General features: G+C 39.5%; 13 protein-coding genes across 75 annotated transcripts; 9 read left to right on the top strand and 4 right to left on the bottom strand.

Moving 5' to 3' along the window:
- Window positions 1-10,128: 10,128 nt before the first annotated feature.
- On the bottom strand, window positions 10,129-20,802 carry LOC112542904 (uncharacterized). Its single transcript, XM_025176859.2, has 8 exons — window positions 20,509-20,802; window positions 18,385-18,411; window positions 16,350-16,418; window positions 15,642-15,666; window positions 13,436-13,482; window positions 12,282-12,406; window positions 10,558-10,650; window positions 10,129-10,416 (listed from the first exon to the last, which is right to left on the bottom strand). The coding sequence occupies exons 1-8, from the start codon at window positions 20,744-20,746 to the stop codon at window positions 10,405-10,407; spliced, it is 636 nt and encodes a 211-aa protein (XP_025032627.2). The 5' UTR covers window positions 20,747-20,802; the 3' UTR covers window positions 10,129-10,404.
- Window positions 20,803-28,955: 8,153 nt separating this feature from the next.
- Window positions 28,956-45,174, top strand: LOC107326667 (butyrophilin subfamily 3 member A2-like). Of its 2 annotated transcripts, none has more exons than XM_088142819.1 (13): window positions 28,956-29,018; window positions 29,933-30,049; window positions 30,721-31,077; window positions 33,928-34,212; window positions 34,898-34,996; window positions 36,039-36,065; window positions 37,021-37,047; window positions 38,914-38,940; window positions 39,594-39,620; window positions 41,430-41,456; window positions 41,709-41,729; window positions 43,719-43,745; window positions 44,242-45,174. In XM_088142819.1, exons 2-13 carry the CDS (start codon window positions 29,983-29,985, stop codon window positions 44,787-44,789), a joined length of 1,539 nt encoding a protein of 512 aa, XP_087998945.1. In that variant the 5' UTR covers window positions 28,956-29,018; window positions 29,933-29,982; the 3' UTR covers window positions 44,790-45,174. The 2 variants fall into 2 exon arrangements, with proteins under 2 accessions (XP_087998945.1, XP_087998944.1); XM_088142818.1 differs by lacking the exon at window positions 28,956-29,018 and adding an exon at window positions 29,037-29,166.
- A 1,266-nt stretch (window positions 45,175-46,440) lies between these two features.
- Window positions 46,441-52,670, top strand: LOC148215795 (vomeronasal type-2 receptor 26-like). The gene is made up of 4 exons (XM_088142515.1): window positions 46,441-46,479; window positions 47,368-47,567; window positions 49,197-49,488; window positions 51,777-52,670. The coding sequence occupies exons 1-4, from the start codon at window positions 46,441-46,443 to the stop codon at window positions 52,668-52,670; spliced, it is 1,425 nt and encodes a 474-aa protein (XP_087998641.1).
- A 532-nt stretch (window positions 52,671-53,202) lies between these two features.
- LOC148215794 (vomeronasal type-2 receptor 26-like) lies at window positions 53,203-57,905 on the top strand. Its single transcript, XM_088142514.1, has 3 exons — window positions 53,203-53,280; window positions 56,265-56,391; window positions 57,007-57,905. Exons 1-3 carry the CDS (start codon window positions 53,203-53,205, stop codon window positions 57,903-57,905), a joined length of 1,104 nt encoding a protein of 367 aa, XP_087998640.1.
- A 5,059-nt stretch (window positions 57,906-62,964) lies between these two features.
- Window positions 62,965-71,354, top strand: LOC112542859 (vomeronasal type-2 receptor 26-like). Its single transcript, XM_088142513.1, has 6 exons — window positions 62,965-63,126; window positions 64,106-64,966; window positions 66,224-66,451; window positions 67,527-67,653; window positions 68,138-69,007; window positions 71,311-71,354. Exons 1-6 carry the CDS (start codon window positions 62,965-62,967, stop codon window positions 71,352-71,354), a joined length of 2,292 nt encoding a protein of 763 aa, XP_087998639.1.
- Window positions 71,355-72,947: 1,593 nt separating this feature from the next.
- On the top strand, window positions 72,948-124,365 carry LOC107326028 (uncharacterized). Of its 50 annotated transcripts, none has more exons than XR_015796520.1 (35): window positions 72,948-73,036; window positions 75,048-75,161; window positions 76,235-76,340; window positions 77,219-77,578; window positions 79,103-79,210; window positions 81,083-81,139; window positions 82,838-82,858; window positions 85,382-85,429; window positions 86,444-86,461; window positions 88,138-88,158; window positions 89,265-89,285; window positions 90,387-90,407; window positions 91,509-91,529; window positions 92,631-92,651; window positions 93,752-93,772; window positions 94,873-94,893; window positions 95,994-96,014; window positions 97,116-97,136; window positions 98,235-98,255; window positions 99,354-99,374; window positions 100,474-100,494; window positions 101,595-101,615; window positions 102,717-102,737; window positions 103,839-103,859; window positions 104,959-104,979; window positions 106,080-106,100; window positions 107,200-107,220; window positions 108,323-108,343; window positions 109,444-109,464; window positions 110,565-110,585; window positions 111,088-111,108; window positions 112,135-112,155; window positions 112,720-112,819; window positions 122,930-123,076; window positions 124,032-124,365. XR_015796520.1 is itself a non-coding variant. In XM_088142814.1 (34 exons), the coding sequence occupies exons 3-34, from the start codon at window positions 76,256-76,258 to the stop codon at window positions 123,021-123,023; spliced, it is 1,374 nt and encodes a 457-aa protein (XP_087998940.1). In that variant the 5' UTR covers window positions 72,948-73,036; window positions 75,043-75,161; window positions 76,235-76,255; the 3' UTR covers window positions 123,024-123,077. The 50 variants fall into 50 exon arrangements, 1 of the variants encoding a protein (XP_087998940.1); XR_015796519.1 differs by having other exon boundaries at window positions 75,043-75,161; XR_015796522.1 differs by lacking the exon at window positions 75,048-75,161.
- On the bottom strand, window positions 124,119-128,750 carry LOC112542840 (uncharacterized). The gene is made up of 4 exons (XM_088142817.1): window positions 127,943-128,750; window positions 127,318-127,392; window positions 126,087-126,383; window positions 124,119-124,255 (listed from the first exon to the last, which is right to left on the bottom strand). Exons 1-4 carry the CDS (start codon window positions 128,181-128,183, stop codon window positions 124,119-124,121), a joined length of 750 nt encoding a protein of 249 aa, XP_087998943.1. The 5' UTR covers window positions 128,184-128,750.
- Window positions 128,751-137,577: 8,827 nt separating this feature from the next.
- LOC112542932 (uncharacterized) lies at window positions 137,578-146,358 on the bottom strand. Its single transcript, XM_088142812.1, has 8 exons — window positions 146,147-146,358; window positions 145,482-145,556; window positions 144,257-144,553; window positions 142,232-142,318; window positions 141,965-141,989; window positions 140,703-140,758; window positions 139,958-139,989; window positions 137,578-138,912 (listed from the first exon to the last, which is right to left on the bottom strand). Exons 1-8 carry the CDS (start codon window positions 146,166-146,168, stop codon window positions 138,775-138,777), a joined length of 732 nt encoding a protein of 243 aa, XP_087998938.1. The 5' UTR covers window positions 146,169-146,358; the 3' UTR covers window positions 137,578-138,774.
- A 9,991-nt stretch (window positions 146,359-156,349) lies between these two features.
- Window positions 156,350-180,499, top strand: LOC103058116 (von Willebrand factor A domain-containing protein 5A). 5 transcript variants are annotated; one of them, XM_088142808.1, is made up of 19 exons: window positions 156,500-156,547; window positions 160,257-160,366; window positions 160,571-160,647; window positions 161,511-161,713; window positions 162,676-162,898; window positions 163,842-164,008; window positions 166,956-167,070; window positions 167,318-167,490; window positions 167,845-167,933; window positions 168,488-168,632; window positions 172,710-172,789; window positions 172,882-172,996; window positions 174,080-174,244; window positions 174,440-174,543; window positions 175,334-175,545; window positions 176,766-176,894; window positions 178,280-178,437; window positions 179,272-179,395; window positions 179,993-180,499. In XM_088142808.1, the coding sequence occupies exons 3-19, from the start codon at window positions 160,608-160,610 to the stop codon at window positions 180,070-180,072; spliced, it is 2,322 nt and encodes a 773-aa protein (XP_087998934.1). In that variant the 5' UTR covers window positions 156,500-156,547; window positions 160,257-160,366; window positions 160,571-160,607; the 3' UTR covers window positions 180,073-180,499. The 5 variants fall into 5 exon arrangements, with proteins under 5 accessions (XP_087998937.1, XP_087998935.1, XP_087998933.1 ...); XM_088142807.1 differs by lacking the exon at window positions 160,257-160,366 and having other exon boundaries at window positions 156,359-156,547; XM_088142809.1 differs by lacking the exons at window positions 160,257-160,366; window positions 179,272-179,395; window positions 179,993-180,499 and having other exon boundaries at window positions 156,353-156,547; window positions 176,828-176,894; window positions 178,280-178,418.
- Window positions 180,500-186,062: 5,563 nt separating this feature from the next.
- On the top strand, window positions 186,063-195,760 carry LOC103064717 (uncharacterized). 5 transcript variants are annotated; one of them, XM_088142805.1, is made up of 6 exons: window positions 186,063-186,218; window positions 186,821-186,899; window positions 187,761-188,325; window positions 191,614-192,557; window positions 193,146-193,275; window positions 193,640-195,760. In XM_088142805.1, the coding sequence occupies exons 4-6, from the start codon at window positions 191,727-191,729 to the stop codon at window positions 194,128-194,130; spliced, it is 1,452 nt and encodes a 483-aa protein (XP_087998931.1). In that variant the 5' UTR covers window positions 186,063-186,218; window positions 186,821-186,899; window positions 187,761-188,325; window positions 191,614-191,726; the 3' UTR covers window positions 194,131-195,760. The 5 variants fall into 5 exon arrangements, with proteins under 5 accessions (XP_087998931.1, XP_087998932.1, XP_025028531.1 ...); XM_088142806.1 differs by having other exon boundaries at window positions 186,821-188,325; XM_025172763.2 differs by lacking the exons at window positions 186,821-186,899; window positions 187,761-188,325 and having other exon boundaries at window positions 193,643-195,760.
- A 5,212-nt stretch (window positions 195,761-200,972) lies between these two features.
- On the top strand, window positions 200,973-207,403 carry ZSWIM9 (zinc finger SWIM-type containing 9). 4 transcript variants are annotated; one of them, XM_025172769.2, is made up of 4 exons: window positions 200,973-201,253; window positions 201,975-202,056; window positions 203,455-204,020; window positions 204,816-207,403. In XM_025172769.2, the coding sequence occupies exons 3-4, from the start codon at window positions 203,773-203,775 to the stop codon at window positions 206,206-206,208; spliced, it is 1,641 nt and encodes a 546-aa protein (XP_025028537.2). In that variant the 5' UTR covers window positions 200,973-201,253; window positions 201,975-202,056; window positions 203,455-203,772; the 3' UTR covers window positions 206,209-207,403. The 4 variants fall into 4 exon arrangements, with proteins under 4 accessions (XP_025028537.2, XP_025028536.2, XP_087998930.1 ...); XM_088142804.1 differs by lacking the exon at window positions 200,973-201,253 and having other exon boundaries at window positions 201,260-202,056; window positions 203,455-203,541; window positions 203,668-204,020; XM_025172768.2 differs by lacking the exon at window positions 201,975-202,056.
- Window positions 207,404-208,983: 1,580 nt separating this feature from the next.
- On the top strand, window positions 208,984-232,884 carry LIG1 (DNA ligase 1). 2 transcript variants are annotated; one of them, XM_007437513.4, is made up of 27 exons: window positions 208,984-209,662; window positions 212,180-212,306; window positions 213,199-213,285; window positions 214,576-214,720; window positions 215,000-215,111; window positions 217,798-217,905; window positions 218,487-218,642; window positions 219,546-219,666; window positions 221,454-221,552; window positions 222,350-222,406; window positions 222,500-222,672; window positions 222,885-223,051; window positions 223,481-223,557; window positions 223,849-223,940; window positions 224,920-225,019; window positions 225,619-225,704; window positions 226,106-226,221; window positions 226,312-226,407; window positions 226,592-226,702; window positions 227,022-227,093; window positions 227,271-227,415; window positions 227,723-227,805; window positions 228,252-228,404; window positions 229,225-229,278; window positions 229,778-229,921; window positions 231,856-231,948; window positions 232,591-232,884. In XM_007437513.4, exons 2-27 carry the CDS (start codon window positions 212,290-212,292, stop codon window positions 232,663-232,665), a joined length of 2,739 nt encoding a protein of 912 aa, XP_007437575.2. In that variant the 5' UTR covers window positions 208,984-209,662; window positions 212,180-212,289; the 3' UTR covers window positions 232,666-232,884. The 2 variants fall into 2 exon arrangements, with proteins under 2 accessions (XP_007437575.2, XP_087998927.1); XM_088142801.1 differs by lacking the exon at window positions 208,984-209,662 and having other exon boundaries at window positions 212,145-212,306.
- Window positions 232,885-232,944: 60 nt separating this feature from the next.
- Window positions 232,945-236,154, bottom strand: ATF5 (activating transcription factor 5). The gene is made up of 3 exons (XM_007437512.3): window positions 235,998-236,154; window positions 234,776-235,054; window positions 232,945-234,062 (listed from the first exon to the last, which is right to left on the bottom strand). The coding sequence occupies exons 2-3, from the start codon at window positions 234,951-234,953 to the stop codon at window positions 233,416-233,418; spliced, it is 825 nt and encodes a 274-aa protein (XP_007437574.1). The 5' UTR covers window positions 234,954-235,054; window positions 235,998-236,154; the 3' UTR covers window positions 232,945-233,415.
- Between the last annotated feature and the right edge of the window lie 420 nt (window positions 236,155-236,574).

Genomic DNA, 236,574 nt, shown 5'->3' with positions numbered 1-236,574 from the left:
TACAACAGTTGCAGTGTCCCAGGGTCATGTGGTTGCCATTTGCGCCAGTTTCTGGCAAGCAAAATCAAGGGGAACTGCATGATTCACTTAATGACCATGTGATTCACTTAACGACCCATGATTCACTTAATGACTGCTGCAAAAAAAGTTGCAAAATCAGGTCCAGTCATGTGATGATTTGCTTAATGACAACATCACTTAGCGATCTAAATTCCGGTCCCAATTGTGCTTGTTAAGCAAACACTACCTGTGGTAAACAAGGTGATAACAAAGCTTTCCATTTCTCTTAGTAGTTCTATATTAACACACAGGAAATCAGAGAATAAAAAACATAATTAAAATAAGGCTGGATACTCCTTTTCTTTGTTTAGTTCATGCTGCAACTTTTAATAACACTACTTGTATTCAAAGCTAAATTATGTTTCAGCTAGCAAACTCTAATTTGGTCAATTATAGTTTTGTGAAATACACTCAGTTTACTTCCAAAAAATTGTGCACAGGATAGGTAGTAACGTGTAGTATTGTACATAGTGCAGAACCTTTGGAGAATCTCTCACCAAAAATGAAAATAAAATAAAAACAAAAACTTCCTGCAAGGCTCAAGTCCACCCTTTTTTAAGCACCCTAACCTCCCAAATGCAAAAAAGGTCAATATTTGATCTCACTCACTCTGGAAAGTTTCAGAGGGCCACAAAAAGGGTGTCAGTAGGTCATATGTTTTACACTGCTGCTTTAGTATGTGTGTTTATATATACTATATATACTGATGAGCTTCTGGGTTTCAAAATTTAGTAGCGTAGAATTAAATGCAAATTTAAAAACTCTCCAAAACAGTTTTCTTCCATCTTCATTTATTCAATTTACAAGGCCACCCAATTCCATAATGACTCTGGGTGATGTACAATAACAAAACCATTACCACAAAAGATACAGGTAAAAACCATAGACATCTGACAGAAAATAGACCATTAATTCTAAAAAATATATACTGTTAAGGCGTATTTCGGTTAGTTAGCCCTGTCAGGTTCGGTCAGCACGGGGCTTCAGGGAAGCTCGCAGCCAGACCACGCGGAATCCACCGGCGGTAGCTAGCGGGGAAAAGAGGAACTGAAAGCGCCGCTAGTTAACAAGCCACCTGCGCCCAGCCAAACAGGAAAACCGCAGCGGAAGCTTTTAACTATAAACTGATAACGGCGCGAGCCAGCAATGAACGGGGCCGCAGGCAGCGAAACAAGATCGCAACGCAGCACAGAACCCGCGGGCTTGCACGTAACGGGGAGGGACCAACCCAGCCGGAGGGGAACTGGCAATCAAGGACAATGGACCCTGACCGAACCTGCCATCATGGACAATCAAGGGGGATTATTGGGGGGCCGATAATCCGCAGCAGCAACGTGATCGCGGGGCGGGAAAAAGCGCGGGAAGGGGGGAATATAACAAGTAATGCAATTGTACCAAGCCAGTCCTGGCTTTGCTTGTGACTACTACGTTACGCATGAGTAAACCTTCTTTGTGAACCACACGTGTCACGAGAGTTTCTCTGTCGAACGGGGCAAACCTCACATAAAGCCAGGACTCGCCGTTAGCGCTACCCGGTACCACCGAGGAGCGTTTCCCTTTCCAATACAGGCATGACCAGCGACGAGGAATCCGCGGGTCAGCTGGAGCACGAGGGGCCCAGGCTCGAGGAGGGACGGTCAGAGCCACCCGGGAGCGACAGGACAGCAACCAGGACCGGGCACCCTCCAGCCGAGCGGTGGTCGATGTGCGTGAACCAAGGGCCAGACGGTTCAGGCGTCACGATGACCCGAGGTTCAGGGTCCCGGAACCGCGAGTGGGATGAGAAGTTCGCCCGACTAGAGGAGAGAGTCGAGCGGCGCCTAGACGCCATGGAGGCGATGCTCCAGACCCTGCTACAGAGAGTGGGACCATCGGCGGTGAGCGATGGGGCGAGCAACGGGGGTGGCGGTCCGGCACCCCAGCCGGCACCGCCCACGATGCCCCGGTCGGTGGACCGACGGGCGGCAGACGCCTTGAGACTTCGAGGCATCACTGGTAAGTTCTCAGGGGACCCTGAACAGCTGCCGCAATTTTTGACGCACGTTAGGGGGTTCATGCAGAGGGGTGGTCACCTATTCGCTAGGGACGAGGATAGAATATCCTACGTGGCCGAGCTGCTAGATGGCCAAGCAGCTAGCTGGGTGATCGGACTATATGACGCCAACGCGGCGGAACTACGGAGTTTCCCGGACTTCATGCAGGCGCTCCGGGACAGATTCGAGGACACATTGAGTGCCAAGCGGGCGGAGGACGACATCCTGCAGTTCAGACAGCGGGGCAAGTCGGTATCGGAATACGCCCTGGAGTTCCGGAGGTTGGCAGAGAAGCTCACGGACTGGCCGGAGTCCCTGAGGGTGAAGTATTTTAAGAGGGGGCTCAATCCAGAGATCCTGGAGCGGGCACTGGGACGGGACGACCCGTCCACAGTGAAAGATTGGATCTGGCTGGCCGGAACGGCGGAATCGGCATGGCGGCAGATCCAACAAAGCGCGAGGCGACGGGACCAGCCGAGGGACCAGCCGAGGGAGAGAACCCCCGAGGAAAGGCGGAGCAGACAGCGGCAGTACACTGGGGGGCGAGAGGCGACCAGAGCCCCGAACCTGTGCTTCCGGTGCGGAGGCAGAGGCCACCGAGCGGCGCAGTGCCCGACGGAGCGGGAAGGAGCCCCACCACGGCCCGAAGTCAAGCCCCCGCATGCGACCAGGAAAAGAGCCGGCGACCGACCGCGGAAGGGGGCAGTGGCGGCGGTGACCGAAAAAGGACGCGGGGGGTGGTTGACCCCGGAGACGGCGTCCCCTGGAGAGGACTCGGAGCCGGCGGGAAACGAGGCGCGCTCGCACTGAACGGCGTCCCAGTGCGAGCAGGGGAGTCGAGGCACGCGGACCCAATCGGAGATGAGGACTGCCCTCCGTTCCGGGTGAGAATACACATCCGAGGGGTGAGATCCGGAGGGGAGGCACAGCTGCGGGCACTACTGGATTCAGGCTGCACCCACTGCTTGATGCACCCAGCTGTGGTCTCGGGGCTCGGGCTACAGCTGAGGCGCCTCCGGGAGCCCATTGCATTCAGCCAGCTACATGGCATGCTGGCGGGGGGGGGCCAGCTCAGTATTACACCGAGCCAGTCCAGATGACGATCGGGAGTCACCGGGAAGAGCTAAGATTTGTGGTGGTCCCGGTGGCCGACTACGCGGTGGTACTCGGCTTGGCGTGGCTGCGGCGACAGAACCCACGGGTCAACTGGACGGCGGAGGCAGTGCGGTTCGGGGTCGACAGACCGGCGAAGTGCTAGAGCAGAGGGGACCGAGCCGTGGAGACGGGTGCGGCCGCAACCACAGACGGGCAAGTGGAGGATCCGAGACCCCGGGAGACGGGGCGAGAGCAGATGGAGCCTGAGACCCGGGCGGCAACAGCAGCAGCGCCGGGACCCCGGAGACTCGCAACGATCCCGAGGCATGGGGAGGCAGCGGCGACTGGCGAGACAACTGCAAAGCGAGAGGCAGGGTCCGGGGAACCCATGACGGGCGGCGGAATCCCGAGGCAGTATCGAGACCTGGCGGCAGCGTTCGGGGAGAAGGAGGCCGACCAGCTCCCTCCACACCGGCCCAGTGATTGCGCCATCGAGTTAGAGCCAGGGGCGACTCTGCCTAAGCCGAAAATGTACTCCCTGTCAAGGAGAGAGATGGGGGCTCTGCGGGAGTTCATAGACAAGAACCTAACGCGGGGATTCATCCAACCCGCGAAGTCACCATTAGCGGCCCCGGTACTATTCCGGGAGAAGAAGAATGGCTCGTTCCGAATGTGCGTGGACTACCGGGGGCTGAACGCAATCAGCACCGAGTACAAATACCCCCTCCCCTTGATGAAGGACTTGATGTCGCACCTGTCTAAGGGGAGGGTGTTCACAAAACTGGACTTGCGCGAAGCTTACTTCAGGGTCAGTATCCGCGCTAAAGATGAGTGGAAAACGGCGTTCAACACGCCGCTCGGAAGCTACCAATTTTCCGTGATGCCGTTCGGATTAAAAGGGGCCCCGGGGGTATTTATGCAGCTAATAAATGAGGTGCTGCACGACCTACTCTACCGGGGCGTCCTGGTCTACCTGGACGACATCCTCATCTACACCGAAACCCTGGCGGAGCACGTGAGCCTGGTGCGCACGGTGCTCCAGAGACTGCTGAAGGCACAGCTGTACGCGAAGCTATCGAAATGCGAGTTCCATCGAGAGCAACTAGACTACCTCGGCTACCGAATATCCAGCCGGGGAATTGAGATGGACCCGGCGAAGGTAAAGGATGTCCTGGGCTGGGAAGCGCCGCAAACCCGGAGGCAACTTCAAAGCTTCCTAGGGTTTGCGAACTTCTATAGACAGTTTATCCCGAACTTCGCCCAAATCGCCCTTCCCCTAACAGACCTGCTAAAAACCAAGGGCACTGGAAAACCCCCCAAGCCCAGCATGACACTTGCGTGGACTGCAGAATGCCAGGGGGCATTTGAGGAGCTAAAACGGCGGTTCACAGCGGAGCCAATCCTGCGCCATCCCGACCCAGATCGGCGGTTTATAATCCAAGTAGATGCGTCAGACGTGGCAACGGGGGCAGTCCTGCTCCAGCCCAGCCCGGAGGGGGCCATCCACCCATGTGCCTACGCCTCCCGCAAATTCACCGAGACGGAGAGGAGGTGGATGGTGTGGGAGAAAGAGGCATACGCAGTCAAGTGGGCACTGGCCACGTGGAGGCATCTACTGGAGGGGGCAGCTGAACCATTCGAGGTGTGGACGGACCATAAGAACCTCGAAGCCCTGAAGACCCCACATAAGCTATCCCCCAAACAGGCGCGGTGGTCCCAATACTTCGGGAGGTTCAGGTTCACCCTAAAACACATCCCCGGGAAGCGCAACTTCCTAGCCGATGGACTGTCTCGCATGCCCCAGCACGCCAGCCTACGGGAGGAGATTGTGGACTCCATCATCCCTGCCAGCAGACTGGCTGCAAAGGCGGTGACCCGGAGCCAGACCAAGGGGGAGCGACGGGACGCGGCGCCTGAAGTAAGGCAAGGGTTTGTGGAGGCGGCGGAGCGGGACGCTTGGCTCAAGCAGAACCGAGAGGCACTAACCAGCCAAGAGGGGTTGTGGTGGCATGAAGGAAAGCTGTACGTGCCCGAGGGTTGCCGACGGGAGGTCATGGAAAGAGCCCACGACAGCCGGAGCGCGGGGCATTACGGCTTCGTGAAGACGCTCCACTTAATTCGGCGGCAGTTCTGGTGGCCCACGCTCCGTAAGGACGTGGAGGCGTACTCGGGGGGTTGCCCGGTGTGCGCGACGGCGAAAGGGGCCAAAGGCAAGCCTAGAGGGCTACTCCAGTCGGTAGCAGAACCCGATGGCCCATGGCTAGAGATCGCCATGGACTTCATAGTAGAGCTCCCGGAGAGTAAGGGGAAGACCGCCATTTGGGTGGTTACGGACTTATTCTCCAAACAAGCGCACTTTGTAGTGTGCCGGCGAGTCCCCACGGCAGAGGGGTTGGTGAGACTATTCGTGCAACATGTTTACCGGCTCCACGGCGCGCCCCGACGGGTCGTCAGCGATCGGGGCGGCAACTTCGTCGCGCGGTTCTGGAGGGAGTTCCTGAAGCGGGTGGGGACGAAGCAAGCCCTTTCTTCTGCGGCGCACCCGCAGACGGACGGAGCCACGGAACACCTGAACGGGGGGCTCGAACAGTACCTGCGCTGCTACGTGGGGCACCAACAGGACGATTGGGCGGAGCTACTACCATTCGCGGAAGTGGCATACAACAACGCCGTCCACAAGAGTACCGGGTTCTCTCCGTTCAAAGTAGCCACCGGGAGAGACTTCATCCCCATGCCGGAGTTGCCTCAGCCGGAATCCCAGATCAACTCCCTGGACGCCTGGTTCGCCCATATCGACGCGACCCGGCGAGCGGCGCACGCGGCATTGCAGAGAGCCAAAGCCGACTACAAGAAACACGCGGACCGCAAGAGGCTCCCCGAGGAGCAGTGGAAAGTGGGGGACCAGGTGTATCTGTCAACCAAAAACCTAAAGACGCACCAGGCTTCGAAAAAACTCAGCCCGAGGTTTGTGGGGCCGTTCCCCATTACAGAGGTCATCAATCCAGTAACCGTCAGGCTGACGCTCCCGAAAAGCCTCGGGAAGATCCACCCGGTGTTCCACTGCAGCCTGCTAAAGCTGCACCAGCCGGGGAACGCCTGGCACAAGACAGAGGGAGTGCCACCACCCATCATGGTCGGGGGGGAGCAGCATTTCGAGATCAACCAGATACTGGACACCAGGAGGCACAAGGGGCAGGTCCAGCTCCTAGTGCAATGGAAACATTTTCCCAAGTCCCACAGCGAATGGGTGAGTAAAACCCACATAAGGGCGCCGGACCTAGTGCGGGACTTTTACAATAAATACCCCGGGAAACCAAAATAGAGCCGGGGGGGGGAGTTGTCTTCAGGGGGGCGGTATATCAGGTTCGGTCAGCACGGGGCTTCAGGGAAGCTCGCAGCCAGACCATGCGGAATCCACCGGCGGTAGCTAGCGGGGAAAAGAGGAACTGAAAGCGCCACTAGTTAACGGGCCACCTGCGCCCAGCCAAACAGGAAAACCGCAGCGGAAGCTTTTAACTATAAACTGATAACGGCGCGAGCCAACAATGAACGGGGCCGCAGGCAGCGAAACAAGATCGCAACGCAGCACAGAACCCTCGGGCTTGCACGTAACGGGGAGGGACCAACCCAGCCGGAGGGGAACTGGCAATCAAGGACAATGGACCCTGACTGAACCTGCCATCATGGACAATCAAGGGGGATTATTGGGGGGCCGATAATCCGCAGCAGCAACATGATCGCGGGGCGGGAAAAAAGCGCGGGAAGGGGGGAATATAACAAGTAATGCAATTGTACCAAGCCAGTCCTGGCTTTGCTTGTGACTACTACGTTACGCATGAGTAAACCTTCTTTGTGAACCACACATGTCACGAGAGTTTCTCTGTCGAACGGGGCAAACCTCACAAGCCCTACCTTGCCTTTAGAACAAGCAAGAATACTTAACCATTTGGTGATTCCTTTTGGATTTGTGCTAGTTGCTATGATACTTTCGGTCTCATTCCCACCACCTACTCCTGATTTTATGCCTCTCTATCTTTTTGTATACAACATTCTCAATACCAGCAATACAAAAAAATGCCTAAAGAGCCCTGTATGACCATATTATTCAAGTTAAGTCAATTTTGTGGATGTTGATAGCTAGTGTGAAAAACCCGTCAACATCAAGTGTAACAAAAGTTTTCTTCTCTGATAAAACAAAGGTAAGATAAAATTTGTCAGACCGATCTGGGACAAGGAATAGCAAAGGGAAAACAAAGCTTTTTTGGCTGACATTATAAAAGGAGTGATGTGGCAAAAGATGAAAAATGAGCTCAGCAACACCACAGCCACAAAGACAAACAAGTTATAAATTATTACATTTCCCGGAAAGAAATTCTGAAGGTAAGTTGTTGAACTTCCAAAGAAGAACCTTTGTTGGGATGGCAAAGTAAGTCATGTAATACAAGTAGCCAGTTACCATCCAGGTTAACCATTTGGAACCATTTGATAAGTTCTTAAATCAGATGTTTCACTTTGTTATCCAACATCTAAAAGTCTTTCCTGGTGATTTTCTTGCCCTGAATAAATTCTAAAAGATGTAGAAAATCTATCAAGAAGCCACATGATGGGAGTTTTCTAAAAAATGCTTGAGACCCTTGAAGACTAAAATTGGTCAGAGAGAATAAAGGGGACCAGCCCTTTGAGGACATAATGCAACTGAAGCCAGTAATTAAATACTAACATGCTCTTACCTCAGTCTTCAACCAACCAGTTCTAATCTCAGGACTGCATTGGATACACATATTGGAAAGGTGCTTAAAACGCTACTTCAATCTTTTTAAATCCAAGCAGCAGATTGTAGTATTTTTTTCTGAAGGGACAAACTAAAGGGTATCATGCATATTATTTTTTTTTAAAGTATATATTATTTAACAGTATAGCTAACATATGTCCAGGTGATTCTGCTCCCTCACCAATGCAAGGTGTGGAGATGTTTAGGTTTGAATGTTGTGGTGTGTTAGTCCTTTGATTCAGTCTTGACTCCTGGGGACTACATGGACAGGTTCATTCACAGTTTTTTGGCAACATTTTTAGAAATGGCTTGCCATTATCTTCTTAGCGCTGAGAGAGAATGACAGCTCCAAAGTCATCCCTTTGGTTTCATGCTGAGGGGAAGAATAGAACTCAAGTTTCCCTGCTCCTAGTCCAGCATCTTTACCTACTATACCAAACTGGCTCTTCTTAGATTAGAATATAATCAACAAAACATTGTATGACATTCTGCCTGCAATTTGAAAACAGTGTACAGCTTGGTTGCTGTATTTGAAGAAGTGTGTAATAGAGCTAGAGAAATGTAGAAGGGGGCAACCAAAATTCCCAGGAGGCTTGTACAACTTTCCTACAAGAAAGGCTAGAATGCTTAACACTCTTTGGCCTGGAAAAAGGGGACTAAGTGGAGACATGATCAAAGTGTATGAAGTCAAAGCATGAAATAAAAAAAAGGGGGGGATAGGGAGATTTTCTTTTCCCCACTTTTAAAAAAGTAGGATCAGAGGCCATCCAATGAAGGTGACTGAAGTAGATTTAGAACAGATTAAAGAAATCACCATTTCACAGATGATACAATTAATCTGGGGAATTCTTTGCCACAAGATGTGGTAATGGTCATTCATTTGGCTTTAAAGTGCATAGGGGGAAGGTCTGTCAAGGTCTATTGGTCTTGAAGGCTCAATATTATCTCCAGATTAGAGGCAGCAGACCTCCAAACATGAGCTGCATGGAAAGAAAGGCAGAGGAGAACTGCATTTCTACCTCTTGTTCATTCGTACCCCAAAATCCTCTTGTTGGCCACTGTGAGAAATAAAGTGCTACTCCCAAATAGATCTTGACTGGATCTAGCAGGGTTGCTTTTGTGTTCTTATGTCATAAGATTAAGCCAATACTGCATGAATATTAAATGTTGGATCAACTTCCTCATCTTCCTGATGTGGGGTTAAAACTGAAAATACTTCCATGCAGTCAGAAAAATATCAAAGCTATAAGGCAGAATTGTAGTTTCATGAACATTCTGACTGATAAAAATGTTTTATATTTATGATTGCATTTATATCACTGCTCTTTTTCAAGATATGTGTATTCCCACAGAATAATATTCCTTTGAGGCAGATTAGGCCAACAGAAAATTACTGAACCCATGTTACCCAGTGAGCTGTGTAGTTCAAGTCAGGGACTTGAACATGGGTCTTCCCAGTCCACATTTGAAACCTTAACTACTATTCTACATGGTCATGGATCAATGGGTGACTGTTTGTGACATCTATATTCCAACAGAAAAACATGTTAATCTGTGGCATTGTTGATTTGATGGCACCTAAAACAGATTTCTTATGGCATAGTTTCACTGAGTAGGGCAGAGTACAATGTATGGATCCAAGATACATCTATGGTTTATTACAGATTATTATATTAATAAGCTAAACTTCATTTTTCTTATTCGTTTTCAGTGTAATAAACTTTTGAGAATCAACAATACCCACTTCAATCTAGATTCCAGCATTTTGAGGGAATTATTCTGCCCAACAATTCAAATTCAAGAGTGTAATATATATTCTGATCTCACAAAGGTCTCTCTATTTCACATGGCTGCACGTTGGATTAATTACCTGTTCAGTTTTCTGCTCTTAAAAGGGATTTAATTCCCAATGGAATGTTATTGTTTTCTTCATTTAGTTATGAAGTATAATTTAAGAAACTTTCTGATCTTGCCATCAAGAATAGATTTATAGCACAATACTATGTATTATTACAGTATATAGAAATAATCCCACAAAGTTCAAAGCATCTTAAGAGGATTGTACCTTAAATTCATTTAGAAATCTACAGTAGGACAAAAGAAGAAGCATTCTCATAATATGTAACAATAAATTACACCACAAAATAAAAGAATCACATATATGCGTGCACATATCAATGCTATTAGCTTTAATTAGGAATCATTAGACTTTCTCAATTCTACTGATATTGTCCAATATTTTTACATTCCTTGTGCTCTGCTCTATTTGTCACCGAGTAGCAAATCTGGCTTCCAGGATATAGTAACAGATTAAAGTAAATATCTCTTGAGCTGAGTTCAATTCCTGATGACTAATGAACATGTTCATCTGGTTTTGGGGCAATGGAAGCAGTTTGCTATTGCTTTCTTCCATCACAAGATTGCTTGTGGTTGTTGAACTGGAAATCATAGTCCTTCCTAGGTAACAAACAAAAGCACATAATGCATTCCACTTATGAAATAACAAAGAAGATCTATAATTTCAACATAAGGATCGCACCAGTCACATGGTGTTCTAGCCAACAACCCAAGTTCAAGGCTATAATGCAATAGACGCACCTCACAGAAGCTTGGCGCATAATGAGTTTCTCCTTTTCTCATAATGTTCACACAGCTATAGACCGGAAGCAGTACCATCTGGGGTTTTTCCTCCTTCAAATTAATAAAATGATGTGCTGAGAAATTAACATTTGCTCCCTGTAGTTTAGCCCCTGAAAGCCAAAAGGTGCAAAGAGAAAAAGAAAAGAAAAAGAAGAAAAACCACCACTCTGTGAACTGTGAATCTGTTCCATTATATGATGTGCTGCAGAAGGAAATAGAATAATCCCTCAATCATTTGGGAATTTACCTCTTTTTGCATCATGATTAATATTTCTTGTTTTTAAAGATTACAGGTTTCCTGATTGTAATCCCACTGGCCTTCAGTATTGTTTGGGGCAGCGCCTGTGATGTTTATCATGCTCTCCTAAAGGAGGAATAGGTAGGTGTCTACTTGTTATATCAAAAATGTGCAAGGTTAATAGAAGTGCCTTACCTGTCACTGCCTTGCCTGAAGACTTTTAAGTTTTTCTGTAACTCTCACCTAACTCTAATACTAAAAATGAAACTGAGAGAAGACTAAGGATATTGCCATGTTTAAAGCAAGGGGTTGTGATCCATTTTTTCATGAAAACTGACTCCATGGCCCTGTTCTCAAAACCATTTTAACTGAGTCAGTCACTAACCCAGCCAGATTCCTAGTGGTTTTGACAAGAAACAATCACATTGAATGGGTCAAAATCACAAAACCAAAATCCCTCACACCCACTTCTCCGGAAAGTGTACCATATCCCATAAGCCCTTGAAACCAGAATGTGATGGTGTTATATACATTCGTGTGTGTGTGTGTGTGTGTGTGTGTGTGTGTGATTTACAGTTAACCCAAATCTCATAATCTCTGGGAACTCTGTACAAGATCTATTTGTTCTGTTGCCACCACTAAACATTTTTCTGGTTTAGAAATTATTTTCTTTTTCCCCTTTCTTTTTTTATGTCTTTGAAGGAACATGACCAGGTGGAATGTGGGAAAGAAATAGAACTGCACAGTCACTTAGTAAATATTTTTTTAAAAGAAGAAATAAATTGACTTTTATTGAAAACTTAAATTGGTTTATAAATAGGTTCACTTAATTCTACAGTGTATTCCTTGGCCACCCTAGCACTTAATACCATATATTCCTAACCTTGCCTCCCTGACAAATATTCCTAGGCTTCGATTCTGAGGTTCCTCAGACTTGTCCTTCCAATATACCTCCCAAATGCCCCCTCTTCTAGTTTCCTCCTCCTTCTGGAATATAATCTGGGAGTAGGTCCCTTGTATTGCTATGCTTCCAATCAAAACATCCAATCTTCACAGATGGCAATGATTCATTACATCACTAACCATTGGATAGCCAATAATGGGCATCATTTGACCTCTACAGCTTCTCAGTGTTTGGGAGATGTGTTCTATGCTGCCAGGCCTTGACAATGAAAGGCATCATTTTTCAGCCATTCCCTCTCTTCTTTCCAGTTCTTTTTCCTGGAGGTCTAGGTAAGCCAGAGAGGTTAACTGACTGGATCTAGATCTTGTCACATGACTAAGTGACTTTATTTCCAGTAAATTTAAATTTCCATGAGTTGATTAACTGTATCAACTGGCTTTTTTGTTGTTGTTGTTACACATGATGCTTGCCCCTCCCCCCCACATTCATCCAATTAAGATTAAGAACAGGCTAACCTGGATGCAATCCTCTGACGCTTACCTGAGAAGATGTCCTGATGAACTTATTGGAAGTCACTTCTGAATAGAGGTGCAGAGCATTATCAGCTGAATCACCTTCCTCAAGTGATTGGATCTGTTGGTTCTTTCGGATAAAGGAGTATGCATCTGTTGGTAGCAGCAATCATTTTGACGAACATTTAAACATTTCGCATAGAGACTTGTTAAATTAAGATATATAAGCTTGAAACAATTTTTCCGTTCAGTGGGAAGACATTAAGCTCTGTCTGTCCCATGCGTACATTATTTTCTGAAGCTTTTCAAGTTATCTCAATTATTTCAAGTTAGAAGAATCAAATGTGAACACAATATTTTAGAAAGGCAGCTAGAAGCAGTTACTTGCCACCACCTGGGTATTGATCTAAGGGGCCTTGGACTCTTTCCCCAGCTCCACTGAACATTCATGTTTGAATTTAAACATGATTTAAACTCTTTAATAATAATTAAATGTAATTAAACTCTTTAATTAGAAACAAACTAAGTTGGATGCAGCCGTTTTAATGTCTTCATATCATCTTCATGGATGACCAAAAAAAGAAAACATTCAGGGAGTCCTTTATATTCTTATGACAAAGAACGTTCTTCCTTTTTTTAATTATGGAGGGGAGCAGGAGAGAGGATAGCTCAAAGACCAATTGGGGTTCTCTTCTAGCGGCTTGTTTTAAAAAGTGGATTGCAAGCCATGTTTCCTGGTGTCCAATTTTCTCTATACAAGGGGAAACTAATCTACTTAGTATCACTGTTGTGCTTTGCCTGTACTAAAGACAGCTTCATTATTGCAGGCATTCCTGGAAATGTTTGCCTATCAGCCTTTCTTCATGTTGAAAGATCTCTGTCCACAAAGTAATTTTTTGAAGCAAACTGGGAGTTTCTATAACATTTTCCAACTTTCAAGTAGTTGAAGTCCTATCTGAACCTGAATGATGAGGTCATTCTTCACCTTGCAGATTGTAAAAAAAAATGAAATCATGCCTAACCGTATAGACCCACAGGATGTAATCTATTTCTATTTTCCTATAAGAAGGACAGAAAGGAAATATATACTACATTCCATTTCCTGCCTAGGGTGTGAACAATCTAATTTCAGTTGAAAATGTGAACAGTGCAGGAAGAAAAGATTGAACTGGATATCCTTACCTGGTTGGCTTTCCATTTGTGTGTGACCACTGGGTATATATTGCTCTCTGAAAGTAAAGATTAAATTGTGAAGCTTCAGTGAAATGGGCTGGTGGGAAAATTCTCAAATTTTAAACTTCAGACTTCATATGAACATATACATCTTAGTATGCTGATATTACAGGCCAGATGTTGTTACAAATTCTGTTTATCACAACATTCCAGGAGGTAACAACACATAAAAACAGAACATCTCTGAAGATGCCGGTCACAGGTGCTGGCGAAACGTTAGGAAACAAGACTTCAAGACCACGGCCACACAGCCCGGAAGACCCACACCAGCCATAGAACATCTTTTGCTTCAGGAGTTGCCTGTCTGCCTTGAAATCTGTTCCTGGCCATTCCACTCATAAAGTATTACAAAAAGATACAGCAAAATTGATTGCCACACATGTGTGCAGCACCTCTGTATCCTCTCTCTTTACACGCACAGAGAGAGAGAGAGAGTCTCATCATGTGAAGAGGATCAGTTTACTGTATTGCAAACATCTGGAAGATAGACTCATTGAGACGGAAGAGCCTATTTAGGCCAATGTAATCAGCCCTCTGCTTAGTGCAGGAATTCAAAGATATACCTGATAAGTGACTGTCTACCCTTCTCTTGAACACTTTTAGCAAAAGAAAGCTCATCACCTTGCTGGGTAATTGATTCCACTATTGAACTACTCTTACTGCTCTTAGGAAGGTATTTTGAGGTGGTGATGGTGGTGGCTTTCCCTAATGTTCAGTTGGAATCTGCTTTCCTGTCCCTTAAATCAATTATTCCATAATCTCCCTTCTGGGAGAAGAGAGACTAGGTCTTGACCTTCTGTGTGAAACTTCTTCAGGTGCTTGAAGAATGCTATCATACCATCCCTCAGCCGTCTTTTCTCAAGAGTAAATATCCACTCTTCCTTTAATCTCTATGTGTAGAAGACCATTTTTAGACCTTGATCAGTTTCATGCCCTTCTCTGAACTAATTTGTCTTAATCGTTCAAAAGTGTGATGCCAGAAACTGGAGGCAATGTTCAAGACAATGTCTGATCAATGGAGAATAAAGCAGAACTATTACTTCTCATGATTTGGAAAATATGCCTCTGTTGACAGTGCAAAATTGCATTTGTGGTTGTTGTCCGGTGGGTTTGTGTGAACCGAAAGTGTTACTTCCTAGTCTGATACTAAGTAACTAGGCTGATTTGAGGAACAAAGAAAGAACAAGTATGGTATGAAAAGTGTGGTCAGAAAGCTTTTTCTTTTCTCCTATGTCTTACAACATTAGAACTTGGGTCATCCACTGAATCTAAATGCAAGGAAATTCAGGACTAATAAAAATAAATACATCTTTAAATACCACAACTATGGAAGTCTTTGCTGTTTGATGGAATGGATACCAATCTGAATAGTAATTTAAAAGGGACAAGGAAATCCATGATCAGGCTATGAAAGTTACTATTCTTGATGACTATATATAATCTCCCAAGCCAGAGGCAGCATACATGAAATAGCAACTGCTGAAGAATGACAGTGGGTTGATACTGAACATTTCCAAAATTTTAATAAAACTTTAAATTGTACCTTTAAAAAAAATAGAGTTCCATAAAATGAAAAAAAAGATCAATAATGGATTTACTTGAACATCAATATAAATTTTCAGTGAAGGGATTTCTGTTAGTGCTAGGTATTTCCCTCTTAGTCCCTCTAGATACATCACTGGTTTTAGAACCAAGACAGAACAGTATTTTCTAGAATAGAAAGGCAAAGGATTATACAGAATAAGAGATTTTTTTAAAAAAAGAAAAAAGAATTTCTGTCACCTCATACTAAGGCAAGAGTATCATACTATGATAGTGTCAAGTAAATGTGTTCTTACAAATCAAAAGAATAAAAGATTTAGATGACTGTCCTCTTTTAGACTTTGAGAAGTTCATTGTTACTTATTTTTTAGACTCCAAAAACACAACGTTTAAACTCTATAATGCTTTGTTAAAAATATAAATGCATACCTTGTCTTCTGGCTTCGAAGAAGGGCGGGAAACAGATTTGGGAAAGCACATGGAGAATCATACATGGCTATCCTTTCATCTTCACTACAAGAACTGCAGCTTAAGATTTTACATCACTGGCACTTAAGAATATCATGTACATTACTTAAATCTCCTGTGATCATTGGGATCTCAGTATGCTTACCTGGTTGCTCTCCATTTTAATACACCTGAGAGAGAGAGAGAGACTTTGCATCATCTGAGATCTGTCTTTCACAATAAAGCATAGAACAGGGTGCAAAAAAGTATGGTCTAGGAACTTTGTGTATGTGTGCCTTCAAGTTAGTGTTGACTCCTGGTGACTAACTGGACAAGTCCTTACAGTTTTCTTGGCAAGCTTTCAGAAGTGGTTTGCCATTGTCTACTTCTTCCTCGGGCTGAGAGAGAGGGACTGGCCCAAGGCCACCCAGCTGGCTTTATGCCTGAGGCAGGACTAGAACTCACAGTCTCCCAGTTTCTAGCCTGGTTCCTTAATCACTACACCCAACTGGCTCTCCTCATATACTGTAGACTACCAACAACTTTTTCACAGCACCTCAGGGTGGATGGAGCTGAAATTTTACCCTTAAAAAAAAAGAGAGAGAGAGAACTATCTGAAGGAGCCAAAGGGTATCTTCAGCTATGCATTTTGTTCCTTCAAACCTCTTAAAAATACGACCTTCCCTTGCTCATTTTGGAGTGCAACCCTTAATAGTTGATGTAAAGCCTAAAGGTCCTCCATAGTCATGAGCCACAATAGTCATGAGGCATAGTAATACTCCTGAATCAGATCAACAGAAAGGAAAATCTGAGCATCACTGAGTATCAGATATTAACATCTAGTTTTAAACATGATTATTGACTTAAATATTACCTTTTTTCTTCATCACATAAGACATTATAGCAAAGATTAAAATAGCAGCTGTAATTCCAATTCCTAAGCCTAAACGCAGAAAAAAAAAATGGATTAAACAATATATTCAAAAGGAAATGGGGGGGGGGGACAGCAAAGAGAGAGAGAGAAAATGATAGCTAGTATTATATAGGCTTTATAGTTCCAATAGTAGAGAACAGTTTTATAGTTTATCGTGTTTACAATTAAGGTGAACAGTTCAGAATAATATTAGAGTTAATATGATTTGCCCAGCTTTGTAAAACTTGGAATGGAGCAATATCATTCCAATCATCATAAACTAAAATCAGACAGATACATAGAGAATAGCAGGTGATTTTTTTTTCTTTTCAGGGCAAGTTTATTTGCAGGGTTTTGATATGTTTATGAAAATTGTGCTATTTTCATTATTAAGTACTCTACGCTATTAATTGTTGTTACTTGAAGTAGAAGTAGAAAGGACAACTACTGCAGTCATTTTTCAATACCAATCCCCATCAGAACGAAGAGACTTACAACTACAAGCAGATTCAGAAAGGAAAGAACAGTATTCAAGTAAGATTAAAAACATTTTGGGGTGGGTGGGGGATTCTAAAATAAAGATAGAGAAAAATGAAACATTGCATATTATGGATACTCAGAGAAATTAAGCTTCGGTCCTCCACTCTGAAGTTGGTTTCCATAATGCAAAAAGCAAATTGCAGAATAATAATTAAAATATTCCATCAGTTAAGAAGAAAATTAAACATCTACTGAGATATTAAAGGAGATAAATAAAGAGGTTTTAGCAACAAGGCCTAAATCATACGCAAAGCCTATGTAGCTGGATCAATGGACCAAACATTTACCCAGTTTACCCAGGCTGGTTGGTTGAAGCCAATTTGGCAAATTCTGTCACCACAAGCACTTATTATTTTGTTGCCCTTTGTTCCATAATGAACAATCCACACTGCTGTTTTCTTAGCTAGTATCCCAACCCCCTAGAATCGCAGTCAAATAGCTCAGCTGCTACAAGTTCTATATAACATTTGGTTGGGTAGCAGGCACCTTTATACAGCAGAAAGAATGCATGGAAAGAAAAGCACTAAAGTCAGGAGTATAGCCTTTGTAAGAAAGTATGCTTGAGATTGGTCCTTGAATGAAGGAAATATAAAGTTAATCTTTCTTTTGGAAAGAACCTGCTGACAGGGAGCCTTGGTTTACTTAAATCTACCTATGGCTATGAGCTTGAGGTGTGCTGTTCTCTGCTCCAGAGAGCAGGCAAGTCAAATAAATACCTGCACACACCAAGTCAGAGTCAGAAGAGAAAGAGAACTAAATTGGGAGAGAAAGGAAGGGTTAAAAGCCCTGAAAATATCAATCTTGCCTGGTGTTTCTCAGTATTGGCAGCTTGAAGATACGTGGGCTTCAACTCCCAGAATTCTTCCACACATCTTCAAGTTGCCAAGGTTGAGAAACACTGATCTAACCAATAGGAGGCATGCAAAGCATGGGCTTATCTACACTGCAAAGCTGCTCCATCACCAGAACAGGACAGCTACCATTTTTTATGGCAGAAATGGACATCATTTTTACTCATCTCCAACCATTGCAAACGTGACTTTCAGACATGTTTTCTTGCTGCAGGAAATCATTTCCTTTCATGTCATCTCAACTACTGTTCTCCATTTCACTTTACATTACAGGCTAATTAATCCTATCTGCAAATTAGTAACTCCACAGAGAACCGAGGGGCATTCCTTAGCAAAGAGTTTTACCTCATAAATAAAAGATTGCTGATCCAAAACCCACAAACCCAGCAGAAACGTGTTTCCTAGCTAGCTGAAGAGGGGGAAAAAATAGGAATAAAAATATGTTTCTCATGAATTTCAAACCAGCAACCCCTTACATACTAGATAAAGCTCTTAGCTCTTGTGTTATTTTAGCACTGAAGAAAAAGGGTTGGGGCTGGGGTTAATAAAACTGCAAGCAATATTTGGGTAGCATCCAAATAATATATTATTCAAAGCATACTCACCTACAAAATGTGCATGATGTTTATCCTCTGCAAATGAGATAAAAATGAGAGGTATACTTTCATTTCAAATTGTACTGAATGTTTGCAAAATTACAAGAAAAAAATACATCATTTGGTCAATGATCACCAGTTTCATTAATGTAAACTCTACAAGTTTAAAGCTCTACAAGCTTTAATTAGAAGTAAAGCCTTTAAAAAAAAAACCCTCCCTATACTGTGCTTAGTTAATTGCCCTGCTGCCTTTAAACATCCATATTCAGTATTGTATACTGCTTTTCCTTATAAATAATCCCAAACTGCTATTTTTAATTACCACAAATACAATTAAAAACAACTTAGTACATAACTTTCTGAGGAAAAGAAAATGCGAGCACTCCAAATCTATTCTGTAAAACTTCTGTTGCTTCATTCCTAAATGAGTCTTTTTGGCAGAGATCAACTGTAATACAACAGAGTTGATACCAATAGAGGAGAATCGAGTTGAATCAAACAGCTAAATTTGAAGCACAGCCTTCATTTTCATTAGTGCTGCTTTCTACCCATGGGAGTCAATGCCTTTTCTAAAGCATGTTAAAAGGATTTAACCGTATCACCAACATTACAGATTGGAATATTCACTTATACATTGCCTATCCATATGGAAGTGAAACAATAGTGGTTTTAGCAGACTCAGACATCTTTCAAGATTTGCAGAAGTGTCTAATAAAAAATAAAGCAAAGCAAAAAACCCTTGAGCATTGAGTACGTTCAGTAGATTTTAGAATGACAGAACATTAAGGGTGTCAGTTATAGGTCATCTCAGTGGCAACCGGCCAATAGTGAATGGAGCTCCGATGTCTAATGTTGAGGAAAGAGCTAAAAGGTGAGTTGAGATGGGAACAGCTCAAAGCTTGTTCTCTCTTAGAACTCACCCCTTTTTCTGACATACCAGTTCTCTTTCTCCCTGTGTAAAATGCTATAGGATGGGACAGGCTACACTCGCTAAACCAGTGTTGTCCAAACTTGGCCACTTTAAGATGAGTGGACTTCAACTCCCAGAATTCCCCAGCCAGCCATGCTGGCTGGGGAATTCTGGGCGTTGAAATCCACTCATCTTAAAGTGGCCAAGTTTGGACAACATTGCGCTGAAGTCTTCAACTGATTGCTGCAGAAGATTTTTTTAAGTGCTTCATGGAATGAAGCCATAGGCCTTTTATTCTGCTCTAGAAATTCAGTTCTGTTGCAAATACCAATAAAGCACTAAGGCTTAGTTTTGGCTGCCAACCCTTACATCTAGTGCTGTCAATTTTCCTTTCCAACAATATTATAAGGCTCCTATCTCAGACTGATTGATGTTCTGAAAAGAACTTCCCTGTTAGAGAAAAAGGCTAGACTGCTAATAACAAGGAATTTAGCTGTAATCGTTGTTCCTCAATTAATGGATGCTCGTTCAGGTTGGAAGATGACTGTTAACTCACAAAAAGTTACAGTATTAGTTTGTAAGACTTAAAACTAGAAAGAAACACTCAGTATGGCAACATTTTGTTGCAATCCCTCTTGGGTCTGCTCCACTTTTGAAATTGGCTAAATTCTGAAGCAAGTAAGGGCAATTTTAAAAAGCACTCTTTTTTTTTTTTTAGGTGAATCTGTTCATCTTCATTTTATTCAGTTCCTCATTTTTCCCAGTTGTATATTCAATTCATATCAGTTCATATTTTTAAAAAAAAACAGCACAAAAATTCATATACATTTTCAGTTGTGATTTTTCAAACGTACAAAGAGAGATATGGTACTTGAATGCATTGCAAGCTTTGTAAGAATCGTATCATTTTTATTATAACAGAAGGAGACAGTAATTAATGTCTGATTGAAGACTGTATTTTTTTAAAAAAATTAAAGGTGCATGAGATTAATACAATGTAACTCTTGTTAAGGACATGCCTACCAATTATTCAAGTTGGTCCCAGAGAAATGTGCCTCTTCACCCAGAAAAAGTTGCACACCCCTAAAGTTTAGGATTGAAAGGTGTCAACAGAATGGAATTCAGTTCTACTCTTGAGTAGCAAAGCAGGAAGCTTTGAGTAGCAAAGCATTTTAAATTCACCATTTAAGAAACTCAATTTTGATTTAAAAAAATGTTCTTACCCAAAACTTGCTGAAGATATACAACATTGCTTAGACCAGAATTACTGAACTGGTTTTTGAGGTCCTTGAACTGATATATGCAGGAAATTGTCGCTGTGTTCTTTTGTGATATTTTGTAACAAAAGTTATAGGCAAATGTATTCTTCTTTTGGGGATAACTTTCTATCTTTTTCCCATCTTTACAAAAAATAACCCGTGTAAAATTCAAGAGTGGAGGTATTTTACATCTAAGGCACATTGTATCTCTTTCACCTCTTGATGAATTATTCTGGTATATATGAGGTGAGGGAAGATTACCTGTGGATTGAAGAAACAAAGTTACATGGACACTTTTACTGATTGTGTAGGTTTTGATTAGAGTGGGAAAGTTGGATGACTAGGATCTAGACTCTAGCAGCCCTAAGAACTACTTTAACTGTTTTTTAGGAGAGGGCAATTCCTTCTTGTATTTCATACATTTCTAAAAGATACACTGATTTCACAAATCAGCATATATATCTATATCTAACCCAGCCCTCAGAAGATGAAAATATGTTATCACCTTCCCTTCTGTCTACAAACATAGCAAGCTGGAACTGATAGTTTTTCCAAATGTCCTGTATATCAGATAGAATGAACATATTTCAATGTCTCTCACGTTTCTGCCTAAGTGATAGGCAACTTTTTTTATTCAAGAGAAGAATCTTGGCTGTCGTCTTAATATTCAAAAATATTCAACATATTCTATTCCAACTCTGCTTCTAATGTCAATGGGCAGATTCAGTTTCTACCCATCTGGAGATCTATGAACTGCTGTTTAGAAGAATGTCTCTGTAAAATGAGTCATCTTTATAGTTCAGGAGCTACCTGGAAGCATCACTTGAATCTTTGTACATTTTAAACTGCCCATATCCTAACTTTCAGCTAACATTGCAGCCTGAGTAGCATTTACAGATTCACCCTTCCTCTATTAAGAGGATGTTAATCATGAAACATGATGTATGGAAATGGCAATTAAGTGGAGAAGGCATAGACATTTATGGGAAAGAGCAAGATTTCCTACAATATGGACATATAATAAAAGCAAAACTTACCTGGAGAACTACAGGGCTCTTGTCTTGTTAGCGGTATGCCTTTAAAATTAAGAGATGCTAACAGGTGAGATATACTATTTTTGTTCCATTTGAAAATCAGCAGTATTAGTCATGCCATTCTTGAGAATATTTAAGGTTATGGTATAATTAAATATTTTAATTATTTTGTACTCCATAATCCTATGAATGGTGAAATACTATAGCTTGATAGAAAAAGATATAGACATATCCTCAGAATAAATTTCTGTTTTTATTATTAAAGGTTAAATGTAATGTTAATAATAATGAATATATTCACTTTTATAATAACAGGATTAATTATAGTAAAAAAAGAATTTATGATCTAGTGATATAAGTGGAATAAAATCATTTTCCCTTTAAATTATGGTGATTATGAAGTTGTGCAGAAATTATTCTGGTGATTAATTTTAACTGTGATTTTTAAGATTCATTGAAAAATGCTTTCTTGAGATTATTGACAGCCTATAACAGCATTAATAATTAAAAACAATTCTTAGATAATTGAAAAAATAATTGAAAAAGAAGTATTCATTTGTCACAATCAATTCAGCTGCAAATAACTATTTTAAGTCAGTTGTAATTTATTTATTTAACTATTTCCATCTGAACTTTAGCTTTTGATGTATCCGTGATGGGTAATAATAGTTAGAGAAGTCAAATTTTAAATAGCAAGGATACATTTTTAAACATGGCATTATTTAAAATGTACCCCCACATTTCACCATTTTTCATTCGCAATTAATTAAATTGCCTACAATTTCAAATCATGATATAACGCATACATGATTCATTAAAAAAAAGAACTATAGATATTACTTTTTATTTTCAATTCTAGCTTTATTATCTTTTCTTCCTGCACTTAAAAAGAACAGTTCATAAATTATTCTGAAAAAGGAAGATTTCACAGTATAATCCAGTTATAAAAAATCAAGGCATAAGAAATATCAATCAGGGAAAAGTGCTTCCATGCCTCCAGCAAATATTTTATTCAAAATCCCTTCAACATACCAATCATGATCAAGTTTGAGTTTGTCATTCTTTTAAAATCATCAGAGCCAAGTTGTTACATAATTTATATCATAAATAAATGCATAAACCAAAACATTATGGCATAAAAAATGGCACTGAACTGTTCACTAAGACTGATGCTTAAAAATAGGCTGCATGAGGCAGAATTGTACACATATGTAGGTACACACTGCTGGCTGTCATATTAAGCATCTCCAATGAAACATCAGCTTTTGACATGTTTCCTGAACAGATCACTCACTTAATTGTCGTTTTATAGCAAAATCCCTTGAAAACAGAAGAGAGCTGTGCTGTAATCCTAAATCCACTTAAGTTAGAGCAAACTCCACTGAGTAGGCCTGTCTATGTATTGGTGACAAGGCAAAGGAATAATACAACGCACACACAAAAAATCTTTCTCGATTGCATCAGGAGTTGTTTGCTCAATAGAGAAAAAAAAAATCAAGTTGTTCATTTCCTTGGTTTTCTTCTCTATTTTGTACTGCCCAGGGTTATGCCATAGTTTGTGGGTCATAGATGGGGAAGAAATCATAATGCAAAGCATAGAAAATATTTGGAAGGTGAATAAACACATCAAAGTTTAAAAAGAAAGTCTCCCCCATAGAAGAACGTGTGATGTAGCTGCTCCTCTTTTTTGGTCATATATATGGATTTTACAGCAGGACCCAAGAGTTAATTTACTGGATGAAAACACTTATTCGTGCATATTGTAAACTGCCCAATCTTTAGAATGATGCATTATTCATTTTTATTATACTCACAGAAAAGACAGAGACCCAGCAACTGCATCATTGCAAATGTAGGCGTTGGCATTCTGCCTGCAAACTGGTAATGTTTCTTCTATTTCACTTAAATATCATCTGCCTTTGATGTTTAGTTCCCACTTCCTTATCTGCATGTGCATACAAAACAGAGCACTATTCTCACTTCACTTAATAAGAAAAAAAATGTTTTTATATATCCCAGTATCACAAATTATGTATATAACCACTTTATTCCTTAAATCTCTATGACTTCCCCTTGAAATGCTACTCAGTGATTTGTCATGATTAACTCTTTTTTTTTTTTTTTGTACAGCAGCTTTTGATAATCATTTGAAAACTCCAGATGAGGAACTGAGATTATTTGCCTGAAATGAATATTCTAAATCATATAGAAACGAGAACACATGTTCTGCATTTGGCACAATATTGAAGGTTACCATACAAATGAACAGGTACAACATCTAATGCCAGTATTAAATGAAAACTCTGAGAAGCTACGAAGAACCTAGAGGTATGAACGTTTACTAAATCCCATTCCCCACCTTTGTATTCTGCTTCATTTATTTTGCACCTTTGAAACATCTGCATTTTAGATGTCACATAACTCCCAGTTCTCATGTCTTTATTTGCATGCGAGTTTGGAACAAAGCTCTATCTACATCACATTTAATGAGAGAATAAATTCTTCTATACTTCTGCATTCCAAAACGGTCATACCTCCATGACTTTAAAGTCTACACCATCTCTCTGTTCCCGATGTTTGCTTATGTGCAATATGCAAAATGTACCTAAAGAATATTTACCTAGAGAAAATGCACCTAGGGAGATAATTTTCTCAGCTCCTGTATATATTTATTTTTGTATTGTTTTAATTGTTTTAGAACTGTTTGCTGCCCAGAGTTACCTGGTTGAGATGGGCGGCTATAGAAATTAAATAAATAAAATTAATAAAAATTAAAAAGATAGTTACCATACAAGGTTTGCATCAATTGCTTGCATTTCAAAAAAAAAATCAGCCAAAAACTCTAGAACCAGAAGTCCCCCATTCCTAATGTAAAAGATGCACTTTATCAAGAACAGGATTTAGAAAGATTTTTGCTAAGAGGAAATAACTAATAACCTTACCATTGCTGAAAAAAGTGAATCCACAGTATCAATATTATTTATCTAGAGAGCTAGTCTATCAAGAATGGAAAATCCTGCTCTGCACCTGTCCCCAGTATTTGTCATGCAAACCATGTCCAGAAACCCATGTGACACCAGGTCCTGGACTATAGCATCAATTTTTTTTCTCAAACTCACAGCTGTCCAAAATAATGTCCAACTCAAGACACAAAATAAGCACAAAAACGTGTACTGCCTTTTTAAAATAAATTTATCAAATAAAGCAGAAATTCCTTGAGATAATGTTGAAATAATAACAGGGCAAAATTAAAACTGACAGATTTGATTAATAATGCATTGTACCAAATCAACTGGATTCTGATGACTTCTCATGTTGTTTGTAATAAAACAAATTCTTTCCCCCCTCATCCAGTATTTTTTCACATCACTGCCTACTGAGCTGATTTCTTTTTTGTGATTACCTCTAGTTTTAAGCAAAGAGATGCAATAAACCTTTGATTTAAGGACCTCAGTTTAACAAATTTCAGATTTAATAGATCAAATCTGCTGAATATGAATTTTGTCCAACTTCCACCAATCAATGGACAAAATTCTACCAACCAATCAACACCAACCAATGAATGTTAGGGGAAAGGGGAAAAATCTGGCAAACATTCAAGGTTACATTCTTAATTGAATAAGAAAGCATATTTGCAATTATACCGATCGGTCACTCATGCTCTGGTCATCTCTCAATTAGACTACTGCAATGCACTCTACATGGAGCTACCCTTGAAGAGTATCCAGAAGCTACAGCTGGTTCAAAATGTGGTCATGCGAACCATCTTGGTGACCCTAGGGTGGCATGTATAATACCTTTGCTGCGGGAGCTGCATTGGATGCCAGTTTGCTCCCAGGTCCAATTCAAGGTGTCGGTTATCACCTTTAAAGTCCTACATGGCAGGGGTCTAGGTTATCTAAGGGACCATCTCACCCCTTACAACAACCTGTCCCACCCAGTCAGGCAGAGAGGGCATGTTGCAGACCCCATCAGTGAGAGAATGTTGGCTGGCAGGGCCCAAGAGGAGAGCCTTCTTTGCCATTGCCCCTGCCCTTTGGAATAGTTGCCCCCTAGAGGTGATCTTTGGAAAAGACCCTGATGCTGGGAAAGATTGAAAGCAAAAGGAGAAGAGGACGGCAGAGGATGAGATGGTTAGATAGCATCACTGAAGCAATGAGCATGAAACTGAGCAAACTCAGGGAGGCAGTGAAGGACAGGAAGGCCTGGCACGATATGGTTCATGGGGTCACAAAGGGTCAGACATGACTTAACGACTGAACAACAACAACAACAAAGAGGTGCGGTGGGCCCCTACCCTCCCGGTATTCCAGAAAGGACTTAAGACCTGGCATTGCCAGTTTGTGTAGTGCAATAAGAGTTTTAATCAATCCTGGGGGTGGCTGGCCTGAGTTATTTGCCAATCCCATCATTCTTGGAATTCTTTTATTATTTTAGATTTCTTTATATTCTATTTTAATTGATTTTACCTCCTCTGTAAACTGCCTGTAAACTTTTCAGTGAGATGGGCAGTGACAAATTTAATAAAATAAATAAATAAATAAATAAATAAATAAATAAATAATTTCAAAACATGAAGTACAAAAGTAGTGTTTGCACTACTCTTCTGGGCTTGTTGGAAAGGAGAAATAAGTTTGCAAATATTTTGTCAGCTTTCAGGTATTCTCTTAGTATTAACTCAATATAGATTCTAGATTTCTTTTTCTCATAGACAACACTTCTGCATATGCCTTTTTATTTGAGTTGTAAAATACAAATTTTACCTGTACAGCAACACAGCTACACAGCTACACAGAAGAGGGAGGATTTTTTATCATCTACCCTGTATCATGTACCAAATTATTTTTTTAAAAAAATACTACAGAACTTTAAATTATCCCCAGCTTTGCTACTATAAAGGCAGCCAAGCTTACCACTTTTCTGTTCTCCACCTATCAAGGGATCTTGTTATTCCATAAAGGACAGAATCAGTTATGATTGTAACTGTTGGATTATATATTTCCCAAACCTGAGGGCCAACTATCATTTGTTTTCTTCCTCCCATCAAGCTTTGGGAGCACCCTTGGTGCAATGTAAAACCATTTTTATTATAAGATCTCCATGGCTTACCCATATTTCCCCCAACACATACAGACATTATTGGATGAAGAAACCTTGGAAATCCAAAAATTTGCAACTCTGCTGTAATCTTCAGCTAACTTAATAAAGATGTTTCCTCAATTCTGATTTTAGAATTACTTATTATGGAGACCATGACTGCTTTTGCACATTGGCTGAAATCAACATACTCCTGCTGTTACCATTCAACTATTAGAAGTTGAGTGGAAACAATAGGGGTATGTTTTGAGATCTACTGAATATTGCATACAGTACAGATTAGTTCTATGACAGGGTGAAGTACCCAGCTAGAGGAAAGCAGTTGGGTCTATGGATTTTTTTTTTTTAGGGAAAGTAACTGACCAAGAGTATGTGGGCAAAAAAGAGGAAAATAAAGTGCCACATACATGCTTTAAATACAGATATAAAAAGAGTAAGGCAAAGCAGAGAAAGTTGGGGTTTATATTTTAGATGCCACACTACATGCTGCTGAAGAGGACATCATCTGGTTAATGTGGAATGGAGTGGAGGAACAACCCAAGTCCAGAGATCCCAGCCCTGGGCCAAGGTGGAAGACCAGGAGGAAGAGCCTGGAGCAGCTTCTGAGAATCTGGAAAGACCAGAAAGATGGACTGTGTTGTTTGTAAGGTATCCAGATGCTGGACAGTGGAACGTTGTGAGTTAAAGACTTCGTTTGGCAGCAAGACAGCCAAGGGAAGACTCACAGAAGTTCCAGTATCAGCAGTTGAGAAAGGGAGAGAGAGAGAAGAAGCCATAATAAATTACCAATGGAAAGTGGGGGAAAGAGAGTTGAGAGGGAAGAAAATTAAGCAAGTTAAGAATTGATTTCTTATATTTCTTATACTATTTTGTACATACATAGAAGCAGATACTGGTTGGCAAGTAACACTTTCACTTGTATATATTATTAGATCGCACTACTTCATTGGTATACAGTAAGTATCATAGTGTCCATAATAAAATCCCTCATTTGTTTAACTACTGACTCTGTATGTGTGCCTGTATCAGCTCCTAACCTGACCCACCCTCCATCTGGCCTGCCAATCTGCCAATTCCAATGTCGGAAATGCCAAAATCAAGCCAAGAAACAAATTTCTCAGCACAATCCCTCTTTTTCTTTTGAATTGGGCTACAATGTTGCTCTTCTTCAGTTCAGTCAAAGGTTTTCTTCATGTATGTTATTTGAGGTATTTTAAGAAGCAGTAAACTTGAAATGATAAATCACTGTTGACCTAAAAAAGATTCTTATTAATTCTTAGGAAATCACTGGTTTTTCATTCATTTCTTTATATGAATAATATATAGAAATCCCCTACCACCTGGCCAATGATTGTGTTTAGAGGGTTGAGAAAAAATTATTTTTTAAAAAAGTTATTACATTTAATGGTAACCAAGGGGAAAAAACAATTAGAAAGTCCTTCTTAGTACCGTCTAAGAGAAATCCATAGAAATATTCTATAGATATTAAAAATCAGAAGGAGTCTGATAGCAGCTTTTCTAGCCAACACATTTTACTAAAAGATAGAAACTTTCCATGAGCCAGAATTCACTTCATCGAATGCATGCACAGGGTGACTAAACTGTTGTAGGATTCAAATTGAGATAAGGCAGGGCAGGGAGAAGGGAGAAGAAGAGAAAGTAGATATATAGATGCAGGTTACATGGGAGGCAGAGTACAAGTACCTGATCAATTAACAGTTGTAATGGGTTAAAATCCCATTGTGTTTGTTGAGACCTTTGGAGATAGCCTGAAATCCTTTAATGTATGTAACTTCAGCGGGCACTCATTCAATCTCGCTATTAAAGTCATGCTTTTCTAAAACTGTTACTTTAAGGTCTGCCATAGAGCATCCTGGGAGGTGGAGACTCTCTGATTTGTCCTTGTTTTAAGTCTTGATGTCAAATTTCTGTCCATTAATCCACATAATTCTAAAGTGATAGCAAGTAAGATGTCAGGTGAATGTACAGTATCTATGAAGGGAATACCACAATTTTGGTATCACCACACAAAACAGCCTCTTCTTGTCTCAATTAGCCTTTCCCAACCTGGACCTTCCAGATTTGTTGGGTACGCAATTCTCAGAATTCCCAGCCATGCCAAACATATTTGGAGGCTGTTGGCTTGGGAAAGTTTGGCCTTAAATCAGAAGTCATCCCTATTTGTGAAACAGCCACAAGGTTGGACTAGTTTCAGAAACACTTTTGTCCTTCAAAGAAAAGGGTGTGGAATATTACAACAAGTAGCAATAAGAAGTGAAAGTAATCCTTTGAAAGACCAAAGTCTGCATGAAGCAGGAAATATGTATACGTATTGAAGTTCAGGTAAGAAACAATTATTTTTAAACATCAGGACAGATCTTTTTTCAGTATCCTGAATGTAGTCTTGAAAATTTAAGGAGGCATTTCTCTATCTCTACTGAGGATATGGAATTAATAACTTGGGAAGAGATTAAAATGATGCATCCTTCAGGTGAGATCCTTCATAGCAGTAGTTACCAGGTACTGATAATTACATTTTTTATCTTTGAGAGAGAGAACAAGCTATTTCCCTGGGGGACATTTGATCTTCTAACTACTAAGAACTCAGTATGTTGTCTTAATTTTTTTCATTGTTTTTAGTTTTAATGGCTTCTTTTATTTTATACTACACTTTAATGTTCCATTTCCATATGAGCTGCCCAGGCAACCTCTATAATTGGACAGGTTTATCAATCCAATTATAATATAAAATGCTATTAATAAGTGAAGTGGGAAGTCACATTCTCAGATTTCCTTCTGGAGGATTTCGCATTCTCAGATTACACTTAACCCTGAAATAATCAAGAAATGAATGTCAATGTATAAACTGCAACATCTGAGGATATTTACTTCTTCTTCTTCTCTAGAAAAGAAATGTCCTCCACTCTCTAAAGTCCAAGAATATTATGTGCTTCCCTGCTACTTTGATGGTATTCTTCTGTATACCTTCTGTATAGGAGGAACTGTCCTTGGATGAAAAATCTGCAGAGACAACCTGTGTTTTATTTCAGTATTTGAGTATTAGGCTTTTTATACTTGATAGTAAAAAATAACTGTTTCTAAAGATAGCAACCATATAATTTTTAATTATAATTCACTTCCAGTAAGTGAATACTATGGGTTATGTGCCTACAGTCTATTCTATAGTCCTTGCACTATTACTGTTACTAACATTGCTCTTTATATATTTACCATTGTTCTGTTTTCTGTTTCTCAAGGGGCAGAAGCAGCTTCTAAGCAAAACATTATTCCTTTCATTTTTTCATCAATGTTTACCTCTTCTGCAGTTGTTAGTGTTTGGATGGTTCTACAGATCTTCCATGTGATACATCCAGGTAACTCTCTTGGGAAGGTGATTCATGACAGTAAGCAGTCTGACCCTCAAGCAATGCGCGTGAAACTAAACCCAGCAAGGTGGAGGATTCACTTCCTTAACTCTACAGAATTGGTATTTTTCATACCTAGCATTAAATTTCTAATAGTTTGATAAAGGAAAACTTGGATGCTCAGAGATATTATAGTAAATAAGTCCTAATGATTCTGCTTTTTTACATATGTTATATAATTTATTCATTACTTCTTAGCTAGGCTTGTTGGCAATATTTAAAGGTACAACAAAACGTCTAGACAGACCTTTAAAGAAAGCTATCTTTGACAAGATTATACAGGCAAATCTGAACTATAAAGTCTCCTGAAAGTAAATAGAGCTCATTGTGTTTTATTGCATATGCCAAGTTTACGTCCAATCCAGAGGCAATGCTAACTTACAACAAGAGGCATGGATTCAGAATGATAGAAGTTGGTTTAAAGAAAAAGATTTGAGTATTACAAGGGCAAACCAATCCCTTCTCTATTAACATTTGGAAAACCTCTCCTAGGATATTCCGGAATGATACATTTACACACGGTGTTATAGCTGACAAAATTAAGCTAGTTATGAAGCAGCTATTGATACTGTACAAATGAACAAATGTGCTCTGGATGAAAAGTTGTATTTTTTTAAAAGGTCACTTCACTATTCTTCCGGTCAAGAAGAACCCTATTGCAGTCATTGGTGAGGATGTAACCATACCATGTCAACTCATGTCTGTAAGCATACCTAACAATACCGCCATTGAGGTCCACTGGATATTTTCCAACTCCTCCAAACCAATAGATGTGATATACTACCACAGAAAAAATAAAGAAGAAAAAGAGCTTAAAAACTATGGGGATCGAGCAGAACTCTTCTATAATGAACTTAATAGAGGGAACATGTCCCTGAAACTGAGGAATATCAGTCTCTCTGATCAAGGAAAATACACTTGTGTAGTCACAACTGAAACTGGGTTTGATGAAATTGTCACTGAGCTGAATGTGACAGGTGAGCTGCTATTTTATTATTCTCCAATAATCCTGCATTCTACAAGGAAGACAATGGTTGTTTTGCAGAGCACAAGTTCAAGACTATAAGTAATATGCATCATACTACTAGACACAATAAGATTTTATTCACAGCAAAAGGGAAGGAACGAATACAGATAGGAAGTCTTGCATTTCTTCTTGGCAAAAGACCCCAAGTACTAATTCAATTGACAATGGCCAGACATACTCCGTAGGACATCAACAATGCCAGTGAGGGAGAGTGAGACCCCTTGCTTCATTCCATTTGGTCAGCCACACTTGCCATCTTTTATCTTTATGTTTTATTTGGTTTCATCATATTTTTATTATATTTCCTTTGTTTGATTGTTGTAAAGCCCCCACAGATGGTGGGAGACAGGCAGCATGCAAATTTAATAATTCATTATTATTATTGATCCCCTGCTGCAGATGCCTCCAATTATGACATACAACTTTAATAAGGCAAGTATAATATTTTGCAGATGCACAGCTATTTCACAGCCATGCTATTAGCAAGCCCAGTGAAACTGAACCCTGTTAAGACCATAGAAATGCTATCAGAGAAAACATATTGGTAATCAATGAATGTGACTCAACCAATTGTGTGTCCTTCCTCATACTACAAATGTCTTCTGTAAGACACTCAGCCTACATGAGTGAAGTGTAGGGATTCATACAGAGCTTAGCTTTCATTTTCTGCTGAAGATGCCACTGAGGAGAGAGCTACATGAGTCATCTTGAATGTGAGTGATATAATCTAGGGAGAAAGTCAGGGACCTTTAGGAGTTCCAGTTTTTTAATCCATCTTCTTCAATGTAACTAAATATATTATTATCCTTGTTCACAGAAAAGGAGCCCCCCAATAAGTGTGCTTGGTTTCAAAATCTGAGAGTGTGAATAGTGGTTTAAAACAGGGCCAGGTTGTCTGAAGCTGAACTCCAAAACATACAGAGAACACCAAATTCCCCATTCTTAGTTTGCATTATGTAAATACTGAAGTAAATTGTCTAAACATTATTTTCTCAATTTGGCATTCTTCCATCTTCATGCCTCTTGAAGGCATGCCAGAGACTCTTGAAGGCATGCAGAAACTGAAAGAAAATCTGAGAAAAAGGAAACAGCTAGAACACACACACACACAGAGAGAGAGAGAGAGAGAGAGAGAGAGAGTTGCACGCAAAAGTTTAGGCACACCTGGTCAAACTGTATATTTCAATAAATCCCTAAGGGATCAGAAGATGGCACAATGTCTACACATTAGAGAGTTAAACATGACGTTTTTCTGCAAATTGGAAATTATGTGCAGTCATCTGCACATTCAAAATAAGACAACAATGAATACAGTAAGTGCAGACATTTGGATACCCTTACAAACAACATTTTGTAATACCTACTTTGGCAGAAAAAAAATCTTCCTAAACCTGTAGCTAACTACAGTAACCGTCTATTCTTGCTTTTGGAATTTTTTCCCTACTCTTTTCCTACTCTTCCTTGAAGAGTTCTTCCTTAAAGAGATCAATTTTGAGATCTCTCTACAGATTTTCACTAATATTGAAGTCTGGGAGCTGTGAAGTTCTTTCCAAAATCTTTATCTTTCTTTCCTGTAAATACACCATGGTTAATTTGAGGTGTTTTGAATTATTGCCTTATTTCAGTGCAAGTTCTTCATTGACTGTGGGACACTAGCTTCTAGGATATGTAGATATTTAGTTTAATTTAGTCTTCCTTCTACTTAGACATTATTTCCTGTGCCACTAGCTGCCACACAACCCCAAAGCAAAATACAACATGCTTAATGTGTTTCTTCAAATGCTTCACCCTTTTTTCTCCAAAGCTATCACTGTATCCATATAGTGAGTATGGTTGTTCAATTTTTGTTTCCTAAGTCCAAAGCATTTTGTTATAAAATGTGTCAAAACTAACAAAGTTTCCTTTTACATACTTTAGACAGTCACTTTTGTAATGAGGTTAAAAAAAAAAGTTTCATACAAAGAAATCTCCCATGCAGATCATTATTGTATAAACAAAGCTATATTGTGAATCTATAAACAACTAGTCAAGAGTCAGCTAAACTTTTCAGCAGGTTATTTGCAGTGATGCATGGATTCTGCTTTGCAGATCAGATCAGTTGCTGTGCAATGCTAGTGGACACTTTTCTTGGTCTTCCAAATCTTCTCTTGACATCAACAGTTCTATCTAACTTCCGTTTCTTAAAGTTTAAATTGTTACTAGAAATATTTAGAGATATTTTAATAGACTTCCCTTGCTTTATAAGGGTGAAATATCTTCATTTTCAAATGCCAGAGAGCTGCTTAGAGGAGCCCACAATTGTCAAAAGACTGAATATAACCAGTCAATCTTCTGCTTGGCCCACAATAACTGGGGGGGAAAGGAGCACTAAATCAACTCAGAGGATACCTACACTTAAGCACCTGCCATAGTTAGGATGATCTACTTTACTGTGAGATTTGTGTCACATGGTCATTCACTCCTGTCACGGATCCATGAGGTAACATGTGGCAACCATCTTCACTTGTTCATGAAAGAGTAGCACATTGGTTACTTTATTAATGTTCCATTTTACAGCCATTTTACAGCCAGAATAGAATACTTTTATACTAAAATTATCAATGATTTAAAATTTAAAAACAGTCATCCCTGCTCAGAATCTCCTCCGAACATGGATGCCATTTCTTTGCTTCATCTGCTATTATACGTAACTGTGCTGTTTGCACACTCATATCAGAGAATTCAGCTAATTCATTCCTCCTCTTGATAAGAGTAGTTAGTGGGATTTCCTGTCTCATCAAATATTTTATTTTTTATGCAGCAAATGGTGACAAACCTACCATTACCTTGGTGGATTATAAAGGTGAAGGCATTGGACTTACCTGCAGCTCTGAGGGGTGGTATCCAAGACCCCAGGCTCTCTGGTTCGACAGCAAAGGGAGAAACCGAATGGAGAAGTCAGCCGTAGTAAACACAGAGGTCACGACAGGAAACTTTCATGTATTCAGTTCTATTACACTAGAGCCAGGCATGGATAGTGAAGTCTCCTGCAAAATCATCAACAACTTGATAAAGACAGAGAGTGAATCCAGAATCCTCATTTCTGGTAAGTGGGGGATGGACCAGGGGTTGAGTGTTACAGCTACAAGTAGAGCATTTGGTTTTCTTATTTTAAACCTTGTTCATGTGAGAATATTTTCCTGTTTAGAATATTATCAACCTTTTGACTGACTCATTGATTTAATTAAATGTATGCTACTTCCCAATTCAGAAGGAGAGAAAGAAAGGAATTGTGAATTAATACAACATTTAAATCTACCAGTTTTCTGTTTCATTCATACTGAATATATCTACCTTGCCAGAAATTAGCAATCAAACAAACCATCCAGCAAAAGAAAAGGCTTTAGTGGATATAAAACATGTATTAGTTTATTTCCTTATTTTATACATTGTGCCGTCAAAAGGTGGGAGTACATACAGGAACTTTCCAGACATACACACATTGTTCTTGTTTAATTTCAGTTGGTTTTATTGTTACAGTGCTTTTCAAATAATTAATTTGTACTTAGTTCTATTATACCCAGTAGCCTTAGCTTAACAAATTATACAGACATTATTATATGGAGCATTTCAGAGTTTCTTAATTGCCACATTTGCTCCCTCCCTGATTATTCCTAAGCTTTACTTTGATATGTTCACTCTATTATTCAGCTTTAGTAGTTCTGCAAATAACAACAACAACAACAACAACAACAATAATAATAGAATTAAGTTTTCGATGTGTCTTTCAGATGCTTTTTATCCAACGTCTTCCCCTTGGATCACACCCTTCATAACCATTTTAGTGCTTTCCAGCTGCCTCACTGTCTTTGTGACATATAAATGGAGACGTAAGTATTATAAATTGATTACTGAGGGTTTTTTTGTTTTTTGTTTTTTGTCTGCGCTGTCATTGCTGACCCTGCAGTGACTGCTTGGACGAGTCCTTGCAGTTTTCAAGGCAACTGTTTTTCGGAAGTGGTTTGCCATTGCCTCCTTCCTAGAGCAGAGCCCAGCTGGCGAGTGCAGGAGGCGGGGTTTCCGTTGCTTCGCGCCCTTTTCGGGCGAGCACGGTTTTTCGCGCTTACTGGCAACTGCTCCCGACTCCTTTTTGCAAGGCGCCGCCAGCATTTTTCCTCCCACCGGAGTGAGAGTCCCCATTTATCTACTCACGTGAGTTTTCGACCTGTTGGGTTGATAGGAACTGGGGAGGAAACAGGAGCTCACCCTGTTTAACGCGAAGGCTGGACTCGAACCACTGAAGCGTCGACCATTTCTGGCCAGCAACTTTCAGTGTCATTAAGCCGCTGCGCCACCGCGTCCCCCTTGATAACTGAGTTAGCTTGCCTCTTTTTCTATGTTCGTGGCAAGAAATGTGGCATATGGCAGGATAAAGAGGCGCACACACAATTATATTCTAGATATTGTCTATAATATCTCTTCATAATATCTATAAAGCATGACAGTCTTGATCTAATTACAGTTTTTGAATGATAGTCGATTTATTTGATGATGGTGATTTCTTCAACACGGAGCTGGCAGGTCATGAGAATAAAGTGAAAAATGCTTGTTGTGTTTAAAGAGCTTGATCAAGAACATTCAGCCCAAGAGCAGAATATGTTGCTTTTTTGGTTTGGCAAAGGCAGAAGGCCAGGCTCCTACAATTTCTGCCAGATTTTAACAGTGCAAATACTTTATCCCACCTGCTCCCAGTCAAACAGGCTGGGTTTCTATCCCCCCAGATCTCTCCTATCACTGAAGAAGACTTCAAGATCTTGTTTCAAGCTCAAGTGCCCTCCAACAGGGGATTATCCAATAGGGGATTATCAAAAACAGAATAGTATAAAGTAGTTATACTGACACATTTTCATTGGTTTTCCCATTTTGTTGCAGAGAGTTTCAAAGAAGTATTACAGTCTCGTAAGTAACAGTCACATTTATTATAATATAACAGTGCATGAAATGCTGTAGGTATATTATTAAAATAGAAAGCAATTCTTGCTGATGGTTTAACTGACCACAAGAAGGGAAGGGAAGGGAAGGGAAGGGAAGGGAAGGGAAGGGAAGGGAAGGGAAGGGAAGGGAAGGGAAGAGAAGAGAAGAGAAGAGAAGAGAAGAGAAGAGAAGAGAAGAGAAGAGAAGAGAAGAGAAGAGAAGAGAAGAGAAGAGAAGAGAAGAGAAGAGAAGAGAAGAGAAGAGAAGAGTAAATGCTGAACCTGCAAATTGAGAGTGTCTGGATTTTGAATATTTTCCTGACTCAAAAAAGACCCCTATACCAAAAAAAAGTCTTAATGTTCCAGGGAACGGGTATAAAGATGTCTAAATTCTTTACTTCTAAGCAGGAGCTAAACAAGGAAAAATAGATTTCTGCAATACTGGAAGTTGGATCTTTAAACTTTTTTAAAGAAAAAGGTCACCTGCTATATAGAAATGGGTGCTGGTGCACAGTGGTTTTAGAGAGAGATAATTCCAACAAAGATATCTTCCTTTCCTTTCAAAGAGACCTCCCTATAAAGAGGTGAATCCATAAAGTCCAGCTCTGTTGAATTTCTCTATCTTTCATTTTTATGCTTATTTCTCAATCAGTCTACAACTTTGCAAAACAGCTGACATATCTTTTATGTTTCTTACAATACCTGCATTTTATGTGCAGTTTCCCTAATATACTGCAGGAAAGGAAAGATAGGAAGTTGTTAATTTTTGGGAAGGTCAAATGAAAGTTTGCTTGTAGTTCTCAGTAGAAGAGGATTTGTTAATTCTATGCTAATGCTAATGTCCATTTAGAATCAGATGCATTTCTCCTTCTGGTGATAGCACATTGAATGTAGCATTTCATTGCAGCTTTAAGGAATAATAATTTCATTACTTTCTGCAGAAAAAGAAACAAATGAAATGAAAAGAGGTAAGTGCATTCTTAAAGTATACATTCTAGAACAATATTCAAAATTATCCTTGTTTTTAAAACTGTATATTCTTAGTATAGCGGTGCAGGTATCCAGTCAGCTTAACAATAGTACTCCAATTTAAATGCTTAAAGAAACAACAATAAAATGAATAGAGTCATGGAAAAATGTTATAGTTCAAGTAACAGAAAATATTTTATAGAATAAAAATAAATATATTATATTTTTAAACGTCTTGGGAAAAGCAAATCCCCCCTCTCTTCTCTCCCTGCCCTGCCCCCCAGGCACCGAAAGAAACATGAGAAGAGTTGCTAAGTGAAGTTCTTTAGGCAAAGAATGGGGCAGTTTGGGAGGCACAACTGGGAGTGCCTTTCTGGCAGCTCCCAGTTATGAGGAGGCTGATTTATTTACTAAATACACACTTAATAAACCCGTTGTTAATGAAAAATGAAAGGCCGCCTTGACAGGAATTAATTAGTTGGCAAACATTAAATTCTACTTTTATAATTAAACAAATTTTTCATAACGACAGTTAAAACCCAGTTTCCTTACTCTTAGTCATTGATGCTGAAGAAATATCCGAGAACCAAGAACTGTGCTATATAGGTAGAAACATGAAATTCTCATTTGTATCATTATAGGGATAGGATATAATTGCTAAGGCTGAAAAGAAGAAGGGGGGAAGCAGAGTCCTGCCGAAAGGGCACTTTCAGAGCCAAGTTCACATGGGCATCCAAATGGGGAGACACAGTGGAAGTCAATGAAAAGGAAGCTGGGGCAACCCCTCTTATAGGAAAACTAGAGCTGCTGTACCCACTCAGACCCATGCAAACTGATTGGCATTCCCTAGACAAGATTGTGGAAGCACAGTTGACTTCTATGTTACACACCTTTCTCGAGGCAAACAGCTTATTTAAATGGTTTAGAAGAGTTATCTGATTAGTTTAAATGCAAATATTGCTACCTATATATCAGATAATAAGTCTATTCTATGTACATACTTGTTTTAAATTAAAATGGTACATTTGGATAACAGATATTGGATGGATGGATGGATGGATGGATGGATGGATGGATGGATGGATGGATGGATGGTATAGAGTAGAAGATAGATAGATAGATAGATAGATAGATAGATAGATAGATAGATAGATAGATAGATAGATAGATAGATAGATAGACAGACAGACAGACAGACAGACAGACAGACAGACAGACAGATAGATAGATAGATAGATAGATAGAATTTAGTGATGTGATAAATGATAATGCTGATATAGCAGTTCCAGCAATTGACATGATATTAAAGCTGATGCACTGAAGACAAATCAACTAGAGGTGGGGGAGGGGGGGAATCTTGTATATCTCAGGACTGGGCAGAATATCTAGAGTGGAATTTAGGTTCAAAGACAGTGATGAAAAACAAAGGCACACATGAACTCAAGATTTCAACCAAAGCTTTGTGAAAAAGGAGATTTTTGACATTCCTTGGTGCCTAAGTGAATTCCCTGGTTAACCTGGATGTGCGAAGCCAACCAGATCTGGATAGTCTTCCTTGACAGGCTGCATATCAAGGATCATCACATGTGACAACGATCAGCAGCTCCTGATTGCAGCATCTTAAGGAGCTCTAGCACAGCAGGAAGTGAGCTCTGTTGATAAATAATACATGTTGTATATTTTGGCTTTAATGTTGAAGCGATTTAATCCAAGAGGTAAAATAGAAGGATGGATCCTTGGCTTACTTCAGGAAAGAGCAGTTTTTGATTCATCACGTGTACGTATAAATATAGCAAAGGCACAACTACAGGCAAGTTTTATTTTATGGATTTTATCTGATAACATTTCACTACTATTCTTTTCAGAACGAGATCATGAAAAAAATGCCATTGGTAAGACGGGAATGCTTCCTTCCTCTTATTTCCTTTATATATGTGGATAAGATTGCTTTCTGCAGTTGGAAGACTCTGACTATACTTTTTTTTAAATTTCTCCTGAAGAGAGTCACGAAACCTCAGTCCTACTTCATATTGCACTGGTACCATTTATAAAACATTCCAAGTATTTAGAAAAGGTGAAAAGTATTTACAGAGTTCTTTCTAAAATAACATATGGAATATAAATGAAAAGAAGAAAAAATGGAGAAACTAGCTGAATCTAGGCTTCAGAAAAGAAAGGGAAAGTGAAAATAAGTGAGGGAGAAATTCACATATTAAACTACTTTTTATGTGCATCATTAATGGAAATCTTTCAGCTGAAATCTACCAGCTTTCATGTGTTACCATGCAATGTTCATGTGAATTGACCACTTCCATTCATCCAACACAGTCCAAAAGTAATGAGGTTTCATTCACATACAATAAATTTGAAATATTTGTTGTTTCAAATTCTCCCATCTCTGAAAATGGATAAGATCACTGGCATTTATTGAGGGTTAACACAGCTTTACCTGTTAGCAAATTATGTGCTGACAAACACTCCATTCCAGAGAGTTTAGTTATATCTATAAAAGCAACAACTCTAATAAATGAAATATTTGTTGTAGAAACGGAGAGGATGCTGGATCAAATATGTGAGTATTCTTTTGAATAATGAGTAATCACAGAATGCCTGCTATATTCACGAGGTTTGAACTGATACCGCTTGCACACCTATGAGTCATGCTTCCTAGCATTACTAATCAGTTATCCTTTAAAATATTGGGAAAGGGGAAAAAGCAAAGTAAAAGTAAAGTAAAGTCCCCCAATTTTACTTCAAGAAGTGGGGCCAGACAAACCTTGGTTCAGGTAGCAGAAAGTGCTAAACGAATAGGGAAATAAATCCACCAATTTCCAGCTAAAAGCTGTAGTAAAACCTCCATTGTACAGACTCCCATTCAGTGGATTTCAGAAACAAATAAAATTGAATTTGTTAATTTTATGTAACATGCAAATTCTACATAATTTCTTCAGTTTTACTTAATTTTATGTACATTCTGTAAATCTACATAAATTGCATACATTTCCACAATATACATAAAAGGAAACAAATAAGCTGTTATGCTAGTTAAGACTTGGTTTCTTCTAGAGTATGTGAAAGTTCAGTGCACAAGCCTTCACACTCAGCCAAAAGAAGGGCAAATCAGCTCATATGTCCTTTTAAAGATATATACTGTGATCTATATTTGCCAAAATCCACCTGCCTCATTTTATCCATCTCTCACTATATTAGAATTCAAGACCATCTTTTGTAAAAAATTATGAGGCAATTAGAACCTATAAAAAGAAATATTTCTGCATGCAATTCACAGTAACTTGGTTTTTATGCTTCTGCTTCAGCCTCTCCCAACCTCACCCTACTTCCACAGTTTGTTCCACCATGTCCAGAAAGGATATCTATTCTTCACAAAAATCCTTCCCTTAAACTAATTGCCTGAAATGTGCCATGCATATTCTTTATGATAAGGGCTCTGGGGTTTTTTTTACAAGGTTCAGCAAATGTTGACTTAAAACACTTACTGGCAGTTACTTAAAAAACAAAAGGAGCATATCTTGTAAATTCCTATTCCTCTGAAGTTTCGCAACGTGTAGTTTATTTCATCAGAATGATTTAGCTTTCCTGAAAATGTAATTCTATTTTACTTAAAGCCAAAAATAATCAAAAGATAATAACCAAGTCTTAGGGGAATGCAGCACAAACCTTTGATTTTCACTGAATATCTCATTCTGGTCAAAAGCAACCTAACTATAAGTGTTTAATAGATGTTTGGAACTCGAGGTCATTCATAATCAAGGCCAGCACCAGGAGGGTTTCCCAAAGCAATCTGGTGGTAGTAAAAAGGTTTATGTTAGCTGAGAATTCAGCCCATCTGAAGATTCGTCAAGATGAAATCTAGCAAAATCTTGTGAAGTGGACAGATACTATTTCAAAATGGCTTGTATGCAGGGCCTGGGACACAATCTGATTGAATAGCACAACTAGCTACCCACTTATTGTAACATGATACTGGTATTACCAGACTTTCAAATTTCGGATCAAGCTTACTATTCAGGAAGCCAAAATAGGCTTCATCTAATCAATGTATTTGATACGTTAGAATAGCTTTAAGCCCTCCATGAAGTTTATTTACCAACCCATGCTCATGACTGTAAAGTAATGAAGTTGTGCTAAACTTTAACCTAGGAAAAGCCACTTCCCACTATGACCATCGCAATAAATTCTGGGAATTTTAAACCAGTGTATCTGGAGGGCATCAAGTAGCTTCCCCTTGTTATCTGTTTTTTTGAAACAGGAAATTGGTTATTTGTTTTTTGAAAGGGATAAAACCTTGGCTGAGGCACTTATTTCCTTTGTTAATTTATCTCAATGATTCATTATCCTAATTCAGACAATTGTTTTACAGCTATTTATGAAATCCAGAAGGAGTCAGGTAAGAGAAAACTCACTATATAATTATGAAGAAAGGGACCAAAGATTTAATTAGGGGATGAGAAGGAATGAGGGCATAATCATAACATCCTTTATGATAGTAATGTTTATGGATATTGAAGGAAATCCCTTTTGGCTGATTTATTTCAGATCTAATTAAAGTTACTTAAGTCAATTATATATAGCACCATAACTTTGTCCTGCACTCTTAAAAAAAACAGCATAACTAATTGCAATCCTTTTTTTATTGTAGAAAGAAAACCAGTTGAACTGGGTAAGCTAAACTACTTTTGATAAGTCCATTATGAGATCTTTATAGATTTCTACTGAGCAAGGATTCATTACACCTTAACAGGGTCACGTGAATTTTATTGAGCAGTATTTCTCAGAAAACAGTTCCCTGACAAACTTTCTGAGAACTTTACACAATCCCCTGGATTTAGGATAATGTTATCCTAACTCCCTGGAGCATAGTCATTAATGGAAAACCCTCCACTTTAAGGTAGTATGTTAGACTGTTCCAATGTCCTCTTGTGCTTCAAAACCCAATAGCTTGGGATGTTTTAAAGATAGAATATTTTGTGCCAGATGAAATGTAAAGACTTTGTTCAGACTCGCATGTTATGAAGGATTTAGCAATCATGGTCTCAGCAACAGTCTTTCAGATCAACCTTGCGTTTGGGAGAGATATCTCCGAGAGTCACTTGCAGCAGTGTCTACCGCAAAATAAACTGACACCAAAATGACGACACTTACATGATGATATCATTACGCAAATGCCATTAATATGAACTTATGTTTTGACATCTCATGCAAGTACGTAAACATCTGTGTGATGATATTGTCATGTATATCTCATTATTTCTCTCCCATTGCCTCCCACATGGACACCCAAGGACTTGAATTCATGTATCTTAAATAATAATGGAGACCTCCGTTTTAGCTATCTTCTCCAAGTTGGCATATCAGACATGGCATAAGTAATAGAACTAGAAGTAGAGTAGTTGTTTTGATTTTACAGTATATTTGACACTGTTATTGCATTTGTTTTGTTTTTAGATGTTTTATCCCGCCTTTATCCTTTTTTATAAGTAATTCAAGGCAGCAAACATACCTAATACTTCTTCCTCCTCTTATTTTCCCCACAACAACCCTGTGAGGGGAGTTTTCTCTGCCAGATACCTTACAATTCAATTAATTTGTTATCTACAATTTGGACAACATAGATTCAAAACGTCTAGTAGCTACAAGTCTTGATGCCTACAATCTCCTATTGTCTCACATAACTTTAACTACAGAATAAGAGGGAGGAATCCCCACGTTCTTCTCAACCATAACAATAATGAATAAATGAGGTTGCAACAAAATAACCTTCAGACATAGCAGAAAATGCAACTCAGGAATGAATAGCTATAATATACTGATACTTAGCATTGCCTCTCCACTCAGGTGGATATTCTTTATATATCTTAAAATACATACATCTTTTATATATTTTATATAAACATATAAGTTTAACACAGCAACTTTGTAAGCTACATAACACCCTTACTTTTTTCAAACCAGAGTTTTGTATGTATCAATGAAAAAGACCATATTTTGTTCTGTTGTTAGAGCAGCCTTCCCCCAACATAGTCCTCCCATCATCCCAAAACAGCCTGCCACGAAAGCTGTATATGGAATGATGGAAGCAACCTAGAGGTGAGGCAAGGCTTGCATCCGTAGGTTCAAACTGAAGTGTAACTTCATCAGAAACTGATTTTGTACCCATCCTTCTCTCTCTCTTTAACTGTGTTTGCATGATGTTGTTATGTGTAATTAATCTAACCTTGCTTTAGTCTGAGGAGAGTCTGTATTAATCTTCACCAAATTTGGAATGTCCCTGAAGATGACCCAACACATCAGGTGTATCACATTTCATAAACTTGAAATACATATTATTATTTTACAAGGAATGAAGTGTTCAGAAAATGAATGCCAAAATGTAAAAACTCAGTTTTGAACGAAAACACAGAGTCCTCCTGGAAGATCTCTAATCAGGTCAAATTGTCCCACAGATGCTATCAGGATGAAGTTTAAGCATTGTTTAATAATATTTTAATATTGTTATAGAGCACAATAAGCCTGGTCTTTATTTTTTCAAGTCAACTTCCTTTCTGTAAGTTCTTGAATTTCAAAGCTAAAATTTCTCAAAATAAATCTGAATATTGTTTATCTATTTTACTATGACCAGGCACTGATTTATTTTATTTTATTTTTATAGAACTTAGAAGAGCACAGAGTCATGCAGGTAAGAGGCTCCCATGGTCAGGTCTATTGTTCACATGCATGAATGTTGACTTACTGAAACTTCTGACTCTGTAACTTATTCTGTTTGAACATATAAAATAAACTTCTGCCCAGGAGAGATAGAAAAATGAATGCTGGTTGATTGTGTCCAAACTTCCTTCCTGTGGAAATACCAGTGCAGGAACATCTTGATTCAGTTAATGGCATTATAATCTTATTAGTAGGAGCACCCTTCAAATAAAAGATAATATAGCTAAAATTCTTTGTTTATTTCATTAAACCTTAACTGTTGTTTTGGGACACCTGGAAAAAACACTGTTGCTTTAGCTCCAGTTTTTATACTTTTGACTATGAGCAATAAAATATGTAACTAGTTCATACCAGGGATGCAATCAAGCCATTTATAAAACTAAACATTTATGGTGAAGCCAACTAATATATCTACTTCTTGGAAAGCAATTTTTGTCTCTCATTGTTTTTTTCCTTCTTACTCACAGTTGCAGTTTATTTGGAATCAGACTGCAAGCATCCAGACATCACCATCAGCGAAGATGGCAGAACAGCCACCCTTAATGCAAAATCCGCTGTGGGTTCTCTAGTGGTTGTGGGGAAAGAGGGTTATGTTGCTGGGAAGCATTACTGGGAAATAAAGGTCGGGAAGCGGCTGGACTGGGAGCTGGGGGTGCTGTCTCAAGCTGAAAGGGACAGAACCAGAAAGGGGAAGTTTTCTGTGCCCCTCGGAGAAGAACGCTGGGCACTGAAAAGTGTCAGAGGACATTTGTTTTCTAGTCAAAATGAGGAAAAGATTAAACAAATGCAATTTGGGTATTATTCAAATATCGGCTTGTTTCTGGATCAAGAATCGGGAAAAATATACTTCTATAGGGCCTGTATGTGGGCACCACTCCTTATAACCATCATTGACATTCCGTCAACTGAGAAATTGCACCCATTTTTAAGTTTTGGCGAGGGTGCCCTAGATTGCACTCAAGATATATTAGAAATCATCCATATCAAAATTCCACTTCCTTTTCAAAAACTTTGAAAGTAGTGGGAAGAGCTTCATCAATTTTTTCTGAGAAATAGCTAACCACCACAAAGAAAGTAAACCATTAGTGTCAAACACTCCAGAAAGATCCATCCAAGTGGATCTTTTGTATTAGTTTACAGTTCAGAAATTGGCCGGCTGTGTGAAAACAAATGGAACATTTCAGGATAGGCACAGCATTTTCTTGGGGCTTCAGGCCCTCAGCCAGCCAAGCTGCCTTGCAGTCCTGTCCATGATATACAGATCAGTCCTGGGGGCAAAAGGAAGCATTTGTGTTATTCCTGTCTTTTTCCAATTAAGCTTTGCATTGCATAACTTTGACATTATCAACTTCATTTTTTATATTGTATGTTACATGAAATAAAGTAAAAATAATAAGCAATACACTATTGCTAGTATTTATTTAATCTCCTGCAACTTCAGGCACCCAGCCTGAAGCTAATTCAGGTAGCAGTTGTATACCAGAAACATAGAAATATTGCTTTTCAGGTGTTCAGGAAAATAACTGCACAGACAATGATAGGGATAGGCAATCTGTAGCATAACCCCTGCCTTTCTGCCCTTTCCGCATTAATGGAGGAGATCTGTGGTTGGGTGTAATGGCATTTGACTAAATGCAATTGTGCTTCCCCATACAAGTACAGATTCTGCAAAATAATAGAAATGTAGAAAATCAGGACACTTGGAAAAATTGGAGGAAAGGCTATGTTTTCTTACAATTTCTCTTAAGGTAGAAATGTTATGGAAAAATGAAAAGTATACAATACTTTTAACATCATTTTCAACTGGTATTTGATAACTTATCTCAAAGTGTATCAGCTCATTCTCAGACCAGGTTTTTCTACCAGCCTGCCTTTCTCCCTTCACTTTGATAAGTCTACTTTTATGTATAGTTTTGCTTCCATGAAAAATGTTAAAACCAAAGTCTTTCTCACTTTCTGGATAGTCCCTGGAGATTACCAATGAATTATCACTGTTTTAAGATCATTATTAAGAGGGAATGCAGTTGGCATATCAGCCAAAGCTGATTAAAAAATTTCTGGCTACAGCTCCACTGGAGAGATTTGAGCATCTGAACAATGAAGATATCTGCTAATCAGAGGGGAGATAAATGTGGTTCAAATGTTTCTATAAAGAAGCAAAGAAGAAGTACACGTTGAATACACGGGGAGGGGGTGTCCAGTGTGGCACAAGCTCAGAAAGGCCGGGGAATGAGGTCATGGGGTGTATGCAATCGCAGCGAGGTAAGAGGGAGTGGGGTGCATGCATGCATGTGTATGAGTGCAGGGAGGACATGGGGAAAAGGGATGGGGTGCGTGCAAGCAAAAGGGGGAGGGAAGGTATAATGCATGCGAGTGAAGAAAGGCTGGGGGAGCGGCCTTACCCCAGTGATTTGTGACCTTCCTTGCTGGCTTCCAATTGACTTTGCTTGGGGGAAGCTGGCAGGGAAGGTTGCAAATGGTGATCATGTGACTGCAGGACACTGCAACTAGTCATAATTGTGAGCTGGTTGCCAGGCACCTAAATTTTCTATACATAACCATTTCTGCCCTTGTTCTGATGCAAGAGATATAGGCCCACACCTTGGATATAGGCCCAGACCTTGCCATACTGCAGTTTCTGTAGGGATTTATGAGCCACCACGATCATGCCTCTTCTGAAAGACTTACTAGGCAGAGAATATGAGGTACAGATCTCATTCCTCCTGGCAGACTATTGAACTAATGTTACACATTCAATGGCCACTTTTTTGCTTAGCAGCCATGAGGGAGAGGGATAGAAGAGAGGAGGCACTGGTGACACTAAAACATTAGTGAAATCAATGAGTCGTAATTAATATAAGTTCCACGGATTCCAAAACATTTAAAGGCAACTAATTCTACCCTTTTTAAGACATTGATAAATAAATGAACTAATATATTTTATTTGGTTCACTTTGCATCCATTAAGGAACCAATCCTGAATTATGATATAATGTAGCTAAGAAGCACTTCCCATTCGCACAATGTATGATGTGACAGTTCTTTGCAAGTATTTCATCAGCCATAATCATAGTGATTTGCTTGGCTGTCAAGCTTTATTGTCTACTAATAGCATAGACCATGGAGAGTTCATCCACCACTAGTTAAAAATCTCATAAATATGTTTTTTTTCCACACAATCTACTCTAATCCAATCTAGCAGTACTTTGAGAGATAATTATGAACCTTATAATTACCTCAGATGACTGTCATAAAGCACTTTCCTTTCCATGACAGGCATATATTTTTAATAGTCATCTGTTTCAAAGCAATACAAACCTGAACTTGTATATAAAACCACTGTAGTTAGTGAACTTACTGGTATAAGTATAGGATCTATGAACCAATGGAAATCCATTCCCATTAAAGTTCTTGTTATAGGGGTTACACACCAAAAATCCACTTGGAAGGAAAATAAGAAATCACTGAGAGCTGTGTGAGATCGAACCAGAGGCTTCACATCAAGAAACATCAACTCAGATATGAATCATGAATTCTCTGTTATAGAATCACATATTCAGTGTTTCCTTCAGATGTTTTCTTTCTTCCTGAAGCTTCAACTGATGCTGCTGATTCTTCCTGAGTCCCAATCTTATAGTCCTATGTGCCACATGAATTATCTGCATTCTCCCCTGCATGACTACTATCAGCCAGGGGACTTTGTCATTGGTGGAATTGTTTCTCAGCTTTTTGGCATTGCTGACCTATTAGCTTATGTGGAAAACCCTAGAAGAAAACCTCTTGATGAGCCCATGTATGGACATATTTTGCCATGCTGCACTCAGAATTATCTCACTAGAAATGAACTATGCTCTTAAACAGATCTGAAAGATTATATGAGCAAAAAAGAAATCTCTTTGCATTTAAGTATTGTAAGGTTATTCAGGAGTCACAGGTTTTTTTCATTGATCTTCCTTTAAAATAACTTCCTTTAAAATAACTTTGTCATTTACAGATGATGTTCTAAACTTTTTGCACTCGAATATTGGTGTTTCTATTTTTTGTTTATTCATTAGTTATTAGTCTTCCCATATTATATTTCAAATGATATTTGCCGTATCATCTTGTATCCTGAAAGATAGTCAACCACTTCAAAATGTCTAATCAGGAATTTTCAAATTTAATAAGTTTATTAGATAGATGCACTAGAGATTAAGTAGCATATATGCTCAATGTTATTACTTAAGATAAGCCTAGTTTAAAGTATAAAAATTATGTATACATAAATGCAAAAGATGTACATAGCTCTGATTTTTTCACACATTCTGAGGCAGTTTATTAAAGAGTAACAAGACTAGATACAACTTATCAGTCACATGTTGTTTTCTTGGTTTGATGGCTCTTTTTATTTCATTCTTGGAGTAGCCATTTGCTTGTAGGACCCAATTAAGGTGGTTAAGTTCAGAGTTTAGGAATTGGGTTTCGCAGATCCGATTGGCACGATCCATGAGGGTTTTGATAATGCCTCTTTTCTGACGTGGGTGGTGGTTGGATTTTTTGTGCAGGTACCAGTCTGTGTGGGTGGGTTTTCTGTAGACTTTGTGCCCTAATTTGAGGTCTGGTTTGCGTATGACCAACGTGCCTAGAAATGGAAGTTGGCCATCCACTTCTTTTTCCATGGTGAATTGTATATTGGGGTGGATGCTGTTTAGGTGGTTCAGGAACTTCTCTAGGTCTTCTTCATCCTGACTCCAAATTGCGAAGGTGTCAACCACAAATCGGAACCAGACTGTTGGGGTAATGGGTGTGGTTTCTAAAGCCCATTTTTCGAAATGTTCCATGTAGAAATTTGCTACGACTGGGCTCAGGGGGCTTCCCATGGCGACACCATCTGTCTGTTCGTAGTACTCATTATCCCATAGGAAGTAACTCCTGTCTGTGCTCCTGCACTCTGCACTCTGAAGATGCCGGTCACAGGTGCTGGCGAAATGTTAGGAAACAAAACTTCCAGAACACGGCCACACAGCCCAGAAGACCCACACCAGCCATCGTATGCCGGCCGTGAAAGCCTTCAACAATACACAGAATAGCTGATATTTCATGTTCTTTGACATAATCTTTTCATCTTTTCATTTTGTCTTTGCTGTGAAGAACAAGGAGAACCCAAAATCATCCTCTGTTTCATCAGTAATAAGTAAGCATGCATACATATATCCATATTTATATACTTTCACTTCAGAATTAGACACCTTTGTTTAAGTATTGGATCCTAGCTCATTTTCTCCACTAGACATATATTAGCTTATAATGGTATTAAACTTCTCCTTTGACCCTAAACGTACATATGTAACTTCCAAAAGGCAGGTTTATATTCTGAGGCAATTGCTTATTTAAGAGAATGAAGAATTGAATGAACTGATAAAGTGTTTAACTGTCTTTTCAGTGTAATGCCGAAGAACTACCAGCATGTCCTGTCTTTGGTATTTGCTGTGAAGGAGATCAACAAGAACCCAAAGCTCTTACCCAATACCTCCTTGGGATTCCACATCTTTGATAGTTACTTTGACGCTAGGAAGACTTATCAGAACACCTTGGATCTTCTGTCTAGTTGGCAGAAGCCTATCTTCAACTACTACTGTGGCTTTCAGAAGAACCTGGTCGCTGTCATTGGGGGACTTGATTCTGAAACTACTATCTACATAAACAATCTATTAAGCACCTATAAGATTTCACAGGTAAGGAACTGATTATTAGGCTGCAGAATTTAGAATATATTTAGTGATATCATAAATTAATTCCCACTGTTGCAGAAGGTAGAAGGGAGACATCTGAGTGAGTGGTGGGTTTGTTACAGACAGGTTTTGCTTCCTTTGAAATGAAAACACTGATAATATAGGAATTCAAATGATTGTATCTGAATGGTTGGTAGTGTCACCTGATACCCTGGTGTTCCTAGACATAAACCTCAGAATAGCTGTGACCCTAATGCAGCATCAAACAGGCCTAATTCAGGCCTGAGTCAGAAAGAGTCAATAAATATTGGAATGAAATAGAAATTACACAGGCAGACCACACCCAAATCTTCATGCTTCTGTATGCTTGCTAATGATGTCATTTATAACATTATAATTATTTCAAAGATACCCAGAATCTCTACATGCAATTTCTTGGTTCAGACGGAAAGCCAAATGCTCCTATACATTTATGAATGACTCAAAAATTCCTTTCAAACTAACCCAGGATTCTATCTTTATTTGATGCTTCTCTGTCCAGGAATAAAACATTTGAAATATTTTTATAGCCTCTGACTCCTTTGGATTCTGTTCTTTCTTGCCAAAGTTTATTCTCCTAGTACTTCTCCTTCTTGCATTTCCTCTGAGTTTGGTTCCAGCTGAGAAAAGAAGAGATGAGGGATGATGATGATGATGATGATGATGATGATGATGATGATTTATTTTATTTATTTATTTATTTATTTATTTATTTATTTATATTTCAAATTTAGATACCGCCCATCTCACAAAAAGTGACTCTGGGCAGTTCACAATAAAACAGCAATAAATATTAAAATACAATGAAACAACATAAAATACAGTAAAAATAGAATAAAAACCAAACACATACACAAAGAATATCTTCCAAGATGTTGATGGGCAGTAAGATGTTAACATATGGGAGCATCTTCAAGGGGCCAGCCACCCCCAGGGTTGGTTGCCCTTTTTTGCACGCCATGCCAGTTGACAGATGATGAAGATGATGATGTTGATGATTTCTCACTCAAGCATATAAATGTCATTTATTAAGTTGCTAAATGTTGCTTAATAGACATGCATATTCAGAAAATGTTTTAAGCCTTGATTTGTTTATCTTTTCTATATCTTATTCTACTGACTATAGAACACTGGTTGTACTGAACTTTTAGTTACTCGCTTCCCTAATCTGTATGCCTATCCTTTGCATGGTTTCTGACCTAAGGATATTTCTATATTATATGAAATTGTTATTCAAATTATCTCTCTCAAGAATAATGTGAATAAAAATAATCATGATATGAAGGAATAATTCCATCTCACAAAATATTGAACATTTCCTTTCTCCAATCTTCTGAAATTCACAGATTTCTTTGTGATAACCACATCGATATGATTGTTTCATAGCTATTTATAAACAACTGTTCTTTTCCTGTCTTTTTTCTTTAAAAAATTCTAACCTAGAAAGGTTGCTCAAAAAGGAAGACAGTTTCCTTTTTAAGCAAAAATGTAAAGAGCCTAATAGTAAACTCAGTAGATTTATCAAACTAACATTGCTAGGATATACTTTTCCCATAAAGTCAGTTAGCCCACAAATTCTGTCCAACTTTGTCAAAACTTACAAGTTACATTAATGCAAATATTGTCAGTAAGATATATGAATCTTTGCTTCCTGAACGAAAACTCTTGCTCAACTAATAAAATGCACTGCAAATTGGTTCAGGAGACATGAGGCTGTCTTCTGTATAGTCCAGTTGAGATTTGAATCAAATCTTGTGGTTGATGCACATCCTTATATTTTACAAAGACCTGATTTAACCAATTCTATCAAAGTAAAGGTGACTAAATCACTGTATGATATGTTTGTTGCTCAACAAAGTAGGTTAGAAAACATACTCAGAAGCAATTCTCAAGCACTGTTTTATAAGGGTGGGTTATTATGAAGAGACAGACAAAATTGCCCAGAAAAATAATATTAAGCACTTGGTCACATAAAGGAAAACAACATATGAAGTTCATAGAGAGCTACGTTTAAAAGGAAAGATGTTTTTAGTCCAGAATTTACAGCTTTTACATTAATAAGTTAAACTTAGCAAAACACTGACTTGCATAAGTTTATTCCTTTCATAGAAAATAGTGCATTTAGAATGCAGGGTTTGTTTTATCTCTGGTTTAAATGTTTTCTTCAGCAGAGATCTTGAAGAATTCTTTACAGCAAGTGGTCTCATGGCAATCATCTTAACAATTTCATTTTCTTTCTCTACTTAATAAAGGTCACTTACTCTTTCCTTCCTCCAGAAGGACGTAATAAAAGCAAGTTCCCTACTATCTATCAGATGGTACCCAATGAAGAGATTCAGTATAATGGGATTGTCCAGCTCCTTCTGCATTTCCAGTGGACGTGGGTTGGGATCGTTGCAATGGATGATGATAAAGGAATGTATTTCATCCAAACATTGACAACACAATTTTCTCCAAATGGCATTTGTGCAGCTTTCACTGAAAAAATACCTACAATGAGTTCCGTGTTTGATATCACAGGTTTAATGGATCACATGGAGAACATGAACCCTCTTCTAAACCTGACCAATGTCATTGTCTTAAATGCACATACTCAAACAGTGTTTGCTTTAGCAGGATTAATCCAAATGGCAATTTTGACAAGTACTGCGGGAACAGATGTAAATAAAGTGTGGATTATGAGTTCTGAATGGGCTTTTGCATCGCATAACTTTATGGGTTGGGATGATAATATTTTTCACGGTGCTTTATCTTTTTCAATTCACTCCCTTGAGAATCTGGAATTCCAAAATTTCCTTCAGAGCTTAGATCCTCTTTATCCCAAGGGAGATGGTTTTATCACACTCATCTGGAAGCAGCTATTCAAATGTTCTTTCCTGGAGTCTGACATGAATGAGAAGAACACAAAAACCTGCAGGGGAGACGAGAAGTTGGAAAACCTCCCTGGTCCGTTTTTTGAAATGAGCATGACTGGACAAAGCTATAGCATCTACAATGCAGTTCAGGCCATAGCACATGCTTTATATGCTCTATGCTCCTCCAGGCCCAAAATCAGATCCCTCTCAAGAAGAACAAGATGTGAAACTCTAGAAGTAAAACACTGGCAGGTAAGGTCTCGTATCCAAACTTGTTCTGTGTATATGTGATGGTTCAGAAATATGACCCCATTATTCAAGAAGTATTCTCATTCTTAGATCTTAAATTGCCTAAAGTGGTTTATCCTGCCTTCCCAATCCTCTTGCTACAGTTCTTCGATACATGCAGGGTATAAGTCCCATTTGTGCTGTTTGCAAACTAAATCCATTCATGAACATAAAACCAAATTCTAGACAACTAGTAACAAAATCCTAACACTCTGTTTATATTTATTTATTTTATTTTATTTTATTCATCAAACTTATCCCCACCCATCTCCCTCCAATGGGGGACTCTGGGCAGCTTACAACAGATGAAAATAATAAATAAATACATAGTTAAAATTTTGTTAAAAATATTGTTATTTCTCCTTTTATTTTAAATTCCTCATAGCTTAACCATTTTCTAGCATATGTCTCCTTTAACAACACTGATGGAGAGAAGGTGTTTTTTAACAGCAATGGAGAATTGGTAGCTGGCTTTGACATTATCAACTGGATTACTTTTCCAAACCGATCCATCCACAGAATAAAAGTTGGAACAATGGATTTCCAGGACTCACTGGGCAAAGAAGTCTCCCTGAACAAGGAGATCATCTCATGGCACAGATCATTTAATCAGGTGAGATATTACTGTATATTCTCACACTGCTGAACTAAAAGGTTATCCAGTGTCCTTCCATGATCATCCATCTCTCATTGCAAACCGAAGGTCTTTGAAAAGTCATTTGCTGAAACTATTTCTTGCCAAATGGCAAAACCTTTTTCAAGGAAAAGGTGATATAAAATAGCAGAATATAATCATCAATTTTGAAGAGAATGATAACCACAAGAAGAGTTATTATTGAGAAAAAATATTTATTTCCCTACATTTTAATTTTTTTTATAATATTTTATTGAAGTTTTAAAATTACAAGGTTAAAAGTTAGAAATAGAAAAAGAAAATGAAAAATACAAATTATAAGAAAAAGAAAAAGAAAATGTGAGATAAAGTAAAGAAAAGGAAAAAAGACATGAAAAATAGATAGCTTCCAATCTATCTTTGGTCTTAAGAATAATAAAAATGTCATAGGTGCTAGTTTTTAATGCATTTAGTAGGAATAATTCTTTGTCAAAACATATCCCATTACATTTATAATCTAATCTTCAAATCCTCATGTAAGCTTTGCCCCGCCTACATTTTGCAAACAGTCCATCAATGGTTTCCATTCCTTAAGGTAATAATTGTTTGATTTTTCTTTTAATAAACAAGTCAGTTTATCATTTTCTGCATTCCCATCAGTTTTAGCAACCATTCTTGTATTGTTGGTAATGTCTGGGTTTTCCAAAATTGTGCATACAAAAGTCTTGCTGTGGTAATTGTTGTGCAGAGTGCAGCAATACTCCCAGGAAATGGCCAAAAATACACACCATCATGAGAGAGATTTAAAGAATGCAATGTCCATATCTTGTTCTCCAAAGAAATCCAGCCAGAAAATATAAAATATCTGATTGTTTATTGAGAAAAAATACAAGCTACATAAAATACAAGTTTCATGCAAAATATAGGAAAAAATCACTTCTTCTTCTCATATATGAGGCATCCAAGACTTATCCACTACACAAGTATAACAAAGTCTCTAGCCAAAAAACTCTCAGAGAAGAGGTACACTACTTGGTTTATGGCTACATAACCCATAAAACTGACTACATGATGGCTAAAACTCTACTGAGCAGCTGGGCATGTAATCCTCCCGTTTTATTGCCACCCCTTGAATAACTACCATACAAACGCCAATAGGTGGCAGTAAATAGCAGTATAGTGGTATACATGCCAACTAACAATACTATAGAAAGCACATGACTTGCTTTTCTAGCCTAAACATTGTTTTGAAGATAACGAGCTGCACTTCTTCCCATGAGAAAATTCTAACAGTAATCATATACTGAGTAATTCTGATAAGATGCTTTCCAATTTGAAAGTCCATTATCCCCAACAGGAATAGTTCTGGTTTAAATGGAACCTGTATCTGTAGTATGCTCTGCATCAAAGCTTGTATTTGAGTCCAAAATTTCTTTGCAATTTTACATGTCCACCACATATGATAAAACGACCCTTCTTGTTGATTACATTTCCAACAGATGTTGGAAATTGTCCCGTACATCTTTGATAATCTTTGGGGTGTCATATACCATCGATACAACATTTTATAAAAGTTTTCTTTCAAGTTATAACATAAAGTAAATTTTAATCCTTTAGACCACACCTACATTTTAATTTCATACTCCCTCCAAGGAGTTCAGACTATACATATGCACCTGCATCAGATGAAGGCTTGTGGACTGTAGAACAGCGGGAATGTTGTTGTAATAAGGCCTTGGCAAGGCTTTATTCCAGACACATCAATAAAGCTGTCTCTCCCACTTTCTGTCTCAGCCTGGTATTCCCAAGCAGACACAAGAAACGTAGGCAAAAAACTGGAAAGGCCTGAATACAGAGAAGTTACATGCAGAAGAGCAGACAAGAATCCTGTCTTATATAAACGATGTATCAATCCCAAGGTTCATTCCTGATTTTGCTTGCTTACATATATTTTTTCTTAGGTGAGTCAAGTCACAAAGGAAAACTAGGCAGACCAAATTTGGAACTGTAGAGAACATGTCATAAAAGCAACAAGTAAAAATTAGCTGCACTAAATAATGTTAGCTTAAATTTTAAAAAATACATATAGATATATAGTGGGCTCAAAAATCATACTCATTGAGTGTTCTTCAACGCCTCTTGGATAAACTGGAAAGAAAGATGAAATGAGATATCCAAAAGTTCAGTTTTAGGTTCTTTATTCTTGTATTTTTGTATTATTGGCTTCAAAGAAAAGGTAGATAGAATGCTTATGAAGACTACCAATGACAAAGAAGTGGATGAGAGGAACACACTTCTAAGCAATCTTGATAGGTTGCTAAACTAAAGCAACTGAACTAAAGTAACAGAATTACCTTTAACAGACACTGTACCAAGTTCTTTCCTTAGGAATTAAGAATCTAGTGTACAGTTACTAATACATTTCATAAGCACAATTTCATAATTGTATTTATGAAAAAGCAAGAAATCTGATGTGAGTTTAGAAAAGAAGGTGATATGTTCAGAAAAATTAATCCGTTCCTTGTAGCTCATGTATTTCTCAGATATTGAAACGATTGTACTCAAAGAACTAATGCTGTCCTTTTAATAAATAAAACTCTCTTTTATTCTACTATTTAAAAAATCACCTTGACCTGGTAGTGGGAAATATGTAGTGATAGACAAAGAAAGTTCTACTCTTGCAGAAGATGAACCATTTTGCCAAAGAAAAGTGTAAAGGGAAAAAGAATGTGTTGCCACAAGAAAATGGACAATTTTCAAGCTTGCAAGCATCCTTGTAATAATAACTCACCAAATCCATGGCATATAAATGTGAGATATATTTCTTCTTTAGACAAGAGCAATTCAAGATCCAAAACAGACCTCAACAACATCACTATTCTCATCACTTGGTGTGTATTTTAATTCAAAAATGTCAATTATAATAAATTAACCAATGAGACATAAATGAAGAAAACATAACTTTTCACGCTATGCTTGGACAGGTCTTGCCTCTTGCAATATGCAATGATAACTGCCCTCCAGGATTCAACAGGAAAAAGAAGGAAGGGGAGCCATTTTGCTGTTACAATTGTGCTCCATGCCCTGAAGGGAAGATTTCAGATCGGAAAGGTAAGAGGCATAACATGAAGGGTTCTGAAGTACAGTAAAAGAGAAATTATAACTCTGATGCCAGAGCACTTAATGCATTCATTGATCTGTTGGGTTCATGCTGGCAGCCAAGATTAGTGGAAAATAAAATGTCTTATTCTCTTTGTCCCCTCCCATGCATTTCCAGTACTGAAATTAGAAGGAAGGAATAGCCCTTAGATAGATCCAGGGTGTCTATGACATTCTCACAGGGGAAAGAATATTCATGATGCTTCCAAACCCAATTTCCATTTCAATTTGAGGAAATCCCACATATCTCACATATTCACAAAGGAATTTCCATTCCAATTCATTTATCTGCTGTTTCTGCCCCCAAGAAGGATTGTTAAAATGATTCCCATATGAGATTGTCTGGGTGCCCCTTATAATACATGGGAAATGCTTACTACAGTAATTTTATATGCATAAGGATGTATTTTTACCACTGAGCATAGCATTCACACATCATTACTTATAAAATTACAAAGAAGAGAAGAAAGAAGTAAAACATCAATCCTAAATTTCCATTCCACTTCTGTGGAGAATTACTTTGGGACATATTTGAATGATTACAATGGTACCTGTTCTCTTTTTCAGATAGAGATGACTGTTTTGTTTGCCCAGAAAATCAGTATCCCAACAGAAGGAGAAATCAATGCCTGCCTAAGATCCCAAACTTTCTTTCTCATCATGAACCTTTGGGGATCATTTTAGTTTTCTTGGCTCTCTTTTTTACTCTGATCACTCTTTTTGTGCTAGGAATCTTCATCAAACACAGGAATACCCCCATCGTCAAAGCCAACAACCGGGACCTCACCTACTCTCTGCTCATCTGTCTTGCACTCTGCTTCCTCTGCTCTCTTCTATTCATTGGACAACCTCACCCAGTCTCCTGCTACCTCCGACAAACTTCTTTTGGCATCATCTTCTCCACAGCGGTTTCTCTCATAATGGCAAAAACCATCACAGTGGTTGTCGCTTTCATGGCCACCAAGCCAGGCAGCAGGATGAGGAAGTGGGTGGGCAAAAAATTGGCCAATTCTGTAGTCATCTTCTGCTCCTTGATCCAAGTAGGGATTTGTTCTTTGTGGCTCTCTACTGCTCCTCCATACCCAGATCTGGACAATCATTCCTTGGCTGAAGAAACTGTGCTTGGATGCAATGAAGGCTCAGCCCCCTGGTTTTACTGTGTCCTCGGGTACATGGGATTCTTGGCTCTCACTAGCTTTATTGTGGCTTTCCTTGCTAGGAACTTGCCCAGCACTTTCAACGAAGCCAAGTTCATCACTTTCAGCTTGCTGGTGTTTTGCAGTGTCTGGGTCTCTTTTGTCCCCACCTACCTGAGCGCTAAGGGGAAATACATGGTGGCTGTGGAAGTCTTCTCCATCTTGGCTTCCAGTGCTGGATTACTTGTTTGCATCTTCTGTCCAAAAATGTACATAATAGTAATGAAGCCACAATTGAATTGTAAAGAGCAGTTAATAAAAAGGATTTGACAGGCATGGCAAGTATGTCCTACTGTGTTGTTCTGAAGTTCTTACAGGAATGGGCAAGGAAACTCAAGACAAGTGGGCAATTTATTCTGACCCAACCGATGATCATCAAATTTTCAGTAAAACCAGATTGAAAAGTTCTTGGTTGAGCAAATTTAACATATAATGAACAAAAATTATCAATATGGTGTCTGCTTTTGCTCATGTATACTCCCTCATTCCCATTTTATACATGCATCAAAACCTTCAACAATTCCATAAAATCCCATTGGATAGATTAAATATTCTGCTTTTACTAACATGCCTTCCCTTTATTAATCCTTCAAATAAAGAGCTAATGTCAAGTCTCTTCTTGCAACATTGGAAGGAATAAGGATTCTCTGAATTTAAAATTACTTCATCTGCTCAAATCTTCTACATTTTAAAATGCTGTCTCATTGTGATGAAACACCCCCCAAATATCCAGTCACACTTTACACCCCCACTGTACTTGGAAACCTTCCAAGGCAGCAGAGCAGGAATGATTTATATAATAAAATTGCAAAATACAGCAATCAATTAGGAACAGTAAACTTATATTGACTTTTTAACTGCAAAATCAATTAAGATATGTGCTACATATATCCTAGCAAAATAAAGAATGCAACAATTCTAATAAACAAAATCCCATAAATGCTAAACATGGTGAAGGTCTGAATATTACCTTCTTAGCTAAAGATCACAGAATCAAAGTATCATAGAATACATGAGTTGGAAGGGGCCATTGACATCTTTTCATTCAACCCCCTGCTCCAGCCACATTCCACTGAATCAACCCCATTCATGTGGATGGTTCTGCACAGGAGTCTCTCTGTGTAATAATATGCAATATGGTCCCTCCAATGCTGAGAAGATGCCAGCACTGAGACCTGACACTTCAGAGGACTGATCACAAGCCTTAAGGAAGTCCTCCTTGCAAGAAGGCTTATATCTCAGAAAATGATGATACAGTGAGCAAGATTTCCTAATTCAGGGACTTGAGACACCTAGTTGACCTCATCAGTCCAGGTAAGAGGCTAAGATGAAATACTGGTGATTGCTGTCTGGGTGTCCAGATGTAACCAGCTAGGCCTCCGTGACACTGGACATCCTGACTTCAGAGGTACAGTCTGATGAATAGGGCCATGCAAACTTATGGACAGAGGATGGCCAGTCATGGCCTTCAAGAGGAACTGACTCAGTTTGCAAAGAGAACTGTTGAAGGGTTGCTGAACTTCACAATGACCTTGTCAACAGGTGTGGGTATAGGTTCCATCCTCCTGCATCCAGACGAGAAAGCTGAGCCAATCCTCATTTCAACTGAAGTGTGCTTGGACAATGCTTAATCAATGTCAAAACTAACAGATAGTGCTGACTTAGTAGAGGCTCAAATTTGCAAAGTGCAATCTGATCATTCTGAGCTGCAGGAAGTTGAAACCCATCAACTGAAGCAACGTCACTGTTGTCAGTGATGACTTGAATGGGTAGAGATCGTTGCCATTTGCTTTCTCCTGTCCAGGACTTTGGACATCCTTGGACTGTTTCAGGTGTAGGCTCATTTGAATCATAGTTCACCTATCCATTGTTATCTCCTTCAGGAAAGGGAGTAGCATCCCCTGCAGGGGACAAAAATAAGCTTAGCGTCACAGAACCAATTCCACAGCATAGATCATCAGCCCTGGGTCAGAGCCAAGTTTGATGAATCTCTTTGGCATCTAACAAATGATGGACTCCCATAATTTCTGTATCCTGATATCTGGGAGAAGGCCAGGCCTGCCATGGTGTCTAGAATTTTCCCCATATATTGGAGACCTGAGAGGGAAATAGCTGGTTCTTCCCCCAGTTGATGCAGAAGGAGTGTCTTTTGCTCCTACCTACCTGAACATGAAAGGAAAATATGCAAGGGCTGCCACAGTCTCCTCAGTCTTGGAACCTTGTCTTGCATTTCCTGTTTGTAGATTTTACCAAAGCTGTATAATCCTAATTAGGCCTGACCTGTTACGGAGTAGCTAATAGAAAAATAAATAAGGAACAAAATAATTTTCTTTTCTTTTTTTCCTTATAGCTGATGGACAGTAGTAACTATTCCAAAATCTTGGCAGAAACAAGCAAAGAGTCTTAATGATGAGCTTCCTTCTTATCTGGACAGTTAGAACTAGCATTAGAAGTAATGTTGTGTTGATAGCAGCCAGTATGAGAAACTGTTGACTGGGTCATTTAGCTAGAGATATCCACTTTTAAACTGCCCAAAGTCCCTGGGAGTCAGGCAGCATAAAAATGTAATAAATCATCATCATCATCATCAACCACATCCCCATGACATTTTAGGAAATATTTAATATATATTTTAAACTCAGACAGAACTACTCCAGATCGGGAAAAACCATGTCTGCAACATGACTCTTTTCATTTGGTGACATATCACTTGCTACAGAAGAGCGGTTTTTGTTGGGTTGTCCTTTGTTTTTGGTTTTGTCTTTGGTTTGTGGTTTTTGGTTTGGTTTTTTTTTTTTCCTGCTTTTCTTTGCTTTTCTTTTTTGGGACTTCAGCTCAGTTTTGACTCCTGGCGACTGCCTGGAGAAGCCCCTACAGTTTTCTTGGCAAGATTTTTCAGAAGTGGTTTTGCCATTGCCTCCTTTCTAGGGCTGAAAGAGAATGACTGGCCCAGGTCACCCAGCTGGCCTTGTGCCTAACATGGGACTAGAACTCACCGTCTACTGGTTTCTAGCCTGCTGCCTTAAACACTACACCAAACAGGCTGTACAATACTGTAGATTCTCAAATATTCTGGTTCCTGAGCACATCTTGGAAATTAACTTTCTTTCATTCTCCTCTTCCACTGTGGGTGAATGTACATTATTGGTAACTGTGGGTGATCATTTTCTGATTGGAAACATTGCCAGCCATGCCTCCTGCTTAGCTGCCTGTTTTCTTCCAGCCAAGTCAAGAGGGAGACTCGTGATTGCTGTAACACTAACATGAAAATTAGAAAGCTGTAGAACTCAAAAGCAATGAAGAAAATACACTTCATGATCCCAGAGAGGGTGGGTAGGCATTCTCAGCACTGAGTTATTGGTTAACTTGGGTTAACTAGTGATTGGATGAAGGAGCTGGCTACAAAGGGCGGACTCACAGGCATATAGGTGAAAGCAAGATAAACCTTGTGAGATCTGCAGTGCCATCTGGCTTAAGATGATGGAGACACAACGTGGATATAGCACTTTGTGAATTCCTTGCAGATGATATGGGTTGCAATGAGGCAGAGCTGAAGGAATAAAGAGACACTAGATTGCACTTAAACGTCTCTAAAATCAAGAAGAAAACTTAATTATAGTTAAATAAGCATCAATTTTAGAGAGGCCAAGGGTTTGCTATCTTTATCTGAATCCAACTTTTTGAGGAGCAGCCTAGACATACATACAGTATACAAAAAAAAATGACATTTTTTCAATCATTTCAATTTGCTTCCATTTATACCAATTCAAACCAGCTTGCTATAGGACACAAATATCTAAACATTTCCCATCTCATTCCAGCATTAGATGGCACAAATTCAAAGCAAGCCAGTTAAAGTAAGTAGGTGTTTCCTATTTGTTTACCTTGCATAAACTAATCATAGGAACCATGGAAAGGTGACTCCTTATCTTAGCAAAACAATTGGCAAACATGTTTTCTTTCATGGTTCCACTAAGGATATAATACACTGGAGACATAATTATGAACTCTATCATTACTTCAAATGAAATAACTTTCTTACCTGAGGTGGATTTTCAGTGGCCATTATTGTATAAATAAACCTGAAAAACATATAAATTCTTGATTTACGGTTAGTACCTATAGGCCCTATAGAATCCATCATTCCTTTAATTATTTCTCTTTTGGGTTATCAGGACATTCATCAAGTTATTAGGAAAGCAAAGTGTAACAGGTGGGAAAGTGATGAAATCTGTCTAGACCCTGGGTGATGAGATTGATGGATTAATATATCGATACAAAGATTTGTATATTTCTCCTAATGCTTGCATCGCTCATTAGAAGGGAATCATGGACTCAGTGACAAAGAAGCAGGGATTTAAGGATAAAAAATTGGGGATCTGGTATTCCATTAAAGTGCTTTCTTTCCTCCTCTATCTTGAGTTGATGCTGCCTCTTGCTGAATCCGAGGTGCACAGTTTCATGTGCAGCATGAAAGATGACCTCTCTTTCCCACCTGAATGCTATCAGCCAGGAGACCTTGTCATTGCTGGGGTTGTCTCTCACCTTTTTTCTCCTGGTGACTTTGTATCTTTCAATGAACCCCCAGAAACAAAGTCTACAGACAAGCCCATGTAAGAACAATTGCATACAACAAATAAAGGAAGCTGTAGAGAAAGCAATTACAGTGAACTATAATTTCAGAGTGATCTAGCTATTTATAATGGATCCATAAAACAAATATTGAAGATGATCTAGGATGCATAGAGGCATATGAAATTGTATATCAACTTTCTTCTCCACCAAAGCCACATAATTTTACATTTCCTTTTCTTTCTTCTTTCTTCCTTTGCCTATCCATGAATCTCTGTTCCACTGACTGCTTCTTTTGACATGTCGACTAACCTTCTGCCTGCATCCAGCTCCTAAAATAATTATGGGATAGAAAGAGTAGCCATTCCATTCTTATTGCAACAGACCCTGTCTGTGTCCTCAGAACTATATAACCGGGCCTGAAGGGGGAAAAAACAGTTACATGTGACCTGAGTACATTCTTTGGGTGATCTTTTTTGTCAATTTATAGTATAGAGCCTGCATGTATCTAAACCCAGAAGATCTACATAGATTGGATGTTGGAGGGTCTTGCTGGGGGAGACACACTTTCCAGAGAAGTTGAGAGTGAATTCAATTTATACAATTTATACGTTTGACTTGTTTCAGCACTGCCCTGAAGAATTATCAGCATGTTCTGTCTTTGGTATTTGCTGTGAAGGAGATCAATGAGAAGCCCAGCATATTACCTAATATCACTTTAGGATTCCATATCTATGACAACTATTTTGAGGCAAGGATGACTTATCAGAACAGCCTGGATTTTGTGTCCAACTGGCATAGATTTGTTCCCAACTACAGCTGTGGCATTCAGAAGAATCTGGTATCTGTCATTGGGGGACTTAACTCTGAAACCGCTTTCCATATAGCTGACATCATAAGCCTTTACAAAGTTCCACAGGTAACTATACTCATAAAACAGGCAAGTGAAACACAGAAAGTTAAGACTGACCCAAAGTAGATTATATTGTTCTTGGTCATTTAAAAATGAAAGAATTCTCCAAGGAAAATAAGGTTTTAGAATTCAGGCAAATTCAGGCAAAGGGAAAGAACCTCTCCTCGTGTTGATGTTGAAAAAAATAACTTTTGAAATTAATTTCCTGAATGATATGCCTTTTAAACTTGCAATGGTGTATAGATAGCATTTTCCCTCCAAATGCCATTTATAAACATAAATCCAATCCTTAATTCAAGCTCTTTTACTATAAGAAACAATACATATAAAATCGGAATATACTTTCAGTCAATTTGCAATATTTTATTCTAGTCACAGACCAGAATTACAAATAAAAATGCATTAAAATGAAATAAAACAAAAAAGATATACATATATATACACATACACACACACATACACACATATACACATACACATATATACATGTACTTATATATGTATATAAAATGTAATATAATTATTACATTAATTTATATACCATCTCTATCCCAAGATTCTGCCCAGTTTACAAATACAATAATGGATCATTATATTAATAAACACAAATCTTAAAACTGTGTCACTTAATTTTTTTAAGCTATTCACACTAAATTTGGCAGACAAAATCCTTGAAAAATTGAGAATGATGACAAATAAGAACATGATTAGCAGAACTTTTTCTTAAATATTCAAAATTTAAAGATATCTGGCAAATCCTTTCTCTCTGAAATACGATGGCGTTCATTGCTTCAAGAGTCACTAGTAAATGGATGCAGCTATGGAAAGAAAAGCAAGAGGCAAGGAGACTGATGACATAGGATCACTAAATTTAGGAACTGTTTACTATATGAAAATACTGATTTTCCTTAGCAAATAGTATTTGGCAGAGTTAATTTGCATATAAGACTATATAAGCTCCCCTTACATTTTATTTTTTCCTTAGATCACATATTCCTTCCTTGTTCCTGTGATGAATTATAAAGCCATGTTTCCTTCTATCTACCAGATGGTTCCCAATGAAGCACTTCAGTACACTGGGATTGTCCAGCTCCTTCTGCATTTTGAATGGACGTGGGTTGGGATCATTGCAAAGGATGATGACCAAGGAATACATTTCATCCAAACATTGACTCCAAAGCTTTCTCAGGGTGGCATCTGTACTGGTTTTATTGAAAGAATACCATCTGCCTTGTCTGCTCTGTATGACCTTGTAGCCTTGTTTGACCGTGTGGAGATAATGCTGTCTTCTTTCAAGAAGACCAATGTTGTTATCATAAATGCACATACTCACACTGTGTTTGCTTTGAGTGGGTTAATGTATATGGCAATATTGATGGGCATGACAATATCAGCTATAAGTAAGGTCTGGATTATGACTGCTGAATGGTCTTTCGTATCACACACATTTCAACAGGGACTGAACACCCAAGTCTTCCATGGTGCTTTATCCTTCAGCATTCACTCCAGTGAACTACTAGAGTTCCAAAATTTCCTTCGGAGTCTAAATCCTCTTTATCCAAAAGGAGATGGTTTTATCAGAGTCTTCTGGGAGCATGCATTTAACTGTTCATTATCAGACTTCGATATGGATGAGGAGAAACAGGCAATCTGCAGTGGAGATGAAGAGCTAGAGAACATTCCTGGACCGTATTTTGAAATGAGCATGACTGGCCAAAGCTATAGCATCTACAATGCGGCGCACACTATAGCCCATGCTTTACAGGCCATGCACTCATCAAGATCCAAATATAAATACAAGACAAATGAAGGGGGAGGTGACCATCTCAAACTGCAATGTTGGCAGGTAATGTTTCTTATCAAAATCAGGTCTAGTTGTATAAGAAAACTAGTCTCTGGAAGGATATCATTTGGATAGAGTATTCAGTTTCCTTAGGTATCTGCTGTCCTCTTCGAAAATCTAATTTGCTTTGCATGCTTCATGCTCAACAATTTCTTCACACGCAAAAATCTTCTTTCTTTAATACTTACATTTTACAAGTCAAGTTAACCGAGCTAGTTGTATGTGTTGAATGAACAACACCAAAGTACGTGATCTGAATTCTGTCTTTTGATTTGAGTTCCTTGAGTTTTTTCCTGCTTCTCAAAAACATTTGGGTGCCCGCTGTTTGAATATGATGTTATTTGAAATATGGCATTGATCTGAGTGTCTTTCTTCTCTTACTCCTCCTCTTCTGTTTATAGGTATTGGTTCTTCATATCTGGGAAACTGTTACTTTTTTATTAAAGAGAGGAAAAGAATATGTCCTCTACTTATCTATTTTTTCCTTGCATCCAAACATCCTGACCTGCAATAAGAAGTAAAGTCTCCTTCAATACATCCTTGCAGTTTCTTAGCAACAGAATGGAAGTGGTTTCCCTCTGCCGCCTTCTGTCACATTTTGCCAACCTCCCCATCTAGCCTATAGCCCTGAAAACCCTTGATAGTCCTGCTCAATGTCCTAACCATATTTCATCTTGGTTACCTAGCAAGCTGAGAGAAGGTCATTCACTTTTTGATTTTTATTACCCTGAATAATCTGTTATCATCTTCGAACTTGGCCAGCTCACTGCTTACCCCAAAGTCAACGAACAAGTGAAAAAGCCATCAAACTGGGAATGAGAATCAAATTGAAGTTACATTTCTGCTAGGAGCTGAGCAATTTCATGATTGAGTTCTTTAAGAACTCCTGGGTCTTTCAGTACCCAGTGGCTTGTTTCTGGGTAGCCTCTCAAGATATCTCCAAAATGTCCTACAAATAAATCACAGCAAGTCATAAAATTCATTAGGTACAAACCTACACGTAGATTAGGCAAAATCTCTAAACCTGGGAAAGTGATATTAGGAAAGGTATATATGGCTCTGAACTTTCTTACCAAAATTGTAATATATTGAGGAAATGATTCAAAACACAGTCAGGGATTTAAAAAAAAAAATGTAAAGATTGAAATATTTGCTTATCCCTACTCTAACTATAAATATTGGTGTCCAATCATGGCATTTTCAGAAACACATACTCATCCCCTTTCAGTACGATAGACTTCTTTTTTTTATTCCTTACAGCTTTATTCTTTTTTGAAGAGCATCTCATTTAACAACAGTGCTGGAGAAGAAGTATATTTTAATACCAATGGAGAATTAGCAACTGGATTTGACATAATCAACTGGGTCACTTTCCCAAACCAATCCATCATTAGAATAAAGGTTGGAAGAATGGATCCCTCAGCTTTACCAGGAAAAGAGGTCAACATTACCAAGGAGATCATTGTATGGCAAGGACAATTTAACCAGGTGAGGTTAAATTGAATGGGAAAGTGATCCAGTACTATTCATGTTCATCTCTCTATTGTAGGTCAGACACCTTAGGAAAGCACTGATCCCGGTGTAGAAGTTTGGATTATACTTGGGCATGTAACGGTTATACTAACTGAATTAACTGATAAGTGAAATACTATCAAATGAAATTTGATTACATCACCGAAGTCATAACTAAAGGAAGGAAGTTATCAACAAGCTTGATAGTGATAATTATTTAAAAAAATGTTGTAATAGAAAATAACAGTTTTTGAAACTTAAGGATTCTTTAAATTACATTTTGATTTCACAGTTCTGAGATGCTCATGATTGTATATAGAAGCACATCATTTTCTTTCTACCACCCCAAAATGCTGTGGTTTCACAAGTGAGGATGTGTAAAAGTGTCAGGGTTTCCTAATAATTTTCATAGATGAGTAAGGATTTGTACATTGATGTCACATATCCTAGGATGACTTACTACCTGGTCGGCTATTTTAACTTTAGTAACAAATAACATGATTGTTTTTTTAACAGAATGCTTCCAAGTACAAAGTAACATTTTTAAAATTATTTATATTTTTCAGAAATCTAATTGGCAAACTGTGTCATATCCATTCACCAGTATATAACATCAAATATTATTCTCTCTTTCTGAATATTTCTTTACCTAATGGCATACTTACCATTTTTAAAACATTTTTGTCCATATTTTGATTTTTAGAATTTTTAGATTTCTTCCATTCCATTTTTTTTACAAATCACCTTGAAGTAGCAGAAGGGATAAATACTGGTCATCAAAAAAACAAAACAAAAAATCAATGTTGCAGAAACTTTGCTTTAATTAAGAATTCTTTCATTCTTAACTTCTCCCTTGTAAGGATACAAGGGCACAATAATATGGAAAATGCCATTAAAACAATGTTCTAGTTGGCAAAATTTCTTAAAATAAATATTATTGGTTGGACTGTCCCTTCAGAGTACAAAATATACCATATTCTTTCCCTGGTCTTCATGCAAGGCATACTGATTCTTTGTTAACTGTCTCAAGCTCTTGATATTTTATGCACAGGTCTTGCCCCTTGCAGTGTGCAATGAGAAATGCCATCCAGGATATAGCAGGAAAAGGAAAGAAGGAAAGCCATTTTGTTGCTATGGTTGCACCCAGTGCCCAACAGGGAAGACATCACATGAGAAAGGTAAGAGACAGTGAAATGAGGTCTGCCATCCTTTGTAAAACTCCAAGAGGAAAGTTTTCACTACTCAGCCAGGATCCTCCTAAGAAAGAAAAGTAAGACTGTTTGCTGAATTGTTTTTCTTACTTTATGCCACTTTCCACTCTTAATCCCAATTTTATTCTCAATTTATATCAAACATGAATATCCAGCTGCATCTAATTTGCAGGTTTGGGAGTTTCTTTGCTAAGAATCCATGCATTTTTTCTACTGAAATGGTCAAATTATCCCCAGTCAGAGTGTTTTACCTGAGACTGGTTGAATTCATTGCAATTAGTTTGTGATCTTGATATGTCCAAGTAATTTGATCTCTCTGTTGAAGCTCTTAAGCAAAAGGGAAAGAAGGCAGGTGGATAAAAGTTCACTTCTCCATTTCCATTCTACCTGTTAAGCCAATCTCCATGTGATATAGTTGAGGAACAGCAATGGCACATATTCTATTTTTCAGATTCAGATGATTGTTACAGTTGCCCAGAAGATCAATATGCAAATGAGGACAGAAATATATGCCTTCCTAAGTTCCCAAACTTTCTTTCTCATCATGAACCTTTGGGGGTCATTTTAGTTTTCCTGGCTCTGTTGTTTTCTCTGATCACACTTTTTGTGCTAGGAATCTTCATCAAACACAGGAATACCCCCATCGTCAAAGCCAACAACCGGGACCTCACCTACTCTCTGCTCATCTGTCTTGCACTCTGCTTCCTCTGCTCTCTCCTATTCATTGGACAACCTCACCCAGTCTCCTGCTACCTCCGACAAACTTCTTTTGGCATCATCTTCTCCACAGCGGTTTCTTTTATAATGGCCAAAACCATCACAGTGGTTGTTGCTTTCATGACCACCAAGCCAGGCAGCAGGATGAGGAAGTGGGTGGGCAAAAAATTGGCCAATTCTGTAGTCATCTTCTGCTCCTTGATGCAAGTAGGGATCTGTTCTTTGTGGCTCTCTACTGCTCCTCCATACCCAGATCTGGACAATCATTCCTTGGCTGAAGAAACTGTGCTTGGATGCAATGAAGGCTCAGCCCCCTGGTTTTACTATGTCCTCGGGTACATGGGATTCCTGGCTCTCATTAGCTTTGTTGTGGCTTTCCTTGCTAGGAACCTGCCCAGCACTTTCAACGAAGCCAAGTTCATCACTTTCAGCTTGCTGGTGTTTTGCTGTGTCTGGGTCTCTTTTGTCCCCACCTACCTGAGCACCAAGGGGAAATATATGGTGGCTGTGGAAGTCTTCTCCATCTTGGCTTCCAGTGCTGGATTACTTGTTTGTATCTTCTGTCCAAAATTGTATGTAATTGTGATAAGGCCTGAACTAAACTGTAAGAACCAACTAATAAAGAAAATAAACAGGCAATAAAAGGGCAAAATACATAGGCCCAAACAAAGACTTTTAAGCAGGTTCCATCCATTTACAAGGGTTGATTAGTTCTTCCTGCTATTACAGCCATTTTAAAACCGAAGAAAAGAGAGTTTAAAAATGTAGTAATGTCTCAAACTGGCATTTCAAATATTGTTTCATTCTTTCTACTTTTAGGAGAAATAATTGATTTGGTTGTCTATGTAAGGTATGATTCCTGAAATGTTAGTAAATATTTCAGATATAGGCAAATAACTCAGAATTGGGAATGAGATAATTAACTTGGGGATTGAATGCTCGGTAGTTCATATATCTCATTGAAATCAAAGAGAACATCTCTGATTAATTTAAGGCCCTTCCATTTCTAAATAATCTATGTTTAGTTTAATCAAGATCCAATCCAAGTATGTCTGCACATAAAAAGGGGAATGGCTTCAACTGCACAATTGTGGACGGCATCTTGACTTTTTGAACCACCTGTGGACGCCTCTGATCCTGTCTGTTAAAGGACAGAATAGAGACTCAGTAAATTCAGTTTGTTTCTGTACGTAACACAATGCAAAATATTCCTGATGTATGGTGCAATGTAGCAAAGAACATCTCACTTCATCACAACCATTGTTGCAAATTCAGCACAGATGCCTCAAAAAGAACAAAAAATCCCTGCCTGCACAGATTCTTTGAGAAGTTAATGACATGGGCTAAGACTGTTGCTGCAGGTAACAAACATGTTTTCTTCCACAGCGCCATGAAGAAATGAATACTTTGCGGAGGTAATTCTGAGATCTTTAATTACTTCAGATTAATATAGTCAATTTTGTTTTGTTTTGTTTTTTAAGGCTAACATTAAACATCAGTTTAATCATAAAAGAACTCTGAAAAAAAATATTGAAGTTATCTGTGTAACTTGCTAAAATGAGATGAGGGCCTTTGAACATAAAGCACTTCATCAGTTATTCCTCTGGAGGTTTTCTCTTTTTGAATTTACAGGTCGTTTAAATGTGGGGGGCGGAGAACGAAATGTGATGGGGAAAACCTGCATATCACGTCAAGATGGGAATCACAGATTCCATCTTGAACAATCATTGATTCGGTGGTCCCTCATACTGCCACTTTTTTTTTTGCTACTGTTCTTCTTTCTGTTGCTGTTGCCTATTTGTGAGTTCCAGGCATTTGGTCTTATGAGCAGCATGAAAGATCCCCTTCTTTTCCTGCATTAATATTATCACCGGTGACTTTGGCATTGGGGGGTTGTGTCTCAACTTTGGCTGACTTACCAACTTCCAGAGAATCTCCAAAAATGAAGCAGCTGGATGGGCCCACATAAGAACACTTTTCCCTACCTTTCGAAGAAAGCTGTGATATAGTGAGTGATTGATAATTTTCTATTTCCATTATTTGGTAGCAGAACCTGCCAGAAAGAAGTCTAATTTACTATCTGATTGAAAATGTTTCAGAGTGTATGGGAACTTCTAGCATTGTATCTGCATTCTCTATTATTTAAATTCCACATGATTTTCCCTTTCCGTTGGCTTTCTTCTTACTGATACTACATTCATTACTGTGCCCATATTTCTATATTCTTTTGACTTCTTAACTCAGCATCAGTTACAATAATAATAGAGTATAAGGAACAGTAATTGCCTTTTCTGTTATACAGGTCTTGGGCATTTTATAATATCCTGAGCTGGACTTTAGAATTAAGCTTTAAACTTTAATGACTAGAGGTTTGAGTACTTTCTTGGCATTGTCCTCATATTACACTCCACCAGTTCTGTCCAGTTATAGTATAATAGCTGTATGCTTCAATCTAAAAGGTGTACCTTAACTGGATTCTTGACACACACTGGGGCAGGCACTTACTGAAGAGAGGTTAAAAATAAATTCAGCTTCCACATTGTGTAACTGTTGTTTTAGTACAGTCCTAAAGAATTACTGGCAGGTTCTGTCTCTGGTGTTTGCTGTGAATGAAATCAAGAAGAACTGCAAAATGTTAGCTGACATTAGTTTAGGATTCCAAATCTTTGAAACTATTTTGAACCAAGGATGACTTATCAGAACACCCTGACTCTTCTTCTGAACAGGTATAGACATATTCCAAATTACAACTGTGGACCCAGAAGAATGTGGTATCTGTCAGTGGAGGTCATTGGAGACATTTTGAAACCTCCTTCCTTTCATATAGCCAACATCTTAGGCACCTATAAAATTCCACAAGTAAAAGTTAGTATAAGTATGCAGTTCTCCCAGATTTCAAAAATTTAGCAGTAAGGAAGAGAAATGAGACAGAGAAAAACAAGGAGGGGTGACTGTAATACAGACAGTTCTTGTTTATTTTAAGAACAAAATATACAGTGTTCATAATTCTATTGCAGCAGATAAATCTCACTTTCTTACAGGGATTGCCAATGGGTATTTTACAAGGTTCTGAACTCACGGGGTGATGACCAGTGTCTCCCCCAGGTTTTCATCAGGGAAGAGACTTTCTCTTCCCCAAAGTACAATAGTAAGATTTCCCTCCTTTTCAGAGAGACAACCACAAACTGCAACTCACAGCATAGAAGGTAAGAAGTGGTCCTTGTGAAAGGTTAATCTTGTGAAGGTTTCACCAGAGGACAAAGTGGAGAAAAACTCTGTAACTATAGGTCATTAGATGTGGTCTTTTCCCATGTTCGGTAGCATTTAAGGACACCTGTTAAGGATCTTGCTTAGAACAAGCTGGTTGTCCTCTCTCCAGGTAATACTCAAAGGCTGGGGTTCTGAGATACTGGGTGCAAGCAAAAAGCAAGACAATAGACTTTATAAGCCAGGCATTTCAAGACAACTACATCTCATTAAGCTGTCCCCCAGATGTACATAGTTACAGCCACAGAATCCAAGTGGAAAGGCAGGAACCTAAAAACAATCCAGGCATTATTCAAAAACAAAAATACTTAAACTGTTAAATTCAGAATAATGATGCTAAGACAGAATTGAGATTCTGTTAGTATATAATTTACACTGCTTTCTGTTCCCCTGCTTAACATGAGAAAAATGGCATTGGAGGTTATGTTGAAGGCACTAAAACTATCTGGAGCAAGCTGGGTTTCACCATGGTCAAAGCCTACCAGCTTGCCTCAAATTCTTTTGGGTCAATGCAGATACAAGATTATAGAATGGATCAGACTTCTATATAGGAGTAGGAAAGAGTAATCTGTGGGATACTTTTTAGTGTCTGGATCACTGATCCAGGTCCTGATGAGATCTGGATTGCATACATTTCTGAGTAGGTTTTCTTACACCTCTGCAAAAACAGTGGCCTACTTTAATTGCAATGAAGAATCTGAATGGTTTCCAAATATCTGTCAGAAATTTTCCGATCCCATCATGATCCTCTCCTTGAAATGAAGAAATAATTCAGGTAATGAATATACAGTAATCACTACTGTACAACAGATCAGGGTTTTTTAAACTGTTCTGTGGGGTTACAGGAGAGACTAAGCCCCCCCCCCCCAAAGCCTCAGATGCAGCAAGAGGTATCAATAGCAGTTTTTCTGAGGAGGAATGGAAAGATTGGAGCTCATCAGATGGCATTAGGAAGCCCACAACCCCAGGGGGTTTTGTACTCATGACAATCCCTCTCTGTGTGTATCTGAAAGACAGGAAGTGGGGGTTCAGAATTCAGAAACACACATGTTCCACAGCCTGAAAAAGTTCAAAAGCCCCTGCTCTTCTTTGCCGTTTGAAGGAAATGAAGACATTGAAACTGCTGGACCGCTGAAGAGAAAACAAACACTGTAGTACATGGCTTCAGGTAAGCAGGGTACCTGTACAGGAAGAGATATACAAAAAACTGTGGTTAATATGTAACTCATATCTCTTGTTTATCTGGCCAAAGTGCTGTTGTTTCTTTCACTTACGTTTTATACTTCTTGAAATAAAGAGGACACAAAGATCAAATTCAATTCCTATATGCATAAAGAGGGCATTTCCAGCTTTCTTCCATGAAAAGGTATGTGTCTTCTTGCTTTTAAAAAGGTATAATTTATAACAATTAGCAGGGTGTATAAAAGGAAGGGAAAATTTGGCAGGTTTGGAGGGAGGGAGATGTTTGTTTATATTTCTAACTTTGTCTCAAAAACTGGAGTAGCATTTGACATGACTACATGCATTTTTTAAGAAAATGACAAACCAGGACTGAGTTAGCAGGCTCAGCAACTTTCTGGAGCTTCAGAATGACAAGAACTGTTTGGCACATACTGTGCTGGTGAGGTATAAAAACTGATGGGAACTGATTTCATACAAGAGAAAGTCAGAGGGAAATCATTCCCATAAAATGCCACATGCACATACAACGCCCCCCTGAGTTCTCAGAAGTAGTTAGCTTATAAATGTCTATATAAATAAATAAACTTAGCTGTTTTTCAACAGTTTCATGGCAGATTGCAATATGCATCATCTTTTCTTTTTTTTAAAAAAAAACTAATCTAAACGAAACTGAAAAAACCTAAAATTTCTTTCATAATGTTATACATATACAGTATAAAGGTTGGGATGGGGAAGGGAAAAACAAGGAGCTTTTCAGCATGATTTAGTACAATGTGAAAGAGTTTCAGATTGTTGATAAAAATAAGAAAAAGGGCTCTTTGTTAATTTACGTATTTATTCAATTTACGTGGTCACTCACATACGTGACTCCAGGTGGCTCATACACTTAAACAGAAAATAATAAATACCGTATTTTTCCGTCTCTAGGATGATACTTTTTTCTAAAATCGTTACACTAAAACTTGAAGGGCGTCTTATGCAAGGAAGTAAGCCGAGGAGAGAACCGCACAGTTGTGAAACTGCCACAACTTTGTCTCTGCAAACAGGCTTCCTTCTATCACGAGCCTCCAATCATGAGTGAAATAGCTTGTCCCTGCAAACAGACTTCCTCCATTCACGGGCCTTATGTAACTGACGTCAGCTCATGATGAACAAACCAACTGGAGGAAGTCTGTTTGCAGAGACAAGCTATCGGCAGTTTCACTCATGATTGTCAGGCCTAGCCCAAAGAACTCCTGGAGACCATGCAGGTTCAATCAGCAAGGTTTATTTGCCAGCACCTGTTTACAGAAATCTTCTCAGACTGACCAGCAGTTCCCAGGCACAAGTCTCTACTATCTTCTGGAATGTTTAGGGATGCGCCAGCTTTCTCCGCTTATCTCCAGAGCGTTGCTCTGGAGACGAGAGCACCATTTTCACCCCCCTTCCTTCATTCCAGTCCATCACAATGATTGAATTTCACGAGTGAAGAGTTTCAGACTGTTGATAGAAATAAGAAAAAGGGTTCTTTGTTAATTTATGTATTTATTCAATTTACGTGATCACTCACATATGTGACTCCAGGTGGCTCATACACTTAAACAGAAAATAATAAATAGTTATAAATAGGCAACTACAGTATAATAAAAACCATTAAAAACCAATTAAAACAGTTACAACTTAATTTGCGGGAGAGTACAATCCATACAACAACTAACAATGCAACCAGCTAACAGTTTCCAAAGGGCGGGAAAAGGCTCTCCTCCTGGGTCCTGTCAGATGACATTCCTTGGTAGACAGCACCTGTCTGTCATCTGAAGTGCAGAATTCCTAATTAAAGCTAAAAACAGATATTGTTTTGTTTCAGAACCCCATTTCTTCATATGAGAAAGTACTTACTGTCCTGTAACCACTTCAGAATGCATCTCTTCCAAAACACTCCAAATCCAAGATATAGAATAGGAACTTATTAAGAAAAAAGGGCCTTCTGCATGACACAGTATCTGCCTATATGCAGAGCAAATTTTTGAGAAGTGAGAGCTTCCATGCAAACAATCATTCAATGCCTCTAAAATGACTCAGACATGCAAATAACTGCTTACACTTCCATAATCATCATACAGCCAAGACATCCCCTAGTTAGGGAGAATTTTACTTAACAAATAATCTCATGACCTTTCTTACAACTGACACCATTTCTTTTTTAACTAGCACAGTCACTTTTCCTATGTGGTCCTCTGATATGTGCGAAGAGAGATCTCTTTGGAGAAGACCCTGATGCTGGGAAAGATTGAAGGCAAAAGGAGAAGAGGACGGCAGAGGATGAGATGGTTAGATAGCATCACTGAAGCAATGAGCATGAAACTGAGCAAACTCAGGGAGGCAGTGAAGGACAGGAAGGCCTGGCGCAATATGGTTCATGGGGTCACGAAGAGTCGGACACGACTTAACGACTAAACAACAACAACCTCTGATATGACAGAGTAGTAGTCGTTTTGGGCCTAAGAGAGCTAGCCTCTAATAAGGTTTTATGCTGCCTTATGAGAGACTTTATCTTACTGCAAGCATCTTGATAACTACAAATAAAAGCAGAAAAGGAGAATATGGACAGAATATTATAACCAGCTCCTGCTGCGCTCTCCTGAAATAACCCTAGTCGCACTGATGAAGGTAGATAAATTGGGCTCTGTGAGGGAGTGAAGCTGGAGTTACTGCCTGCACTTTGGAATGCACAGAACCCTCACAGGCTACTGCAGTAAACAGCCAAAAAGAAAAAAAAATAATATATATATATATATATATGAAGATTTATTGCTTACCCTAGGCGAAATTTGTGCTTCAAAGTATACAGCACCAGAATTATTAGGGCTAAATTCAGCAAGAGAAACAGTAGCCATTTGTCTTTGTGTTCATATGTATTCATTTATATTTCGAACTTTGTGTATTTATTGTTTATATTTCAATCCAAATAGTATTTAACCATGCTTATTTATAATCCTGAGAATTTATTTATATTTCTGCCTGCATACTTATGTGCAATCTGCACATTAGTCTAGAAAGAATCAATCAGATCAATTTGCATCTAAATTCACAACCTCCAAGGCAGATAATTCCCAAGAAGATGAAGAGAGGAAAGATGAAAGAAATGAAATGAAATGAAATGAAATGAAGTGAAATGAAATGAAATGAAATGAAATGAAATGAAATGATGAGGTCCCAAGGATTCAGAGAAAATGGGTTATCTCTGAGAGGTTTCACAGGAGAAACACATAGTACTTGTGACTGAAATTTTATACAGCGAACCAAGTAATATGCTGTTAATTTTGAACTGCATGGGTTTTTGTTTGAAAAGTTATAAGTACAAAGGAGAAGAGCTTTAAAATTCCAATTATGTGTGTTTCAGATCAGAACCTGCTGAAAAAATATGAGAGTCCATAGAAGTAAAGAAATACTTCGTTGCATTCTTGGTTACTCCTATATCATAATCCTGTTATTGATTCCTTTATCAGGTAAAATATGAATAAAACCTTCAATAATGTGATATTTTCTGGTGGAAGGATTTATATGCCTGTTGTCATCATCTAGAACTTCTATGGTCCCATTGCTTTGCAGTAGATGAAGCCTTGATTTGTCACTGGCCTCATTCACTTTCCATTGCTGGCAATGGGAGAAACCATGATGTCTATGTAGGGTTGCCATTATTCAGAAAATGGTGCTTACAGAAATACTTTTTCCCATTCTAAAGTTTTAAAGATTAAGAAGCAGGTTTCAGGCCTGCAAACAGAAAGGCTTTAGTGTAAGAACACCTCCAAAAGAAAACAACAGAGGTTTCTGTGGTGACTGTTGGGTTAACCAGTAGCCGCCCAGAGTCACTTTGTGTGAGATGGGTGGCTAAATAAATATGATAGATAAATAAAACCAAGCCATCTAATGCATTGTACATATAATGGAATGCTCAATCGATTGGAAAACATGGCTTGGAAGTTCAAGGGAGATTCCAGACAAGCATCTTATTCTTTAATCATCACATCTTACTCACAATATTTTATAGGGTATCCCAATGCATATATATTCTGTTTGTAACTTTCTCATACGTTGCAACTGCTCTTTCATTTTTTTAATCTCAAGTTTCAGTTAAGGAGGGAACGATATAATAACTACTAATTACCAGAGCCTTTTATCCAGAAGGAAGTTGTGAAATGTTCATGACTGATGATTCAGGCATCATGCTCATTTTCTAATGTCTCATATGAACAGTTATTTGCAGGGGCAAAAGTAATTAATTATACAGAGCTATTATGACAGAAATTTTAGACTCAAATGTGAAATGCTGCTGCATTAGTTTGTTAGATATTTTTTTAAAAAAACTTATAACTATTTTTTCTAGACAATGTTGAATTGAATTCCCCCTTATTTGTCATTGGAAGTGTCAGCCAAGATGTCATCCTACCATGCCATGTCAATTTTAAGACTCAAGTAAAACTTAAGGAAATTCAGTGGAACAAAAAAGTCAACCGTACCATCCAGAACATCTATCGATTTACAGCATCTATTGGTGAGGCAATCTATGGGCAGGACTATAAGGCCAGAGCAGTCATTTCCGAAGAAGGATTGAACACTAGAGATGTCTCCTTGAAGCTGGAAAAGGTCCAGATGTCTGATGAAGGAAGCTACAGTTGCTTTGTCAAGTCAGCTGATGACTGGATTGATCAGGTCCAAATAGTACTTCATGTTGAAAATTCAAAAGGTACACATTGTAATAAGATTCAGATTATTAGTGGCTGAGTTACTGTCCTACTAGGAAGGGAACTCTGCCTTTGAAAAATCCCTATTTCTGTTCCCTGAAGAAATCTGCAGCAATCATTTACACGGTTGATCTGCTTATGAGTTTAGTGGAGAATTTGGAAAGGCCATGCACAGTATACCCAAACTGTATCTGGTAGGCACAGTTATTCCCCCAGCTTTCCCCTTCTAGAAATATTCCCTTCAGCTCCTTTAAATACCACATAGCCTTTTTTGAGTAAGTCTCTTTGAAATTGTGGATATTTTTATAAACACAATGTCTCCTAAAATGGGGAAACAATCAATTATTACACATTGTATTCTTAAGAAAAATATATTTTCAAAAGATGAGGGAAAAACATAAACATTTCTTAATTATTCAGCAAACAAAATATATCAAGGAAAGGTAGCATTTTGAAATTCAGCATCTTATACTTGCTTTTTGAAGAAATATCCCAGATTGTGGGAAACCATTTGGAAACAGCTCCATCCTAAAAGGATTCCTTTAAAACTCTCTACCTGAGCTAACTATGGATACTATATTGTACAAAAATTAATATACATATATTATTTAATATATTGTGTGACAGAAAAAAAAACTTATTCTTCTTAAAGGAGTTTTTACCATCAATTTTCCCTCAAACTATATGATTTCTTAACTAAGTTATCAGTAAATAATTCAAAACCAGGAATATTAGAAACATAGAATCAGAGCTGGAATGAGGTATTTAGGGCATGGAGTTCAATCTCCAAGAAAAAGAATGAAAATTAAAACATGCTAGATAGACGTCTAGCTGTCCAGTCTCCACTTGAAACATGCAGTAAAAGGAAAGCACGTAATCTCTTTTGGGGAATTGGGCTGCTATTAACCTACTCTTACTGTTAGGAAGTTTTTCCTAGCATTCAACCCAGAGTTGCTTATCTGTAACTCAGGATCCTTGTCATAAGCCTTTCGGGGCAGATCATTGGAGCTTTTTTTGTGACACTCCTTCAGGTACAGAAAAAGGTTTGTCATATTCTACCCTCCTTTTCTCAAGGAAAAAGTGACCCCAGCTCCCTTTTCAGATTTAGTTTCCAGTCCCCTGATCATCCTTCTTGCCCTTTTCTGAACCTGTTCCAGCTTCTCTGAACTTTTAGAAAGATTGCTGGCATGATTTAACAGTCTGGCATGAAGCTATAGCTTCATATGATCACACAGATACCAAGACCAAACTTCCCTGGAATTGCCCATATGTGATCATCTTTTTCTTTATTGTGTTAATATTAACACTAGTTGTTTTTGGCCCACCAATGTGCCTGAGTACTCTAAACACTTGTTTTGGATCATATGGGAGAAAATACAGTCTTCATCAAAACATAACTTAATGAAACATAATAGCTGGCATGCTCTTATGATCTATGGCTGGCTGGCCATAAAGTTCATGAACACATTTTATACAGTAAGTATTACCCCAGTCTTAACTGATTATTTGTTATATCTGTTTTTCAGGCAACTCATCAACTTCATCTTCCTTGAACTGGATGCTTCCATTCTTTTTCATCACAATTATTCTATTTCTTGTTCTAATAGCTGCACTTTTTTATTGCAAGAGAAAAGGTACTGTGCATATCCCTCGTGTATAACAAACTCAGTGGTGAATGCAGGCAGGACTGTAGATAAAACAAAGCCAGTGGAAAAGAAGGAAGCATATCAGCATGCAGTAAGGAAGTTGAAGGTTTGCAGAAAATGCAAAATACGTAAAGTCAAGTAAGCAAGAAGAAAAGAGAAGACCCTGAATGCTTTCCTTGGAAACAAAAGCAACATATTGGGCTTGCAGGGTGGGAAATGGATTGCCCTATTTGAGGAAGGCTGAATAGAAATGAAGTGAGATAAGAATTAGGGCTAGGGCTAATTAGATTAGTAGTACTACCAGGATATGTTTGTGATCATCTATAAAAGAAAACAACCCTCCTAGGTTTAGAAGCCTCTATTCAGTCTCTACCCGTAAATTAAGTCAACAGGGTAAGAGCCCAATTCAATGAAGGGTAACCTCCAAGACTATACCCTCTGCTCTTCATTGTCACCCTGTTCTTTATTGGGTTCCAAGGCCAATTTTGGGTCCCATACTTTGGACTGGTGAAAGGGAAGTTTCCACCAATATTATGGATAGTTTCATCACAATTATAAACCCAAAGAAAAAGGGAGTTAATGGTAGGGCAAATTCAGAGACCTAGATTTATGGTGGCAGAGGAAGGGTTTGATACTCTTTGACTTTGATTCAAGAATAGAATGTCTACTTTTAAAATATGTCCTGCTATCATGTCCCATACCTAACTCCACTACCAAGATAGGCTTTGGAATAATATGTCCCAGTCATAAATGCAGAGGCCTACAATTGCCGTATTTTGTTCAGGGACTCATTATTACAAAATCACACATTAATGCCACTCCACTAGAAGCAGAAAAGAGATGAGAAGTCCTGGAATAAAAGCAGAGAAAAGGTGGCAGAAAAATCTGTTTTCTCCTTTTTTTTTTCCCCTCTAGGCTTTTTGCTACTGTTGTTTTTGTACTTGCTTTTCTCCCTATTTTTAAAGGATTACAAAGCATTTCCTAATACATAAAGTTCTCAACATACAAACAATTAAGCAGTGTTTGGAAATGCTTATGTCAAATCAGATAATAAGCTTCAATGGCAAATTGCAGATAATGTACTTAGTATAGGTAAAATTTCAATTATCATCAGTCCTTGCAACTGCTAAAATAGTAAAATAATAAACAATCACACAAATTAGAAGCTGCTAACAATGACCTTTATTCAAAGTCAGAATAATCAGACTGACTAGACATTGTTTCAATGTGTATTGCGAGCCTTGGTTTTGCTCCCTTCTTCTCGGCATTTTTTGAAAAGCAGCACTTGGTATATATGTTGAATTCACTGGAGAACAAAATTCAGAATACATAATTTATTGGTTTTCCTACAATTTTGGTGTCTTCTAATCTCAGTGTTAGTTTTTTGTCTTCCTGATTCTCCTAAATAGATGACGAAGAAGAAGCATTATGTTTGTTAGAGTTCAGCAAATTCAATGGTGTTTGAGAATCATTACAAAAGTATTTTAACAAAAGTATTTTGTACAATATATTTTAAAAACACCATTAAAATGAATACAAATGTATTAAAGTAAACAAAAGTTTTAAAGCAAATGTAATCAATACATCTTAATTCTTGTTTCAATAGCTATTGTTTTTAATGTTATATGCCAAACATACTTTTGTTAGCAAACCCAGTTATATGTAATGCATGTAACTTTATATTTCTGATTAGTGTTAAAAGTACTACTAATATAACCATCCCCACCACAGTTCCTTTTTTCCAAAAAAAAAAATGAAAAGAAAAGAAAATCACAACTCAAACCAAAACTAGTTCTTCAAAATATCTAGACATTTTGCATCGCTATGAGCACATACTGATTGTTGCATTTCTTCTCTCAGAAAAAAAAAGGAAGACCCAGATGAGAGATTTAAAAAATAATACAAATCTTCTTCAAGGTAAGTTCCTGCTACAATTAAAGAAATGAAAGAATTATCATTACTGTTTGCTTCTAATATAAATGTAGTCATCATTATGAAGGTAACAATATAACACTCCTTTGTTATAAAAGTTAACAAGCTTTCATAATATTATTGTCTAAAACACTTGAATAATTATGCTAAGGGTATTTCCTTTCTGATTTATGTTTGGTGGATCATCAGAGTCAGATGAGTAAATATGACTGTATTAGATGTGTTTTTTTTTCAAAATAAATGTAAGTCATAATACACAAAAGAACATACTACTGTTCATAAATGTACAGCTAACCCCTTTTCATGCTGAATGAAACACAATAGGCCTTTATTTATCCCTGCTACCAAATACTTTATCTGATATACACTTTCTATGACATGCCAATTACTTGTTTATAAATAATGGCATATTTCTGAATTGGATGTGGACATTATCTGAAATAATGCTCTATAATTATTCAAAAAGTATGATGAACTTCTAGTGGCAGACCCAGATTCAGGATGATCCTCAATCATGGAAACTCACTATATGGCTTTGAGCCAGTTGTTCTTTACTGGCCCAACCTCCCTCACAGGGAGCCTGTGGAGATAAAATGAGGGAGATCTCTATGGAATCTGCCTGGAGATCTTAAAGAAAAAGGAAATAAATCCCCTGGATAAAATCTAATGATTTTTTTAAAAGTTGAATTATACTGTACAGAAGATGAGTTCAGAGAGTATATCTGCATCACTGCTGGACCCAATAGCTTATCATTTTCTATTTTAAATGGCTTTTTGTTGCACCTATTTAAGTCAAGGTCAGAAATTCCTCCTTTCAGCTTGGAGGGCTTGCACAACAGCTCACTATCCTGACAGCTACTTCTGCTCTGTCCATGTCCACTGTGTGTCACTGCAAAGCAGAAGTCTCCCTTGTCCATCCCTGTCCAACCTTCTCATTCTTGTTATAAGTCAGACTCTTGCTCTTTCTTTAATGGGGAACCCTCCACATGCCGCTGAAAACATTGAAAACATAGCACCAATTCTGCATTGCTGTATCCCTGAAATGTGTTTTACTTTTCCACAACGTTTTCTTTTTAAATATCTTCAAATGGAAAAAACATCTATTTCCCTTTCCAAACAAAAAGTAACATTTTCCCTTGAAGTTAAATTGCTACATGAGTACTCTATCTTTAAGGGCTATACTCACTGATTTATTTTTAATGTTGCTATATTTGAAAAAACCTCTATTCTTCCCTGGGAATTTTCAGAAAGTTTCAATGGATGCAGTTGACTCTGCACGTACCAGGAAAAGACTGTTTGTATCCCCGCAAAAGTTCCTTGGATGTTTGTGGACAATTTTCCCACATATCATACAAATCCTTTCTTTTCATACCACTTCCTGTGAGAAATCAACTTTTCTGGATTTTTGTTTTGAACAGAAAACCCACTCAAAAGTTACGGTCATTTCAATCAGTTAGTCTGGCTCATCTTGGTCCGCACTGGAACATAAAGCCCAACAGATATGCTTTAGAGGACTAGAAAACAAAACAAACCCAAGATTGTGGGGAGAAAAACTGAAGATCAGAGCATCCTGCGAATTTATGTGGAATGTTCTGGGGGATGTTCCGTTGCCCAGATTCTCCAAGAGTTTTACTTTGAAGTGTTGTATTTATGCGAAAATTGACTGCATTTCTTTCCTTCCAGGAGACCGGGCGGAAGAAAAAGGTAAGTCTCATGAAGCATTTCCACTTCTCAGCAGTTAAACCAAATAGAAAATAACTGTGTGTCACATTTTTGGCTACTTTTGACAAAGCACCAAGATAATTCCTCCATGCACGGTTCTGTTTGAATCGACGAGTGCTTCCGCTTAGGGCTTATATTGAGGCAGCCTTTCTTTCTTTGCTTCTCTGTTGCAACGATATGTTTCGTCTTCAAATTACATGCGGGAAGGAAGGAACAAACATAATCTCTAAAACTGTATGAGGTAATTATCTGGGAAAATCTGCTTCTGAAGGACATTATACACATTTTTAAGCTCAATTAAATAAATTTGGGCTTCATAATGAGCACCTTGAGTTGGGCTTAGAGGAATCAGTAAACCTGATATGTCCGCCTCAATGTAGCAGCAATGTGGACATCCTAGAAGTGCAACTCACTATCTATTACTGCATTCACGCTGCACTTTCTAGGTCATCTTTGTGATGCATCCCGCAATAGCACAGGGCAATAGTTCAGACTGAGAGTTTCCAGTTCTTCATACATTTGTTTTTAATGTTACTATATTTGCTTTGTTCCTCATGTTAAATAGAAATCTATTCTATCAAGGACTTAAAGTAAAAGAAAGAAAGAAAAAAAGCAAATTTGTATATACACATTTCCCACGGTCCATGTTATCTGCATATTTGATCACATACATCCATTTTTTAAAATATTTTTACCTGAAATATACACAAATGTGCCTGATACTCTGATCTCAAATTCATATACAGCTCATATTCTGTTTAAACTGCTATCAGTGTATCTACCAGCACATTACTAGTGGGAAATGGCAAAAAGGGTGATAATCATGAAAGGAAGTGATTGTCAGAAAAGCTAAACAAGGAAGATTCACTACCGAAGTTTCCAATTGGCAATCCCCTCTTCTGGGAATCCAACTAAAGATGGATCATCCTACTGTTTTACCTCCAGTTTGGGGGGGGGGGGGTCTAACTACCCTGAGGTTACAGAGGAAAAGAAATTCTGCCACAGACTTCAGTAAATGCAAACTTCCATTGTCCATCTATCCTACAACCTATATAAAGCCCACAGTCAGCCCCTCACAGCTGTTTGATACCCAAAGAAATACATCCTTGTCCGTCTTCAGCTTCCTCTTTTTCTAATTCCGCAGTCCTGTGCATGCTTACCTTCAAGTAACTTCCACTGAATTTAGGGAGACTTTCTTCTCAAGATTGGGACATGATTGTCCTGTAGCATTAGTCACACCATATAAAGAGGAGACAGGCCCTAACCCCAGGATTCCATTGGTCAAATCTGGAGCACATTACTAAGGACAAAGTCAAAAAGCAGAGACGTGGTCAGGAAAAGCCAAAAGAAATTTCCACAAAATGTCAGTTCAGATGAGGAAGTGTGAGAAAGGGAGTGAGAAGCAAAGTCACCCATGTGTATAGTCTTCTGGAAAAGCAAAGGAAAAGCACAGGGACTAGTGAGGAGGGAGCAATTCCTAAAAGGAAGAGGCAGGCACTGGCAAATGGGTCCACAATGAAGCCATTCAACGCAGCTTGTCTGTCTTTAACAGATGGGAAGGGAAAGAAGTGGGGGAACAACTAATCAGCTCATGCAGTGGCAACAGTCTGGAATCAGCACCGGTCCAGGCCTGTGGTCAAGCCAGAATAATTTGGACTCGAGTTTGTAAAGCTAGTACAAATACGCACTGGGTTAACTATCTCACTCGGTTAAATCTGTTAACTAGAGCGCTGATACTTAATGAGGTGAGAGAACTCACTGGCTGGCTGCTCTCATCTGTGCCCGACATCTCCGCCCACCTCAGCATTCTCTGCATATAGAGATGAAGGTGACCCAATGGAGAACATTGAAGGCAAAAGGAGAAGAGGACGGCAGAGGGTGAGATGGTTAGATAGCATCACTGAAGCAATGAGCATGAAACTGAGCAAACTCAGGGAGGCAGTGAAGGACAGGAAGGCCTGGCACAAAATGGTTCATGGGGTCACGAAGAGTCGGACACGACTTAACGACTGAACAACAACAACAATGGAGAACATCTGTACCAGCTCCAGAAGCAGAAGAAAAATCAGCAAATAGGCAAGGCACTTTGAAGCAATACAAATGACACTGTAGGCAGCTGATCTGATTTGCTGGCTTGAAGCAAGTCCCCACTTTGATTTGCTAGACTGTTTCAGTGGGGTGATTCCACTAAGCTGAAACAATGCTTTGCCTTTGTATAGTCTTATTCTTCAAATGTAAATCATACCAATTTTTCCCTTTTTGGGAACATTTAGAGAAGGTAAGCCTTATGGAATGTTTCTAATTTTAAATAAGCCTTTCCCCCAATTAACATTTCACATGGTGCTTTCATCTCTGAAAAACTGGACTGCAAACCATCACCATTTCTTTCATTCTGTCTTTGTGCCCTGTAACTTTGATTATTTGTCACCTGTATATTTTTATTATCATTCTGGACAGGGATAGTAATCAGTGATATTGATATTGTTGCCTACTTTTTCTTTTCAGAACAACCCCAAGAAAACAGAGTACTGCTTTCACCATTCAAAATACAAGGTTTGAGAATTAATATATTTACAATTTGTCCAAAAAGATGGCAGGGCTGAGCAGGGAACAAACTACTGGACCAGGTCTGGAAACAATGATTGGTCCTGCCATTCACAATCTGCATATAAGCCAACCCAAATATACCATGCAACTCAACAATATGCACCTCTGAACCACAATGTAAATACAACCACATCTAATAGCTCTATTCACTCATATATACCCCAACTTAGCTGCTTATTCCTCAGTTGTTTAAGGCACTGTTGACATCTGAGCCATCAGAAACCCGCCCTGAATTCCCTACTTCTTCAAAACAAACTTGAACGGCGAATGCATATAGGACTGAGGTGAAAGCAGGATCACTCGCAAACCAAGGAGAAATATCACTGTCCTTTTAGGAACACCAAATTTTAAAGTGTACAAAACTCACTTTAAAATCCCGAAGTGGATCCTGAATAGGAGTTGTGGCATAATAATTAGTCAACCCATTAATTCTGAAGAATTCAACAGCATATCTTTTAAGAGAAACAATTACTTGTTTAGATATTGGTTGTGAGTTTAAAAAGAAATAAACCATTTTATATAAATGAATATGTGAAACCTATTTCAAGGTGTGATGTAAAAAGAAGGAAAAAAACACGGATACTTGTAGCTTTGACTTATTTTCAATATTTGGAAAAAGCAGATCTTCGTTCCTATTGTAAGGAAGAGGGTCTTTGTTGTTGCAAAATTCATTAAATAGTGATGCTCTGCAGACAAATTCAATAGATAAATGGGGGGAAATTCTACTTGCCATATCCTGATTTAATATCAGCATCATAGAGTCAGATTCTATGGATAACAATGGACTCCAAACAATAGATGTAAAAAAACAGAAAGTTTGTCCAGAAATTACGACATTACGATGATTCTGAATTAGGTTTAGTCATTTTCTAATTGCCAAATTTCATAAAATCAAGGTGTTTAATCTACTTCAAGCCTTGTAATTGATTGACTTCTTTGTTTTGGGTTCATATTTTATAGATACGCAGAACCAGTTGGGTGAGTAGATCTATACCAATTATACCTCTTCCATTCAAAACACCAATGCCTAATAGAAGTCTTTACAATCACTGGAAATATTATGTCTGTGCAAGATGTGTTTTCCTTTCCAATTAAAGACGAGTGCCATGATCTCCATATGCCCAGGATCTATGTTCCAGAGTAGGTTTGCCATGTTCCTGCTACAGTGTGGAAGTTCTACTTTAAATCACTTTAAAACCATCTCGATGACCCCCCAATATCCACACAATTATTTCAGGGCTGTTTCCATATGTACCTGGCCGTTCTCTCTGCTCAGAGGACCATAGCATAGCTTAAAGCTTCATTCCAGTCAGAGTGTCTTTCAAAAACTAGCTGATTCAAGAAAGAATAAAGAGAACCATTTCTCATGGATTAAACAGAAACAAAGATCTCCTATAATACTAGTCAGCCATTGAATGCAATGAAGAATACTTAACCTGACCTCATCTTAGTCTGGGAAATGTGATCCAACCAAAATTCTCTCACTCAGGGCCCTGTTTAAGCTGAACTAGATATGCCCACAGCCACTTTAGGAAGGAACCACAGTAGTAAAGGAAGGTCAAAGTGAAAGGATGTGATTTCCAAAAAAAGAGTCCAGATGGATATGACTGGTTTCAAGTAGTCGATTCTATCCATTTGATAAAATTTGGATAACCTCTTCTTCAGTTATGAAATATGATCATGTAATCCCTTCACTTAGAGATATCAGAAATATCCTCCATGAATTATAAAATATGCATATTTGCATGTCCACCAAATAGAGCTGATCCTACAATTAGACACTGGCCACTGTTCTAGTTTCAGCAGCTGGTCATGCTCCCAACCCCAGTATCACAAAAGTTTTTCCTCCTTCTCACAGTGGCCCCTGAAAAGGCTACAATGGCAGGTTCACTGTACAGTTCATCCAAAGTCTTTTAAAATTAAGGGAAAAAGCCTACAAAAGCTTGCCAGGCCTTCTGCTATAGACCTTGGGAAGAGGAGAGAAAGATCAGAGAGGCAGAAGATAGGAAACAGAGGGGACAGAAAGGAGGGAGCCTCTGGGATTTGCATTCAGCTGAAGTCCTTGTGAGAGAATATACTCAATTGAACAGTGCTGAAAGATTACCATATAATTAAGTAGCAAAATGTCCCATTTAAAAAAAAACATGTTCATAATATAGTTGTCTTGGTGCTGACTATGGACTTAGCCTGGCTATCAGCAACTGCTTAGAGACAACCATTGTATTTGAAGTACAAGCAGTCTTTATTTATTAAATAATAAATTTATTCAGCAATATATAGAAAAGTCTTGCTACATACTAAGTGCGGGAAGCAAAAAAGACAGATTTTCCCTTTGTCCCTTAAACTGATTTAACTCATAGTTTTTCCTTTGCTTTCTTTGGTTTCGAGCAAAACTACAGACCGAAAACTGTCTTTTTTTAAAATGGGGGGGGGGGGAGGCTATACCGCCAGAACAAATGATAGTGATTCTATAGAAAACTCACTCAAAATTGAGAGGAGTTTGAATCACTTAGTCTGGTTCTTCCTGTTCTGCATTCTGAAATATAGCTCAGCAGATATGCTTTACAGAACTAGAAACTTGACCAACTTCTCCAAACGTTTTATATTGAAGTGTTCTATTTAACTGAAAATCGGATGTATTTTTTTCTTTCCAGAAAACCTGCAAGAAGAAAACAGTAAGTGTCATAAAACTTTTCCACTTCTGACCAGTTAAAGCAAACGGAGTATAACCGTCTGTCACATTCTTTGCTACTTTTGACAAAGCATTAATATAATTCGTTCAGGCACAGTTCTGATTTGAAACTATGAGTGCTCCCAGGAAGGACTTATATCTAGACACCCTTTCTTTCTCCACCTCAATGTGGCAATAATATGTTGCAGGTTAAAATTACATACAGTACATGAATGAACGAACATAATCTCTGAAACTGTATCAGGTCATTATCTGGGAAAATGTTGTTTTCAAACGTACGCATCGTACGCCTTTTTGAACTTCATTAAAGAACTTTGGCCCCATAATGAGCACCTAGAGTTGGGCTTAGAGGAATAAGTAAACGTTATTCGTCAACATAAAAGTAGGATCATTGTGGACGTCCTAGGAGTGCAGCTCAATCCGTCACTGCGTTCAAGCTGCAGGTTCTGGGTCATCTTTCCGATGCATCCCACAAATAACACACTGCCGTAATTCAGACTCAAACTTACCGGTTCTTCATACTGGTATCACTCCTCAGAGATATCACATCTCTCTCTTACAGAAAGGACAGATTTTGCTAATTTGCCTTCTAAGATGAGCTGCAGACTTGCAAAGGGCAAGGGCAAAACCTAGCTCCTTCCCTGGGAATTTTCAGAAAGTTTCAACGGCTGCAATAGACTCTGAACATACTAGGGAAAAATCCTTTGTATCCCCGACAAAAGCGAATTTCCTGTTTGTAGACAATTTTCCCACGCATAATACAAATCCTTTTTTTCGGACGTCTTCTTGGGAAGAATGAAGCATTCTGGTTTTTAGTTTTGAATGGAAACCCACTCAAAAGTTAGAGTCGTTTCAATCAGTTAATCTGCTCCACCTTGGTCTGCGCTTGGAAATATAGCCCAACACATACGCTTTAGAGAACTAGAAAAAAAAAAAAACTGAGGGGGGGAGAGAAACTGAAGATCTGACCACCCTGGAAAAGTTTGTGGAATGTTCCACGTAGAGGGTGTTCCGTTGACCAACTTCTCCAAAAGTTTTATTTTGAAGTGTTCTATTTATCTGAAAATTCAATGTATTTTTTTTTCCCAGAAACTCTGAAGAAAGAACATGGTGAGTCTCATAAAAAGTTTTGGCTTCTCAGCAGTTAAACCAAAGAGAATATAACTGTGTATCACAATTTTCCTACTTTAGACAAAGCATTATTATAATTCGTTTATGCACAGTTCTGATTTGAAACTATGAGTGCTCCCAGGAAGGACTTATATCTAGACACCCTTTCTTTCTCCACCTCAATGTGGCAATAATATGTTGCAGATTAAAATTACATACAGTACATGAATGAACGAACATAATCTCTGAAACTGTATCAGGTCATTATCTGGGAAAATGTTGTTTTCAAACGTACGCATCGTACGCCTTTTTGAACTTCATTAAAGAACTTTGGCCCCATAATGAGCACCTAGAGTTGGGCTTAGAGGAATAAGTAAACGTTATTCGTCAGCATAAAAGTAGGATCATTGTGGACGTCCTAGGAGTGCAGCTCACTCCGTCACTGCGTTCAAGCTGCAGGTTCTCGGTCATCTTTGCGATGCATCCCACAAATAACACACCGCCATAATTCAGACTCAAACTTACCGGTTCTTCATACTGGTATCACTCCTCAGAGATATCACATCTCTCTCTAACAGAAAGGACAGATTTTGCTAATTTGCCTTCTAAGATGAGCTGCAGACTTGCAAAGGGCAAGGGCAAAACCTAGCTCCTTCCCTGGGAATTTTCAGAAAGTTTCAACGGCTGCAATAGACTCTGAACATACTAGGAAAAAATCCTTTACATCCCCGACAAAAGTGAATTTCCTGTTTGTAGACAATTTTCCCACGCATAATACAAATCCTTTTTTTCGGACGTCTTCTTGGTAAGAATGAAGCATTCTGGTTTTTAGTTTTGAATGGAAACCCACTCAAAAGTTAGAGTCCTTTCAATCAGTTAATCTGCTCCACCTTGGTCTGCACTTGGAAATATAGCCCAACACATACGCTTTAGAGAACTAGAAAACAAAAATACTGAGGGGAGGGAAACTGAAGATCTGACCACCCTGGAAAAGTTTGTGGAACGTTCCACGTAGAGGGTGTTCCGTTCACCAAATTCTCCCAAAGTTTGATTTTGAAGTGTTCTATTTATCTGAAAACTGAATGTATTTTTTCTTTCCAGAAACTCTGAAGAAAGAACATGGTGAGTCTCATAAAACGTTTCGGCTTCTCAGCAGTTAAACCAAAGAGAATATAACTGTGTATCACAATTTTCCTACTTTAGACAAAGCATTAATATAATTCGTTCATGCACAGTTCTGATTTGAAACTATGAGTGCTCCCAGGAAGGACTTATATCTAGACACCCTTTCTTTCTCCACCTCAATGTGGCAATAATATGTTGCAGGTTAAAATTACATACAGTACATGAATGAACGAACATAATCTCTGAAACTGTATCAGGTCATTATCTGGGAAAATGTTGTTTTCAAACGTACGCATCGTACGCCTTTTTGAACTTCATTAAAGAACTTTGGCCCCATAATGAGCACCTAGAGTTGGGCTTAGAGGAATAAGTAAACGTTATTCGTGAACATAAAAGTAGGATCATTGTGGACGTCCTAGGAGTGCAGCTCACTCCGTCACTGCGTTCAAGCTGCAGGTTCTGGGTCATCTTTCCGATGCATCCCAAAAATAACACACCGCCATAATTCAGACTCAAACTTACCGGTTCTTCATACTGGTATCACTCTTCAGAGATATCACATCTCTCTCTAACAGAAAGGACAGATTTTGCTAATTTGCCTTCTAAGATGAGCTGCAGACTTGCAAAGGGCAAGGGCAAAACCTAGCCCCTTCCCTGGGAATTTTCAGAAAGTTTCAACGGCTGCAATAGACTCTGAACATACTAGGAAAAAATCCTTTGTATCCCTGAAAAAAGTGAATTTCCTGTTTGTAGACAATTTTCCCACACATAATACAAATCCTTTTTTTGGAACGTCTTCTTGGGAAGAATGAAGCATTCTGGTTTTTAGTTTTGAATGGAAACCCACTCAAAAGTTAGAGTCGTTTCAATCAGTTAATCTGGTCCACCTTGGTCTTCACTTGGAAATATAGCCCAACACATACGCTTTAGAGAACTAGAAAACAAAAATACTGAGGGGAAGGAAACTGAAGATCTGACCACCCTGGAAAAGTTTGTGGAACGTTCCACGTAGAGGGTGTTCCGTTGACCAACTTCTCCAAAAGTTTTATTTTGAAGTGTTCTATTTATCTGAAAACTGAATGTATTTTTTCTTTCCAGAAACTCTGACGAAAGAACATGGTGAGTCTCATAAAACGTTTTGGCTTCTCAGCAGTTAAACCAAAGAGAATATAAGTGTGTATCACAATTTTCCTACTTTAGACAAAGCATTAATATAATTCGTTCATGCACAGTTCTGATTTGAAACTATGAGTGCTCCCAGGAAGGACTTATATGTAGAAACCCTTTCTTTCTCCACCTCAATGTGGCAATAATATGTTGCAGGTTAAAATTACATACAGTACATGAATGAACGAACATAATCTCTGAAACTGTATCAGGTCATTATCTGGGAAAATGTTGTTTTCAAACGTACGCATCGTACGCCTTTTTGAACTTCATTAAAGAACTTTGGCCCCATAATGAGCACCTAGAGTTGGGCTTAGAGGAATAAGTAAACGTTATTCGTCAGCATAAAAGTAGGATCATTGGGGACGTCCTAGGAGTGCAGCTCAATCCGTCACTGCGTTCAGGCTGCAGGTTCTGGGTCATCTTTGCGATGCATCCCACAAATAACACACCACCATAATTCAGACTCAAACTTACCGGTTCTTCATACTGGTATCACTCCTCAGAGATATCACATCTCTCTCTTACAGAAAGGACAGATTTTGCTAATTTGCCTTCTAAGATGAGCTGCAGACTTGCAAAGGGCAAGGGCAAAACCTAGCTCCTTCCCTGGGAATTTTCAGAAAGTTTCAACGGCTGCAATAGACTCTGAACATACTAGGAGAAAATCCTTTGCATCCCCGACAAAAGTGAATTTCCTGTTTGTAGACAATTTTCCTACGCATAATACAAATCCTTTTTTTTGGACGTCATCTTGGGAAGAATGAAGCATTCTGGTTTTTAGTTTTGAATGGAAACCCACTCAAAAGTTAGAGTCCTTTCAATCAGTTAATCTGCTCCACCTTGGTCTGCACTTGGAAATATAGCCCAACACATACGCTTTAGAGAACTAGAAAACAAAAATACTGAGGGGAGGGAAACTGAAGATCTGACCACCCTGGAAAAGTTTGTGGAACGTTCCACGTAGAGGGTGTTCCGTTGACCAACTTCTCCAAAAGTTTGATTTTGAAGTGTTCTATTTATCTGAAAACTGAATGTATTTTTTCTTTCCAGAAACTCTGACGAAAGAACATGGTGAGTCTCATAAAACGTTTTGGCTTCTCAGCAGTTAAACCAAAGAGAATATAACTGTGTATCACAATTTTCCTACTTTAGACAAAGCATTAATATAATTCGTTCATGCACAGTTCTGATTTGAAACTATGAGTGCTCCCAGGAAGGACTTATATGTAGAAACCCTTTCTTTCTCCACCTCAATGTGGCAATAATATGTTGCAGGTGAAAATTACATACAGTACATGAATGAACGAACATAATCTCTGAAACTGTATCAGGTCATTATCTGGGAAAATGTTGTTTTCAAACGTACGCATCGTACGCCTTTTTGAACTTCATTAAAGAACTTTGGCCCCATAATGAGCACCTAGAGTTGGGCTTAGAGGAATAAGTAAACGTTATTCGTCAGCATAAAAGTAGGATCATTGGGGACGTCCTAGGAGTGCAGCTCAATCCGTCACTGCGTTCAGGCTGCAGGTTCTGGGTCATCTTTGCGATGCATCCCACAAATAACACACCACCATAATTCAGACTCAAACTTACCGGTTCTTCATACTGGTATCACTCCTCAGAGATATCACATCTCTCTCTTACAGAAAGGACAGATTTTGCTAATTTGCCTTCTAAGATGAGCTGCAGACTTGCAAAGGGCAAGGGCAAAACCTAGCTCCTTCCCTGGGAATTTTCAGAAAGTTTCAACGGCTGCAATAGACTCTGAACATACTAGGAGAAAATCCTTTGCATCCCCGACAAAAGTGAATTTCCTGTTTGTAGACAATTTTCCCACGCATAATACAAATCCTTTTTTTTGGACGTCATCTTGGGAAGAATGAAGCATTCTGGTTTTTAGTTTTGAATGGAAACCCACTCAAAAGTTAGAGTCCTTTCAATCAGTTAATCTGCTCCACCTTGGTCTGCACTTGGAAATATAGCCCAACACATACGCTTTAGAGAACTAGAAAACAAAAATACTGAGGGGAGGGAAACTGAAGATCTGACCACCCTGGAAAAGTTTGTGGAACGTTCCACGTAGAGGGTGTTCCGTTGACCAACTTCTCCAAAAGTTTTATTTTGAAGTGTTCTATTTATCTGAAAATTCAATGTATTTTTTTTTCCAGAAACTCTGAAGAAAGAACATGGTGAGTCTCATAAAACGTTTTGGCTTCTCAGCAGTTAAACCAAAGAGAATATAACTATGTATCACAATTTTCCTACTTTAGACAAAGCATTAATATAATTCGTTCATGCACAGTTCTGATTTGAAACTATGAGTGCTCCCAGGAAGGACTTATATCTAGACACCCTTTCTTTCTCCACCTCAATGTGGCAATAATATGTTGCAGGTTAAAATTACATACAGTACATGAATGAACGAACATAATCTCTGAAACTGTATCAGGTCATTATCTGGGAAAATGTTGTTTTCAAACGTACGCATCGTACGCCTTTTTGAACTTCATTAAAGAACTTTGGCCCCATAATGAGCACCTAGAGTTGGGCTTAGAGGAATAAGTAAACGTTATTCGTCAGCATAAAAGTAGGATCATTGGGGACGTCCTAGGAGTGCAGCTCAATCCGTCACTGCGTTCAGGCTGCAGGTTCTGGGTCATCTTTGCGATGCATCCCACAAATAACACACCGCCATTATTCAGACTCAAACTTACCGGTTCTTCATACTGGTATCACTCCTCAGAGATATCACATCTCTCTCTTACAGAAAGGACAGATTTTGCTAATTTGCCTTCTAAGATGAGCTGCAGACTTGCAAAGGGCAAGGGCAAAACCTAGCTCCTTCCCTGGGAATTTTCAGAAAGTTTCAACGGCTGCAATAGACTCTGAACATACTAGGAAAAAATCCTTTGCATCCCCGACAAAAGTGAATTTCCTGTTTGTAGACAATTTTCCCACGCATAATACAAATCCTTTTTTTCGGACGTCTTCTTGGGAAGAATGAAGCATTCTGGTTTTTAGTTTTGAATGGAAACCCACTCAAAAGTTAGAGTCCTTTCAATCAGTTAATCTGCTCCACCTTGGTCTGCACTTGGAAATATAGCCCAACACATACGCTTTAGAGAACTAGAAAACAAAAATACTGAGGGGAGGGAAACTGAAGATCTGACCACCCTGGAAAAGTTTGTGGAACGTTCCACGTAGAGGGTGTTCCGTTGACCAACTTCTCCAAAAGTTTTATTTTGAAGTGTTCTATTTATCTGAAAATTCAATGTATTTTTTTTTCCAGAAACTCTGAAGAAAGAACATGGTGAGTCTCATAAAACGTTTTGGCTTCTCAGCAGTTAAACCAAAGAGAATATAACTATGTATCACAATTTTCCTACTTTAGACAAAGCATTAATATAATTCGTTCATGCACAGTTCTGATTTGAAACTATGAGTGCTCCCAGGAAGGACTTATATCTAGACACCCTTTCTTTCTCCACCTCAATGTGGCAATAATATGTTGCAGGTTAAAATTACATACAGTACATGAATGAACGAACATAATCTCTGAAACTGTATCAGGTCATTATCTGGGAAAATGTTGTTTTCAAACGTACGCATCGTACGCCTTTTTGAACTTCATTAAAGAACTTTGGCCCCATAATGAGCACCTAGAGTTGGGCTTAGAGGAATAAGTAAACGTTATTCGTCAGCATAAAAGTAGGATCATTGGGGACGTCCTAGGAGTGCAGCTCAATCCGTCACTGCGTTCAGGCTGCAGGTTCTGGGTCATCTTTGCGATGCATCCCACAAATAACACACCGCCATTGTTCAGACTCAAACTTACCGGTTCTTCATACTGGTATCACTCCTCAGAGATATCACATCTCTCTCTTACAGAAAGGACAGATTTTGCTAATTTGCCTTCTAAGATGAGCTGCAGACTTGCAAAGGGCAAGGGCAAAACCTAGCTCCTTCCCTGGGAATTTTCAGAAAGTTTCAACGGCTGCAATAGACTCTGAACATACTAGGAAAAATCCTTTGCATCCCCGACAAAAGTGAATTTCCTGTTTGTAGACAATTTTCCCACGCATAATACAAATCCTTTTTTTCGGACGTCTTCTTGGGAAGAATGAAGCATTCTGGTTTTTAGTTTTGAATGGAAACCCACTCAAAAGTTAGAGTCCTTTCAATCAGTTAATCTGCTCCACCTTGGTCTGCACTTGGAAATATAGCCCAACACATACGCTTTAGAGAACTAGAAAACAAAAATACTGAGGGGAGGGAAACTGAAGATCTGACCACCCTGGAAAAGTTTGTGGAACGTTCCACGTAGAGGGTGTTCCGTTGACCAACTTCTCCAAAAGTTTTATTTTGAAGTGTTCTATTTATCTGAAAATTCAATGTATTTTTTTTTTCCAGAAACTCTGAAGAAAGAACATGGTGAGTCTCATAAAACGTTTCGGCTTCTCAGCAGTTAAACCAAAGAGAATATAACTGTGTATCACAATTTTCCTACTTTAGACAAAGCATTAATATAATTCGTTCATGCACAGTTCTGATTTGAAACTATGAGTGCTCCCAGGAAGGACCTATGTCTAGACATCCTTTCTTTCTCCACCTCAATGTGGCAATAATATGTTGCAGGTTAAAATTACATACAGTACATGAATGAACGAACATAATCTCTGAAACTGTATCAGGTCATTATCTGGGAAAATGTTGTTTTCAAACGTACGCATCGTACGCCTTTTTGAACTTCATTAAAGAACTTTGGCCCCATAATGAGCACCTAGAGTTGGGCTTAGAGGAATAAGTAAACCTTATTCGTGAACATAAAAGTAGGATCATTGTGGACGTCCTAGGAGTGCAGCTCACTCCGTCACTGCGTTCAAGCTGCAGGTTCTGGGTCATCTTTCCGATGCATCCCACAAATAACACACCGCCATAATTCAGACTCAAACTTACCGGTTCTTCATACTGGTATCACTCCTCAGAGATATCACATCTCTCTCTAACAGAAAGGACAGATTTTGCTAATTTGCCTTCTAAGATGAGCTGCAGACTTGCAAAGGGCAAGGGCAAAACCTAGCCCCTTCCCTGGGAATTTTCAGAAAGTTTCAACGGCTGCAATAGACTCTGAACATACTAGGAAAAAATCCTTTGTATCCCTGAAAAAAGTGAATTTCCTGTTTGTAGACAATTTTCCCACACATAATACAAATCCTTTTTTTGGAACGTCTTCTTGGGAAGAATGAAGCATTCTGGATTTTAGTTTTGAATGGAAACCCACTCAAAAGTTAGAGTCGTTTCAATCAGTTAATCTGGTCCACCTTGGTCTTCACTTGGAAATATAGCCCAACACATACGCTTTAGAGAACTAGAAAACAAAAATACTGAGGGGAAGGAAACTGAAGATCTGACCACCCTGGAAAAGTTTGTGGAACGTTCCACGTAGAGGGTGTTCCGTTCACCAACTTCTCCAAAAGTTTGATTTTGAAGTGTTCTATTTATCTGAAAACTGAATGTATTTTTTCTTTCCAGAAACTCTGACGAAAGAACATGGTGAGTCTCATAAAACGTTTTGGCTTCTCAGCAGTTAAACCAAAGAGAATATAACTGTGTATCACAATTTTCCTACTTTAGACAAAGCATTAATATAATTCGTTCATGCACAGTTCTGATTTGAAACTATGAGTGCTCCCAGGAAGGACTTATATGTAGAAACCCTTTCTTTCTCCACCTCAATGTGGCAATAATATGTTGCAGGTTAAAATTACATACAGTACATGAATGAACGAACATAATCTCTGAAACTGTATCAGGTCATTATCTGGGAAAATGTTGTTTTCAAACGTACGCATCGTACGCCTTTTTGAACTTCATTAAAGAACTTTGGCCCCATAATGAGCACCTAGAGTTGGGCTTAGAGGAATAAGTAAACGTTATTCGTCAGCATAAAAGTAGGATCATTGGGGACGTCCTAGGAGTGCAGCTCAATCCGTCACTGCGTTCAGGCTGCAGGTTCTGGGTCATCTTTGCGATGCATCCCACAAATAACACACCGCCATAATTCAGACTCAAACTTACCGGTTCTTCATACTGGTATCACTCCTCAGAGATATCACATCTCTCTCTAACAGAAAGGACAGATTTTGCTAATTTGCCTTCTAAGATGAGCTGCAGACTTGCAAAGGGCAAGGGCAAAACCTAGCTCCTTCCCTGGGAATTTTCAGAAAGTTTCAACGGCTGCAATAGACTCTGAACATACTAGGAGAAAATCCTTTGCATCCCCGACAAAAGTGAATTTCCTGTTTGTAGACAATTTTCCCACGCATAATACAAATCCTTTTTTTCAGACGTCATCTTGGGAAGAATGAAGCATTCTGGTTTTTAGTTTTGAATGGAAACCCACTCAAAAGTTAGAGTCCTTTCAATCAGTTAATCTGCTCCACCTTGGTCTGCACTTGGAAATATAGTCCTACACATACGCTTTAGAGAACTAGAAAACAAAAATACTGAGGGGAGGGAAACTGAAGATCTGACCACCCTGGAAAAGTTTGTGGAACGTTCCACGTAGAGGGTGTTCCGTTGACCAACTTCTCCAAAAGTTTTATTTTGAAGTGTTCTATTTATCTGAAAATTCAATGTATTTTTTTCCAGAAACTCTGAAGAAAGAACATGGTGAGTCTCATAAAACGTTTTGGCTTCTCAGCAGTTAAACCAAAGAGAATATAACTATGTATCACAATTTTCCTACTTTAGACAAAGCATTAATATAATTCGTTCATGCACAGTTCTGATTTGAAACTATGAGTGCTCCCAGGAAGGACTTATATCTAGACACCCTTTCTTTCTCCACCTCAATGTGGCAATAATATGTTGCAGGTTAAAATTACATACAGTACATGAATGAACGAACATAATCTCTGAAACTGTATCAGGTCATTATCTGGGAAAATGTTGTTTTCAAACGTACGCATCGTACGCCTTTTTGAACTTCATTAAAGAACTTTGGCCCCATAATGAGCACCTAGAGTTGGGCTTAGAGGAATAAGTAAACGTTATTCGTGAACATAAAAGTAGGATCATTGTGGACGTCCTAGGAGTGCAGCTCACTCCGTCACTGCGTTCAAGCTGCAGGTTCTGGGTCATCTTTCCGATGCATCCCACAAATAACACACCGCCATAATTCAGACTCAAACTTACCGGTTCTTCATACTGGTATCACTCCTCAGAGATATCACATCTCTCTCTAACAGAAAGGACAGATTTTGCTAATTTGCCTTCTAAGATGAGCTGCAGACTTGCAAAGGGCAAGGGCAAAACCTAGCCCCTTCCCTGGGAATTTTCAGAAAGTTTCAACGGCTGCAATAGACTCTGAACATACTAGGAAAAAATCCTTTGTATCCCTGAAAAAGTGAATTTCCTGTTTGTAGACAATTTTCCCACACATAATACAAATCCTTTTTTGGAACGTCTTCTTGGGAAGAATGAAGCATTCTGGATTTTAGTTTTGAATGGAAACCCACTCAAAAGTTAGAGTCGTTTCAATCAGTTAATCTGGTCCACCTTGGTCTTCACTTGGAAATATAGCCCAACACATACGCTTTAGAGAACTAGAAAACAAAAATACTGAGGGGAAGGAAACTGAAGATCTGACCACCCTGGAAAAGTTTGTGGAACGTTCCACGTAGAGGGTGTTCCGTTCACCAACTTCTCCAAAAGTTTGATTTTGAAGTGTTCTATTTATCTGAAAACTGTATGTATTTTTCTTTCCAGAAACTCTGACGAAAGAACATGGTGAGTCTCATAAAACGTTTTGGCTTCTCAGCAGTTAAACCAAAGAGAATATAACTGTGTATCACAATTTTCCTACTTTAGACAAAGCATTAATATAATTCGTTCATGCACAGTTCTGATTTGAAACTATGAGTGCTCCCAGGAAGGACTTATATGTAGAAACCCTTTCTTTCTCCACCTCAATGTGGCAATAATATGTTGCAGGTTAAAATTACATACAGTACATGAATGAACGAACATAATCTCTGAAACTGTATCAGGTCATTATCTGGGAAAATGTTGTTTTCAAACGTACGCATCGTACGCCTTTTTGAACTTCATTAAAGAACTTTGGCCCCATAATGAGCACCTAGAGTTGGGCTTAGAGGAATAAGTAAACGTTATTCGTCAGCATAAAAGTAGGATCATTGGGGACGTCCTAGGAGTGCAGCTCAATCCGTCACTGCGTTCAGGCTGCAGGTTCTGGGTCATCTTTGCGATGCATCCCACAAATAACACACCGCCATAATTCAGACTCAAACTTACCGGTTCTTCATACTGGTATCACTCCTCAGAGATATCACATCTCTCTCTAACAGAAAGGACAGATTTTGCTAATTTGCCTTCTAAGATGAGCTGCAGACTTGCAAAGGGCAAGGGCAAAACCTAGCTCCTTCCCTGGGAATTTTCAGAAAGTTTCAACGGCTGCAATAGACTCTGAACATACTAGGAGAAAATCCTTTGCATCCCCGACAAAAGTGAATTTCCTGTTTGTAGACAATTTTCCCACGCATAATACAAATCCTTTTTTTCAGACGTCATCTTGGGAAGAATGAAGCATTCTGGTTTTTAGTTTTGAATGGAAACCCACTCAAAAGTTAGAGTCCTTTCAATCAGTTAATCTGCTCCACCTTGGTCTGCACTTGGAAATATAGCCCTACACATACGCTTTAGAGAACTAGAAAACAAAAATACTGAGGGGAGGGAAACTGAAGATCTGACCACCCTGGAAAAGTTTGTGGAACGTTCCACGTAGAGGGTGTTCCGTTGACCAACTTCTCCAAAAGTTTTATTTTGAAGTGTTCTATTTATCTGAAAATTCAATGTATTTTTTTTCCAGAAACTCTGAAGAAAGAACATGGTGAGTCTCATAAAACGTTTTGGCTTCTCAGCAGTTAAACCAAAGAGAATATAACTATGTATCACAATTTTCCTACTTTAGACAAAGCATTAATATAATTCGTTCATGCACAGTTCTGATTTGAAACTATGAGTGCTCCCAGGAAGGACTTATATCTAGACACCCTTTCTTTCTCCACCTCAATGTGGCAATAATATGTTGCAGGTTAAAATTACATACAGTACATGAATGAACGAACATAATCTCTGAAACTGTATCAGGTCATTATCTGGGAAAATGTTGTTTTCAAACGTACGCATCGTACGCCTTTTTGAACTTCATTAAAGAACTTTGGCCCCATAATGAGCACCTAGAGTTGGGCTTAGAGGAATAAGTAAACGTTATTCGTGAACATAAAAGTAGGATCATTGTGGACGTCCTAGGAGTGCAGCTCACTCCGTCACTGCGTTCAAGCTGCAGGTTCTGGGTCATCTTTCCGATGCATCCCACAAATAACACACCGCCATAATTCAGACTCAAACTTACCGGTTCTTCATACTGGTATCACTCCTCAGAGATATCACATCTCTCTCTAACAGAAAGGACAGATTTTGCTAATTTGCCTTCTAAGATGAGCTGCAGACTTGCAAAGGGCAAGGGCAAAACCTAGCCCCTTCCCTGGGAATTTTCAGAAAGTTTCAACGGCTGCAATAGACTCTGAACATACTAGGAAAAAATCCTTTGTATCCCTGACAAAAAGTGAATTTCCTGTTTGTAGACAATTTTCCCACACATAATACAAATCCTTTTTTGGAACGTCTTCTTGGGAAGAATGAAGCATTCTGGATTTTAGTTTTGAATGGAAACCCACTCAAAAGTTAGAGTCGTTTCAATCAGTTAATCTGGTCCACCTTGGTCTTCACTTGGAAATATAGCCCAACACATACGCTTTAGAGAACTAGAAAACAAAAATACTGAGGGGAAGGAAACTGAAGATCTGACCACCCTGGAAAAGTTTGTGGAACGTTCCACGTAGAGGGTGTTCCGTTCACCAACTTCTCCAAAAGTTTGATTTTGAAGTGTTCTATTTATCTGAAAACTGAATGTATTTTTCTTTCCAGAAACTCTGACGAAAGAACATGGTGAGTCTCATAAAACGTTTTGGCTTCTCAGCAGTTAAACCAAAGAGAATATAACTGTGTATCACAATTTTCCTACTTTAGACAAAGCATTAATATAATTCGTTCATGCACAGTTCTGATTTGAAACTATGAGTGCTCCCAGGAAGGACTTATATGTAGAAACCCTTTCTTTCTCCACCTCAATGTGGCAATAATATGTTGCAGGTTAAAATTACATACAGTACATGAATGAACGAACATAATCTCTGAAACTGTATCAGGTCATTATCTGGGAAAATGTTGTTTTCAAACGTACGCATCGTACGCCTTTTTGAACTTCATTAAAGAACTTTGGCCCCATAATGAGCACCTAGAGTTGGGCTTAGAGGAATAAGTAAACGTTATTCGTCAGCATAAAAGTAGGATCATTGGGGACGTCCTAGGAGTGCAGCTCAATCCGTCACTGCGTTCAGGCTGCAGGTTCTGGGTCATCTTTGCGATGCATCCCACAAATAACACACCACCATAATTCAGACTCAAACTTACCGGTTCTTCATACTGGTATCACTCCTCAGAGATATCACATCTCTCTCTTACAGAAAGGACAGATTTTGCTAATTTGCCTTCTAAGATGAGCTGCAGACTTGCAAAGGGCAAGGGCAAAACCTAGCTCCTTCCCTGGGAATTTTCAGAAAGTTTCAACGGCTGCAATAGACTCTGAACATACTAGGAGAAAATCCTTTGCATCCCCGACAAAAGTGAATTTCCTGTTTGTAGACAATTTTCCCACGCATAATACAAATCCTTTTTTTTGGACGTCATCTTGGGAAGAATGAAGCATTCTGGTTTTTAGTTTTGAATGGAAACCCACTCAAAAGTTAGAGTCCTTTCAATCAGTTAATCTGCTCCACCTTGGTCTGCACTTGGAAATATAGCCCAACACATACGCTTTAGAGAACTAGAAAACAAAAATACTGAGGGGAAGGAAACTGAAGATCTGACCACCCTGGAAAAGTTTGTGGAACGTTCCACGTAGAGGGTGTTCCGTTGACCAACTTCTCCAAAAGTTTTATTTTGAAGTGTTCTATTTATCTGAAAATTCAATGTATTTTTTTTTTCCAGAAACTCTGAAGAAAGAACATGGTGAGTCTCATAAAACGTTTCGGCTTCTCAGCAGTTAAACCAAAGAGAATATAACTGTGTATCACAATTTTCCTACTTTAGACAAAGCATTAATATAATTCGTTCATGCACAGTTCTGATTTGAAACTATGAGTGCTCCCAGGAAGGACCTATGTCTAGACATCCTTTCTTTCTCCACCTCAATGTGGCAATAATATGTTGCAGGTTAAAATTACATACAGTACATGAATGAACGAACATAATCTCTGAAACTGTATCAGGTCATTATCTGGGAAAATGTTGTTTTCAAACGTACGCATCGTACGCCTTTTTGAACTTCATTAAAGAACTTTGGCCCCATAATGAGCACCTAGAGTTGGGCTTAGAGGAATAAGTAAACGTTATTCGTGAACATAAAAGTAGGATCATTGTGGACGTCCTAGGAGTGCAGCTCACTCCGTCACTGCGTTCAAGCTGCAGGTTCTGGGTCATCTTTCCGATGCATCCCACAAATAACACACCGCCATAATTCAGACTCAAACTTACCGGTTCTTCATACTGGTATCACTCCTCAGAGATATCACATCTCTCTCTAACAGAAAGGACAGATTTTGCTAATTTGCCTTCTAAGATGAGCTGCAGACTTGCAAAGGGCAAGGGCAAAACCTAGCCCCTTCCCTGGGAATTTTCAGAAAGTTTCAACGGCTGCAATAGACTCTGAACATACTAGGAAAAAATCCTTTGTATCCCTGAAAAAAGTGAATTTCCTGTTTGTAGACAATTTTCCCACACATAATACAAATCCTTTTTTTGGAACGTCTTCTTGGGAAGAATGAAGCATTCTGGATTTTAGTTTTGAATGGAAACCCACTCAAAAGTTAGAGTCGTTTCAATCAGTTAATCTGGTCCACCTTGGTCTTCACTTGGAAATATAGCCCAACACATACGCTTTAGAGAACTAGAAAACAAAAATACTGAGGGGAAGGAAACTGAAGATCTGACCACCCTGGAAAAGTTTGTGGAACGTTCCACGTAGAGGGTGTTCCGTTCACCAACTTCTCCAAAAGTTTGATTTTGAAGTGTTCTATTTATCTGAAAACTGAATGTATTTTTTCTTTCCAGAAACTCTGACGAAAGAACATGGTGAGTCTCATAAAACGTTTTGGCTTCTCAGCAGTTAAACCAAAGAGAATATAACTGTGTATCACAATTTTCCTACTTTAGACAAAGCATTAATATAATTCGTTCATGCACAGTTCTGATTTGAAACTATGAGTGCTCCCAGGAAGGACTTATATGTAGAAACCCTTTCTTTCTCCACCTCAATGTGGCAATAATATGTTGCAGGTTAAAATTACATACAGTACATGAATGAACGAACATAATCTCTGAAACTGTATCAGGTCATTATCTGGGAAAATGTTGTTTTCAAACGTACGCATCGTACGCCTTTTTGAACTTCATTAAAGAACTTTGGCCCCATAATGAGCACCTAGAGTTGGGCTTAGAGGAATAAGTAAACGTTATTCGTCAGCATAAAAGTAGGATCATTGGGGACGTCCTAGGAGTGCAGCTCAATCCGTCACTGCGTTCAGGCTGCAGGTTCTGGGTCATCTTTGCGATGCATCCCACAAATAACACACCACCATAATTCAGACTCAAACTTACCGGTTCTTCATACTGGTATCACTCCTCAGAGATATCACATCTCTCTCTTACAGAAAGGACAGATTTTGCTAATTTGCCTTCTAAGATGAGCTGCAGACTTGCAAAGGGCAAGGGCAAAACCTAGCTCCTTCCCTGGGAATTTTCAGAAAGTTTCAACGGCTGCAATAGACTCTGAACATACTAGGAGAAAATCCTTTGCATCCCCGACAAAAGTGAATTTCCTGTTTGTAGACAATTTTCCCACGCATAATACAAATCCTTTTTTTTGGACGTCATCTTGGGAAGAATGAAGCATTCTGGTTTTTAGTTTTGAATGGAAACCCACTCAAAAGTTAGAGTCCTTTCAATCAGTTAATCTGGTCCACCTTGGTCTTCACTTGGAAATATAGCCCAACACATACGCTTTAGAGAACTAGAAAACAAAAATACTGAGGGGAGGGAAACTGAAGATCTGACCACCCTGGAAAAGTTTGTGGAACGTTCCACGTAGAGGGTGTTCCGTTGACCAACTTCTCCAAAAGTTTGATTTTGAAGTGTTCTATTTATCTGAAAACTGAATGTATTTTTTTTCCAGAAACTCTGAAGAAAGAACATGGTGAGTCTCATAAAACGTTTTGGCTTCTCAGCAGTTAAACCAAAGAGAATATAACTGTGTATCACAATTTTCCTACTTTAGACAAAGCATTAATATAATTCGTTCATGCACAGTTCTGATTTGAAACTATGAGTGCTCCCAGGAAGGACTTATATGTAGAAACCCTTTCTTTCTCCACCTCAATGTGGCAATAATATGTTGCAGGTTAAAATTACATACAGTACATGAATGAACGAACATAATCTCTGAAACTGTATCAGGTCATTATCTGGGAAAATGTTGTTTTCAAACGTACGCATCGTACGCCTTTTTGAACTTCATTAAAGAACTTTGGCCCCATAATGAGCACCTAGAGTTGGGCTTAGAGGAATAAGTAAACGTTATTCGTCAGCATAAAAGTAGGATCATTGGGGACGTCCTAGGAGTGCAGCTCAATCCGTCACTGCGTTCAGGCTGCAGGTTCTGGGTCATCTTTGCGATGCATCCCACAAATAACACACCGCCATAATTCAGACTCAAACTTACCGGTTCTTCATACTGGTATCACTCCTCAGAGATATCACATCTCTCTCTAACAGAAAGGACAGATTTTGCTAATTTGCCTTCTAAGATGAGCTGCAGACTTGCAAAGGGCAAGGGCAAAACCTAGCTCCTTCCCTGGGAATTTTCAGAAAGTTTCAACGGCTGCAATAGACTCTGAACATACTAGGAGAAAATCCTTTGCATCCCCGACAAAAGTGAATTTCCTGTTTGTAGACAATTTTCCCACGCATAATACAAATCCTTTTTTTCAGACGTCATCTTGGGAAGAATGAAGCATTCTGGTTTTTAGTTTTGAATGGAAACCCACTCAAAAGTTAGAGTCCTTTCAATCAGTTAATCTGCTCCACCTTGGTCTGCACGTGGAAATATAGCCCTACACATACGCTTTAGAGAACTAGAAAACAAAAATACTGAGGGGAGGGAAACTGAAGATCTGACCACCCTGGAAAAGTTTGTGGAACGTTCCACGTAGAGGGTGTTCCGTTGACCAACTTCTCCAAAAGTTTTATTTTGAAGTGTTCTATTTATCTGAAAATTCAATGTATTTTTTTTTCCAGAAACTCTGACGAAAGAACATGGTGAGTCTCATAAAACGTTTTGGCTTCTCAGCAGTTAAACCAAAGAGAATATAACTATGTATCACAATTTTCCTACTTTAGACAAAGCATTAATATAATTCGTTCATGCACAGTTCTGATTTGAAACTATGAGTGCTCCCAGGAAGGACTTATATCTAGACACCCTTTCTTTCTCCACCTCAATGTGGCAATAATATGTTGCAGGTTAAAATTACATACAGTACATGAATGAACGAACATAATCTCTGAAACTGTATCAGGTCATTATCTGGGAAAATGTTGTTTTCAAACGTACGCATCGTACGCCTTTTTGAACTTCATTAAAGAACTTTGGCCCCATAATGAGCACCTAGAGTTGGGCTTAGAGGAATAAGTAAACGTTATTCGTCAGCATAAAAGTAGGATCATTGGGGACGTCCTAGGAGTGCAGCTCAATCCGTCACTGCGTTCAGGCTGCAGGTTCTGGGTCATCTTTGCGATGCATCCCACAAATAACACACCGCCATTATTCAGACTCAAACTTACCGGTTCTTCATACTGGTATCACTCCTCAGAGATATCACATCTCTCTCTAACAGAAAGGACAGATTTTGCTAATTTGCCTTCTAAGATGAGCTGCAGACTTGCAAAGGGCAAGGGCAAAACCTAGCTCCTTCCCTGGGAATTTTCAGAAAGTTTCAACGGCTGCAATAGACTCTGAACATACTAGGAAAAAATCCTTTGCATCCCCGACAAAAGTGAATTTCCTGTTTGTAGACAATTTTCCCACGCATAATACAAATCCTTTTTTTTGGACGTCATCTTGGGAAGAATGAAGCATTCTGGTTTTTAGTTTTGAATGGAAACCCACTCAAAAGTTAGAGTCCTTTCAATCAGTTAATCTGCTCCACCTTGGTCTGCACTTGGAAATATAGCCCAACACATACGCTTTAGAGAACTAGAAAACAAAAATACTGAGGGGAGGGAAACTGAAGATCTGACCACCCTGGAAAAGTTTGTGGAACGTTCCACGTAGAGGGTGTTCCGTTGACCAACTTCTCCAAAAGTTTTATTTTGAAGTGTTCTATTTATCTGAAAATTCAATGTATTTTTTTTCCAGAAACTCTGACGAAAGAACATGGTGAGTCTCATAAAACGTTTTGGCTTCTCAGCAGTTAAACCAAAGAGAATATAACTATGTATCACAATTTTCCTACTTTAGACAAAGCATTAATATAATTCGTTCATGCACAGTTCTGATTTGAAACTATGAGTGCTCCCAGGAAGGACTTATATCTAGACACCCTTTCTTTCTCCACCTCAATGTGGCAATAATATGTTGCAGGTTAAAATTACATACAGTACATGAATGAACGAACATAATCTCTGAAACTGTATCAGGTCATTATCTGGGAAAATGTTGTTTTCAAACGTACGCATCGTACGCCTTTTTGAACTTCATTAAAGAACTTTGGCCCCATAATGAGCACCTAGAGTTGGGCTTAGAGGAATAAGTAAACGTTATTCGTCAGCATAAAAGTAGGATCATTGGGGACGTCCTAGGAGTGCAGCTCAATCCGTCACTGCGTTCAGGCTGCAGGTTCTGGGTCATCTTTGCGATGCATCCCACAAATAACACACCGCCATTATTCAGACTCAAACTTACCGGTTCTTCATACTGGTATCACTCCTCAGAGATATCACATCTCTCTCTTACAGAAAGGACAGATTTTGCTAATTTGCCTTCTAAGATGAGCTGCAGACTTGCAAAGGGCAAGGGCAAAACCTAGCTCCTTCCCTGGGAATTTTCAGAAAGTTTCAACGGCTGCAATAGACTCTGAACATACTAGGAAAAAATCCTTTGCATCCCCGACAAAAGTGAATTTCCTGTTTGTAGACAATTTTCCCACGCATAATACAAATCCTTTTTTTTCGGACGTCTTCTTGGGAAGAATGAAGCATTCTGGTTTTTAGTTTTGAATGGAAACCCACTCAAAAGTTAGAGTCCTTTCAATCAGTTAATCTGCTCCACCTTGGTCTGCACTTGGAAATATAGCCCAACACATACGCTTTAGAGAACTAGAAAACAAAAATACTGAGGGGAGGGAAACTGAAGATCTGACCACCCTGGAAAAGTTTGTGGAACGTTCCACGTAGAGGGTGTTCCGTTGACCAACTTCTCCAAAAGTTTTATTTTGAAGTGTTCTATTTATCTGAAAACTGAATGTATTTTTTCTTTCCAGAAACTCTGACGAAAGAACATGGTGAGTCTCATAAAACGTTTTGGCTTCTCAGCAGTTAAACAAAAGAGAATATAACTGTGTATCACAATTTTCCTACTTTAGACAAAGCATTAATATAATTCGTTCATGCACAGTTCTGATTTGAAACTATGAGTGCTCCCAGGAAGGACTTATATGTAGAAACCCTTTCTTTCTCCACCTCAATGTGGCAATAATATGTTGCAGGTTAAAATTACATACAGTACATGAATGAACGAACATAATCTCTGAAACTGTATCAGGTCATTATCTGGGAAAATGTTGTTTTCAAACGTACGCATCGTACGCCTTTTTGAACTTCATTAAAGAACTTTGGCCCCATAATGAGCACCTAGAGTTGGGCTTAGAGGAATAAGTAAACGTTATTCGTCAGCATAAAAGTAGGATCATTGGGGACGTCCTAGGAGTGCAGCTCAATCCGTCACTGCGTTCAGGCTGCAGGTTCTGGGTCATCTTTGCGATGCATCCCACAAATAACACACCGCCATAATTCAGACTCAAACTTACCGGTTCTTCATACTGGTATCACTCCTCAGAGATATCACATCTCTCTCTAACAGAAAGGACAGATTTTGCTAATTTCCTTCTAAGATGAGCTGCAGACTTGCAAAGGGCAAGGGCAAAACCTAGCTCCTTCCCTGGGAATTTTCAGAAAGTTTCAACGGCTGCAATAGACTCTGAACATACTAGGAAAAAATCCTTTGCATCCCCGACAAAAGTGAATTTCCTGTTTGTAGACAATTTTCCCACGCATAATACAAATCCTTTTTTTCGGACGTCTTCTTGGGAAGAATGAAGCATTCTGGTTTTTAGTTTTGAATGGAAACCCACTCAAAAGTTAGAGTCCTTTCAATCAGTTAATCTGCTCCACCTTGGTCTGCACTTGGAAATATAGCCCAACACATACGCTTTAGAGAACTAGAAAACAAAAATACTGAGGGGAGGGAAACTGAAGATCTGACCACCCTGGAAAAGTTTGTGGAACGTTCCACGTAGAGGGTGTTCCGTTCACCAAATTCTCCCAAAGTTTGATTTTGAAGTGTTCTATTTATCTGAAAACTGAATGTATTTTTTCTTTCCAGAAACTCTGAAGAAAGAACATGGTGAGTCTCATAAAACGTTTCGGCTTCTCAGCAGTTAAACCAAAGAGAATATAACTGTGTATCACAATTTTCCTACTTTAGACAAAGCATTAATATAATTCGTTCATGCACAGTTCTGATTTGAAACTATGAGTGCTCCCAGGAAGGACTTATATCTAGACACCCTTTCTTTCTCCACCTCAATGTGGCAATAATATGTTGCAGGTTAAAATTACATACAGTACATGAATGAACGAACATAATCTCTGAAACTGTATCAGGTCATTATCTGGGAAAATGTTGTTTTCAAACGTACGCATCGTACGCCTTTTTGAACTTCATTAAAGAACTTTGGCCCCATAATGAGCACCTAGAGTTGGGCTTAGAGGAATAAGTAAACGTTATTCGTGAACATAAAAGTAGGATCATTGTGGACGTCCTAGGAGTGCAGCTCACTCCGTCACTGCGTTCAAGCTGCAGGTTCTGGGTCATCTTTCCGATGCATCCCACAAATAACACACCGCCATAATTCAGACTCAAACTTACCGGTTCTTCATACTGGTATCACTCCTCAGAGATATCACATCTCTCTCTAACAGAAAGGACAGATTTTGCTAATTTGCCTTCTAAGATGAGCTGCAGACTTGCAAAGGGCAAGGGCAAAACCTAGCTCCTTCCCTGGGAATTTTCAGAAAGTTTCAACGGCTGCAATAGACTCTGAACATACTAGGAGAAAATCCTTTGCATCCCCGACAAAAGTGAATTTCCTGTTTGTAGACAATTTTCCCACGCATAATACAAATCCTTTTTTTTGGACGTCATCTTGGGAAGAATGAAGCATTCTGGTTTTTAGTTTTGAATGGAAACCCACTCAAAAGTTAGAGTCCTTTCAATCAGTTAATCTGCTCCACCTTGGTCTGCACTTGGAAATATAGCCCTACACATACGCTTTAGAGAACTAGAAAACAAAAATACTGAGGGGAGGGAAACTGAAGATCTGACCACCCTGGAAAAGTTTGTGGAACGTTCCACGTAGAGGGTGTTCCGTTGACCAACTTCTCCAAAAGTTTGATTTTGAAGTGTTCTATTTATCTGAAAATTCAATGTATTTTTTTTTCCAGAAACTCTGAAGAAAGAACATGGTGAGTCTCATAAAACGTTTTGGCTTCTCAGCAGTTAAACCAAAGAGAATATAACTATGTATCACAATTTTCCTACTTTAGACAAAGCATTAATATAATTCGTTCATGCACAGTTCTGATTTGAAACTATGAGTGCTCCCAGGAAGGACTTATATCTAGACACCTTCTAGACACCTTATATCTAGACACATCTTCTTGGGATAAGTGAAATATTCTGAATTTTAGTTTTGAAATGAAACCCACTCAAAAGTTAGTCGTTTCAATCAGTTAGTCTGGTCCATCTTGGTCTGCACTTGGAAATATCGCCCAACACATATGCTTTAGAGAACTAGAAAACAAAACCAAAGGGGAAAAAAATTGAGGGGAGAAAAACTGAAGACCAGAGGAACTTGGAAATATACGTGGAATGTTCTAGAGGATGTTCTGTTGACCAACTTGTCCAAAAGTTTTATTTTGAAGTGTTGTATTTATGCAAAAATTGAATGCATTTCTTTCTTTCCAGGAAACCGGGCGGAAGAAAAAGGTAAGTCCCAGGAAGCATTTGTGCTTCTCAGCAATTAAACCAAACAGAACATAACTGTGTGTCACATTTTTGGCTACTTTTGACAAAGCGTCAATATAATTCCTTCGTGCACAGTTCTGATTTGAAACTATGAGTCCTTCCAGATAGGGCTTATATGTAGACAGCTATTCTTTCTTTGCTTCTCTGTTGCAATGATATGTTTCATATTAAAATTACATATGGGAAGGAAGGAACAAACATAAACTCAAACTGTATAAGGTAATTATCTGGGAAAATCTGCTTCTGAAGGGCGTCATACACATTTTTAAGTTTAATTGAATAAATTCGGGCTTTATAATGAGCACCTTGAGTTGGGCTTAGAGGAATCAGTAAACCTGATTTGTCCGCATCAATGTAGGGGTAATGTGGACACTCTAGAAGTGCAACTCACTATCTAATACTATATTCACGCTGCAGTTTCTAGGTCATCTTTGTGATGCATCCCGCAAAGGCACAGGGCAATAATTCAGACTGAGAGGTTCCAGTTCTTCATACTGGTATCACTCATTGCTGATATCAGAGCTCTCTTTCCAGAAAGGACAGATTTCACTAATTAGCCTTCTAAGATGAGCTGCAGACTTGCTCTTTTAAGGTGAGGGATGGCCCCTCCAGGACAGGGAGGGCATCACTGGACAGATGAGATCCACAGATCAACAAAGAGTATTTCCATCTTAACTGGGTTGAGTTTCAGCTTATTGGCCATCACACAGTCAGTGAGGGAAAACACACAGTTAGTAGATGAATCAGTTAGTCTGGTTAATCTTGGTCTGGACTTTGAAATACAGCCCAACAGATATGCTTTAGAGGACTAGGAAACAAAACAAAACAAAACAAAACAAAAATTAAGGGGAGAAAAACTGAAGATCAGAGCACCCTGCAAATTTATGTGGAATGTTCTAGAGGATGCTCTGTTGACCCACTTCTCCAAAAGTTTATTTTGAAGCGTTCTATTTATGCGAAAATTGAATGTATTTTTTTCCTTTCCAGAAAACCAGAAGGAAGAAAAGGGTAAGTCTCATAAAACATTTCAGTTTCTGAGCAGTTAAACCAAATGTGTCACATTTTTGCTCCTTTTGACAAAGCATCAATATAATTCCTCCGTGCATAGCTCTGATTTGAAACTATGAGTGCTCCAAAGTAGATCCAAAGTCCTGTAAGGATGTTGTGCAACCATCCCCTGCCATTCTTGGGGGACCTAGCTTACTTGAAGGGACATGGATTGATGTATTTTCTCTGTGAATTCTTTTAATAGGTTTTCAATAAATTTCTCTTTAGCATTTCACTCTGATTTTTCGCCTTGGTTGCAGCCTATTTCCTTTGAATCCTTACTGGCTTCCACCTGGCTATTGAGTTGCCAATAGTGCAATCTAATTCAAAGGAAGATATGTAGTGAACATGCCTGTATGTTGGCTTTAGTTTTAAACCAAGCTTTAGTTTTATTCTTATCGACATATATCAGGTCCCTAAATGTAGTACCTTATTGTTTATGTGTAATATCAGCATAAAGTTTCATTTGTTCCTGGTATTTCTGAGGATGTTCTCTAATGGCTGAATCATCCCCCTTCATTTCAGGACTCCAAACTCAAAAAGCTGCTGCTGCTGAACCACTGGAATGTCAGTCTCAGGAAGTATCAAACCGCAATCACCAGCTTGATCAAACACAGGCACCATTGTAAGCAAAATTTGAGAGTTTCTGACTCTCCCCAATTAGGACTCAGTCCGGCAGAAGACCAGACACGAAAAGTACCAGCTGAGATTTTAAAGTTTTATTGAAAGTAAGCCAATTGAGTCAGCTGGGGTCTCCCCTTAAGGCAGAGGAGACCCCTCCCACACCCAAAGAAGACAATTTTATACATGTTCCTTACAAAGAGATACAGCAATTAACAAATGATTGGTTGAAATTGGCATAAGTTTTGGATCCTCCTTATTATTGGGGGAAACTTATCTTCCTGATGACCTATTGGTTACTAGTCAGAGTTCAGGGCAACCCCCCCCCCCTTTAATGGCCTCGACCCTTATGGAGACAGGATGTCCAAATGAGAGAAATGTGTTAAGATGTCTCAATGTCCGTGTCTGTGTTATCCCTTTGGTTTTCAAATGGAAAGAAGTAAATATGATGGAAACTAAGAGCCCTTTTTCATAAGGTTTCACCTTCAGAACTACTGGAACAGTCAAATGATGAAGTCCTTGGAGTCAGCAAATAGAGCAGAGACAAGAGCAAAAACTCTTAATGGAGCCCTCTGCCAAGCAAAGGCATGGCTGCCCTTATTAAAGAAAGTTGGTTGTAGGTTTTCTGTTTAAGGTTTTCTGATCCATGTTTCTCTGTTGGAAACAACCATCTGATTTGTTGTTCTGGCATATCATTCCTGTGTCTTCTGCTTGTGTAAAAAAACTGAAACTCTGACCCTTGGACTGGCTGACAAACCTGTCTTGGCTCTTTAAACTCTGAACTAAATATTGACTACTTATCTGCATGTTCTGTAGAAAGTGAAACTACTCAGGCAAGCCTTATCATCAGAGACTCTAATTTATGTTACCTTGCTTGTCTGCTTAGCCTTGAGTAAATTGCTTATCACCTAGCAACCCCCTGTGTGTGTGTATTTGAAACCTGAAACAGGGAAAGGACAGAGAAGCTTAGTATCAACGTCCTAGGAAAGAAGCAATGGAAGAATCTCCTTTGAAGCCTCATGTAGGGTAGAATATCCAGTTAAAACCTTAAATAGTTTGTTTTCCAGTTCCTCCCTTCACAACGTGTGGCCTGTACTTTTTCATTTCTGTTTTAAATAGTGACGAAAATGTTCTCTCTTCATATTATTTGTGAGACAGTAAGGAGAAGCACAGGTTTATTGAACTCTGGTCATTTCCTGTGATATTCACTTCTGCAGACCGTAGAATAGACAGAAACCAAACTAGAGTTGTTTTACATGAATTAAAGAAACATGAAAAAATATAAATCAGGAGACTTGGGACAATTTCGGTCTAGGGTTTGTAACTCAGTGGCAGAATCTTCATGGGCAGAAGATCCCAGATCTTCAGGAAAGGCAGGAAGAACAGTTTCTGAAACCCTGCAGAACCAACCCTAGGATAGATGGGCCAGCTCAGTAAAGGCAGCTTCTCATGTTTCTAACTTTTTGTTATTCTGCAGCCTTGCTTAGAGCAAGAGAGATTTCTAGTTGTTTTAACAGAGTTTTGTTGTCTTTGTTTGAGCACCTACATGTGAACAAAAGTTCTTCAACATGAATATAATATGCAGCATCTTAATACATCTGTTGGACCAAATAAAATGTTGTGCTACTAAAAAAAAGAAAGAAAGAAAGTTAAGAAAAAAGAAAAGAGATGAAAGAAAAAGTGCAGAAAAGAAAAAAGAAAAGAACATTAGAAAAAAAGAAGTGACTTCCAATCTTCTTTACAGCAGTTATAAGCAAGTTTATTTTCTATCCTCCCCCTTTAAAATTTCATACATGCTTCCCCGCTCCCCGTATTCAATCCTTTTTAATTAACAAAAGCAAGAATCAGCCAGGTCATTTTTAACCATATTCAGCGAAAAGTCCTCAATATCAGAAAAGCGTTTGGATAACCCACAATGAAAAAAAAAGCTGCATTATTAAATATTTAAGAAGTGTTAAACCAAACCATGAGGACTGACTTTGCATTTTAAATTAACTAAAGTTTTTATGATTTTGTGCTAATAACATGTTATGCTTATTAGCACAAAATAAAATATTGTAACATGTTATAAGAGCTTCCTATATTGTTCTAGAGAGTGACGTTTGACAAAAATGATACTCCATATCTGAAAGCACCATTTATCATAATTGGCCTATAGGAATATCTAAGCGAGCCAAATGTTATTCCTTATATTTGTTGAGTAAAATAAATTGAGAAGGGGAAATATTTTTACTAAAGATTCATCTGCAGGGAAAAGAAGCATGAAGAAGGAAGCAGCAGATTCTGAAAGTTCTGAAGTACAATCCTGAGAAATCTAAGTCACCATGTCCCATGTTTTAGGATACAGAGGACTGTCTTTCAGCAACATCTAAAAATTATAGTTCCCCATACTTATGCTAGAATCCAACTAAAAGAGCGCCAGAGTAAAATACTAGGGAGCTTCTTCAGGTATCCCATTGTCAATTTATACCTGCAAAGACTTTCCCGAAACATAGTTTGAGAGGAAAAATGTCTAAGGGTCAAATTGATAGTTTTATTATATTACAGCTATTATACCTTTTTATTATGTTAACCCTTTTATTGTAAAAGAAGATAAGCTGCTCAGTGTCCCAATGGAGAAGCCTATAAGTGGTAGGAAGGAGGGAGGAATACTACCTGTATAACTAAAGCTATCTCACTCACAGAGTGAGTGACAAGGTCAAGGCAACATCATGATGACAAGTCACAAAAAATGTTCCAGGCCTCCTTTGTGCTACAGTTAGGCAAACAGGGAAAGGCCTTATTTATCTTAGAAATTACAGAACAGTTGTCTTGCATGTCTTACCCCTTTCAGCAATGATAATCTGAAAAGGGTCTGGGACTATAAAAAGGGGATTGGGAGAATGCAGGTAGACTCCTTAGGTTGCCCATTACTGGACTGAAATGTGGCTTCTTAGTCTGGATTCAAAGTTCATACGATCTTAATAGGATTTCCAAATGAAACTCGATTTGGCTTTTTAAGATCATTTCACTCAGAACAATAGACAAGAACTTACAATTCTATTTATTACAGAATTTGCTGCAGTGATATGTCCACTGACACTTGTGTTTGGCTTCCATGTGAGTTGGGAGCTTGATAGTTGCAACAATATCAGCCAAAATACAAGAGTTATGCAGACCCAGTGCTTGTTGAGAGCTCCACAGCTATAAAGCCTGAATAGCGTTTCACGTCAAAGTGGAAGTGGGTCAGATGAAAGAGTCTTCAGATCTTTTCAGGACTCCCAACTCCTCCATTATCAATTCCCATTCATGCTGAGGTGTCTTCCTTGACATATGTCTCTGAAGCAAGTATGTCATTAAAGTTAGATTCTTTGTTCAGTAGAGCTATGGGCAGATATATACCTTCTAAATTCTGGGATGCTGGCTCCTTGGAAGTAAAAAATTACAGAAAATAAGTCATCTGGAAACCCTGAAGCCACAGTAGAAATCATTTAGCAATTATTTTTTCTGGCAGTAGAAAAAACTTCACAAGTCCACAAATTGCCCTTGATGCAGTCTTAGTTTGTATGGCAGATCCCTTTGAACGTCTCAAGACATCTTGATATTTGAAATAAAGGAAGGGATGGGGACCTCCTATCCCATTTAATGAATAGAGGCAAAGGGGACTGGCAGTTAAATGTTATTTTAATACTGGCAACAGGACAGTGACCTCTGTTGCTCCTGAAATAGGTGGCAAATTTATGGATAGAGAAGAGACCATAAGGTATAGACAGAGGACAAAGTCCAAACTATTCAGATTAGACAATGCAGATAATATTCAGCTAACTGATCATTATTCTATTACTATTTAAGACAGCAACCAGTTTCCAGTCCCCGTGATCCATCCTTGTTAGGCCCATATCTATTAGAATAAGCAATATCAACGATCACATGGAAGCCATTACTGATGTGGCTATTTCCCACACCAGATATTTCTGAATGTGTTAGCCATTTCCAAAGGAATCCATGAAATGATCCCTGGAAGTATTTGCAAGTATGGGAGAAACCATATACATTTATAATAAGACAGAAATAGCTGCCTAGAAATGCATATTATGACATATGTACAGTACCTTATTTAGCCCTTGTGGTGAGGCTACATGGGAAGAGACTTTCTCAGACAGTTTTGTGGGTCTCAGTGCTTGTGAGTTAGAAGATACCATGCTGTTATGCTGTACGTAGGATGTGAAAACTTTCTCTGCTCCCTATTTTCTTTAATTAGGTTTTTTTTTTTTAATCAGAATATTCTTTGCTGCAACATGTGCATGCCTTGGAGTCAAGGTTGACTCCTGGAGACTGCCTGGCCAAGTCCCTGCAGTTTTTTTAGCAAGGTTTTTTGGAAGTGGTTTGCCATTGCCTCCATCCTAGGGCTGAGAGAGAATGACTGGCCCAAGGCCACCCAGTTGGCTTCATACCCAAGGCAGGCCTAGAACTCACAGTTTCCCAGTTTCTAGCCTGGTGCCTTAATCACTACACTAAAGCAAACTTTAAATAAAGCTCCCTGAATTTCAAGCCAATTTCTTAACTAAAGAAAATCTATTTTTTATAAGGAACACGTATTTGGGTTTGTGCTGATTCAGCTGTCTTTAAGTTTATGACAGTAGGCGTAAATGTGAATGTTTTAATTTTTGGTATAGTCATTACTATTGATGTTTTAACCATGTCTTTACCACAGATGTTTTAACTGATAATAGAAATAATGTTTTAATTTTGGAATTAGTTATTACTGTGGATGATTTAATCACTGTGGTGGTTTTAATTGGATCTAATAAGCTGCTATGAGTCTGTATGATTTGGAGGCCTATAAATCCAATAAATAAATAAGTTGCTAGGTTTCTTGTTAAAATCAAGGGATCATAAAGTTAACTATTTAACTTGAGAAAAAAAGATGCTCAAACTGCTATAGCATATAGACACTATTCTACAGGTAGTCCTTGCCTAACAACCACAACTGGGACCGGTATCTTGGTGGTTCAGTGAAGCAGTCATTAAGCAAGAAGCCCATGTGACTGCTTTGCTCAACAACAGCAATCTGGGCACTCCCAGTTGCAGTTGATAAGGAATCTCCCATGTCATTAAGCCCTAACTCTTTCATTCCATCCTCTTTCTTGCACTCTATCCTCTTTCCCTTCTCTTCTCTCAGCGGTGAATGGAGCACCTGAAGATTTGAAGTCCATGCCTTCACACCACTGAAAGGGGATGGGAAACCTCCCAGCAATGTGAAGGAATGGACCTCAAATACTTAAGACTTGAGGCCCACACCTTCACACCATTGAAACCTCCCCTCTCTCAGTTTGATGGAATGGAATTATGAAGGCCAGGCTCAGGGAGAAAAACATTTTCTTTCATCTCCTGAGGAGCGTGGGAGATACAAGAGGATGAGACTGGCACCTCCCTGAGGAATTCACAATGTTGTGGCTGGCATTACTTGGGAGCTGGGGTTTCAGTCTGGGAAGATTCTTGCTAGAGGTTGTAGCTAATAAACATAGCTGGACTGAATTTACATGGTCTCTTGGAGTTCCTTGGGCTAGGCCTGACACTCAGCATTGAATGGAGCACCTGAAGATTTGAAGTCCATGCCTTCACACCACTGAAAGGGGAGGTGTGAACTTTTTACTGGCTTCCAAGGGTAGGCCCATCTAGAGCTTGCAATAATCCATGCACAAAGTGATCAAAGGATGAGGGACTGTCTGAAGGGCTTCCTGATTCAGGTAAGTATCACAAGATGGATATCTTAGCCACAGTTTCTTAGCCAAGGCTTCTTAGCTATGGCTGCTACTTGCTCCTCAAGTAGGAGCTGTATATGCAAGAAAAAACCTAAATTGTACACTAGTCCCTAAAGGGGAAGTGCAAGTACCCTTTTGGAATTAAAGATAAAACATCCCCAGCCCCATTCAAGCTTGTCAGTGTTGAGCTTTGGCCTGTTCTTCCTCATCCAGTTCCCCACAGCCTCCAGACACCCCAAAAAGACTTTGACAGCCTCCCCTAGTTACTCTGGGGGTGGGGGAGAGAATGTTAGAGGCTGATGAAAATTGTCTAATACAATTGGAACCATTGAAGACTTCTTGAGGAGGGGTGTGCCATTCACCCCTTCATTCAAATGGTCGGTAATGCCTTCATTCAAGGCATTGGAGATCACTTACTCCATCAGCATATTATAGCTTTGGAGGGGTGAGGCAACTGCTAGCAGAAAAAAAAATCTCTTAATTACTAAAACTTTATAGACAAATCTGTGTTAGGATATAACTGTGTTAGTCGAAAGTCAAAATAGCCCAAGGTCCTGCCTCCAAGGAAATTGCTCTACAGACCACAAAGGCCATTGTTAACTACTTCACAGAATCATAAGGTATAAGCATTTGTTTTTTCCTACCATGAACATCACTTGAAAGATCCATCTAAAATACAAAAAGAAAGAACAACATGAAGCAATCTCCAACTCCCTTCCTTATATACATATACAGCTCATATACATCAACAAAGTTCAGCAGTTCAAAGGTGAAAGCCTCTAAGAGATTCAGGGGTAGCAAGTTTATAATCCAGCAGGGCAACCAAAGCTGTTCCCAGGCCAAAACTGTATCAAAACCCAGGTGGGAAACAAACAAAACAATATGCTTCAACTAAGAGCTCCTTCCACTTACATTTTTTAAGCAGGAAACAGAACAAGAAACTCAGAAACAAAACAATGATAGCTATAATTACTACTGGAACTGGCCACATTGGATCTGTAAAAACAAATATTGATCTGAATTAGAATGGTGGTGGAGGGGAAATATCTCCTGACATGGACTGCCTGGTTAATAAATCATGTTAAGTCAGATGTGGACAACTGGATGCTAACATGTTGCACGTGGTCTCCAGGACCACATTTGTGGCTGCTCAAGACCCTGAGATTATGTTCTGAAAATTTGGCTGATGATATAATGCCACCATCCATACCCCCATGTCCTTTCAGACCAAAATAATTGCTAAAGCATAAACTGCAGCCCCAGCCACAAGAAAATGCTCCATAGCCAGTTTTTAACATGATGTATGGACACATCCCAAGAAAGGAAGCCTGGTGTTGAGAGGGTGGGTTTGGACTTCATGCTAAGCCAAAAGGAAGCAATACTAAGCTTGATGAAATGAATCTGTGAATCCAGTAGGAAACATTCTCAGTCTGTTTATTATGAAGAAGCAAGTTAGTTGGTCATTTGGTTTCATAAAGAACAGGCGGAGACAAGGATTGGTCTATGTGGGTCATTGATAACTAGTTCAGGATAAGCAGTTCCAGAAATTCTCTATGATCCACTAGATTATCGCTATGTACCCTGGCAATCATCTATCCTATGTTCCTGACAGAGGCAAAATTAGAAGTTGGAATCTCCTTGTGAAAGAAGAGACAGACAGACTGATGGAGATACCCATGCATAAGAACTCTCCATTTTTTTTAATGCACACCGACATGCACACATACAGTTAGCTAGCTAGGATCAGAGAATGGCTTACAACAGCACACTGCAGTGACTATTGCCACTTTCATCTCTGGCTGCAAACACTGATTCCTTCATTTCTGCTCAATATGTATCCTCCAACAGATTACAAATGGCTCTCCAGGATACCATTTGGTTTCATAAAGTAATAAGCAGAGACAAGGATTGGTCAATGTGGATCAATGACAAGTAATTCCATAAATTCCCTATGAACCACCAGATTATCACTGTGTATCCTGCTGATCAAACTACCTTGAGTTCCTGACAGGAAAAATTAGCAGTCTCTACAACCCCAGTGCTTCCATCCTCTGGCAAATCTTTAAAGACCAGGAAGGTGTGTTATGATTCACTCCCTGATACTGGATTTATGTCTTATCATTGTGACTGGGTTTGGTTTTTCACAATTTTCCATTGGGTACCATTGTTTATTCTTACTATATTATTGTTGTTTCTATTCTTAATATGTAAAGCACCCAGAATTGTCTCCCTGATTGAGCTGCAATGCAAACTGATTAAATCAATCACTCAGTCAATTTGGAGACTCCTTCTGCATGAAGTTAATACATTCCAGTGTGTGTGTGTGCGTGTGTGTGCGCACACGCGCATATACACTGAGCATAATTTAGTGGTTTGGAGGAAATTCTATGAATCATTTGCAAGCACAGCTCTTTCTAGAAGTGCTGTATTTGCTCAAGGCCTGTAGCACTTCCTAATTGTATGTGGAACATACGTAGTCTTAATAAAAAGGAGTTAGCTTAGTGTGCAGCTGAGGGAAGAAACCTCATATATGGCGAGGTGCCTCATATCAGAGCATATCTATTTAGGATTATGTATTTGGATTGCTTTTTAGTTTACTTCTTTTTAAGATGAGGTGGACAAGATGTAGCTGTGAAGTTGCAGCCCTTAATCAAATTCTGTACATCCTTTTGCCTAATTTCAAAAACTTTTAAAGAGGTTAATACTGACCTTTGTCAAATACTGACTGTTCGTCCTCTGCAGTTCTGAACACAGAAAAAATATATGGAAGGAGGCAAATAGAAAGAAAAAGAGTATCTGTGAGGCAATATAGGCAATATAGAAACCTCTATTATTCCACTCAACCCTTATCATCTGCATATCAAACTGATTTATTGATAACAAATATCTATACAGACTAATAATAGGTGTTTTAGTTTTAAAGGATTTAACAAGTTGTTCTAATATCTCAGGTGTCTCAGAAGCTGAAAATGCTGCTAATCCAAACAATGTTGTTAACATATCTTGTAACTGTAAATATTGCCATTGGGTTTCATCTGATAGATGATATTTATCTCTTAACACAGCATACGTTAAAATTCATCTTCATCATCTATCAATTGGTCCAATGTCAATATCCCCGCTTCCACCCAATTTTTCCATATCACCATCTTTTTCTCAATTTTTAAAATTGGGCTCCCCATAAAGTCAATTTGGCATGGAAAAAAGAGTCAAGTCTTCTTTTATTAGACATTACATTCCATTTTTAACTGACAAAATTGTTTCCACAGATATTAGAGTTTTAGTGTATTTCGATCCTAATACCGTCCATGCAACCAAAGGTGTTATATATGCATATTCCAAAGTTGCCCAAATCGGAAAGAGGTGGACAAGATGTAGCTGTGAAGTTGCCGTCCTCAATCAAATTCTGTAAATCCTTTTGCCTAATTTCAAAAGCTTGTAAAGAGGTTAATACTGACCTTTGGTAAACACTGAGAGTTCGTTCTCTGCAGTTTTGAACACAGAAAAAATATATGTAAGGAGGCAAATAGAAAGAGAGAAAAAGAGTATCTGTGAGACAACACTTGTATCTCTTGAAGACTATCCAAAAAAGTTCCCAAACCAAGAGAGGTATTGTAACAAATGTTATTAATACCAAAGGAGATCAAGTCCTTTCTGCCTTCTGTTGTAGCTTTTCCTACTGCTGGCTTCTGGCTTCATCTCTCTGGTCAGTCCCAAAATCTGGACTGGCTACTTCTCTAAACAGTGTTCTGGCTAGGATCAGGAAACTGATTACAACACACACTAGAGCAACATCCACTCCCACTTTCAGTTCTGGCTGCACCCACAACTACTTTGATTTCTGTCCAGCATACATCCTCCAACAGATTATCCCCAGATCTGAAATATCTTCAGTATGCCAGGATTAAGCAGGGACCTTTGATTCACCAATTTGTAAAGTTTTCATCAAAGTTTTCGATTGCTGTTGAAACAAAACTGGCGTAGTTCATTTTTCTACATCAAAAAATAAAAAGCAAGATGCTAATATTTATAGAATCAAGGAAACAGTGAATGCACGGATGGTATTTTCTGATTAATTTTCTCCCAAATTAGCCCACTCCTGCCTTTTGTTGCTCTTTGCTATTGAGGAAAGTCACAGCAATAGCTCCTATTTAAGAAGGTAATTATGTCACTAAAGAGACTTGACTGTCTCCCTACTGGGAGATTGACTTTTGTAGTCCATTCTGTGTCTGGGCTCAGTGTCTTCACTGTCTATGGAACAGGAGCAGCATGGAAAAATGTGTTCAAATTTTGAACACATTTACCATCTCCTGGAGAAAGAATCAACTCTCCTCTCCAGATGCTAAGATGCCCTTGATTCTTCCTAATAGGATCCTTTCAAGATTCTTACCTGATATGACAGTCAGATTCCGAGCAGCGCTGTGGGCAGACTTCTTCATCTGGCTCTTCCTGTCCATACTTTGATACCCACAGCTATACTGGCCTGCACTTTCCGGCGAGATCTGGAGTGACACCTTGTAAGTACCATCATATAACAAGGCAGTGGGAGTTGAAAGGGGATGCCCATCTTTACAGAAATAAAAGTTTTTCACCTCAAATTCATTGCTATGCAAGCATTGCAAGAGGACCCACTCTCCCTCTTGCACTGAACTTCCATTCAGGAAAAACTGCAGGGCTGGAAGTTCACCTACAATAGTAATGGGAGAGATATAAATAATGGGAGAGAGATATAGAAGCAGAAAAAGAAAAAGCATTTAAACTCAATAAAAGTGATGAAGAGCATTGTACCATGGATTTCTAGCTTGTCCCCAGGAAAGTTATAATTTTTTTCACTGACTCACAAATGTGTGCTTAAATCAGTACTGATTAAAATATATTTCATTGCGTAACATGATTTAACTTATGTAGCTTATCTCAAAAAAAAGTTAGAAAGTTCAAACATCACTTTAATCCATGATGCTAATCAATCATTTTCAAATCTACCAATGTGGCCATTCACATTATGGATGCATCATGTCATTTTCCAGATAATCTCCTTGACTCATGTGAACCTTCATCAGCTCTAACTTGAAGCAGAATTTGTGAGCCAGGCTTTCTTCTTACATTTATTTTTAATCTGTCATCATTCTTAATAGTCCTGCGTGAGTGCCATGACAGTGCCAAAATTACATAAAGGAAACCTTCATAAGAATGAAAGTACATTAATAACTAGCCCAGGAGGGAGTCCCATAGAAAATAATCAGGAAGATAATGTTTTGACAAAATTTTAAACTATTTCTGAAAAGCTCGACTGAATGACTATTGCACTGGAATTAAGCATCTGGCATACAGAACTTTAAACCAGCATTTAATTCCCTTTTTTAAAAACCTAAAATAGAAAATGAGCAATATTTCCTTCCCAATATTTTAGGAAGCTTCCTAGCTCTACCAACAAATCAATGAACACTTATTCTAATTTTCTTTTGGGAAAAGGAGAAAGAAAAAGAAGGTGATTTGAAAATATTACAAATGAGATGACAATGACAGAAGCCTCCATATCCTATGAAATTCCATGATGAGCTAGGAAGATTGTGGAAAAAGAATGCAAATGTAATTTAGAAGCATTGTAATTTCATGTTCACCTGTAGAATTACATTGTCCTACATATTTGTCAGCAACACCTTCAGCCAAACAGCAGGGAGTTGTAAGGACAGCTGCTGCAATATAAAATTCATACATCAAGAAAGATTGAAGATTCAGCATGTTTAAAACCACCCTTTTTGAAAAAAAAGAAATTGTAAGTCAATAAATGGATTAAATACATAAATCTAAGATGCATTTGTTTTGATTCTTTACCTTACTAGAACTAATAATTTATATCTATGGTTACCTAACCAGAAGCGAACAATTCCCAGGGCATGCATATAGTTTTGCTGTGTCCTCATTCAGAATGGACCACACAGTGGATTGAAAATATCCCAAAACAGTATTACAAATTATAAAACCCATCTTTGTCATTCTGAATTATCAATAATATCTTATCATTTTGTGCAAACAGCCACCTCTCATTTTCCGTTGATTATGCTATGGGGATCTGTCTGTCTGTCTGTCTGTCTGTCTGTCTGTCTGTCTATCTTCTCCATAAGAACAACATTTCTTTCAACTCACAGAAAACCCAAAAGAATTTCATAAAGAATGACTAAGTTTGTCACTCATAAAAGTTTCAGAATAAGCAGTTGGGTCAATCTTTTTTCCATTCTTTTTTTCTTTTTCTGCTTCAGTCACAAACTTCCAGAAGTGACTAGCTCTTTTGTAAGGAAATTACCATCATCCCATACTCAGCCTGCAATTATTTATCAAACCTTGAACAAGTTCATCTGGTGTATTCTCTGCCTCTGCCTGTCAAGTGCAATCTCTTAAATGCCCACTTGAGAGAGAGAAGCAAGTTTCTATCCCTATTTCATCTCCTCCATTTTCAAAAATTCTGTCTTGAATTTCACATTGAACAATATGCACTAACAATTTTAGTACATGTTCTTGGGAAAAAAAGTCACACATTCTGGTAAAAAGCTTATTCTGTAGCTTACTGTAGATAAAACATCAGAAAATCACCAATTGTGTAGTTGTGCATGAGTTTTGCATCTCCTAATTAGGAAAGAAAGAAGTTCAACCAATTTTTCATGCTCACCTCAAATGAGTGCGCACTTCCATCCTTTGTGGGTTTTTTGATCACTTTAGATGAAGGCAGTTGCATGTGAACAAACCAAGAGAGTTTTGTATATGCACTTATTTTTCAACCAAAATCTATTTTTACACCATGGTTTAGATACCGATCAGACCTAATATGTACTAAGAAAACTCTTTCCCACAAAAAGGAGAGGGGTTAAGACTCCAGAGACAAACAAGTGATGTTTCTCCATTTTTGTGTTGGCATTTTACAGGCCCAACCAGCCCTTTCTTCTGATATCTCAGTTCCATTGCCTGCTTTTATCTTCATGTCATATGGATAAAATGTTTGGGACTTCACTGCTACATATCAGACCTCAGGAACTTGAAAAGGCTCATGGTAGATTGATTTTGTATATGGTAACTGCAGGAAGATGATAACGTGCCCAAATGATGGAAGAACAATGAAATCCCCACAGTGCGGAATGAATTGGGAAAATGTCCAAATTTGCAGAAATGGCAAAACTGGCCTGACAAAACAACAAAAACTTTTCTGACTGAGACCTTTATTTGGACTTTTTGCTGAAAGAAAAAAAAATGACATGATGATTTATGGATTTGAAGATTAAGAAAGATATGGACTAAATTAGGGGTTGAAGGGACTTATATAATATCCAAGAGGGAGGGGGGACCATAAGTATTTCCTATTGGGAAATTGATTTTGTGGTCCATTGTGAGCTCAGTATCTTCACTGTCTATGGAACAGGAGCAGCATGGAAAAATGTGTTCAAATTTTGCACACATTTACCATCTCCTGGAGAAAGAATCCAGATGCTAAGATGCCCTTGATTCTTCCTAATAGGATCCTTTCAAGATTCTTACCTGATACGACAGTCAAATTCCGAGCAGCACTGTGGGCAAACTTCTTCATCTGGCTCTTCCTGTCCATACTTTGATACCCGCAGCTATACTGGCCTGCACTTTGCTGCGAGATCTGGAGTGACACCTTGTAAATCCCATCATATAACAAGGCAGTGGGAGTTGAAAGGGGATGCCCATCTTTACAGAAATAAAAGTTTTTCACCTCAAATTCATTGCTATGCAAGCATTGCAAGAGGACCCACTCTCCCTCTTGCACTGAACTTCCATTCAGGAAAAACTGTGGGGCTGGAAGTTCACCTAGAACAGTAATGGGAGAGAGAGAGAATCAGGAAAGAAGAAACACTTAAACTCACTGAAAAATTATGAGGCGCTCTGTATATTGGATTTCTAACCTCTCTCGTGGAGATCATCTGCCTGCTTCATTGTTTGGAAACAGCAATGACTTTCAACTGATATTACTATTGATTAAAATATGTCACATTTTATGTTCTGACTTCATTTACGTGATCCATGTCTTACGTTCAGAAAGTTAGAATGTTTCTTTTACATGTGATGCTAATGAATGTTGCTTGCAAACCTACCCAAGTGGCCATTCATATTACAGATGCATCATCTCTTTTGCAAGATATTCAGTGTCCCAGGTACATCTAAGTCTTGGAGAATTGTAACTGGAAGCAGAATTCCTTGACCAGGCATTCCTCTTGCATTTATTATAAACTTTTTAGTCATCACTAGTCGCCCTAAATGAACTGCTACAACAGTGCCAAAATCACACAGACGAGCAGTCATGAGAATTAAACTATGCTAGTAATCAGACAAAGAGGGAGTCTATAGAAAATAATCTGGAAGATAAAAAATGGCAAAATGCAAATCTATATCTATAAAGATCAGCTCAACAACCATTGCACTGGGATTAAGCATCTAGCAGGCAGCATTTCAGATCAGTATATCGTTTTTTAATTTACCCTTTTTAAGGACGAAAGTGTTAAGTGAGCAATATTTCCCTTCCCAAAATTTTAGGATATTTCCCAGCACTACCAACCAATCAAAGAATACTGACCCTAATTTCTTTTGGGGGAAGGAGAGAAACAGAAGATAATTAGAAAGCATTACAAATGGAAGATGACAATGTCAGAAGCCTCCAAATCCTATGAAATTCCCTGAATGAGCTAGGAAGATTGTGGAATACATTTGCAGACATTATTTGGAAAGACTGTAATTTCATACTCACCTGGAGATTTACATCGTCCTACATAGCTGTCAGCAACACTTCTGGCCAAACAACAGGGAATTACAAGCTGAGCCACTGTAATAAAAACACATATGTTGAGAAAGATTCAAGATTCAGGAAGTTTAAAACATTCCCTTTTAAAAAAAAAATGTATTGAAATGAACGGACTGGTTCACAAATGAGTACATTGATAAAGTCCATAGCCCATTTGATTTGATTCTTAACCTCACTGGGACTACTAATTCAGATCTAGAGATACCTACTCAGAAGTAAACTGTTCAAAGTGCAGACATAAGGCTTTGTTCTGCCCACATCCAGAGCAGATCACATAATGGCTTAATGAGCACCCCAAAATAATGCTACAAAGTACAAAAAGCATTGCTTTTATCCATCATTGTCAGAAATCACCATTTCAAGTTGAAATAATATGTCATCACTTCTTGGAAAGGTCCAGTTCTCCAATTCCTTATACTTTATATATATACATGCACATACAGCCTCACAGGGAAAATAAATATTTTTAAAATCCTCAAAGAAAAATCCTTAAAGAAATGGAGAAAGAGATTTCTCTCCAAAAAAATATTCATTTCTGGCCTTTTCTATAATGACATAGTTTCCAACTCACAGAAAAGTGAAAAGAATTTCATATTTGATGTGTCACTCTTCAAGGTTTCAGCATAAGCAGTTAGTTCATTCTTTTTCCACCTCTGCTTCATGAGTAAATCAAATTGTGTAGCTGTGCATGAGTTTCGCATCTCTGAATTAGGAAAGAATAAGTTCAACCAATTTTTCATGCTCACCTCAGATGACTGAACACTTCCATCCTTTGTGGGGTTTTTTATCACTTGAGATGAAGGCAGTTGCATATGAACAAACCAAGAGAGGTTTGTACATACGCTTATGAGAGCAGTTCTCTAAAAGTTCCACACACTCAGTCCTCAGGATTCAAATTCAAATTCTGCCCTCAGGAAAAGTAAAACTAGTAAAACTAGTGGGTACGTTTTTCAAGATATTCAGCTGATCATGTATGTCCAAAGTTATAACAACCTTGATCTCTATTTTGAGGTATCTTATTAATTTTATGTCCACAGAGCTGGAGTCACATTTAATCCTCATGAAAATATTTATCTTACATGTGTATAATTTCGTTTTCGTGGCTACCTTCTCCCCTTTCATTCATTTCTTGCATTATCAGATAAGCTGAGTTTAGAGCAATCTGCCTAGTCTTGGTTTAGCCTTAGAACTGATCCCTGTTTAGTTTGCTGTATTGCCTAAGGCAGCAACTATATGACCAGGTTTGCACAACAGATGTAACTGGGTAAGCTGCCTTTGCAGAACTCACCAACCGCAGTTAGGTTAATTTATTTCGGTTTCTTTATGATGCTTTGTAAATCCAGCCCTTTTGTTACGTCATCGCTCAGTGTACTGAGGTGGATTAGTGGAGCAATCAAGCTGTGTCTGTGCAGGCCATGTTCCTTCAGTAAATGAGAGCTTTACAGAGATAAGCTGAATGTTAACCAGGGGGTGTTTGTGTCTAAAATTCAGTATGGGGTTATATCATAATTTCCTTCTTTCCACAAACTACCCTTTCTAATCTTCAAACCCATAAATTACAAATTCATTTTTCTTTTTTCAGCAAAAAGTCCATAAGGGGTTTCCAGTCATTGATAAATATAGTGATTGGTCTTTCTCTAATGGAACATGTTAATTTTGCCATCTCTGCTAGTTCTGTCATCTTCACCAACCTGATGTGGGTATTTCAGAATCTTTCCATTTTTGCACATATAATAGTAATCATATATAAAAATAATCTTCCATGGCTCTTTTCTAATTGACTGTCCCAGCAAAAAAGTTCTGGTTTCAGTTGAATGTTGACCTTTAAAATTCTTTGTATCATTATATGTATTTGAACCCAGAAATTTCTGGCTTTTTTACAAGTGCACCAAGTATGATAAAATGATCCTTCATGTTGTCCATGTTTCCAACATAAATTTGAAGTACCTTTATACTTTACTCCTTTAGACAATTTTTCTGGAATCATATACCAATGGTACATCATTTATAAAAATTCTCTTTTAAGTTATAACACAATGTAAATTTCAAAGCTTTTAACCACGTATTTCCTCACTGTTCCATCAGTATATTGTGTCCAAAATCCTTAGCCCATTTTATCATAAGTCTTTCACTTGTTCTTCTTCCATTTCAAATTTCAGTAAAAGCTTATACATTTTAGCAATTATATGTTCATCATTTGTACATAGTTCAATTCTGTCTTCTGTTGTTCAATTCCAAGTGTCCTATTATCTACCTTAAATCTTTTCCTTAACTGTGCATACAAAAACCACTGAAAATTAAATCCCTCTGCAGTCAATTGCTCTCTTGATTTTAAAATAGAAATGCATTTATAACCACTGTAAAAAAAAAGATTGAAAGCTGCTTCTTTAGAATCTTTGCTGTTCTTTCCTCTTTCTTTTTTATTTCATTTCCTATTTTCTTCTTCATTCACTATTCTTCCTTATCTTATTACTTTCTTTTCTAATATTTGTATTGTTTTTATTTTGTTAAAATTTTCTTCAATAAAAATTATATTAAAAAAATAAAGTCCAATAAGGAGAACAGGAAGTCATACTTGCTGGATGCATCATCCCTTCCACCAAGGTGTTCACCAAATCCATGGTGCAAAACAGAGGAGGGATCACCTAGTTTCTTACTTTCCTTCTCTATTCTACTGACATTATGTACGTAAAAGCATTAAAGCAACATTACGCGCAGCACAGAAGAAGGTAACCAATAATAAGCCAAAGAAATTAAGGTATGAGTTAATGAAAGGAAAAGTAAATATATCTAAGTCTCATTTTCACCAGCATCATTCATTATCTCATCTTACTTCTCTGTCCTTCCTTCCACCATGTCCTGTACCAATTCATACATTGCCATCTGATTTTATACTTCTGGCTTGTCTATGTTGAAAATTGTCAGCTACACCCAATTAAATTTTTCTTGGTTTTCCCCTTCCTCTCAACTTATTCACTTTTCCTTTGTATATTTCTTTGGCAATTTGATCCTCATTCCTTCTCTCAATATGACCAATTCAACATGCTTCTTTCACACTGACTGTTCACTTTTGTATTCAGTCCACATTCATTCAACACCCATTCATTCTATATCCTATTTCTTCTTGTTTTATCACAACATCATCAGTTTCTCATGAACTGAATATGCAACAACATGAAAAATAGACATATATCCACTATTTGTGTATTTATTTTTAAGACTATACTAACATGGAGCTGTACATGTAATCACCAGAAGCTGAGTTTGACTTTTTTATTTTAAAAATAAAGGAGAAAGTAATACTTTTGAAGGGTGAATTGAAAAGAGAACTATTTATTTGTATTCTCTTTTTGAGAGTAAAGTGAGATTTGAAGTTATGTTTGACAATATCAACAAAATGATGAATTTTAACTTTCCCTGTCCCCCAAATCCAACTAAACTATTAAAATTAATTTCTGTGTTACTAGTCTCTAGAGAGCATTTTGCAGCATGCTTAAATGCATTTAATGCATATTTCAAATTAAAATACTTTCTAGTCCTCATTCTGTTTTAAAACCTATTATCCTGCTCTGGAACTGGAAAATGAAAAAATGTAATAATGTTAGAGTACTGTTCAGACATGGCAATAAACTTCAAAAAAACATCCATCAATGAACATCAGGCATCTTATTCTTCACTTTGTGATCATACCACAATGTTGTTTCAGAATGCAATGTTTTACTTTACTACCTGGGGGTGAATACAACCTTGTTCCTATCTTTGGTAAAGAGTTAAACCACCTTTTATATCAAAGTCCCTGGTGTAGATATGTTTATGGATTGACAAGCTCATTTGGAATTGGCTGTCATGGTGGGTATGGCCAGTCATGGAGCACACATTTTTCAGAATGCAACACACCAAGGCCCAAAGAAATGGAGCTGCTCAAGTCTCTACATCTAAGAGGTTGAGACTAGGTTCCAAACCACAAAAATACTCCCCCACCCCTAAAATTCAACCTTGATGAAAGATTTCACACAAAAATCCCTATGTCATTTGAAAGGGCAAAAGAACTTCCATAAGTAAAATCTGATGAAATCACATCATACATATTCTCAAACCTTCACATTATACACTAAGGGCAGTGAAAGCTTAGCCCATACTGTAAGAGTGCAAACTAGATATCCAACCTGGGTGCTGTCATACTACAGGAGTACAAACTACATATCCAACCAGTACTGTCCATGACAGCCCCATGCTGTCTTCCTCAACCCTTGCCTAATCATTCTCAGCATGCCACTTCTCCTCCAGATTTCTTGCACTGCTCTCCTAGCCTTCTGGATTTCAGAATATCATTAATCAACTAGGTGTTCTTAGCTAATTCTCAAGGAAGTCCACCAGTCAAACTGAGGGTAAGTTGTGGTATAGAGTTACTACCAGCACACAGGATCCCAAAAGCAAGGCAGAAAAGGTAGGCAAGGCAAAGCAGAAGATTAGGGTCTCAGGAAGCAAATACAGCATAGCAATCACAGGACAAAATGTAGTGAAAGTGATGAACTGAATCCAAACAGCAAAGATTCCAGGAGTCCAATGCAATTATGTTCTGAGGCATAGAAAGCAGGCTGTAATTGTGCTTGGATAAAGCCTTAAATACACATCTCTCAGCCTTTGCTGTATGACTTCAAGGCCACGTGGTCTTACTGAACAGTTCTTCTTGTGCTCTCTGCAAATGTGCAGCCCTTCTTCTTTTTCTTTTGGATCTCAGCCAAATGGTCAAGACCATTTCCAGATTTTTTTTGCTTGGTACTTCAGATATTTAGAACAAAATATTTCCTATTGCAACTATCCTTTAATTGTATTTTTACATGAGTGGAGGATATGTAAGGGCCATATATGAACTCTAAACTCCTTCTCTATGGATAGTATGGTACAAACATCTCTCTTTTTCTTCAGTTCTCCTTGCCTTAAGAAGTACAGGTAGGAGAGAATTTTGCCTCCTTAGATATTCAGTTTAAATGCTGCTATCAAATATGGAACCCTAATCTTGTCAAGATTCAGACTATAGGACCATATATGAAGCTCTGCAGTGACAATATGATGCAAACGTTAAATATATAATTAATAACACAAAGTCAGAAAACAGTAGATCATTTAAAATAAACTTGCTGCAGACATAACCACAGTGGCTTAACTGAACACCTCTTCTTAAGTATTTAATAGTTCAATTTTCCTTCCTTTGTGGCTTTTCTGATACAGATGCTTTTATAGCTACGTTTCCCCCCAGACTTGTTTCTATCATGTACTCTGCAGAAATATCACAGGAAGCAATGCAACCAATTCATTTTCCAAATGGTCAAATTATACAGGTTCTTCTTATAACAAGTAAAACTATCCTGGTAGTTTTAGCTTCTTGTGAGAGAAGCGAAACTCACAGAAGTTAAGACCCTGGAGGTAGTTGAACTACACCTTTCAGCATCCCTCACCATTTGTCAGGCTCTAAGGCTACTGGGAATTGAACTTCAGTAGCAACTGGAAGGCCACAGGCTGTCCACCCCTCAGTTTGAATTCAACATATTTTCTTTACTCATGGGACCTCAGATGATGTGTATCCGATATAATCTTGGTAGCTGCTTTCATATTACATAGATAAGCAGATCAGTTTAAGATATAGTGTTACGTTAGCATATGCTATGCTTGCTTAAATTAAAAACAAGTATGCAAACAGTGTCACTCGTGGACCACATACGGCCCATCAACATTCTTTTCACAGAACCACTCTATTAAGCAATGCCAACTGTCCTTTTTATGCATTCCTTTGAATGTTGGGTGGTTTCAGAGTGCATGATGGGTGCCTTAAGCCTTGCAGATCACTCATTGCCAGATCCTAGATCCTATGCAAGTAATTACCTAGGACTGTTATCTTCTGTAGTACCAAAAAAATGTAAGGAATAAATTAATAAAGAGCAGCTGGGGGCTTAGAATTAAGCTTCATAAAATTGGTGTTCCAGAATTCAGAATACAATCAAGAAATGTGACTTACAAGAAAATGTCATGATTTATATTTCCCCCTACTCAGTTAGTTTGCTTACTCCTCCTTGGACTGTTTTGATTTCTCCCTCTTTAGGATTTGTATGTGTACACATGTGTGGAGGGATGGTCCTACTGTAGATGTTGGAACTCTACAGAGCTTGGTGGTGCATGCATTGTGCCACTTCAGCAGTGCAAGAATTGGCATGAAGAATTATAGCATTGGGAAATAAAGGGAATGAGGACCATGCTGTACTGTAGGGAAGGAAAATGTAACTTCCTGAGAGAGGACTTGATTTTCATACGGAAAATCCTGGCTCAATCCTTGGCATTCAGTGTACTATAGGTAGTCCTCACTTAACAATGGTAATTGGGACTGTCATTTCCATTGCTAAGCAATGTGGTTGTAAAGCATGATGTCACATGACTGCATTGGTTAGCGACAGCAATCCCAAAAGTCCCCATTTCCATAATTAACCAAGGATTGTGGGTCATTACACAAGGACCTCTTCACAACCTCTGACTTCCCACAAGCAAAGTCAATGGGGAAGCTGGCAGGAAGTTGCAAGTGCCAGGAGGTTTGCACGCACGCAGGCTGGCAGGCAAGTAAGTGGATCCTGCCGGGTGAGGGTGGATGTGCAGGCACCCGCATAAGCAACTTTGGGCCAGGGGTGGCTGCTGCCGGGTGGGGGAGACTTATCTGAGGAACTTACAACCTTCCCTCTGGCTTCCCCACTGACTTTGCTTGTGGGAAGCCAGCAGGGAAGGTCACAAATGGCTATCACGTGACCATGGAACACTGCAACTGGGATGCTGGGATGGCCAGAACTTCAAGGACCGGTCATTCCACTCGTTCAGTGCGATCATAACTTTGAACAGTCACTGAATGAGTGCTCATTAACTGAGGACTATCTGTAAATATTTCAAGTAGTTACGCTGATAGTTACGAATAAAAATAATGAAGGCCATTATTCACTACTGAGTTAGAGAGCTATTCCGCTATCCTTGAGTCAGCAGAAAACAATCCCAGCATGACATGCGCCATCCCCATTTTTGATCCCCATTCTGCCTCTCTTGCCTCTGTTCTCAGTCAGGAAAGGTAATGCTGAAACTTTCCACCACTAGTTGCTTCTTCTGGTCCTTTCAGAGAATAAATAATTCAAGGTGTGTGTTTGTGTGTATGTGAGAGAGAGAGCCTAAGAAAGGACTGGTGGATATAAGAAATGGCAGCAGCTGGCATGCTCTGTGGCTCTTTGGGCAACAGGAAGGGCAACCAGTGATTGGCAGAGCAAAGATAATAGCAGAGACAGAGCTAGATGTCAGCTCTTTGAGGTAGTCCAAAACCATGAGTACTAATACTACCTTTATTGTAAGGTTACAGTAATAGAATCATGCAAGTCTGGAAGCACTTCCTCCATTCCCTGCCTTTACTCTCCAGAGAACTAAAGAGGATCCCTTCTGAGATGGCTTCTTGACCCCCAACCCTCCTTTGGACTCAGATTTCTCTTATGAGACCGTAGTCTAGGCTGTGGCTAGTCCTCCTGTCTCCCAAAGTTATTTTCATAGCCCATTACACTTGTGGATGCACCCAGGACAGCAAAAGAAAATCAACTTTGCTTGGTTTCTTTCTCTCCCTTTTCTCTCCCCATCCTGCACATCAGTAAGGCACTGAGGAATGCCTGAGAATGGTGGACATTTTAAAAATTGTGAATATACAATTAATTGACAAGAATCACACAGGTTTTAACAATTAGTTGAGAAATGTTCAAGGGAGTGGGATAATCATGGGGAAAGGAACATTTACTATTCCCTTTTTTCATGACTTGCCTTGCTTGGCTCCCCCAATTGCTAAACAGCACTGTGGACCAGGGGAAAGGGAGGCTTTTCCATGCTGCTCAGATCTTCTCCTTTTGTTCTGCTGATGGGGCCAGGAGCAGGAGAAGAACAAGAGCAGAGCAGTGGGAAAGAATCCTGGCAAACCAAAATGTGTACCGGAAGGATGAGCATCATTTAAAGAGAGTGCATAAACTACTGTCATGAGGAGCATAATGTTAACTGCAAACTAAAGTCCCACAAATGCTGGGAGCAAGTAACTTTCTGGGGATTTGGGGGTAGGAAGGGTAATGTTGGCTCTGGTTGGGGAGGTGGATTCTGAAGACGAGAAGGCTCCATCCAGACCACTTCTAATAGGAAAGTATTGTTGGGAAATTGTGGAGTCCTTGGGGTTCTCAGAGCTTGGTTGTTTTCTTGCAAACATTTCATTACCCGGCTAGGTAACATCTTCAGTCCACAGTTCAACCCTGAGCTACACATATTCTCTTCTATTGTTGGGAAATTGTTGTGGGTAATTTCGCTATATCCAAATCAGAGAAAGCTGCTACTCAGTTCTGCTAGCAAAACATCCCGCTTAATATTTATTTATTAAACATCAGCAAACATAAAACATAACAATAACCATGTGTTGAGAGGAATGAATGACAATCAAGAATTAATATAAGCTATACAGTATCTATCAATCAAAAAGCACAGAACTTTCCAGCACCACTGGAAACAATATTGTGGGTAACTAACATGAACAATCCCAAAGGGAGTTGCCTTTGATGTTCTACCCTCTTATGTGCTGTGCATAATACAGGTGAAACTCGAAAAATTAGAATATTGTGCAAATGTTCATTTATGTCAGTAAGGCAACTCAAAAGGTAAAACCAATATATGAGATAGACGCATTACATGCAAAGCCAGATATGTCAAGCCTTACTTTGGTATAATTGTGATGATTATGGCATACAGCTTATGAAAACCCCAAATTCAGAATCTCAGAAAATTAGAATAGTGTGAAAAGGTTCAATATTCTAGGCTCAGTGTCCCACTCTAATCAGCTAATGAATCCATAACACCTGCAAAGGGTTCCTGAGCCTTTAAATGGTCTCTCAGGCTGGTTTAGTAGGAATCACAAGCATGGGAAAGACTGCTGACCTGACAGTTGTGCAGAAAACCATCATCGACACCCTCCATAAGGAGGGAGAGCCCCAAAAGGTAATTGCAAAAGAAGTTGGATGTTCCCAAAGTGCTGTATCAAAGCACATCAATAGAAGGTTATGTGGAAGGGAAAAGTGTGGTAGAGAAAGGTGCACAAGCAGCAGGGATGACCACAGCCTGGAGAGGATTGTCAGGAAAAGGCCATTCAAAAGTGTTGGGGACTTTCACAAGGAGTGGACTGAGGCTGGAGTTAGTGCATCAAGAGCCACCACATACAGACGGATCCTGGACATGGGCTTCAAATGTCGTATTCCTCTTGTCAAGCCGCTCCTGAACAACAAACAACATCAGAAGCGTCTTACCTGGGCTACAGAAAAAAAGAACTGATCTGTTGCCCAGTGGTCCAAAGTCCTCTTTTCTGATGAGAGCAACTTTTGCATCTCATTTGGGAACCAAGGACCCAGAGTCTGGAGGAAGAATGGAGAGGCACACAATGCACGATGCTTGAAGTCCAGTGTGAAGTTTCCACAGTCTGTGTTGATTTGGGGAGCCATGTCCATCTGCTGGTGTTGGTCCACTGTGCTTCATTAAGTCCAGGGTCAACGCAGCCATCTACCAGGAGATTTTGGAGCACTTCATGCTTCCTTCCACAGATGAGCTTTATGGGGATACTGACTTCATTTTCCAGCAGAACCTGGCACCTGCCCACACTGCCAAAAGTACCAAAACCTGGTTCAATGACCATGGGATTACTGTGCTTGATTGGCCAGCAAACTCACCTGACCTGAACCCCATAGAGAATCTATGGGGCATTGCCAAGAGAAAGATGAGGGACATGAGACCGAACAATGCAGCGGAGCTGAAGGCCGCTATTGAAGCATCCTGGTCTTCCATAACACCTCAGCAGTGCCACAGGCTGATAGCATCCATGCCACGCTGCATTGCGGCAGTCATTGCTGCAAAAGGGGCCCAAACCAAGTACTGAGTACATATGCATGCTTATACTTTGCAGAGGTCCGATATTGTTCTATTTCCAATCCTTGTGTTATTGATGTCATGTAATATTCTAATTTTCTGAGATTGTGAATTTGGGGTTTTCATAAGCTGTACGCCATAATCATCACAATTATACCAAAGTAAGGCTTGACATATCTCGCTTTGCATGTAATGCGTCTATCTCATATATTGGTTTCACCTTTTGAATTGCCTTACTGACATAAATGAACATTTGCAGGATATTCTAATTTTTCGAGTTTCACCTGTATTGCTTACTGCAAATTGAGTAATGGGTTTGTATATATGTTGCTTTCTCCACTGCTGGGCTGGGTTATCCACTGTTCTTAATTTAGCAAAGAACTATACCAGCAGGACATTTGCTTCCCCATTGCTGATCTCCATCCTGCCTCTTTTGCCATTGAATCAATTCATGGCCAATCACCTAATTTTCATCCAATGTGATAATGACTAAGAGATTTTATATACCTTCAAGATGCCCTTGGATGCTGTCAATATTATTATTGTTATTGTTATTATGTTACTGTAGTTTTGTTATTATGGTAGCTTTTTTATTTTAACCCTTTTATTGCAAGAGAAAAGGGAGGGAGGGAGGAGAGGAGGAGAAATATCACTTTACCATCTATACAGATCAGCTGTCTCACTCACAAAGTCAAAATGATGTTCCTTTCATCTTCACAAAGTGATTAGGTTAGTGACAAGATGAAGGCAATATCATGATGACAAGCCATAGCATCTTTGTGCTATGATTCAGCAAACAGAGATAGGGCCTATGTTAAGCTCACATTACAGCTGACAGTACAGTGTTCTCTATGCCTCAGTTTTCAGCAGCGATACTCTGAAAGTGGTCTGAGGGCTGTAAAAAGGGGTTTAGGGAACCCATGTGGCATTCCTTAGCTTGCCCATCATTAGACTAAAATGTCACTTCTTAGTTGGGATCCAAATTTCATACTGTCAAGAATTTCCACATGAAGCATGGGTTTTTTTTGCCCAGATCAATAGACAAGAACTTACAACTCAGTTACAGAACTGAAACAGATTTGTTGCCAATAAATTATGAAGCCACAGAGAGAATAGTTTCATTCAGGTACACACTTACAAAGTGCTTGGTATTTATAAATCCTACTATCCTGCCAAATTTGCTGCAGTGATATCTCCACCGACATTTGTGCTTGGCTTCCATGCGAGTTAGGAACTTGACTGTTGCAACAGTATCAGCAAAAGGGCAAGAGTTATGCAGACCCAATGCTTGTTGAGAGCTCCACAGCTGTAAAACCTGAACAGCATTTCACGTCAAGAAGGAAGAGGATCAGATGAAACAGTCTTCAGATCTTTTCAGGACTTCCAAATTCCTCCGTTATCAATTCCCATTCATGTTGCAGAATCTTCCTGTACAGTGACTGAGGTTCACAAAGCAACTGTATCATCACAGTTAAGATGTTTGCGCACTGCAGCCATAGGCAGATATATATCTTCTGCCATAGGTATATATATATCTTTTGCCATAGCTATATATATATCTTCTACAGTCTGGGATGTTGGTTCCTTGGAAGTGAAAATCACAGAAAATGAGTCATCTGGAAACTCTGAAGGAACAGCAGAAATCATTTACCAATATTTTATTTTATTATTTTATTATTGTATTATTGTATTTTATGTATTTTGGCAATAGAAAAAACTGCACAAGTCCACAAATTGTCTTTGATGCAGTCTTAGCTTACGTGGCATATCCTTTTGAACTTCTCATTTTGATGGTTGAAATAAAATAAAGGATGGAGAATAGGAATAGGAATAGGACATTCCTATTCCATTTAATGTATAGAAGCAAGGGGGACTGGTATATGAATGCTAATTCAATACAGACAACAGAATAGTGCTCACCATTACACCTGAAATAGTTGAGTAATTTACAGATAGTGGAGAGACCATATGTAATATACATAGGGAAATGTACAAACTCGTCATGTTAGCAAAAGAGACGAAACTCAGCTAACTGATCATTGTTCTATTAAGGTGTTTTATACAGTATACATACACACACACACACATATATATACACACACACACACACATATATATACACACATACACACATATATATACACACACATACACACACACATATATATATAATTTCCAATGTCCATGCTCCATCCTTGTTATGTCCATATCTATTATAATAAGCAGCATCAACATGGAAAATGTTAATGATATGGCCATTTCCCACACAGATGTTTCTGAATGTGTTGGCCACTTCCAAAGGAATCCATGAAATTTTCAGGTGTTTCTGTATGGAGTACCAAAAACATTTTCTGTTCTGTTCATTTCCAATAAAGAACATTTCTACCCCAGAAATACTTGGATTTTTGATCTATTGTTGCAAGGCAATATTGTTGTGACTTTTTTCCCATCACTTTTTATGCTGCCTGGAATCCCTTGGGATAAAGAACAGTTTAGACATTTTTAAAATACATGTATAGATGCTTATCTCCAAAATTAACACTTCAGAGCCTGAAGTATAACCCTGGATTAGGCAGAAGTTAATAAACTACACTGTTGCAATCCACGCTCATGATATTGATTTACTCACCAGAGCTTTGCTGAATCTCACAATCTCAGCATCTAAGGAGAACAGTTGCAGTAAATATTCACAAAGTACATGACATCAAAGAACTTCATCATTTTAACTGATTTGAAATGAGAGTAAGGGTATGTTGACAGGAACTTATGCATTTAGTGGCAATTCTATGTAATACCTTAATAAATTCCATTGGATTATGTGGGATTTGTTTCTAGGACAGGAATGGGCAACTAATTACCTGGAGCTTCTTTAATCACTGTGGCTGAAAATGGGGAGCCTGTAGCTTCCCACAAATTTGAAGCAAAAAGCATGAAAGTGAAAACTATAGTGCTCTACAATAGACTTACCACAATGAGTAAAGAATTTCAAGTCAAATTCTTGATTAAAGAAAAGCCAGAGATTTAGAATTTCTCCATAAGTTTGTAACTGCTTCGGTTCTCTCTAAATGTGTGGCAGGTATATATGTGTATGTTTTAATTTTTGGATTAGTTATCACTGTGGACATTTTAATAATTATTGTGACATTTCTAATTGCATCTTATTGTAAGCTGCCATAAGTCTGTATGATCTGGCAGCATACAAACCAATACTTAGATTACTAGTTTGTCTCTAAAATCTTTAAAATTTAACCATTAAGTTGAAGAAAAACTATGTTCAAAATTCAATGGCATGTAGGCACTGTAATATGCTATTGAATTTGATACAAATACATATTTCATTTCCTTAATTGCAAGCAGAAAGAGAATTATTTTACAATTGATTTGTTCCTCGGAAGCCTCAGTATGTTTCTTCTTGACTGGAGCTTCTTCCCTGTGAAAAGTAGGAAACGAATTTCATTTGTGCCATTACAGTATCTCTGCCATTAGAAAGTACCACTTTCTTTGGAGAGAAAGATCAGCTACAAATGCAGACTAATTATTTATAATAATTACAAAGGCAAACTAATGCAGGGCAGGCAAACATTTGCAGGAAATATACTCGTTTCTTTTCTACCTGTCATGGCCAAAATCTAGCTCACTTAAATCAACCAAATCCCTTTGAAGATACAACATAAATTTATTAAGCATGCAAACAACAAGCCCTGTACATCTAGCCTGCAGCAAAGCACTGGCATCTTGCTGAGCAGCCCTGAGCAAAAGCAGAATCACAGCTTACATACCTTTGGCCTACTTCATTCACAGTGTAATTACAGCATGATGGTGGAATGTTTTCGATCAAACCATCTGGGTGACCTTATTATTATTTATCCCTTCCCACTAGGTCAGCATGGCAGTTACACTGTCTTTGAGATATGGCCAGTGAATATCAATTTGGTTTACTCGGCCACTGGTTCTTATCTGGTTCTCTCTCCTGTCGCTATCAGGACCAGTTCAGCTCGCTGTGAATGATGTACGGCAAGGGCACTTTCAGCAGTTCACATGTAGGGTGGAGGGGGGGGGGATCTCATAGGTTTGGCAATGAATGCAGCTCAAATGTGTCTGGAGGAATACCTTTTCCCACCACATCTCTAATCCTATCTTTATGAGTGTGATGAAATGAAATATTAAACAAATTTCTGATCAGGTTGCGCTAATTCACAGTCTTGTTCTATATTAATTTATGATGTTTCGGAGATAATCTGAATTTGTAGCGTCAAGTAATCCAAAAATATTGTCTAAGGTTATTAATCTGTGATGGGGTATTATACACAAAATTACTCAATTAATAGAGTAATCAAGTGATTACATGCATGCCTGATCTAGCTTCTCAGTCTTTTCCTTCAGGTAAACTGCAAAAACAAATTTACATTTTTATCAATAAACACCACTTAATATATATTTTCTAACTAAATTTCTTTAAAAAATAAAAAATAAACATTACATTATATTTACTTTCATAACTAATATTTTCCTAGAATTTTTGCTGCGCTCTGCACAAACAAGAATGTTTGTGATTATCACTCTGCCCAACAATGAAGACCTCTACCAAATATTTCATAGAATCGCACAAAACAAGATGAACAGGGTTTTTTCCTACCATGAACATCTCTTGGAAGTGGCATCTAAAATAAAGGAAAGAAAGAAACATGAAGTAATCCCAGGCTCCCTCATTCACACCAAAAAGATTCAATGGGACAGAGATATCAAACACATTTCAGGAATAAGAAGGTTTATCCCCCTTTTGTTTTCTTGTATAAATAATCTATCAGGGAAACCAAAGGCATTTCCAGTCCAAAACTGGATCAAAACTCAGGTGGGAAGTAAGCAAAATAATCTGTTTCATTTAAGAGTTCCTTTCACTTACATTTTTTAAGCAGGAAACAGAGCAAGAAACCCAGAAATAAAATGATGGTGAAAGGTGTAATTCGCGCCAGAACTGGCCTTTTTCCTTCTGTAAAAACAAATATTGATCTGAATTAGATTAGAAGGGAAATTTACCTCCTGACATGGACTACCTAGTTCATAAACCATGCTAAGCCAGATGTAGGCAACTGAATGTCAACATCTTGCATATGGCCTCCAGGACCACATTTGTGGCTACCCAAGACCCTGAGATAGTGATCCAAAAATTTGGCTGATGAAATGATGCCACCACCCACAACCTCACTTACTTTTAGGCCAAAATAACTGCTAAAGCACAAAGTGCAGCCCCATAGCCACAAGAAAATGCTCCATAGCTGGTTTTTAGTGTAACACTAAAGAAAGCCTAATGTAGAGAGGGTGGGTTTGGACATCATGCTAAGCCAAAAAGAAACAACACTTAGCTTGATAAAATCTGGGAATCCAGTAGGACATGTTTTCAGTCTGTTTAGTGTTATGAAGAAGCAAGTTAGTTGGCTATTTGGTTTCATAAAGTAGCAGGAACAGACAAGGGTCAAACAATGCGGGTCACTGATAACCAATTCCATAAATTCCCTATGAACCACCAGATTATCACTGTGTATCCTGCTGATCAAACTATCCTGAGTTCCTGACAGGAAAAATTAGTGATCTGTACAGCCCCAGTGCTTCCATCCTGTGGCAAATCTTTAAAGACCAGGAAGGTGTGTTTTGATTCACTCCCTGATACTGGATTTATATCTTATGGTTGTGACTAAGTTTGGTTTTTCCCAATTTTCCATTGGGTATCATTGTTTATTCTTATTAGATTATTGTTGTTTTTAATCTTAGTATGTAAGGCACCCAGAATTGCCTGCCTGATTGAGCTGCAATGCAAACTGATTAAATCAATCACTCAACCAATTTGGAGACTCTTTCTGCATGAAGTTAATTCATTGTGTGCGTGTGCATATACACTGAACATAATCTAGTGGTTTGGAAGAAATTCTCTGAATCTTATTCATTTGCAAGCACAGCTTCTTCTAGAAGTGCTGTAGTTGCTCAAGGCCTGTAGCACTTCCTAATTGTATGTGGAACACACGTAGTCTTAATAAAAAGGAGTTAGCTTAGTGTGCAGCTGAGAGAAGAAACCTCATATATGGCGAGGTGCCTCATATCAGAGCATATCTATTTAGGATTATGTATTTGGATTGCTTTTTAGTTTACTTCTTTTTAAGATGAGGTGGACAAGATGTAGCTGTGAAGTTGCAGCCCTTAATCAAATTCTGTACATTCCTTTGTTGAATTTCAAAGCTTTTAAAGAGGTTAATATTGACCTTCAGCAAGCACCGTCTGTCCTCTGAAGTTTGGAACATAGATAGATGAGAGGGAGAGGGAGAGGGAGAGGGAGAGAGAGAACACAATAATTGTACCTGTTGAAGACAATTCTTCACAATTAAAATATATCTCATATATTATATGAGAGAGAGAGAGAAAACAATAACTGTATCTCTTGAAAACAGTCCAAAATTTTTTTGATTGCTATTGAAACAAAACTGGCCTAGTTCATTTTTTTACATCAAAAAATAAAAAGCAAGATGCTAATATTTATAGAATCAAGGAAACAATGAATGGACTGATGGTATTTTCTGATTACTTTACTCCCAAATTAGACCACTCCTGCCTTTCGTTGCTCTTTGCTATAGAGGAAAGTCACAGCAATAGCTCCTATTTAAGAAGGTAATTATGTCACTAAAGAGACTTGACTGTTGATTTATTTCCTACTGGGAGATTGACTTTTGTGGTCCATTGTGAACTCAGTGTCTTCACTGTCTATGGAACAGGAGTGTTATGAAAAAATTTGAACTCATGCAAAACACACACACTCACTCAGGGCATCATGTGTGCAAATTGCACACATTTACCATCTCTTGGAGAAAGAATCAATGCTCCTCTCCAGATGCTAAGATGCCCTCGATTCCTCCCAATAGGTTCCTTTCAAGATTCTTACCTGATACGACAGTCAGATTCCGAGCAGCGCTGTGGGCAGACTTCTTCGTCTGGCTCTTCCTGTCCATACTTTGATACCCGCAGCTATACTGGCCTGCACTTTGCTGCGAGATCTGGAGTGACACCTTGTAAATCCCATCATATAACAAGGCAGTGGGAGTTGAAAGGGGATGCCCATCTTTACAGAAATAAAAGTTTTTCACCTCAAATTCATTGCTATGCAAGCATTGCAAGAGGACCCACTCTCCCTCTTGCACTGAACTTCCATTCAGGAAAAACTGTGGGGCTGGAAGTTCACCTAGAACAGTAATGGGAGAGAGAGAGAATCAGGAAAGAAGAAACACTTAAACTCACTGAAAAATTATGAGGAGCTCTGTATATTGAATTTCTAACCTCTCTCGTGGAGATCATCTGCCTGCTTCATTGTTTGGAAACAGCAATGACTTTCAACTGATATTACTATTGATTAAAATATGTCACATTTTATGTTCTGACTTCATTTACGTGATCCATGTCTTACGTTCAGAAAGTTAGAATGTTTCTTTTACATGTGATGCTAATGAATGTTGCTTGCAAACCTACCCAAGTGGCCATTCATATTACAGATGCATCATCTCTTTTGCAAGATATTCAGTGTCCCAGGTACATCTAAGTCTTGGAGAATTCTAACCGGAAGCAGAATTCCTTGACCAGGCGTTCCTCTTGTGTTTATTATCAACTTTTTAGTCATCACTAGTCGCCCTACATGAACTGCTACAACAGTGCCAAAATCACACAGACGAGCAGTCATGAGAATTAAACTATGCTAGCAATCAGACAAGCAGGGAATCGATAGAAAATAATCTGGAAGATAAAAAAAACGCAAATCTATATCTATAAAGATCAGCTCAACAACCATTGCACTGGGATTAAGCATCTAGCGGGCAGCATTTCAGATCAGTATATCGTTTTTTAATTTGCCCTTTTTAAGAACGAAAGTGGTAAGTGAGCAATATTTCCCTTCCCAAAATTTTAGGATACTTCCTAGCACTACCAACCAATCAAAGAATACTGACCCTAATTTCTTTTGGGCGAAGGAGAAAAACAGAAGATAATTAGAAAGCATTACAAATGGAAGATGACAATGTCAGAAGCCTCCAAATCCTATGAAATTCCCTGAATGAGCTAGGAAGATTGTGGAATACATTTGCAGACATTATTTGGAAAGACTGTAATTTCATACTCACCTGGAGATTTACATCGTCCTACATAGCTGTCAGCAACACTTTTGGCCAAACAACAGGGAATTACAAGCTGAGCCACTGTAATAAAAATGCATACATTGAGAAAGATTCAGGAAATTTAAAACATCCCCTTTTAAAAAGAAAATGTATTGAAATGAACGGACTGGTTCACAAATGAGTACATTGATAAAGTCCATAGCCCATTTGATTTGATTCTTAACCTCACTGGGACTACTAATTCAGATTTAGAGATGCCTACTCAGAAGTAAACTGTTCAAAGTGCAGACGTAAGGCTTTGTTCTGTCCACATCCAGAGCAGATCACATAATGGCTTAATGAGCACCCCAAAATAATGCTACAAAGTACAAAAAGCATTACTTTTATTCCATCATTGTTAGAAATCACCATTTCAAGTTGAAATAATATGTCGTCACTTCTTGGAAAGGTCCAATTCTCCAATTCCTTATAGTTTACTATGGGGTGGAGGTTACCTGTTCAGGAGCCAGTTCCACAGAAACACACACTCACAGGCATACATGCACATACAGCCTCATGGGGAAAATTCCCTCAAATAAATCCCCTCAAATAAATGGAGAAAGAGGTTTCTCTCCAAAAAAAATATTCCTACATAGTCTTGTTCTATAAGGACATGGTTTCTTCCAACTCACAGAAAAGGGAAAAGAATTTCATAATTGATGTGTCACTCTTCAAGGTTCCAGCATAAGCAGCTGGTTCATTCTGTTTTCCATCTCTTTGCTTCAGTCACAAGCTGCTGGAAATGGCTAGCTCTTTTGAAAGGAACAAGACCATCAACCCATACTCAGCCTTCAATTGGTCGTCAAACCTTGAGCAAGGTCATCTGGTGTATTCTTTGCCTCTGCCTGCCAAGTGCAATCTCTTAAATACTAACATGAGGGATAGAAGCAAGTTCCTTTCCCTATTTCATCTCCCCACTCTCAAAAATTCTGACCTCAACTGCACACGGATATACACAAACCATTTTAGTTCACGCTCTTCTTTCAAGTCATACACTGTGATGAAAAGCTTCCGTTTGTGGTAGATAAAACCTCAAAAGATCATCTGTACTGCTGCAGACGGGTTTCACATCCCCTGATTTGGAAAGAATGAAGTTCAGCCAATTTCTAATGCTCGCTACAAACACAAATAATATTCACGACAAATACAAGTAAGCACTTCCATCCTTTAAGAGTTAGTCATCTCTTTCGATTAAGCAGGTTGCATGTGAACACATAAGTGGGACTTGCATCGACACTTGGTTTTCAACCAAAATCTATTTTTTACATCACGTTTTGGCCACCAACAGAACTAATAGGAGCTAAGGAAACTGTCTCCCACAAAAGACAGACTTTATCTTCCCTTTGCTTCCTGAGCTTTTACACACATGCACACGCACACACACTAAGGGTTTTGGAGAGTTCTCCCTCCACCCTCTGTGAGAGAAATCTTTCTGGAGAAAGATTTCATACATTTATCTTTTTCTGTATCTCTGCCTCCTCTGCCTTCTGCAGCCACACAGACAATCTTGGGTGCCCCAAGGATGCCACATATAACACCTCTGCTGCAGGAGCTGCATTGGTGCCAGTTTGCTTCCAGGTCCAATTCAAAGTGTTGGTCATCACCTTTAAAGCCCTACATGGCATGGGTCCAGGTTACCTGAGGGAGCATCTCACCCCTATTACATCAACCCATCCCACCTGGTCAGGCAGAAAGGGCATGTTGCAGACCCTGTCAGTGAGAGAATGTCGGCTGGTAAAGCCCAGGAAGAGATCCTTCTTTGCCGTTGCCCTTGCCCTTTGGAATATTCTCCCCCCAGAGGTGTGGTGGGCCCCTACCCTCCGTATTTACCCGTATTTATATTTATTTTAATGGGTGTAATCTCTTCTGTAAACCACCCAGAGTCACTTTTTAACAAGATGGGCAGTGACAAATGTGATAAATAAATAGATATTTTAAAAGGGGAAAGGAAAGGAAAGGAAAGGAAAGGAAAGGAAAGGAAAGGAAAGGAAAGGAAAGGAAAGGGAAGGGAAGGGAAGGGAAGGGAAGGGAAGGGAAGGGAAGGGAAGGGAAGGGAAGGGAAGGGAAGGGAAGGGAAGGAAAGGAAAGGAAAGGAAAGGAAAGGAAAGGAAAGGAAAGGAAAGGAAAGGAAAGGAAAGGAAAGGAAAGGAAAGGAAAGGAAAGGAAAGGAAAGGAAAGGAAAGGAAAGGAAAGGAAAGGAAAGGAACTACTGAAAATAATATAGATAACTATTAGGTTTCTGACTTCCCCCTTCTTTGTAATCCAACCAATTTAAAAGTATTTATAGACAAAAACTTTAGAAACCAAACTCTGAAGGCAAAAGATTTATATGATCTGAAGGGAAACCAGAGTATTTCAAATTTGATTTCTAAGATTCTCTGAATGGTTCTGTGTATGTCTTTCCAATACATTGTGGGGTGGGTGGGTTGCATGTCTACCACATGTGGTAGAATGTTCCTTCTGTCTTGTGGCATTTCCAACATATACTACTGTATGATATGTCTGTTTTGGCAATTATTGATGGAAATTGTAGGCAATCTGTAAAACATTGGGTATCAGTTTTCTCTTATGTTACAGCTTGGAGTAAATTTTATAAGTTGTTCTATAATTCTTCTCGTTGTATTGTTATCATGAAAGCAAGAGCAGCAATTTTCAGACTTCATTATATTATTTACAATATATATCTGGGTGCGATCATTATAACATCCATATAACATCAAGAATTTGGACTTTGGCACTCTCATTTTTCTTTTTCTGCTCCACCTGCTTTTTATATTATCTTTTTAGATGTAAGCTCAATAGCAGCAATTACTTCCTTTTTTAATTGATGTGTAATTTGCATTCAGAAATATTCTAGCTACAACATATAAAGAAGGAAGGCAGGCAGACAGGCCCAAATGTATTAAAAATTGTTTCAAAATGATAAGAACATAAGAGAATCATGATGGATCAAACCAAAATCTAACATTCTCAAATCAGTCCCAATGGGAAGCCAAATTCTGACATGATCGCATGCATGAGAAAGGCAGCTATGTAAATTTGACTCTGTTTCTTCTTTTCTATGTCTGGAAGCATATTTAGTATCCCTCTGAAATAATATGAAAATTGCTGGAAGATAATTTCATGCATGCATACATACACATCATGCTACTGATGCAATCTTTACACAGGCATTAAACAAGTTGCCCAGCCACTCCATAAGCATATTTTAGCATTTACCCAGTTATATCATTTACACTTGCACCTGTACATTTTTTGTCCTGCTCACAGCATGTGTTACTTCCTTTTCATCATTTTTTTTTAATTGCCCACTGGTCCACGTGATTTCCCTCTGCTTTTTTCTCTACATGTTCTGCACACATTTTCTTTTGCCCAACCCAGTTTGGTACTTCTGCTTCTGATCACATTCTCCACTAGCACTATCCTTTTGTTGGGTCCAGCTGATCCCTTTAACTCACAGAACAGCCAGAAACTCCTCATGGCAAAACTGAAGTCTCTTCTTCAATATTATTGTTTCTTAGCCTTTCCTTTTGATTGAACTGTCAGAAGGAAGGGAGATTCAGATATCAACAGGGCTCTTGAATAATGCTTACATGAGCCTCCCAGCTCCTCCCATCACAACAGCTTGGCTTTGAGATTGAAAGGAAAGACCACAATTTAGATCTTAGTAGAGATGAAAGTTAGGGTCAGGTCAAGGGCTTTGAAACTGCCAAGAAGACAAATCTTTCCGAAATACTATACCTTTTGAAGAGTAACATTTGATTCAAACGGTGGAGCTGATCTATTTTTGCTGATGACTCTCAATAAACTCTAGTTGTTGTGAAACAAGCATCCTCTTCACATGCTCAAAGAACACAAAGAACACAAGGAGGGATCGTTGTACATATGGAGGCATGGCTCTCAGTACATGGGCTAAATACTTAACATTATTTTTCCCTCTGCCCCCATGTCTGCCATCAGTGAAAATCTGAAGGATCGTAAGTGCATCAGTCCTTCTATACGATCTGAGCTCCTGCATGAACTTGTCTCCCAATCCTACAGAACAGGGATGGATGGTCATCGAGGCTTCACACTTTATGAAACCCCCACATCAATTGGCTTTAGCATGTGCACCTAAAGATTAATATAAATTAGGTAAATGCCAGCTTTCATTTTTCAATTTAATTCTTTAATTCTTAAAATGTATACACTCATTCTCAGTTCAATAGTCCATCATGCTGCATTTTGAATTAGTTTTATCATCTCCTTTTTATATCTCTTTGTAAAGGCTTATTGCAAAGAACACTAACAGCAGTCTGATGTGGTGGTTAAGATGCCGGAATAGAACCAGGAATTCTGCTTCTCCCTTAGGCATGGAAGCCAGCTGAGAAACTTAGGGCCAATCATTCTGTCTCAGGCTAACTCACTCAAGGGTGGCTGTTGTGGAGAAAATAGGAGGAGGGAACATTAAGTGCACCATCTTGAGTTGTACAAAATGAAGGTGGGATATAAATCAAATAAATAACATATTTACAGCTCATCATGCTTACAAAATGTCGATATATGTATTCAGAGGTTCCCTTCCCTTTGCAGACCTTTTATTAATTTAGCATAATTGGCATGTACTCCAAGACATGTACTGCTATTGTCTCCCTCTTCCAGATGCAGATTGTGTGAGTGTGTTTGGAAAAGAGGAGGCAACTGACTATCTGCAATGGCTAGTAAAATGGGATGGAAGCAAGTTGGCAAAAAATAAAATCCATATGAATTGAGAGGAAATTCTTATAGAAAATAGTACATTTTTCTGGAGTATTTCCAAGAAAGAAAAAAAAGAATCCTGCAGCCCTGATTTTTTATACTAACCTCTAGTCTGCCTTTCTAGCCCCACCCACACCTTCCAGTGGCCTTTTTCCTAAAAGTGGACATCTGCAGGTAGTTGTTTGATGATTTGCTCTGAAATGTCAGCAATAAAGCAGTGTAGAAAAAGGGCTTGAGAGCCAACTGCTTATCCAATAACTGTGTGTGTTTGTTTGTTTGTTTGAGAGGCCACCCATCTCATATACATGTTTCCAGATGGCTAACAATTAGAGAAAACTGAAAACAGAGTAGAAACACAATAAATAATTAAAAACATAAATAACACAAAACAGCCAAAAACAGCAATCGTGAACAATCACAACATCTCACAATAATCAATATAACCAAGAAGCGGGCTCACCCATGATACCAGGGCCCCGGCTTGGGGCAGAGCCAAGTTTTTAATGCCTCATGAAAGGCCAGCAAGTCAGGGCAAATCTGGACTTGGGAGGGGGGAAGATGTTCCAAAGGGTGGGTGTCACTTCAGAACTTGCAGGCACTGATGCTTCCTCTAATTCTTAGGGCTAAAGAGAGGCAATCCCCCGGCTGGCAACTATGTGGCTTCAAATAAATAAATTTCAAGCAAAGAATATTTTAATTCTTTCTCCCCATCTGCAGTTGCAATTGCAGTCCATACACTGTAAATGTGTACTGGGAAAAAATACTTCCTTAATAAGTTATTCTCTTATCCTTGTCACCATTAAGGGATTTGCCAGCCTATTTTTTTTTAAGTTGTATGGCACTTTTATTTCCCAAGTTTCAATAAAAGCCAATACGAAGACTTGAGATGAGACTTCTGATGAATAGCAGATGTATTTTGATCAAGACACAGCTGGGTGACCCCAATCAACACATTAACAAGAGATGTTGATGGAATCACACCTCACAAAACAAACATCAGAGCCTTTATAGACATTTAAATCTGTAATCAGATAGTACATCCCCTCATACCCATACAAGTTGGGACGGTCTGAGCAAGTGAAAGGTGGTTCTTAGGAAGGTAAACTTAAATGTAACTTTTTCTTCTGGTTACCAAGGGAATGGCATACCAGATTCTTCTTATCTTTCTCTAGAATGTCGGGCCTCACAACTGTTGCAAAAAGCTTGGTACAACATTGAGCTTGTACTCGGCTAATTGCTTATTCGAAGACAATCGGGCATTCAGCAAAGAGATGGGGGGGGGGAAGAAACCCCTGCAATTTACAAAACAAAAGCAACATAACCCTTTAGAAATAAAATAGAGTGCACTGTTACAGGTATGGTTATACATGATGTGAAGCATATATATATATATATATATATATAATATAATATAATATAAAATTGTATATATATAGAATATAAAATTGTGTATCAAAATAATGCCCTTCAAAGTTAAAGAAATAGTTAAGAAGAAAGTATGCAAAATCTAGTCTCTTTCCAACCCTAGGCTTTCTCCAATATCTCGTGTATTCATTCAGTGCCTAATATCTCAAGGAATTTTGTGTGTGTAGAAATGTATGATTTCAAGATTTCATTCTCAGTGCAGGGTTATCAACTTTTTCAAGCAGCAATTGCCTAAATGCAGTTTCACCCAATGTCACAACCCCATTTATTTAAAAAAAAAAAAAAACTTTAAAAACTTAAAAATGGCCAAGATGACAAGATTTCAGAAGACTTAAGCTGTCTCATGAGATCTGGGCCATTTTTATCTAATTTTGGAGGTCCATCTAGTGGTAACAAGTGACATGACCCCCAAAGATAGAACTGCTGATCTCTTATCTACTAGATAGGCATACAGTAATTTGTAGAACGTGGTGGTGGTGGTATATATATTACAGATAACAGGATTTTGTTTACTGAAAGCCATAAACTCCAATTAATATGTAATCCATTACATTGTTTTCATTTTTCCTGGTTAAACATCCAGCAGCATCATGTGCTTTATTTCAAACCACAGTTTTCTCCTCTCCGTAAAAATTGGCAGGATGAATAAATACCAAGCCCAGTTTCATTTTATTAATCAAAGAAGGATAATTTTAATATTATCCTCATATTATTATTTCTATATCCAAGAAAAAGGAAAGCTGTTTCTTGCCATTTTTCATGGTTTTGAAAAATGAGCAGTGTTACAACATTTAGAGCTGTGAAGCCCTTTGGATTCAGTCTCCACAAACCCTTGAAAATGCACAGGAATGTGAACACAACCTCTCTCTGCAACATTTTAAAGAAGCTGCACGTTTTTCTGGATTGTGCACACCTGCAAAGGGCAGCCCAGCGAGCTAAGGGGAAAGGGCATCTGTTTTAAGCTAACATGCTGACACTCCCAAGCGCTTCTGAAGATCCAAGAGCTACACTGTTCAACAGCACTGTCGAAAGAGAGGGGAATTTTGGTGTAGCTCTGGAGAAGAGTTGCCAGTTTATCACACCTAACCATTTATATATCTCACACTTTCTTTGATTGAACTGCATCATTGTTGATATGATTTTTCTCTCAGCAGTTCCTTAGAAAAATCCTGCTTTTAGCTTGCTTGCTTGTTTGTTTGTTAAAACAATTTATATAACAATTTATATAGTGACTCTGGGTGGCTCACAATTAAAACCCACAAACAGTTAAAAAATAAATGCCCCCATTAGTTAATTAAAATTAATTAATTAATTAATTAAAAAAGGCTGGAAAAACAAATCCTATACATAAAAACTAAAAACATTCAAGATGACAGGGGAGTAAAATCAATTACCCCACAAGCCACTTCCACTAGTGTGAGCTCCCATCCGGCCCCCAGGCCATCTGGCATAGCCAAGATTTCACACTCTTACTGAAGCCCATGAGAGTGGGGCACACCGCACCTCGGCTGGTAGGTTGTTCCACAGAGCGGGGGTCATGGCAGAAAAGGCCCTCTTCCTAGATCCCACCAGCTGAAATTCCTTGACTGGTGAGGTCTGCAACATGCCCCTTCTGCCGGACCAAGTAGGATGGGCTGATATAACAGGGGCAAGACGGCTCCTCAGATAACCTGGTCCTGTGCCATAAAGAGCTTTAAAGGTGATGACAAACACCTTGAATTGGACCCAGAAGCAAATTGGCAACCAATGCAGCTCACGTAACAGTGGTGTTATATGGACCCCCCTGGGGGCATTCAGAACTGTCTGCACTACTGCATTCTGTGCCAGCTGTAGCTTCCGGATACTCTTCAAGGGTAGCCCCATGTAGAGTGCATTGCAGTAATTCATCTGGGAGGTGATCAGGGCATGAGTGACTGTGTGGAGGGCCTCCCGTGAGGAAAGATGCCATGGATGTGAAAATGGATTAAAAAATGCTTGACTACAAGGAAAAAGGAGTTGTAATGGATAAACGAACTTTCCTGGTTGATGTTTTAATAATTAAAGGGGATATCCAGATCATAAATCAGAAGAGTGACTTTGAGAATTATTTTACTTTGGATCCACAGAAGGGAAATACTAAATCTCTGAAGTTGTTTCTGAAAACAGACAGGGAGAAAATGATAAGAGATTATTATCTGGGACCTTATTTGAAGAAGCGATTGAATTTGAAGATTGAGCCTCTTAAAAAGAAGACAAAGGAGTTCAAAGTGTACTTATTGGATCAGGGTTAAACTGTGTAAGTTCTGATTTTGAGTTGTTATTATTGGAATCTTTTTTTTTTCCTGACCAGGATTGTAAAACATTGATTTACAGATGTAAAGGGAATTTATGTGACTTAGTTTAAAATATACATGTTATTATGATTGGTATTCCTTAGACCTAAAGGGATAGATCTTTTATGTTTTACTTATAGAAAAAGTTATGTTAAAATGCAAAATAGATTTATTTGTCTAAGCTTAAAATATATAGTTTACTATTACTGGTACTCTTAATGCTTTTGCTGAATAAGATTAATTGATGGATTTTTTTTATAATTTGGCTATTGTTTAGGGATGAGAAATGGGAAGAAGAGGGTTTTTTTCTGTAATTTTAGAGAAGGTGTTACGTTACTGTAAATGTTTATACTTGTTTTGAGGGAGGGGAAGTCACTTTTTATATGTCTTTTTCTTTCTTTCTTTTCTCTTAATATTTCTCTTTTTCTTTTTTGTTTGTACATCTTTTTAGTTTTGTATTAGTTTTTGTATATGTAAAACTTCAATAAAAATATTATAAAAGGAAAAAATGAATGTCAAATATCAGAGAGTTATTTCATGGTTCCAACTGAATATTCTTCCATCACCAGTTCTTGAAAGTATTCCTATGCAGGAAGATTCTGTCCATGTGGCTCAGGGACCATTGAATCCTTGTCTCACACCCAACTTCCGTAGAGATTTCAGAAACTCTTTATTGGAACCCTTACTTCAGCTATTCCCTGGGCACTCAGATGAATTCTATCTGATATTTCATATTTCATATGACATAAAAGAACATACATGGTTGCTAAATTTGCATTACTAGCATTTGCAACCCAGGCCTATGGAGTTAAGGCACAGATGAGCTAAGGAAAGATGAACAGCGCAACAATCTCGCATTTTTTTCTCTTCTTTTACTCTCCTAATTCTTAATAATTTAATATTTGGTTTATTAAGTAGGTTAGATAAAGGCTATATCTATGATACCTGTATTACTTTTTACATTCTTTTTTCTCTTTAATGTATTAGAAATGTTATTAAATGTTATTAAAAATGTGACTTTAGACATTTTTTGGATTAATACTACACTATTCTGTGCATGAAAATGTATGGCACTTTTATTTCCCAAGTTTCAATAAAAAGCCAATAAGAAGACTTGAGATGAGACTTCTTTAAGATAACAGATGTATTTTGATCAAGACACAGCTGGGTGACTCCAATCAACACCCATTAGAAAGGAATGTTGAAGGAATCACACCTCACAAAACAAACATCAGAGCCTTTATAGACATTTAAATCTGTAATCAGATAGTACATCCCCTCATACCCATACATGGGGTTTTGGGGATGGTCTAAGCAAGTGAAAGGTGGTTCTTAGGAAGGTAAACTTAAATGTAACTTTTTCTTCTGGTTACCAAGGGAATGGCATACCAGATTCTTCTTATCTTTCTCTAGAATGTAAGGCCTCACAACTGTTGCAAAAAGCTTGGTACAACATTGAGCTTGTACTCGGCTAATTGCTTATTCGAAGACAATCGGGCATTCAGCAAAGAGATGGGGGTGGGGGGGAAGAAACCAGTGCTCTTTACAAAACAAAAGCAGGTTAACCCTTTAGAAATAAAATAGAGTGCACTGTTACAGGTATGGTTATACATTATGTGAAACATATCTATATCTCTATAAAATATATATAGAATATAAAATTGTGTACTAAAATAATGCCCTTCAAACCCAACATTCATGTAACTAATTTTAATCTTACAGTTTTTAATTTGGATTTTAGTATTAGTGTTTCTCATTTCTCTGTTGAAACCCTCTTAAATTGGTGGAAGACTGCCATAAAGATTTGATTAGATCAGCTGCCGTTTATTGAATGTCAACCATAGGCTGGGTCTGCACATTCCATTAACCTTCATATGCTTTATTTGATGTTGTCTTAGGATGCTGTGGGAACGCAGTTGTTCTCTAGCTGAATTCACACACCTTGCCAAACCAAAATTGAACAAACATTACGATTTTCCTTCCTGTGGTGCAAATGTGCCAACCCTGGTTCTATCACACATTCGTACAAATTCTCAGGACCATTTGGCTGAGAGAGACGGGCTTTTACTTAAGTTTGCCCAGCAAAGGTTGCACAACGCTCTGGACTGTCAGTGGGGTTAGGAAGATGCATAGCGGTTCTGAAGAACGTTCACGCAAATTGTGCTCATTTCTCCACATGAAGGAGGAAAGAGTCTGCATAAGGCCACAAAATCTCTCCTGGAACCGAGCTGGGACACAGTGTAGGGCCGTAGGCGGATTGTGGGAACGTGAACCGGCGTGAGATCTCCGTTTAGCCCTCGAGGCGTCGACACCTAGCTGTCTTTCAGCCGTCTGAGTCCGTAGCTCCCGTCAAGTCTTGACAGCAAAACACAGCCTCTCTCTCTCTCCCCCTCGCTGCATTCATTGGCCCCGTGGGGCGCAGTGCTCGGACCGGGGCTCGCGCTGGTTGGTCCTTCCCGAGTGAGGGGCGGGGATAAACGAGGATTTCCCAGGGAAGCTAAGTTTCGCTTCTGCTGGGGCTGAATGAAAATGCGGCAGCCGCTGTTCAGATCCTTAAAGGTAGGCGAAACCATCGTGCATAACGGAGCGCTTTCTTGCCTCTTTCCCACAACTACCGTTTTTACTGCTTCGCCTTCAGGGGGGAAAAATAGTGTAAGCGTATCCGCCGACGCGTTGCCTTCGCGGCTTTCCGTTCTGGATCTTTTGCGAATCACCGCCGAACAAGCACCCGCTTTGCTTCTCCGGCTCCTTCCATTTACACGGATGTCTCCCGAGGAAGCAAACCCCTTCTGTCCCTTTAATCCACCTAAGTTTGAATTTCTAGTTCTCTGTTCTTCGCCAGGAGTCCTCAGTTCTAATCGCACATACAGCTTCCAGTATTCTGGGTCCTCCTATTGAACTAAGAAGACAGACAGACAAATATGCTTGCATGCCTTCGAGTCAGTGTTGACTTGCCCCTCCGGTTTTCTTGGCAAAATTTTTGGAAGTGGTTTGCCCTTGCTTTTTTTTTAGGGTTGAAAGAGGCTGACTGGCCCAAGGTCACCCAGCTGGCTTCCTACCTAAGATGGGACTAGATCTCACGCTCTCCTGGTTTCTAGCCTGATGCCTTAACCACTACAACAAACTGGCTCTCTAAGAAGAATTTACTCCTACCATAAATCTGGAATTTCAGTGCGCCCCTGCGGCTGTGCTGGACTATAACACCCATATTCCCAGACAGGATTGATGGAGATCACGGGAATTGTGGTCCAACATTGGAAGACAGGTCTATAATGAAGTGGCAGTGTCACTAGCCCCCACCAGGCCCGCCTTGTTTCTGGACATGTTTATTCAGGCTGAACTTTCAAAATGTTTGCCTGGCAGTAGAGACGAGGTGGATTCCTGCAGCCTAAGGAGAGTGACGAATGAGATGCAGTGCCGTTTAGACTAGTGCTGAACAGCTAATGTTTACATTCCAATTGCGATGAAGAGAACTTGCCCATCAATCAGACGGCGATGCATCTCTGCTGGAGATGTCCCTTGTGTAACAGAGAGGCAGTTTAATTACAGGCTAAGGAAAAAAATACTGCAGTATTTGTTTTCTTTCTTTCTCCCTTCCCCTAAAATCCCTGATTAATGCCTGATCTATTGGTACTGACTCTTTTTTATTCTCATTTTGTTGCTTCGGGAACAGCCAACTTCAGTGATAAAATTCATGTTTTGTGTGCCTAAGTCCCTGATCAAAGCCCCCTGCCTTCTCCAGAGAGAGTTGGCCAACAGCCGAGTCTAAAATCTAGGAATTCAAACATAACTTCCAAGAGTTCTAGCTAACCTCTTAAATCAGAGCAAGCAAAATGGCCAGTTGTTACACTACAGTTCCCATAACTTCTGATAATTAGTAATGTTGGCATGGGCTGATGGGAATCAAACAAGCTCTGGGGGGCTAAAAACTCCCAGCTGTACCTTAGATTGCTACATTAAATATTTGGGAAAGGTCTCTTACCTTGTTATGTGTAGGGAGCCACAGAGATGACTTTGGAGAAGCCATCTAGAAACTGTTAAGACAACAGGTGCAAAAGCAGGGATTAAAATATACAGGTGAAACTCGAAAAATTAGAATATCGTGCAAATGTTCATTTATGTCAGTATGGCAACTCAAAAGGTGAAACCAATATATGAGATAGACGCATTATATGCAAAGCGAGATATGTCAAACCTTACTTTGGTATAATTGTGATGATTATGGCGTACAGCTTATGAAAACCCCAAATTCACAATCTCAGAAAATTAGAATATTACATGACATCAATAACACAAAGATTGGAAGTAGAACAATATTGGACCTCTGCAAAGTATAAGCATGCATATGTACTCAGTACTTGGTTTGGGCCCCTTTTGCAGCAATGACTGCCGCAATGCGGCGTGGCATGGATGCTATCAGCCTGTGGCACTGCTGAGGTGTTATGGAAGACCAGGATGCTTCAATAGCGGCCTTCAGCTCCGCTGCATTGTTCGGTCTCATGTCCCTCATCTTTCTCTTGGCAATGCCCCATAGATACTCTATGGGGTTCAGGTCAGGCGAGTTTGCTGGCCAATCAAGCACAGTAATCCCATGGTCACTGAACCAGGTTTTGGTACTTTTGGCAGTGTGGGCAGGTGCCAAATCCTGCTGGAAAATGAAGTCAGCATCCCCATAAAGCTCGTCTGCAGAAGGAAGCATGAAGTGCTCCAAAATCTCCTTGTAGATGGCTGCATTGACCCTGGACTTAATGAAACACAGTGGACAAACACCAGCAGATGACATGGCTCCCCAAATCAACACAGACTGTGGAAACTTCACACTGGACTTCAAGCATCGTGCATTGTGTGCCTCTCCATTCTTCCTCCAGACTCTGGGTCCTTGGTTCCCAAATGAGATGCAAAAGTTTCTCTCATCAGAAAAGAGGACTTTGGACCACTGGGCAACAGACCAGTTCTTTTTTTCTGTAGCCCAGGTAAGACGCTTCTGACGTTGTTTGTTGTTCAGGAGCGGCTTGACAAGAGGAATATGACATTTGAAGCCCATGTCCAGGATCCGTCTGTATGTGGTGGCTCTTGATGCACTAACTCCAGCCTCAGTCCACTCCTTGTGAAAGTCCCCAACACTTTTGAATGGCCTTTTCCTGACAATCCTCTCCAGGCTGCGGTCATCCCTGCTGCTTGTGCACCTTTTTCTTCCACACTTTTCCCTTCCACATAACCTTCTATTGATGTGCTTTGATACGGCACTTTGGGAACATCCAACTTCTTTTGCAATTACCTTTTGGGGCTTTCCCTCCTTATGGAGGGTGCCAATGATGGTTTTCTGCACAACTGTCAGGTCAGCAGTCTTTCCCATGCTTGTGATTCCTACTGAACCAGCCTGAGAGACCATTTAAAGGCTCAGGAACCCTTTGCAGGTGTTATGGATTCATTAGCTGATTAGAGTGGGACATTTTGAGCCTAGAATATTGAACCTTTTCACACTATTCTAATTTTCTGAGATTCTGAATTTGGGGTTTTCATAAGCTGTACGCCATAATCATCACAATTATACCAAAGTAAGGCTTGACATATCTGGCTTTGCATGTAATGCGTCTATCTCATATCTTGGTTTCACCTTTTGAGTTGCCATACTGACATAAATGAACATTTGCATGATATTCTAATTTTTCGAGTTTCACCTGTAGTTCTAGTCTTCCTGTGGAGTCGGTTTCCTGATCTGGTTTACCCTGTAGGGCTGACAATGCACAATTACTTTATGGAAAGAATATTGGGTTTGGGGGGGGGGGTTGCCTTTGCCGTTAACTCCTATATCAGACCATCCAGAAACATCTTGCTATGCAGCAGGAAGTAATAAAGGTTGTATCTGTTTGCACGTATTTTGAAATCTGGTCCCCTAAAGAAGAACATGGAAATTTTCCCCCCAATCTTTCTTATGCTAGTCGGATGCTATAAATGTTAGCTTTTCATTGCATAGAAATTGCTAAGGTGTTGCTTATTTGTGGCTTTTATAATTTGGGTGATGTTCAGTGTGAGTGGCATTATAAAGAGGTCTAATTCAATATAGCAGAAAAATGGTTTCACTGCAGTAATGGATTCTGCTGAAGAAAGAGAAAAGTATTTGGCAGGGTTTAGCTGCAGGAAATCTTTCTATGGATGAATTCACGCAGTGAATTATATGACTTGTTTATTTTGGCTTATCATGATGTGTATACAGGCTCAGTATATAACCCATGATTTTATAGCAGTAAACTATTATTCTCTGCAGGCTTCCTGACTGCAGATATGGCATAATGGGTTGTGCAAACAGGGAAACATGGTTATTCCTAGTTTCTGATATGGCCCATCAAACCTCTAGCTAATCCACAGAGATGCAAGGTAAGAATGACTAAAAATTGAAGAATTCATACCAGGAATTGGCCAGACATGGTATAAGGACTTTGCTCAGATAAAAATAGACCCTATGTCATGTCAGAAAACCATTTTCTTAGTTGAAACAATTGTTGACTTACAATGATGTGAGATTATAGCTATTTCCTTAAATTAAAATAAAAATAGGGTAATAATTTTTGTCTTCCACAGTTGTCGTGGCTTGCTTCTTCTCTATAGAGTGTCAGCTATGCACAGATATGGCCTTCTTACATTCTTTAAGGAGCCAGGTAAACCAAGTATCTGACTGCTGGTTAAATGGCAAGTTGCAAGTTAATTAAAAATGAAACTGTGGTGTTTTTGAGCTTATAATCTGTAATTCTATAGCTTTGCAGGTCATTTGCATACTCTGTCCTTGAAGAGTATCTGGAAGCTTCAGCTGATGCAAAACGCAGCAGCACAGGCAGTTGTGTGTATTCCAAGAACTGCATGTTATACCTCTGTCCGCAAGCTGCATTGGTTGCCAGTTTGCTTCTGGGTCCAATTCGAGGTGCTAATTATGACTGCCTTTCCCCAGTTACATCTACCAGTCCCATCAGGTCTAGCAGAAGGGGCATGCTGTGGGTCCCATCAGCCAAGCAGCTTTGTTTGGCAGGACCCAGGGAGAGAGCCTTTTCTGCTGTGGCACCCACCCTTTGGAACAACATTCCCCCAAGGTGAGGCTGCCCCAACCCTGTTGGCCTTCCAGAAGGCCTTCAAAACTTGGATGTGCCATCAGGCTTGGGGATCCCATGGAAGTGTGGAGCCCATTAAATGGTTGCACTGTGTATACATTTAGACTGCATTATCCCTGTCTTTTTGTTATTGTAGTTTTTAACTGTTTTTAATTAGTTTTAATGGTTGAATTTTGTGATTGTTTGTGTTTTAATTGTGTATGCTGTCCAGTCACACACAAGCAAGATGGGCAGCCATATAAATTCCATCAATCAGTCAATCAATCTTGGGGTTACAGACCTTGGAGTAAGGGAACAGTGCCTACCAAGGGATTTCTTCTCAGTACTCTCAACAGTTAACTCTCTGCTCAGGGTTTTCTGCTCTGGTCCAGGCCAGATATTGACGTAACTATCCTCTTTTTGCTATTTCCACACCCCAGTGCCTTTGAAAAGCATTTCTGTGGATGTCATTGTCCGAGGTTTCGTGGCTGATGTAGCAGCTGATCTCCAATACAAGAATGAGGAGAAGAACCCTGTGGAGGCCACCTTTGTCTTCCCTCTGGATGATGAGGCTACAGTATATGCCTTTGAGGGTCTGACTGGTGGGAAACGGATTGAGGCCCAGATCCGAGAGAAGAAGCAGGTGCAGAGGACTAAAACATTTGAGAATACAAGGGTCTAAGGCAGCAGAAGCTACATCACTGCACCCAGATTGTCTCAAGAATTCTGCGTGTCATAATCAGCTTTGCTAACAGATTTAAATACATTTTCTTCAGTTTGGTCAAACAGTTTCTTGACAAATTTGTTCATCTACAATAGTGAACTGTTGAGAGGTGGTAGGAATACTGTAATTACCCACACATGTGAACGTATGTTCAATTTCAAAAGAAGGCTATCTGGAAAGGTTGCTAAATGCAGCTTCTGATGACTAGATGTATGTAGTCTTCTTGGCTACATTATGGAAGGGGTTTCCCATTGCTTGCTGGGATTTTTTTTTTTTTAATTCGATCGATAGAGTTGTGCACATTCCAGAACTTATTGTGAAGATATGCTTCAGAACACATAGGAGAGTGAATGCAACACATCTTTTAAGCAGCTGCCTCTTTTTTTAGGCTATTTTAACAAGTCACATTACAGACACAAATACTTCGATATGCTAGTTTATTAAAGCAGCCACATATTTTTTCACACTCACCAAATAGAGCCCACTCTTCTGTGGATTTGGACCACCTCTTCCAAACAATTTTTGATGCATGCATAGTTCTAACCAAGATGATAAGCAAGATTACATTTCACAAGCACCGTGATCTCAGTCACATCTTGTGTGGTTCACCTAGGGGCTCTTGCAAATCGGACTTATTTTGCCACATCGTTTGCCCTGTCCTCTTGCCGTCAAAGACTTAATTCGGCTAGATAGCATGTTAATCTTCCCTTTAAAAATTCTTATACCATATCTTTAGAAATTCATAACATATTGTCATAAGCATGAGACATGCATGGTGAAAAATAGACTAAACCCCAAGTCCCAGAGACACTTTATTTGTGACCACACTAATCTGTGATCTTGTCCTCTTCCCACCTGTCTCTCCCTCTTCTCCAGTACAGGCAGAGCAAGAATATGAGGATGCCCTGAGCCAAGGCCGCCAGGCTTTCCTGCTTGAGAGAGAAGAAAACACCAGCGACATCTTCATATGCAGCCTGGGCAATCTTCCTCCTGGTGCGGGTGCCACATTGAAACTGCGCTACGTTCAAGCGCTAGCTGTGGAACCGGATGGCGCTGCCCGTTTTGTCTTGCCCGCTGTCCTGAACCCCCGCTATGTTCCTGCAGGTAACTGTCTGTATTCCCAAGTCCAGCATGGAGCCCCCAAAGCAAGGCCTCCAATAGGCCCCTTCCCAGCCCTCTTGCTCAGGGGCTCCAAGCCTGGGACATTATGGAACAGTGAACTCAGCTGCACACTTTCACCCTCTTCCTCCCGAGCCTTCTTACTTTACACCTAAGACTGGAACTACAGAGCCATCTCTTAAAAAACAGCAACCAGAGTGACTGGATTCATACAAGACATGAAGGCATAATATAGGATGCGTACAGTCATGTGGTCATGCAGCTAGCAGTGATTCAGTCACATTATGCAAACTTCCACTTTCCACTGAATTTACCATTTTCTTTATTCTTGTTAATGGGATAGAGCTTAAAATCGTGTGCAGTTATTAAAGCAGACTTTTGCAAGATGGTGCCCTCCAGACAAGTATCAGAAGGCACAAAGAACTCAAAGTGAGGGACTTTCAGCCATAACATCCCATTATTTTCCTTTCCAAATTAAAAAAAAAAAAAGCTGATAGAGACTGCCCTTCCCATTTTCTTCTCACACCATCTTAATGAAGTAGGTTAAGTTTGCAGGCTGAGAGATTGGGATAAGATAACATCCCCTTCAATTTGAGCAGGATTCTTTGTGAGTTCATGGACCCCCTCCTGCACTTCTCTTGGCAGGAGTGGTTTACCATTGCTTTCTTCAGCGATAGCCAAGTAGTAACCATGGCTATCCCTGCGTAGCTTTGGAGTCCAAGCAAAGCATCTGGCAGGATCCAAAATCAGAGCAAGGATTGTGGCCGTATGGGGCTCTGAACCTGGTCTGTCTTGGTCCAGCGCGCTAATCGCAGCACCACCGTGCCCCTTTCCTGATTTGATTGGTGTCCTGCTACCCTCTGGGAATCCTCACAGGAGCCTCCCCACTTTCTGTGCGCAGAGCCGTGCATGTGTTTTCTCTTTGCAGGCTCAGAAGGGGGCACTGTTTCCCAGCAGATGCCACAAGTGCCCACAGGAGCTCTGCCCTACACGCTCAGCCTCAGCGCCAGGGTGGAGTCCCCCTATGGCATCAACTGCGTGGACTCAAAATGCAGTCTTCTGCAACATTTGACAGAGGACTGGACCACTGCCCAGGTAGGGCTGCTCAGGACCTGAGGATTTGGATTGGAAGAAACTTCTAAAAAAAATTGTTGTTTTTCCAGCCCCTGCACACCTTGCCCTCCGCATCAATAGTGTGTATGGACCTAACAGCCAAATGAGATACAGGGTTGTTCACACCATTTGGGTTCCCAGAACTGACTTTTAGGATAAAAAACAGAAATAGGATGCGGGATGAAGACTGATGCTGAAAAGCAGTGGTGTCGCTGCCCCACTAGAGGGCTCTAAATGCACAGGGGTTGCCAGATACAGTTCCTTTTAGAACTGCTGAAAATGTTGGTCTGCTGCAAAGTAGAGCTACCTGGTTTCCCAAATAGTCTTTATTCCCATATTGGGCTAAGAGGTGCTCTGCCAATATTTGGATCTATGGCATGACTGCAGTGTTGGTCTGCAAAATGCCAACAATCCTCCATAAGATAAAAAAATGGTGTTGACTTGCTGCCAGAAAGCAACAAAAGGGAGGAAGGGAGAATCCTGGGGATTATAAGCTGGGGAGTTGGACTATATTACAGGGCATGAGCTAGAGGGAAAGAGGATATTTTTCCAAAAACCTCTTAGTGCCACTCTGCATCGTTAAGCCAGGAGTAAGCAACTTTTCTACAACCTGGATTTGGACTTTCAGGTTTATTTTTCAGCATATAAGGGTCATAGCAGGCTAGACAGTGATGTAAATGGCATCACCAGAGTCAGTGAATTCGGGAGGTTGTATTGAGATAGGGATAGAGATGGAACTGCATTAAGTCTATCAGAATCTACAGTGGGGCAAAAAAGTATTTAGTCAGCCACCAATTGTGCAAGTTCTCCCACTTAAAAAGATGAGAGAGGCCTGTAATTTTCATCATAGGTATACTTCAACTATGAGAGACAAAATGGGGGGAAAAATCCAGAAAATCACAATGTCTGATTTTTAAAGAATTTATTTGCAAATCATGGTGGAAAATAAGTATTTGGTCAATATCAAAAGTTCATCTCAATACTGTGTTATATATCCTTTGTTGGCAACGACAGAGGTCAAACGTTTTCTGTAAGTCTTCACAAGGTTTTCACATACTGTTGCTGGTATTTTGGCCCATTTCTCCATGCAGATCTCCTCTAGAGAAGTGATGTTTTGGGGCTGTCGCTGGGCAACACGGACTTTCAACTGCCTCTAAAGGTTTTCCATGGGGTTGAGATCTGGAGACTGGCTAGGCCACTCCAGGACCTTGAAATGCTTCTTACGAAGCCACTCCTTTGTTGCCTGGGCGGTGTGTTTGGGATCATTGTCATGCTGAAAGACCCAGTCACGTTTCATCTTCAATGCCCTTGCTGATGGAAGGAGGTGTTCACTCAAAATCTCACGATACATGGCCCCATTCATTCTTTCCTTTACATGGATCAGTCGTCCTGGTCCCTTTGCAGAAAAACAGCCCCAAAGCATGATGTTTCCACCCCCATGCTTCACAGTAGGTATGGTGTTCTTTGGATGCAACTCAGCATTCTCTCTCCTCCAAAGACGACAAGTTGAGTTTAGACCAAAACTTTCTACTTTGGTTTCATCTGACCATATGACATTCTCCCAATCCTCTTCTGGATCATCCAAATGCTCTCTAGCAAACTTCAGACAGGCCCAGACATGTACTGGCTTAAGCAGGGGGACACGTCTGGCACTGCAGGATTTGAGTCCCTGGCGGCATAGTGTGTTACTGATGGTAGCCTTTGTTACTTTGGTCCCAGCTCTCTGCAGGTCATTCACTAGGTCCCCCGTGTGGTTCTGGGATTTTTGCTCACCGTTCTTGTGATCATTTTGACCCCACAGGGTGAGATCTTGCATGGAACCCCAGATCAAGGGGGATTATCAGTGGTCTTGTATGTCTTCCATTTTCTAATTATTGCTCCCACAGTTGATTTCTTCACACCAAGCTGCTTGCCTATTGCAGAGTCAGTCTTCCCAGCCTGGTGCAGGTCTACAATTTTGTTTCTGGTGTCCTTCAACAACTCTTTGGTCTTAGCCATAGTAGAGTTTGGAGTGTGACTGTTTGAGGTTGTGGACAGATGTCTTTTATACTGATAACAAGGTCAAACAGGTGCCATTACTACAGGTAACGAGTGGAGGACAGAGGAGCCTCTTAAAGAAGTAGTTACAGGTCTGTGAGAGCCAGACATCTTGCTCGTTTGTAGGTGACCAAATACTTATTTTCCACCATGATTTGCAAATAAATTCTTTAAAAATCAGACAATGTGATTTTCTGGATTTTTTTTCTCATTTTGTCTCTCATAGTTGAGGTATACCTATGATGAAAATTACAGGCCTCTCTCATCTTTTTAAGTGGGAGAACTTGCACAATTGGTTGCTGACTAAATACTTTTTTGCCCCACTGTAAATGCGCCTGTCTCTTTTTCATCTCCTACTGAATGATTCTGCCATTTCCTTTCATATCTCAGTGCTCTAATATTGGGGGATCCAGGGGCTGACTGTGCTGGCCAAGAGATTACCAGTTCCCTGTTCCCCAACCTGGTAGCCTTCAGACTGTTGCACTACCAGTCCCATCGTTCCCAGAAAGCATGGCTTACCCAAGTGGGAGAATACCAGGTTTCGTACATGGCCTTTCTCAAGAAGAATACATGAGCTTACAGGGCTGAACCCGTCTTCTGGAACTCCTCTTAGAGTGGGAGTTTGGCTAGGTATCTGGGTGACCTGTTCCTGTCAGTGCTCCTATCAGGCTTAAAAGGGATCCTCTCTTAACGGAAGATGTAAGGAACAAGGCAAGGCAGCCTTTACATGACAAAGGCTTGAGCAGCCTCCTTAGCTTAGAAACTCAGCAATTCCTGCTTATAACCTAATCATTCTTCTGTGGCATTTAGTTTGAGAATTCCTGGCCTAGAGTGTACAGCAGTGTTAGGACTGCAACCTGCGAGCACTTTGGTTTTGCTTATCTTCCCAAAGGTTTCCTTGGCTAAAGGGCACCAATTTGACCGTGACGTGGAACTGCTGATATATTATGAAGACGTTCACAAGACCAGTGCCATTTTAGAGGCTGGGAAGTCTGGGGCCGCTCCAGGTGAGCAAAGCTGAAGGAAGAGGTGGGGAATCTGTGCCTCTCCACTACAGCTCTCAGCAATCCCTGTTAGCATGCCTATCAGTGAAGGATGCTGAGAGATGTCACTCAGCAACATCTGGAGGAACACCAGTTCCTCATCTTTGGCATAAGGTTATCCTGTGGCTGAAGTAGAAGGTTCCTTGGAATTGGAAGGGCCCTGCCTTGAGTGAAAATGCTTATCGATCTCATTTCTTCCTGCAAAATACAGGATCGCTGATGGGGGACCCTGCCCTTCTGCTAACCCTGTACCCCAACATTCCAGCTGTCAAGCCAGGTCAGAGTGTTGCTGGAGAGTTCATCTTCCTGCTGGATCGCTCTGGCAGCATGGATTCCATCGTGGATTACCAGCACTCTTCACCATCACGCATTCAGAGTGCCAAGGTACCTTATGGGTGGATGGATAGAGGGGTTGCAATAGAGATCTGTAGTCTACTACAATTATAAGATGAGTGTAGTGTTTTACTGAATGCTTTGGATTTTCCTCAAGCCTTCCAAGCTGCTCAACATGATGTCCATGGTCCATTCTTTACAACGACCCTGGGAAGTAGATCAGACTCAGTGACTAAACAAGTCACAGAATGAGGCTTAGGGATGAGAATTGAAATCTAAGACTCCCAATCCTGTATCCACACACAACAGATTTTATAAAAGGAGAAGTAAAGAAAAGTAGAGATGATACTTTAATATACATGGAAACTGACTCTGGATGTTTATCTACCTCCCCCTCCATGTCAGGAGACCCTGATTTTCTTGCTAAAGAGTCTCCCTCTGGGATGTTACTTCAACATCTATGGCTTTGGCTCTACTTATGACTCATTCTACCCGTAAGTATTAGAAGTTGTCTCTTGTCAGACCTTTTATTTCTCAGCTTTACCAGCCCCTCCCTATTTCTGTGAAGTATCACTGGAAAGAATCAAATGCTTAGTTTGTTTTTAAAAATGATACAAAGTTAAAAAGATGTCAGCCCAAAGAAATTGGTCTGACCATGACAGGAACCAAATTTAATTGAAACCTAAGGAAGCTTACATCAATTAAATGCAGTTTGTAATTTTCCCTACATATTGCATTGAAAAATATAATTGGGTGGAAAGGGTTGGAAGGTTCTGGGAGTTAAACCAAAGCTTTTGGGAGCCTGTATGTGACCTTGAGATCTCATATCGGACCCCAGATCATGAGGGGTTGTGTTGCCCTCTTTGGTCTTCTTGGTGGTCAACATGTCCCCCTTGTGTCCTTAGCATTAAGTTCTAGGGCTATAAATACTGTGAGATGGCGAAGAAGAAATGGATGATTGTTGTGTATATGGGCAATATATAAAACGCTGTTTAGGGGAACTTGGCTGAGCTTGGGGATAGCCTTTACCCTCTAGAACTCTCTGCAGGCAGAGTGTGGAGTACACCCAGGAGACCATGAACACTGCTATCCAACGTGTGAAGGAGCTGGATTGTGACTTGGGAGGCACAGAGATTCTAAGACCCCTGAAGGCCATTTACAGCCAGCCAGGCCATGAAGGGCATCCTCGACAGGTATTCAAATAAGATGATCTTCCCTTTTATACAGAATCAGGATTAAGCACACTCGTGAAAAGGTTTACAGAAAAAGCACATAATAATGCTCATAGCTAGAAGCGTGAGGAGAATTTACTTTTATTATAGGCTGTAGACATTTTATATATCCATACTCATCACATTATTTCCTTTCAAGATAAGCAGCATTATGCAAAGCACAGAAAGGGAGTAAGAATTAATAAGCTAAAGAACCTATATGTACTCCCGTAGCTACTCAGGGCACTGCATGGTGAACCAGCTGAACCTTCCAAACGGTCTTCTAGGGCAGCCCTGTGTAAAGCAAATTGCAGTAGTCCAGCAGCAAGGTCATAAGGGCGTGGGTGATTGAGAGCAAAGCTTCCTGGTTGAGATACAGCTGCAACTGACGCACCATGCTCATAGTATTTATTACTTCTTCTGACATTACTAGACTTGGTTTCAATTTCATTCCTGATGATGTCACTATAATTTCCATAGAAATCTCTAAAGTAGTCTTTCCAGGATTCCCTCACTTCAGTTTCATCCCCAGTCATTTTGTCGGTTTGAATTTTAATTCCATTCACTCTGCCTGGCAGCTCTTTGTTTAAGTCTCTTCCCTTATTGCCTGTTGTTTTGTTGTGTTCTTTCCATCAAATTTGCTGTGCTTTCCTACTGCCTGCTTTAAACTTAACTGCTTTTTGCTCTCTTTTGCTTTATATGTACACACACAACACAATATCTTTCTCCCCTTGGTTGTTTTTTTTTTTTTTTAGCATTTGGTCATATGCATGTTATCTTATCCACTGTTTCTTCCGTTTCACCATTCCACCAAGCATCCTTTTTATACTTGCTATTAATGTAACTCCATGATTTCTAAGGCACTGGGTAACATGGTTCTTTTCATTCTGTTCCAAACAACTCCCTCACCTTCTTTCTTGGTCCACTTTCCATTCATTCTGTTGGGAGATTAATCAATCTTACAATATTTTTAATATTTTATTTTGCATTTTTTTCTGCAGTCATTCTACTTTTACTCCAGTTTCTTTCACTTCTTTCCTTTCTTTTCCATTCCATTTTTTCCCCAAGATTCATTCTTGATGTTACTAAAAAATGTTTATCCCATTGTCAGAACGTTTTATAGACGCCTTCACTAATTCTCTCAATTATGTATCATAAATAATCAAATCCATCATGCTTTTAGATTTATATTAATTGTTCCCCCATGTGTATGTATGAGTAGGCTTATGCCTAAACCATATACAAGTGAAACTCGAAAAATTAGAATATCGTGCAAATGTTCATTTATGTCAGTATGGCAACTCAAAAGGTGAAACCAATATATGAGATAGACGCATTACATGCAAAGCAAGATATGTCAAGCCTTACTTTGGTATAATTGTGATGATTATGGCGTACAGCTTATGAAAACCCCAAATTCAGAATCTCAGAAAATTAGAATAGTGTGAAAAGGTTCAATATTCTAGGCTCAAAATGTCCCACTCTAATCAGCTAATGAATCCATAACACCTGCAAAGGGTTCCTGAGTCTTTAAATGGTCTCTCAGGCTGGTTCAGTAGGAATCACAAGCATGGGAAAGACTGCTGACCTGACAGTTGTGCAGAAAACCATCACTGACACCCTCCATAAGGAGGGAAAGCCCCAAAAGGTAATTGCAAAAGAAGTTGGATGTTCCCAAAGTGCTGTCTCAAAGCACATCAATAGAAGGTTATATGGAAGGGAAAAGTGTGGTAGAAAAAGGTGCACAAGCAGCAGGGATGACCACAGCCTGGAGAGGATTGTCAAGAAAAGGCCATTCAAAAGTGTTGGGGACTTTCACAAGGAGTGGACTGAGGCTGGAGTTAGCGCATCAAGAGCCACCACACACAGACGGATCCTGGACATGGGCTTCAAATGTCGTATTCCTCTTGTCAAGCTGCTCCTGAACAACAAACAACATCAGAAGCGTCTTACCTGGGCTACAGAAAAAAAGAACTGGTCTGTTCCCCCTGGCCTCTTTTCTGATGAGAGCAACTTTTGCATCTCATTTGGGAACCAAGGACCCAGAGTCTCGAGGAAGAATGGAGAGGCACACAATGCACGATGCTTGAAGTCCAGTGTGAAGATTCCACAGTCTGTGTTGATTTGGGGAGCCATGTCATCTGCTGGTGTTTGTCCACTGTGTTTCATTAAGTCCAGGGTCAATGCAGCCGTCTACCAGGAGATTTTGGTGCACTTCATGCTTCCTTCCGCAGATGAGCTTTATGGGGATGCTGACTTCATCTTCCAGCAGGATTTGGCACCTGCCCACACTGCCAAAAGTACCAAAACCTGGTTCAATGACCATGGGATTACTGTGCTTGATTGGCCAGCAAACTCGCCTGACCTGAACCCCATAGAGAATCTATGGGGCATTGCCAAGAGAAAGATGAGGGACATGAGACCGAACAATGCAGCGGAGCTGAAGGCCGCTATTGAAGCATCCTGGTCTTCCATAACACCTCAGCAGTGCCACAGGCTGATAGCATCCATGCCACGCCGCATTGCGGCAGTCATTGCTGCAAAAGGGGCCCAAACCAAGTACTGAGTACATATGCATGCTTATACTTTGCAGAGGTCCGATATTGTTCTATTTCCAATCCTTGTGTTATTGATGTCACGTAATATTCTAATTTTCTGAGATTGTGAATTTGGGGTTTTCATAAGCTGTACATCATAATCATCACAATTATACCAAAGTAAGGCTTGGCATATCTCGCTTTGCATGTAATGCGTCTATCTCATATATTGGTTTCACCTTTTGAGTTGCCTTACTGACATAAATGAACATTTGCACGATATTCTAATTTTTTGAGTTTCACCTGTATGTAAAACAAGCAAACCTTTTTTTAAGCAAGTAACTCACCAGTCATCATTCACTCATTCTTGCATTCCACTGGATCACGTTAATTCAAAGTGTTGCACATTTGTTCCAATACTCAACCCTGTTTTTTCTGTTACCATAAGCACTGGAGTTTAACATGCACTTACCACCAATGTATGGATTCCTACTTTCATACACAGTTATAACAGTTAGATGATACTAATTCATACTTTCTGACAAAAATTTAGTCCTTTCATTGATGATGAAACCTACACGTTTACTTCCCTGCATGTCTTCATAAACCCACTCCACAAAAACAGGCCACCCTTGAAAACTGTTGCATCCTCTCCTTTGTTTCACAGACACACAATATATCTGTTTTTCTTTCATTTCATTCATTAATTTACATCTGTAAACCCTTATGATCTTCTGTATGCCATGGTCATAACCTGTCAGACCAGCTCCATCTACATAACCACATGCAACCCTAGATGTGGATCACCTTCCATCTTGCTTTTGGGCAATTGAGGCTTTCTTTCTAATGAAATAAGAGAACTGTAGATTATGCTGCCAACCTTTGTCCGACCTGTATCACCTGCAGCATTCCCCGCAAACAATCAGGACAATAATGATCTGCTTGGGCACCAAATGGAGAATGTAATGTAATGTAACGCAATGCAACACAACACAACACAACGCAGTGCAATGCAACATGCAGTAATTATTGTAAGTAAGTAATATAATATAACATGTAGTATGTATCTCTGGATGCTATGCTACCAAATAACACAGATTACTAGGTTGCCACAACAGAACTGGTTTGTTTAGTTTCGATTCTGGTAGCATGACCTCCTGAATAATCTAAGATAAGTTGGAGCATAATAAAAATGGAGGGTGATCAGCTTTTCTGTTGTCTCCGAGCTGAGGCCAGCAGTGGTGATTGCTGATCCCCACGGTGACTGGTGAGGTACAAGGCTAAGGCTGTGTAGGAAGAACAAAGAGAGGAACTGTAGGCCCAGCCAGGAGGTCACCGTATGGAGAATCAATTTGTTTTGGGGAATGCAGAGATGGTTACACAGAGCTTTGGTTGCCTTCCGATCCTGTCATCTCTTGAAACCCTCCATAGGAAGTTCAAATTAAATTTCTTCTCACCTGCTTCTAGGCACCTTGGTGGTCAGGTTAGACTTTTGACTTCATGTCTCTCTCCGTCTCCACAGCTCTTTGTATTCACCGATGGAGAGGTGTCCAATACAAATGAGGCCATTGCTGAAGTTCGACTTCACAGTAGCTCCCACAGGTAAGTAGAGAGGGTGAAACTGTTTTGCTGCTGTTCTTTTCTCCTGGCTTCCATCAGCTTCTGCCCTCTTCCTTCCCCCCCCCCCCCAACAGGTGCTTCTCCTTTGGCATTGGGGAAGGGGCGTCCACGGCTCTCATCAAAGGCATTGCTCGAGCTGCGGGAGGCAGTGCTGAATTCATCACTGGCAAGGAACGCATGCAGGCCAAGGTGAGGCCTCTCCCTCTTCATGTGTTTTAGCCCTGCTGCGTGTCATTGGCATGTAGTTCCAGGATTTAGCATCTTTTAGGCTGCCACTTAATTATCTATAAGTTTTTAATAAATCAGCTGTAGCAGCCTAATACCTTTCAGGCAAGGGGGGGGGCATCAGAAATTACTTTGCATGGTTCAGTTCTTTGGCGCTGCCAAGAACTAATGAGAAAACCCACTGTTTATTTGGTTTATAATACATATTCCTCACGAGGCACAAATAGAGGAGCATATTTTGGGGTAGTAGAGACACACACACTTGTTTTCTTGTTATTTGGAAGATTTGGGGATTAATAACATGGTTATTATGATGTACTGTAGCTCTTCCTAGACTAGAAGCCCCAGATGGGATGAAAAATTAACCAAAGTGGCAAGACAGAATCAGAGAATCACAGAAGGGGCTGTTTAGGTCATTGAGTCCAATGACCCTTTCAGGCTAGGAATCCAAATTAAAACAACCTAATTTGTTTCACCTCCACCTGAACACAGCAAATGAAAGGGAGCCCATTTACTTCTCTAGGTAATTATTTCCACTGTTGAACTGCTCTTAGCATGAGAAAGTTTGGTCTAACTTTCAACTAGAATCTGTCTTCCTCTAACTGAGTCCACTATTCCATTTCCTGTATTCTTAAAGGGTAATGGACATGGTACTCAAGGTGGGGACTGTATGAAGCAGAATAGAGTTGAATAATTATTTCCAGTTATTTGAAAATTATGCTTCTGTGGTTGCAGCCTAAAACTGCATTTGCCTTCTTTGCAGTCACTTCATGCTGCTGCTCATATTCAGTTTTCAGTCAATTAAATCTGTTTTGCAAATATTGTTACCGAGCTGGTCTAAATCCAGAGGTCTTGTCATCTGTGTCATGGGGGGTAGGGGCAGAATGGAACATATCGTTTAGCCAAAATTTTGACTGTTTTTGGAGACACTGTTTCATAATCTCAAAGCTATAAAAACTTGACATTTTTAAAGTAAATATTGACTTATTTCCCAGAGGAGCCTAAAATCTTCTATAGCCTCTTCAGAAGATTCCTGTTTTCCTGCAGGCTTTGCAAAGTCTGAAGAAGGCCCTTCAGCCAGCAGTGACCGGGATCTCCCTGAGCTGGGAGTTGCCTCCAGGCCTCGAGGCCACACTGGTGGGGTCAGGCCCTCAGGTCATTTTCCAAGGGCAGCGCTGCCTCATCTATGCCCAGATCCATGGGCAACTTCAGGCAAGTAATCCACCTGAGGTCCACCAATCTGAGCAATTCCTCCCTCCCGAGGTGTAGTCTGTGTCCTGTGCCTGCTCAGCGAAGGGTATTCAGTTGCCCTTCCTTGGCAGCTCTCATCCTAGAACGTACCGATTCTCAGAAAGGATTTCCCCTCTTTTCCCCCTTCCTTTCCCTGCATCTTCTGTTTTTGTACAGACATCAGGCTCCACGGAGGGGACAGCAGTTGTTCGGTATAATTTCCAAAACAAGACTCCCACAGAAACGATAAAGTTCTCACTCCGTCTTGAGAAGACAGACAGGTAGAACCCAAGGTTGTCCAAGCCCTTTAAAAGAGGTGCATCACAGCGAGGGACAGCACATCCAAAGTTTTTCTCTGAGTCCTCAAAGCAGATTCCTCTTTTTTCAGATTCGCAGAGTTCCTTCATAAGCTGCTCCCAGCTGTCTCTTCATGCATGAGGCAGCCAGGAGTAGCTTATGAACCAAGAAAAAGACGTGGCTGTCTTGCTCATTCAAACAGAGGTGCTTTTCACCAGCAGAGTCGTTTCCTCTTGGTGATCCTGTGGCCTTCGTATGTTAAAGCCAAAAGAAAGTAGGAAGCCACCACCTTGACCAACTAGGTGTGTGTGTCATCTCTTGCCCTCTGGACTCACAGTCCCTTAGCCAAGGGCCCACAGGTTTGGCTGGGTTCATAATTGTTCTGGCAGTTTTCAGCCGAAGGACACTGTTCATTTGACATTGGTTGACTAAAGCACAACAGAGCAAGCCAGTGCAAAACAAGCCACGTGTGTTCTTTCATGGTACTTCCAGGCTACGGAAGGTGCTCCCCCAGGGATATATTCAGGCTGGGCTTTCTCTCTTTTCATGGAAGGAGACAAGGAGGAAAGGTCTTTTTAGCCCAAACTTTTCAGCTTCAATGTGTTAAAATCCAAAACAAGTAGTTAGTTACTATTAACTGTTTATGTCTTCTCTACTGTTAGCTGACCCTCCGAGCAGAAAGCCATGATATAAAAGGAACTGACAATAAATTCAGATTTGGTGTGTGGTGTGATGGCAGCCCTTTCTCCGCTCTTCCCACCTCCTTCTGTGCAGGCTCCCTGTTCACCGTCTTGCAGCTCAGGCACTGTTGCAGGAATTAGAGGCAGCCAAGGAGAAGGTGGAAGAAAAGCGGCGCCTGGCACTAGAGATAAGCCTGAACTCGGGGGTGGTGTGTTCCCAGACAGCCTACGTGGGTGTGAACACGGAGCTGGGCAAGCCGGTTCGAGGACCCCTTCTCCACCGAGATGTCCCCCTTCCCCTTCCAGGTGAGTGATGAGCAAAAGATGGCGGATCAGTCCCAGGCCCTGAGCGGCCTTTGAATCAAACGGGGGTCTGAATTGCAGCTGAGATTCTCCAGGCAATCTGGAGTCTTGCCTGGTGGAGGTTCAGTTGAAAAGCCCATCGCTCCCTGGACTTTAGCTGTCCAGCAGTTGGCAGAGCGAGTGGCTGGGATGCACTCTTGTTGCTTGCCAGGTGTCATCTGTACCAACATAGCACGTTCCTTCATGTTCTTGCAGTGTCTTAGCTGGATTGCTGGTTTTCTACCTCCTTCCTGAGCTGTCAGGCCCTTTGGTTTTCAATATTTTAGTGGGAGTTATTGCTTGTAATATTATAAGAATGAATACAGTAATTACTTCTGCGTTAGACCATCCCCTCTTTCCTTCAGAGGGATAACCATTTCCAGGCATCTTTTGGACTTCTCCTTGCAGACAGCTGCAAATCTCTCTTGAGAAAGTTACCATCCTTTTTTGGGCAGGAAGGGCAGCTTTTTAGTGGCTCAGGGTCACATTTAATGATTAGTGGGTGGTACAAGAATTACGCAATGATGCACTGTGAATGAAGCCACATAATGCATGTAAATGCAGTTGACATTTCCCATGTTCTCAGATTTTGAGAGCTACAGACTGGGGTCATTCTAAGTGTGTGTGTGTGTGTGTGTGTGCGCGCGCGCGCGCGCACACACGCCTTCGAGTCAGTATTGACTCCTGGCGACTGCCTGGACAAGTCCTTGCAGTTTTCTTGGGACGGTTTCAGAATTAGTTTGCCATTGCCTCCTTCCCAGGGCTAAGAGAGAATGACTGGCCCAAGCTCACCCAGCTGGTTTTATGCCTTAGGCAGGACTAGAACTCACAATTTTCCGGTTTCTAGCCGTTCTAAGTAAGGTAGATAATCCAGGCTGTCAATAGTTCTTGGGGAGCTTTTCTGTAGTCCAGCCTCAGACTTGCCGTCTCACTTGCTCTGCATCTGCTGGGATCTAGACTAGCGTTTCTCAACCTTGGCTACTGTAAGATGTGTGGACTTCACCTGGCTGGAGAATTCTGCGAGTTGAAGTCCACAAATATTAACCTTGCCAGGGTTGAGAAATACTGATCTAGACCATCCAGAGCTCACAGAGGACTGGAAGTACACAAAGGGAAGGTAACATTAATCTTGGGTTATTACAGCTTTTTCTTGTGCTGTTTCTCTTTGGAATGTCTGGCTCCAGCTGTCAGGTTGGATGATCCATCACATTTCCATGCAATGTCATTAGTTTCACTTTTGATGCAGAAGGGAAGTCATGCGAGGCAACGTCCTGTACAAAAAACGGCAGTTTTGAAGAGTGGCACGTTTGAAGGTAATTCCCATCAGTCACAGTGCAAGCCTAATTTTAAAAAATGCCATTCTTATGAACGTCCATTATATTTTGCATGCAAGTCAAACATGGAATGTATTAGTTTGTGTCAGTAATTACAAAGCCAGTAATTAAAATAATAAAACTAGGATATGTATTTATTTACTTATGTGGCTGCCCTGTTTGCCAAAGCAAATCTGGGTGTCTAACATAAAATTAAACAATAACCAACAGGAACATCAATAAGAACAAAACATACATTCCATTCATCAGCCTCCTGAGACAGGCACATTTAACATCCCAAATGCCTAGGGGGGGAAAGCAGATATTTTTGTGTCTTTTGAAAAGCTGGCAGGGTCAGGGCTAATCAAATCTTGGAGTCAAGGGTGAAGGGAATCAATCCAAAGTGCAGGTGCTACACAGAAAAGACACGCCTCTTTGATTCAGCCAGATGACATTGACACAAAGAAGAGGTCTGGAGCATGACCAGTCGCAAGAGTGCATGGGACGGAAGACAGGGGGTCCCACAAATAACCTGGCTATCATTTGTGTGTATTTGTTTCAGGTTATATTGTAGCCTTTTATGATATCCAACCTTTTGCTTTTGTGAGTTTGGTAGAATGGAGTGGAAAAATGATAGGGGTTCAACATTGGACCTTTAAGCAGATACCTGGGATTTATATCTCCCAAAGTCTCATGTCTGATGTTGCAAATAGTCAAATTTAAAGGGGAAACATGGAGGGGGAATTAAACTGCGAGTTTAATAGTTGAGTAGTGTGAGGTCTAGAAACGTGCTCTTCAAAATGCTGTTTTTAAATCTCTCCATTGTCCCATATTAATAGCCAGATAACACAGAAAGAATCTTATTCCCAGGTTCCAGCTCAGGTTAATTGATTTAAAATACAAAGCCTGGATTAACATGTCATTGTTTCCCTTCCCCGCCCCTCTGACCCACTCAAAAAAACAAAACAAAACAGGATTCATTCATTTTTTAAAAACTTATTTGGTTTTATTTAAACATGGTTTCATTTTACTAAGAGTATTCATGGTAAGTAGTTAAGAAGTAGGTCAGCAAATGAATATTTTGGATAAAGATGGGTCTTAGGCCTGAAAAAGTAAAGGTAACATTTGTGAGATGGACAGCTATATAAAGTTGCTTAAATAAATAAATAGTCCAGAGTTACATAAGTAGTAGTTCCCCTCTAAGGCTATGATTTTTGCCTCTGTATTTAGTGCCAGAATTGCTCAGTTCAGCAAGAGATAAGAGGAAAAGGTAGGATGACATGTTCAGTGTAACGATATCAGCCAAGAAGAAATTTAAGGTAAATAATGTATAAACCTGGATGGATTCTAAATGTGCTGTGATACTGAGATCTCCTTTTTGACAGCTCGAGAGCCAGAACCTTCCGACGCTAAGGAGGAAGAATCTCCTCTTTTGAAGTTGGTATCCCTGCAGAATGCAGATGGCTCCTGGCCTCATGGGTCTGCCCTAGCCACCCTACTAGGCCTGAGTGAGGCTGAAATCTCAGACAAAGCACCAGCCCATGTAAGTTTGTGTAAATTTTGCAGCATAAGCTCCAAAAGCTTTATTCATTTGATTGTTGTCTATGGTTAGAAAAAGCTGTCTCGAGTACATGTTCAGCTGGTTTGAGGGAATGGAGTACAGAATCAGGGTCACAGTAGGCATTCTAAGAACCCTCCAGATGCAGTGGGCATCAAGCCCCTTATTGCAGGTAGCAAGAAAAGGAGCAAGGAATTGTGAGAGTTGTAATCCAGAAAATCTGGAGGACACTAAATTCCAGAGTCCAAACCAAACAAACTGTTACTAAAAAAAACTATTTGTGACATTGACAGAGAGGCATTCTTATGAACACAAGAGGTGTCAAAGTAGGTTGGGGAGACAGGTCAATGCATGCTTACCCTGCCTTTAATCCCTGATTTTGCCATAATGGCGAGTGGAAGGCCACAGCTACTTATGTGGCCTCTTCCCCTAAAACCTTTAGCATCTTACCTTCAAGATTTCATACATAATACGAAACATGTAGATCACTCAACAAAGCTATCTCTGTGGTAGGAGATGAAGTGGAATAAGATGCAGGAGATGGTTGCCCATAACCAGGAAGCTGGAGCGGTAGGGAAGCTGTCTTAACTGAGTTTCACTCCATGGAAAATATAGAGTTGCAGGCATTATTAATGAAACCACGGTATACATTACCTACTTCAATCCATTGTTTTGAATTCTGGACAATAGGTAGCTTGTATTTATGATTTAGCTATTGAATAGTTACTTTTAACCATCATTTGGCCAAGCATTATTCACACCTGCACAGGAACAGTATGTAAGTCTCATTCAATATCTTTCTCACACCATCACTCTCAGGTGGCCCCAGACATATGGGCAACGGTGCTGGCTATTCTCTGGCTTCATTTGAATGCTGCAGAGCAGAAAGATGAGTGGGAACTGCTGGAAGGAAAAGCTGTCCATTGGCTCCAAGTGAATGCAGGTGAGATACTGTGGACAGCTGGTCAAGAGGATCCAATGCTGGGATAAGAAATAGTGGTGTGTGGTTGTCCTTAGCCTACCTTGGGTGATCATGGAAATAGCTAAGCAATATCAGACTTTGTTAGTACTTTGATTGGAGACCACTGAAAAACCTGGGGCTGCTAGCTAGACTGGGAAGTTGAAAAAACATCTTAAAAGAAGACAGTAGCCACCAATTCTGTACTGTTGCCAAGAAGGCTACCTTGAGATGTCCATGAGGTCACCAGGAGTTGAGTTCAGTTCAAGGGAATCTTTATCTTTTATGGAGAAGAGGCCTTGGTGAATGCAAGTCCAGTAGCAGTACCACTTAATGCCATCCTTCTTGTCCATCCAAGTTCTTTGTGAAGTGTTTTTTTGGTGGATCAGTTCCCAGAATTCCCTAGCCAATATAACCATTGCTGAGAATTCTGGGAGTTGACTTCCTGAAGTTTAGAGAGCATCCAGATTCACACGGACTGTCTTTTTGACATTGGAAGATGATGTGCTAAATGCTATTATATTATTTAAACTGAAGTGGGTGTTGCTTGAGCAATCCTGATTCTTGAGTATTCTTTTTCAGGAGTTCAACTGGCTAAGTGTGTGAAGGCTGGTAATGCAGTTCTGAGAAGTAGAGTCAGCCGCCAGGTATTTGAGCTCTGAGCTTACGTTATCCTATACCTGAAACTCGAACATCTGCTTCTATTCTTGCTAAAATGTAAACTGTTGCATCCCCCATAAAAGCCTATTAGGTCCTGGGTTGTCATTCCTTTGAAAGTATCCGTGCCTTGCTTACAAAACTCACTAAGTTTTAATGTATCACAAATTGCTTTATAGGTGCACTGATATCCAAGCAATCTATGCATAAATGTAGATAAACTGTTCCATATGTATTAAATTGCCAAAAAAATCATCACTTAAAGGAATAAAATGAAGGCTGACACCTCAGCCCTGATATGTCTACTTTAATTTGCAACCTGAAGTCTATAATACAACCTTGGAACGTGAATATGTATGCATCTTCCACTAACTAAAAATTAGAGATACATTCCCAGTCCCAGCAAAACGTGAATCCTGAGATGGCTTGAGATTTTCACTGATCTGAAACAGCAATAAATGCTCTAGTTAAGAATCAAAATCGCAAATCAATGTTAACTGCAGAGAAAGTTTAGGGTTGGTTGTCAGCTTCATTATAAAATAATGGAGGGGATACTTACAAAAAGAGCTAGTTTGGAATAGTGATTAAGGCATGAGGTAGAAACTGGGAGGCCATGAGTCCTGCCTTAGACACAAAGCCAGCTGGGTGACCTTCGGCCTGTCACTCTCCCTCAGCCCTAGGAAGCAGGCAATGGCAAACCACTTCTGAAATCTTACCAAGAAAACTGCAGGGACTAGTCCAGCTATCCGTCAGGTGTCAACAATGACTTCAATGCACACACACACACACACACACACACAAACTTACAAATATAATATGAGCTTCTCTCACTATTTTTCTGGACTGGTTTAAAAACCATAAACGCGTTAATAAAGTTTGGGAAAAGGAATAGTTTAAATAATGTTAATGGATGTTGAATTATATACCAACAGTTAGAATTTATCAATATGTAACAAATTTTGGATTTATTGAATTTGAGGTATACCAAAGATTATTATTCTGTTATACTACCCCAGACATACAGTCTTGGATGGATGGTACATGTTCATCCTCTGTTTATGTAATGGAAGGAGTAACTACTATGCACAAAGATTTAATGCTGTGTTTAAAAACTGAGCTTTTTTGGATCCCGAATATAAATGTGAGCTTATTTTTGGTCACCTACTTATTGTGGGGCACCAGTCCTCCATAATGGAATAGATTACTGAGGGAGTTAAATTAACGAAGCTTCTAAATTGCACTAATGGTCTACTATTTGACTAGGTATGCTATGTGGAGCCTTGAGTCAAAGAAAAGAGTTTCCTAGAACACACACAAATGGTTAACACTACTACTCAAATTGTCAAGATAAAGCTTGTAAATAACATTACATACAGGCTGACAGCAGATGGCAGCATCTCTCCAACTTTGCCTGGTCTTGGAAGATAAGCAGAGTCGGACCTGCTTAAATAGAAGGCCACATGGCTTAGGACTGGGATATCAACAAGACCTTCTCCCACTGTCTCCTGCCCATCTAATAAGGAATATGGGGCTCTCTCTAGCCCCCTTCTCTTTAAGAAATGTCATCTGCAGGGACCAATCTTTAGAGTGGTCCAGCCCAGATTAAGTTGTCTTAAATTGGCTCCCACCCCTTTTGCTTTTCAGAAAGCCATCAAAACCAGGCTCACCCAGAGAGCTCTGGAATAGTGGACTCTCCTCCTATGGATTTGGATGTTGTGACTATTTTTAGAGCACTCTTATTTTGTTCAGTTTATGATCATTTCTATTTTAATATTGTATTTTTCCCTGTTGTAAACTGCTTTGAGTAGCATATAACCTGAAATAAATGAAGTAACAGAATTCTAGAGCTGTAGACTAGACTGGGAGCTGAAAAACATCCTCAAAGATAATGGCAAACCATTTCCATACTATTGCTAAGAAAACTGATGGTTCTGTCCATGTCACTAGGAATCAACCATTTTTTATATAGCAAGTCAAGTTTCAGTAAAGAGAGGATAGTACTTCATTAGATCATTGGTCCCATTGACAAACTGCTTTTAGATGCTTTTCCTAATACTCAACTGGAATTTATCTTCCTGTAACGTAAGGTCATAACTCCATATAACTTTGATTCTGGGATGATAAATAGGCCACAGATTTGATTGTCCCATTTATTTCAATATGAACTGTGCCTTTTTCTCCATGACTCCTCTTCAGGTACTTGAAGACTACTATAAATTCAACCTCCCTGTACAGAACTTATTTTCCAGTGTCTTAATCATCATCTTTGCTCTTCTACATCTATTCTAGTGCCTAGAGAAATGTTAAAGGTGCCCAGAACTCTATACTTAAAATGGGGTCTCACCAATAAATGGAAGTGATTTCTACACTATATTTCTATTGATACAGCTAGTTCAAACATAAACATCCATGTCTTCCTTGAGCATGTTCTTGCCAATGGATTTGGCATATTTAACATTTTTCCAGACAATGGAGTTGAGAGGAAAGATTAGATTTTTCATTTTGTTCTGTTCTGGGATGAGCTACCATGCATTTATACATTAGCATAGAAAATCAGGAGGTGGAACAATGAAACAAACCTACACATCAAATATCATGGTCACTCATACATTTGATTGAGTCTCATTTATTTCAGCATGAACTGTGCACAAATAATGGAATCCAATGCAATATTTTTGAAATCTCTCAGGATATTTTATGAGTAACAATTTGACTTTTTGCCAAATATAGCAAAGGTAAAATATAAGGACAGTGACTGGGTATTAATCAAGATTCTTAAAAACTTAATGAAAAAGTTATCTAAAAGTCCTCTGGAGTGAAAGAAGTGAAGAGCTACAAAAATGTAAACATCCTGGTAAGAGAGTTAGCAGTGCTTCTCCAGAGGTTATATTCTACAACCCACCAGTTCACAACACCAGTAGACAGCAACAAAGAATGAGATTTCTATATGTCTGTATTGCCATCTAGTAGTCATTTTAGATTTTTGCAGCATAGATCTTTATAGCCCTCTTCTTGGGTGATTAGAGCTTAGCAGATTTTACTCCATGACAACAGATCTTACTAAATCTACAGCTTTAGAGATTGGTGTGTTGGGGGGAAAAATCCCATTCAAATCTTGTCTTAACCAGAGCTTACCCGGTTGCATTAGGTAAAGACCTAATGTTAGACTTCCATTTTTAATAGAGATGCTAAGCTACATTAAAAGGTTGCAATAAGTTCTGAGTTAGTATGGAAGTAGCTGAACTTGGTGTTTACTTCTTTTTTCACCTAATTCTCAAGGTGCTTCACAATTTCTTAGATGGTATTTTTGAGAGTGCTGCAGTTGTTTTTCTTATACATCTCTCAATGACTCTGCAGTGACCTTGGATACCTAGGCTTCCTAACTGAAAAAGTCCCATGGGAGGAGTTTCCATACAATACCCTCCTCTGGGATTTCACTGAAGCAAAAACTGCTGCAGACCACTGGAGAAATGAGAAATGAAAAGCCAGACATTCACACGTACTTCTCAATCACTTCAGCTACTTCAGCAGAAGAATCTCATGTGCCACTCAACATTACTAAGCACTAATGTGAAATCACTGATTGTATTAGTTTGTGGGGTCCTGAGTTTGGTTCTTTGCTTGCAAACGTTTCATTACCCAGCTAGGTAACATCTTCAGTGCACCGGGTAATGAAACGTTTCCAAGAAAAGAACCAAGCTCAGAGAACCCCAAGGACTCCACAGTTCAACCCTGAGCTACACATATTTGCCTCTATTGTATTAGTTTGGCCAATGGACATCAAGGGATGCAGTATAATTTTATCTTCAAAGCATCTTCCTACAAATACTGCTAAGAACAGAGAGTACACTTAAGGAGAGAAGGTACATTGGACTTACCATAAAGGTCAATTTTCTACACTGGTGACAGGGCATCCAAGAATAGATATATCCCGCTAACTCCAGAGACAGGGCTTACAATGTATTTATTTAACAGTATTCACAGACCACTCTTATATGCATGACACTAGGTGGTGTATACCTACAGTCCAATATAATTGAGTATCTCCACACTGAGAAAAACAATTCAAATGACAATTTAAAAAATCACAAGAATAAAAAGAGATCAAGTAATCTTTCTTGTATGGCTGTTGAAGTAAACAATCAGTATATAACTACAGAGAAAATATAAAGAAAGTCATTATTGGGGCACAGGTCTTTTACCTCTATATAAACTGGTTACAAATATGCTAGTTCAGTGCACCTCTTCCAGATTATAACTTTTGGTGCTTCGCACTGTATGATACAGACACACTCCTTCAGGAAATGCTGGAAGTTGGGAGGGCAAACGTGACCTACAAAATTACAGGGGGTGCCAGGTTTAGATAAAGAACATTTTTCATAGAGGCCCTAGCCTCTTATGAGAGCAACTGAAACACTGGCTTTTAAAGAAGATAAATAATTTGCTTGCTGAACAAAGCTGAAGACTCAAGGGGCAAAAAAGTCATTACAACCACAGTACCATTGTGCCAAGTAAGTGCCTCACAAAAAGAGGACACCCAATAAGATGCCCTTGGGAAGTTTTGGACTGCAGCTCCTATCATCCCAGATCAGTAGCTGGGACTGATGGGAGTTATATTCCAGAACGTCCAGAGGCACCATGTGTGAGGCCTGAAATTCTTCCTAGGAATGCTGCTCCCTCCCTCTTGGGAATCCTGTCACCTCTTATGAAAGATGTCCAAAAGTTCAGAGACGTTTCACGTGGTTGCAGATAATACTTTCTCTTCCTCAAAATCACTTCCTCCACCCTTATGCAAATAATTATCAGGAAAGAAAAATGCTTCTACAGCACAATCTTAGACTTTCCTGTATTGCCAGAAATCTGAGGGTCCAAACAACAAATAATTAAGGTCCAAAATACAATTGTTAGAATAATGACAGAGAGTCCTTTGATTGAAGCTGATGACTTCACCCATGTTCTTTCCTTGGCCACAATACAAAAGGGACTTGCCTTCTTCCAGGATTTCCGCCTTCTGTCTTTTCTTTTTCACATCACAAGCTAACCTATAATGCTGGAATTTCCACTCCCAATTCTAGTACTAGCCAACCTCAACTTTGCTTAGCTTTTCTGAGACCTGCCAACATCGACTAGGCGCTGCCATCTGCCTGTAAATCTGCTCTTCAACTACAGCTGCAGACTAAACTTGAAAAATGGCCATCTTTAAAAAAACAAAAACGGGAGGGACCAGCTAAAAAAGAATAATTCCACAGCATTCAGGAAAATGAACTCTCTAATTGGAACATACGCAGACTTTCTGGATGAAACATAAAAAAGATACAGACGAAGCACGGAGTGGGCAGCCAACCTCTTTATCAGGTCCAACCCGGCTTCTCGCAGTTAGCTAAAATGTGGTTAGCTACTTCGTGGCTCAACCTTAGGGTTACGTGAACCAAGCCAATGGGATTAGTTTATTAGCGCGTTACACAAACACGAGAGGCAGCCTGCATAAAATCGGTATGCAAATTGAATTCCAATTTATTTCCTACCTCCAAGTTAGCAGTGCAATCCAAGTATTGTAGCTAATCCCTACCGTCTTGTCCAAGAAGCCTTCACCTCTCCGTTGCCCTCACCCCAAACTCACCCTTAAAAGCTCTCCTACACCCGAGAGAGAAAAGAGCTCGAGGCGGGCGGTTCTAGGACCCTGAAGGCGCTGCCCCGTCACTCGTTCTCACCTTACTTTCCACTATCTGAGGAGTCGCTTGCAGCGCCGGGAGCTGCTTTTCTGCGCAGAAAGCCTCCACGCTCGGAATAAATGAATAAGCAGCCGAGGGGGGAAAAAATACCCAGCCCCGAACATTTCCAAAATACCTTCCCGCTGCAATGCATCACCGCGGTCCATTACTACATTTTTGGGATGACTAGGGGGAAGGACTTCCCGGGTCAGGGGGAAGTGGCTTCCGGGCAGCTTTGAGCCCCGGCACCTTTTTTTTTTTTTTTTTTTAATTTGGAAATTATCCGCCGGCAGAAGCTCAAGGAAAATAATCTGCGGCATCCTTGGCCAAAGTTGCATTACCAGGATTCCTTATTTAAACCATGGTCGCGAGTCTTGCTGGGACTGGTGTTTAATGCACGCTGCTGGGCAGAACTTAATTTCAGCCAGGGCTCGACAAAGGTATAGTTCTCCCCTCTGGAGCTGCTCCATCAGCTGTAACGCCATAGGTGTCGGGCTGGGTCAAGGGACCTGGCCGCTGCTCGCCTTAGGCCAGAGACCTCTGCCTGATGAAGGGTTCTGTGCAACCTGCAAACTGGCTGGGAAAGGAATGGAAGAAGAAAACTGGGGAGGGGTCTAACTACTCTGCTGACATGGTAAATGTGTGCTAGTCTCAAAAGTCCACTGTTGGCTTGGAAGATAAGTTGGGAGAAGGACCTTGCCAGAGTTGTTAACATTGGGAAAAGGGGGACCTTAGGGCAGGAGTGATCAGAAATACTGTTCAGCAGTCTGTTTCGGGTTGGTTGTTGTTTGTTTTTTAAATCTTCCTCTTAATAATCAATGGGCGGAGCCGATAATACTCTTCCCAGATCGCAGCTTCAGTCCGGCTCTTAGACATCGAACCCTGCATTATTTTGCCGGGAGTAAACTTCATTGAACGCAGCGACCCTTGCTCCTCAATACTATACGCAGGTTTAGGATGGAAGTGCAGAAGTAAAATAAGTGGAATTAAAGGGCCGGTGGACCCAGGGGGGCTGTTGATAAAACAACTTTTTGAATTCCAGATTAATTGGATTCGTATTTACCAAGTGCAGACTCTATCTAGTGCCTACATAGATGTAATCCTCGTTGTTTCAATAGGATGTATCCTTGAGTAAGTGCATCTAGGGTTGGGGCTTTAGTACATCAACAGAAAATATGCATTTATTAGCCAGATTTATATACCACCCCATCCCAAGACTCATACACACGCACGGATTCCATTCCACCCCAAAGGATAGCTGTCCTGGTGTCTTTTTTATCTAATTGTTTTAAATCTAAATCAGATTAGGGTAGCTTGGCATATATGTGTTCTAACAGGCCATAATCTAATGTTGAGGGAATTTATTTAAGAAAATATCCCAGAAGGCAATGATGAACCACTTCTGTACTGTTGCCAAGGAAACTTTATGGATGTATCCACCAATTTCCCCAGAATCAGTTCTGCTCAAAGGGGCCTTTACCTTAATTTGCTCTATCATTGCAATCTAAACCTGTCCTTGGGCAAGTAATTTGACTTCATTTGTTTGAGTCATCTGGACAGTCTGTTAACAGCTGTGTTTTGCACAGTAATTAGTCCACCACATTTTATCCTAGTATGTTGTGTGAAATCAACCAGTGTGGTCAGCTTGATATGTGTACCCAGAAAATTGGATTGTGTTAATTATAGGTCAGTTAACCATGGCCTGTGAATGGCTATAATAATGTTTTTAATGTTACCTTCAGATAAACATCACTCCTAAAAGCTTTTACTATATTAGCAAATAAATTCCAGTGAAGGCAAAACTTCTTGTCAACAGACATTTCAAATCTGCATGACAGCCTGAAATCAACTGGTAATGCTTTTCCTATTTTCCTACTGAGAATAGTTCCATTGGATAATTTCAGTCCTTTTTCTCCTTCTTGGAACACTAAATTTGTATTCTGTTAAAGTTATTGATAATGTTCCTTAACCCATTATTACAGGATACAGATTTTTTTTAAAGGCTGACCCAACTGCAAGCTTATACATTTTTCAGAAGTGGAGGTGCTACGTCCTGTGGCTATAGAATGGTGCATCATAGAGAAATGGTGTGCATGTATTTGTAAAGATGTTTATTGGGCAGACCTCTGGAAAAAGGAGGAGTCAGGCAGTCTGGCTAGCTGATGGCTTGCTTTTGTGAAGTTAATGCTCTGTTATGAGCTGGGCTTTTGTTTGCAAGCACACCAATGGCATGCATACTAACAGTTTTCCACTGTTTGTGGGAAATCTAAAATGGGTTGAGAGACCACATGGGTGCAATGAGGCCTAGTCAGTTGCACAACTCTGTTAATCTGAGCATGCTCTGGCGTGGGGGGTGGGATTCATGGATATCAGGTTCTAGAAAGTGAGCGCTGCAGAAGCAGGAGGCAACTAAGTCTATTGGAGATCTGAAACTTAAAAAAAAACTTGACTTCAGATAAAGCATTTGGAGTGGGCAAGCAGACACATGCCAGACTGAATCTGCAGTTCTTGGTTGGCAAGGATGGATGAGTAGAAGACTCAAAACTTGTAAGATTTCATTAACTCTCTCCCTCTTCCCCCCCCCCCCACTTCCCAATGTATTCTGGCATTGTACTTGCACTTGAAAATATTCTTTCTCTTTGAAACTTTACTAGAAATCTTTTAACTATTGTATGAATATCTTAAGTATGCCTCATTATCAGTTAGTAAAATTGCTCTTTGGAACAAAACATTTATTTGCAGAGGATTAGATATTGGAATGGTGGTCTAAAGTCCCTATTAAAGAAATTTGGATACTTTAAGAGTTACTTAGACTCTGATGTATTCCAGCCTTCATTTTGATCCCTTCATTCCCCAGCCAACAAGTTTGGAAGGCCAAACGTGAAGTTTGGAAGGCCACATATTTGGAAAGATGGATGTATTCATTCAACTGGAGTACAATCCTGTGCCCGCTGATAGCAAAGACTAAGGTCCTAAATCCTAAATTTGCTTTTGACCAGCATTGTATGCTTAGAGTTTTCTTGTAGTATGGTGGGAAAGTTTGCCTAGTAGTCTTATCTTCTCCACCATAAGCCAAGTTTGGGAGGAGTATCTGTACAGAATTGGTTAATTTGACATGAAAAGACACTTCATCTTTGTTAAATTTCTACTGATGCTATTTATGATCTGTAAATTGAGATTTAACATAATTCTTGGTTCTCTCTTACTGATCACTCTGAACATAGAACTTCCTTCCATTTGTTACAGATTATAAAAGGAGTATATCTGGCTGATACTTTAAAAATGCCACCTCCAAAAGATCCTCTTTTTGTCCTTTTTAAACAGTGACCTCAGGATAACAGATAAAGCTGCCACATTTTTTTTATGGAGGTAGCTAAAGCATGCTATTGTTTTCCTTTACTGTAAGCATGATTGATTGCATTATATATGTTGAATGAATTTATACCTTTTATTTTTTTATTGTTAGATTTTAAAATAGTTAATTCCACAGTGATTTCACACCACTGAATTAGCATACTGAAAACAGCTGGTCAGTCCTGTGCAGTTTTTGGTACATGCTGAAAAAGTTTTGGTGTTTCTCAGCTCAATGCCCGACGCATCATTCAGCCAGTAGAATTCAGGCAAAGACAAGTTTTTGTCTCTGTGTTTCTGTTTGGAGTAAATATGAGGGTGAACTTGTATTTCTGCTATCTCCTTTTATTTAGAAAAAGTATGGAATCTGGACGGGGAAGGCTGGAAAAATGCCTTCTAGAAAGTTCCCTCATTCTTTGGTTAGCCCTTGCTGGCAGTATTTCTCTGGTCAGAAGTTTAGTTCAAACTATTTTATAATATCCTACAATGTCCCAGATTTGGTCAATCAGGCCCAACTTGGGGGCAGGGGTGGGTAAGGAAGGTTATTTGGCTTGGGCCTCAGGCTTAAAGGTAGCTCAGAGTTAGACATTTGCTTCTTTAAAAAAATATTCTTTCTGTCTCACATGTAGCAGTCAACTTTTTTTCATGTGGCTTCATTTTTTAATTTTTATTATTGTTGGAGACCGTAAATGTTTGAAGTAGCCAAGATCTCTCTGGATCTCAAAGATAATCTGGGGAAAATTGTACGTAGAGTATTAAAATGGTGGCTAGAACCAACTGCTCTCAGTGTCATCCCTGAATCTCTATAGTGTTGGCAATTCCAGGAGATATTTACCTCACTGCTAGTCCATAAGAGGCTCCATACATTGAAATTGTATAGAAGAACCATAGGTATCTTAACACAAAACCAGAAACACTGCAAAAGTTTCCTTTTTATATATTTAACAGAGCAGGACTTTAATCTTCTGTTACTTTTGGCTGTTTCCCTTAGGCCTCTCTACACAGTATTAAAAATTTCCAGCAAGCCTAGATAGCAAAATCTGATTTAATGCAGCATCTGCTGAAGAACTAAAAGATTTCTTTACATGCAGATGGAAAAATTTGGAAGTTTGTATTTCATGCTATCTGGTGTTGAGTATGTAAAATGCTTCCAAATGTTTTTGGATTTTAATTTTCATCATTTCCATCAACCTCAGACAAAATAACTAAGTAGTACTGAACTAAGAACAACCCCTTTGGATAAGACCAGGACCCATCTTAGTCCAGCATTTTTTTCCCCCCCACACTGGCCAACTACATGGCTCAGTGATGCTCAGGAGCACAGGATGGAGGCATACCCTTCTCTCATTGTTGTTCTCCTGCAATTGGTATTTGGAGTCATGCTGCCCTGGACAACACTGAGTTCTCTAGATGATAGACCTGTTCTCTGTGAATTTATCCAATCCCCCTTTAAAACCATTCAAGGTATTGTCCATCATCATACCTTATGGTAATGAATTTTAGAAAGGTCTAGGCCAAAACATCTGGAGAATGCAAGGTTTCCAGCCCATGGTCTGGTGCAACAAAGAGCCTTTAACATAAATCAGTTGATCAATTTCAAATGAGCTAGCCTCCAACCATGCATTATAAAACTTCTGAAAGTAATCTATGAAATAATAATAGTTTAAATCATTCCTTTCTGCTCCTTTATTACAGTCAAATTTAGACTTTGCTCTTCCCTGTCTTTCCTCTTTCTCTTTAATATTGGTAGATGAATCACATGTCTTCCATGTCATGCTTAGTTTAGTTCTTAAAACACCATAACATAGAAAGTTTTACATTTAATAATATGGGAACATCATTTAAAGGGGAAAGTTGAGTTCATATATGTTACAACATTGGAAGTATGACCAGATTGTTGCAAATTGAAGCATTTTAAGGTGCTTGTCAAAGAAAGGTTTTGCAAAGTTTATAATCTGGAGAAAACTATGAACCTCATCATGTATATTTCCAGAAGAACAATATATTTGATGCAGCTTTAATTATGCTACTGAATTCAAATAAATATACAAAGGATTGCAGTTTTAATAACTGAGCACATTACTTTTATAAGTATAATTTCCTGTAGTTTGGATAAACTGGGAGAAAAGTCCTATAACAGTCTTTTTACTAGTAATTAATTTAAAGAATTTTTAATGCAGCTTGGTCATTCAGAAAGAGCAAAAGATATTTGTAATGTATTACTTATTTTTCAAATACTAGCTTTATGTACCCTTTTGTAGCCTACCTCTGTAATCATAGCCAGAGGGTTTTTTTAGCGTTTGCTATAGCTATAGATTGTATTGGCCCAGTCATGTCTGATTTGTGTTGGTAGTGTGTAAGATCTTTATGGATTGGGGTCAACAATTAATATATTAAAATAGGTAGTCCTATTGTAACTGATTTTTAAAAATAAAAAACTCTGTTCATTTTTCCTGTTTGTTGTGTCATTATCTACCCCTCCAGTTTGAGATCCAAACCACTTAAGGAATTTCTCCACTTGATAGCCTCTCCAGTTGGCAACCCAGTTACTGGAAGCTTCAGCAGAAGCCTACATAATCTCCAAAGCCAAACAAAGAATGAGGAGAAAAATAGCAGCAAAACGGAACATGGTGGCCCAGTACTTCCAGTGTCAGACACCACTGGAACAACGAGTACAACCGTTGGTGAAAATGGAAAAAGAACCAGACCCAGCAGGCTCTGATTCGTTAGGAATGTCAGAAGGTTTTGTAAAAACGTATCGTATTGTACAGGTAGGAACAGGAGGAGGAGGTCTCAGGCTAGTAACACCACAGCAAACCAGAAGCGAACAACTAGAGGCACCCCAGCGCTGGGAAATCCAAGGGCAGGAATTGCCGACTCCAGATCTTACACCAGTCCAATCACCTGCGTGGAGGAATCTGCAAGTACCAGAACTCACCTTGACAGAAGACATTGAGACCTACTTGACTACTTTTGAGGATGTGGCTGAGGCCTGCAAATGGCCACGGGAACAGTGGGTGACCCGGCTTGTGCCAGCCCTCAATGGAGCTGCCCTCCAGGCCTACAATAGTTTGGATCCCAGAGAAAGTGGGGACTATGGGAAAGTGAAGGCTGCAATTTTACGAGAAGATGCTGTCAGCCTAGAGAGGCAGAGGCAGCATTTCAGGCATTTCCGTTACCAAGAGGCTGAAGGGCCCCGTGAAGTCTGTTCTCGGCTGCGGGGGCTCTGCCATCGCTGGCTGGAGCCAGAGAGCCGCACCAAGGAACAGATTGTGGAACTGTTGATCCTAGAGCAGTTTCTGACCATCCTGCCTGAGGACATGCAGGAGTGGGTTCAGGAATATCGCCCAAAGACCTGTATTCAGGCAGTAACCTTGGCAGAGCATTTTCTTCTGAAACAGCAAGACAATGAGAGATGGGATCAGCAGGTGAGCACTTTCCAGCATGATAACTGGGAGCTTATGATCTAACATGCAATTAGAGTTTTAAATCAATTTTAAAAGCACCAGCTTCTGCCCTACGCTTACGATGGTATCCAGAAATGATAAAATCCTACCTTCAGGGAGCTGGTAGTGGCTGAAGCATCCCCTCTTTTTAGCTTCTACGATTTTATTTGGCAGTCCCCTACTCCCATAAAAGGAAAAACTTGCTCCTTTGTGTATTATTTTTAAATACAGATTTATAAGGAGCCCAAAGTGTGACTCAATTCAGATGTGCGTAATAGAAATTGTCAAGTCCCCACAGACCATTTCACCATCTATTTCACATGCAGGTGTTTATTTGATAACATCCCTAATGTCAAAATCGTGACCTGTATCAAAAGATTAATGCTATGTTTGTTTTAAAAGTTAAAAAGATATTTCTTTTGTTTGTATTCAGCTATTCTTTAAAGTATAATGAAAGTGATTTCTGAAACCATCCATGAAAATTATTGCACGGAGCTGAAGCTAAATCCTTACTGCTTTTTAGATTTGCTGTATTCCTTTGCCTTGAATGGTGTCTAACTGCTGTTTCAGGTCCTGGGACCATATATGCTTGAGGAATCTGTGAATTTGCCAGAAAGTGAGCAAGTGCTGTCAGATACTAGGCAGATGGCGCTTTGCAGAGAAACCAAGGAGGAGCTGAATGAGAATCCCTCCTCAGTAGGTAAGGATTTTGGAGACTCAAGATATCTAGGATCAACTCTGATAATCCTAGTCATTTAGTTAGGGATTATGGGAGTTGAAAAGTAACATATCTGAAGGGACCAAATTGGGCCAGAGAGTCACACTAGGACTAGGAAGATCCAAGTTCAAATCTCAATTCAGCCATAAAGGTCATGTGGTGTCCTACTCTGTCATATCCTATCTTATTTTACAAAGTTGTTGTGGAATTAGAATGGCTGCAGAAAAAAATTAAATCAGCCTGTAACTAGATAAATAAAGTGTTTGTCTTCTTGCAAAAGTGAAGATTACGAAACACTTTCCAATGTATACTTGCATAAATAATAATAGTTTTTTTTTTAATCCAGCAGGTGATGAAATACAGACTAAAAATGAGGAAGAGTTTCTGTTACAGGAAAGCACAAAAAGGCAGAGGAATCGACTTCTTCCCAATTTGCAAGCAGCTCCATTTGCTCACCAGACACCCAACAGTCAGCTAGCCTTGAAAAAACAGCCCTTGCACAAGCAAGAAGCGCTTTTCCCTTGCCCCGAATGCGGGAAGAACTTCTCTCGTAAATCCACCCTCACCAGACACCGGAGAGTACACACAGGAGTCAAGCCCCATCAGTGTACCGAATGTGGGAAAAGATTCTTGCACAAATTCAACCTGGTGAACCACATGAGAACCCATGTGCGAGAAGAATCAAGCCGTTGTTCACTGTGTGGGAAAAATGCAAAGCGGAATTCAGGGCAGGGGAGCCAAGAGCGAAAGGCTGGGTGTTGTGAATGCACAGGCAGTTTGGAACTGCAGTATGGCGTGGAGCAGACAGAACAAGACACAGGAGAATCCTTTAACTGACTTGAATCCTAGGGAGAAACAGTGTAGCTGACTTGAATGTGCAAAGAAGTTTTTAGGAAATAACTCTAAATCAGGGAATTTTTCTGTGCCCTGGAATCTTCTAGAAGCCAGAACCACCTTCTGATAACAAGGCAGTTACCCTGAATATTGATCAAAGCAAAAAATGCCTTCAGCAGCTCAGTTCATTCATATATTTTATGTTTTGTTCTTTGTTAATTTCTAAAATCATCCAGCAGAGGGAGGGGGGGAAGAGCAACAAAGTTCTAACCTTCAGTGATAATAGGAAACATTTTCTTCTTAATACCACAGTCCAAAGTTTGACAATCACCCAGCCAAAGCTAATAGAAATTCAGCCATGCCCCTCCCAGAAGTCAGAATGTGATTGACTGTAGAAATGTGCAAAACACTTCAAGATCAATACACTCTGATATCTGAGCATACTGGATGCTATCTGATCTTTAAATGGGCTTCAAGATTGGACCACCTCCTGTATTCTCAGAACAGATGCTCCCATGTCAGAATGGAACATGGCAAGGTTGGAACAGTTCAATCTCAAAATGTTTTGCACACTCAGTTGAAGAGCATCTACTTAATCAAACTTCTCAGATGACAGAGTAGTTGAGGCTCTAAAACTGGATACAAAATTTCTTTCACAAATATCAATATGCCCAATTTTGCAAACACCCTAAACAGTGAAAAAGTAAACCTCACTTTCAGGATGATCAGTCATGTTCTTAATACAGTGCAAAAGTGTCTTTATTTGCTCGTGCATGAAAATCACATGGATGGATGCTGTCCAGTCTTATCTTAGCTAATTAATGATGTAACAGATTTTTGGAAGTTTGGGACAACCTTTTAGGTAATGTGTAATGGAATGTCACCTTAAAGGCCTTCAATCCAGTGCCTCTTTCGTGGCGATCTTGAAAACAATGTATTTGAAACTGTGATACAGATGTGAACTGTTCTGTTGATTTGTCAATTTTTTGTGTGTTCCTTTTTTTTAACAGTGCCTCAATAAGAGATGGTAACATTCACATGTGGTTCATTGGAACTTTTATATTAGAGCTTTTCCTCCTAGGACTTTTGTTTCCCTAAAAGTAAAATTATTTTCCAAAAATAATCACCAGAGTCGAGATAAAAGCTAAAGAACTACCTGGCTTAGCAGATATCCTTGTCAGAGATACTGGGAATTTGGTTTAACTCATCTGAATTACGCCTGTTGGAGAAATTGGCCTCGTTTCCAAGGAAATTTGTGGTTTGTATATGTCAGACAGTAGTTCTCAGTAGTACATGGCAAACTTTTGAAATGCTGACTTTAAAAAGTGATTTGGGTAAGAACTGAGGAATCTTGTGTTTGGAAATGGGACAAAAATCCAACTGGGTATGCTCTAAGTCGGGGTTTTCTAATTTCATCATCTGCCTGTTTGTAAATTCCTGTCAAACATAAGTATTTCAGGGTCTTCTAACACTACCAGTTTTAATCCCTTTAACACTGTTGATATACCAAAACTGCATGTTTGGAATTTTGCAATGGTTATAGCTGCACATGTAAATGTTAGATTTTTTTAAGAGAAAAAAATTGTTTTTTGTAAATTTTTTATTAAAGCTTTATTTTTTTCTAGTTTGCACATTAAAAGAAGTTTAATGTTGTAATCAGAATTTATAGTTCTTCATTTCTCACTTAGCTGGGAGTTGATCATTTTCTTAATTTGTAGTACTGCTACAAACTTATAGATTCGATTTAAAAAATGTGCTTCAGAGCAAGTGAGGTTATGAATGTATTACCCAAATGAAATACTCTGGGATTGAATTCAGCTGCGCAGCTCCAGCTTGTAACCCAGCTGAATCCATTTGGCGCTTCAAAGGACCCTTCACAGGCCCCAAAATGACCTGCATAGTAAAATTAATCAGATACGCAATGAAGTATACATTTACCTAGTTGTTGTAGTTGTTCAGTCGTTAAGTCATGTCTGACTCTTCATGACCCCATGAACCATATCGCTCCAGGCCTTCCTGTCCTTCACTGCCTCCCTGAGTTTGCTCAGTTTCATGCTCATTGCTTCAATGATGCTATCTAACCATCTCATCCTCTGCCGTCCCCTTCTCCTTTTGCCTTCCATCTTTCCCAGCATCAGGGTCATCTCCAAAGAGTCCTCTCTTTGCATTAGGTGGCCAAAGTATCCTAGCTCACTAACCTAAGAATAAGTCTAAATATAATAGGATTTATTTCTCAGTAATACATAGGATAGATACAAATGCACCAATTATTTTAAACATTTTTCATTTTAAACTTCCCATTTAAAAAAAGTGAAATTTGTTTACTATAGATCTTTACAGATGCTGATAGAAAAAAGCAGTATTTCCCAACCTGTTGTCCAGATGTATGAGACCACCATGCTGGTTAGGAATTAGAGAATTGTAATTTCAACACACCTGGTCAGAAAAGAGATGGATTTTTACTGGATTTAAAAAATGGCCCTTTCGCTGCTTTATATTTGGAGTAGAAGAGACCCCTTGCATCCAATTATTTGCTGCCTGAAGCAAGCAGACAACTTTCATGATGTCCCCTACCAAGCCAAATTCCACACTGAGAACATTGCCCTCATTATAACTGTCATTGCCACTTTAACTAAATAAACAATCGTGTTACTCTATGGGGAAGAAAATCCAAATTCATGCCACAAAAAAGTGCATGCTTTAACATTCTCAGAACTTTTCATCGGGCAAAGCAGTACAGAAATAAAGTACATTCCAGAAAATTCAAAAACCACACGTTCTTTTGTTACACTTTGGTTGTTCATAAAAATGATCTTACTCAGCTCTGTATTCTGAATCTTTATCATACATATGAGTATCATACTGAGAGAGTTGGCATGTGATACTTAAAATATGCAAAACGTTCTATGATAACATTACACACACACACACACACACACACACATATATTCTAGTAAAATAAAACATACCGTATAACATCATCTAATCTAAAGACAAGATAGCCAGCATGATATGGTATTTGAGGTCTTGGACCAAGTCAAAGAAGACCCAGGTTTAAATTCCCACTCAGCTACACAAGAAGCTTTGTAACATCATGTCATTCCCTAGCCGTTCTCATAAATATGCTATCATGGTTTGCTTTATGATAATTTGTTAAGAAAACTACAATCAGCTGAGTTAATCGTTCATCAAAACTAAATAAAATAGGTTAGCTTATTGTGTGTACCCAACCGTTACCTTTCAGACTGACCCAGCAGTCAATACCCAATCCAGACTGCAAACATCTGGATGACTATTAGATGGCAGAAAACTAACTTTTTGTTGTTGTCTGGATTTTTGATCCCAGATCTGGTTGTCCTAATTTAGGTTAAAATTATTATAATCTCTTACTGTCTATTACAGTGTTGTCCAAACTTGGCCACTTTAAGATGAGTGGACTTCAACTCCCAGAATTCCCAGCCAGCCATGGCTGGCTGGGAATTCTGGGAGTTGAAGTCCACTCATCTTAAAGTGGCCAAGTTTGGACAACACTGGTCTATTAGGTAATAGTGAACGGCTAAGAAAGAAAAAAAATGGGAAGATGATGGTGGCCATGCCTCCTTCCCCAAACTGATTTCTGAGGAAAGAAAACAGTATGGAAGTTGCTTGCTGTGTGTTAGCATGCACTCTAACCCTTATCATGGCTGCTGGCCATTACTCCATCCCTCAATTCTAGCTCAAGCTAGAATGAACGACAATATGTAATATTTTTCTCCAGTGAGGTAGTTGAATTAGGTTGCAAGATACTCACTTGCCAAAGGTCACCAGAAGAATGTGATGTAATGAACAATTAAGTATTTGAATAGGTAGGTCTATTTCCTAGCACCATTTCCTCCCTGAATTTAGGAATTTAAAATATTTTCCCTACTCTAGGCAACTTTTTCAGTCTCCCAAATAACCCTTGACAATTTCCTCATGAATGATAATACCACAATCTTCTTTTGTCCTTAAAAGCTCCATTGGTTTGTTAAGCACTCTACAAAGAAGATATTTGCTAAAAGATTAAGAGACTAAGCCTAAAGTAACAGCACCAAGCACTTTTTTTAACATGTATTCTTTCCCCTTTAAAAAATAAATAAATCAGGATTCTAAATTATCTGAACATGCCCTACAGACTGATACTGCTTAAGAACAGCCAAGGGGGAAAAAATCCATGCAGGGTTCTGTGAACAAGATCTGCCAGAGCTCAAAAACACAGAATGCCATATAGATGGCAAGTAATTCAACTTCCTAATTAACTGCCAGGGAATTTCATCTCCTTTTTAAACACATTTCTAGATCATTTGTGGATCCAAAGTATGTAGGCAATGTATTGTCAAAGGCTTTCACGGCCGGCATATGATGGCTGGTGTGGGTCTTCCGGGCTGTGTGGCCATGTTCTGGAAGTTTTGTTTCCTAACGTTTCGCCAGCACCTTTCTCCCCCCTTCCCCCCCCCTCAGATCTCTATAAATACCCACAAAAGGGTCACATCACCCTGAGCACAGAGAGAACTGCTCCTGTCTGTGCTCCTGCACTCTGAAGATGCCGGTCACAGGTGCTGGCGAAACGTTAGGAAACAAAACTTCCAGAACACGGCCATATAGCCCAGAAGACCCATACCAGCCTATGTAGGCAATGCTTGATAAAATGTTGGATACCAGAGACTTTGCTAGGTAAACATTCCAGAGGTCAAAAGGCAGAACTCCAGTGCTCTTCACCAAGTAAAAGCTAAACTAAACTAAGTAATGCAAAAACTAATTTGTGCAAGTGTGCTTATGTGCATAATTTATACAGATTTCTGCTTTATTCCTCTCAGATAACATCATAATAGCAGTTTGATTTGACTTCAAATTAAATAGCACTCTGACTTTAGCTAGAAACCACTGAGGTCCCAAAGGAGGCTGTAGACCTCGCAGATTCTTCAGGTTCATGGTAGTGATGGAACTGCCTGGTGTCAACTTTTCACACTTATGCTAACAGTGTCCCCTCTCATGATGGCCTTTTCTTTCACCTTAGTCCTCACATCAGCTTTTGTATCTAGGCTATTATGAGCCAACTTGGCATCTCGCTAAACAATGGCGCAGCTGAATCACCCACTTCACTTTTGGGCCACCTGCAAACTGATCATTTATTCAAAGATAGTCAAAAAGATATCAATATTGGCCCCAAGTCTTCATGTGTTTTCCAGAATCCAGCCGGGAATCTAGCATGAAAAATATTCAGCTATTTCAAATAACTCCTGAGGGGTAATATTGACATCAAGATCATAGCACTGAGGATGTTACTTGGGTGGGTGATGAAACATCTGCAACTGAAAAACCAAGTTAAGAGAATCCCAACAATGCAACACATCAACCCTGAGTTATGTATATTCTCTACCGTTGCCTTTAGATCCTGTAGATACTGAATTGCCCAATTTTGGGTTAACTTCTCTTTGGGTATAGTCCAGGTACGTTTGAACTATCCATATCATACATGTAGATGTGGAAAGTAAAGGCCAAAGTGATCCCAGTGGTGGTAGGAACACCCGGAGCTATGACTCCCAAGCTGGGACCGTGGCTCCAACAGATCCCAGGAACATCACAGCTCTCTATCCAGAAGAGTGCAGTGCTAGGAACAGCTAAGATACTGTGCAAAACCCTCAAACCCCCAGGCCTCTGGTAGAGGACCCGAGATTGAGGAAGACAGATACCACCCATAGGGGCGAGAGGGGATTTTTAAAAAATATATGAAGGAAAATGTCCACAACCACATTTGAAAATATGTATGTATAAACAAGATTCCAATGTAGATATAGATGGACAGTCTGATGAAAGCTGGGATCTAAATCTAAAATAAATAGAAATTGACCCCCCCCAGAAGAGTTCCCCTTTCCCTGATAGTATCTCCACTGATAATTCAAGCTCCTCTTTCTTTCCTACTGTTCAGCACAAACCTTGCAATTCCCTCCCTCCCCATTAACCGCAACTCTATTGCTGCCTCCAGAATGTGGGCACCTGCCTGTCACGCTTGCACAAATCAAACCCACAATCTACTCCTTGATCTCTCGGAAATTAACCTTCTTAGTTCCATGAAAATCAGAACTGCAAACCACCCCTCTGACAGGAAGAACTAGTAGGAAAAGGAAGTGGGGGGTAGGATTGCAGGTGGCATGAGTGAGATAACCGTTTTCCATGCTACTGTCCACAGTCGAAGATTTGTTCCCTGTTTGGCACCAGATCAAACTATTGCTGCTGCTCCTATGAGATGACTTTGGAAACGCTGTCCCGGTCTTGATCGATTTGGGGGTCTGTTATAGATGTGACAGTGGGGGTTGTCAGTATAGTATGCATAAGTGCAGGAAAAATTCTATTTTTCCTCACAAGAGCAACCCTATGTGAGAGATTGGGTTGAGAGAACACAAATGATCCAAAATTACCCTGTGGGCTAAGAATGAACTAGCACCTGGGTTTCCTTGCTTATCATAACCACTATACCACACTGCTCTGGGTTTGGCTGTCTTGCAACTGGGTGGGCAACAGCACTGCTGAGCATACGCGAAGTGTAAAGACTTAGTCCACACTTGACACATGCACACAGATGCGCTTGCAAGTTTGTCGGCTTGGAGCAACTGTGTCCTTGAAGCTCCTTCTCACTCTTCAAAGCTTGCTTTGCACAATAATAACAAATTCCTACAGTTGCAAGGCAGCCTCCTCTGGATGGAATTGCATCCTTGTCCCACCAATATTCTGCGATGGATCAGCTGAGAGCCAAGCACCCCGACTGAAAAGCCCTTTTCACGTGCCTAGAGGTACCCCTTTTTCTCGCGTCCCCTCGGACAGTGGAAAAAGCTTCTGCCGAACATCCTTCAGTTACCATCTCTCCTCCGCTCAGCACTCCTCGGACTGATTTTTCGGCGTCGGCCGTGCGACGTCGCTCTCAGGCCGACTGTCCTGCTGGAAGCTCCAGCAGGGGGAGCGCGCGGCTCGCCTCTTCGCTCGGCCGGAATCAGCAAGCGCGAGACGGAGCGCCTGGGTTTGTTTCCCCGAGCGCGGGCCTGCTTTCAGCTGCAACCTGGACAGGCAAAGATCCAAGGCACCTGGAAGGGGTTGGGGGACAGCCCGGCAGGTATGGTTCCACTGCTGCGGAGTCCGGGAGGAAGGGAATAAAGTCTCTGGGCTAAAGGACAGCGGGGGGCGCTCTGCAGCTGGAACGGCTGGGGCCGGGATCCAGGGTTCGGAGTTCTGGATTGGCCGCGCTTAGAAAAACATGCCTATCTGTATACATTTCCTTTCTAGTATGTGCCCCACCCATGCCCCACCATAATATATGTCTGTATTGATTTACTGCATTATGTACTGAATGCACACATTTGTATTTTGTACTGGGCTTGTGTATGCAGGGACAGGTAAATGTTATATAAAAATCATCACGTATGACTTGGGAGAAAATCAGATTTCTTCAAGCCGGCAGCATCCATACAGAAGGAATTTGTTTTCAGTGTTGAGGTTCCTGGGCTGAATTTAAGGGAACCCAGGTGACAGGTGCTATTGGATTTCATGTATGCAAATGTGCATACTTAAGTGGATATACAACAATGCTGTTTTTTTAATCACATGAACATTTTCAGAAGTTAGACTCGATAGCTGTAGTGCATCTCCAGTGTTAGCTTTATATGAGCAATTCCAGCAAACTGAAACATAACTTTTGCTTCTAACAAACAAGAAGGGAACCATTATTATTAACGGCTTTTAAAACTTCCTCCATCTTCATATACAGTACACACATATTAAAATATTCCAATATTTATTACATTTATCATTATTTTTCTTCTTTGGGTACCTTTTAGGATGAGCAAAGTATTTTAGCTCACAGAAAAGTCATCTATTTCAGTAAGAACAATACGGTATGCTGTCACTGTATGGTTAATGGTAGGTACTGATTTTGTAAAGCTGAGGCATCATTTCCAAATGTATGTAATATATTTTTTTTCACCTTACATACCAGATGAGGCACTGCATTCTTAAATTCTAATTTCTAGCAACTAGTGAAAAGTAACTTCAAACTGTGGAAGAATTTACTTCCCAAGAAATGTAAAAATGTACAACTTATGGGAAGGAATTCAAATCTCCCATTTAATCTCACCTACTAAAATCTCTGGTATATTGGTATATTTAATTTTAATCAGATAATACAGTTAATTTACGCAAGGCATGATGTTGTTAGGGCACAACTCAAGAATGAACAAGAGAAGCCCCAAATACAGCAGGGATAGCTTATTCCAGATTGATATACTGTAAGTCAAGTAAATTTATCAGCGCAACACACTCTGGAAAACTACTCCCTCCTTATTAGATGCAGAAAACCCGTATGACTTAAGTATACATTGTACAAAGTCATCCTTAATAGAATTTACTTAGATTCAGTACTTAATGGTAAAATGTCACCATGAGGTAAAACAAGGAAACCTTATTTTCTTCGAACACAGCTGTGTCTGATGTAATCAGAAGTAGTATACATAAGATTTTTCAGTTAGAAACAGTAACTCGTGTGCTTACATTTATATTGAACCTGAAGAGTGGGAAGATTCCCATATGAACCTTTCCATGTATACTTCCATTATTTATCAAGAGTAGGTTTTGGTCAAAATCCTACTATTATCTGAAGCACAGTGCATAAATGTGTATACATGCCTGTGTACAGACCTCAATAATACTTACCTAAGGATCCTTAGATTTTTCCTCATCCACCATTAGGAAGCATATCAGAACAGTGCTGATTAGCTAAACATTTGATCATATTGCATAGTAAAGTTAACATAATTATATATATATATATATACACAAATAAAAATTTACTTTCCTGTTTTTTTTTAAATTAGGCCTTTTAGAGGAGTAAAACAAAAAGATTAAAGACATGTAAACTGAATAAAAGAGTAAAGTACAAATAAGTAAACAAGGGATCTAAAGTATCATGGAAATTGCACTTTTCCAATATACCATTAATTACCTATGTATTATAAAATATATCACTTTAAAAAGCTAGAAATCACTATCATGCTTGAAACTAAGCAAAAATATTAGGAATCTTGATCAGCAGAATATAAATCACTTACTGATATTATAAACTATAATAAATTGAATAAATTCTGAGAATCTATTCAAACTGGAGTATCTCATGATGTTAAAATATAGACACTGTATATAGAAAAACCCATGTTTTGGGTTCCGTACAAATCCATGTATAAAATCTTATACATACAGCCAAATATAAGACTGGCTGATTTGTGATACTTAACTTGTTAAAGCCTTTTTCTCATTCTCTCATAGCTTTGCCTTCCCCAATGAGGAGTCTTCCAGAAGTGTTGGACTTACAACTCCCAGAATGGTTGAGAATTGACATCTGAAAGGCACCAGGTTGGGGAGGGCTTTCTTAAGAAATGGTTATTTCCCATCCTGAAAGTCCCATCTTATCTTGAAAAAGTAGAATGTAATTTTATAAATACTAAATGTGAATGGTTTCTTTTTTCAATTATCTCCTAGTTGACTTTCCCCCCTTCAGTTTTTGGCAACATTTTACAGCCAATTCACCCTCTTTTTGGGGGGGAGAACAAGCTTCTTAACAGAACAAACTGCTTCACAAGTACCATGGGGGACCTAGGCCTAGGTCGGGAATTCCACACCTGGCACCAATTCAGCATGTTCTTTGATGACTGGTGTGAAAAGCACAAGGTGCTGTTCATCATTGCCAGCCTGAAGCCACTGGTTTCGCTGCGACAGAACCCGCTGCACTATCAGCCTAGCTTGGCGGAGACATTACGCTTCCGTTTTGTGCGTCTCATCTGTAAGCACAGCGGGACCTACGTGGGACAAAGCACAGTGAAACGGAACCGCCTGTAAGTTCTTATCTAGGCAACATCTGCCGGTCACCACCCTTCACAGACTGTAAGAGGTTTCTGCTCCAAGAAGCTTCCAGTCTAAAATGTCATATAGTGAAGATAATGGGCAAGAGAAAGCATGTTCTTAGGTTGAGTAACAGAATGATGGAACAGCATGGACACTGGGGTTATATTAAAAGGCTTTAGGGAAGATGGATTTTGATGAGAGATTTGAAGGAAGGAAGCATTCCAGGAACATTCTGGGAAGTGTAACGTTTACCTATTCAGATGTGTGGACTTCAGTTTTAGAATTCTCAGGAGTGGCCATGCTGGCTGGGGAAGGATACACATCTGGAGGGCAGATCATCCAGGTTAGGAAAGACGGATATGGAAAAACAAGGGAGAACGCCATCTCTTGAGGAAGCTGGCCCTTTCTATCTGGGAGAGGATGAAATCCATGACTACTTCAATCTATCACTTTCCTTAAAGAAAAAAATAAAATGACATCCCATCCTATAGCATTGAGACTATGAGTCTAGGACATTGCCTCCCAGTAACAGGTTTTTATTTTTAAGGAGGCTTCAGATAATAGTGCACCATATGCTATAAATATGAAAGGTTCTAGATTCAGTCATTGGCATGCCCAGTGGAAAGGGTCTTGAATAACACAAGTGGGAAAGATACCTTGCTATTAGATTTGAGGAGAATCTAATTTGAGCCATTTGTGTACCCAGTTTCTGTATTATTGATGCCATGATCCTTTGCATTTGGTCTCTGAATGAATTGGCCTTTTTTTTATTTCCCATGTTGCAGCAGTGAGAAGATTGACTGCCCAGCCTCTATCACGCTGCGCCTAGGCCCCAAGAAGGACCGTCTGGTGGTAATTGAGGCCAATCTGGAACACAATCACCGCCTGTCAGAACTGGAATTTGCCCACTACTTCAAACGGCATCAACTGAGGGCCAGCTTGGGGCTGCCTATCCGCATTACAAACAGTATTTCCAAGCGCTTCTTGGCACCTGACCTCATATGGAACCTGGAGGACTATAGTAAGGCCAAAGATAAGGGGATGTGTGAGCTCTTGGCAGTTCTAGATGGGCTCTTCAAAGCAGATGCAGGAGCCAAAGTCAAACTGGTCTTCCAGGAGGATGTGGCTGTTCTTAATAGCATCTTCTTAGCCACCTCACACATGCGTGAACTGGTGAAGCGCTTCCCTGACCGCCTTTTCTTGGAGCGTGCTGCCTGCCTTGATGAGGATTTTGAGCTCTATACAGTATTGTGTCAAGATGCCAATGGGCATGGACGTGAGGTAGCCTATTGCTTGGCACGTCAGGGGCTCCCTGACCTCCTTATATTCATTGTAGCTTCACTGGTGCAGAGTGTTCCAGACATCAAGTTGCGAGTGAAGGTAGTCACAGTGGGAGCTGGTGTCACAGGTCTGGATGCTGTGGAGGAAGTGCTGCCATGTGCCCGGGTGCAAATCTGTCGTCTGCAAGTCTTGGAAGCCCTTTACCGTAAGGCCTATGAACTGGCGGTGCTAAAACAGGACCAGATTCGCAATCTGTTGCTCAATTTGGCTAATGCTGATTCACCACGGGTGTATAGCCAGTATCTCAGTGACTTGGAAGATGTGGCTCCACTCTCTTTTCTGCAGTACTTCTTGGAGCGTTGGCACCCTCACAAAGGCATGTGGGTAGAGTGTTGGGCCTTTGAAAAGAACAGGGAATGTTCCTTCCTTGACCACCTTAGTACCCACCGCCATAAGCTGCTGACAGTGCTCAATCCTCCTATGGCTCTGGCTTCCTGGGTCCAGGGTCTACTGGATCTCCAGGCCTTGCATGTGGAGACTTCAGGTCTCAATGTGACACCAGTGGTTGAGTTGTACCACACCTCCTGCCCATCTGACTATGCAGATCTGGTAGCTGAAGAACTAGACCTTGTGCCCCATGCACATTATGAGCTCAAGGACATGCACAGTGGGTTCCTCCTGGAAGGTAGCACATGTTCCTTCCTGGTGAGCCAAGATCTGACCACTTGTAGCTGCTCCATTTATATGGCTCACCAGCTTCCTTGCCGGCACATCTTTGCTGTACGTCTTTGGGTTGGGGAACCCCTCTTCGACCTCAACCTTCTGCCCAGCTCATCAAACAGGAATCAAGATACCGTGCAGCAGGAGGAATGCCAGCTATTGTATTCCCCAGTTTGAGTATTACCCCATGCCATATATGTACTGAACAACAATACATAGTCTTGGTGACCACCTTAATAGTTGTCATTTTGGCACAATGAAGATGGTGGTGTCATATTCCCACACAACTTTGGTTATAGTGCTCAGTTTGGAATAAATAATAAATTAAGAGTTGGCCTCCCATCATAAAAGCAGGCTGGCTGTGCCTGCCCATATACTCAAGGATTGGTGACTGTTGCTAGGACTGAAGTACTGAAAATCTCCACAACTATTGTATAAAAAAGGGAAGAGAAGCACACCCAGCTTTAAAGAGCTATTTCTATACCTCTCTTAAATTTCATTGGGTTCTAGGTAAAAAGCCTCCACGTACATGTAGGTATGTGTTGACAATGACATTCTATATCCAAAACCGAGTTCATTCTGCAGATCAAAGCAGAACATTCCAGAGGATGTCAATGAGCAGAACCAGCTGAGCAGCCTTTTCCTCAACATTCCACACTGATACAGCTCAAGTCCTCTTGTGAGGAAAGATACATTTTGCACAGGTTATACAACTTGAACCTTGATCCTGTATGGGGTTAGATGTATCTGAAATCACTAAGTTTAACTGTGTCTAATTAAACAAGACCAGGCTATTAAGATAGAGAACCATCAAAGAATTGTGAGGGATGCTAAAAAGCCATTTTCTAACTGAAAGTCATGCTCAACAGCTTCCAGATTTTCCCACAGGAAGTGCCCAAGCATTCCTGGTACTGGATTCTGCACTGCCGTCCCTTTTGGTAGTTGTCAAATACAGCAAACTAGGAATAAGCAGTGCTTATAAACACACAAGAGTTATATATCCTATTTGCTTATCTGATCTAATAACCCCCTGATAGGAGTAAGGATGAGCAATTAGTTATCCTTTACAGCACTATCCTCCATAAGTTGAGGGACAAATTCTGTAACAGGAAATCTTTTTATCCATGTTGACTCACTGTGATTTCAGTAAAAAATACTGCAGTTTATTCAAGATATCATAATTAAACCATGGCTTATCATGCTGTACAGATTATATATGCTGGATGACAGGTCATCCAATGGCATGTTGTGAGGCAGAGCCATTATCTCACCATCAATGGCTATAACGTGGTTTTGAAACACTTTTATGTTTTCAAATTCTGAATTCAATATTGAATGTCTCAATAAAAATACATTAGGAATAAATTCAGAATGTCTCCTCAGTCCTTCTCATTTAAAAAACTAAAGGCAGCAGGAGCACTGTTTTGGCTATTTGTGCGATGTTGGGTGCCAATTCTTTATAGCAGTGTTTCTTAAACTTTTTTGTCTCAGGACCCTTTCCCACTTTTAAAAATTATGGAGGACCCCAAAAGAACTCTTGTTTGTATTGATTACATTTATCAATATTTACCATATTAAAAATTAAAATTGATGCATTCACTGCTGCTACCACTTCTCATGATTGTTTGATGGGATTTTAATATTGTATTATTTTTCAACATAGGCTAGCAAATCATTCCGATTTCGCGGATCCCTGAGACGGTCTTGGGGACCTCCAGGGGTCCTGGGACCACACTTTAAAAAACACTGCTTTATAGTACCCACAACAATAATGAATTTTCTTGGTTTAGAAAAATGGTAATCATTCCTCATGTTAAAAATGTAGAAATTGAGATTAATAATTATCCCCACTATAATAATCTCTACTCATATGGCTAGGAATTATGAGAGCTGATATCTAGCCATCAGCTAGGTGGGGAAGGCTGTCTACCTGAAAGCAAAAAGGACAACTGCAGCACCACAAATCTAGCCTGCATTGTTTTGCTTTACTAACACCAGTGGCGACTGCTGGACCTTGTTGCTTCCATAATGCCAGTCTGTGCCACTTTCATGCTGCTTGCAGCATCACGATGCACGCGGCTTGCATCGCAACACCACACCACTGGTTTTCCCATTTGTAATCACTGCCAGCAATAGATCACTTGAGTTTTCCCTTTAACCAGAATCATAGGAACACATGCAGAGTAAACTTCCTTTGAGTTGAGCTCAAGTCTGTGCAGTGTTCTTGTTAATGGTGTGTAGTGTTTGCCACCACTGTCAACTTCCCAATCCTGGTATTTTGTGGTGGTCTCCCATCCAAGTACTGTACTATCTAGGACTGAATCAGCTTAGCTTCCAAGCCCCAGGTTAGCCTGGTGTCTATAAACAATTCTGCCCTCCCACTTTATTTTCCATTTCAAAGTAGCATATTTCTATGCTACTTTGTATTTTATTTGTCAAGTTCCTTCTTCCAGAAACTCAAGCAATTTTTCCTCCCACAGGGGCACTTTTAATGAGGGAGAAAAAGGCGCCCTTGGGGTCAAATCGGCCCCTTCTCTGAGGTCCTTCAGTTCTGAGGTAACCCGCGGTTTTGGGCAAACAGCAACTGGAAGATTAGGTCTCCTTGCTGCCACCACCCCGTCACTATAAACTGGTTTCTCCCTTCCACACCAGCCCTCTGGGGAATCAGGAGAGGATTGACGAGAAATCCTTGCCCTACCTTGGGTCTGGTCAAACACCGAAGGGAAAGCAAAACAAAATTTCAGGAATCTGTAGCTCAGCCAAGGTGAGGTGGGTGATGGAAGGCAACCAGTCAGGACTAAAACAAAAAACAAACTTTATTAAAGGTTGTTGTTGTTCAGTTGTTAAGTTGTGTCCGACTCTTCGTGACCCCATGAACCATATTGTGCCAGGTCTTCCTGTCCTTCACTGCCTCCCTGAGTTTGCTCAGTTTCATGCTCATTGCTTCAGTGATGCTATTAAAGGTACCAAGGAAAATAAGTTTTTACACGCACACAACTCACAGCTTAAATACAAAAAAAAACTCCTAATGTGATTCTAAATAACCTAACCGTCAATCTTGATTGAGGCAACCCTCTCACCAAAATCACCCCAAACCGTTCCCGCCAAAAACCGAACAAACCCTTCTCTTCTTTCATTGGCCCGCAGGGGGCAGGTGACTCCCTCTGGGCTCATCAGGCTGATTTAAAGGGCCAGTTGCTCCCCACTATAGCACTACAGAATTGAACGGTTGGGCTGAGAAAGGGCACAGTCACCCCATAGATTTCCAAGGTTGACAGCCGACCACTTCTATCACGCCTTCCAAGCCCAGTTCCTTCCCCTGCCTCCTCTCCCTCCCCCAACATCTCTTCGTTTTCAGGATGCAATCTCAGCAATTCTCCCAACTCCTTCAGATAACAGAAAAGAGCGAGACTTTCTCAACCTGGACTCCATTTCCCAGCAGGCTCGGTGGCTGACGAAAGAAAGTGAGGGACGTTATACGGAGTTGCTAAGGCGTCGAGGACCTGTGACGTCCGGGCCTGATCGCTCGATTTTTTTTTCCGTTGATAGGTGGCTTGTGTTTTCGCGCGAAAAAAAAAAAAAAGTGGGCGGGATGTTGTTAGGTGAGGGAGAGACATTGAGGCTGCAGCAGGTAATTCTTTTCCCCTTCCCCCGCTGCAGGGGCTGCTGAAGGAGCTTTCGCGCGACGGGGGGGACAATTTTGGCGGGAATAATTCGTGCGTCTGGGATAGAGCGAGATACGGAGGATTCCTCTCTAAAAGGCGCGGGGAAGGAAGTGGCGGGAACACCCCCGTATCAACTGTTCTAGTGGATCGCACTCCTCCCCGCCCGAACACCCACCTACCTCTATTTTCTCTCTATACAAGCGAGACTCTCGAATATTGTTATATTGGCTCTTCCCCCCATTTAGTGGCTGGTGGGCGGGAGGCAAAGAGAAAGGGCTTTTCCTTCCGGCTTCTCCATTTCAATTGCTCGCTACCTTTTAATGCCCTGTGACGTGTGTTTTGTAACTCATTTATTTGCCGCTATGGTCATGCCTTGCCCTGCACCAAAGAGTGTAAAATTTGGCACTGGCAAGGAAACTGAAAGAGGGGAAGGGAAGCTAAATAAGAGAAAGAGCTATCCATTCCTTTTAAGAAGAGAAGTTAGTCCCGAGGGATCCTTTTTATAATGTTATTCTGCTTGCATGCTATTGTGTAAGTTGCCTTGGTAAATTTTATGGGAAGGACATGGGGTGTGATTTTTTTTTAAATAAAGAAAAATAGATATAAAATAGCCTGTTGCCTTATAAGAAATGTATATTATGAAGAGGATTTAAAAGAGAAGCAGCATTGCAAAACATTGAAAGGGCATTTTCAGACTTGTTATTATAAGTTCTTTGTTGTATGATCTGTGGGATTTTCTTTCTTCCCCTACTCTTGCGTATGTAGTTCCAAATCTGTGTTAAATGAATGAGGAAGTGTAGTGGCCCTTTTTGCAAGCAACTGTCATTGCAGTTCTACACTGATTAGAAAGAATGTTCTTGTGTTAAGTGAGAGAGAAATGGAATAATTAAAAAAAAACTATGAATGTGTATTTATGGCATATATAATCCTAAATAATTGTAATTATAGAGGACCCCAAAAGAGCTTTTGCTTGTAGGGGTTATATTTATTGATATTTACCATATTAAACATTAAAATTGATGCATTCGTTGCCACTATCACATCTCACAATTGTTTAACAGGATTTAATATTGTATTATTTTCCAACATAGGGTGGCAAATAATTTTGATTTTTCAGACCACTGAGAGGATCTTTGAGGATCCCAAGGAGTCCTAGGACTACACTTTAAAAAACACTGTCTTAGAATATAACTGGCTAATGCTCCAGATGAAATGACCCCTCCCTCTCCCTATTTAATCATTCTACTAGAGCAGCATGATGACATCTTACAGGAAGCATAGGAGCAATCCAGAACATATGGAGGGAACCAGGTTGCCTGGTTCTGGCATACCTACATCCTGAATCTTATTTTTTTGTTTCAGTGCAATAATGTAGAAAACTAAGTAAGCAGTGGACATACATGTCAAGTTGTAATGACTATGATTTTAAATTAAATTAAAATTTATGATTTTAAAAAGAGTTGAGCACTTCTCTGCTCTACAACTCAAGAAATCCTGCAAAAGATGCTACTTTAGCATCTTCACTGCACTTTTGTCTCACAAATTTTTTCTGCTTTAAAAACCGCTCCCTGGGAAGTTACTCATTCTCATTGCCTAGTGCTGTAATATCCATATCAACAGCTGTCAGATGTTTATCAGTTTCATGGACAAGGTCTGCAGTGGTTCACATTTGACCTGTCCAGTGAGAAATAGTACTCTAAAGATTTTGCAGGCAGCTTTCACAATACAAAAATAAATACAACTATAGATATATAATTTGTGCTAGCAGTCATTAAATACTTATTTGTGTAATAACAGGACTAAAAATTAAGAGAAATTAAAGAAGCTGAGAAAAGGTGCCCGAGAAACAAGATTGATAGCGTTCTTCAGAATCTGAAAGGATGTCACATAGAAGTTCAAGACCTGTTCTCTCTCATTCCAGAGTGCAAGACATAGAACAATGAATTCAAATTAGAGAAAAGCAAATTCCAGTCAAGTGTTAGAACCAATTATATAGAGAAGTAGCAGGTTCTCCTTCATTATATGCATTCAACCAAAAGCTGAATAGCTATCTTTACAAGTATTCTTTAATTTGGACTCCTGCATTGAGCAGGGTTGGACTTGATGGCCCAAATAGCTTTAAAATCAACCTAGACAAGGTCCTGCCATGCTTCTAGAAGTGGAACCTAAGAACAGCCCTCCGTCTCAGTCCAGTATTTTGTTTCTCACATTAGTCAACTAGGTGCTTCTGAGATGTTCAGAAACAGGAGAGAGAGATATAACTCTGTCACATTGTTTTTGTCTTGAAACTGGTATATGGAGGCATATTACCCCCAAGCCAAAAGAAACATCAAGTGTTCCAAAGCCTTGATAGACACACCCTTCATGTATGTATTCAATCCTCTTAAAGTCATCTAAGTTTGTGGTCATCACATCTTGATGTAATTCCAAAGGTCAAGCTTTTGCACAGCTCAAATTGAGTTTGTCTCCTTTTTTTCTATCAGCTATATCCTGTAAGAAAATAAGATATAGTACATATGATGTTCCATGAACCCATTTGTGCTCACTTTATTTTGTGGAACTAGTGAGCTAAGTGAAGATCCAGATCTCTACAATGCAGAGCAACATAAGGTATGCGCCAGCATGACATTTATAAGCAAATAATATAAGCGTGTACTCTAAGGTTGAAATATTATTTCATTTCTGATGCTTAGGACAGACATTTGAAACTGCAAGAGGAAGTATTTGACTATGAAATAATTTTTCTGGACTGAACAGTATTAGCATTTTAAGAACAAATGCTAACATTTTCTTGAAGTATGTTAAAAGGAACATGCCATCAGAAGTTACAATATTTAACAAATACAGTGCTACTATAAGATAATTTTATGCTTCCAAGCAACACTGTGTGTGTGTGTGTGTGTGTTTGCTGATTGATTGATTGATTGAATTTATGTGGCCACCAAACTCAAACAATGCCACTCGATGGCTTACAAGAACCAACCTAAATAAAAATAGCAAGCAATATTATTTATCAGTTCTCAGGCATAGGAAGGTATATCGTCTTTTTTAAAAAAATAATAAAGATGGAGTATAGTTTTTTGTTTTGAAGACCGCAACTTCTTTTGGGTGAAATTAGTTGAGCTGCATGCTCGCCATGAGCAGGAACAGAGCCAAAGTAAACAAATGGGCAAGGCAACCCTTTTTTCTTTTTCTGGCACTGCCTCCTTAATTAGTGGATTGGCAGAGAGAGACATATTACTGTTTCCAAAGAGTTTTTTAAATCAAGAAGGGATATTATTATTATTATTATATATTTATCCTGCCTTTTTAGTTAGGTGCTGTTTTTCCTATCTTAATCTATCTATGTACTTGAGTAATTAGGAAAGCTTCTGGCTTTTTGAATTGGAAACCTGCCAGAAACTATGATATCATTCTCCCTCATGTAAAAATTATTATGAACTCTGCAGCTCTGAGTAATGGAGGAGAATATGTATAACCATGTTTGTTTATGTCTGAGCAGATCATTCTTCCAGCCTCTGGCACGAATAAAGCCTGAAAAAGAAAAAGCAGAAGACAACCACTTGGAAGATGTGCTCACTTCACAAAAGTGAGTTACTCTGAGATAGGCACTCACACATAAAGCTGCAAACGCTATTCATTGTCTTAGGCAGTTTTAAGATGCTTCTTGTGCCAGATGTTCAAAGAATACCGGTTTTATATACACATCAGTCTTTGAGAAAATACACAATCCTTCCTGTTGAAGTCAGAATACATCAGAATTGTTCACACTCTATCCCTCTATCCCTCCTTCTTACTTCATTTGAGCACTTTAGACAAGGTATAAATTATGTGTATTACTTGTTCAGCTTTTTTAAAGTTGATGTGTAAGAGCATGCAGAATTACGAAGCTGAAGAACAGCATCATATTTTTTCTGAATTTGATAAATATAGTAATTCTAAGGCCGTAGGAAATATTAAAGTATGAAGATCAAAGAAGGGAGCTTAGTCCAAGAATGAAAGAGAGCATGTGAAAGGACATTTTTCTTTTTGTTTTATAATGTCAGGTTTAACTGTGGTTACTACATTGTAGGAATCATTGGTTAATAAAATGGTTTGGGTACAGGTGTAATCACATTTAAAGCAGACTTGTTGAAATAATTGTGATGTATTTTATTTAGTGTATCCCATCAATTTCAGTACAATCCAGACTTACCAGACAGTACAATGCACTTTAATTTTTCATTGATTATGTACAAGTGGTTCAACTATTGTTTCTGTCTGTTTTTCTTGTATTCCTGAAATGGCAATTTTCTAAGATCTATTTATTATAACTGTCTTTGTTCCTGACCCTATTGATGGTCTGTAGAGAATAGGATAGATTTCCATTCATTTGAGCCCAAAGAATTGTATTATGGATGAGGGGACTCCCTTGTAAATGGAGAGGAGAGTCAGTAATATGACAGTTTTAGACTTTGAACTAGAACTGGGAAGATAAAATATTCAAATTCTTATTTAGCCATGACAATTTTTGGCTCATCTGAGGCCAGCCATTATCTCTCTGCCAAACTATATCACAGGGTCAGAATAAAATTATTATAAGAGAGCTAAGTTCACTAATTTGAGCTTTATGGAAGAAAGATATGCATACATGTTCGATCTATCTATCTATCTATCTATCTATCTATCTATCTATCTATCTATCTATCTATCTATCTATCTATCTAAAATTTGTATGCCACCCAACTCTCAACAACTCTGGGTGACTCAGGTTTCCAGTTTTTTTTAAAATAAAATCTATATTCTTCTATAACTGAATTTTAACCAATATATACAATAAATAATAAACAGGTTGTTTAGGAAGCTAGCGACTATTGCTAAATGCTTTGTTTCTTCTCAGGAAATTAGTAAATGGTTCAGAAGTCTATGAAGACTTCCCAGTGAATTCTGCATCTAAAAAAGCTGCCAAGGTACTTAATAGTGATGATGAAGAGGATTCTGTGGAATTAGATGGAAAGGATACACAAGCAGATGACAGCAAGTTGGTAGGTCTGTTCCTATAACATCCTAATCTTTGACTGATTAATTATACAGAAATCTTCGAAAATTATGATGCAGATTTTCTGCTTTCATCTCTGCTTTTCTCATTTAATTTCAATTCCAGCACATCATTCAAGTTAGGGTACCCTTATTAGACTAGCATAAAAGTTATAATAAACATTGGTCTGTCCCTCTTTTATTGTAATGTTCAGTCCAAGATGCATGGTTTTCTGTGATTTTTCTTTCTATCTATACCTTGTCACTTAGTAGTTCTCCCTTTTTAGGAACCTGACTGTGTTCCTGAGCAAAAGATCTCTGAGGAGAGCATCTCTCCAAGTACCAGCCCAACTACCTCCAGTTCACCCACATCTTCTGGTATTCCAAGGCGCAAAACTGGTAAATTTCCACTGTTTTGATCATCCCTACTCAGAAAAATCTGTATACAGAAGAAAAACATGGCTTCCTTCTATACAACTTTGATATCTTTGTTCTATAGGTACTTTAATTCTAACAATGTTATTTAAAAGAGTATGATGCAATCCTAATAGAATTAGGGTGTCTTGAACTTAGACAGTAGTTCTGGTTTTGGACAGCCTTCCTCAACTTTCCATGTTATTGGGGAACTCAGCTGAAGTCCATCCATCTGAGGGCAACTAGGTTGCAGAAAGCTGGTTGAGAATGAAGCCTTAATGACTGACATCATCAAATCAATCTAGCTTGATTTGATTTCGAAAAACTGTTGATTTTAATGCCTATCATTTATTATAGGCCCCTCATTCCATCATGCCTGGTGTATTAGAAATGTCAAGAAACAATGGTACCCAGCCTCACCAGCTGCATTGTGATAGTTCTGGCATAAGAAAGCAGACTGAAATCACAGCTCCTTGAAAATATTCTAACACATTACCAATGATACTATTTTACTATGTAGAGTCAAACAAAAGGTTTGGTTGCCTTTGAAAATATAATTTACAGTCTCTCAAAGAATCATAATTGTATTGATTCATGGAAACTGTCCAAATCCCAGTCTTCAATCAGCAATTAATCTATTAAGTGTAATGGAAAAATGTTATTTGTATTTTTAGAAATGTGGGAAGTTGTCATTTTCTTTGTCATTTGAATGCTTATTGTACCCTGACATTGATAAAACCTACCATTAAGTAATACCTGCTAGCACTCCTTTTGTAGCCCCTAGAAACCACTTGCAGAGACATCAGGCACCATTTCATTCCTTAAGAACCCTGAACAACCTTCGAATAAATTGGAATACTGGCCTTGCCCACTTTTGAAGTTAAGCCCTTAGCATGTTACACAAAGCCCAGTCCAGCTTTAAGGCCTACTTCCCTGCTTCTTCCCCACCCTCTGTTTTTGCTACTTAGAAACTTATCCACTGAGTTCTAGAAAGCAGATAAGTACAGTGGGGCAAAAAAGTATTTAGTCAGCTACCAGTTGTGCAAGTTCTCCCACTTAAAAAGATGAGAGAGGCCTGTAATTTTCATCATAGGTATACCTCAACTATGAGAGACAAAGTGGGGGAAAAAATCCAGAAAATCACATTGTCTGATTTTTAAAGAATTTATTTGCAAATCATGGTGGAAAATAAGTATTTGGTCAATAACAAAAGTTCATCTCAATACTTTGTTATATATCCTTTGTTGGCAATGACAGAGGTCAAACATTTTCTGTAAGTCTTCACAAGGTTTTCACATACTGTTGCTGGTATTTTGGCCCATTCCTCCATGCAGATCTCCTCTAGAGCAGTGATGTTTTGGGGCTGTCACTGGGCAACATGGACTTTCAACTCCCTCCAAAGGTTTCCCATGGGGTTGAGATCTGGAGACTTGCTAGGCCACTCCAGGACCTTGAAATGCTTCTTAGGAAGCCACTCCTTCGTTGCCCGGGCGGTGTGTTTGGGATCATTGTCATGCTGAAAGACCCAGCCACATTTCATCTTCAATGCCCTTGCTGATGGAAGGAGGTGTTCACTCAAAATCTCACGATACATGGCCCCATTCATTCATTCTTTCCTTTACACGGATCAGTCGTCCTGGTCCCTTGGCAGAAAAACAGCCCCAAAGCATGATGTTTCCATCCCCATGCTTCACAGTAGGTATGGTGTTCTTTGGATGCAACTCAGCATTCTCTCTCCTCCAAACACGACAAGTTGAGTTGAGACCAAAACGTTCTACTTTGGATTCATCTGACCATATGACATTCTCCCAATCCTCTTCTGGATCATCCAAATGCTCTCTAGCAAACTTCAGACGGGCCCGGACATGTACTGGCTTAAGCAGGGGGACACGTCTGGCACTGCAGGATTTGAGTCCCTGGCGGCATAGTGTGTTACTGATGGTAGCCTTTGTTACTTTGGTCCCAGCTCTCCGCAGGTCATTCACTAGGTCCCCCCATGTGGTTCTGGGATTTTTGCTCACCATTCTTGTGATCATTTTGACCCCACAGGGTGAGATCTTGCGTGGAGCCCCAGATCGAGGGAGATTATCAGTGGTCTTATATGTCTTCCATTTTCTAATTATTGCTCCCACAGTTGATTTCTTCACACCAAGCTGCTTGCCTATTGCAGATTCAGTCTTCCCAGCCTGGTGCAGGTCTACAATTTTGTTTCTGGTGTCCTTCGACAGCTCTCTGGTCTTGGCCATAGTAGAGTTTGGAGTGTGACTGTTTGAGGTTGTGGACAGGTGTCTTTTATACTGATAACAAGGTCAAACAGGTGCCATTACTACAGGTAACGAGTGGAGGACAGAGGAGCCTCTTAAAGAAGTAGTTACAGGTCTGTGAGAGCCAGACAACTTGCTTGTTTGTAGGTGACCAAATACTTATTTTCCACCATGATTTGCAAATAAATTCTTTAAAAATCAGACAATGTGATTTTCTGGATTTTTTTTCTCATTTTGTCTCTCATAGTTGAGGTATACCTATGATGAAAATTACAGGCTTCTCTCATCTTTTTAAGTGGGAGAACTTGCACAATTCGTGGCTGACTAAATACTTTTTTGCCCCACTGTAAGTGAGAGGGAAGAGTAGTGGCAGTTTAGCTGCAAATGCAATTTACTTCTGCCTTTAGCCCGCAAGCAGCTCCCTAAACGTAAACCAGAGGAAGATGTCAACAGCCATAATAATTCCCATGAAAGTCGCAGTACCAAAAGATGGAAGGAAGATCACAGTAGAGATGGTGAGTGCCTTAGTGCCTGATTATTATAACAGCTATAAGACACAGTGGCATGGAAGAGAGTGGTGAATATGAAAGAATCAGAGGGGGACTGGGATGACCATGCTGTTGAATCTTCTTGAGTGAATGTGTGGTTGGCTATCAGACAAGACAGTAGGAAAGCTAATCTGGTGTCTTTGAAATCCTGGATGTGACTTGTGGTTATTCTGAGCAGTAAAGCTTCTTTGAATTACTTCTATGATAATATATTTTATCCAGTTAGAGTTTAAGCTTATGTCTCACTCAGTCATTAAAGCCACTGTGCCTTTTCACATTCTAAGTTAGGTCCACAGTTTCAGTTTGCAATCATTTTTGACAAGAGATAGGTGGTGTAGAACCCTGCCTTTAGATCTGTAAGCTTTTCAGGTTCAAAATATTGTTCTCTAAATTTTTGTTTCATAGAAGCCTGCAGCTATCTTGGGTTTTGCATAGAGGTATCAGAAAGCATGTCAAAGCAAGCTTGAGTTGAAATGGGTTAGAGTTGAAAACCCTAGATGAATTCCGTACAAATAATATTAAAGATTTGGTTTCTGCTTCTTATGCAGATTCTAAAGATGAAAACGGTGAGAAATCCATGGAAGTGGAAGAAGTGAAAAGTGAAAATGCAAAATTGGTGGAGCATAAAACAGACAGAAATGTAAAGGAAGAAGAAACCTCAGATTCCCCTAAGTCATCTAGCAAGCCCATTTCTAGTTTTTTTGGTGAGTGTGATTGAAATGTACCACCTTTTCTACATAGGATTAAGACCAGAAACTCCAGAAATGTCTCCAAATCTTTTTTTATTTAGGGGTGCAGAAGGAGAAGATACTATTTATAAGAAAAGAAGTTGAATATAATTAACATGGCATATTAACAGAAAAAGTAATTTCATATATTTTCACTAGGGGTCTGAACTAGTTGTGACTGATGAGGAAAGAGATATTGTAATTGAGCTGAATATCAGCACTGTATGCAGTTACTGTGGGGAAAAAAAATCCCTGTTGGTGATAATTAAGCAAAGAAATTGCAAATAAAATGCCAGTATCATAATGATTTTCAAACAAATTATGGTGTGACTGCACTTAGAACTGTACAATCCTAGTCACATCTTAGAAATTATATTGAAGAGCTGAAAAAGGGTGTTTTAATGTACTTTAATCAGAATCCATATAGAAAATTTGAAAATGTATGTTCAGGGTTAATAAATGCTTTGTGGAAATCAGGATGATTTCTAAAATAATACCCTACAACATACAGTAAAGATAAAATATGCCAGAAAGTCAGCAATCCATATGAGTGAGATTATCCTAATAATAATCTGATATTAGGTGAGTGTGATTGAAATGTACCACCATTTCTACATAGGATTAAGACCAGTGAAATAGCCAACATTATCAGTTATTTGGGATGATTTTTTTTTAAATAACTCCAGAAACCTGTCTCCAAATCTTTTTTTATTTAGGGGTGCAAAAGGAGAAGATACTATTTATAAGAAAAGAAAATTTCTTTGATAATTTAAGGGCAGCTACTTTTTTGGCCCTTAACAGTTTCTTTTTAGTGTCTTTGATTTTATCCCCGAACCCCTTAATCTGAGGTGTATTTGTGTCCCTCTTTTCACTTAACAGCTCCCAAGAAAAGTTCTGTGAAGACAGAAAAAAAGCAAGCACCTATAGTATCAGAAAACATGCCAGTACCAAAGGACCTTAATAAAGTTAGTAATCATGAGTCCAACAGCATGGCTGACAAGTAAGTGATTGGTGTGCTTTTGAAGGGGGGGACCTATCTCATATTGATCTTAGCACTACATCGAGATTCCAGAGGATAAGGTGACATAGTAAGTAGATGATGCACAGTACCTCATGCCCCTCTGTTCAGAAAGGATTTAACAATTTTTGCCAAATCAGAAAGTTATTGCAAGGAAAACCAAAACCAGTTGCAAAGAGAGGACAAAGTATAAAATATTTATCTATAAATGAGTACTATGAAAATGATAAATACATATTTATTATTTATAAATATAATCACTGTAGATTGTCTAAAGACCCCCCCCACCAACTGTGTATTAATGTATTTTTACTGCTTGGGGCTGGTAGCTCTAAACATATTGGTAGCTCTAAATATACACATACAATGATCAGAAAGTATGAAAATAAAATTGTGTTTTTGTTTCAAGCAATTAAGACAGAATGTGTAGATTTGTATCTAAATAAACCTACTCATTCTCATATAACCTGATTATTTGTGCATTGTTTAGATTCCCAACAATGCTCTAGGCTTCACTGCATTCTGTATTCCAGCTAAAGGTAGAACATAGAGTCATACTGCATTTACCTGAAAGGATGACAAGGTTTATTGTCCAGATAATTACCTGTGAATGGGGGATGTGGTAATTACCTTACATTTCTTGAGAATACAGTAACGGATGAAGATGCTCTTGAATGTTGAGAGGTGCAAAGTGACAGAAACAGGCAGGAAAGGAAGAGAAGTTTTTAACTCTCCAAAGCAGATAGCCTTGCCCTCAGTTGACATCCTCCATGGGTAGAGTGGAACTCTATAGTGGAGAAACATCTTTATCTAAGCAGTCAGATAAAGAGACTTTCTATTGCAGACACTCAATTTCTCATGTAGAAGAAGACAGAAGGAAAATGAGGCCAGCACGCTGACTGAGCAGGACTAGAATTCTTAAGTATGCTTCCTTCAGAATAGGAGCTACTATATTCAGTATAACTCCCTACAGAATAGGGATGCTTAGATTTTCTTCTGCTTGCAGCCCAGCGTAAGATCCTTTTCCATTATGCAAAGAAAAAAAATTAAAATACAGCTCAGTACTCCAAAGATTCTAAGTTTTTCCCCAACTTACATTGAATGAACCAGGCTAAACAGTCTCTTCTCCAGTATGGCTTCAATGTTCACATACTTTCTTGGAAGCAAGAACTATTGAACTCAGTGGGCTTTTCTACATCATAAACTTAGATAGGCTTTTGCTGGCTGAATCAAGATTTCCCCAGTCTCTCTTTATATGTTTGAACGTATGTGTACTTGTTAGAAGGAAAAAATCCCCAATATTATTTTTACTGTGTTGTCTACAGCTCTTGATGACAAGCAGAGAGAATAGGTTGTGTACAGGACTTTTATGTGTTTTAAACATTTTTTTCTGCCAGAGGTAGGGGTGATTGTCTTAAATTTGTGATCATCTTCCTTTCAGGTAAATTCATATTTATATTGGGTAAAGCTAGCAAGTTTACTGATCTGATTTTATAAAATATATTTCATTTGAAAAATTTTGGCTCTTACTTAGATTAGCCTTAATACCAATTTGTAAAAAGTCACAGTGATTCTCCAGGCCTTAAGAAAATATGAACATTTATTCAGAAGTTATTTCTTTTACACAACACCCTTTGCCTTTGTCTGATTTGCTGCAAAAGACTTGGGTACTTATGTATAATTAGGTGATAGATCTAAAAAAAGGTGAACTAGTCATTTTGTGTAAGCTAACTACATACTAACTATATATATTTTCCCTGCTTTTACAGTTTTCTCAAGCCATCTCTTACACCTGAACCTCCAGAGTACAACCCTACGAAGAGCAGCTATCATCCTGTTCATGATGCTTGCTGGGGCCCTGGCCAAAAGTGAGTGCCACTGAAGTTAGATTTTATGCTGCAAAACATTGCTTCTTCTAAGAGTTCATCTCTTATTATTCAAGCATCAAAGGACATAGATGCATTTCCTTTCTGTTTTCATGTCAGTCTCATTTTAAGCTTGACCATAGAATCATAATGTTGAAAATTACTATATTAACCATCTCATGCCCTAAACCAAGAATTAGTATTTAAGACCTGTGCTACTTCCAGCATCTGAACAGTGTGTCTTGTCTTCCAGTCTTAGTTATCATCCCATGCTTCTTTATTATAAACTGACTTTTGTTTAGAGTCAAACTATGTATCATAGAGCTACTATTTTTTTCTAAAAATCTAGAGTTTGTTACCTTGATCTGCACCATTAGTTAATGATGCTGTGAGTAGCTAAGTTCATATGTGCATAACACACAATAAAGTTTAGCTTAAGCAAGTTATATAAACCCAAGCATTGTGGCTTGTAAATCATTGTTTATGGCTTAGTATAGTATGTGTGAGCCCAGCCAATTGTGTCTTATTCAACAGTCACAGTATTAAAAAAAACATAGCTTAACACAATATGCAAGCCCAATTATAAAGAAAATAGATGGGCTTTACTATTGATTTTTGAGAGAGAGAGGAAGGCCTTTTGGAGATTTTGACACTCTTTTTCATTGATTAATGTCCTTTAGCAATTTCAGGCAATATAAGATATGCAAGGAGAAGACAGTTCACTCAGTTCTGCTACTTCTGGATGGTGCACTTTGTTTTCATAGTTCTAAATGTTGCTGATATTCTAATTCTTTTGACAGGGTACCATACATGGCTGTGGCTCGTTCTTTTGAGTATATTGAGGAGGAATCTGCCCGGTAAGATGACTTGCTACAAACCACAGAATAAATAAGGATAGCTGTAGCATTCTACCTTATCTCTAAAATCATACAGCATCTCTCTGTTTCTAGGTTGAAAATTATAGAGACCCTGAGCAATCTCTTTCGTTCTGTGATTGTCCTGTCTCCACAAGACCTGCTCCCCTGTGTCTACCTCTGTCTCAATCGGTTAGGCCCAGCGTATGAAGGCCTAGAATTAGGCATTGGCAAAACCATCCTCATGAAAGCGCTGGCCCAAGCCACAGGTGAGTCTGCCCAATTGTAGTCTTCCTAGGAAAAGTAATATTAGGTAATAGCTGCCAATAAAACAACCATTAGTATGCTCTCATAATAATTATGAACATTTTGGTTCTTATCTGAAAAGATGAAAGTGCTCAGAATTAATAACAAATTAGTGACTCAGAGAAGCCTTTTTTTTTTTTTTAATCATGACCACATGGTCTTGTCTTCTCTCTAGGTCGGCAACTGGACCAAATCAAGGCAGAGGCAGCAGAGAAGGGAGATCTAGGATTAGTTGCTGAAAACAGTCGCACAACACAAGGAACCGTGTTTGCCCCACCCAAGCTTGGTGCTGCTGCTGTCTTTGGCAAACTGCAGGCAATTGGGCACATGGCAGGAAGCTCTGTAAGTAATGTATGAAAGGATATTAACAGTCCTGGAACAGAGCCTGCAAAGTTGAGCTATTAGGTGGTATGTCAAGGGTGCAGTTGGTTAAATATAATGTATGATATTAATTTTAATGTTTATCTAGCACAAAATATTTGATGTTATCATTTCTGAAAGAATATAGTCTAACAGAATACTGGGCTGGGGGATCTGAAAGGATCATCCATAGAAATTTATTTTTGGCCCTTATGCCTATCTGTCAATACAGCAGGCAGGATTGTAAAACAATTTTTTGAAGAGTCCTGTCTTGGCATGTATGTATGGGAAGAACCTTTTTTTGTGAGCTTGCTATCATTACTGGAATGAGAAAGATTTTCTGAAAAGTTTAGTACTTCTCTCTTTCCCCCTGTGCATCTCAAAATTTGTTTCCATTTCTGTTCTCCTCAGTCTATGAACAAGAAAATTGACATTATCAAGTCTCTGTTCGTTGCATGTCGCCACTCAGAGGCTCGTTATGTTGCTCGGTGAGTGCAGTTATACTTTTAGTACAAATATTCTCCTTGTCCTCACTTCAGTATCTCCACATTGTATTCCTAAAATGGCAAGTTTTGATATTTAGTTTGCATATCTCCAATGATTTCCTAAACTCTATTACAATTGCTACTTCTTCTACTTCTTCTTTACTCATTGGTTAGTTGCAACTCTCAGCACTCTGTTTCTCAGTGTCCTCACTTCCAACAAACGCAAACCTGGTCCTCCTGCAGCCATCAACATAATCCCTTCAGTGTTATAATGAAGTTCTTTGTGCATTGCAGGTCATTAGAAGGAAAGTTACGGATTGGGCTAGCAGAGCAGTCTGTCCTCTCAGCTCTTGCCCAGGCAGCATCGCTCACTCCCCCAGGACAAAGTGAGTTCAGTTTGCAACTGGAAAATGGCACTAATGCTGGTTGGAGGGAAATTTAAGGAGTTCTGTCTTGTGCATAGGGATACCTGCATTGGCATTCTAGTGCAAAAAGACTGAATGTTGTATACAGAACTATCTAGGAAGTGGGTGTGATCCACAGGACAGGAAGTTATGTATTCTGCATTCAATCAGAAGTAATTAAAAGGCATAAGCTATTTTCATTATTCCTAAATAATTCAGAATTTGACGATTTGAGTCAGGAAACAAAAAAATAGAAAGATCCCCTTAACTAGACATTAAGAAACATAGTGGTACCTATGTTGCAACATGAGTTTAGAGGTATGTAGAGCATATTCAGTCTTCTTTTTTTTTTAATTTCAGATAGTGGCCTTATTTCTAAATGTCCATGGCGTTTAGCATACAGGTAGTCCTTGCTTACCAACCACTCATTCAGCGACAATTTAAATTTATGATGGTGCTGAAAATAGAAATGACCAGTCCTCAAAGTTGCAGCTATCAGAGCAACCCCATGGTCATGTGATCACAATTTGGGCACTTGGCAACTGGCGTGCATTTACATTGGTCACAGCATCCTGTGGTCACTTGATCGCCATTTGCGATCTTCACAGCCAGCTTGACAAGCAAAGTCAATGGGAAAGCCAGCAGGAAGTCACAAGTCACAGTTACAGGACGTACTTAATGTCCCGTGGTGATTCACTTGACTGCAACCAGAACTGACATAATAAGTTGGCATGGTCATGTGATGTTGCACTTAATAACCGTACCACTTAGCAACAGAGTTGCCAGTCCCTATTGCAGTTGGTAAGTGAGGACTACCAGTATTTCTTTGAAGTGATAGTTAATCCCAGTGAGATATTCTCTACTTTCACAGTAAACATACAAAATGTGCACATCCTAGCTAAAGGGATCCTAACCATTAATATGTAAGTTAGTCAGTATGTATGTATTTTTCCCCTTCTAGAATTTCCCCCAGATGTTTTGGATGCTGCAAAGGGCAAATCTGTAGAAACACGCAAAGCCTGGCTGGATGAGAGAGCCTTGATTGTTAAGCAGGCCTTCTGGTGAATATTGTTTGGGTTAATAAATTAGCCATAATCTTTTTCCATTGCCCCAGCTCTGGTAAGTTTTCATAAACTGCAATAGGTAAAGTCCCAGAGAGCCATAAATGCTACAAGTGTATCTGGCTTCAACCATGCCAGTCTCATTTTTTCACTGGTAAAGCAAGCTTTTCGTGGATGGTAAGAAAGGAAACCTGAACAACTATGCTTTCACTTTCTCCCACTTATTCAAACCTGCCCTTCCTAAGTTGTTTTCTGTCTAGTTCAGTCCATATATACTGATGTATAAATTCTCCTCTCTGTGTCTTTTTGTTTTGAGTGTACAGTAAGCAATGTGGAATGCTAGTCGGATTTTTTCCCCCCTGTAATGGCGTATGTTCTCCCACTGAGCTCTCCAGAATGTCTGGAAAAGGCAGAAAAGTGCCAGAAAAAAAGAGATGGAGCCTTAAAGGAATAGTATTAGCTTGAAACCCTTGTGAATTAAAAGCCTAGGACTGAGCAGTCAAAAACCATTATGTTAAGTTTGGATTGGAGGATCTATACTCTCTAGCTAGCCAAGGTCTAGCCACGGCTCTCTATCATTTTAATTTTTTTGTTTTCAGTGAACTGCCAAATTATGACATCATCATACCTGTCCTCTTGGAGCATGGTGTGGAGAGCTTGCCTCAGCACTGCAAGATCACTCCAGGTATTTTTAAAATATTTTAGTGGGAGAGGGGCCCTTGATAAACCAGGAATCTCTCCCTTAAACAGAACTAGCACTTTCTGTCCAAAATTATATATCCTTTGGAATTTGTAAATACAATGCTGTGCATTTGCTACAGCTTTTCAAAAACTATGCATTTTCATTTTAAAAAGAAAACAGGTTCGAATCTTTAAGGCTGTGTTTGCACTTTAAAGTACAGACATCACCAATAAAAGGATTTAATAAGAAGTGGGCATTCTACAACATGCCTTGTAATCACTTTCCTCTGATTAATCTTTGCATGTTTGCTACCCTTCTCTCACCGTCCTCTTGGATTTTACCATGCATTGAGTCAGATGTTAACAGTTACTGCAAGTCCCAGTTTTGTGTATTTTCTCCAACAGGGATTCCCCTGAAGCCCATGCTGGCTCATCCAACCAAAGGAATTGGGGAGGTATTAAAGCGCTTTGAAGAGGCAGCCTTCACTTGTGAATACAAATATGATGGGGAGCGGGCACAGGTAATGATGTTTAGTGTGAATCCAGAAGAGGAGCTCCTATTCTCCTCCTTTCTATTTGTAGTTTAAGGTCAACTCTTTCTTCTCATTCAGATCCACATTCTAGAGAATGGAGAAGTACATATTTATAGCCGAAACCAAGAGAACAACACAACAAAGTACCCTGATATTGTCACCCGTATTCCCAAGGTGCGATTGCTTTTGGAAATGTGCACAACAAGAAGAGAACAGCGTGGAGATGGTTTTGCTGGCACAAGAACAGTTCAATAGTCAGCGGGGCTCCTGGGGGAGGAATGCTCTGGAGAATAGTACTGAGGCTGAGAACTTACAGCATGTAGAAGCTCAACTGAATTGAACCTATATCCTCGTGCAGGTGAAAAACAGCACTGTGAAGTCATGCATCTTGGATGCAGAGGCAGTGGCCTGGGACCCTGTTTCAAAACAGATCCTGCCATTCCAAGTATTGACCACCCGCAAGCGCAAGGTAAAATATGGTTGGATAACTCTAGAGATGTGTTAATTATAATTACCTGTGCCTGCTGCAATCCTTTCTTTAGGGCACATGACAGCTGGAGTGAAATGGATTACTTTTTGGATGATGGGGAGAGGGAAGATACCATATGTTGGGAATTCTGGTTCCTGAAAATAAAATACCTCTCATAGGGAAGAAGTACTTCTCTTCTAGCAGCTATTAGCTGAGGGCATGTAAAAGCCATGAAAAGAAAAAGCAGAAATATTTCAAAGAATATTTTGCTGTGAAAATATCTAGCCTGCTTTTCCCTTACTGCGCCATTATTCTCCAGGATGTGGATGCTGCAGAAATCCGAGTGCAGGTTTGTGTGTATGCATTCGACATGCTCTACCTTAATGGAATGGTAAGTATAGCAGGTTTTTTCCCTCTAAAACTAAATGATTGATGTTTTATAGCAAACTTGCCTTTTATTCTATCTGCATCTTCAACTGTTTTTTGTAGCTACCTCTGTTCCTTCCTTACTCTTTTGAAGTCCATGCTTGGTGCCTCCTCTTTAAATCTGTGATTCTGTCTGTTTTAGTCTCTAGTCCAGAAACCTCTGTCTCAGCGCCGGACCTTACTGCATAATTCTTTCACTGAGGTTAAGGGCCAGTTCCTCTTTGCCACTTCCATGGATACTAGTAATACTGATGAGATAGCAGAATTCCTGGAACGCTCTATCAAAGGTATTGTGTAGCTGATAAATACATTTCTTCTCCCGTTTTTTTTTTTTTTTTTATAAAACTCAACCTTCTCTTGAGCCTCAAATGAAAGCCAGTATTGCAGAGTCTTAACATTTAGAAGAATGAAGTTCACCTTCTTACTTAGCCTTGTATCTCAGTGGATAGCCTAGGGTCACTCTTTCTTTTAGATTCACAGAGCAACTGTGAGAATAAAAAGTGAATCGCTCTTTATTTCACTCTAAGTTTTTAGAATAGTGAAGCAGGATAATAATGTGCTATAGGGGATAATAAAGTGGTTTGCCTTCCTCAGACTCATGTGAAGGGTTAATGGTGAAAACACTGGAAGTGGATGCTACATATGAAATTGCAAAGAGATCACACAATTGGCTGAAGGTAAGAACTGAATGCCTGCTCAGCTGTAAGTACCATGTGATAGAATTGCTTGAATTGTGCTGACCTGTGACAGGATTTGAGTTTGTGCCCCCTTCCCCAAATTGGCCATGCTCTTTTTCAAGGATGGGTGGTTTTTATTTGCCATCTTACTTGTTTCTCAGTTTGAATAAAATTGCCCAGAATGGGCAGGAATAAGGAATGCAAATAATAAAAGTTATAACTGAGGTTGAGGGCCAGTTCCTCTTTGCCATTTCCATGGATACTAGTAATACTGATGAGATAGCAGAATTCCTGGAATGCTCTATCAAAGGTATTGTGTAGCTGATAAATACGTCTTCCATACTTGGCATTTGCCTTTCAGTACCAGAAACATCTCTGTCTAGAAGTTGGTTCAGCCTGTCCAGCAGATGACTTACTCTGTTTAATAACTATGTTTCCCATACCAGCTTAAAAAAGATTATCTGGAAGGTGTTGGTGACACCCTTGATCTGGTGGTGATTGGTGCCTACCTGGGCAAGGGCAAGCGGGCAGGCACGTATGGAGGTTTCCTTCTAGCATGTTATGATGAGGAAAGTGAAGAGTTCCAGAGTATCTGCAAGGTAAGGAATCTTTAGACCAGTGTTTCTCAACTTCGACAACTTTAAGCTGTGTGGACTTCAACTCCCAGAATTCCGCAGCCAGCATGGTTGAGAAACACTGCTTAGACTAACTATCAGTTTTAGGACATTTTGATAGTTTACAGATTAGAAATGCTTGGTATTGAATAGCATCAAGTGCTCTGACCCTAACTGTGGTAGAAGGAAGGGGGTTCTGTGTGCATTTGAGTCAGTCTTGACTCCTGGCAACCACAAGGACAAGTCCTTGCAGTTTTCTTGGTAACATCCAGTGCTCCATCACCGGAGATTTTCAGAAAAAAAATTGTACAGCCATTTGTCCAGGGTGGTATGAAGTTTCCTACACTGGGCAGGGGGTTGGAATGGAAGGCTTCCAAACTCCCCTCCAAGCCTATGATTCTGTGTTTTGGAAAAGTGCTTTGCCCCTGCCTTCCTAGGGCTGAGAGAGAGTGACTCGCCCAAAATTACTCAGCTGGCTTTGTGGCTAATACAGGATTAGAATTCATGATGTCCCAGTTTCTAGACTAGTTCTTTAACCACTACACCAAAATGGCCTTGCCCATCCTAATTAGAATCTGTAAAATGAGATTGCTGTAATGAGACTTTGTCTTGCTGTAAATTTTACTGGGATAAAGAGAGGAGGAGAAACTATCAGTACGACAAAGGAAATATACAGTAAGTAATAACTGATGTATAAAATTGGTAGCTTTTATATTTTCCATGCCATGTTTCCTAGCCCTTCAAGACATTTGGCAGACATTTGATTATTAATATCTAATTGTCACCACCCTTTGCCTTTTCTCAGATTGGCACTGGATTCACAGATGAGGATTTGGAGAAACTTCATCTCTCACTCAAGGTAGGAACTTCTATTGGTTCATATGAATATGCTTTGCTGATATCCTCTACACCTTCATGTTTCAACATTTAAGTCATTAAGAAGTAATAAAGAGGAAAAAGCAGTCTCTTTGGATTTGGCTGGGCAGTTATTTTTTGATTTCTCCTCTGGTTCACATGCCTAAGGGAACAGACCCATCCATAGAGCTTAGAAGAGTATCACGCAATATTGCTAGTGAACTCAGTGCACTAACTCCTCTGAACATCTCTACTTGTAAATAGTTCTTGCTAGGGATCTGCAAAACCAAAAGCTCAGCTCTGAGTTTGAAATAGCCCATTTTGAGCTGGAAATGACCTGTCACAAAATCTGAAACGAGTTGTTCAGAGGATTTGGGCTGTATTTCAAATTCCAAATGCTTTCAAAGTTGTTAAAATAGTGCATTTTGTATGTGAAGTAGAATGTTTCTATTTTTTAAGAATATTGCATATTCTTAGTACTCACCCTAGTCTCTGTATTGCAGGACTGTGTGACTCCACAGCCACGACCATATTATCGTTGGGGTGGAACAGCTGAACCTGATCACTGGTTGGAAGCCCAGTATGTCTGGGAAGTGAAGTGTGCTGATTTATCCATTTCTCCCATCCACAGAGCAGCATCAGGTTTGGTGAGTGATGGGTGAGGCATTGGAAGTGGTCCATGTATGTATGGCAAAGGACTTCATGTAATTTGTGCTCATTTGAATTGTAAACTATTTATACATATAAGCCTAATTACAAATACAATATAAACTGTTAATTGGCTGTCACTACTCAGGAAATATTTTGAGGTCAGAGTTTTCTGGCAGTATTAGTTTAGCATTCTGTAGCAGTTTCAACAAATTTTAAGCATTTTCTTAGGAAAATGTGTAAAAGACAGACTTCATCTTCAGCTGTTGAAGTGACATTTTAAGATTACAAATGTCAGTTACTGCTTAATAGAATTTTATTTTTGTGCCATGCATATATTATTGTAGTATTATTCTTTTTGATTGTAATTACATAGGTCCTAGTCACTGGAAGAGTTTTAGTTCTGTATTTAAGGTACAAGTGTTTAAATTGTAATGCACATAATTTATTTAATTATAAGGAACAACTATGCAGTAATCTATACTGGAAGAAGTGCAGAAGAACTGTGTTGTAGGTGCTCTGGCTGTAATCTCAAAGTTTAGATTTTATTACTGGTTTGAATGTTTAAAATTAACCACCATTGCCTAGGTTCTTGATGTTCATCCTGAAATACTACATTTCCAATTGCTGTGCCAGCAACAAAATGACTGGGTAGAAAAAATATAAGGCAGTATTACTCATTATACATACAGGTAGTCCTTGGTTAACAGCAGCAACTGGGATCAGAATTTCCTTCTCCAAGTGGGCATAATGTGTGATATCACGTGACTGCATCACTTAGCGGTGGCACTTCTGGGACTTCCCACGTGCTGTCATCAAGTGAATCCCATGCCATCGTTAAGCAAGGATGTCATGCGGACGCCATTTGCAACCTCCTGCCAGCTTCCCTATCGACTTTGGTTGTAGGAAGCCAGCAAAGAAAGTCCCAAATGGTGACCATGTGACTGCAGGACATTGTGATGTCGTAATTGCAAGATCGTGTGACTGCAGAGATGCTGCAATGACCTGAACTTTGATGACCCCGTCATAAGTACCATTCATTCCGCGCCATCACAAGTTTGGTCGCTGAACGTAGTCATTAACCAAGGACCACCTGTAATGGGAAAATAAATTTAGAATTTGCTCTTAACCTAGTGTAACTTTTATTAATGTTAGAGGCATGTCCAAGGATTTGATAAGATGTACTGGATTCTAAGCCCTTCACACAACACATACACCCAGGGCCTTTCTAAAAGACTTCAGATCTCAGATGCTGTTTCAGAGAGCAGTGAAGAAGCATTCTGTAGTGTTGGTTTTCCTCCTCTGACAAATCATATAGTAGGGCTATGTGTACTTTGAAAATGATTTATGAGTGCTTCAGATCTCACGTAAGCACCCCACCTCTCTGCTACTACACATACCAAAGCATATAAATTTGTAGGCTATGTATTCTATTATAATATCACAGTCTGTGCCACAGGCTTATTAGCATGTTTTTGCAAAGTTGAAGCAATAAATATTAACTATTATAGCCAGTGCCTTAACGTAAACCTTTATATCTGAATATGGTTGCTTCAGTATATAAATTATCGATCACAATAATGGGTTCTAGACCTGCATAGTTGATAATTAGAAGCCAATTTTTCATACATGGAATTCTTCAGATGTTTCCCAGGTGCATGATGTATATAAAGTTTGGTATATGTATGTGAGAGAGAGAGAGAGAGAGAGAGAAACAAATACTGAATTTGCCCCCAGAAGTTATAGCCTTGTGGATGGAATAAATAGTAATTGGATTTTTTTTATATCTAAAGTAAACTTCATGTTTAGCAAAAGGGGTTACTGGGAAGGTAGGTAGCAATTAACCATTTCACTGCCCAAAAAACATTTTTCAGAGGCAGCTTTAAGAAAAGAGCTTTATGAAACTTCAAGGATAACTTGTTATTCCATGCAGGTGGATGAAGAAAAGGGCATCTCCTTACGCTTTCCCAGATTCCTGCGCATCCGAGATGACAAGAAACCAGAGGAGGCCACTAGCAGTGCTCAGGTAAAGATGGCAATACATCTATATATAAATTAAAGGGGAGATGAATCAAAGAAGAATTGTTTGCAGTTTATACAGAGTTGAATTTACCTTTTACTTCCTTATTACCTGTAATCTTGTGAAGACAGGCTAAACAATTTTATTGCAGCCTAGGGCAGCATTTTTAAATAAAATAGTTTTGCTCCAAGTGCTAAGAGAGGCAGATCTGGGCACAGCCAACATTTCCATCCTTTTGGGGTGAGCTTCAGACTACCCACTTTGCTCAATGCTCCAAATCAGGAGATTGGCCAGGTCTGGCATGGGATGGGGGGGTTCATGGTGAAATAGATGCCTTAAATACCCTAAAGTGACCCAGACCTGTGAAAGGGTCATTTCAGGCTACTCTAATAGCTACAAAGGAACACTGAATGTAGGGGGAAATTAGTTTATCTTGGCCAGATTTTGGGAATTGCAGATTGGTTTTGTATCTTTGAAAAGAAATACAAGTTAGTATATTAAAGAATCAGCCCTTCCCAAAGTTGTGGAAGAGTACTGAAACTCTGGGATTGTAAGGTTGGATAAGAAGCAGGTGAGCAGACGCAAGCTTCAGACAAGAGACTTTCCTACAATTTTTATGTACACACATCCATATTTCTCTTAATACAGGTGGCTGAACTTTATCGGAAGCAGCAGCAGATCCAAAATCAAGTATCACTGGAAAAAGATGACGACTTCTACTAATAATTCTGTTTATCTGACTGAAGTTTTTTGGCATGAAGTCACAGCATTCAACATAAACAACTGATTTTTATAAAGTTTGGGGTAAAGAATAAAATGCTAAAGTTGGTTCCAGCTTTTTGTTTCTGGTAGTAGCTGTATTTCCCAGCTGTCAACCATTTCTGTGATCAGGTATGCAGTTTAAGTTGGTAACAGTATATAAATAAACCTTGATATTTTGTAACTGCTGTTTGTGTGGTTCAAGACACTTTCCTTGGACTTATGCCAAGTTTGACTCACAGCAAGTGTTTAAAATAAGTGTTTATTAGTGCATAGTTAGGTACAGGTAGCTTAAGAAATTCTATGAAGTCTACGTACAAAAAAAGCTATTAGACAGTTTCAAGAGTGTTGTCTAGTTTGGGGTGCAGAGGGGAAAAAGGATACCACCCTAATACAGCCTTCCCTGATAATCCTGGTGATGGCCCAAACAAGCTAATCTTGGCTCTCTCCTACCTCAGCAGCACCAATTTCTTTCAGACAGAATTCACTTTCCCTCTTTCCTGCATAGTTCCTTAGTTCTACAACTCTGCATCTGTCTTGCATAACTCATTGACTAGGTCCTAACCTCCAAAGGGTAATGCAGGCTACTAATTGCCAACATTTCCCAAACTTAATTCCTACATGCTTGTTCTGTTCTTGTCTACATACACCGTTCCATAGCATCCCCATCATGAATTTTTTCTTTCATGAGGGTAGAGGGAGACCTCCCTGCCTCTAGGGGGTTGTACGCAAACGCTGACTGCGTGCCTTGTAAACTTCAATGAGCAGGTCTTTGACATACTGGATCTCTCTCTCAATAGATTCTGCTTTCTCTCGCAGCTCGCGATTGCGTGCCTCCAAGGCCTGGCACTCATCCCCTAATGCTTCATGTTCAGCGCGTTTACGCTGACGGTACCGCAGAGCTGCTGTCTTGTTCTGATCTCGCTTCTTCTGGCGTCGATCCCCTTTAGGCGTTAGCGCAAGCGGCTGCTGAACTGAGACACACATTTCATTGCCCTGCAGAGGGTGCTCAGCAGGTGTTTCTCCACCATAGAGCTCCAACAATTCTAAGCAGCTTGAATCCAAGGTTTGCAAAGGTGCAGGTGTACTGTGGTGATGGTCCAGGGAATGGAAGCCTTCACCAAAAGGAAAGTGAAAGCTCCCATCAGAGGGAGGGGTGCTGGGTGCTACCTGATCAGGTGAGAGAGATTCCTCCAAGAAGTAATCCTCCATCTGCTCCAACTCTTTTTTGAGCAGTGAGGCCATGGCCTCCAGGTCCGGAGCAGGAGGGGAGGGCAGTGAGAGTGGCGAGGACTCCCCTGACACACTCAGGAGCGTGGCCAGGTCTGTGCGTTCCGTCATCCAGTCTGAGAAGCCATCGCCTATGGAGTAGCAAAGCAAAATCAGACACATCACAACTCACAAGACAGATTAGAAAGCAAACTTGATTCTCATGTGTGTTTTCAGACATGCCAGAACAGAGCTTGTCAATTTCTTTTACACATGTGAAAAGCCAGATGAGGGTTCCAAACTTCTGTATTAGATAGTATGATTCCAAATCACTGTTATGTGTGAAATGTTTTAGAGAAATGTGTATCTGAACAAGATAGGAACAACCAAATTATAATATGAAGTAAACAAGCCATAGTGGTGGAGATGAGGAAAGAACCTAAGGGAAAGAATATTGAAAGACTATTAAAAGCCCTATCCTTTCCTTGCTTAGGCTACCAAATTTGGGCTGCAAAAATGTACATAGCCCCTAGAAGATGGCAGCAAAGAGATACAAGAAAATGCTAATTCTTTCCTGCCACCTAGTGGTCATCTGAATTCATACCCTTATCCTTGATTTCAGTTTGAAAAAGACATAGTAATTGACTATGCAAATTAGCCCTCAGATACCTAAATGGACTCATCTTTAAGTGGTTACTATCATCCCCTGGGCCTTTCAGTATAATGTTAGAGCTCCACTATATTAAAATAGCTTAGCAAAGTAATATTAATCTTAGGTCCTTAAAGGAAGGGTCTTCCTTGTCTCTTCTACATGGAGATTTTCTCAAATTCTAGGATTTATTCCACTCTCACTCAAATTAGTCACCTGTTAGCAGTGGGCGCTCCATGCTGAGGGCAAAGCCCTGATCCACAGGTCCAGGTAGCAGCTCACTGTGACCAGCATGGGGCAGCCGGTGCTTGAGCAGCTCCGGCCTGCAGGACATGGTGCTAGCTGGGATCATGGTCAGGTCCAGGTCCAGGGTCAGTGCTGCCAGCAGAGACATTGTATTGGTGATCGCTCAGGTTCGAGGCAGGATTTGTACGTAGCAGGCAAGGAGTGGCTCTGCTCCTGCAGGCGAGGGTGTTGGCGGCGGCAAAGGGGGACCTGGAAAGAAATAGAAATGCATGTTATTTTCTCAGTGAGACTGCTAGCCAAGAAACAGATTTATTCCATTTTAGACCAAGCCGGGATGTGTTTACCTGTAGCAAAAACCTTAGCACTTTGTTCTGTGGTACAGTCAGCTGGTGTGGTAAGATTTGCAGAACAGGCCTCTGTTGGCAGGCCAACAATGGATACATAACTAGGCTGGGAAGATACCCCATAGTAGGTCTCTAATCACAGCTAGGCCCAGCAGGAATGTTAGTCGGACTGACGGAGGTTAAGGGGCGTGTCTGACTCTCCTATTTTGAAGGGAAAGCATGCTAGAGGGAGGACGGGCTTTGCTGCCCTGCATCAGTACTACAAAAGCCATACTCCTGATATAGTGTAAATCCCTCTCTTGCTAATAAAGCCGGAACCTCCCCGATGGGTTGGACTTCGATTCCCACAATCCTCAGCCAGCATAAGTTTTGCGGAAGTTTAGTCCAAGACCTCCGAAGGATGGAGGGCGTGCTGGCAGGCGCAGACCGGCAGGCTTGCGGGAAGCCGGGGAAGAGGCAGCGGCAGAGAGAGGCGGCCGCGCAGAGGCTCCGCGCGCGCCCCGGCTTTTCCCAGCGGGGTTACGCGAGCCGCACCTGCTTCCTTCCCCAGAGAGCAGAATGCCTCACTCCCTGGTGGAAAGAGGGGCGGGCGGCCAGGCAGGTTTTTGCACGCTAGGAAACGGGTGGGTGGGGGGGAGGGATGGGGAGGAGAGGGAACTAGCACTGCTGCTCCGCACCTATCCAGAGATTTGGAAAACCTCAACACCCTGAACGCGTCGTCCCCACTCCGTTACTTTTCCTTCCGTATCGCCACCCCCTTCTGGCACTGCAAGGGACACCCCTTTTCCCGAGAGCCTGAGCCGAGAGGAGAGGGATGGGGAAGAGAAAGCAACCCGGAGTCCACTTACTCCATCTTGCTGGTTCTGTTGCAGCGTGCAACACACGCTTGTTTTGCTTCGGGATCCGCGCAGCCCTAGAAAGCCATGTCCTCGAGCTCGCGTGCCTCGCCGGCGCTCTAACCCAAATTCTGTGTTTGTGTCGAGAAGAGAATGAGTCACAGCGGGGTGGAGCCTCCGTATATATTCGTCCTGCCTCCAAGCCTCATAGCAGCGGCGTCGCGTATCCTTCCACCCGTACACTTTCCTGCCGGCATCCTCCGTCCGCTAATGCGCATGCCTCGGAGGGAGGGGGTGGAGGCTCGTTTAGTATCTTTTCAATCCCGTTAAGACGGTGATTGATTCTTAAAGATAACAGTGTCGTGAGTCGACCTGTGGCTGATACATTCAGAAGCATGAAGAGTTAGGCTGCAATTAATGGATAGATGGGTGCACTTTGCACATGCTTAAAGATAACCTTCTATCTTTGATACAAATTGATTTCCAAACTATTGGCTTATAGAGCGCTTAGTATGGCTAGAAAGCATGTCCTCTTATCTAAAGCTACCTGAAGCCTGCATGTTATTTACTCATTTGGGCAGGGCATTCT

This window comes from Python bivittatus, unplaced genomic scaffold, assembly GCF_059951505.1.
Source record: "Python bivittatus isolate LINGU-HERP-01145 unplaced genomic scaffold, Pbiv_v1 ctg000440_np1212, whole genome shotgun sequence".
In the NCBI taxonomy this organism is placed as follows: Eukaryota; Metazoa; Chordata; class Lepidosauria; order Squamata; family Pythonidae; genus Python; species Python bivittatus.
Note: the sequence above shows the minus strand (reverse complement) of the source record. Positions and strands in the feature narration are given on the sequence as shown.

What these genes read in the sequence shown, in the direction of transcription:
- LOC112542904 (XM_025176859.2), bottom strand. Translation starts at nt 20,746, where the DNA reads ATGTGCCTTAGATGTAAAATACCTCCACTCTTGAATTTTACACGGGTT. An exon ending in TTATGTGATGAAGAAAAAAG is followed by an intron (nt 15,667 to 16,349) that starts GTAATATTTAAG and finishes TCTCTCTCTCAG; the next exon opens with GTGTATTAAAATGGAGAGCA. An exon ending in TTAAAATGGAGAGCAACCAG is followed by an intron (nt 13,483 to 15,641) that starts GTAAGCATACTG and finishes CTTTACTTTCAG; the next exon opens with AGAGCAATATATACCCAGTG.
- LOC107326667 (XM_088142818.1), top strand. Translation starts at nt 29,121, where the DNA reads ATGGAATTAATAACTTGGGAAGAGATTAAAATGATGCATCCTTCAG. An exon ending in CTTCCATGTGATACATCCAG is followed by an intron (nt 30,050 to 30,720) that starts GTAACTCTCTTG and finishes TTTTTTTAAAAG; the next exon opens with GTCACTTCACTATTCTTCCG. An exon ending in TGTGACATATAAATGGAGAC is followed by an intron (nt 34,997 to 36,038) that starts GTAAGTATTATA and finishes ATTTTGTTGCAG; the next exon opens with AGAGTTTCAAAGAAGTATTA.
- LOC148215795 (XM_088142515.1), top strand. Translation starts at nt 46,441, where the DNA reads ATGCCTCTTCTGAAAGACTTACTAGGCAGAGAATATGAG. An exon ending in TACTAGGCAGAGAATATGAG is followed by an intron (nt 46,480 to 47,367) that starts GTACAGATCTCA and finishes TTCTTCCTGAAG; the next exon opens with CTTCAACTGATGCTGCTGAT. An exon ending in AAACCTCTTGATGAGCCCAT is followed by an intron (nt 47,568 to 49,196) that starts GTATGGACATAT and finishes CTGTCTTTTCAG; the next exon opens with TGTAATGCCGAAGAACTACC.
- LOC148215794 (XM_088142514.1), top strand. Translation starts at nt 53,203, where the DNA reads ATGGATTTCCAGGACTCACTGGGCAAAGAAGTCTCCCTGAACAAGGAG. An exon ending in GGCACAGATCATTTAATCAG is followed by an intron (nt 53,281 to 56,264) that starts GTGAGATATTAC and finishes ATGCTTGGACAG; the next exon opens with GTCTTGCCTCTTGCAATATG. An exon ending in GAAGATTTCAGATCGGAAAG is followed by an intron (nt 56,392 to 57,006) that starts GTAAGAGGCATA and finishes TCTCTTTTTCAG; the next exon opens with ATAGAGATGACTGTTTTGTT.
- LOC112542859 (XM_088142513.1), top strand. Translation starts at nt 62,965, where the DNA reads ATGACTTATCAGAACAGCCTGGATTTTGTGTCCAACTGGCATAGATTT. An exon ending in TCAAACTGCAATGTTGGCAG is followed by an intron (nt 64,967 to 66,223) that starts GTAATGTTTCTT and finishes TATTCCTTACAG; the next exon opens with CTTTATTCTTTTTTGAAGAG. An exon ending in GATAAGGCCTGAACTAAACT is followed by an intron (nt 69,008 to 71,310) that starts GTAAGAACCAAC and finishes TCAAAAATTTAG; the next exon opens with CAGTAAGGAAGAGAAATGAG.
- LOC107326028 (XM_088142814.1), top strand. Translation starts at nt 76,256, where the DNA reads ATGAGAGTCCATAGAAGTAAAGAAATACTTCGTTGCATTCTTGGTTAC. An exon ending in TTTTTATTGCAAGAGAAAAG is followed by an intron (nt 79,211 to 81,082) that starts GTACTGTGCATA and finishes TTCTTCTCTCAG; the next exon opens with AAAAAAAAAGGAAGACCCAG. An exon ending in AACTCTGACGAAAGAACATG is followed by an intron (nt 107,221 to 108,322) that starts GTGAGTCTCATA and finishes TTTTCTTTCCAG; the next exon opens with AAACTCTGACGAAAGAACAT.
- LOC112542840 (XM_088142817.1), bottom strand. Translation starts at nt 128,183, where the DNA reads ATGCAACTGCCTTCATCTCAAGTGATAAAAAACCCCACAAAGGATGGA. An exon ending in AGGACGATGTAAATCTCCAG is followed by an intron (nt 126,384 to 127,317) that starts GTGAGTATGAAA and finishes TTACTGTTCTAG; the next exon opens with GTGAACTTCCAGCCCCACAG. An exon ending in GAATTTGACTGTCGTATCAG is followed by an intron (nt 124,256 to 126,086) that starts GTAAGAATCTTG and finishes TTTATATTGCAG; the next exon opens with CAGCTGTCCTTACAACTCCC.
- LOC112542932 (XM_088142812.1), bottom strand. Translation starts at nt 146,168, where the DNA reads ATGAAATTCTTTTCCCTTTTCT. An exon ending in GAAATTCTTTTCCCTTTTCT is followed by an intron (nt 145,557 to 146,146) that starts GTGAGTTGGAAG and finishes TTTTTATTACAG; the next exon opens with TGGCTCAGCTTGTAATTCCC. An exon ending in TGAGATTCAGCAAAGCTCTG is followed by an intron (nt 138,913 to 139,957) that starts GTGAGTAAATCA and finishes TTCACTTCCAAG; the next exon opens with GAACCAACATCCCAGACTGT.
- LOC103058116 (XM_088142807.1), top strand. Translation starts at nt 160,608, where the DNA reads ATGCACAGATATGGCCTTCTTACATTCTTTAAGGAGCCAG. An exon ending in AGATCCGAGAGAAGAAGCAG is followed by an intron (nt 161,714 to 162,675) that starts GTGCAGAGGACT and finishes TCTCCAGTACAG; the next exon opens with GCAGAGCAAGAATATGAGGA. An exon ending in AGGACTGGACCACTGCCCAG is followed by an intron (nt 164,009 to 166,955) that starts GTAGGGCTGCTC and finishes ATCTTCCCAAAG; the next exon opens with GTTTCCTTGGCTAAAGGGCA.
- LOC103064717 (XM_007437515.4), top strand. Translation starts at nt 191,727, where the DNA reads ATGAGGAGAAAAATAGCAGCAAAACGGAACATGGTGGCCCAGTACTTC. An exon ending in ATGAGAGATGGGATCAGCAG is followed by an intron (nt 192,558 to 193,145) that starts GTGAGCACTTTC and finishes CTGCTGTTTCAG; the next exon opens with GTCCTGGGACCATATATGCT. An exon ending in TGAGAATCCCTCCTCAGTAG is followed by an intron (nt 193,276 to 193,639) that starts GTAAGGATTTTG and finishes TTTTTAATCCAG; the next exon opens with CAGGTGATGAAATACAGACT.
- ZSWIM9 (XM_025172768.2), top strand. Translation starts at nt 203,773, where the DNA reads ATGGGGGACCTAGGCCTAGGTCGGGAATTCCACACCTGGCACCAATTC. An exon ending in ACAGTGAAACGGAACCGCCT is followed by an intron (nt 204,021 to 204,815) that starts GTAAGTTCTTAT and finishes CCCATGTTGCAG; the next exon opens with CAGTGAGAAGATTGACTGCC.
- LIG1 (XM_007437513.4), top strand. An exon ending in AAGCAGATGACAGCAAGTTG is followed by an intron (nt 214,721 to 214,999) that starts GTAGGTCTGTTC and finishes CTCCCTTTTTAG; the next exon opens with GAACCTGACTGTGTTCCTGA. An exon ending in ATTGTTAAGCAGGCCTTCTG is followed by an intron (nt 225,020 to 225,618) that starts GTGAATATTGTT and finishes TTTTGTTTTCAG; the next exon opens with TGAACTGCCAAATTATGACA.
- ATF5 (XM_007437512.3), bottom strand. Translation starts at nt 234,953, where the DNA reads ATGTCTCTGCTGGCAGCACTGACCCTGGACCTGGACCTGACCATGATC. An exon ending in GGAGCGCCCACTGCTAACAG is followed by an intron (nt 234,063 to 234,775) that starts GTGACTAATTTG and finishes GCTACTCCATAG; the next exon opens with GCGATGGCTTCTCAGACTGG.